This window comes from Anopheles arabiensis, chromosome 3 (assembly GCF_016920715.1).
Source record: "Anopheles arabiensis isolate DONGOLA chromosome 3, AaraD3, whole genome shotgun sequence".
Lineage (NCBI taxonomy): Eukaryota > Metazoa > Arthropoda > Insecta > Diptera > Culicidae > Anopheles > Anopheles arabiensis.
The window spans coordinates 2,805,087-3,086,993 of NC_053518.1; the positions used below are offsets into that span (position 1 = coordinate 2,805,087).

Consider the following 281,907-nt stretch of genomic DNA (forward strand, 5'->3'; position numbering starts at 1 on the left):
CAAACGCCCAATCTGCTTTGCTGCTGCGACCGAGGCCGAGGGTTCTGTTGCGACTCTGTCTGCCGAATGCAGAGCACGATGGCGCGGAGATACTTTTTTTGCCTCATCAATCTTCGCCGCTCCGTCTTTCTAACGCTGCGCTGCTCCACCTGTGGTTGTGTGTATCCGTTTCTCTCCAATTCTGCCGTTACCATTGTTGCTTTCATTCATTTTCGCGGGTCTGTGGCTGCTGAGCTTGCGCCCCGAAGCTGGTGCCGCGAAAGGGAAGCTTTCATTCCGGTTGCAGGTTGCAAAGAATACAGACATTTCGCCAGCTGCTCCCCGGGGTTGCCAGTTCAGAGCATTGGCGTGCCTTTTTGTTATGTTGTGTGTATTAATTTGAGTGAAGCAACAACGTTCCATAGTTTGTGGTTAAGTGCGAAAGAGACCCTCTGTTGGACTAATTTCCTAGCAATGCTTGTGACAAAAAGTGAAATACTGTAACAACACAGCTTCACAGCTGCATTACATCGAACAGTGCAGTGAACTAAAGTGATTACTGTGAACAAAATGAATCTATGTCAGATTGAGATTGTGCTGGTTCTCATTGCTGTTTGGGTGAACCAAGCATCTGCGGCGCAGCATCCAGCTCAGCTGGAAGGATGTCCGGAAGCGACACGGCCCCACCCTGGACGTTGCGATCAGTATTATCGCTGTGCGTTGCTTCCTTCGAAAACGGCCGTCTGGATAACGACACAGTGCCGGAAAGGATTGATTTATCGCCATCAGCGGAGTGGCTGTGTAGTGCCGGGTGAGTACGGTGAATGTTAGAAACGAATTAGAATTACTTTAAGTACCATAACAAAAGTGTAAGTGGCTCTAACGTTGCCAAAACCCTTAAACGTGATTGCATTGTTTTCATATCTGAATCCGTACCACGCTTAAAACACTTCGGCCAATCGGCAAGACAAACAAATTTACACTTGGAAGCTAACGGTAAATTAATGATGCTAGAAAAACCGAAACCCCGAAACCCCGAAGAGGATCCAGCTGCTTCGTTGACCTCGCCAAGTTGGCTGGATGGGATGGAGTTATAAAATGATACATTTTTTATGATCCTCTCCTCTTGGGCAGGGGAGTTTTTTACGTCGAATAACAAACACGTTAATAGCCATCGATCGTATTTGCACTTTTTTATAGCACCCCGGGTATTCTGCCAAAATCATCGTACCATTCATCCTAGAATCATTCATTCATTAACCAGCACTGCTTCTCATTCTTTCTCCTGGTTACGGCACAGATAACGATTGGGAGTGTGATCTTTCCTCCGACCTAGTGCGCGATCATAGTGAGGAAAGCATTTATGGCATCGATAACCCTCATCAGCAGGCCTTTCCTCCGAGTCGCACGCCTCCGGCTACCGACAACCAAATGAGGCCGACTGATACCAGACGAACACAATACCAGCTGCCCTCTATTGCTGGAGATGATCGCCGGGGAATCCTCATCCTGATGGACCAGGAGTTAAACAATCGGACGCGCATCAGGAGCACCGATTCGCTGGTGGAAGAGCAGAACGGCACTGGTGAGGAAAGCTTGGAACGGGTCGATGAAGATGTCGATACAACGGACGTGTTGACGGACAATGGTACGGTCGTAAAGTCATATTCGCCGCCGCATTCCTTCCATCAAGGCGCGGACCGAGATTCTTTCGCTAACAATGAGCAACCCCCGCCAAAGCCCCTAGGTCAAGGCTTCCTAGACTCGTCTCATCTGAACTCCATCCTTGGGGACTACATCATTCAAGGTGGTGGTGGTGGTGGTGGTGGTCAAAGCCATAAAACGAGGTTGCCGCTCCCACCGAATGGGAAAATCCATCCCGAGCATCTCACCCAAATTATTAACCAGCAAAAACAGTTAAACCGAATTGCCACTCAAATGAAACAACGCGTCGATCCGACCGGGGGTGTGGGAGATTTTTCGGCATTCGCCAACAACAGGATCTTTTCCCGCAAGCCTGCTCTGCCCTACGATTATCTTATGGATGCGAGTTATACGATGAGCTCCCCTCAGCAGCATTTGATCGATGGTGGTAATGGTGACAAAACGTTCAAACCCAAAGGACCGTACATGTCGGAGGACATCATAAAAAGTATCCTTCAAATTTCTCAACAAATGATTGCAAATCATCAAAAAACAGCATCGACGGCGGAGATGACAAGACCGGATCCGGAACCAGTGCCGAAACCGATATTTCTTCCTCTATCGGTTGGAACCACTTCTGCTGTTGCTGCACCACCCAGCCCTATACCGGAATACGCGACACCCACCAAACCCAAGATCACGACCACCTTCAATTCAAAGCCGATCGGTATTAGCTTCACAAATCCGTACACACTGGGTCACACGGCGGTGTATGATAACCTTCGGAATCAGCCCTTAAATGAGTCAATGTACTACAGCTCCTACCAACCGACGCTTTATGACATTTATGGCAATCGGTTCGTTCCAAAGGATTCATACGTTCAAATGATGCCACAAAACTTTCCCCAGTACAATCCTTACTTGGCAACGGCGTCTACAGCTTCACTCCTGAACAGACAGCCCATGCCGACGTATCCGAGCGTGGTATCACCATACGTTTCACCACCCCAACCCCAAGGTCCCATGACTGGTGATGCGGCCTTCCTGTACTCTCATCTCACCAATTCCCCTTCGATGCTGCAGTTGCAGAATAACATGCCAGATAGCTACAGTGTCCCCAGCAATGCTATCGATCGCTTTGAACCACTCGATTCGAAAGCATCTGACGAGAGTAGTGATAACGACAGTTCAGACAGTGATCCACCATACGTCTCAGGGGAGAGTTCAGACGAATCCAGCCAGATAGCCGAGGTAGATGAACCACAAAGTGACCCTCCCAGTCCAACATACAATGAAAATCCGTTCGAGCAAAGCGAGTCAGCGTTAGCCTATACCCAGTACAAGGACAGCATAATGCCGCTGCTAGATGCTAATCCAGGTGATGTGCGCATTTCTGTCGCAACGTGCACGCTCGGTAGCAGGGAACCGAACAAAACCGACTGCTTTAAGTACTTTGTCTGCAATCCCCAGAATGGGGCGTTCCAATCGTTTACCTGTCCCTCGTTTACAGCCTTCAACAAGGAGACGCGATTGTGTGATACGGCATCATACCAGGCATGCAAATCGCAACAGACACCCACCACTACAACGCCACCCTCCATAATTCGTTACAAAGGCTCAGCAGCACACCCAAACTCGCATCTCATGAAAAACGATATACTCACTGCCCAGAAGTATGTGGAGCTAATTCGTCAAGAGGCGAACAAACTTTTGACTCGAAATAACATGCCACTGCCGGCTGAGCAGATAGTCGTTCTGCCAGCACTGGACACAGTACATGCGGCCGAGTTTCACACCGTCAAACCATCGGTAAAAGTGCGAAGAAAGTCGTCTTCCAAACATTCCCCGAAGCCAACGACGACATCCACAACCATGACTACGACGACTACGACCACAACTACTGCTGCACCCACGGTAAAGCGATCGAAGACCGCACGCAAAGGACCGCGATGTCGTGCGGAGGGTCGCATTCCCAATCCGCTCGATCAGCATAGCTACTACGTTTGCCACCGAAAGAGTCAGAAAAAGTTTGTCAAAATGAAAATGACTTGCCCTTCGGGGCTTAAATACTGCGCAGCATCACAGTACTGTTCGTCGCACTGTTGAATGATACTGGTTAATTTATGATTATTTATTTGATTTTAACATTATTTATAGACCCTAATTTTAGCGATGCGTTAGAAAATGTAGACAGTAGACGTTGTTATATTTGCTGAAAATGTCATGTTTTGTGTTTTCCTCGTTGTCTGAATCGTAAATTTAATATGAATATAATGAGAAAAACGTAGCTGGTTGCATGTGTGAAGTAGATATGAAGATTTAATGAGCTAGTTTGTCATTAAGATAAATAATAAATATCCCGAAATAAAGCCATGTGTTGAATAAAATCAATAAATAAATAATATTATTTCGTCAACCCTTCCGACAACGGTCATTGTATAACAGTTGTGGTTTAAATTTTGAAGACAAAACTGTGCTACAAAATGCCGGACCACATTTCGCAAGATGTGTAGTGGTCGACCTAGAGATGTAAACGTGTGAGTGCTTACTAGTGATGGGTCATACGACTCCACAAACGGATCGACCCGGGGTCGGGTGCGTCTTGGCTGGAATCGTTTCCGACCCGTGGGTGCAACGAGTTCAATAGGTTCAATAGATTCAGCAAAGCATATGCGACAGCGTCCCATGTGTGCAACGAGTTCGGTAGGTTCATACGAGTTCAATAGGTTCAATGTGGATGGCTCCGACGCGATAGGTTCGGTTCAACCCGCCCATCACTACTGTTTACCATATGACTGTCATACGTGGTTGTTTTGTTTTCGTTTTTTTCTCCACGTTTTGTCGCTTTTTTTCTACACATAGCGCAACTATGTTGTAAATTATTTCTAGTTTTAGTCATACACACACAGCTGTCGGCTTCGCTAATCAAACACATACTTGTGCAGCCAGATCGACTTTTTTTTCCAAAACAATTACTTGCACTGTGCCGGCCACCGTTGGCTTCCAAAGTTTTGATAAGCGACGATGAATAATAAGCCGGAAAAAGATGTGTCATCATAATCGTGGGTATTATGCAGTAGCGTTTTACATCGTAAACAGCGTGTTTGGAGTGTGGGACCAAGTCACAATTTCAAGTGCAGCTTTATGTTTCTGTTTTCAGCTGACAGTTTTCCAGTGAAGTGAGAAATGCGCAAAGCGGAAACCTTTAGCCACAGCAAACGAAACTGAATCCTGTTTGGTTTTCTTCTCGACTGTGTGGTGAAGAGAGCCATGGTCGTCTGGGACCAGTTCTGGACCGATATATGCCCAACCGGGTTGCGGCCTTGGGTGCAGACCAACAGTGACCTTGCCCCATGCTTCCAGGAGCTGATACTGCAATTGCCTGTTCTTGCGCTCTTCGCCACCTTCTCTGCGTACTACTATGGAACCCATTGGCGTACAGTGTCACGCAATCAAACACAGCTGCGAGCGTTGCGAGTGCGAATCTTTGCCTCGCTAGGATTAACCTTCGTGCCGGCCTTAAAAGTGCTCTACATTTTCCGCCTGCATAAGGAGCTGTACCCGGTGGATATACTGCTCGCGTGTGTACAGCTGATAGCCTGGCCTATCCATTGCTGCTTTCTGCTATCTTCCGTACGCAAAGGATCCCTCAGCCATCGCGGCCCTCTGGCCCTGATTGTGCTGTGGACGTCACTGTTTGCCTTAAGTGCCATTTGGCTGCACACAAACCTGTACACCGATTATTGGCTGTGGTATGCGGCCCAACTAGCGCTATACCTGTTCTACGGAGCAACACTTGTTGCGCCAGGGAATGCCCACTACGTGCGCCTCCGCCGGACGGATGATCAGGAGCGTCAAGCCTTACTGTCTCAATCATATACCCGTTTTTTCGAAGACATTGAAGAAACGGCACTGGGCCCTATCGAGGACGATGCGAATCTGCTCTCCAAGTTTGTATTTTACTGGGTACGGCCCCTAATCGCTAAGGCGGTCAGTGGAAAACTAAAGCGCAACGATGACCTGTTCGATCTGCCCGAAGCTCTTACGCTGCACCGTGTTACGGAGAAGCTCCAAACTGCGCTCAGTGAAACGAGCTCTTTGCTGAAAGCCCTGCACAAGTGTTTCGGATGGGAGTTCTATTTGATCGGTCTGCTGCGGCTACTGGGAGATCTGTCGGGTTTTGCAGGGCCCCTCCTGCTCGGCGCGTTGCTCCGTATGGAGATTAATGGCAACAGTACCGTACCAATAGATCCTGCCGACTCCAGCGGTTCGTCCGATTTTGTAGCATATTACCATGCGCTTGGCTTATTTGGTTCGGCCATGATAAGTGCTTTCGCGGCAGTACACTTCAACTGGCGTATGACGTTCGTTAGCAGCAAAATGCGAATGTCAATCGTGACGGCCATCTATCAAAAGTCCCTCACGGCGAAGCAACTGCAAGCGGCTCGGCCAGAAATACTTAATTTGATGTCAACCGACACGGACAGAATTGTGAACTCGTGCATCAGCTTCCACTCGTTTTGGAGCATCCCTTTCCAGCTGTTTACCACGCTCTACCTACTCTACACGCAGCTCGGTGTTGCTTTTGTTGCTGGTGTGCTGTTTGCAGTATTGCTGATACCGATCAATCGCAAGATTGCGCAGAAAATTGGACAACTCTCGCAGGGCCTAATGGCAGCGAAGGATGCGCGTGTCACGATCACGACGGAAACCATCAGTGGAGCCAAAGACATCAAGCTAAACGCCTGGGAGGATGTTTTCATCAGCAAGATCCATCGCGAACGAGGTGAAGAAATAAGCTTTCTAGCCAAGCGCAAGTATCTCGATGCACTGTGCGTATACTTCTGGGCCACAACTCCCGTGCTGATGTGCCTGTTTACGTTTGGCACATCCATCCTGCTCGGCAAACCACTCACTGCCGCAACGACCTACACCAGCGTAGCACTGCTCAATATGCTTATCGGTCCGCTGAACGCATTTCCCTGGGTACTGAATGGATTGACCGAGGCGTGGGTATCGTTAAAGCGAGTCCAGGAACTGCTCGATCTACCCGATGTAAATCTGCAGGACTATTATCGACCACTGACGGCTTCCGATGCTGCCTTTGCCAATTCTTCCAAGCGTCCCGTCGTGCTGGCCATCAAGGATGGCAGCTTTGAGTTCGAAACAAAGCGCAGCCGGAAGGAGTTGGATTTGGTGCAGGAAGATATAATTGATTTCGCCTTCCGTGATCTCACGCTACAAGTACGGCAGGGAGAGCTCGTCTGTCTAGAAGGCCCCGTCGGTGGTGGCAAATCATCGCTGCTGCAGGTAATCATGGGCTACTTTCAGTGCACTGCCGGTGCGGTAGCGATTTCGATGGATGTAAAGGAAGGGTTTGGATATGTCTCACAGACACCCTGGCTGCAGCAGGGGACCATTCGAGACAATATTCTTTGGGGCGAAATATACGATGAAACGCGATATAAAGCAGTGATTCATGCCTGTGCACTGCAGTATGATTTGGATGCGTTGCGTGGCGACAGCACCGGCGTTGGCGAACAGGGACGCACCCTTTCCGGTGGACAGAAAGCGCGCGTAGCACTTGCTCGTGCAGTTTATCAGAATAAAAGCATCTACCTACTGGACGACATTCTGTCGGCGTTGGATGCGCACGTCGCATCGCACATAATTCGCCACTGTCTGTTTGGACTGCTCAAAGACAAGACACGCATCATTGTCACGCAGCACTCGATGGTGCTTAATCGGGCGACGCAAATCCTTCACGTGGAAGCTGGCCAAGTTACGCAAAGCGATGCACCGAACGTGGGATCGCTGTTGAGTGATTACGATGACTATGATGAGGATACAAGCACTACACTTTCCATGGCAAATGGCAGTACGTCGTACGGATCCGTGCGGGAGGATGACGACCAGCGAAGCAACGACAGCGTACTGATGGAAGAATCGCGTGAATTTGGTCATCTTGATCAAAAGGTGCTTGGAGCGTACTGGAAAGCAACAGGGCGTAGTCTTGGCTTTTGGGTCATCATGTCAGTACTCATGATGCAAGTGTCTCGCAATCTCACCGATGCATGGCTGGCGTACTGGGTCGGTACGACCAACGATATCGCTCCGAACAGCACCGGACTGGCGGAAAACCCCACCGTACTCGAGCTAAAAGAAGGCGAAGGAGTGCTTGCTTTGGTCGATCATGCACTTTTACCAATACTAACCGATGGAAGCAATGGAACGGCAACACCGTTCTACTATTTAGGAGTTTATGCAACGCTAGCGATCAGCAACAGTCTCCTAACGTTGCTGAGAGCTTTCCTTTTTGCGTATGCTGGCTTAAAAGCTGCCAAATGCATCCACGATCGTCTGCTCAACAGCGTGCTTTACGTTAGTATAAACACTTACCGATGTATTGGTCACACTCATTGCTCTACGTCTAAAACATTTCCCATTTCTTTTCACAGACCAAATTGCAATTCTTCGATGTTGTCCCACTGGGAAGAATACTCAATCGCTTCTCATCCGACGTGTACACCGTCGACGATACGCTTCCTTTCATAATGAACATCCTGCTGGCCCAATTCTTCGGACTGCTCGGTGCACTTTTGATCAGTCTGTACGCCATGCCCTGGCTGGGACTGCTGATTGTGCCTCTAGTGCCGATATACCTATCACTGCAAAACAAATATCGCTTTGCATCGCGCGACATAAAGCGGCTTTCGAGCAATGCTCTTTCACCGCTGTACGCTCACTTCACTGAAACCTTGCAGGGGCTAACCACCATCCGAGCGTTGCGCGGTGAAAAACGTTTCCAGCGAGACTTTCTCTACAAGCTGGGGGAAAGCATAAAATCTCAGCTATCTGCAGCTGCGACGCAACAATGGCTTGGTCTGCGGCTACAGCTGTTGGGCGCCTTTCTCGTCGGAGGATCCGGTCTGCTGGCGGCTATCACATCGGCCCACATGACCTCGCCCGAGCTGGTGGGATTGGCCATTTCCTACGCACTGTCCATCACCGGTCTGCTGTCGGGATTACTGTACGCTGTGGCCGAAACGGAACAGGAGTTCGTCGCTGTCGAGCGTATCAATCAATACTGCCAGCTGGAGCCGGAAATCAATGCCGACGGATCCGCCGACCCGCCGTTCGGGTGGCCGTCCCAGGGCGTGGTGGTGTTCGACAACGTGCATATGCGCTACCGAGAGCACTTGACCTGCTCAATTAGGTCCATCAACTTGAACGTGAAACCGTGCGAGCGCATCAGCATTGTCGGGCGAACGGGATCGGGCAAAACGTCCGTGCTGGCATCACTGTTGCGAGTAGCACCCCTGGACAAGGGCACCATTGCGGTGGACTTTGTAAATATAGCCACCCTGCCTTTGGATGTGCTGCGGAGCCGCATTGCGCTCATTTCGCAAGACCCGTTCCTGTTCAACGGTACAATTCGAGACAATCTCGATCCGCGTGCCGTACACATCGATTCCGAAATATGGGAAGCCATCAACTGCTGCTTGGCAAGCCCGCTGGTGCAAGCCCTCGGTGGTTTGTATGGTCGTTTGGATGTTAGCGGAGCAAACCTTTCGGCGGGCCAGAAGCAACTGCTGTGCCTCACCCGTGCGCTGCTGAAGAAATCCAAAATTGTGCTGATCGATGAAGGCACCTCCAACCTAGACTTTGAATCAGAATCGGCCATTCAGCTGGTCTTGAAGAACGCATTTCGGGGCCGGACAGTCATTGTAGTGGCCCATCGATTGAAGGGCATTCTAGACACGGATCAGGTGTTCGTCATGCAGGATGGCACCGTCAACGAGCAAGGTGTGCCGCGTGATCTTGCCGAGCAACCAAATTCCTTATTTTATTCTTTACTGCAAGAGCAGCAAAACTCTTAGCTAAACGTACGTAAAAGGTACCCGTAGAATAGCCGATCTTCCGGTACACTATTATCAATTAAGAGCAGAAATACATAAACAACCAATGTAAATGTGTAATTTTTATAATTCTTCTAATTCAATTACGATTGAGTACCACACAAACTGAAATTGATCTGCAACCTTTCGGAAATAAAAAATATGTTTTAAAAGTTACATTATGTTGGACCAACCAATCTTTTCCCCTTCCTCTGATCTCATTCGCCCAGTTTACAACACATACAAGCATGGCCTTCATATACTGTCAGCATGCCGCGAGATGACAATCTCAATGCACTACACACACTCTCATTTTTGCTCGTTCGTTCAGCCACCTGTCATGTAAAGCTTAATTAGTGCGTGTGTACTCGCTGTTCTTCGCTGGACGAATTATCTTATCAAACCAGCTGTTTGTTCGCGATCCGTCCATTCTGTTACATCCGAATAATTTTGTTAAGTGATAAGCGCATTCGTTTTCATATTTCATTTACTTCGCAACCTTGGTTCGCGTTAGTTTAACCCAAGTGCGCATCCGCCGTGTTATTAAATAGGGCGTTGTCTCGAGCAAATAGTACTAGTTCGCAATGGAAAGCTTAGCTCAGTTCAATTGCAATGTGCCACTGGTGCTGTTTGTGAACGGGAAAAAAGTGATCGACTCCTCTCCAGATCCGGAGTGCACCCTGCTGGTGTATCTGCGGGAAAAGTTGCGCCTCTGCGGCACGAAACTCGGATGTGCCGAGGGAGGATGCGGAGCATGTACGGTGATGGTGTCCAAGGTTGATCGTAAAACGGGCTCGCTGCATCATCTGGCAGTCAACGCTTGTCTGACGCCCGTTTGTGCCGTGCACGGGATGGCTGTGACGACGGTCGAGGGTATCGGAAGTACTCGGACGCGCCTCCACCCCGTCCAGGAGCGCATCGCCAATGCGCACGGCTCTCAGTGTGGCTTCTGTACTCCTGGTATCGTCATGTCGATGTACTCGTTGCTGCGCAGCTCTCCCGTTCCCTCGATGAAAGAGCTGGAGGTTGCCTTCCAAGGGAATCTGTGTCGCTGCACCGGCTATCGACCGATCCTGGAGGGGTACAAAACCTTCACCAAGGAGTTCGGCTGCGCCATGGGAGACAAATGCTGTCGCAACGGCAATGGTAATGGATGTCGACAGAACGGCAACGGAGAGCTAGACACCGAGCTGTTCCAGCCGAACGAGTTCGTTCCTTACGATCCATCTCAAGAGCCCATTTTTCCACCGGAATTGAAGCTTTCCGACAAGCTCGACTCTGAATCGCTGGTCTTTCGAACCTCCCGTACCGCTTGGTATCGACCAACAACGCTCAACGATCTGTTGGCCCTCAAGAAAGCCCATCCAGAGACGAAGATTGTCGTCGGTAACACGGAAGTGGGCGTGGAAGTGAAATTCAAACACTTTGAGTACCCCGTCCTCGCCAATCCCATCCAAATAAAGGAGTTGACGACGATCGAGCGACAAGCGAGTGGACTCAAAATAGGATCCGCCGTCACGTTAATGGAAATGGAGATCGCGCTGCGGAAAGAAATCGAAACCGGTCCTGAAACGGAGACTCGTCTGTACCAAGCGATCGTCGACATGCTGCACTGGTTCGCTGGAAAGCAGATCCGTAATGTTGCCTCTGTTGGAGGAAACATCATGACGGGAAGCCCCATTTCGGATCTAAATCCCATCTTCACGGCTGCCGCGATCGAGCTGGAAGTGGCCAGCCTCGACGGAGGCTTCCGGAAGGTGCGCATGGGCGATGGATTCTTCACTGGCTACCGGAAGAACGTCATTCAACCGCAAGAAGCGCTCGTTTCGCTGTTTATCCCACGCACCACCAAGGATCAATACTTCATCGCGCACAAGCAGGCCAAACGCCGCGATGATGATATTGCCATCGTGAATGGAGCCTTCAATGTGCGTTTCCGACCCGGTACGGATATCGTCGATGAAATCCATCTTGCCTTTGGTGGAATGGCGCCAACGACAGTTCTGGCCAAGAAGACGGCCACCGCTCTAGTCGGAACGCGATGGGACGCACAGCTCGTGGAGCGTTGCAATGATTTGTTGGTGGAAGAGCTTCCTCTGAGTCCTTCGGCTCCGGGCGGCATGATCGTGTATCGTCGTTCATTGACTTTGAGTCTCTTTTTCAAGGCTTATCTTGCCATTGCACAATCACTCGATAAGCAATCCATTCCCCACAGGACACCCGTTGGCGAACGGGAGAAAAGTGGAGCCAATACGTTCCATACGTTGGTACCCAAGAGCACTCAGCTGTTCGAAAAGGTTTCTGGCGATCAACCGGCCACCGATCCCATCCGTCGACCGCAAGTGCACGCTTCCGCTTACAAACAAGTCACCGGGGAAGCTATCTATTGTGACGACATTCCAAAGTTTGCCAACGAGCTGTATCTAGCATTTGTGTACAGTACAAAGGCACACGCCAAGATACTGTCCATCGATGCATCGGAAGCACTGAAACAGGAGGGTGTGCATCGGTTCTTTAGCGCAGATGACTTGACCGACGAGCAGAACCGTCTTGGTGCGATCGTGGAAGATGAACGTATATTCGCTAAAGACATCGTTACCAGCCAGGGTCAAATAATTGGAGCAGTAGTAGCCGACAATGAATCAATAGCGAAGACCGCTGCTAGAAAGGTACGGGTTGTCTACGAGGATCTGACACCGATAATAGTATCCCTGGAGGATGCAATTGCTCGCGAAGCCTTTTTCCCCGAGGGATCGTTACGTTTGGAGTACGGAAATGTCGATGCCGCTTTCGATTCGGCCTACGTCATCGTGGAGGGTGAATGTCGCACGGGGGCTCAGGAACATTTTTACCTCGAGCCGATCGCATGCATCGCTTACCCGCGTGATTCAGACGAGCTGGAAATTATAAGCTGCAGCCAGCATCCGGCTGAAGCACAACGTAAAGTAGCCAACGCACTGAGCATTCCGTGCCATAAAGTGTTTTCGCGTGTGAAACGTCTGGGTGGAGGCTTTGGAGGTAAAGAAACAAAGGTTGATCATTTCGTCACACCCGTGGCGCTGGCAGCCTATCGCCTTCGACGGCCTGTTCGGACCGTCCTGGATCGATGCGATGACATGGCCGTTACTGGAACTAGACACCCGTTTTTGGTACGATACCGTGTGGCGGTATCGAAGGATGGCCTGCTTTTGGCCGGCGAATACAAAGCGTACTCCAATGCAGGATATTCCAGAGATCTTTCGTATTCGGTGAGTACAATACTTCATTGATCCTCGATCTTCGAACACTATAAAGATCAATCCTTTTGTTTAGGTTATGCAACGGGCGCTTTTGCATATTCAAAACGCGTACAAGATATCCAACATTCGTATCGAAGGATGGGTTTGTAAAACCAATTTACCATCCTGTACCGCGTTTAGAGGATTTGGATCGCCGCAGGCAATGTTTGTAGCAGAAACTGTTATAAGACACGTTGCACAAGAGTTGAAACTCGATCATGTCTCGTTGATCGAGAAAAATTTGTACAAAAACGAAGGCGATCATACCCATTACAACAAGATAATAGAAAATTGTACAGTCCGACGATGCTGGGACGATCTGCTTGAATCTTCCGCGTTTCGCCAGCGACAAACGCAAGTGGACGCATTTAACCGTGCTAATCGATGGCGCAAACGTGGCATCGACGCCGTGCCAACGATGTACGGCATCGCGTTTAACGTACCCGGCCTTGACCAATCCGGAGCACTGGTGCACGTCTACCAGGATGGCACCGTCCTGATCGCACATGGTGGCGTTGAGATGGGACAGGGATTGCACACAAAGATGATACAAGTGGCGGCTACCGCTTTGCAGATTCCGTTCGACAAAATTCACTGCTCCGAAACGGGCACCGACAAGATCCCGAACACATCGGCCACGGCCGCTAGCGTGGCGTCAGATTTGAATGGGGCAGCGGTTTTGGAAGCGTGCCGTAAGCTGCAATCACGCCTAGAGCCCTACCGGAAGAAGGACAGCGCCAGCGGTTGGAACGCTTGGATCCGGCAAGCGTATCTAGATCGAGTTTCGCTGTCGGCCACCGGGTTCTACGCCACACCGGACATTAACTACAATTTCCGGACCAACGCTGGCAATCCCTTCCACTACTACACATTCGGTGCTGCATGTTCTGAGGTGGAAATCGATTGTCTCACCGGCGATCATCAGGTGCTGCGTACCGATATCGTCATGGACGTAGGGTCGAGCCTCAATCCGGCAATTGACATTGGGCAAATCGAGGGAGGATTCATGCAGGGCTATGGAATGTTCATGCTCGAGGAGATGATCTATTCGCCCGCAGGGGAGGTATATTCGCGTGGTCCCGGCACCTACAAATTGCCCGGGTTTGCGAACATCCCGGGAGAGCTGAACGTTTCGCTGCTAACTGGAGCACCGAATCCTCGGGCCGTATATTCATCCAAAGCTATTGGGGAGCCGCCCCTCTTCCTAGCTTCGTCCGTATACTTTGCAATCAAGGCAGCCATTGCGGCCGCACGTTTGGAGGAAGGTGTCACCGGCAATTTCAACCTTATTGCTCCCGCGAGTTCAGCACGCATTAGGATGCTTTGCAGCGACACCATTACACGAAAGGTAAGTACGGCACACTTTTTGACAATTGTATATTGGGATTTGGAACTCAACAAACGAAAATATGTCTTTACAGTTCACTGACGAGACTGGTGATGGATCGTGGAATGTTATGGCATAATAGAAGGGCTCTTTGTATCGTCGTGAGGTATACACAATCTACCGTATTCTTAGTAAATCCTTCGATCCCCTACTCTGGCATGTTTTGGTCGATAAATGCTCCAGAAACATTGAATTCATTAGAGAAGCCATATAACCCGTTAGAAATACACCTGTCTCTACATTCTTTATCCGTTACTTTCTATTTCTTTGCCACTGAGTGCTTTGGAAATGTCTTAAATCAGAGACAATGTATCCGAAAAGACAGTTTTATAAGAGCAAAGCTCGCATTCATCGCTGTGTAGACAACGAAAACTTAGATGATGACAGTCGTTCTTGGAATTGAGGTTGGACTAGCGCACCTGAAGCTTAACTAAATAACCACAACTATGACCACAATAAAATAAATCAGCTCAAACGGAAGCAGAATCAACGCCACGACCCGATGTAATAGGTACACCGCTTTCTTATCTTTGCACTATCACCATTATAATCGCGTGTGCAAGATTGTAAACATTCGGTTTTCTTCCCTCGTCTTCTTAGCAGGATTCACCACCATCCCCGAGGTATGCCGATTTGAAGCGGAATTCACGAGGAAGACACGAGCAACACTTTACTCTCTCTAGGGAATGGCTTTACATAGAGAGATAGGTCGGAATCTCTCCCAACGATGTAAATATGCTGCTTCCAAGAACGGAAGCCCAATGGCGTTGGTTCCCGAGCCGCTGTTTTTTACTCTCCTACGCTCTGTTTGGAGCTCACAGCTGATGGGACGTCCACAGGGTTAAACACGGTGAAAGACACACTTAAGTCACGTTCCAATCCGCTCTCCGAGCTCAGTCTTTCGCGAACCGTCGGCCACAGTGACAGTGTAAAAATAAAGACCGTCCCTACTATCTTCGCCTCGCTTCTGCTTGTGTGCGACACGTTGTCTACGACGGAGTGCAGCAGTTTGTGAGGAGTGAAAAAAGGAACCTAAATTTAAACATAAACTTCACACGCGTGTGTAAACACCGCTTTTGCACCAACTCTAGTGGAACACTTTCGAATGTGTTTTATGCGGTAAAGTGTAGTAAAAATTGCATAAAAATCCGCAACGCAACTCTCGCCGTTAACAACAGCAAAAGTGGCACGGCAGCAGTGATAAGCAGCAAGCCAAGCAAGTGTAAGCAACGGTTCGCTAACTTTCCAACGTGTTTTCTCGTAACATTGCCAAAAACTCCACGCCAACGATGGCCCCGTCGAGTGTCCGCAGTGAAACAGATGGTCTGTTGCCGCAGTTCGATACAAATCAACCACTGGTCTTTTTCGTCAATGGCAAGAAGGTGAGTGAATGTTCCAGAGACGACCCATTCCCGTGCAATCGCGTATTCGAAGGCGGGTAGCGAAGATGATGACGATGGTGAAGATGATGATAATTTCCATGTCCTCCCGTCGGAGGATGTAAAACCCCTCCTGTCAGCAACAAACCCGGCAACAAACGCGATGGCATACGCTGATAACGGTTATTTGTGATGATCATGTACAATGTTCACATGATGGCAGCGGACTCCAGCGGGCGGTGTGAGCGCGCGGGTTGTGACGACACGCCTCAACACCGTTGAACCGTAAACATCTCATTCCGCGTGCCCCACGGTCATCAAAATCTCCGTTTCTCTTCTTCGCTATCAGTCTTGTTTACTTCAAATCACTCTCACTAAAACCCCGCTCAGATTCTGCGCCGGTCTTCGCGGCCGTTGTAGACGTTTGATTGAACGTTTCCAAGCCCCCCGTGCTTCGTCGTTTATTGCGCTGATTAGTCCGTCCATTAGTTATGAAGTTTGCGCGCATCAGAGTGTCACTATCTATCTATTCACGTACACGTTTTCTCGCAGGTTACCGATGATGGTCCGGATCCGGAGTGCACCCTGCTGGTGTATCTGCGTGAAAAGTTACGCCTCTGCGGCACGAAACTCGGATGTGCCGAGGGAGGATGCGGAGCATGTACGGTGATGGTGTCCAAGGTTGATCGTAAAACGGGCTCGCTGCATCATCTGGCAGTCAACGCTTGTCTGACGCCCGTTTGTGCCGTGCACGGGATGGCTGTGACGACGGTCGAGGGTATCGGAAGTACTCGGACGCGCCTCCACCCCGTCCAGGAGCGCATCGCCAAAGCGCACGGCTCGCAGTGTGGCTTCTGTACTCCTGGTATCGTCATGTCGATGTACTCGTTGCTGCGCAGCTCTCCCGTTCCCTCCATGAAAGAGCTGGAGGTTGCCTTCCAAGGGAATCTGTGTCGCTGCACCGGCTATCGACCGATCCTAGAGGGGTACAAAACCTTCACCAAGGAGTTCGGCTGCGCCATGGGAGACAAATGCTGTCGCAACGGCAATGGTAACGGATGTGGACAGAATGGCAACGGAGAGCTAGACACCGAGCTGTTCCAGCCGAACGAGTTCGTTCCTTACGATCCATCTCAAGAGCCCATTTTTCCACCGGAATTGAAGCTTTCCGACAAGCTCGACTCTGAATCGCTGGTCTTTCGTACCTCCCGTACCGCTTGGTATCGACCAACAACGCTCAACGATCTGTTGGCCCTCAAGAAAGCCCATCCAGAGACGAAGATCGTCGTCGGTAACACGGAAGTGGGCGTGGAAGTGAAATTCAAACACTTTGAGTACCCCGTCCTCGCCAATCCCATCCAAATAAAGGAGTTAACGACGATCGAGCGACAAGCGAGTGGACTCAAAATAGGATCCGCCGTCACGTTAATGGAAATGGAGATCGCGCTGCGGAAAGAAATCGAAACCGGTCCTGAAACGGAGACTCGCCTATACCAAGCGATCGTAGACATGCTGCACTGGTTCGCTGGAAAGCAGATCCGTAATGTTGCCTCGGTTGGAGGAAACATCATGACGGGAAGCCCCATTTCGGATCTAAATCCCATCTTCACGGCTGCCGCGATCGAGCTGGAAGTTGCCAGCCTCGACGGGGGCTTCCGCAAGGTGCGCATGGGCGATGGATTCTTCACTGGCTACCGGAAGAACGTCATTCAACCACAAGAAGCGCTCGTGTCGCTATTTATCCCACGCACCACCAAGGATCAATACTTCATCGCGCACAAGCAGGCCAAACGGCGTGATGATGATATTGCCATCGTGAATGGAGCGTTCAATGTGCGTTTCCGACCCGGTACGGATATCGTCGATGAGATCCATCTGGCTTTTGGTGGAATGGCGCCAACGACAGTTCTGGCCAAGAAGACGGCCACCGCTCTAGTCGGGCTGAGATGGGACGCACAGCTCGTGGAGCGTTGCAATGATTTGTTGGTGGAAGAGCTTCCTCTGAGTCCTTCGGCTCCGGGCGGCATGATCGTGTATCGTCGTTCATTGACTTTGAGTCTCTTTTTCAAGGCTTATCTTGCCATTGCACAATCACTCGATAAGCAATCCATTCCCCACAGGACACCCGTTGGCGAACGGGAGAAAAGTGGAGCCAATACGTTCCATACGTTGGTACCCAAGAGCACTCAGCTGTTCGAAAAGGTTTCTGGCGATCAACCGGCCACCGATCCCATCCATCGACCGCAAGTGCACGCTTCCGCTTACAAACAAGTCACCGGGGAAGCTATCTATTGTGACGACATTCCAAAGTTTGCCAACGAGCTGTATCTAGCATTTGTATACAGTACAAAGGCACACGCTAAGATTCTGTCGATCGATGCATCGGAAGCACTGAAACAGGAGGGTGTCCATCGGTTCTTTAGCGCAGATGACTTGACCGAAGAGCAAAACAAGGCTGGCCCAGTGTTCCACGATGAATTTGTCTTTGTGAAAGATGTCGTTACTACGCAGGGACAAATAATTGGAGCTATTGTGGCCGACAATCAAACAATTGCACAAAGAGCCGCTCGCCAGGTGAAAGTCACTTACGAAGAACTACAGCCGGTAATCGTTACGCTGGAGGATGCTATCAGACTGGAGTCGTTCTATCCCGGATTCCCCAGAATCATTGCCAAGGGAGACGTTGAGAAAGCTCTGTCCGAGGCGGATGTTATCATCGAAGGTGATTGTCGCATGGGTGGACAGGAGCACTTCTACCTAGAAACGCAAGCATGCCTGGCTGTGCCGAAGGATTCAGACGAAATCGAGGTGATTAGCAGCACCCAGCATCCTACCGAGATTCAACACCACGTGGCGCAAACTCTGGGCATACCCGCCTCGAAGGTTGTTTCTCGTGTGAAGCGTCTTGGAGGTGGTTTTGGTGGCAAGGAATCGCGTGCCGCCATTGTGGCCATTCCGGTTGCTTTGGCCGCGCACCGCATGGGCAGACCCGTCCGCTGCATGCTCGACAGAGACGAAGATATGGCAGTGTCCGGTACGCGACATCCTTTCTACTTCCATTACAAAGTGGGAGTCAGCAAGGACGGCAAGCTGTTGGCCGGCGATTTCCGCGCTTACAACAATGCCGGCCATTCGATGGACCTGTCCTTTGCCGTGCTGGAGCGTTCAATGTTCCACATCCAAAACGCGTATCGTATCCCGCATCTGCGTGTCCGTGGATGGGTTTGTCGCACAAACCTACCTTCAAACACCGCTTTCCGCGGTTTCGGCGGTCCGCAGGGCATGATGGCGGCAGAAACAATGATGCGCCATGTGGCCCGCACACTGAACCGGGACTACGTCGAGCTGATCGAGCTGAACATGTACCGGGAAGGCGATACAACGCACTACAACCAGCAGATCGAGGGCTGCAATGTTGGTAAGTGCTGGAGTGAGGTTTTACAATCGGCTGATTTTGCCAAACGCCGGGAAGCGGTCGAAAAGTTCAACGAAGAACACCGTTGGCGCAAACGCGGCATTCACGTCGTACCGACAATGTTCGGCATCGCTTTCACCGTGCTGCACCTGAACCAAAGCGGTGCCCTGATTCACGTGTACCAGGATGGCACGGTGCTGCTAACCCATGGCGGTACCGAGATGGGCCAAGGACTGCACACGAAAATGATTCAGGTTGCTGCCACGGCGCTAGGAATTCCTTTCGATCGCATCCACATTTCCGAGACGTCTACCGATAAGGTTCCGAACACTTCGGCTACGGCGGCCAGCGCTGGGTCGGATCTAAACGGCACTGCGGTGCTGAATGCTTGCCTCACCATCCGCGAGCGATTGGAACCCATCCGCAAAGAGTTCCCCGACAAGGACTGGAACTTCTGGGTCAGTAAGGCGTACTTCAGCCGGGTGTCGCTGTCGGCCACTGGATTCTATGCTACGCCCGATCTGGGCTACGATTTTGGCACCAATTCGGGCAAAGCGTTCAACTACTACACTTACGGTGCGGCTTGCTCTGAGGTAGAGATCGACTGCCTGACTGGAGACCATCAGGTCATCCGAACCGACGTCGTAATGGACTTGGGCTCCAGCATTAATCCTGCCATCGATATCGGCCAAATCGAAGGTGGATTCATGCAAGGCTACGGGCTATTCACGCTGGAAGAAATGGTCTACTCGCCCCAGGGTCAGGTGTTTTCCCGCGGACCTGGCGTGTACAAATTGCCCGGTTTTGCCGACATCCCTGGGGAGTTCAACGTTTCACTGCTCACTGGGGCGCCCAATCCGCGCGCAGTTTACTCATCGAAGGCCGTTGGTGAGCCGCCACTTTTCCTTGCCTCGTCCATATTCTTCGCAATCCGCGATGCTATTGCCGCGGCTCGAAAGGAGGAAAAGCTGTCCGATGATTTTACATTAGTTTCACCGGCCACTTCGTCGCGCATCCGGACAGCTTGTCAGGATAAATTTGTAGAACGCTTTACTAAGCAGCAAAGCAATGGAGCAGAAGCAGCTCGCGTCGTTCCGTGGAATGTAATGCCTTAGTGAAACTTAATCTTAGACTAAAAGTGCGCGCACGCCATTTTTCATCGTTTTTGTGGAATATATTTACGAAAGATTCTAATTTTGAAGTAAATAAAGTTGACATATGCAACCGAAAAACTATCACCGTCTACTGTTTACCAGATCTGAACCAACCACCGAATTTGGACGCTTTGGTTTTCTTTTTTGTCATCGTTTCTTTTTCCGGAGTCTGAATCATGGGATTCTCTATGGATGCATATCAAAATACCACACAACCAACCCAGGAGGAGATTAGTAAGGCAGGTTAGTATGTAAAATGCATGCAATGCGCAATACTTTCACTTACCAGAATCGTTTGCATCCGAAGGGATGCCGTCCATTCCGACGGATTCTATCTTGGAAACATAGTACATGGAAGTCACTATATTCACTGGCGTCTCTGGAGGAGCACTGTTCACACGGCGGATATTATGGTCTCCATCGCCACCAGATGGCACGCCTACTGGATGCATAACTGCCAGACTGTTGCTGCCTGCTGTATCACTCAACATGCACTGCTGATCACCGTCGTTAAAGCTCTGAACAGTATCACCGCTTGCTTCGGCGCCGTTCGCATCCAAACAACTGGGACGCGCGGTATTAGCTTTCCTTCTACGGAAAGTGTTGCTGAGAATTTTCTTCGACACCTCGTACGACCGTGCGTATAAGGAAAATTCTCCTTCATGCTTCATCTTTCCAAACAGATCATCCGCGTTCTGTAGTCGCTCTACAGCGCCCTTCAGCTTCTCACAGGTTAATCTGTCGAAATAGAGCAAACATGTAACCGTTAGGCGCATTGCACCGGCGCGAGGTTTAGTAGGGAGAATACTTTAAATCACTGATATCTTCTTTAAGGCGGTCGATGATTTCCCGATTGCGTTGCTCCTCCTTTTGCCGGCTCAGTTCTAGGCTAGCAAGTTGCTCCCTCATTTCATCCACCTGTTGCTCCATGTCCAGCTTTTTCTCCTGCAATCGTTCTGCTCGATACATCCTAACGGGGTCTTGATTCTTTGCCAGCGCTTTTGGAGGAAGCGGTGGTTTTTTGCGGACAATTTTTTCTCTATCCGCGTAAGGTTGTCCCACCACCTTGGGGCGCCCGGCAGGATGGGCCATTAATGGGATCATGCTGCATCGCCGGTCGGCCGCATTACGTTCTTTAGTTTCGAAGCTATCATCGTCATTCGAGTCGGACCCATTGTTGAACTGTTCCAATTTCACTGCCACTATCGGTGCTATTTTATCTTCCTCTTGCTCCCTTGCTGTTTGCCGATCGCTGGTTAAATTTTCCACACTGTTCCAACGCTGCAGGGACACTTTGCCGCCACCAACACTCTCTTCCTTGGCAGCTTCGAGACTGATGAAAGTGTTATTGCGCGGCAATTTCCTCACCTCCCGTATGAAGTGTCCCATTTCTTGAGCTGGTTTGGCACTGTACGGCGATGGAATAGCTCGAAACACGTCCCCAACTGACGGGTTTTTGGTGGGTTGCAAATTAGAAGCCAACATCGCTTTCGATGGCGCCACGATTGAACGAATAGCAAGTATGAGTGCAAACCCGAAGGTTGCTGCGATGTAAAAAAACCAACGCTAGCGATCAAGATCTTTTGAAGACCTTCCACCAAAGGGAACGACTACATTGAAGAAACACACTTAAAATTACGTCTTGTGAACAAACTACACTAACTAATGAAAAATATATACGGTCATCTTTAAGCATAATATAAAACTGTCCAATACAGCACATACTGTAAACTGTACAAATAAATGTTTCCATATTTTTATTCGTTCAACGTCTCCCCGTTCATTTGCTATGTACTGTAGAACCTTCTGCAATTCACGTTAAGGACAAGTCGATAGTGTTTCCAAACATTGCATTTGAATTTTTATGAAGAGTACACTATTCATGATACATTTTCACACTGAGGACATAGGTTTTAGAATAGCATTAAATCCAAATCTGTTTTCCGCCCTTGGGTTGCACACAAGCTGCTGCTTCTTCCTTGCGTGTACTGCTTTGACTTTGAGTTCCGCGTTTCCTACGCCACCGGTTTTCCCGTGGATCTATACTTTCCTGAACTCTTTCTTGTGCCAAGTGAATCCTGTGAACCGGAACTGAAACCTCCTGTTTTTGTGCCGTGTAATAGTGTACGTTTTTGGTTTTGTTTTGTTTTAACATAAGAGAATTAACGGTCGCCGGAAGCAGAACGCAAAGATGGTATTATTAGATCGGCCGCGTTTTCGTAGAAAGGCGACGGCGAGAGTGTCAGGTTTGCCAGACATTCCATTTATATGCAAAGAGAACAAAAATATACGTTACAGTAATCATTAATTGTGCTCGGCAGTTCACAAAATGATAAGCAGAGCGTGATTTTGATAGCATCGGCCAGCTATCAAACTCGAAGCAATGGAAATTTAAGCAATGAGCGATGAAAGATGAAAGCTTTAAACAAGTACAAATGTTCAAACAATGAATGGTTGTTGCGTTTCTCAAGCACTGAAAAACATGTACAATGATTAAAAAGTAGTATGATTTGTTCGTGTATATTATCCTACTTTTAGTTTGGTTTGTTATTCCCACCAGAATGCTGCCGGAGTAAAGCATAAATGGGATGAATGTACGTGACCCCCGATGATTTTGCGATAAAAACACACACACTATCGGTTATCGTTGTATTCGACAAAACAAAACAAGCAAATGAACACAAAACAATGCCGATAATCAGCCTTCTTTTAGCACGTACAGGTAATGAGGGAAGTAGTGTTGTTAACTTGTTGCACTATTAGTATGACGATAAAATGTATCGAATGTTGTTCAACTATATCTATCTACATTCCGCTGCGATTAGTGCTGGATGATATGATTGGCAAGAGCTGTTAGTTTGGTTTTTCTTCTTTGTTAATACACATGATTCCGATTCGACACCGTTTAAAGAGCATGGTTTTGCACAGAGCTGTTTTAGTACATTCCCATTTTTCTCTAATGCACGACCGAGACAACCATTTAAATATACATCGAATCGGCTATTACAGAGCGCATACAGGCGCGATGAAGCGTATGGAGTGAAATGTATTTTAGGGCTGCTTCTTGTGAACAACTCATTTCCACTACCAGCCATCGAGTTCCTCATCCGAGTAATGATTATTATTAGTACCTGCGTATTTCTTGTTCCTGGGATCCTGTATCGGTGGTGTCGCGCGCATGCCGGTCGGGGTGTAGCCGCGCGAGTAGCCTCCACTGCCGCTGCCGCGCCCGTCTCGGTTTGGTCGCTCACGATCGCTGACACGATCGCGGTCCCGATCCCAATCCCTGTCACGGTCCCGGTCCCGGTCCCTTTCTCGCTCCCGATCGCGATCTCGATCGTTCGAGTGACGCCAATGGTGCGGTGGTGGTGAGGGTGGCGGACTAAAATCGTTCTCCGTTTCGTACGTCGACATGACGGAATAGTCGTACCGGCTGTCCGGTGAGTAACGGCCACGGTCGGGACTGTACCGATCCCGCGCATCGATAATGTTGTTGGGCGAGTATCGATTGTTCGGCGGAGGCGGCGACATCAACCGTCCCAGCGGTGGAGGCCGCATTTCACCGGCGCCATGGGGTGGTGGTATGAACGGTGGCATAAATGGAGGAGGCGGGCCGGGCATAAACGGTGGCATAAATGGTGGCGGAGGAAGCACTCCCATCAGCGGAGGCGCATTCGGTGACTCCACACGTATAGGCGAGGGTGCAGTTAGGCCGAGATCGGTTTGTGTGATGGAAGCGTTTGGTAAATTTGCCATACCATCTAAAATGTAAAGCAGTTATTTAACGGATCTATCCTTTGCAACAGAAACATCCAATCGGAACGCATTTTTCTTAAGTGAAACTTACCACTGGAAGCAGAAATATCACCAAGAGCTGTAAGTTTGCGCCGAAGTGCGCTAGACTCGCTGCGGGCTTCCTCCAGACGACGCTCTGCCTGCCGGGCCGTAAGCCAAGCATCGTGTGAACGCGTTTCAAGGGTCGTGTATTGAGCTTTGTGCGCTGTTGCTTGAGCTTCAATTTCCGCCCGCAGCTTATCGTTTTGCGATCTACAAATAAAGCTCTTTTAGCAAACAATCACAACCTTCGACAAAAGCTCAGAACTTACTTAAGTTGTTGTATTTCATCTTGCATGTGGCGTATCTTTTCTACCGTAGTGGTCGTTTCGCCCTGTTGCTGCATCCACATTGCTTCCTTTACACTAAGTTCTCTGAAAAAAACGGAGCACATTAATAATTATCTGATATAGAGCATGGCCACCATTTTGTAACATACTTTTGCAACTGTGTTTCCTTTTCCTTGAAGTAGGATGACAGCACCTCCAACCTCGTCTCTGCTTCCAGTTTATCCTTTTCCGCTTTGCCAAACTCTCGTTTCAGCGTAGAAATCTCTTCGTTTACCATTTTCATGTGATCTTCCACCAGCTGACGAGCGATCTGAAAGATAGTAGATAACATTAAGAAGTTCCATGTACCATGTAATACTGCGCTACTTCGTCTACAATGGACACGAATTACTCACAACTTCTCCCTGCAATTTGTCCTGCACATTTGCCTTTTCCTTCGTCAAGAGTGCTATTTGGGCTTTCAGCTCGATCGAATCGATCATTCCTTTGCTGCCGTTTCCACTCCCGTCTGTCTTGACTTCCTTTAAGCATTCTTCCAGCGCTTCACATTTCGCTTCCATTGCCGTTAGAGCTTTGCGGCTCTCGTCTGCTTTGCTCTGGGCGATCTTCAACTCTTTCGACAGTCGATCGATTTCAGCACCTGTCTCCTTACGCAACACTTCCACCTTTGCCTTCTGCTCCGACTGCAAGCTTGCCACCTCCTCTTCGAGCTTTTGCCGATGCTCGGTAAGCTCGCTGCGCGCCTGCTCTAGCTCCTCCAGCCGCTGGTTGAATTTGCCCGTCTGGTTGGCGATCGCAATCTGTAGCTCACTGTTTTCGCGACTCTTTTCCGCCAGCGACACATTCATCGACAGTATCGTTTGCTGCTGTTCGTTCAACTGGCGCTGCAGCTCTTCCACGCTGAGTGCGATCGAATCGCTTCCGTTTTGGTTCAGCAGCTCCGCTACCATCTTGTTCAGCTCCAGGCCCGCTTCTGCCGCATTCTCCAGCTCCTTTTCCAGTCCCGCTATTTGGTCCTGCAGATCTAGCTTCGTCTGCTCGGCCGCTTCAAGCTCGGCCTTCAGCGCGATCACCATGTCATTTGAACCAAACGAATTGTTTTCGATGCTCGTTAGCTTGTGTTTCGTTTCCTGCAGCTCGTGCTTCAACAGCGCGCACTCTTTGTGTGATGTCATTAGATCGCGCTCAATCATGTTCAGCTTGTATATCAGAGGTTTCTCGCGCCGATTCTTGTTGATCAGATAGTGTCCCAGGGAGAACATTAGCAACGTGAAGGATGTAATTGTGAGCATCAGGATGAGGTCGCTTAGCTTGATCGCTTCCTGTACGAATGCTCCGAGGTAATCTTCCATGTTTAGCGGCTGATTCTGGACATCCGGCAGAGCTTCCATATTTTGGGGTACGCCCTGAGGTTCTCCAGATTCACTTGCCTTGTCATCGTCCATCTGTTGCTGTTGATTTGATGCAGGAGGATAGAAGTTGTCTCCACCGTTGGTGTGCTGAATTGATGGCGGCACAAGTGGCAATCCTGGCGGGGGACAATCAGCAGCCGCACTATCGCAATACCCGTTTTCTGCCGAAAGTAGAGAGAAAAAAGTTTATGATTCAGTTGTTTTGGTGACAGTATTTAACACGAATCAATGGGTAATGGCTTCCTAATTCCCTCAGGACAGTAGAGACGCAAAACGAAAAGATGGAAGTGACATCGAGCCAACGAATCTAAAAATAATCACAAACAGCTAATGAACACGTCCGTTGCTCTTATGGCGAATTAAATAACGACAAAAGATGAAATTATCGTTTACCTTCTGACGCACTACACACACACACACACACACACAGACATAACCGATGTAAACACAAGGACAGTGTATAACATATGATCGAGTCCGCCGAAAAGCGAAAACGGTATCGTAGCTTACCTTCATTACTGTTACTGCCTGCCATTTCTTGCACAGGTGGAACCACCACTTGAGCACTGTGGAAATGGTTACTTTCCAAAGACTCAACATTATGTCCACGGTGCACCGCTTCTCCGTCTTGAGGAAGGTTATTTTCTAGCGTGTCAGTTTGGGCAGGGAAATGTAAATGTGTATCGCCAACGGTTTGAACATTTACTACAGCAGCTTCCGGCGCTGCCGCCTGCTCGTTTTGCACCATTTTCCGATCATCATGACCGTGATCGTGACCATGATGGTGATGATGATCATGATGATGGTGCGGATGGTGTGGATGATGATGATGGTGGTGGTGATGATGATGACTATGAGCTAATAAATTACCCAAGCCTCCTGCTAGGATTCGAGCGGGTGGTGTTGGTTGATTATCGGGTTTCGTCGGTTCCGTTAGCGCAGCAACGCTTGGTGGATCGTTTTCCGGCTCCGTAACTGGTGCCGGTTCTACTACAGCAGGTAGCACCGATTCCGTAACCACTTCCACCGGCACAGATGACACATGTACGTCTGGCTCAATCTTTTCCACAACGGGCAGTGGAGTTGTAACTTCATCCATCATCCAGACTGATTCCGTTGTGGGTGAATCTTGAAACGATTCCGTAACTGGCGGCTCTTCACTCGTAGAACCATTTTCACTGATGGTCTCGGCATCATTCGTTTCCTCTGAACTGGACACGTTTGAAACAATCGAACTACTATCCACTATTGCCTCTTGATTTCCGCTTTCGCTTAGCACATTTGTGTCAGCAGCTGCTGGGTCGGTATAACCCGGTTCTGTTGCATGCGTGCTATTGTCGGTAACGGTTTCCATTGGTTCATTAGCACCGAGTTCTGTAGTTTCAACATTTTCACCCTCCTTTGTTGCCGGCACCGCGAAATCGTTTACATTGGGCACCTTTGCTTGATCAAACGGCTCATTATCATTAGTGTTGCTGTTATCTTGCTCTTTTGGTGGTTGTGATTCACTGTTATCATCACTCGATAGCACCTTTTCAGTAGATGTTTCAAGTTTAGCTGTTTCTTGCCCACCATTCACTTGATTTGGTTTGCTGTCCTCTTGTGCCGTTGTTTCTACCGTGGGCATTTCATCTTCACTTTCTTCACTAACACCCTCTTCTTCCTCCTCGTCCTCAGCCTCTTCATCTTCCTCGATGTCATCGGGATCGGTCAGCTCCTCGCCAGATTCATTGTCCGCTTTCTCGCTTTCCGAATCTTCTGCACTCTCACTAAGCGGTTTGCTCTCAGCTGCCTGTGTGCTTGGTATTACCTCGAGCGAAGGAGTCGGCTCAACGCTAGACGGTGCATCGGTGGCCTCGGCTTGAACCGTTGAAGCATACGAAAGAGCATCGTTCGCTATCACCGTCCCATCAAGGACAGTCGTTTGCGCAACGTTATCTTCCAATGCTGCTAACGGTTGCGTTGGCTTGATATCGGGCGCACCCGCGCTTCCAACCTCATCAGAGATGGTAATTCGATCCGCCGTTTTTATCAGAATTTTAAGCTCCCGTATGAATTTTTTCGATGCAAGGCCCTCCTTGCCGGACGACTTTCGCACCACGTAATCCAGTTCTTTGCCAACATTTTTCGCCAATATATCGACGAACTCGTTCTGATCCAAATTCACCTTCGGTTCGCCACCGCCACGGTAGCGTAGCATCACCTTTCCCGTTGCTATTACACCTGCAAGTGAAAGTTTGAGAGACGTAGTTCATGAGTAAACATAAATGGAATTGTTTACAAAACTGTAATCTAACATCATTGCAGTAATCGTGCCGATGAATCGATTTATATAAAGCGACGATTGGCTCTTTTGCAATGAAACTTTCACTTTCATTTTCAGCAGAGCGCTGTGCCAGGACAGGAAAACGAAAGAGCAATATCGGTCCACAGCGACTGACCCAAAAGAGCCAATCCGTGGGACAGGTAGCGAGCAGAACGGGGACCTTCGGTGGTGGTCGCCTTTCTACGGCCGATTTTCCTCAACTTACTTTTGCACTGTGGGTCCCCGCATTCTCTCCCGGAGGTATCGAGCACTAGCAATACTAAAACTATACACAAAGTATGTACAAAACAATTAACAACGGATCTTTTCATGATTTTTCTCTAAACCTAAGCCACATCACTTCATTAACGATAGGACTATTTTTTTCTTGTAATTTCCAGCTGTCACGTTCGGCACTTTGACAGTATGCGGATTTCGATTACGTGGATCCGCGTCAGAGTGACCAGATATACCGATTTATCTGTATTCCTACCGATTTTTCATATGCCTACCGATTCACAGATGACCGCCCTAAAACTACCGATTTTCCATTTAACCTACCGAAAATCACAGATTTTCTCATAATACTAACCGAAAAGTCATAAAACCATTTCCCAAATAATTTAAATAATTAAACTCCCTATGGAAATCACTAGCAACCTCAACCAGAAGTTCGACAGAGACAACTAAGGCCCGTGGCAACGCTCATCGGATGCGATTTTATCGGACGAGATTTGTATGGGATTTGACAGATAACGTCGGACGTGGGATTTCGTCGTCCGACGTTATCTGTCAAATCCCATACAAAAATTTGACAGGCCGTCCGATAAAATCGCATGCGAAAAAGCGTTGCCACCGCCCTAAGGCCCGTGTCTGTATTTCATGAGGTGCGATGAAATCGGACGCGCTGGTAATATTTTATATGGGATTTGACGATAATCTAACCCGGCGCTCTAGCAGCAATCACGACACCGAACATGAAAAATGCATGAGATTTGACATGTTCGATTTGTTGGTTATCAAATCGGACATGTCAAATCCCATATATGTTTCATGTTCGATGCCGTGTTCGATTGCTGCTAGAGCGCTACCTATGACGTACGATTTTGTCATACGATGGAATCAATTAAGGGGTCTTTTATACAGGATTTTTAGAAGCAATCTCTAATTTATGTTGTGTTACCATTAAACTTACTAATTCATCCAAATAATCGAAATAGCTGCTGACAGCATATTCGATTTGCACTGTCCTAAGCGGCCACGTGGAGCCCCGAAAAGGGAGTCGTCAACGCTCTGAAGCAAATGTGCATCTCAATCATTCGTTGTGTTAGATTCCCAAGTACAATTTTCAGATCGATACTTCAGAAAGGCCTCATGTGACTGCTATGAATCAAATCTAAACTATCTCCTTCAAATAGATAAAGGATGTATTTTCTCGTGCTGCTGAACCTTCGTTGGGCAGATTAGCTTCCATCTACACCCCCTCCCCCCCTCACGCTCAACACTTCAAAGCCTACCGAAAACTACCGATAAAATTTGGATGCGCTTACCGAAAACCACTAAAATAATCTGGCCCCTCTGATCCGCGTGTTCACACGCTCGAGTCCACTGCTCAGCTTGCCTTTGCGCGAATCAAAACATACAGCTTCGATTATACGGCGAGAAGTGTTCCGTGCAAACCAAAAATTGGCAACGATAAGTCCATGGAATACCAAAACTAATTTCGAAGATGAGTTTCTATAGATCATTCTAATTAATTTCTAATTAATTAGAATGATCTATAAAAATTCTAATAATAATTCTAATTCTAAAAATTCTAAATTCTAATAATTAATTAAGTACAAAAAGGTTTCACATGAAGGAAGATAATTTAAATTGAAAAGCTACGTTTTAAATTTTTCATCAATAAGAAAAAAAAAATTATATGGCGTTAGCAAAAAAAAAAAAATCCCTCTAATTTCTCCAAAAACCGGTGGTATGAATTTATTTGGTTCTTTGCTGATCTCTCCGTAAACTCAACCCACACTGCGAAAGTTCACAGCATCAAACGGTTGCTGCAGGCAAGGTCTCAAACACGTTTTTGGTGCCAAAAAACAAGATTCACGGGGGAGTATCGCTTACAATCTAAGCCAAAAAAATCTCTGCCTCAGACGATAGTGAAAGTATGCACAGAGAGAGAAAGAGAAGAAGAGAAGCAAAAAAATGCTCGAGAGACCGAAAGCCGACTTCGAACACCTTCAAAGCATTCAGGATGAGATCGTATTGGCATCAGCCCATCTCTCTTTGTTGAGCGACTTTTGCTGAACCAACCCTGCTGAACCAACCATCGACGAGCAGCGGGTGCAGTCGCGAGAGCGCGAAGGATCCGCGAAACAGTTCGTCGCAAAGTGTTGATCGAGGTGGACGCGCGAAGCGATAGCGTGGTCGCGGTTACAAACGTTGAACTCGCCAGTTGGCATAGCAACCTGTGCCTCGATAGGCCGCGCCGTGTATTTTCCTCCGTTCTGCCGTGTGCTAAATGTAAGCCCGATTGTGTGTCGTAGTGAATAGTAGTTGGTGCATTTTTATCTTATCGATGAATAGCAGAAAAAAAAAACTGTTCCGTTGTTCGAAACTGGGACCCTTTTTTACCCTTTTTTCCGCATCGGCATTGGAGCATGGTGTGATTTCCATTCCTGCTATTCTTTTTGCTGTCTCGGTTCGGACTGCTCGGCATATTCGTTGCTCCATTCGTCGGTAGAAATTATGTAAACGGATTAGCTTGTGCCATGCTGTTACAGCGCTTTTTTTTGTTGGTGTGTGCATTTTTACACATTTTATTTTTGTGTTGTTACCTTTCCGACCAGTATTTATTTTCGGCAGCGTGCCGCGCTGCTAATTGGCCGTGCGCACGGGCAAAGTGGCGTGGAAAGTGGAGCAACGGTGTCGGCGGCCCCGTCTCTCAGCGCTTCGGGTTGTCGCGGAAATTATGCTCGGAAAAGCCGTACCCAGAAGCGTCCGAGCGTTTTCAATGTCAATGACAATTACTGTAGCGATCTTTCTAACGGCATTTTCCAAGGGTTAACAAACGCAGATTTTACGCTTACGTTTCTTACGCGCAAGCAGCAGATGAGCGGCTGGAAATTAAACGATTGATACAATTTTTTATCAAATCGTGGCGTCAAGGTTATTTGTTTTGACGCAATGGGCCTGAAGGAAATGTGCTGTTTTCACTTGTTACAGCTGCAGGTTGGTATGGCTACAGCTACGCAACAGAAAAGCGCAAGTGTTTTGCGCAAGCCGCAAGAAGCATGCTGCCGACTCCTTGCACATTTGCGCAAAAAAGCCTTCCGCTTGAAGAACAGTGCGCGCGCGCGCGCGTGTTGCAACATAAAACAAAGCAAAAGAAAACGAGCTAAGCAATGACTTTGGTCATTATGAGAGGGTGAGAGGGGTGGGGGTTTGGTATTGGGTTTGTAATCGATCGGCAGTGTTCATGCCATACTAGGACGCCGGGACACGGGCCAATGTGTTTAAGGGCGCGAAAAGGCCCGAATGCATCGTCGGAATTGAGGCGTCCTTCAAGTGGGGTATAACAAAAAAACGTGGGAATGTTGTGCATTCACGATCGCATCGATCACACCACGGTCGGGTACAGCAGCAACAGCAGCAGCATGTCGTGCGCCGCCGTCGCACAAACGCTTATTCCATCGCCGCCGGTGTGTTTAAAGCGAGCGCTTGGGATACGAGCCTAGCGAACGATCTAATGACTCGGAAGCAACAATTACACTCGACAGAACCGTTGCATCGAAGCTTGGAGCTGATTGTTCGTGCGCCTGTGCCCGGCTTGTATGTATGTGTGTGCAGTATAGATTGTTTCCGCGCCGAGACTGTCTCAGCTAGGTGGCCGCCTGGACATAGCAGTGTTGTTAACTAACAACGATAACGAGAGGGACAGTTGAACCCAATGCCAAAGATAAGGATTTGCTGCCAAGTAATGGATAAAGTGTCTATTGTGTACTCATTTCGAAACGTGTAACGATCTGCTTCCGGCAGATGGTGTGGAAGTGGCCCACGTTGTACTGAAACAATTCCGTTACAGACAAATATTGTGTCTCTCCCCACCAAACATTCCTAATTCTAATGCTTGTTCCAAATGAAAGAAGAAAAAGCATTCGCATTGCGTGATCGCGTTCTACCATGATCTTGCTCAATGTGTTTTAGGTTTGACCTTCGCTGTCGTCCCAACCAAACTCCAGACACTGATGATGGATTTGATTCTGTTTTTTGGCTAGCACCAACCCACCTGAAATAACCGATCGCCGATTAATCTTACCTGTTTCACCTGAGCAGGAACGTTCTTAAGCTTTTGGAGCCATGATCTTACTCAACACGTTCTAACTTTAAGCAGTCGTTGTCAGTGCACTGACTTGACTAGAATTCTATTCTAGATGATTCCAACACCGGGGTTGGTGATCTCAATCATTAGTCATTTTTTGCAAACCAGTTTGGATTGAAAGTCTCGTTCCAGAGGCGACTCCACGGAACCCAAATACTTTTGTGTTCGCTCTTAAGCTAACCGAGCCTAAAATTCAAATGTTGCCTGATATGATGGCTTATCACAGAATTAATGATGATGGGGTTTCGGGCTGGCAAAGATTATTTAACGGATGGCAAAGAGTATTAATCAAGCGAAGTCTTTACCAAAGCGGACGAACGGCAGCAAAACCCACCAATGTCCCATACATTTAATCTTACGCTTTTTTCACCCTCTTTCTCTCTTTCTCTTTCTACTGTTGCTTTCAGGTTTCGAACCGTTTGAATCGCTTATCATCAGACAGCAAACAGACAGCAGACGGCCGGCTTGCACTATGCTGCTGCGAACCGTGATACTGGTGGCCCTTGCCTTGTCGCAAGGTACCGAGGCGTACAAAGTGCTCGGACTGTTCCCGCATCCCGGCCAGAGTCACTTCCACTTCTTTCAGCCCGTCCTGAAAGGGCTGGCAGAGGCCGGCCATGAGGTGACGGTCGTCAGCCACTTCCCGGAGAAGAACCCACCGGCGAACTATCACGATCTGCCGCTCGCCGGCATGACATCGCTGTCGGATTCGGTCAGCTTTGAGGTAGGTCAGCTGGAATATATCCAGTGAAGTGATCGATGATCATCCGCCAAAAACTAACAACAATCACTGTGTGTGTGTGATCGCTTGTTGTGCTCGCCCCGCACAAGTGTTTGCGGTTAATTTTCCCCGGGCGCGCGCGCACTTGTCAGTTGGTCCATTTGAAATGTTATGATGCCGCTTGCTAGGGCACACACAGCTACCGTGCTCGCGATGTAGAACTTCAAAGGAAAATTGTGCCGGGCTGACATATTGTTTTGCCAGCATGCTGAAGGTGATCGTGACGTCGTTCTAGCGTTTAATTAAATAATAAACCGATTATAGCCTATCCGTCCATTGGCGCAGTGATCGTTCCGTTCGCACAGCAAAGGAGTTCCAAACGACCGCGAAAATCCCCACCCAGTGCAATAAATCACCCAACACAGCCCCCCATTGGCGATCGTCACGAGTGCACTAGGTGTTGCGCCTTTTTTTTTTGCTCTTTCCTTTAGTTTAGTAGTGCACACGCAACCACATGTCCGAGTCGAAGCAACGAAACACGACTGGCGTCTCGCTGATTTGAGGAAATGAGCAGAGTGTTTCAGCATCTTTCTTAATAGCAATCAACACGGAGCCATAAAATGGAGCTGTAAAATGTTTGCAATTCTTGTTAATGAAAGTTTGTTCGACGGCGTGTGTGTACCGACAACGATCGCTTGGTAACGATCACGTTACAATGATTTTCTATAACTCGATGATACTACGTTACAATTGGAAAAGAAGATGATAGTTTAACCCATTGCATGTTAGACACGATTTCGCACAGTCACGTCCGCTTTAGTAACTCTTCTTTATCATGATCCGGCATGAGCCTCATCACGTACTCGACTGAGCCTTCTTCGCTGTTACAACGTGATCGTCACACTCTTTTTTTTTTGTTCCTCCCCTATACACACAGCTGTTTGAGTATCGGCCCGGCTTTGGACATTTCATGGAGTTCTTCATGCTGTACACCTGGGGCAAGGAGGCGTGCGCCAACGCGCTCAACTCGACCGCCATCCAGACCGTGCTCGACTCCAAGGTGCAGTACGATCTGATCCTGGTCGAGCAGTTCAACAGCGACTGCATGCTCGGCATAGCACACCAGCTAAAAGCCCCCTACATCGGGCTCAGCAGCTGCCCGCTGATGCCGTGGCACTACGAGCGCGTCGGCAACCCAACGCTGCCCGCGTACGTCCCAGCCCTCTTCATGGGCTACACCGAGCGGATGGACTTCTCGCAGCGACTGGCCAACTGGATTACGGTGCAATCGTTCAAGGCCCTGTACAGCTGGTTCAACGATGCCGCCGCCAACAAGCTGCTGAGCGAACGGTTCGGCCAGGGCGCAATACCGGACGTGCGCGAATTGCAGCAGCGCACCGCGATGATGTTCGTCAATCAGCACTACTCGCTGAGTGGCGCGAAACCCCTCAGTCCGGCCGTGCTCGAGATCGGTGGCATTCACATCCGCGACTTTCGCCCACTGGAGGCCGATCTGCAGCAGCTGCTCGATACGGCCGACCATGGCGTGATCTACATTAGCTGGGGATCGATGATACGGGCGGAAACGCTGCCGGCGGAAAAGCGCGATGCCATCCTGAAGGCGCTGGGCCGGTTCAAACAGCGCGTCATCTGGAAGTGGGAAAACGAAACGCTACCGAACCAGCCGTCCAACGTCCACATCCGGAAGTGGTTGCCGCAGCGAGAGATTCTCTGTAAGTAGTAGTAGTGGCTGTTTTTTTTTGAATGTATAATAAGAATAGTTTGTAGGAGGGAGCTTAACAAAGAATTGGCGCGCTCAGTATTGCGGAACCGCACACGCGTACATGAGTGGCATTTATTTTTGGACAAAAAATGGACCAACAACGCTAAGATTTAAAACATAAACAAGCTCCTTCTCGCTCTGCCTGGTTTGATGTTGCGACACATTTCGGTCTGTTCTGTCCGAGTTGAACTAAATCTTACTCGTACCGCGCGGGAGTTCGTCTTTGCTCCAACGATCGACGATCACCACACTATTATTATTAGGGGGCGCATGTTTGACCTTCGGGCAGGCTGCGTTTCCCTTACCCTTAACAGGTTCTGGACATTAGATAAACAACGATTTTAAAATTTAAGCATAGTGTGCATGAGATCGCGAAACAACAGCGACGAACACGCGACCGGCGCATGGCAGACAGCGTGTGTCATGATCGGACGAAGATCGTTTTTTTGCGTCTACCTTCTTTTGTTGCTTTTTGATTTCAAACTTCCCACCCATACGAGCCAGCCACGTGCCAGCGTTGCTAATCGTAGACATCGTGCCATTTTTTTTGCGTAGTTGTTAGTTAGTGCATTCACAAGGTTTGCCACACTTTGGCGCGTGTGTGTATTGCGGTCGGCAGTTCCCGTTCGCCATCGGCACCTTCATCAATCATTTCGGCAACTAGAGGGGTCCCGTCCTATTAATTACCCGGCTACTTGGCAAGTGGCAGTGCGTGGCGATCGTGAACTTTGTGGGTAACGCTTTCCTTCTTCTTCCCAACCCGCGCAGCAAGATGGTCTGATTTCGATAGCGTAAAGTACGCGGGGAACCCGATGACCTTCGGTTCGATCGAAGAGGAGGGCCTCTCCCTCAACCTCAACCCTATCAATCACGAGTACCAAACGAAAGCATGATTGGCTTTGATTGCTAACGGACAGAAAAGACACTCGACCATACACGTTAGAGAATGCACAGTAACCAAAACATCAAGCAACACTCCCACTTGTTTGGGTTGGATTAGTCTTTGCGGGGCATACATGATTATGGTTTGTTTTGCTTCCTGGTCCAATAGAACCTGTTCCACCTGGCTTTGCAACCTGATATCTTTGCAGGAGAAGAACATAAGGGCCAGCCATATCAAACATTCCCTGTGGCATTTTAGACGTCCACGCTGGTATCCAGTATTCAGTTTGTTGGGTTCTGGTGATAAACGATACATGGCCGACTCTGTAGACAGGTAACAAAGACAATTAGACGATCAAACGCGATCAAACGCGAAGCAATGGGAACCAAACACCCCAAAACAAGCCAAACACGTAGCGTAGAAATGTGATATTCCGTTCTACCCACTTCCTAATTCGTATCGGGGAGTGATTGCGAGTTATTATACGAGTTACACCGTGCCCATTGCGAATGGATCAATTAAACCCGATCAAAAAAGATCGTGCTTATTTGAGGATCGTTACATGAAACGCACGTTATACCAACGCACGTCATCGTCTAATTAAGGCACTCAGACGCTACCCCTCAGACAAATGAGGGTCGTCGATCAGTTTGCAGCTTATACTGTGCTGGACTGTGCCCAACATTTTTATGCAAATTCCACGATCCACGATCCCGAGTTCCCGAAGAGACAAGCAAACGAAGACGAGCAAAAGGTTTTGTAATTTATTCATTCTTATCGGAGCCACGGAGTACGATCATCCATTTCGAAAAGGTTAACTCTATCGGCAAACGTGCAAAGGCGGAAATGGAAGTAAATTATGCTGTTTTTAACCAAATTCTCTCTCCCTCTGTTTTCGCCTTTCTCCTTCTGCCATCCCAGGTCATCCCAAGGTTCGCGTGTTTATGAGCCACGGTGGACTGCTAGGATCATCCGAAGCCGCCTACTGTGGTGTACCAGTCGTTGCTACGCCAATGTACGGTGATCAGGTTAGTATCTCTCTCTCTCTCACACACAAAGAAGCTTTCTTTGTGGCCTTCAAATTGTGATCTCCTCATCTCATTGCGCTTTGCAGTACAACAATGCAGCTGCACTGGCTAATCGGGGCATGGGTGTGGTGCTGGCCTACGAAGACATCACGGCCGACTCGGTCTACGATGCGCTGCGCAAGGTGCTCGAACCGGAAGCGATGGAACACGCGAAGCAGGTCTCGTTCTCGTACCGCAACCGTCCACAGAATCCGCTCGAGTCGGCCGTCTGGTGGTGTGAGCATGTGGCCGCTACCGGTGGCCTACCGCTGGCACAGTCGTACTCCAGCGAGCTGCCCTGGTACTCGTACCATCAGTTCGATGTGTACATCGTAACGATCACCTTCCTCGTGCTCTACCATTCGTGCTGGATATGGCTGTTTAAGCGTGTCTGCTGTCGCGGTGTGTCCGGGTTTAGTGACGAAAAGCTGAAAACTAACTGAAACCGCCTAGTAGGCTAAGAGTCAACTAGTGCAGCAGCTCTCACACCATCATCATCATCATTATCATCATCAGAACCTTCTCCTTACCGGCTCATCGTTAGATATGTAAGGTTTTGTTTCCTTCCCTTCATCGTAGCTGTGTTTTTCTCACTTTTCTTTAAGATGTAGCACAACTATTGAGAACGAGCGTGAATGTTGTTTAACAACCACCACGATTTTTGTTTTTATTATCGAAAAAAAAAATAGAAGAATACAAGAACATACTTCTAAGGAAAACCTGTTTCGTTTGCCAGATAAAATAAAGAAATAAACAGACAAACAAATAGTCTTATGTTGGTTTTGATTATCACCCCATTGCCCATTGCTTCACGTACTTTTGTGCCCTGTTTTACCCACCCTTAACTTCCCAGCATCTCAATCACCTGTGTTTCGGGGCCTCTCCCCCCTTACAGCTTCGCCCGCAGCTCCTCGATGCGCGAGTTGGCGCGCTTCTGCAGATCCATCAGCTTCATCGCCAGCCCCATGTTGCCCTGCACCTTCACCTTGCCCTGGAAGAAGGCCTTCTGCGGGTTCAGCTTGCCCGAGATCAGGTCCACCACATCGACATCGTTCATGATGAACGTAACGTCCGGCTTGTCCGTGCCGCGGTAGCTGACCGATCCTTTGCCAACCTTCGCGTTGATCACCCAGTAGCCCTCGGCACCGTCCGGACCGTTGGTGACCTTGAATCCGTAGATTCCTCGCACACCCTCGATCAAATTGTCCTTGTCGTCGCGCATCGCTTCCTCCAGCACGCGCATGTACGGCGTGACGAGGAACCCGTCCGGCGTGTCCTTCAGCTTGCCGGCCGCCGTAAGGCTCGGATTGACCGGGCGTTTGGCGTACGGGAAGCCCAACCGGTACAGCCCGACCACGACCGCTCCACCGAGCCCGATGTTGTGCTGTAGCGCCAGCTTGGCATTCTTCACCTGTCGCTTGTCGGCCTGGCCGCGCAGCTGCCAGCACAGCTCCGAGCACTGGGCCAGCCCGGTCGCACCGAGCGGATGGCCCTTGGAGATCAGCCCACCGCTCGGGTTCACCACGACGCGCCCACCGTACGTATTGTCGCCACGGTCGATAAACTCGCCGGCCTTGCCCGGTTCGCACAGCCCGAGCGCCTCGTACGTGATCAGCTCGTTAGCGGAGAAGCAATCGTGCAGCTCGACCACATCCACGTCCTGGGGCTTGTAGTTGGTCTTGGCGAACACCTTCTGCACCGCGTTACGCGTCATGTCATAGCCAACGATCTTCATGGCACTTCCCTCCTGTAAAACAACAACCCATTAGTCTATCTGCCAACTCGTGCCAATGTCAATTGATGTGAGCTAAACACTTACGCTAAACGAGCTCGGCACATCGGTGGACATCTCCATGGCGATAATTTCCACCGCCTGCCCCTCCAGACCGTGACGTTTCACGAAGCTTTCCGAGGCTACGATACAGCAGGCGGCCCCATCGCTCGTGGGACAGCACTGCAGTTTGGTGAGAATTTCGTGCACTACCGGCGATTTCTGGATCTGCTCCAGGCTGTACTCGTCCTGGAACTGGGAATAGCTGAAAAGGGAAAAGCAAACGATGTTTATTGGAATGTTGTGTGCCTTGCACAACAGAAACACACACACTTACGGGTTGTTGGTGGAATGTTTGTGGTTTTTGTACGCAATCTTGGCAAAGTGTTCCGGCTTGGTGCCGTACTTCTTCATGTGCTCCACGCCCGCATTGCCGAACAGCTGGGCCGAGATGGGTGCGCCGGTAATTTCGTGATTCTCCGCCATGGCCGTCACCAGCAGCTCGACCGGATTCGTGCGATCGAGATACTTGGACGTGAGCGAACCACGCTCCATCTTTTCGAAGCCGAGCGCCAGCACGCAATCATTGTTGCCCGACTCGACCAGCTGCTTCGCCAGGAAGAGGGCGGTCGAACCGGTCGAGCAGTTGTTGTTGACGTTGTAGATCGGGATGCCGGTAAAGCCAATCTCGTACAGTGCCCGCTGGCCGCAGGTGGAATCACCATACACGTAGCCAACGGTGGCCTGCTGCACCTCGGTGTACTGGATGCCCGCGTCGGCCAGCGCCTTCGTGACGGCTTCCTTGGCCATTTGCGGGTAGTCAAAGTTCTCCCGGCGGCCCGGTTTCTCGAACTAGCCGTGTGCATAACGGAGAGCATGTGCGGGGGGAATAGGGAAAAGGAAGGCATTGTATACATGATTTATTCAAGAAGGCGGGCATCAGCAGCGAATGGGGAAAGGGAAATTTGAGTTCTTTGTACTGCAATTGTGCTGTGTCATAAGAATGTAATCGCTACTACGCACTACGCGATAAGAGAGGCCCCTTGTTGGTAGTTTAGCCCCAATGATGTACTGTAAACATGCCACCCAAAGGAGGATCGTACGGACGAACGATAAGATAAGCCTATGTGAAGCTGTTTTGTTGAACAAACGTCGGAGAGGAGTATCAAAATCGCGATGAGTTGTAATTTTGATATCTGAGGTAATTAACACCCCAAAGTACCAAGTGCGCGATAAACATAAAACAACCCTTCGACCCTTCGGTAACTGTTGGGGAGGTCAACCCGCCATAAACCGAAGTAAACCAAAAAGCAGGCCGAGAGAAATTGCACATCAATTCCACACCCCAGCGCATACTTTGTGAGAGGGAAACGAGCGAGCAAAACGAACAAAAAGCATAACTGTGATCTATACGGTGTGGAGCTCAAGTCCACCCCACTCGACCGACAATGACGCCGCCATTACATAATGCTTGAAGAAGCCGGCATAAAAGCACTCCCTTCTCCCTTCCACATTTTACCCTGCTCGACTGTTGGTTGGACTGGTGTGGAACCTCGCATGAACGGTTGCTGCTTTCTTGCGACATCCCATCCATCGCGCATATGCTTTGTCGCTCTCTAACGGTCAAACGCAAACTAAGAAGCGGGGGGGGGGGGGGGGAAGTGGGGTCAAAAGAAAAGAAAAAAACAAACTACATGTGAAGATGGAACCTGTTCATTCGCATTCGATCCTAGGGTAAGACGAAGACGATACACGGGGTCGAAGAATGACAATGGTGGCGCGGCTGGGCGGTGTGTGGTGTTGCCTTACTTCCAATTCGGGTGATTTAGATCCGGCGAGCAACCAGTTTGCTTTGCGGAAGAGCATTGTGAGGGTGACATAGTTCGGACCGTGCAGCTCGTAGGAGCTCCAGAAGGCGCCCATATTCCTCTGGATCGATCGTGTGGTGTTTGCCTCTTTACCATCTTTTCGTCAGTGCGCAATTTGAAACGTAAAAGGTATGTGAGATTGTGGGGTAGCCTTGTCCGCAAAACGCTTATCGCAGTAGTCCATGATCATCTTCCCTTCAAGAACAAGGCGGCTGTTGAGCTGAGTAAGTTTAACTACCGCCTGGGAGGGGGAGCCTAAAAGGTTCACACAAACTCCCAAACTCTCAATTTCGCTTGGCTGACGGGGTTTGAATAGAGTGAAATGTGTAATTACTGGTCCCTTCCATCGCGAGAGTGCGCGTATATTATCCCTACTCCCTTTTCTGTTGCTGCTGCTGGTGTATGTTGCAATTACCGCGATTTGAATTGGACTCTGTACCTACTTACCTTTGTCATACCCACACCAACCACGTACACTTTTGGAATGCCCATTTTGGATGTGTTTTTGCTATTTGTAAGTCTGCTTCGATGCACTGCGCGATCGATTGCTACGTGGAATGCACTTTACTGCAACTGCACTTATTGTCACTTTCTTTGGGCAAGGCAAAAAATGTACTGCAAGTTGCTAGCTGCGCCGCACACAGTCACTTCTTCTGCGTAATCGCAACAAAAGACGATAGCGAAATACGCTCGATTCGCTGAACTGCGAACGAAAACACACACACTCGCAGCTGTCAAACGGTACGGCAAGCTGAGCACAGTGGGCGACGCAGACGGACGTTTGGTTTTGGCATCACTGCGTGATTTGAATTTCTGCATCCAAAAAACCGTTGAAAATCGTACACTATTATTTAATTTACTGGTTTTAGTTCTCTCATTTATTTTGCAAATAGTACCTTAATAGTTCTATATGTAACATTATCATGTAGTGAATTTACTACCTTCGTTATCTCGCTTTTTTTTACATCCATCCTGTGTATCCTTACAAAACGCGAGCGCATTCTACTCGCGTTACGACAAATGCAATTGCATTGCTCCTTTTATTGCCACATTACCGCGCCATGGGTGCGATCTATCTTTATCTGCTGTGTAAAACCGGCATTGCTTTCCTTCGAAACGATAAAAACCTTATACCACATCCATCAACATCTACAGCTCTTCCCCTCCGTTTAGCTTTGTTGCGATCTCCTCATCTCCTCTGCCTAACTTTGATATCGTTTGCTTTGGATAGATTTGTTTTTTGTTGAATTTGTTTTGCATTTTGATTACACCTCACTATAATCTCCTCTTTTGTAATGGAATTGTACACATTGATTTGAAAAGATACCGGGGCTACAAATGCATATATCACGCGTTATCAATCGATCTGATCAATCCGTTCCACACGATTTGGCGCGCTTTTTTGTTTGCTTTGCTCGCTCTCTTGATGCTTAATAACTCGATAAGCCCCATGCATGAGTTGACCAAATTACAATTGAATATTCCAGTAGTAATATATTGTTGCTAGCATTTACTTTTACTGTTTTTCTGCTGGCACGCAATAGGCAAACTATTTTCTCTAATCTAAGTTCTACACACACACACACATCTGCCTCTCTAACACCTGCTGTGTTGCTAATCAATTGTATTTTACTGTTTTTAAACTACATACTACCAGGTACGATTCATCAAAAATAATCTTCTTTTGCTTTGTTTGCACATACTTGCAGCTGCTTGCATGGCTGCTTTTTGTCTAAAAGCGTGTGAACGAAATATTATTGAAAACCATCTTATTTGTTTCGTTACAACAATTTGCAACAAATCCTCTATCTTCGCACTCATTATTATACACACTTGTGCGTTCATTTTTCGCATGTTCGTTAGTGCAGAAAGTTTGAACGGATCGAAACAACAAACGTTTGAATCCAAATACTAAGATTCATGAGTGTATAGAGCTACAAAAAAGCCAATTCAGTGCCAATGACTAGAATGGAGTCGATGAGAAGCAAAAAAAAGACAAAAATGAGAGCAATACAATACAATCGGGTAAAAGTTTGTGTATATTCAATATTTGTGTTGGATGCGTCCGTGTACGATTTGTAACAATACCATTCTGTGAGCCTTTTGTTGTTGTCAAACACGCAACACGTGTCGTGAACGACACGGGGGCGGGGAAGGAACTGCCGTTACAGACGGTTTCTATTAACCATGCCAAACAGGGTTCAACAAGTACAATTTTGCGACCAAAAGGGTTTTATAAAAGCCGCTGCACGCAATTATGCTGCCACCTCCTTTCGGAAGGCTCTTCTTACAATTATTACAAAAACTTAAGAGTACTGCCGGGAAGAAGAAAGCTAAATTAGCGCATTACATATAAATAGAGATACGTTGAATAGTACTTCCATTACGATCTAATGTGGGCTGAACTTAACGGGCGTTTAAGTTAAAAGTATAAATTATATAAGTTATTTGCAAACCACGCCGATCAGGCGCAAAGCCAAGACAACAAAAGGCATCTACTACAATCTTTTAACTCTTCTTATGAATCGCCAAAACAAAAAATTAGGTTACGCAAACCCAACGAAAGTGTCCAACACCTCCTCCTCTCGTATTGTACCTTTTAGCTTGTTTTATAGTTTTAAAACACATTCGCTTACTTCTAATAACCGCTGCTCTCCCTGTGTACTACAGTAATAGCAGCAGCAGCAGCAGTATAGATCGTGTTTACTTCTACATATCGATAAGCTTCGGTTGTGCTTGTCCCCGAATAACATTAACATAAAACTGCTATACAGATCGTTTAATATGGATATTAAAATAACGTAGCTATACACAATTTACGGCTGCGAGCAAATATAGTTGGCTAGTGCCCACACAAAATGGGGTGAGGTGAGCCGGCGTGGAAAACAGAAATCCATACCGCGCCTAACACGGTGTCCATAACGGCCGTCTTTTTACAAACATTCACACACACACATACACATACTGATCACATAAACCACAAGTAGCACGATAAAAGAGATCAAAATAGAACCAACGAGTTGATGGTGGCAAATGGTGCGTGGTAGGGTAGGGTGTGGTAGGAGAAGTAGTATCCCTTTAAACGATTAACTGACAACAAACGCAATCAACGACACGGCGGCGGCGGCGGAGGCGGCTTATGTGACAATTGCTGGCTCAGTTTGGCAAAGATAAGTACACAAACGGGGAGTTGTGTTTGTTTGCTGCATAAGAAGCATAACGTACAGCAAAACAATTACTTTGTCAACGGGACACGTGGGGGAAGAAAGGTGCTCTCGCGAATGGAGGGTAATTTAGAGGAATGGTCTAAAGATACTCACACACACACACTCAGACACTTTTCGATACGATCATCACAATTCGAGCCTCACAGATAGGGGGGCGAGGAGTAAGGCGACAACAACACTCCTCGTCTGTACAATGCGCGCCGACTGTACAATTCAATGGCTGGGCAAGTGATTAAACGCTCGAACCGCCACCACCCCGGCTCGTGCCTCCTTCTTCCATGCCTGCCATTATCGTGCTCAGTAAGTCATTGGATTGTTTTTTGCTGGGCGCGGCGACACCGGCGGCAGCATCCCCACTCCGCTCAGTAGCGATACAGCTGCTGTCACTTTTAGTAGTAACGGTATTGCTGCTATCCCTACTACCACCACTACTACTGCTACTACTGCTACTGCTACTACTACTGCTACTATTACTGGTGCTAGAGCTATGGCTACTGCTACTGCTGCTGTTGCTGCTGTTGCTGTGATGGCTAGCGTCTGTCTGTTGAATACTTTTTCGCACACTACCTGAAGCGGGGAGGCTTTGCTGTGACGACTGTTCCTTTGCCGTCGGGGTATGGGGCATTTCACGGTGGTCTTGCGGTGGCGGCGGTGGGGGAACCAATGGAGGTGAAGAGATAGGTAACGGTGGCCGAGTCTCGGGATGCATCGGAGGCAGCGGAAGCACCGGGGCGGTAGCACTCTCCGATGCTATCCGTTTCGCTGCCGGGGATACGGGGACATTCTTCTGCTCGTCTCCGATGTTACTGCCGTTGGTGGTATGCGTTTCCAATTCTGCCTTTCGCTTCTCTGCTTTCACAGTCATCGCGTTTGGGGGCATCGGTTTCAACGCTTCGGACGATGGTAACATTGCACCGCAACGTTCTCGAGAGTCGTCCTCTTTTCGTGCCGTTTGTCGCTCGTCAACACCAAGTGCTTGTTTCATTTGATCACCTGTAACACACGTGCTGGACTCCTCAACAGCACCGTTCGTTTCCACCGCTTGTTTGGGAAGCGTATCGGCGACTAAAGTGTCACTCTTTGTACCGACGACGGGCGTGGCGGTGGTAGAGTCAATTTCTACTTCTGTTGCGATCGGTGGCACCATCGGCAAAGGACCGGCCTGTTGCTCCTTCTCACGCGTCACACTCGATGTAGACTCACGCCGACTGCTGCTTGCGCTGCTGCTGTGCGAGGATGGTGCCGAATGGGACGAAGATTTGCGATCGCCCGAGCCCGTCTTTTCATGACGCGGCGGCTTGTGTGACGAGCTGGACGACTTGCGGCTAGACGATGACGACGAGCTTGAGTGGTGCTTGTGATTCCTCCGATCGGTCTCACGATCTCGCTCACGGTCACGGTCCCGATCGCGATCCCTCTCACGATCCCGGTCACGATCCTTGTCCCTGCTGCGTTGCTCCTTTTTCTCACGATCGCGCCGATCCCGGTCCCGGTCCCGATCGCGGTCCCGCTCTCTATTATCCCGCCCACGGTCACGGTCGCTGTTTGCAGAAGAATGTTTGCTGCCCTCTTTACCACCCGGCGTCTCATCTGTCTTGCTTTTGTGGGACGCCGAAGGCGAGCTCTTACGGCTGCCACTTTTGCTGCCACCCGTTTTCTTTTCCGACCCTTTGCTCGATACGACCGAGCTTCGGCCCGACTTGCTGGGAGTGCGAGCAGAATCACTGTCCGTCGTCACTTTGTCGTCCCGTATCAGCTTCCGCATGTCAATCTTTGCCTCCTTCAACGCACACTTTTCGGCAGCTTCATCCACCTTCGGGGGCACCTTCTCCGCACCGGCCGGTAATGGATTGGGAACGGCCGTCGGAGGCTCCTTTTTCGCTTCCGCTTTCTTTGGTTTCCCATCGTGCGTACGCTTCATTGGCGTATGCTTTTTCTCCTCCGCCGACACGGGATGCGGCAGAATGGTTTGCTTTTCCTTGTAGTGCGGTGGATCCACCTCGTACCCGTTCGCAATCTCCTGTACCACGTCCTGGTCGGGGTAGTATTGCTTCAGCCGCAGATGCCAGGCGATGCTCGTCACCGCCGTTACCGTGCGAAACTGGTGGATGATGTTGCGGGGCAGGAAGTAGATATCGTTATCGTACAGCGAGATGCGCGAGTATCGGATACCTTCCCGGCGCAGCTGGTTCAGCTTCGCATCCTCCACCCACTGCACGCACTGCGATATTGGTGGTTCGTGCAGATCGAGCTGCAGCTTTTCGACCAGATGCGGGAAACAGTGTGCATCAAAGGCAACCACATCCTTCGTTATGCGGTTTAAATCGTCTGGTATACCACACCGGACCGCTTTGAGCACACCTATGGGTGTAGAAATAGAGGTGAGTTAGCAAGCAAGCAAGAGAGTGCCAACAGCTGCTGAAAACTAACAAACGGAAACTTACCAACGGCGGCAGTCGTCATGCGATCATGCCCATGCCCGACGTGATCGGCATGGGCTTTGGTGCGATCTTCAATCATCGTTTCGCGGGCTTCCGAAAGTCGCGGGAGGTATTGTAAATTTCGCAGCTCATTTATTCGTGTCCTACAGAGGAAAAGGGTTCAGTTTTTTGTGTTATTCACGTGTTCGGCAAGGCGTCAAATATAGCTCAAACATCATACCTCTGCCGCTTCATCGGTGTTTTATTGATTTCAGCAGTAGGAACTAGCTGCTCGCCTGGACGTATCCACAAGATTGGTCCATCGTTCGATAAGCGTGGATCCATTTGCACGATCGATAACTCGCCCCACGGCATTGCCTGCAAATAACAGTGAATAAATGCTACTGAATATTGAACAAAACGGTTTCATCGCTCATACAACGTACCTTGTTTAGGAACGGGTTATCTTCGAGACGTTTCAGCAAATCCGGAAAATATCCACCAACTTCCTCGTGTACCTTTCCCACCAAACTGATCTGATGCAATGGTCCATAGCGTACCGTTCCGTGGGAGTAATTTTTAACCACCTGTAACAGACATCGAATAACCATAAACGGTGATGAGTGGTATCAAAACACACGCTTACATCAGCTTCCACTTACCTGCTCATTGTACTGACTCATTGTGCATGTTTCAATGTCCGAGTTGCGACCGAGCACTCCTGCCTTGACCGTAAGATTAGCGTAGTTTTCTGCCATATGCTCCAGCAGATCGGGCAAATAGGAAGCGGCATCGTGCACAATGCCCATCACATGGTCCGCGTAGCCGTCCTCGTCCTCCGCAAATACGACTTGAAAGAACTCTTGCACCAGCTCCTCCATCTCCACCTCCGAAAGGACACTGATTTCGTCCTGGTACATGTGCACCACTGAAGCGCCACCGTTCGGATGCACCTCGACCCGCATGAACCGCCCGTACTTCATACCTTCGAGCTGCTTCGACCGCACCGGACAGTTGGCGTTTCGGTTAATTGACCCTATTCGTGCCGTTGATTCGCTCACCAGCGCACCACCTGCGTCCTGCGATTGGGATGATGATGTGGACGACGTACCGGAAGCTGGCCCCCGGCGGCACTGGATGCCTATGTTGGCACGCTTGATTTTCGACCGTTTGTAACACCGGGAGCACTCCCGTCCTCCGCCGGCATTCTTGTGGGCCGACGAAGCATTGCCGCCCGGAAGCTTTTGCCCGCTTCCAGGAGTTTCCGATTTGATGCTGTTCAGTGCGGATAGAACCGTTTTGGAAGGCGTTTCTGTATGCGGGATCGGACGCTCCGCTGCTTCCTCCTTTTTAATTGCAACAACGGGAGTTTCCTTGCTAGTATCGTCCACAGTGCCATTCAAAACGTTGTCCTTGTGGTGGTGGTCCTCTAATGTTCCGTTGACGGGTGTGCTGGGTACCGCGACGGGAGCAATAGTTTCCACCGCCACCGCATGATGATGATGGGGGGTTTGATGATTGACCGGTTCCTTCTTAATGTCTACCCTTTCGTCCACATTTTTCGGCGACTCAAGCTTGATTAATATGTTTGAATTGGGCTTATTGCTAGGTGCTATTAAGTTGCTGGTTGCAGTTGTACTGTTGTTGCTGAGGTTGGTTGCAATGCTATTTGCAACGCATATGAGGCTACTCGTGTTATTGCCAACGACCTGGCCAGGGGAACCACCCATGCCAGCGGTGGTACCATTTAGCGCCGGTATGATCGCTCCTGCTTCCGTAGCCACCGTTGTCGCTGTCGTCGATGCTGGCCGATCCACTCCGTCCGAAGCCGTTGTCCCATTATCGGTGCCGAAGTTTAGCGCTCTCGTTACATCGTCGCGTGTTTTCTCCGGCTTGGCCAGCTTGTTCTTGGCCGGTAGGTACACTTTCTTGATGAAAACGTCCTGCTTCTTCACGCTAGCCAGCTCGTTCTTGCTGCGCTCGAGATTCAGCAGCAGATTTACGGGCGATATCGGAGTGCCCGAGATGGAAGCGGCCGCTGCTGCGGCTGCTGCTGCCACGGGCGAGACGATGGTTGCCGCACCGTGCTCCAGCAGCAGGGCGGTCGCTGCCGCCGTGCTTGAGGCAACTACCGAGGAAGCCGTTTCGATGGACAGCTCCCGTTTGATAGTTTGATGTGCCGTCGCAAACCCAGCTAGCTGTTGTTGATGGTGGTTTTCTTTATTCTGTATCAATGCTGTTCCCGCTAGGGCAGCCGACGACGATCCCGGAGGCTCTGGTGCCGTGTTGCCGATCGCTGTAGCCGATTGAGTGCGTGATGGGGTGCTGGCGGTGCTGTTGCTGGTGCTGCTGCCTTCCTTGGTTCCGCGTTTATAGTTTCCCGTTCCGGATGTACCATCTTCCGAGCGACGTCGTTTACGGTCCTGATGCGAAAGTGTAAAAGAAAAAGGAGGGTGTAATCAACGTTTGGTATGGGATTTTTTCCACTCTGGTTTGGATGCTTACTTTGTCACGATCACGATCACGATCACGATCCCGATCCCGATCTCTGTCGCGAGGTTTTTCACGATCTCGGTCTTTGTCTGCTCTGTCACGCTCTCGTTCTCGTTCTCGTTCCCGATCTTTATCCTTATTCTTTTTCTTCTTATGGCTTTTTGTTAATCCTGTTGGAAAAAAAGTAGAAATGAATTAACATGCGAACAAACAATTTAGTGTTTGTTAAACCCAATGCAAGCAAATAAATAGTAAAATAACGTCTGATTTATATCCATCTGCATTTGGATATAGAAATATCGATTTAACAACTCTTCGCCCAATACCAACATCTTTAAGCGTTTGTTCTGAGTGTCCATCAAGCTATTAAAATGATTATTTGACGCAAAAAAGATACAACTGCTTAAAAAAAGTATGTTTGCTCCCTGATGGGCATTAACTAATATGACACAATTATTTCGAAGTATGTATGGACACCGATTGAACAGAGTTGGAAAAACAATTCAATTACTGTAGCTAATGACTTCGAAAAAAAACTAACCCCCAACTGTGCAACGGGAGTAAAACTTGATGCTTGATACCTTCACTTCCACTTCTATCATGAAACACTGTGAGCCGGAAGTGGGAGAGCAACAAACAAAAAAAAAAATAGCTCTCACACGCAAGCCTGCAAAGCATCGAATTCTGGATCATTTTACACGCCCAACCCTCTCATTCGATACATGATAATATACATAATTTATTTTACATCAACCGCTTTTACACACTATATTGCATCTCTTCTGCAAGCATCGCCCCCCCCCCCCCCCAAGCCAAGAAGCTGCTGCTGCACTCACAAACCATACACGTAAACAAAAACACACAGCCATTCTAATGCGCATCATTAAATAGTCGCGGAAGTGGGCGGACGCGACGACGAGCAAGCAAGCGGAAGGGTGTGCAGGCGGGCAGACGGGCGGGCGGGCGTGTAAGTGTGTGTTTGGTGGGAGAGTGTTTGCTGGTAAAAATATGGGTGGGGAGCAGCTTCTTTCTTCAAACGTGCCCCGGGGCACCCACGAACGCGCGCGCCACTTTGTGTAAAAGGGCGATGGATGGATGTACGTGCATAGTTCATATGTCGTCATGGTGGATGTTTTCGCTGGTCGCCTTGTTTTCCCACCGTTTTCAGCCGCTGCTGCAAAAGCGAAGCTAATCAACACTTTGCAAACGCACGACGTCCTCTGTTTGGGATGTTGATTTCGCGAAGAACTTAATTCTAGATTCTGGCGCGATTCACGAATTCGTCACTGCGTATACATTGTGAGTTGCTTCTCGAAGAAATAGAAGCCCTGCGGCGCTTGGAATATACAAGGGGAAAAGTGTGCATTGCACACACCACCACCATCATCACCACGACCGCCGTGCACCAACATTCTTACAAACTATTATTTACCATTATCGGAACTTCGAACGCTGCTCTGCTGCTGGGTGTCCTTAGCCGGCGTCGAACTTTTATCATTATTTTTAGCAATCATTTTCACCGTCATTTGGTCTACGTGATTTTTGGGAGCTTGCACAGTTTCCACAGCCATCATCATCTTCCCCGTTCCCACCGCGGCAGCTGCGACAGCGACACCAGCGCCTGCTGCCACTACCACTGCTGCGCTTGTTGATGATGACGGTGCTGCTGCTGATGATGATGATGATGATGCTGTTGTGGTAAGATTTGCCGTAGCGCTGGTGGCGGCGGTAGAATCCGCGCCCGATTTTGCACTACCCACTACAGGGGACGAACAAGTCGTCGGCTGTGTTTTCGTAGGATGCGACAGGCAGTCACTATTGCCGCTCCTGTTGCTGCTATTGTTGTTCGTGTTATTATTATTGCTTAGACCCCCGTCACCACTGCTGGTGGTGGCCGCTGCACTTGTTCGCTGCTGCTGCTGCTGATGCGTACAAAATTTGTCATCCGATTTTTGCACATTCACTGCACTATCCGCCATCACCGCACTTTTCTCGCCGCACGGCTTCATGCTGGTGTACACACCGGAACGCCACTTTAGCGCGAGAGTACCACTTTATTAGCACATTTTCACTCACAAAGCGCATTCGCTGGGATGTTTGACTTTTCGCATTCTTACAATGTACAAAAATGGCGACCACAGGCACCAAAGGCGTACAGCTGGTCATGCGAGGACCAAATCGTTTGACATTTTTTTACACATTTTATCGAACGTTGACGGAGATTATTAAGATTATTTAAACTTGTTTTCTTGTATGCTAACATTATAAAACAATAAAAATACAAAGTGGATGCGTTTAAAATAAAACTTGAATGTAAACAAGCGATTAGAATATGATTAATTCTGCTAATTTTAGGGAATATTGTGTGGTATTGAGTTAAGGAAAACATTCCCAACATTTAAGCTGCTTGTTCTTATTATTGTAAAGTAATTTTATGCATAATTTTCAACAAAACGGGACAAATTATGGACAATTCAACGGACAAATGCTCAAGGTTTAGAGATACTACTCAAAGTCACCCAAGATGTATATGGCGGGTGCTCGTCAAGATGTGATGGCGCAATTCAATTTGACAGTTCAGATGATTCAGTTGTGCGCTTCAAGTTAAAATAATGGAATAAAAATTATTTTAATAAATCCGCCGGAGGCACTTAAATTAGTTAAGTAAATACCAAAGAATACCTCTTCATACGAATCTCAGAATATTTGAGTTGCCTAACCTTGTCCGATGGGCAATCGCTCGAAACTCGCATTATGACTCAAAAATCATGAAATGTTGTTTCGTGCCGCTAGTTTTAATTACATAGCCTCCAATCCATTCAACAGCCAAATTGTCAAAACTGCATGCATTAGACAATGCAAATTCTGTGCCCCCATGGTTCGTTCGCGTGACGAAATCACAACAGCTGCTGATAAGATTATGCTAGATGTTTGATTGGAGCACAGTTCACTGAAGGCCATACCGTTTTTCGTTTCTTCCACAGAATGTTCGGAGCGTGGAAAATAAAGATTTTGCTTATTGTGCTGGCGATCGGTTCTTCAAGCCATGGGTACCGGATTTTGGGACTGTTTCCCCATCCAGGATTAAGTCATTTCAAAGTGTTTCACCCCATAATGAGGGGCCTGGCGAACGATGGTCATCATGTAACGGTGCTTAGCTATTTTCCAGATGCGGAACCCGTACCAAATTATCACGACCTTCGCTTCGAAGGGCAGGAGGTTTTGACGAATGCGTTCAGCTTACAGGTTGGTTATGCGGTGCAAAATGGTAATTATAATCTGTTCATAACGTTAATAATCTCTCTCTTTGCGTAGGATTTTACTGGCAGAACTTTCATCGATAATTTTCACGAATTCCACGAACTAGTTGTGTGGGGCATGGACAGTTGCAAGGCGGCGCTGGATTCGCCTGCCATCGATCAAATACTCGAAGCGCATCGAGTAGCCCCATTCGATTTGGTCGTGATGGAAGTGTTCGCTACCGATTGTATGGCAGGCATAGCCTGGCTGTTGCAAGTTCCTTTAGTGGGTTTGAGCAGCTGTGCGATAATGCCTTGGCACTACGATCGTGTCGGATTGCCCGATACTCCCTCGTACATTCCATCGGAGTTTAGTACATTTTCGGAGGAGATGAGCTTCTGGCAAAGGTTTGAAAATTGGTTAGTAACCAGGGTGGTAAAGCATTTGTATCGCATTGTACAGATTAGTGACAACAGACTGTTGAAGGAAAAGTTCCCGAATGCAGCCATTCCCGACGTTGCTGAGATCGTGCAGAATACCTCGCTGATACTGATCAATCAACACTACACCCTCAGCGGTGCTCGGCCGTTAGTTCCTGCGGTGGTAGAGATCGGTGGAGTACACATTCAAAGCGAGAAACCTTTGCCGACAAAATTGCAACAGATTATGGACCAATCATCCAATGGGGTGATAGTTGTGTCCTTTGGATCCGTGTTAAAGGCTGCTACACTTCCAACGGCAAAACGAAACGCTATGTTGGAAGCATTTGCACGTTTCGATCAGCAAGTGGTGTGGAAGTGGGAGGATGAGCTCGACAATCCGCCCAAAAATCTCTACACACAGAAATGGCTTCCTCAGCGGGATGTGTTGTGCCATAAGAATGTACGGCTTTTTGTGTCGCACGGAGGATTGCTGGGTGTTTCCGAAGCTGTCCACTGTGGTGTGCCGGTCGTTGTTATGCCCATTTACGGCGATCAGTTTCTCAATGCGGCAGCTTTGGTCAATCGTGGAGCTGGAGTTCGTATGGATTACGAGCAGGTGGACAACGTAACTTACATTGCTAGCTGCATCGGCGAAGGTTTAAGCGACAGGTAAGTAAGGGTTGTTGTTAATTAAATCATACTTCCAATAATTATGCGGTTTTGTGCGTTGCAGAAAACGACGGATGGCTCAATCCTTGTCACGTGCATACAAATCACGGCCACAAACACCGCTCGATTTGGCTCGGTGGTCAATTATCAATGTAATCGAGAATGGTGCTATGGAGTACGAACGTTCCTATGCACCGAAATTGCCTTGGTATATCTATTATTCGTTGGATGTAATCTTGGTACTTTTGTTTGCTGCAATTACAATAGTTTTTGGAGTGTCTTATGGCTGCCGGAAGCTATGCTGTGGCAAACAACATTTGAAATCAACTAAATCTAACGCGGCTAAGAAGAAAACTAAAAAACAATAAATGTTATGGCTAGATCAGTTATAATAGATAGCACTTTAACGCTCTGGGATGTACATTTTTTTACATTTTATTCCTAACTTTAAACAGCACATTTTACAACAAGGATTAAGAACCAAGCAGCTAGAACTCATCACCTGATTTTTGTTTGTTTCTCTGAATCAAATGATAATTAGCAATAAAAAATAATCGAAAATCCTTACTTGCCGGTCGCATCATTCTTTCGGAACTTTTTGGGCAATCCCGTTCGTCGGAACTCACTCCGTTCGGCCAAATAAATTTCGGTACACTCTTGCTTGAACTGCTCGTTCCGGTACCACTCCATGCTGCAGGCTTTAAGTGCATCGTTCTGCTCCTGGCATTTCGCAACCATAAACAGCCCCGAACCTTTGCAGCAATCTTCGAACGCCTTTACCTCCGGGATGCACTTTTCGGTTTTGGCACGCTCCCGCATTATCTTCGGTATCAGCACCTCCAGTTCCACCTTCCGGAGTCGGCGGTCCTCGGGATCTCCTGCGGTGGAAACAAATGCTTATGTAAGTAGTGTGCGTGGTGGCCAAACACAACCATCAACAAGAGTCGAAGAAGCGCTTACCGAGTCCATGGGGTCCTCCTTTGTTTGCGCCGAGAGGAATCGTTGGTTCCGACGGGTCGTTTGCAAAAGAATGAGCCATTTATCACAGATTTCTGTTACAACAGGCAAATAAACTGCGAGCACCGGGCCCAGGGAAGTGTTTGTTGTTTTGATTCTGCTGCAGAATGACAGCAGCCGATTGCGACAGAAAATGAAAGAGCTGCCGTGATGGACAGTGGGTACACGGACGTCCAAATGCACGGAGCAAAATTGAGGGCATACATTTTATGGAAATAAATTAGAAATTAAATGCTTGGCAAAACCTTCAGTTTAAAGTGTTATTTCAGAAATAAGTTAAAATCTAACAACAAAATGTCGAAGAAAATCGAAATTTACCTCACAATATTGCAAATAGAATGTGCGTCGTGTAAACTCTACTTCACGTGTTCAGTTGCTCGCGAAGTTCCCGAGCGAACGTTCCAAATTGGTGTGAATTTCCAAATTCGTTGAGTGTTTTTAAAAGTCAGCCAAAAAGCTCGTGCTAAATTAAATGGTCAACAAAATAAATACACTCCGCCACTTCCTCACCTCCTCCTCATTAATCCAACTATGGAGTGTTAATAAGCAACAGTCAAAGCTCGTTCTGCTGCTTGCACACATTTACTAAAATCGTGCAAATCACGCGAGTAAAGTTTTATTTCGGTTTTAAGTGGAAATTCGTGGCCAGGATATGTTGATATAAACAGTTGAAGTCTGGAGTTTACTACCATACTCACCCCGCTAGCCATTACCGGCATTGAACTTCCAAAAGGCATTGTACAACAAGTCTCCTCTGAGTTCTCGGCAAAGTTCTGCTCCTGATCAATCGTAAGTACAGTAATGTTGACTACACAAGACACCACTTAAATTACGTACATTTTTATTAGTAAGAATACAGAAGAGAATTTCACTACGGCTTTGGTAACGAAACGAAATATGCAACCAACTGCTCCATCACAACATTACCAGCGCAGCAGCGGTTGCTGGGGATTGAGGAGAAGATTTAAGACATTTGCCGAATGCTGTTCAGCGATTTCTCTATATTCCTATAGGTCCGCGGAGGTATCACTTCTAATAATACTTTGCTGTAGTTCGAGTGGTCTGCTAGTTGCTTAAACATGCTCTTGGTGTAGTTGCGAGTTTCCAGCGATCCCTCCAGTAGCAGATGCGCCCCTGTCAGTATGAGCTTGTCGCGTGTTTCCTTCGGCAATGCGAACACCTTCTCGCTGCCCAGCTGCTGCACGATCTTGTTCAGCAGCTTGGCGGCCGTCGTCCGCACGACCGCATTCTGGTGCGTCGCTCCCTTGTAGGAAATGATGTGCACCACCTTCGGAATCGATACGTTGTCGCACATGGCCTCCAGCGCCTGGGTAGCGTCGGCCCGTAGGAACTTGTTGGTGTCTGCCGTACGGTGCAGCAGATGCGTTGCGATGTCTTCCGCCTCACCCTCCAGACACCGGCGATGGGTGGCGAAAAACTCGGCCGAAGCTTGGCAGGCGGCTCGGGCCACCTGAGAGCGCAAGTTGCGCACCTGCTTCGCCAGTGCCACCGACAGCAGATGTATCTGGGTGTCGATCACCTCCGGATGGTGGCGTATGAGTCGCACGAAGAATTGAAGCCCACTGATGTTTTGCTCCCAGTTCGGGCTTTCCAGGTGCGTCAGGCAGTTGTTGAGAGCGTCCTTCGGTTTCTCGAACCGGCGCAACGTTTTCTGAAAAATCACCTCGTTGAGCTTGTTCTTTGCCTTCACGCTCGATACGACCTCCTTCACGGGGGCCACTTTGCTGCTGCGACGCACTAGAAACGGTTTCTTGAGAATTTTTTTCGGTGAAACCGGCACCGGAGATTGTTCTGCTACCTCTATCCGATCCAGATGCTGCAAATTGCCCATGCTAGCCGACTGCACGCGGCTTCTGGGGCGGGAAATAGCCAGCTCTTCCTCTATTTCTTCGTCTTCCTCCTCCTCCTCTTCCTCCCCCTCCTGTCTGTAGGCATTATGACTGGACAGTTCCTCTGTGGAGTACGAGCCTTGCAATGGACGTGGACTTGGCGTAGGATAGCGCTTCGGAGTGGTCGGTGATTTGGGTTTTAAGTGTCTATCGTGCTTTCGCTCCTGCTCATCGTCCTCCTCATCATAGTCCGACTCATACTGCACCTGGTTCGAGCTGATTCCATCCATCTCGCTATGAATCGGTGTCGTAGCCCGTTCCCCATACCATTCACCATCTGCACGATCATCCCCAGAGGCTTTCCCCGCAAACGAGCGGTGCGATTTGAGCGAAACATTGTCCCCCATCGATGCATTCTTCATGGACGCATTGCTGTACGAAGCGTTACTGGTGCGCGATGTACGTCCTTCCGGCGTTGCTTGATGCTTGAGCACTCCCGAACCGATCGACTTGTGCGAGCTAACGGACTGTGGTCGCGAAACGGACGGTATCGATGGAGGACGACTGCCACCGGATAGGGCACTAGGGTAAGGGCCATCCCCACCAACCGTTACCCGGTCTCGGTCGCGCTCTCGAAAGTTCAAAATACTGTTGGAGATGATGCGGGTAGAGGTGGAATCGTTACTTGATCGTTCGTCCTGCTCGCTGTCATAGTTTTCGTCCCGATGGATGATGTAGCTTTCCTGATTAATGCTTGCCCCCGCCGGTGGCTGATGTTCGCCCAGGAAACGTGTCCGATGCGGAGTGTTCGGTGCAGTACCGCTGCCGGTGCCCATGTTGGAATCGGCGTAATAGCTCTGATGTTCACCATGGCTCGCACTGTTGCTCCGATTATTTGCGCCACCGTTGCTGGCCGCATGGTGGTCGTGGTGGTGGTGGTGGTGATGATGGTTGTTAAAGCCTTTGCTCGGTGATAAATTAGGACGCTGGTCTACATCCTGCTTCTGCACATGCGTAGTCATTTGTTGTTTGTTGTGGCTGGAAGAACGGTCCCAAAGCAAAGGCATGGAAAAGAAAGAAAGAAAGAAAACGAAAGGCTCTGATTATAAATTCATAATGACACTCTTCAAAGGCAAAAATTGTGAACTGTGAACTTTGAAAGACATTTTCTGCTCAAATCATTAGCCTGATGAGCCTGAGGACAAAGTATGAGGTAGAGGTCGTAGGGAGAGCGAACACGTCTCGAGTCAGAGAGTTCCTCCCTTATCGTCCACGTCCACTGCCTTCGATCGATCGATTGGCGTGATAGGAATAGAATGATTGAACCTCCGAAGTGAAGGCGTAACGCCCAAAGCCAAGGATAACAGCACAGGTGCTTATGTACGTATATTCAAATGAGCCAAAAACATTGAAGAAAGCAAATGTCCTTGGCACGGAGCTTCGTTTCCATCTTCACTCGCGGACCCCATTTTTCTGAGGATATTATATGTTAAAGAAAAGCTAATTGTGAATTACGTTTCGTCGTTGAACTCGACCATTATTAGCACGTCGCTCGATGCCGTGGTCGGCGGTCCGTAACCGTTAGCCACCATGACAGGTGGCGGGAACATTACGACCAGCTCACCACCATCCACTTCCTCGCCGTCTCTTGCTTCGCACGCTCGCGGTATGAACAGTTTCTGTGGCGTTTCAAAAACTGTCCCATTTGCGAAGGGGACTACGCTGGTAATTTCCGCCAGCTTGATGCAAGCCACTTCGGAGGGTATTCTGCTAACTTCGGGCTGACCATTTGGCCCCAGATTGGTCTCATCACAGACGGGTGGGGTAGTTTCTTTTCGTCGCTTGAAGAAACACCACTGACACAATCGCACCAATTCTGGGTGCGTTCGCAAAATTCTGCTATAGATGCCACTACTACTACTAGTACTACTGTCGAGGGCCACTGGCGGCATGCCCTCGGACGGGGCACCAACGAACTCGTCGCTGGTGATCGTTTTGCACACACTCATCGCGCTTTTGGCGCCATTGGCAGCACTGTTGTTGTTATCACTGCACTGTTGGAGGGTAGAAATCGGTGGAACCGTTGGTTCCTCTTCCTCTTCCCTCTCCTCGGACGACGTGCACGACGACGGGTTGAGCTGGTGAAAGCAACCCAAACAGCTTCCACAGATCCGGTGGTATGTAGGAGCGAGTTTCACAAACATACTACCGCCAACACTAGCGCCGTACTACTACTGCTTCAGTAGTCTAACCACGATGACGAACGCGTAGCAAGTGGCACACCAGACCAGTCCGCGTAATTTGAAGTTCGTCGACGGCCATTTGACCACCAACGTGTAAGCTTTTCCACCGCACCGTCCACACACACAGCACACAAGTCCAACACTTCCCTTCAAGGAAAGTTCAAGAAGCTTCGCTGAGCTGGCTAACAACACCACTGCCCATCATCAACACGACACTGGACGCAGGCAGCCTTGTCACCATTAGCGCTGTGGCCTACTTTTCACTACTATCGAGGATAGTTTTGCGATTTGGTCGTGTGAAGTCCGCAAGCAGCACCAGTAAGAGCCGCCAGTCAGTTACGTGCGGAATAAAAAACTACAAACACACACACATAGCATCGATTAGCACTACGACGACCATTCCCCCTTATGTATTGGACTGAATCGACCGAAGTTCGCCCAAGAGTCCTTCGGTCCTTCACGACTTCACCGGTGGTCACCGATGATTGCGCCGCGATGTCCAGCGCTGCGATGTGTGATATAAGTGTAACAGCACGCTATTGCCACCGAACGGCGAATGAATGTTGCGACGCCACTGGCTGAAGGTAACCGGGTAACACACGGCTATGTATAATGGCAGGCGGGCGCACAAGCCGAAACCTACCAACACCGGGCAACCCTCCACAGTAGTAGGTTTCACTGTGTACGTTTCCTGGACTTTTGTGTATTGCTGGCGGTGGTAGTCCTGGCTGTATCCCGTCCTTTCAGTACTCTCTCCCCCCTTTTCCCTCCCTTTCTAGCAAGGTTTGTTTATATCAACGCCATGCACTGAGGAGAGCGCGCGCCATACGTTCATTTATTGGTATAGTTTCCTATTTTCATTCATTCGGCACGGCTGGGTGGTATTGAATCACGCGCCATACCAGCACAACGGGGATATAAGCGAGAACGCAAATGAACGGGTGTGTTTGGGCGGTGTTTTGTTGCTGTCGAAGCTAGTAACCATATCAGCAAACAAGTATCAGCCACAAACACAGACACACACCGGGGGTTGAGATTGACGAACAAAAAAGCGAAGAGGTCCCTACCGATGATTTATGATGTGTGTGTGTGCTGTAGGTATCGTTATTCAGCAATTCTACCAAACAAAAGGCCTAGAGCATTGGTGAATCTTCAACCCGTCTTGTGAAACCGTTGTCCAGTATCTCATGGGTGTGAAAGTGGGTTGGGCAAGGGTGGTCCTTCAATTCCCAAGACCCCAAGATTTGAAATTGGTTCTCTTAACCCAAGGTCGTTCGATACGTTGACCTCTTTTTGGGTAAGGACTCGTAGAAACTTATGGTGTGACGTACATGGGAAAACCATTAAAAAGTAAAGCACCCGCTTCGCTCTCCCAGGTGGAGTTAGGCAGGAGAAGCATGATGTGGTCTTTGCGTGACATCAAACTTTAAGACGCAAGATAGAGCACTTGTGGTCCTGTACGGTCCATTCACGCCCAGTGTTATGATGGATTGAGGCAACTGGCCAGCAGTAGGTTGGAATGCATACTGTGAGATATACAATTAGCTCAAGGAAAATATGCTATCTTGGTTGGTTGTTCTTGATCGATCGCAGGTTGACCTATGTCCAAGAACCAACATAAAAGATAGCTTAAGTAACCGTTTTATTGCACTTTTAATTGATTTTGGAGGTCGTTTGACACATAAAGTACGAGCATATAGCAATGAAGAACATAAGGGTTGTGTTTTGGATGATTAAGTGTAAACGAGAGGCTTTTGTTTTTGATGCAGTAAGTTCGTTTTACACTTGTGTCGCACAACAGCCTTATTTGCTCAAAGTGTGCATTAGCCAGTAATGGGCTTGGATATCAGTGGCTTCAAAACGCAATCAGAAGTCGTTACGAGTTTTAGTACCGACCGTAATGATGCATTGGTGCAAGAAAGCATAAGCGGTGTTGGTGCAGCGGGTTCAGGTTGGGTCGGGTCAATATAGGTTCAAGACCCGACCCTTACTGGCTGTTTATGCTTTCTTGCACATCTACTGATCTTTTGGATCTACTCCAATTCCGTTGAACCCACGGGTTAGGCTTGAGCCCAACACTGACCTACCTCACCTGCTGCACCTACAGGTGGCAATCGATTCCGATAGATCTACATTCGACTCCGATTCGAGTCGTGAATTGAATCGTATGACCCATCACTAATAATGTGTATTACTTATTAGGGATTTGATTCAAACGGGGCGGCTCGAACCTTTGACGAGCGTGTTGTTGTTAGGTCCTACGACCTGGCGACTTTACTATGGACTGTAGCGGCCCAATCTATGCCTTTAATGTCATTGCTCACACCATCGTTTCATTGTATGATTTAATTGCATATTAATTTATGACGGGAAAGTGGTCTAATGAATCGCTTGTTGTGGTCACATAAGGCTGACGATGGCCAGATACTCAAGTTATTGATAGCTAAGCAGAGAAATCCATTTAGTCTGAGACTTTTGCAACGTATTAAGGCCCCGGGGAACATTGTCCGTACTCTCCTAGTGTAATTTCGATTTTCACTAGCGCGTCTGGCGGCGGCTAAGCGAAGCATTTTGACAAGCGGCTTACCGCTTCAGAAAATATGTTATTTTTCCACGGTGTTTTACTTAAACAGGACTGGAGCTTGTTTATTGATAGATAAATATGTTGTGCAAGTGTTTCAGCCATCTTCGCATAAAAAACCCGATGAAAAAAACTACTTAATTTTGAGATCCGGCACGACCATTCCCTCGATGATCAAAACAAGCTTCTCCCAGCCGCCGCCAGATGCTCTAGTGAAAATTGAAACTACACTAGCTAGTACGGACAATGTCCCCCGGCGTTTAAGATATACCAAGAATCGCTCAACAAGTTCGATGATGTATAGCTATTGCACTTACCTTCCCATTAGATTCGGATTGTAGAACCGCATACCAAATCTCGATTGTCTGAAACCTTCACTTTCCACCACCGGATCCGTAGCGGGTCGGATGTCGTTGTGTACTTGCTTATTGGCACTAGCTGCAGAAAAGATTCAGGAAAACAAAAGAGGAAACAGTGACCACCACAGTGCCGGGCATCAGATAACGCTCTATGCAAACGCAGAATGCGACAGCAAAACGCTAACACCGCGACGATCGTGCCCTTAAGACTTACCGATTGTGTCGCTCATAAACCCATCACTGTTGCGGGAATACAGCTTGCCCCGCATTCGCGGTGTCCTCATTTCGTACGGGTTATTGTTCTTCGCCAGCATGGCCTTACCGTTCGTCTTCGGATCCATTTCGGGAAATCTAATCAGATAGGAGATTCAAATGCATTCAGCTCATAACGGGGGAATATGGCGCGAAAATTGGAATTTGCTAAGTGGTGTAACGCATTGATATGATTGAAGGAGGAGGACGTACCTTGACGAAGAGGAGGAGGATGTTGCGTTGCGTGAAAGTTTGCCATTCGCTATTTGCGGTATGCCGGACAAATTTCCCTCCAGCTTTCGGTTGTTGATTGTGCCGGGCTTTGTTCCTGCGGCTGCGGTCAGCTTGCTGTCGAGCAGCTCCGGGTACGACCTGGAAGATTGTCCATTGCCGTACATTGGTCGAGTAGCTGTGTGTTTGTGTGTGAGAATGAAGGAGAACATCAATTTGCATATGTTAGGGATTTTCCGGCATTAGGTGCGGTATTGCTGCTGTTACTGCTCCGAGGTGTTGCAGTAAAGCCTCCTCAGGGAAAGTGTGTCAAGATCATAGAAACAAAACCATTTCGCTCAACAGTAACTTACCATTGGTCGGTCCTACTGGCTGAGCCATATTATCCTGCAGGCGAACGCAAAAGCGGAGCATAGTAATACGGGGTTAAGGTACGCGGTTGTTTGGATGCAATTTCTTGCAAATGACATTTCTTACCGCATGTGAGACCGGGATTTTAGATGTCCAGCCCGAATGGGTGGCAATTTTCGATGTTTCAATTGGTTGTTTAATTTCGTCAAAAACGGTGAAGCTTGGCTTCCTGAAAGAAGAGCAAAAAATACAATCAGCCAGGGCCATTCATGAGGAGTTCTCCGAACAGGAAAAAGCCTTACTGTCTGATGTCTTCAAACGAACTGTTTTCCACTTGAAAGCTAGGATATTTGTTTCGCCCGGGCCGGTTGAAGGTGGGCGAAGCGGACCCACTACCAGCCTCGATCCAATCGACGTCCGCACCGAACATGATGACCGAGCTGGCCCGGTTAGAAGGAACTTTAATCGCGTACTCTACGCTTCCATCGGGGCCAATGAAGGGAAGCTGCTTGCGAGCCAGGCGTGCCTTGACGGCCGTGATCAGATGGTTTCCTTCCGAGCGTGTTCCGACAGCGGCGCAGACAACGTCTAGAACCAATTTAGGAGAGCTAATTTGTCCCAGCACAGCAAGCACGTCCAGCGCAGCCTGTAATAGCGAACAGAACAAGTTGTAACAGAGTTGGATTAGCAACAAAAACACTCACCGGAACGGTTTACAGCTGCCACTACTACACTACTTACATGGCGGACGCGTTTCTTGCGATCCAGTGCCGCTTCGGTCGCTCGGGAAATAAGCGTTTTGATGTCAAAGTAGGTGCTCGGAAATGTCATTAAAGCAAACAGCACCGTTTGCAATGCATTCTCGCGAAACTGCAACGAGACATTGAGAACAATGAGAGGAGGATGGGAGGGGGGCAATGAAAACAACGCAAAAACACCACACCAGAACGTTATTGCTAACCTTGGAACTTTTGGCATGCAGGAAGTCATCCGATAGTAACCGCTGAACAATGGCCGCCGTTGGTAATCGTTGCATCAGCGCCTTGGCCACCGTGTTGCTTCCGGGGCCGCCCTGCCGGCACAGGCCGGTCATGATTTGTCCCACCCGGTCCTCCAGGTTTTCGAGCGGCAGCCGGGACACCAGGTTGACCAACATGCGCACCTTATCGTCAATGACATCGAGATTCCGCTCCGAGGACAGCAGCGTGCGCAGCAGCGACTCGAGATAGGGTTGTACCTTTGCCAGATTATCGGATGATTTAAGTGCTTCCTCGATGCTACAGAAACCTTGGGACCGTAACCGCCAGTCCTGGACAGAGAGAGAGAGAGAGGGGGAGAGAGAAGGGAGCAAAAAATTTAGATGTAATTCACCAACCAACAAGCCCCAATACACCGGTTTGGGGAGTAAACTTGCTTCACTATTATTGCACTGTAAACGATAACTTGATAACAAATGGAATTTACATTTCTCATTGCCGGGTGAGGATTTGTTTCCGTTCCGAAGAGAAGTATTTCTTGAAATGAACTATTATCACCACCACCGAAACCTGTTAATGGACACTGTTTCACAATGCGGTTTTGATTGGCTGGCTGCCGAACTAATCACCAGACAATCGGCAACCTTATCCGGCCGGTTCAAGGAGAGCTACTGAACCTTCGGATTGGCAAGGGTTTCAGCTAAGCCCGGCTGGCTGGCTGTGTGGCTGCCCGGTGTGCCGTCTTCGTCTTCTCTAACCTAGAAAATTCCTTCGGCGTACGAAGTGGTACCGATTTCCTTTTTGTAGAACACCGCACCGCAGTCCCCAATGGTCATAAAAAGGGGGGCTGCGTCAGAGAGCCAGAGGATTGGGAACGTACGTCAGATTGGTGGAATTGTGTGTGGTTCTTCGAGTGTGTTTTTTCGAGAAGCCACCAGCGCCACAAAGCGCCAAGTGCGAGAACAGTGCCAACAATCATAATCGGAAACACACACAGTCACCGACCGGGCGGACGGTCCCCGGGTCAAGAAGATGGGGGGAAAACCCGTCGGCACCCACGGCAGCCACACAGGGCAGCTACACAATTAGTGGCACGAAAGTTTGTGATTAGGTTTGGGGCTGAGAAAACGAAACCGAAAGTCCCCTGTCCACTGTGTGTGTGTGGCAGTGTGGCGTGGAATTGATTTAGTGCGTTGACACCGTTCTCTATTTCCCTTTTCCCCAAAAAGCGTTGGCCAAAGAGCCCGCCAGCAGCAGGATGTTGGTGTTGGCGGGTTTTGTTTTGGGACAAATCTAGGGTGTCCGAAACCGAAAGGAATAGAATGAAAGAAAGAAAGGACCCAACGAAAGTAGATCGTAGCCGGGTGTAATAAGTAAACCGGACGTTGATAAGACATTATAAGAAATCGTCGTTGCTGTCGATGTCGCTTTAAGAAGGAGTCGTTGTGTTACTTTTTTGTTGCGCGCATGGGTGAGAAATGTAGGAAAATTACATGGATGTAGGTGACTCCCTAGTCGAGCCACTGTGGTGCTGTGAAGAAAGTCTGTGGCACAGAAAAATGAAAACGCTCTCTTGGCTGGGTGGCGAACACAACAGCACGCAATGTGTGTTCCTTGCGCGGTACCATTTCGGGCACCAAAGGTGAGGCGGGCAGCTTTTAACCTGCTTTTGACCCTATTTTGCACCTTTGCACTACAGGTTGACAGATTCGTGTGTGTATTTGCTGCTGTTCTTGCCCCGGTGTCCTTCTTTCGGTCTCAGGCGAGTTTCTTTTTTAAAGTAAAATAGTTGGAACATGTTTGTAATTACTTTTCCGGTGATTCATTAGCCCAGGTAGCGAGCGTTCCACTTTTTAGAGAAAGCGAGTTACGGAAACGAAATGATGACGATGCGGTGTGGAATACATTTTTCTTCATCGTTCAGCTAGATCAGCGTGATCGTCTAATAATGATAATGAAATGCATCGAGGTTCGGCAGAACAAACGAGTGCAGTGAAAATCATTTCCAGCAGCAATGCTTCGATCCGATTACGTCACTTTTAAAGTAAAATGTCAACGTGACGAAAGGAAATTACGGTTATATATAAAAAAATGCGATGAACGCGGCGAGATGTGAAGCCATGAACCGATGGTACGTTATTTCTTCGGACAGCGCTGTGTGGGGGAATATCCTTACGTTTAACCGAGCTTGACCATATACAGAGCGCGGGCTGGCCCGTTGTCGCATCGATTGCGTGTTGCACTTGATTTTCGAAAGCATTTCTGTACCTCCTGTATGTAATCGGATGGACGTACGTCATTTGCTTGGTGGTTGAGCGAACCCTTTGGTTTGGGTAAAATGAATACCAACTACGAGCCTAGGTAGCCACCCACAGGTGGCTCGGGTATGTAGGTGACCGGGAGGATTGTTGATGAAAATCGCCGTAAGGCGAGGACTATAACAGGTGCCGGTGGTTAGTCCGAGTGTATTGGTTTTTTAACTCCGTCTCACCCAAACCTGGGGCTTTTCAGAGTTTTCTAAGCCAAAGTAACAAAGCTTCTGCTGGCGGGACGGTCTTTGTGTAATTTGTGCAAAAAAGGAGGTCAAACCAAAGGAGCCGAGGAGAAAATTGGTCATTCTAATGAGCGACCAGCAGCAGTAGTAGTAGCAGCAGTAGGTAGGTAGGTAGGTTGAGTTTTATTTACTGGCCTGATCTAGATTTTCCCTATTTCAGTTAATGTCAGACGCCGTCGCAACGGCTTTTACTGTTCATTTCACTTGTGTGTGTTCCACTAACGAAAATGAGAGTAGGCATACTAATAATGGTCGTGAAGACCGAACCGAGGTAACCTTTAAATGGGTGTCCTCAAAAACTTACCGGACTTTTCAGCTGCAAAAGCGTGAGGCGGCTCACGATACCGAGATCTTCCCAGGAGCTGATTATTTGCTGCATTGGCGGTTGCGTTTGCTTGGGCGACTCCGGTAGCGACACGTTCGGCGAATGGGCGCGATCTTTGGAGAAGGAAACAAATTTTTCATGCCCATCTGCTGCTGATGGACTGAGTGTGCTGATGATTTCATTTCCATTTGCATCGCTTGGTGCGCCGAATGCTAGCCGCGAAGGCGTTCGAGTAAACGGTACAAAGGGCGCCGGGCGGTCTACCAGCTCGTCGACGGACGTTTGTGTCGCAATGGTTTTCCCAAACACATCGAAGATGTCATCCTCGTTCACGCTGATGCACTTGTCCGTACGCCCGTCGACGACCGATTCGCTAACACTGGATATGAGCTGGGTGTTGTTGTTGTTCTTATCGCTTGCCGCAATCATATCGAGCGCTTTTGCATCGCTCACATTTGAACTTTTCCGACGACTTCGGTGCGGCGATGTGGACGGACTTCGCAGCAGGTTGTGAATCATCTCGATGCCACTGTGCGGCTTGGGACTGAGAGATGAGGGGCTGATGTAGACGCTGCGTTTCATCGTGGCAGAGGTGGCCGATCGGCTTCGCGACAACGTGCGACCGCGGACCGCATTGGCAGGCTGCGGTGTGAGCTGACCTTTGCCATCGGAGCTACCGGTGGTGGTCGGTGACTTGGGCGCATTGTTGAGGGTTTCGTGCGCTTTCCGCATCGTCTTTGGTGAGGGCATCGTGTTGAGGCGAGGAATACCTGATGATCGTACGATCTTGGGTATTGGTTTGGTTTGTGATGTGACGGGAGTTACCCCTTCACCCTTGTCGGCGGCCTGGGCTGGCTTGGGCGATGGTGGTGGTGGAGCGTTTTGTAGCTTTTCTTCTTTCGGTATTTCGATGTTGAGCTCTTTGGTGTAATCCTTCTTGTTGTGCTCTGCCTGGGACGGGTCCTGTTCAAGGTTGGCCGCATTTTCGTTGTGATTGGTTTTCATAAGCACTTCGAGTGAGAGGTTTGGCTCTAGCTTCGGCGTTGAGCTATGGCCTGCATTGTGATTCTGTACCGTATCGATCGAGTCTGCCTTCTGCATTACTACGTTGTTTATCTTGCTTTCGATACCTTGGATCGCTTGCTTTACTTCCTCTATTTTGTCGGCCAAGATGGAGCTAGCATCGAGAGCGGCCGCCGTTAGTGGGTCGGGTTCTGGGCGGCTTTGTGCATCGGGCGTCTCTGGATGTTGTGGAGCAGTATTATTAATTTTAACCGGTTCTGGTTGTTGTATCTCCTTCGGCTCTGGTGGAGGAGTTTTTGCAGACTTTGGACGCGTGAGAGATGATTTAGGTCGTGATGATGCTCGCGATGCGCTATTTTCTACCTCCTCTGCAACACTGCTTGCTACCATTGATGGAGCTAAGTTATCCTCCGGATCTGATCCCGAGTTAAGTTCGCTCAGCCCGGACGTTTCCATGATCGATTTTGCCGACGAGGGCCTTAGTTTGGAGGTGAAGCTACTGTTAAAGTCGGAAGACGACAGCGCCATAGTGCTTGGAGGTGACGAACGTTCCGTATCTGCCGACTGCGAGTATTGCCTTCGCATCATCGTGTTCGAGTAGGTTGTGCTGCTACGATCAGAAGACGAGGATGCCGATTTCAACGAGGATCGCTGAGGTGGCGCCATCGTTGAAGACGTGCGATCCGATGTTGCTGAAGAGGACGATAGCAGCTGTGTGGATTGGTTTGACGTCTGTGAGAGTGTAAGTGCATCTTGATCGCTCTGATCGAATGTGTCGCTGTCTGGGGTGCGCATTTTAACAATTTCTCCACCAAAGCGTACGCGTCGCGGCGTTCTCCTGACGTATTCCGTGTCGGAAGAGTGCAGCAGCTCTTGTTGCATGGTTGCCTGACTTCCCGCAATCGATTTCACCGTGACGCTATCCTCCAGCTCGCTGTCGGTAAGGACACGCACCACTCCGAACCGTTTGTTTGCATTGTCTTCGTCGCTTTCCTCGCTGATTGAGTTGGAGTTGGAGTTTTCCGCCTCTAAGATACGCATCGTCACCGACTCCTTGTTGATTTTAATCTCCGTTTCCATGATGACCTTCGAATCGTCAATCTTCTCTAAACTAACGCGCCGCAGAAGTGGTCCTCCGCCGGGTCCTTTGCTCAGAATGTAGTCGTGCTGCGCTGGGAGTCGCTCGTCCGATCCAACTCGGTGTCGCAATCGCACCGGATCGTTCGTCACCGTCGATCGAGAAATATCTCCATGGCTACCAGACTTCCAGCGCTGTGCTTTGGGTGAGAGTGGCTGCATTGGTGGCATCGGTGCACCGGGAGTCACTGTTGGTTTCCACGACTTTCGTATATCAACGTTTCCCAGCGGTATCTCGCCGGGAGGAACGACTGGATCCCGTCGCGGGCTTTTCGGTGGATTCGGCAAGCCATACACATTGCACAGAAGGTCAAAATCACGCCGATACGCCACCGAAATGCACTCGTAAAACTCGCGCGAACCGATCGTATTTTTGATCTTGAGCAGGATTTTAAGCGCAATCTCTTGATACGTTATTTGCACCATCTTGCCCCCGAGCGCATTGATAACTGCGCGCAGAATGAACGTTCGTTTGGCGGTCAAAATCGCGGGTTGAATGAGCGAAGGCAGTGCCAACATAACCCCCACGATGTACCGGCTGCTGAGCGGATCTTTCGGATTTCGGTCCATACCGTAGTTCATGATCTCCAGCATAACGGTTTCGGGGAGCTTGGTTTGCGCGATGTACACCTTCAACACATCCAGCGCACCCTTTCGCACGGCCGGAGAAGGGTGGCCCAGATTGTCGATGATGGGCGGAAGTAGCGGGGCAAAGTAGATGTCCGTCTCATCTCGCAGCACTATAATCACGTCAATCAAGACGCGCAGTGCGTGTTGGCGCACCTGAAACTCGGGATCGTGCAATCGCTCCAAAAACTCCCGAAACAGCTCGTTCATGTTGAGCCCGACCGGGAGCTCATTATTGCGAATGATGTACTCCCAAAGTGGTGTCAGCTGCAGCACTGATAGCACTCGATGATTATCCTCCACATTCAGTGCACGCCGGTACCGGGCCGGAGATTCGAGCGGCACACCGTTGGCAGACATACCGAGACTACTACCGTGCATGGCATGCATGCTGCCTCCTCCTGTATTGCCATTCGAGGAAGTCGCACTGTCACCACTGCTGGAGGAACCGGCCGCGTTCTTAGCAAACACGCGACGGAAAAACATGTTTCATAAAGAGAGAGAAACTAAAGCACTCTATATATATTGCACTTCACTTAATGTGTAGCCCGAGCCCGCCTATCCTGTTAGCGGGAGTGTAACTATGTACAAATAGCACACCAAGAGTTGTAACACTTCCTTGCCCAAGGGTGGGTCTTCTAGCACTTAAACCATCCTTTCAGCTTTAGAAGGGACGAACCGGACGGTTTTAATTGTAACTCGTAACTGAACGCACGGACCGCAAGTTCGGCTTGGCTGACGGACCCAGTGTTCGGAGGAATTAGAACCGATACAAACGGGAAACTCATACCGATGGACCGATGGACCATTTCGCCCTGTTAATGAGCATGCGTTTGAAAGGTCGAAAGCACTATGGTACAATACAATTGGTCGGTAGCAACATTGTCATCCCGTGATCGGAGACGGAAGCGTTCTCTTATTGTGTTTTGAACAAACTTTGTGATTGAATTTTTATTAAACTTACTAAACAAAATATACCTTACCTGATCAACCATACAGTGTAAAGCTTTCGGTATCATGTCCCATAGTGCATGGTTTGAAATGGCTTTGTTTTGGCACATCGTCGTTGGTATAGAAACCGGCAGCGACCTACATTGGGTCATCGCATGTATTTCAAACGTACAGGATCGAGCGTAGCTCCCTTCAGTGCAATTGCAGCTATCGCACGATGATGATTCGCCCGAACCCAACTCCAATTCGTTTCCATATTCTCTCATCGTCTGATTGTTTATGTGTTACCACCATCGAATTTTTGGCAAAGTTCAGTTAGGGCAGCAATGCAAATTGTGACAAAAACGAGGATGGTGTGTCGGATTTCGGATAGGAGTAGAGCAATTGAAAGGCAAAACGTTCGTTTACATTTTACAGTGGTGTGAAATTTATTCTCTTCAATTATACATTTTACCAAATTGTGGTCCTTGGTGAACCATATTTTTTATAGAATCGCTTGTTTCTCTCTCTTTAAAATACTCGAATGCTAGATTTTGACGCCCTGGTTTAGCTTGTGAGTGATGGAATTGAACATTGTGCCGTACGTACGTTTCCTATCGTACAATTCCTATTATGCACCGCAATGTCAAGGTTCCTTTTAAAACCGGATGCGACCCAAAAATAAAACTGCGCAAAAGTTTAAAAAAAGCTAAAAGACGATAGAGCTCGCCATGATTATAATACAGCACGACTACCTAGAGTACAGTTTGAATGTTAAAAATAAAACAGTCTCATAACGCATTAAAATCATAGGCTCATGCAGCACACTGGTGCTGGCTGTACACCAGCCCACGGATCGGTAGTGGTATTCTTATATATTTAAAAGCATATGGCAAGAAGTATAGTTTACATGCTACGCGCATTCAGTGAACGATCCTGCTCGACCAGCGCTTTCGCTATTTATGTACACAAACACACGCTGCATAATCTGAGTAGAGGTGTGCTTTTCTACACACTCGAGTAAGCCTAAAAAAGACCATAGCACTGCGTTTCTTCAATCGTTTGCCTCTCTTTTCCTTTCGACCAAACCCCAACCGTACCGGCAGTGACACGTATTATTGTTGCGTGGGTTGCGGCCCTAAAATTGTCCTATTGTGTGTCAAAACTTGTCAAAAGAGGGGGGGGGGGTCTCTATAAATGCATAGAGAGACCTTGCGTCGATGCATTTGCCCTGCACCCGGTGCAATTACATACGCGCTACGTACTTCTTTAGGACCTTGATACAAGGTACCACCGCTTACAAAGTATGTTTTTTTTCTGTTGAGCTTCTTATCTTTTCTGCGACAAAATAAAAATTGGATGGGCAGAGATTCATCATTCGCAGTTGGTGCCATTCTTAGATGCAACGCTTAAACGCTAAATGTCTAATCTCAGCAGATGGGTCTGCATTCGAGGCATGGTAGTTTTATATGTACACGAGGAGTTGCTTGATTGGTTTCCTACTAACTGCTGTCTAGCTATTATCTGTACGTGAGTTGGACTTTTGTAGGATTGTGTTCATTTGTACAAAAATGTTACAGTTGCACTGGTAAACCACGTTTCGGAGTACTGCGTTCGTGCGTTCAAACGTACTCTTCGGAGGGTTTCGACTGAACGCCGGTAGGAATACGCAGCGAGTTTGGAACTCGGCCATTGACCGTTACATCGCTTGGCAGTTCGGCTATGTCTTTAAACACGCCCATGAGACTCTCAAAGTTTGGGCCCCAGTTCAGCAGATAATCCCAACCGGTAGCTGACGGGGAGGCTGCACCGCCTCCGTTCGGCTGCCGGTAGATTCCAACCATGTGACTGGACAGATCATCGTCCGAAGCGACGAGCGTGCTGAGCGATCCTCGGAACGATGAATCGAACCCATCGTACGAGGAAGCAGGTGGAAGATGGGGAGCTCCCTTGCCACCTCCACCACCACCACCGGTACCGTTAACGCCACCGCCTCCTCCACCGCCGGGTCCTCCGGTGCCGCCTCCGCCCACATCGTTACGGCGACCGGGATCGTCCCGTCCCTTGCCGTACTTGCTACCGACGACACCGTTGTTGGTGGCACCCGTGTCTCCATTGAGGCTGTTGTTGTCGTACTCAATCTCGGAGCAGGTGAAGCTATCGTTGCCACTTTCGTCCGTTGAGGTAGAGCTGTGCGCATCGATGTCGGCCGGCGAATGGTGCATGTGCGAGAGATGCGGCGCTGGCACGCGTGCAGGCGCCTCGCTGCTACTCGACACGGCATCCAGCGTGGAGACGAGACTAGAGGTACGCGGACGCGCGTTCAATCGCTCAATCTCCTCAGCCGTTAGGCCCATGCCACCGTGACCCACAGGCACCACGACGGAGCTGACGGAGACTACGTTCGGGGGTTGCGACGGCACACCGCCCGGATTCTTGCTGCGACTGCGCGCGCTCGAACTCTGGCCAGAAAGCTGGCTCATGACGGGACTGTTGAGGCTTCGCTCACTGTTGCTGTGCAGTGCATCCTTACCGACGCCACCCGAGCTCGAGGTCGTCGCCAGCAGGGCACTCTGCAGCGGCTTGCCGGAGATGTCGTGCAGCGTGAGAATGCGCGGCTGCTGCGAGCTGAGCTCCGAGCTTGGCGACAACCTTGCCAGCGGCGTCGATTGGTGCTGGCGTGCGTGTGCCGCTCCATTCGAAGGTGGCGGCTGACTAGCTTGTGGTGGCGGCAGTACCCGCGGTGCGTACGGTCCCCCGGCGGCTGCGTGATGCGGCGAATGGCGATGCTGTTGCTGGGCGGCCGCTGCCGACGTTTGATGCTTGTGGTGCGTGTATGCGGTGGCGACCGGTGGCGGTGTGGCCTTATATTTACGCACTCCACCTGCCTCCCGGTAGCCCTTGTAGTGGTACACAATGTCTATGTCCGATGGTGCGATCGAGCTTGCATTCTCCAGATCGTAGTGTTCGGGATACTCCGAGCCGAGATCCATCGAGGACGGATTGTTGGTGTGATCGTGCGGGGCCGATGGATGATGCGACTGACTCGGCGGTGGCAGCGGTGGACTTTTGCTTACCACCTCGCGCTCGATTATGTCCGGTCGCTGCGGTCGCTGTGGTTCCGTGGCGGCTAGATCGCGCTCTTTGTACTTCTTCGAGATAAGCTCGGGGCCGACGAGATGATGGCCACTGACGCCACGCAACATGTCACTGTTTTCCGAATGGTATCCCACAACGGACAGATCGTTCGCATGCATCCCACGGCCGCCACCGTCACCATGCAGCCCGCCGGAAGACACCATTCCCGAGCCGGCCAGCAGCGTTGATCCTCCCGTGCCGTTCTGTTTGGAGTGCAGCGCTGCCGACGAGTGGCCAAGAGCTCCGCTTTTTTCCTTATGCTGACGACGGCATCGTACCACCAGGAAGGATATGAAAATGCCAATCAGAAGCATCACAAAGAACACGATCACTAGCGTAATGCCTATGTTCAGCGGGTTGGTAACCTGCGCCGTGCCAAGAACGCTCCAGGCACAGCCCTGCGCCACGTTACCCCGATGCACGACACTGCGGAATATACTGCCCGATCCGTTGAACGGTTGCACCTCTCCGTTGATCGTGAAGTTGGCCAGACATCCCTGGAAGTTGGCGGGCATTGGCTCCGTTTCACTGGCACTGAAGTACTCTCTGCGGACATTCCCGATGGCCAGCACGGTAAGGTACGGATCTAGGAAGTCATGCACGCCTGTTGCATCCAGCTCTGGCACCACCATCCTTCCATCTACCAACACTTGCAGCACACGGTTGTGTGAGTGTAGCGTTACGTTATGCCAATTACCATCGGCTAGCGAACTGCCATCTTGTCCCCCGCCGGCCGATGCGGAAACGTTCACGAAGGACGTTTGATGTGAGGTGTATGAAAGTCGGCCATTTCTTAGCTCGATAGCAGTGTAGTGCTTGCTGCTGGTGGCGGCATATATAAGAACTCCGCTCGGTTTGTTCGTTTTGAACAGAATGCTCATATACTTGGGCGGATCCTCGGCGATCGTCAGTGTTGGTGCGACGTGACCTTCGTGGCGTTTACTTCGCGTCACATCGTAGCTCCAGATCCAGCTCTTGCCACTGTAGATGCTCTCCAGCAGCTGCATGCGCTTGTGTTTCTCCGTGATCTCGAACTCGATGAATGCTCCGTCCTGCAGTGAGTATGCGTCCAGCGAGCTGTAACAGTCGGGGGACAGGATGGCTCCACCGCAACGGCACATGGCTGTATGCCATCGGTCCATGCACTGACCGTAAGGACCGCAAAGGGGCTGTGCCGGATCCTCCGGAAGTCCGAGGCCGCATGGTCCACTGCTACCGGTGCTGCGCTGACAAGTCGACTCGATGCCGAAAGACTTGATCGGGTTGCTCAAATTTAGCGCTCGTCCGTTGATGGACACGCTGTGCACGCAACCGACCAAATCATCTGAATGTACCTGTCCAGGACGCTCTAGCACCGGATCCGCTGCCATAAGGCCGCCCACAAGCAGATAGTGCTTGTTGAAATTCAGCGTTCTGTAGAGAGGAAAGATAGGAACATTCAACAATTAAATAGAACCCGAATCAAGACAGATTGTAATTGTACAAATAAGACGAGATTATCGCTCAACTTACCCTGTAGGACCCGTATCGTCCGCATAACAGCTAGAATCACCTGGTCGACAATCGTCGCAGTAATCGCCATTGTCCGTGCACTTGGAGACACTCAGAGACATCACGCGCCCATTGCGTGTAGCCGTGATCTTGTGCCATTCTCCATTGGAAATAGAACCGTTCCGTCCGCTGGCCGTTGAAGTGCTTTGCCCCACGACGAGTGAAGTAATGGCTGTTCGAGCACCGCCATATGAAAACACTGCCCGGCCGTTCACAATTTCCATCGCCACAAAATCGGATCTACCGCCGCTCTGGATGCCATAGTTGTAGATTAACAAAGCATCCGGCTTGGTGGTGGCAAACACGACCGAAATATCGTTTGTAGCTGAGTCCAGCGCAGGGAATGCCATGTAGGACAGCTCGCGGAACCCGAAGGTTGTCTTCTCACAGTGACGGCCGTATCGGCCCTCGACACAGCTACATTTGTAGCCGGGCTTTAGGCTAACGCACAACCCACCATGTAGACACGGATTAGGGCGACAAGAGTCGGCCACTGCCTCGCACTGATTGCCTCGATAGCCTGGTCGGCACAGGCAGAAGAAGGACGAACCGTCGGAACTTTCCCGACAAGAGCCACCGTTCTTACACGGACCACTCGAACAAATGTCTCCACGCTCCAGCTGACAGTACTTGCCCTCACGGTTGGATGGGCAAGTACACTGGAAGTCGTATCCCTGTCGACGACATTGGCCACCAGCATGGCAGGGGTTCGGTGAACAGGGATCCTGTCGCTTGTCACAGCGTGCGCCAGTGTATCCATCAGGACAGGCACAGGCGAAATCGTGCCGGACCGGTGGTGAAGTGAATATGAGGGATTGGCTATCGGTGATCCGATTGTCTTCCTCAGGGTATACCTTGATCCGTGCACTACACACACCACCGTTGGCGCATGTGTCTGCAGAACGGCAAGGATCGTACCCAATCGTGGTCTGGACGTTGGGAAGCAGCTGTCCAATTGCTTCAAGCTTGCGTGAGAACCGCTCGATTACGTACTGCTTGGACCGGTATCCTTTGAGTGGGGTATTTCGCACTGCCAAGGTGACGTGCAGTGCTTTTCCAGCATCCAGCAGGCTGTACAGGATCAGATCATCTGCCGGCTCTAGCGACGCCTTCACAATGTCTACGAAATTCCGGTAGTAATTGGCAAGGAAGTTGGCGCTGCTGATGTTTTCCAGCCGAACGGTGATTGATTGATCAACCGTGGCATTGTCAAAGTGCAAGAACTCGACAGAAACTGTCGACGTTACATCTGGGTGCTTGCCGTCATTGCCAGAAACCAGGAACGTATGTCCACTGGTGGGAATACGGTTAGCGTTGGTAAGACGAAGCTGACAACCGCTGGAAATTGTGAATGTTGTCACGGGCTGCTTGTTGGTGTCGGTCAGCAACTTGCAGCGGTAGTCGCCTGTCACATCGGGATCGTTTGGATGCACACTGGCGATGTCACCGTGCAGCGGACCTTCTCTGAATGCGTACACGAGTACATGCACGTTTCGGGGCGTCGAAGGACTGTCGTTCTGGTCCAGCACGTTCACCGTGATCGTGTGTTGGGTTCGCTTGCGCGGCTTTCCATTGTCTTCCACCACGACCAGCAGTTCCAGTTGAGGCGTCTGCTCTCGGTCAAGGCTACGCACTGTCTTCAGCACACCGGAATGACGCTCGAGCGTGAACAGCGATTTGTGTCGCCCGCCAACAAGCTGGTATGTGAACGGTGCGCCGTTAGGTGGAAGATCAGGATCCGTGGCGGCCAGCGTCATGACGACCGTGTTGGGCGGTTCGTTTTCCAGCACTGCACCGATCGTGTCCTTCGGATCGAATGTCGGTCCGTTATCATTGATATCGGTAACGGTGATTCGTACGACCGTCGTACCAGTTTGCGGTGGTGTGCCTGTGTCGATCGCACCAAGCAGCAGCTTGTGCGTTGGGACTGTTTCTCGGTCTAGTTTGCGTGCAGTTTCAATCTGACCCGACTGAGGATCAATCTTGAACGAATGGTCATTGTTACCGCCGATGATGGAGAAGCTGAACTGGTTGTTCTGCGGACGCACATCTTTGTCGACAGCTTTCACCACAATCACTTTCGTCCCTATCGGATCTCCTTCGGAAACACTGGCCTCGTAGAGGTCTCGCTGAAACTCTGGCGGATCATTCCCATCCTGAATGGAAATGATGATTTGCGCCTCATCCGTATCGTTTCCTCGGATGCCACCGTAGTTCTTGGCTAGCACGGTCAGCACTACGCGAGACTGCGTCTCGCGGTCAAGATTGCGCGACACTACCAGCACACCCGTGCTGGGATGAATACTGAAGCCTTTGTCGTTGCTCGAACCCACCAGCAGATAGTACACCTTACCATCCTCACCTGCATCCTTGTCGGTTGCCTCTATAATACCCACACTGGATCCGACCTCAGCTGACTCGGACACATCAAAGTGGAACACCGGTTGGATGAACTTTGGGAAGTATTCGTTAACGCCCGTTACGTGCACGATCACCTTGGTTTCATTGCGCATCGACGAGTCGGGATTGTACGCGGCAAGCGTGAGCGTATACTGATCCTGCTCCTCGTAGTCGAACGTCGCTTTCGAGGTGATAATGCCTGTCGCTGTCTCAATGGCAAACAATTCACGTCCCGAACCACCCACAATGGCGTAGTTGATGATGGCGTTCTTGGGCGAGTCTCGGTCGTGTGCATGTGCACGGTACACGAACGTATTGGCTGGCGAGTTTTCGGCAACGTACGCGTCGTACACCGATTGGTTGAAGTAGGGTGCATTGTCGTTAATGTCCGTGAGCGTAATTGTGACCATGGCGATGGATCGTTTCGGTTTGTAGCCGAGATCCTCGGCCGTAATGTTCAGCTGGTACACCTGTATCAGATCATAGTCGAGCGGGTTGCGGATGCTGACCGCTCCCGTCACGCTATTTACCATGAAGTCATTGCGCTCATTGCCAGCCAATATAGCGTAGCGTACCATTCCGTTCGGTCCGTCATCATTGTCTGGTGCACTGACTGTAAGGATCGTGGAACCGATCGGTTCATTTTCGGGAACGATCACCTGATAGGAAGGACTTTGGAAGACGGGAGCGAATCTATTAGCACCAGTTACGATCAGTGTCACGCTAACTTCGTCCTGCTGCGGTGGTACTCCTCGATCGACGGCTCGCACCTGTAGCACAAAGACTGTGCCAGGTGATGCCGCCACCTCGCTCAGCTTACGCCCAACTACAATCCAACCGTCCAGCTTGTTGATGGCGAACCGGTCAGATCCATTGCCACCGATTAGTTGGTACTCAATCTCAGCGTTTACTCCAAAGTCCAGCTCGTCTCGGGCAGTCAGCTGCAGTATTCGCACGCCCACATCGGCACCCTCGGGTACAGGAGCCATGTACGCGCGCTGACTGAAGACGGGCGGGTTATTGTTCGCATCGACCACGTTGATGTTCACCAAACACTCGGTGTACATTGGCGGCTTGCCGTTGTCTGTAGCCAACACTGTCAGTGTGAAGCTATTTTCCGGCGAAGCTTCCAACTGTGTGTGCTTGTAGTGAATTCGACGCTTGCTGAAGATCTCTCCAGTCGCTGGGTCGATGGTGAACAGATCGGACGGCTGCTGGAGCGAGTATGAGATGACCGAGTTCGGCCCCTGCTTGTCACGATCGGTGGCAATCACCTGACCAACGAATGTTACCGATTTTTGCAACTCGCGGAAGTTGAAGCTGTAGTAACTGTGCTCGAACTCTGGCGCATTATCGTTCTGGTCTTGGATCGTGATCGTGAGCGGTGTCTCCGTCCGCCAAGCTCCGTCGACGGCAGCCACCTTCAGAATGTACTCATCCTGCTGCTCACGGTCTAAATGACCCGCTACCGTCACGTTGCCAGTAGTGGAATCGATCGAAAACTTGCCACCCAAGTTCTCGGTGAAGATGTAGGTTGCGTTCGCGTTAACACCGACATCCGAATCCGAGGAGGTGATCTTGATCACAAACTGTCCTATCTCAGCGTTCTCTGTCACGTTCACGGAGAAGAGTCGCGTAAACTTTGGCGGATTATCGTTCTTATCGAGCACATTGACAAGCACTGTAGCACTGCCGGTCAACTGGGGCACACCTTGGTCTACTGCCTCCACAATCAGCGTATACTGTGCGATGTCTTCGCGGTCCAGCCGTGTGGTGGTATAGATTTCACCCGTGTCCGTGTTGATTTCGAAGCTTTCAAAATCATCGCGCAACCGGTATGTAATCTGACCATTCTCCTCAGAATCCGCATCGCTGGCAGATACTTTCGTAACCAGCTGCGATGGCGATTCCTCCTCCAGCACCTCCGCCACGTACATCGGACGGTCCATGACGGGTGCATTGTCGTTGGCGTCGGTAACATTCACGATGAGCTGTAGCACGCTGCGTAAGCTCGGCCTATCAGAGTCGGCCGCCTCGATCCACACCTCATACTGCTGGTGCCGCTCGTAGTCCAGTCCACCCCGGTTTACGGCCACCTCGCCAGTGCTCGGGTCGATGCGTAGCGCTTCACCAATGTTGCCTCCGGCGATTGCGTACCGGATCGTCCCCACGGAGCCTTTCTTTGGCGAGGTGGCTGCCAGCTTCGTCACCATCTTCCCATCGGCGATGTCTTCCGGCAGCACAAACTGCGTTTCCGACGTGTAGGAAAACACAGGAAACAGATGAGCCGATCGCAGTGAAATCGCCAGCTCACAGGTAGCCGACCGTGGTTCGTAGCCCTCATCCTTCGCTACAATCGTCAGCCGAAAGACACGCTCCGAGTTAGCGCCGGACATCGGCGTTGACAGCTCTGTTGCCGCCTCGATCACTCCGGTGTGCTCGTTGATGCGGAACTTGGCTGCATCCGTGCCGACGATCGAGTAGAGCAGGCGCGCATTAACGCCCTCGTCTCGATCGATCGCCTTTGCGCCGAACACGAACTGGCCCGGTTTGATCCGGTCGGGCACGTTGACGTGGAATGTGGGCGCACCGAACGCCGGGCTATTATCGTTCACATCCTGCACGTCAATGGTTAGATTGACGAGCGTCGCCCGCGGCTCCGTCGTCGAGCTGTCCTGAGCCATCAGCGTGAAGTGATAGATGGGCATATCCTCGCGATCGAGAACGGCGGCGGTAGTGATTTCTCCGCTGGAGGCGTCGAGTCGGAAGCGGCTCGAGTGCTCGCCGAGCAGCGTGTAGCGAATCTTTGCGTTCAGGCCCGCATCACGATCGGTAGCCCTCGGCCACAGCACTCGCGTACCTATCGGTTGATTCTCCGCTATCGTCGCCTGGTATGATTGGCGCTCGAACTCCGGGTTGTGGTCATTGATGTCCTGCACCATGACACGCACCGTTCCCGTTCCCGTTAGGGGAGGCGATCCTGGAAGAAAATTTAAATAAAAAGCACATTAACGCATGGTTGGGGGACGCTGCTGGTGTTTGTGCTGCATTACAACAAATGGGATCACATTTAACTACAGCAACACGATATGTACAACTTGTGCGGTTATTTAAGGTAAATCATAGTGTTGTGTGTACCAAAAACCACTCGAACAAAGCAACTAAACTTGCTCTTCTCAAGTGCAATATTTTGAAGATATTGATTCGAGTCTCTGCTGTATTCGTAGCTCCAAGAGCTCTATAGTTTGCACAGTGTACAGTGGCATCCACTCAAGGTACATGACCGTGCGAACGTTGGCAAAATAGAAGTGATAAAAGGAAGGCAAGCGCGTCGCCGAGTCCGCCCTGCCACGGTATAACAGTCCATTTGCGTTCCCTGCAGTGGTACTGTTGCAGCGATTCTATTGCGGTTCGTTGCAAGAAAACGATGGACATTCCAGATCGGCAACGTTTGCTAGAACAAATCGCACGTTTCTAGGCAAGGGAAATGGAGAAAAAGGAGAGAATAAGAAGAACAAAAACGGTGCGTTTGTGTGGTGGAATTTTATTACCCCTTACTCCGGCACAGAACGTCTCCCAGATGAGGATGAGGTCAGATCAGATTTATTTATTGATCTGAACAACGTCCTCCGTCCAACATGTGTGTGTGTGTGTATCTTCTGCAATGTTTCGCATTTATGGCACCATAATTGCGCCATTGCGACTGCCACCGGGCGCTCGTTAGCCGACGACATAAGGGCTAAGAATTGTTCCGGGGGTTGCATCTTTTGCATCTATCCTGCTCTAGCCGGGACGGGAACGGATAGTGCCATCCCGAGCCGCCCGAGAACGAGAACCAAGGAGGGCGCACCTTTTGTGGGGATGTAATTGTTTCGCCTGCGTGACCCTCGCGCTTTAGGGTGCTGCCCGCGCACGCTCTGCCGCTCTGCCGAACTGCTGGAAATAACAAACGACCCCGAATCGAACGAGACACGCCGGATGATAACCTAGATCGAATAAAGCGATCTCGCGACGCTTTTTCCGTCCTTTTTGTGTCCGCTGCATCGTTTGTTTGGATGGGTTGGGTGGGGGATGTAGTAATTGGAATGCAGGAGCCTATTTCATCCGTGCCGATCGTGTGTTTACTCTTCAGACTGGTGGCCAAACCAAACAAATCGAGACTCTTGTCTTTTATAGAAGAATTTGTACTGTATTTGTGTGTATGCATATATGTACCGCAGCATTATAATTCATTTTTTGAAGAATTATTTTCTGCCCAAGTGTAGGCAAGAATTAAGCAAAATTGTTTAGATACACACGACTAAAAGCGACGTTCAAGAACAACAAAGTGTCTTCTAGGAGTGGAGCAATGATATCTTACGGTGGTTTAGATTATCTTAAGCTTCCTTTTCATTCTCACTCCGTTTCTACATGTGGTCCAGAAAAAAAGAGTTCAGCTGGTCAAAGCGTGTGTGTGACTGTGTGTCGTTCGTTTCATCAAGAGCCCCGGAGCTGGTTGAAAAGGAGCATCGGCCAGAGGAGCCTGCGTTCTTTCTCATTAAAGAGAAAGATGGCGTCTAGCCGGCAGAGAAAAAGAGCGATCGAAAACGAAGAGCAAAGGGAGAGAGAGAGAGAGATGACAAAGAAGTGTAAAATAGGGGTGGAAAGGAAAGGCGACGGAGAATAAGCAAAGGGAGAAAAGCCCCAAAAGCCACCCCAAACGATCGGCCATCCTCAGCATCGCCGTCGTGTAGCGGTGTGAGAAACAGGCAACCCGAGAAGAATGAATAGCTGATATCATTTTTTACAAATTTTAAGCTTTATGCAGATGAAGTATTTATAGCCCGGGGTAATAAAATGTTTCCAGTTATATACATATAGCCGCGCGGACCCGGGCAGCTTGTGACATAGCTAAGGGTGGCTCGGTCGTCGCTCCCTCCCCTTTCCCCCTCTGTTCTCACCCGTGTATGCGTGTGTGTGCGTGCCACCGTATCCAAACCGAAACGGTGGACTGGTAGAGAGAGCGGGAGAGAGAGAGAAAGAGAGCAAAACAAGTGCTTCAACAGACACAAACACTCCCCGTTTGCTCGCCCAACCGATCGCTCCACGTTCTACCACCCTCGACACCCCTTTCCATCATCCCCCAAAACGCACACACACACACACGCAGAGTCCAAATTGGCCAATAGGGATGCGTTCGTGTTGAACTTCTGCGCGGTCACTTCGTTTGCGTATTGCATTGGGGCAATGCGCTGTGGTCACCCTTTTACACACATACCAGACCGCGTGCTTTGGCGTGCAGCGGTGCAGCCGGGAGACAGTTTGAGCGCACCACTTGGAACTGTCAAAATGCCGTCGCAACCGCGTCAGTCCCGGGTCTGCCTGGCCTGCCTGCCTGCTCCGATACGGTTTATGGGGGCAGCAGTTCGTAGTAGTGTAGGGAAAATTAAATCGTATGCTCGGAATTATGCTGCCAATCGGCGCACGATTGTTTCAATTGCAGCAGATCGGAAAGTGGAGGGGGGGGGAGAGGACAGATCATCGGTATTACTGCACATCCCGACGGGAGTACCATGGGAAATGCACTCGAAACTCGACACAGTTGGTGTGCCAACCTGCTCCGTGTCCGTGTCGCCCGTCGCCCCCCAACGAACCGCAAACGGGGAAACGAATTATAGGAAATTGAGTGAATATTTATTGAGGTAGTTTATCAGCCGCAGGGTGTCTCTTGACGTCACGATCTCACGAAGAATCAATACAGTTCGCCCTCTGTGTGTGCTGCTGCTGCTGCCCCTTCTTAGCTCATTGTGTACCACCGCAGCACCGACGAAACCCCTTCCTTCTTTTTCGTCTGTTGTGCCTGCCGCAATGTGCCTGTGTTTTGCGCAAAGAAAGGAAGAGGGAAGAAGCCGCATGCAAAGCCAGCCGTGAGTTGGCTGCGCGCGCACCGACCCTCCTATCTTTTGCTACTTATCTTATGGAATTTGTAATATTTTGCGTTCTCATTCCGGGCGGCGGTCGGTTGCAAGCTTTCCGGCGCACAGAGCGCTTTGAGCGGTCGCAAAATCACTCCCATCGCTTATTCACCCGTTTCTACCTCTCTCTCACACACACGGTGGGGGCAATTGTTTCTTTTGTCCTTGTGCTGAACCTGTAACAACGATGTGGGGATGCTGCCCCGCTGCCAGGACCGCAGGGACACAGCAGCAGCAGCAGCAGCAGCAAAGGCAACAGGGGCAGCAAAATTGCATACGAACGAAAATCATCATCATCGAAACGATCTTTCATGCGCTGGCCAAATTGAAGCTAATCAATGGCTGTAAAGAGGGGGCAACAGGAAGGGGGAGTCCTGTAAGAATATTCGTGGAGGCCTCATTGACCCTCATAACGGGTCCCGGCAGGTACAGCACGCTGTAATAATAAAATGTCTTTAATCGTTGTCGGTAAACGTACCGGCAAATTAGCAGCGAGGTCGGGAGTTGCGCTCGTATTATCTACTGCACTGGCAGAAGAAAACAAACCATTGGCCACCGCTCTTCCGCTACTTCTTGGCTACGGGAGGGGAATAGAACATACATTTCCCACATCGATAAATGGTGGTTTGAAATGGAATAACAATAGACCCATAACCAATTTCAGCACCAGTACCATCACCGCCACCGAACCTCTGAACACGATCATGGCCTGAACATTATGGCTCTGTCTTGGCCGATTACAGGTCGGCAAATCGGAAATTATATTGCTTATGCTCCTCCGCTGCACGGGAGTTTTGGCAAAAGGAATCAGATTGAAAGAGTGAAAAGGCTCTTTAGCACTACTCTCTGATAGTGCGCTAATGTGCTTCAAGCTATGGCAAACTTTCGAAACTGTCAAACAATTTTCCACTGCACCGGGAGCAGCGTACAGCAGGGCATCCGGTAGAAATGGTTGGTGGCGGCAAGCTCACGAGTTTGGACTGCGCTTGCGAGGCGGCCGTGCGGTGCTGTGGCACTACAGTCGAATAATGGTTACGCTTATTGAAAATCTATTATTTGCGATCATTCCGGTGATAGTCCGGCGTCTGCTGGATGAGCTTTGGCGGGGGAGCGCACAGGTCGTCGCATAAGAGCGACACAACAGCCACGGCAATTCCGTCACCGGCACTGCGGGACTCGTGAGGTAAATCGCAGGTTTCCCTGCTGTTTGTGAAAGCTTTGTTTTGGATTTCAGCAGTCAACTATGACCCTTGCCGCCGCGTGGTCCGCTACAAGGCGACGGTTCGGCAATGCCGCCTTCCGTTGCCTTGCTCCGGTGGACGGTTGCGCCGTGTTTAAATCAAATATTCGAATCTCTCGTGTTTGGTTCGTGCGGCGTTTCTGGCTGCAACGATGGTGGCACGCTACGCCGAAAGGGTGCATTTTTCGCCGATCTACAATCTATCATAGTTCACTCATCGTCGGTGGCGGCGTTGTGCTGCTGGTGCCTGGTAGAGAGCGCACAACATAGTTGCGACCGGTTGGTTCACGTTTTTCCGCTCACAAAACACGAAATATGATGTCAATGTTATGGTGTTGTTTGTACTTTGTTTCTCTCTTTATCTCTCTCTCTTTCTCTCTCTTTCTATTGTCCCCCGAAACGGTAAACGTTAGGGCAGAGAACCGTACAAGGGTCAGCAAAATGGTAAAGCAAAAGCTTCTTCTAGATTGTTATCCCATCCCCATCTCCCCTGCTGACTGCTGAGAGAGGTTGAGCGAATACAGTAGAGGTCATAATTGTGAAATTTCTTCAACGGTTGAAGTTAAAAGCATTCAAAAACTGTTGAACTGTGCGTCACACTTACCCGTATCCATTGCCACGAGCGTTAGAATGTACTCCTCCTGCATTTCCCGATCGAGGGCGCGCAGCAAGGATATTTCGCCCGTGGACGCATTGATCTTGAAGAAATCGGTGTCGCCCTCCTTGAGGAAGTACCGCACCTGCGAGTTGAACGGCGGCGTGTCCGCATCGTACGCCCGCACCGTGATAACGTAACCATTGTTCGGCGGGATGACGTTCTCCATGACGTAGGCGAGATAGGGCGAGTCGAGGAAGGTCGGCGGATTGTCGTTGATGTCGGTGATGGTGATCGATAGCCGGGCGGTGTCGAAACGCACCTCGCCGTTCTCGGTGTCGCCGGCACAGTCCTCCGCACGCACCGTGATCGCGTACAGTGATTTGCGCTCGAAGTTGAGATTCTTTGCTACGCGCACCACGCCGCTATCCTCGCTAATGGTAAAGTCGCGGTTGTCATCGCCGGCCGCTATCGAGAAGCGTACGCGTCCATTAGCGCCTTCGTCGATATCGGTCGCGGATACCTGTGCGGAGAGAGAGAGAAAGAAAGGAAGAAAGGGAAATCGAGTAAGTATAAAACGCGTTATTGGTGGTGCGACACGGACGGAGCACACGATGCTCTAGCGTGTAAACATATTAGGGAAGTTCATTAGTTGACTTATTCGTGCAGCCGCGGCGGGACATGGTCCGGGCTGGGCTGGCAATGTCGGAGGCGTTGAGTATTAAAACTCATGAATAATTTATGCACCGTAGATAAGCGCATGGAATGGTGTATGCATTGCGTAGACGGCGGTCGGGCGTTTTGTGCGTAAGTGGACACACGATGCATGATTAGAGGATCGTCGGCATATTCGCAACGACAGAGTTGTTGACTAAATGTGCAACTTTTTGTTGTTTAAATGTCCAGAGTGTCTCCCCTTGAACTGCAATATTGTTGGTGACGTCACTATGCGCACCCTCTCTCAGCACTGTCCTTGTCAAAATATTAACGCTGCTTTGCTACGAAAGCCTCGGGAAAATTATTAATTCGTTGCAATTTGTGATAATTTACTTTCGCATAGATTTGCCTTCCAGCGGCTCTTCCTTGCGCAGGCTGCAACTGGATGCAACGCGAATCCTCCGCACCACTGCGCCATGATCGTTTGTGTGCATGACCATGTGAATCCTACGTGGGGTGAACTCGGAGAACTCGGAACTGAAAACTGGGGGTGTTGAAATGTGCAGTGTGATGTGTATAAGAAGCCGAAGCAGAGAGGATGAAGGTAGTGCAAACCGGGAGGGACGACCATTTCGCATCGGCTTAAGCGATCCGCTTTGCGCGATCGCCCCGCAGGGGGATGCAATCGACCGAAACCACGGTCGCGCGATATTCACTAAATGGAGAAAATCCCCCATTCCTACCACACCCCACCAACGACGTCGCGCGCTTCGGGATAAGCGAGTGGCCGTACGCGGCGTACGAAAGAAAAATGATGTTATGAATAAAGCATTTCGTGACGCTTTCAAATAAACAGCAAAAACGTTTTAAGCTCAAGCATCAGCCACAGCAGCCGCGCAAGGGGCGCGCACAACGCAAAAGGATGCAGCAAAGGTGGTGAGCGTTGGTGAGATGATAGCCGAGGACGCTGCATGCGAAGCTGCGAACCGGCGGGGCTACGTGTATCATCGTGCTGCTCCCCATACATGCACTGTACGCGCCTGTGAGCGACGATCGAGCAAATATTTAAATGTCGCAAGCGATGATTTGGGATCAAAATTTTTAAAGTGGTTCGCAAATGCCGCTTTTGGACGATGTAAATGAGAATAACTGCGGCTACTACTGAGCTCCACAAAAAGGCACTTGCAGAAAGTATAACAACCATTGAACCAGTTGGAATATCTCACCTGTAACACGCTAGCGCCGATGCTGGCATTCTCCGCGATTGCGGCACTGTACTGCTTCGGGTCGAAGATGGGACTGTTGTCGTTTTCGTCCAGCACGTTGATGCGGATGCGCGACTGCGTCATCCTGGGCGGGTCGCCCCGATCCTTGGCAATCACGTTCAGCTCGTAGCTCGGCTTGGCCTCGCGGTCCAGCTGGCCCGACACGCGCAACAGCCCGTCGGCCTGTCCGACGGTGAACGGGCTCGGCAGCGAACCTTGATCATCTTCCAGCTGGTACTCGACGTAGCCGTTGCGTCCCTCGTCCCGATCGACCGCCTTGATAGCCATGATAACCGTGTTGGGCGGGATGTTTTCCGCCACGCTCGTCTCGTTCGGGGTGACAAACTCCGGCGCCAGATCGTTGATATCCTTTAGCACGATCGTAACCTGTGTGTGTGTGGTATGCGACAAGTAAGTAGACATGGTGATGATAACTCGAGCAACGTAATGTGAAGGTGTGTAGTGTTTTGCAGCAATCAGCAGCAGCCTACCTGTACGGTGGACGAGAGCCGCTTCTCCGGCTCCTTGGCGCAGTCCCGGGCCGTCACCACCAGGCTGTAGGAGCTCTTCGTTTCGCGATCCAGCGCACGGCGGGTACGGATGGTGCCGTTACTCATGATTTGGAAGTCCTCATTATCGTCGCCGGCCGTTATCGAGTATTCGATACGCCCGTTTGATCCTGCAAGCAGCGAAGGGAGCAGTGAGTACATGTGAGTAAATAGTAAACGGTGTTTATTAGTATCAACTTTGCGCAAAAGACGACGCTATCGATTTAGCAGATCCGTTCTGGGCGTCGTAAACAAACAAAACGACTATAACCATTACCAGACCAACCGGGTCCGGACACGGGGTGAAGAGGGTGTTTTTTATGGCGCTCCGGCACCGTGTGAATAATGGTCTGGTCTTGTCCTGCACACGGCACAGTGAGCCATTATATGCCATATCAAAGCTCAATAAAGAAGTGAAACAAATGTACGCGCTCTGCTCACCGCATCGATCCGATAGGAAATCACGCGAAGGATTTGACCGGTCGGACGGAAACATTTCATTACGATCTCCCCCCCGGGCTGCGCAAAACCTATACTTACAGCTCCGCTGCTCATTACGGATCAGAAATGTCTCTCTTTTTCACCCTGTTTGTCCCCGCCAGCGCCCCCCCCCACACTAACCCCATGCCATTATTGCGCGCTGCCAAATTAAATATGATCCCGGAATGAGGCGGAAGGATCACTTCACTCAATATCACTCGCGCATGAAGCAGCACGTTGCAGCATTCGTCGAGCTACACTTGTAGGCCCTGATCCGACCCGGGTACTTACACGCATGTGTGTGGAAGGAGCAGAAGCAATGATCTTTCCCCCCTCCCCCCATCCTGTGTGGTGTATCCAACCGATCGACAATCAAAGAACACAAGCGCGCCACGGCCAACCCCGGCATCGGAACAGTCGCAAGTTGGTAAGTTGCACATTGCAGGACTGCCTCACAAAAGAGAAACCGAGAAGGGCGAATTGAATGCGGCAGCAAAAGCAGAGAAAAAAGCAAGGAAAAAAGAATCCGGTGTTTATTAATTTGCATAAAGCAGCGGGCGCAGGCAGCAGTAGCAGTTGCGACGTGACGTGTCTTCATTGATTGTGTGTGATCCCGGGCGGATCGCGCGCGGCCGCTCTCGCTGGCGGAAGAATTCGGCACCCGGGGCATATGATGTCATTGAACCTGTGAGTGGCGCTGCGAATCCCCCCCCCTCTGGTCCCAAAGTAAGCAAAGGAGAAAACTAAATAAAATCCCCAAAAAACCTCCCCAGCCGACCGACCACTCCCCGCGGGATGGATTATATATTGAGCGCAAGCAACAAGCAATCCCCACGCGCGAAAAAATCCACCATTCGCCAGCGCCGTTAGAGGCTGCTGGGATCGTTAAATTAGCATTACTATAAAGTAGCATCCCAAGGAGGAGGGGAGGGTGAGGCAAAGTGTCTCGCTACTTAATCCTGAACCACGTCCAAGAATGCACACAGCCGCAGCCCCTCCCAAAGCCCAAGCGATTGGCAGCAGATTGCGGCGATTTTTCGAATGCACTCAGGTTTTGAGTATGCGCTCCGGCTCCCCCCGGGTGTGTGTATAGGACCGCCGTGCGCCGTTCGACAAATGAAGATGGTGGAGCTGATTTGATCATTCCCAGTCAGTCATTCAGGGGGGGGGGGGAGGGGGGGGGCGTAGGAAGGTGATGGTGAAAATGGCAAGAAGAAAACACCGTCACCATCTCTGGCTGGCTGCCGTCGGATCGGGTGACAAGATACAATTGTTTCGATCGATGTTCGACAAAATTATTTGCTGCTTCAACGCCTGCGAGTGTGTGTGTGTGTGCGGGGGGCAGGAGACAAACGAGAAGACAACGATCGTTTGATCACCCACCGAACGCGGCGACGGCAGCTAACACGACAACAACAACAAGCGGGCAAGAAAGACTCGATGATCTCGCCACGGTTGATGGTAGCCATCGCAACCGACGTCCTACGCACCGAAAACCGACCGAAACTCCCAAGCCTTTTCTCTTCGCTTGGTGATCTCGGTGCGCGCGCGTCGCTGTGTGTGCGCTTGCCTGTAAATGTGTGTCAAAAATCTTCAAAAAATGTTGCCAGATGTTATCGCCCACCACCACCACCGCATGATCGCGCGCAGTGTCGCTCCCCTTCGCGGGACCCGGGAGAACCTTCGGGCAAGAAGAAAGATGACCTTTTGCGCTAAACCCATCGGGCTCAGCAGCCGTTTTGATTAATAACGTTCGCAATCGTGCAGCGCTAAACGAGCGTGTGCGGGTTCTATTCTTCTCCGGGTGTGGCGTCGCGAGATCGTCCCAAGTGGGACTCATCGCGTGGACTTGGGGAGCCGAAAACGCGAACCTGAAACCAGTGACAATAGTGTCGAAGCAGAACCACCCCGAAATGCGCAAAATAAAGTCATTTTACGCAACATTAGACAGCACGAACGTCGCCGTGGTGCTTGGTAAAATGAGCGACCGCACTCCACGAGCAAACGATCGGAGTAGTAGCGCACGAATAGGCACCTTGGTGGTGGTGGTGGTTGTGGGGAGGAGTTGTTCGGTTGTCGTCAATGCGTCGCGGCGGACAGAATAAAAATGTATGTTCTATCGATATCTATAAATTTTGAAGTCAATAAAATATAAACCTGAACCCGCGCCCGGACCTGCCTACACATAATCGTTAGGAATTTCTACACGGTGTGCGTCTGTTTTGGTGGTTTTCGTTGGTATTGTGCTCGGGACGTTCGACTTTCCTTCTTTCTCGCGTTCGTTGGGTTTCGATGCTTCATTAGAACGGGACAGATTTTCTCTTCTGCTTATACACACATACATGCGGAGCGGAGTTTGAATTAAAATAAAATAAGAATATCCAGCAAAATCCGGACCAACGGACCCAGGCGGAGAGCAGCTCAAACTGATGGAAGAAATTTGTTTGCCACGGGATTAAAATACTCTTTAATGGAATCGCTCGCCCGTCCGATTTCTGTGTCCGTCCTTACGTTTCATCGCCGCGTTCCCCCGGGTGCACGATGAGAGCGCGGGGACATTTTTAAGCGAGATTATAAACAATTTTATAACTTATCGCTCTCATCCACACGCTCGCGCCCCTTGCTGCGTGTCTTGGCCGCGGCCATCATCGTCGTGCGCATTGCTGTGTTGCCCACCAGCAAGAGATACATGATGCTCGTTTTTGTTGTTGTTGCTTTGTTTTGATGGTGTCTGTGTGTATGTCACGTACGAGACGGAGCGGAAGAAAAGGTGTATGGTATTCTGGGTTGAAATTGCGTCCCTTCCGAAAGCTCGCGAACACAAGCATCGCGGCAGTAGGCAGAGCAGAGCTGGAGGAAATGGGCCAACAGCAAGATGGTAGAGCAAAAACCGAAGCGAAAGAACCCCCGGGACTGGAGGAGGCACAAGCGCCGACGCGATGTGTATGTAGAAGCAGAGAAAGTAGAGAAGACATGTGTAAGAAATGTGAATGTGGAAATGTGTGGCCGAGAAACGTTAGACGATCGAATTTGGGCGTTAAAATGAACGAATCGATGCTGAGCGAATCGGCCAGCAAGGAAGAAAAGAGACAGAGAACGACGCAACAACGTTACACGCACACACTTGGTGTGGCTGTGGTGGCGTTTGCAGGCAACAGGCATCCCCAGGTATGGGTTATTTAATATTAAAATCGATTATTTAAATCGCGGTTTACAGTTAAAGGTTTGGTTTTGTTGCACTGACGAAATGGTAGGACAGAGGGAGAGGGATAGCAGCTGGATAAGCTCTGTAGTTAGATCCTACCGGTATCGTGTTAGCCAGGCAAGGGTTAGATGATACTTTTCGCTTGTTTTGGAGGACTCGAGTTGTGAAACTCGAACCGTTGGAGCCCGAACCTTTTTCTCTGCTCAAAACTTACCGGAATCAATGTCGGTGGCGCTAACGGTCACTACGTCCGAGTTGATCGGTGCATTCTCGAAGATTTCGTTGGAATAGCTCATCGGATCGAAGATGGGCGCATTGTCATTCAGATCGACCACGTTGCAGTAGACGGTCAATGTGCTGGACAGGCTCGGATATCCATTATCCTGAGCCTGAACGACCAGAATGTAGTGCTGAACCTGTGTCGATAGAAGGGAAGGGAGTGTATTATTACCACATTTCAGCTTTTTTTTCGCTTTCAAATTCTACACAAAACGTCTTAAGCGCAGCATCGCGCCGATTCTTACCTCCTCGTAGTCGAGCCGTGCCGTTAGCGTGAAGATTCCCGTTTGAGGGTTCAGCGAAAACACGTCGTTCGCCCAGTCGGATATTACGGTGTACGTGACGGCCGCATTGGTGCCGACGTCGGGATCGGTAGCCGCGATGACTCCGACGTGGAAGCCGCGCTGCGCATTCTCCGGAATGTCGAACGAATAGGCCGGCTCCGCAAACACGGGCGGATTGTCGTTTGTGTCGGTAATCTGCGGTGCGAGAGGAGGAAACGAGACAAGAAGGAAACAATTGAAATGATGACTTGACGGGGGTAGGGTACACGAGCCGGACATTCATATCGCACTGTGCGCATACTGCGATCGCAAAAAAGATTACACAATGATGTGAAAGTGAAAAAAGTGTGGTATTGCAGCGTGTGGTTGCACTGATTTGGGGTCAGCGTCTTGGCATCCACACACTCCACGGTAAGCGTGCTTTGTCGTCCATCCCACTCCGCCATCCACTGCATCGAATGCAATTACTACGGTGAGGAGATGAAATGAAATTGATCCATGATCCACGACTCTCGGTCGGTGTGCACGGCCATTTTCTGCAAATCTAGCCTATTACTGCTGTGTAGGCGATCAATTTCTTGCCGCTCGGTGAAAGGAACGCAACCGAATGTCAAATCAAACGACGCGAAGTGCTTTTAATGGCGGCATGGGAGTATTTATTGAATGCTTGGTGCACACACTGTATGTAGTGCATTTATGGTTGATTGCTGCGTACAGAAAATGTCACTCGTCTCAACTCACACCCAAATCATTCTACCTCCAACTCCTATGCGATGTCACTTATAGTTGATGTGTAAGCGTGTTTAGAAACAGCTTTAGATGTTATAATGCAACATTATGTTTAAAGAAGGAAATCTAAAGCAGCTTACAAAAACAAATATTGTATGTGATTTAATCGAAAAGTGCTTTAGATAATTTTCTTATTGTGAGACGACACGGCCGGTAATAAATTCTTGCGATCGTACAGCTTAAGATTTAACAAAACCCCAAAGCACATTTCCCTGCCATCTCTGACCTAGGCTGGCAATGACAATATGAAGGGTTTCGCTACGCTACGTGTTTTTTGTACGATTTGCTTCATCCAACGGTTCGTCGTCTGCGGTATCGTGTGAGTCTAACGTTTCGGTGGTTTGGCTTTCACTACGTTCGTTACCCCCATTGGGCATTGCCATTCTGGAGTTGCTTAAAAAACAAACCACACTCTCAACGCACACACACACACACATGCACGCACACATGGGAACGACGACGCTCACAAGCAGCGGACTTAAGAGGAGCGCTTTCGAGTGGATGGCCCTATCTAGCCTGTCAAATCAATGCTTTCTTTTGGGATTGGGATGCTGAGGGTATGTCATTCCTAAAAGAGAAGTGGATCTCGACCCTCGAGCTGCGATGGCGACGACGATGACAGCCGCGTTCTCTCGGGATTCATCGCGCTGACTCCAAACCGAACCCCGGCCTCGGCAATTCCGGCTCAATGCGGGTCTATACGTTACTCCACCGCGCTCGGAAAGCGCTCGCAAAGAGGAACGACATTTTTCTATGAGACACACACACACGCGCGCAGACAAACAAAAACAAAATAAAAAAAGACGCGAAAGAATGCTTTGGCTCGATCCTCTAACCAGCGCGGGCTCACGCCAGGGGATGACACCATTGAGTACCAAACCCGCCAGCCAAACCAAACCGGACCGATGGGGACTAGGATGGGTTTTCGTTTGTCCCGCCGTGAACAGACCGCCGCCGAAAGGGATGGGGGAATAGCACAAATGTATAGGGGAGCGGGCGCGGATAGCAAAAGCAAAGAAAAACACTTTTGATCTCCATCTGCTTATTTATGATTATGATTATTTTTATTAAATCATTCCCAGTCGTGATTAAATATAAGTATGTCATTGTTGCTGCGGGTAGAGGGACCGAACACCACAAAAAAAGAAAGAAACGAGCAATAGAGAATGAGAAATACGGCGAGGAGAGATACACCGCAACCGACCGACCGACGGGCAAGCGCAGAAAAAGGAAACCGTGAAGGATAAATGATTCATTTAAGTTTTCTTTGTTTAAATTAGATAGAATCGTAGATGAGCACCAAAGCGGGGAATATAGAAATATGCAGAAGGGAGGAGAGCATGAAGGGAAAGAAGGGAAAAGCGTGTGTGTGTGTGTCAATATACCTTGTTGGGTAGGTTTGGTCGTTTTGTGCTTAGCGTTTTGTCGAGTCTTAGGTGTGGTGTAATCAACCTACTCGAAGCCGAACTTAAATTCGATTGATAGACTTGAATCGGCTTGACGTTTTCGGTTTGGTGCCTTCTATCACGAACTCTGACAATTTCTCTTTTATCGGTTCCGCAGACGCTCGCCCGATCGCCCGACGGAATTAAGGGTCGAGCAATCTTTATTTGAATATTCATTTCATCTTTCAGAGACCGAGGCAAAAGGCACACGACCGACCTGTTGGGTCGTGCGTTTTCTCTCTCTCTCTCTCTCTCTCTCTTTCTCTCTCTTCCTTCTTGCTTTTATATGCAGCAATGTGTGGAAGGAAGCACAGCAAAAAGGATGATTTAGAGGTTGGCAGGCTGTCGCTCGCTGGCAAGTGGAATGATGAAGCAGGCCGGATCGAGCAGGCTGATAGGCGAATCACAAACACATAACGCCGTAGATCATCGTAGTCGATCTCGAAGCGAAGCGATAGGAGTAAACCAGGCAAAACATACCCCAAATAGACAAACATGCGCGTTGGTACGAAAGTACAACACACGTATTCATTGTTACCACCACCACCAACTCGTTCGAAAGAATCATACGGATAAGGCAGGAAAACGAGCTGGAATAACACCCTTTCACCCACTCCCCCCTGCGTGTCCCGACGGCGCGTTACAGTGCCAAAAAGCAGCAGCACAACAACTTCAAACTTATGGTCATGCTGGTGCGCGTTTCTTCCCCACCAACGGTACCACGGCACGGCCCCGGCCCCGCAACATATAGAGCTACGACTTATATTGATATGTTTTACCAGATTTCCATTTTGTCTATTCTCCGGTAAGCACGTTTGTCAAACCATGGGAGGCCCGTTTTGTGAGCCTGTTCATTAATTTGCCGTTCGCCATGGTTTCTCTCGCTCCCTTGCCTTTATTTCTCTTTCTCTTCCTCGCTCGCTTGCTGTCGTTCTATAATAAGTATGGCTAACATTTCTCCGTAGATTTGTCCGGATTTTATCCTATGCTTTGATGTAACTCGATCAGAGGTTTGTACGGGGACCAGAAATGATCTAGAAAATTTCGGGTTCGCGCTTGCAAATCTCTAATTCCCAATCTAATGCGGCTGCAATGTTTTCGGGGTACACGAAACCGTAACAACGTAATCAACGCTGTTTACATCTGCTCCGTCATCAAAACTGAACGCTCGCTCACGAAAGGGTGGGGAGGTAGCGTGGTCATATATTTTTCTTTTCAAAACCTCCTCCTCAACCACTGCCAACTCCTCCGGTTGCGTTAATTCGCTTGTTCCCTCTGAGCAAAGCAGCACCACCGCGCACCACCAAACAATCATCGAAACTATTCGGTACATTTGCTTGATCTTGATCTCGCATTGGACAAAACGAACCTGGGCGCGATAAAATCTGCCGGTATCGTGCAGCATCGCGTCTGGCCGGGATAGTTTTCCCCCCCCCTCCCCTCCCAGGTAATCGGGCAGGTCGTGGGGAAAGGGAAGTGAGTGACTCACGGTCCTATGTGTGTGGAGACATCGCAATCCGTGGGGGTGCCCCGTGAAAAGGTGAACCTTAAATTTGTAGAACGTTGATCATTACCTAAGCCACCTCGCGCTCGCGGGAAGCGGCGATAAACAGAGGAGGGAGGGGAGGCAGCAGGAAGTGGTGAACGAACGAAAAAAAAACACGGATGATTGAGCGGAGACTGAACTGTGGTCAGTTGATGGATAATCAGAGTTGTCTGGGGGGAAGTTGGTGTGTGAGTGTGTGGCGGATCTACAAATGAACATTTCATACACACACACAGAACCAGCTACAGGAGGGAACGAACGGCCTGCTTCGTGATGTCAATCAAACTTTAATAATAAAAGATAACATATGTGTAAGCATAAAAAGGGGGAATGGGCGAGGGCAACGTGGCGGAGAACCAGAACCCCCGGGAAAGGGAACGTAAGCGAACGATAATAACTTATGGACAAAAAGGATCGGCAATCACGGGATGATCGGATGCGGTGTGGAATTCGAGTGTCTGTGGAGGTTGATCGGAAAGATAAAGAGCCTGCACGATCGGCTTGGGGAGTCACGATGGTGGTGATGGAGAGAAGTTTCAGTTTATATGCACAATTTTCGGGTAATTTGTAAAACGACACACACACACACTCATATATTAACAAACTATGACATGGGTTGGCTGGGTTTACTCTTTGATTCCTTGTACATGCTAATATGTTGCGTCATTTTACGATCGTTTAAAGCTTGTTTTCCCGTTCTTGAATCAAAATAGTTGGTTAGAACATTGCGGAACTAGGTTCAAAACAGGCTCTATAGCGTGCAGATTCGGCGACGGGCAGAATCGCAAGAAGTGAAGCACTATTTTGTGTATACAATATTTGTGAAAGTTACTTTCGGAGTGAGAAATACATTAGAAAGAAACTAAGAAGCACAGAGAGATTGAGAAAGAGAGAAAGAGAGAGGGAGCTAGGGAGTGAAATTAAACAGCCAAAGCTCGTTCGTTCATTGGAATGCTGTTGGCAGTGGTAACCTTTGACCGCGCCCAAGAACTATCTGTGCCTGCTGGTTTGTGGGAACAGAGTGCTGAAAGGGACAGGTTGGTTAGCTGCTGCTGCTCGAGCCATTAATTCACAATCTCTTGATCTGGAGGCGAGTGTGTATGTGTGCATGCATGTATGTGTTGGTGCGTGTCTAAACGATCTCGGTACTCTCTCTGCGCCTGGGGGGTGGTGTGCAAAGGATCGTATGAATATGCGCACTGCATTCGACATGCGTTTTTAACGTTGGCCGGCGAGCGAGATGACTTTTGCGATTAAGTTGCATCCTCCTCGCATCAAGTGCATATCGCCGCTGGCTGGCTGGCTCGCTGGCTCGCTGGCTACAACGCGTTCGATGCATTCAGGAATACGCGAAGAGCCGAAGGAATCTTTTTAATGCGTTTCGAATAAATGCGAACATGCAAACGGGGAGCAGGATAGCGCGAGAGGCCGACGGCGGGGCCGGAAAAGCTTTTATGATTTTTCAGTAATCAATCAAACGCAAGCGCGCGTGAGTCAGAAGACGGGCCGAGAGTGGACGATGGCCATTGCCAAAATTAGCTGCCGCGGGATGATGTTTGGCAGGCGGAATAAAACGTTCGAATTCGCTTCCATTTGGTGCCTTTTTGATGCCTTTGGTGGCCAGCCGGAAGTGGAGTGGGGTAGACTGTGGTGTGTGTGGAGGATTCCAATGCCTGAAGGTTTCCCTGCCCAAAAAAAAAAAGAACCTACCTGAATAGTGATCGTAGTTTCGGTGCTCTGAATACCGTCCGTCACACTGACTTTCAGCCGGTACGAGTCCTCCGTCTCGCGGTCGAGCGTATCGCGCAGCTTGAGCAAACCGGTTTCCCGCTCCAGCGCAAACTTCTTCGGCGCGTCTCCGTCCAGCAGCGCGTACTCCAGTTTTCCCAGCGTGTCCGGGTCCGTCGCGGTGATGCGCGCCACCGTCTGTCCGACGGCCAGATCCTCCGACACGCTGAATACCAACGGGAGGTTCTGGAACTTTGGCGGGCTGTCGTTCTTGTCCAGCACGTTCACTCGTATCTGTTCGGCGGGCGGGATGAGGGCGAGAAAGAAAAGGGTTGACGATTGGTAAATTAAATTACTATGAAAATGCATACAGCGAAATGGGTGGATGTTAAGTGAACAGTGTAACAGTTGGTGTTCAGGTCAATTTGCAACTAAAACCTAAGTACGAGTCTTTCCAACGGTGTGCCCCTCTCAATGGGTGTCAAAAATCGAAGAAATTTAATTCAATTTGTTCAACGTTTTATCTGGAGAGGGGAGGGTTAACATGTTTGACGATCCTTTCACTGGCATCAGTAAATTATTTACGACCTTGACTCTCGATCTAGCACGATATAATGCAGCGATCAACGATTGGAGGGGCTCGGCAGCATCGTACATCGACTGCTCTGCTGTCGGGCATTTTGATTGGTGCAAAGTAGCGACACGGCGTTACCTTGCATTACCCACTGCAACGGGGTTTTAAGTTTTCAGCACAAATAAAATGCGCAATATAAATCCCTTTTGGAACGGAGCTGTAGGCAAATCAGACTGCAAAGAAAGGTGTGCAACACCCAACGACCCAAGCAGTGATTTAAGCACCAGCACACCACCGTGGCGGTAATCGGACGCGTTCGATTCGTATACGCCAAGACGATCAAGTGGGGGGAAAAGATATAATTTTAGCAGTCTCGTGGTTGTACACAAAAAACAAAAAAAAAACGGATTTCCTTGCAAATCTCCAAGAAAATGGTGTCTAACAGCCTTTAAAGTGCTGCATCAACACATAAACAGAGAAACGGACGGGGAGGGTGTGTGTGTCAATGGTCCCGAGAGCGCTTGCAACAAAGTTGGCGAAGGCCAAGGCTGCATAATAGGTTGCAAAACAGGCGGCGACGGCGACATCGCAGGACTGTGTCTTTTCACACTGCCTCCTCGGCCCACAGCCAGCCAGCCCGAGCCCGAGCGTCCAGCGGTCAGAGCCGTGCTATGGCCATATTTAATTCACATCGCTCCGCACGCATCTTTCGGCTCGGCGGTTGTTACGGCTGACGTTTATTTTACGACTTCGCAAGGGAGAGACGAGGCTTTCGCAATAATGTCTGGTAAAATTATTCGCTCACTTTGCTGGCCCGCGCTGTGCGTGTAAGTGTTTTTCGTCCTCCCGACATTGTAAACCCGAGCAGGGCAGTAATAAAAGCATTCTTTTCATTCTCACCATTCAGTTCCGAAGTGGTTGGCGTTATTTCTTCGTCCAGATTGGCGACACCGCACTCAAAATGCTGCAATGCAAAATGCAATCGATCGACGATCGATACAGTGACCGGTTGTTTATCTTTCCGGATGTTTCCCCTTTTTATGTCAAACACATTTGCATGGTGGCGGCTGTAGTACCTGTTGCACCAAATGTAGCGCGCTTAAGTATCGTATCGCAAATTAAACGAGAGAGAGAGAGAGGAAAAAACACAAAGCACAACTATGCAAGGATAATAACAACACCTACTTGGAATGTTTCCCGTTGCTACGCTATTGGGCGCCCGCAGCATCGGTGTGGACTGTGTGCTGCTGTGGACTCGTCTTGTTTTACTATCTATAACCGCAAGCGCAATGCGTACAGGCATGCAAATGGTGAAACATTAAAAAAATCTTTATGATAGCACATGAAACCAGCAGCAGCAGCAGCAACTGATACGTTTGTCTCGTCAAGAAGCATCAAGTGTATGCCGGGTGGAATGATAAATCTGCAAATGATCGAGCCGCGGAGCCCCAGTGAATGTGATGGATGGAACTGATGGAGAACGTGCGAAACAGAGCCCGGTGTGTGTGTAGAACAGACAGGCAAAGGGGCATGTTAAAGTGCCACAGGAACAGGCCAAACTGTGTGCAACAATGACTACAAGCAAGACATTTCCAGCAGGAAGAAATTTTGCCATTGCAATGGGGCGGAATGGGCGCTGGCGATGCGCGAGCGGGTATGGGAGCGGAGTTCCCTGCGGGTCATGAAACGGACGAAGGATAAATGCAGCAGTGACGAATGAGACTGAAATTTAATGTTTGCGTACCGTCATCTCATGCGATTTTATGTTTACCGACCGAGCCCAACCGTTGGACGAGCGAGCCACACCGACCCGACCGACCGACCGGCCGGCCGGCCTGACTCAACCGTAGCTCCAGTTGCACCACACACACATACACACACACTTCATCTGCATAGTGTGCAGCACTGAGCAGCGCGAAGGGTAGTGCTGGGGTCGGGCCAGGGCCAGGGCTCCGGCTCTGCACACACAGTGTCCAAGCGAGCAGAAGGGCACACTGTTGATCGAGCGCACCGCAGCAGAAAGGATGTAATGAGCCGGAGAGCCAAGAAGCGGCGGCAGCCGCAGAAGCACAGCACAGCCCTATGCAGCAGTCGGGAAGAAATGAGCCCCGGGAAATTTTGCTTTAATGTTGTGCTCTCTAAAACTGGTAAAATATCGAAACAATTACACATTTTTAAAGACAATTAACCTTGTCTCTTTCTGTCCTCTATCTTCGACTGCTTCTCCGTCTCTCTTTTTCCTGTTTTTTGTTCCTCTTATCTGGTCATGTCATGACGAGACTGGTGTTGGAAGACTGGAATGTTGCTTATCTAGAATTAGCTAAAGAAGCAACTCGGCACTTGTTTCTGTCGGCGCAGAGTGCCATGGCACTGTGTTGGCTTCTGTTATCGGACAGAAAGAAAGAATATTTCAAATTGATTTAAAATCAGTCCTACAAGACTTGTGCCATGAAATGAAATAGTGTACTGGGCATCATACATGTAGCATAACATTTGTGCAACCATTTTCCATAAAGCTCCAGCACCAGTTGCTTTTGTTTAATGTGTCCCCTGCCCAACAATCTAACACGTTGGCCGTTTTTGGAAATAATTTCATTATTAAGCTCTGATTATCGTCGACTGGCCGACCACAAAATGAGAGTTTGTACGTTCACCGCGCACAACCAGTGTGCGTGTGTGTGTGCGTGTGTGTGCGTGTCTCCGTTCCATGGCCGTCATGGTAAAAACGGGGGAAAAAAGGGAAAATTAAAAATAAATTATCAGAACTTCTGGAATTACGGAAGCACAAAAAGGGCGGCAAGCAATAAACCCCTGCGCGCCTCTGTCTGTGTGTGAGTGCGTAAGTGTCTCGCATGCGCGGACCATGCAGAAGAAATCTGCAAGAGTTATAGGCAAAATTGAAACCCATTACCATCAGGGACCATCGTCCCTTTTGCCCCCCTTGCATTGCTTGCACCGCGCAGCACTGAAGGTGGTAGCTGAAGGGCTCTTGGCCGAGCGGCCGGCAGCGGAAAGTATTGTCGAGAAACAAGCAAGAAAGGCAACAGACAAAAAAAACAAGCGGAAACTCTCTTTGCAGTGCAGCGGGTTCGTGTTCGGTTGCTCGGCGATGGCCCTTTGCCGGTTGCACTGCGAGCGATCGAGCGAGCCCGGAGGCGCGGCGATGGACAGGCGAGATTTACACGATCTCTGTGTGCGAACGTCTGACGAACGGATGGCAAACGATTAAAAAAGCATGGTGAAGCAAACGATCGAAGGGCCCCGTGAACGCAACGCGACGCATGCTGCAGCCGAAAGCTTGAACCAAACGATCTCTAACAAAAAGCCACCACCCCAAATACACGTATGGGCATTGTTTTGAGGTCGTCCTTGTTTTCCGCGTCAAAAGTGCCATAGAAATTAATACGGAGGCGCGTTCGGGACAAAACCATCATTTCGGCAGCCGTTGCGTTTATGACGGCGGATGAGTACGCAACCGTCCTTTCTGTGGCGTGAAAATAGCTGCTGGTTTGGCATTGATCATGGGAACATTCAAAGTGTGTGTGTCGAGTGTTCTTTTATGCTGCAACTACATTTTCCGGTGTCTTAAAGAAAGAAGCGGAGGATTCTAAACTTCAATGCCTCTCAAAAGCGATCGCAAACTGAACCGAATGGATGCAGTGGACGATGATGGTGGTGGAGTTGGTGGAGTTGGAACAATGATAAATGGAACATCGTTTCGCTCGCGGAATCCATTGCCGGCTGTCACTGCCGGCGCAAAATGTCACCGTGTCGTGGTGAAATCAAGCTCACATTCACTTCAAACGCTCGAGTTTCCCGTCTCCTAGCCCCCATGCCGACTCTTGGACGAGCGATTCTGGTAACGCACGGCCGCCGCCGCCCATGGTCATTACAAAGATCTGGGGTGCAAATTTAAGTGCACGTAAATTCAAACAACATCGCCGACCGACCGTTGGCTGGGGGGAGAACGCACGTGTAATGTTTCGGCCGTGGTCGTCCCGGGGTTCGGTCGTACCCATGTCCCCCATGTGTGCTTAATTATTCCGAGAATTAAAGCGATGAGCGATGATGGTAGCGAATGCGTTTGGCCCACCATCAACGCGCGCAGTGGCGGTGGCGCAGAAAGAAGGAAATGGAATGCGACGTGCCGCAAGATGGGGGGAGAACGGGACGACACGATGGTGCGGCGCATGAGGCCGCCATGTCCAATGGGGCGACACGCCATCACTCATCGTCGTTAATACTGTCGCGGTTAGGAGAATGCGCCGAGTTGTTGAGGGAATTTCGAAAGATACCGGACCAAGATAGGGAGGAGAAAACGTAAAAGCATAAAATGGACCACAGCTTGCGAATTGGCATTCTTTGGTGGCCGACAGGAAGGGTAATGGGGGGTGCGGGGTGGCTTGCCGTTGTGGAGAAGGTAAACGAAGGAGGCAGGAGTTGCGAGCGGGGTCCAAAAAAGGACGGGTTTGTTGCGCCGATTCTCGTCATGCATTAGTGTCCGGTGCCTATGCACGGCCGCCGTGGGATGGATGGGGGTTTTCTTTTATTTCACCTACCTTCTTACGTAAGGGAAAGAAAAGCGAAGGAACGAGTGCGAGAATAACAGCATGAGGGAAAAGGAGAGGAATGGTGCCGACTAAAAGGAGTGAAGGCGCTAGTGCTAACATTTAGAAAAGGGAGAAGCACACACACACATACACATAGAGAGTTAGGTAGTAAAACCAAGCGAGCTCTAAAAGTGTCTCAGCTGAAGCCGTCAAGATTTTGCACGGTTTTGGTGTTTTTACCTTGTGCCGTCGTTGTCTTGCTGCTCGGGACCTGGCGCGACCAATCTAAGACCGCAAAAGGGCCGCAATGGCAGCAGTAACGGGCACTACTATTGCACCATAAGAAATTGCCACGCTGTACCCAGGGACACGCAACTAAAGCACCAAACTCTGAATGAGACGCGTGAAATTGGAGCCAAATTTAAATAAATTAAATAATCACGCACCGACGCAACACAGCGGCGCGCAGTACATTTGTCCGCCAGCACTGAGATATCGCACTGATTGTGTGTGCGCGCACGCAGTGTCCCTGCGGAATTTGAACCTACCCTCCTCAGCTAGCTGATACCGCAACCGGCCAACTATTTCAAAGTTGGTATGGAATAGTGAAACGAAAGCGGCTGGATACTAGATCGCTTCCAACTTCAGAGGTTCGGACCCAAAATTGCCCCGCCGATGGGGCTTGTCTCGGTACCCACCGGGAAATATGACATTACACCCGGATGCAACGCGCGAGCTCGCTTTGGAAAGGGCGTACGAGGGGAGGGCGGAAAAACACAACACCAAACCCACTACTACTACTCCTCGGAAAGGATTGAGCCGGGCGTGCGCACCTTCCAGAGACGGTTGAGAAATCGTATCACTAAAAGCCGCGTCGCGTCAATCGTTAGAGCCCTAAAACCAGCCCACCGAACGGCGGCTGGCAACTTTCACTCACCGGCAGCGCAGCGCTCGAAAATACATACATTTCAATTAAAGGTACATACTTTCAATTTTAGCGTTACGTGCTGCGCACTTGGTGTCGTGGATCGTGGAAATCGTGGCTACCGGCAAACGGCCCAGGTTGACTGCCAGCCAGCCAGCCAGCGTGTTTTTTTGCTGCTTTCGTTCTCTTCCTCTGCTCCTCCGCAGCTCGTGGTTGTTGAGATTGAGTGCGACGGGGTTGTCATGGCCGATGCCGCCATCTCACAACACACTCCCCACATTTTTTTCTTCCCTTTGCTTCCGTAGTGGCGGCAGGAGCTTTTTTCTGTGCATCTGCTCTGAACTGCTCTTTCGATGTGTGTGGGGTTTTAGCTCCAATGGCTCAAACCACTGTGTGTGTGTGTTTGATTTTTTGCGTCGTTTCCCTTTTATGCTAATTTGAGTTATTGATACTCGCGTCCCACGATTTGTCGGCTGGATGTCGCAAACAAGTCGCTTTGCCGTCGCTTTGAGAACCGTAGAAAATAGATTTTCTGCTCCCGTGGGTACGTTTAATTAAATCACGAATCAAACAACCCTTTTCCCTGCTGCACGGCGTGGGTCTCACGGTGGGTGCGTTTGGATGATCAGGTCGGCAGCTTGGAGGGAGACGTTCGTTAGCGGGTCCGTCGGGATGCCCAAAAAGTCGGGACAGAGAGACTCACGCCAGTCTGCCAATATTCCCGAAGCGCGCGCGTTGAGATAGTTAAAAATTTATTCGTTCAAAATTAGTGCCCTCTGCTTGCTTGGGCAGTCCGTCGCCGTCGTCGTGTGTTAGCCATCTTGTAGAAATCCATCCCTTTATGCGTTTCCCTTTTGCCGTGCAGCTTTTCTGCCCAACCGGACACCAAGGCAAGTTTGACAAGCTGTATGAGCGCCAAACGAAATGCGGCTACTATGCGGCGAGCCTCAACACGAACACGTTTGGAAAAAGGACCTCGCGTACGGTTCGCTCATTCGCCCGGGAGCCACTCGGGAGTACGCGGATGGTCGTGGAAAAGACATGAAAAAATGTACTTCTCGCTTGCGCCGGCCATCAGCTTATTCAGCCCCGCCGCTCCCGAAACGTTAAGTGCCACGTTTGCGATCGCAGGCACGGTTTTGGTCAATTTTGGGGATCGGGACACACGATCAGCCGCCAGCAACAGCAGCACCGAAGCAACCCGTGTGCTGGGAAAAGGGAAGCAAACAGGATCTTTCCTACTTAGCATTCACGTCTCATAAAGCATTTAGTCGAACTGTTTTATCATAAGAATACTTTTTTATAAATATGTTGATGTGAAACGATTTTATGACGATGTTGATTGATCTAAGGAATTTTCCATCAAAGGAATCTCCGTACCAATTCTGCTAGTGGTTGTGCCAATTTCAGCACTTTGCGCATTGCTGCGCCCCAACGTGTATGCGCAGCGTATATATGCGTGGTGTGTAGCCGCCCCATGACCTCAATTTTGAACTCCCCTCATCCCTCTCGATTCGACCGGTGTTAGATTCGCACATATTCATGTGTGTAAAGTTTTCCAATCGAGCCCAATTCCGAAAAAAACCCCGATTGATTAGTGATGACATTTGCATTGGAAACAGCATCGTCCATCATTTTCCGGGCATAAATCTTGACTTTCTATCGGTGATTTAAAATTTGAACAGAACGAACATTAAAGTGAGAGGAGCAAGAGTGCGAGGTACCGGGAAGGCACCAGGCATAAACCACAGACCAACGACGACCATCGCTCTCTCTCTCTCTCTGTCTCTCTCGGCCTGCCATTCACCGCAATCAATGGCCAAATGATGCTCCGGGCCGAATGATAGGCGGCCCAAGAAGAAGAAAGCGTGGAGATAGAAGAAACGTAAGAAAACCGTTTCCATTGGTACGCTGGCTGGCTGCTGCTGCTGCCGCCCCGCGGTCGGTCGGTGGTGGAGCAATTTGAGGTTGGGATTTATCGGCGGTTAGACACTCGTTAGGAACCTCATCTTATTTGATTCATCGTTTGTGCGCGGGTTGTTTGCGTATCATATTTAGAGAGCGGTCGAGAGCCGGCCGAAAGCACGAAGACGGCCGGTGAATGTCCGACGCCTTCTGGTGATGCAATGCGGAAACGTGAAAGTATCCGCAATTACTCCTTTTATTAGCTTGTGCAACAGGATCACGTCTAAAAACGCTCCTCCCCCCCGATCCGCTATGCTAGATAAATTCAGTAGTGACGTCTTTGCTGTAGCTTCCAACAACATCCCTGAGTGGCCATTGATGTTCTTAAGGCTTGGATAGCAAATACCTTAATATAATTGGAAAAAAGAAACCCCGAACAGTGTCACCGAACAGTTGGGATGAAGTGCTCATGAAACAAAACATCTAACTGATGAAGGAAATTGTGTGCTTAGAAAATCTCCATCTGTTCAAAGGTTTGGCATGTGAAACGAAGCATCGAACGACTGCTCTTGCTGCAATTTCATTCCAGCTTCCTACATACACGAACGCTTGTGTCTGTGTGTGTGTGTGGATTGGGCAGAGAAGGCAGCTGAGAGGAGAAAATTTTGTTAAATTATTCAAATTGAACATCGTTTACCAAAAACAAACGATAATTACTATCGATCGAGAGACCTAGCGAGTTTCTGGCCAGCGTTGGCTGCTGCTGCTGCGCCTCACTGCTCTCGTGCAGATTGCGATCATAAACGAATAGAATGCTTATTAGTGGTGGTGGTGGTGGTGGCCGGTCGGTCGGTCGGTCAGGTAGGCACAAGCCCTCCCAATGTTCGCACACGGAACCACCTTCTCTTGCATTTGACTATTCCTGTCGATCTTCAAATTCCAAACACCGAACCGAACGGGGTTGTGAAATTGAGCACACATCGTGGCAGTTGGCGTTGGCCGTTTTTTTTGTGGTTGTTGTTAGGTACCACATCACTACCATGCTTTGGAGGAGTGATCGAAATTAGTTCAGGAATAATGATCGAGTGCTTCTCCGTTCGTTCGATCATCGTGGGTTGCTGGCTGGCTGGCTGAATGGAAGTAACGGCGTTTGGAGCCACGGCTCGTGTGGGCATGAGGTTTTTTGTGTTATATTTGGCCACAATGCTGAGCGTTGTGCGGAAAGAAGGTTGAACAATTATATTTTCGTCGGGCATTAAAGATGTGATTGTGATGTGAATTTCCTTTATTCGACCTGGTACGAATGTTGCTTCTAACGATTTGCAGCGTTGTTTTTGGCTATGGCTGTCTGTCCGCAAACGTGAATCGAATGAACCTGAATGGCAAACAATTGACCATTCTTAACTCTTTCCACTTACTCTCTTACTTGGTGTTTGTGCGTACTGAGAGGAAATAATCCATACGACCGAGGGAGAGGCGTGTGCAAGCTTGTGTGCATGAAACGCACGATGAAAAATGCATCTCCACCTTGGAAAGCAACCGATGCAACCACAATTGTCCGATGCTCGGTGCTAGAACAAAACACTACGCACACCGGGTGAAAGGGAACCGGGCGCCCGATAAAAGTGCGGCCCAGCGCATTGTGCAGGCAGAGGAAAAGAGATTGTAACCGTATCTCTCTGCGGGGCAGAAACCATGCAACCGCCGGGAAGTGTGCATTCTTTAATATTTTTCCCTCACACAGAAAACACCTATAATCTGGCGTCATAATACCTGCCTAGAAGCGATGCGAATATGTTATGCAGCTAGTCATTTCAGGTTCTCATTATTTATCACGAGGATCGGATACCCACCCGCAGGGCTGTCCGAGGTATGCCAAAAAGTGGAAAACACAATGTTGTTATGTTCTTCCCAAAAACAGCCCAAAAGTGTGTGGTGCACTTGCGTGAGACTGTGTGAGTTGTTCAAGGGGGTCAGGTTTCGATTGCAATTTGCCTACCCAGGTTCGTCGCTTGTGCATGTATCGAATTCTTTTCCGACACTGTTTGGCACCGTAATTTTGAACGATTTGGCGCCCATGTCCCATGCCCATCGACAAATGGAGTCCAAAAAAGAGAGGATTTTCTCATATTTAATATAATCATTCATCTCATTAGATTGTTACAAGTAAATATAGAGATACAGAGAGTGAGTAATAATGCTTAGTATTTAATAAAGCTCAGCAAAAGGAGCTATACATGAAAGAATCTCGTGATTCTTGTCGCACCTTCAACAGCGATGAAATGGTGATGATTTACGTTTGAAACCTAAACCTGGTGATGATGATGATGACGAAACTCCAACTGAAATAGCAACGAGAACTACACTAGGGCGTACGCAGCAGAGATCTACCCACAGACAGAATCTCGTTAATGAGTGTGTTCGGAAGGTGTCTCGCTTATCGGGCGTACACCATCAAGAAATATTTGGCGAGGAAGTTGCAACCCGCCGGCAACCCAAGAGCAGGCAGCAGGTGGGTGTAAAACAATGGGGCTGGGAAAAGCTTAGTCAGCTTAAAAAAGCGAGCCATAATCGTAAATAGCGATTCAGCCTTCGCCCCGCGTAGGGCAATCAAATGTGTACGAATAAATGTAAAGGATCGTAAAGTCTGGCCGAAAGATGCGCGCAAGATAAGCGCGACATTAGCATTAGAGCTTCTCCCCTTGCTTTACGAGCATAGGAGGGGGGTTTTTGCCGTGCGCCTTGTCAAAGCGTGATTTGGCAGGTTGATTTAATTAGGGCGTAATTTCTCTATCACACTCCTCCCGAGAGCCGGGGGCGCCGACCATTTAGATACATATTCACACTTTGCGTGGGTAGGTAGAGAGAGAGTTGGTAGATTATCTTATCCCCGTCGTTATTCCCATACTCTGTTACTACCCCTCTGACGCTACAAAAAAAGGAAAACAATAGCTACTTACCCGGGTGCTGGTTGTCCTGGGCACGGTACCGACGGCGACGGCGTACACCTCGACGTCGTAATGCTCGATGCCAGCTTCACGGTCCAGCTCGGCCGCGGTCGACAGAATGCCCAGCTTGGTGTCGATGTCGAACAGCCGGTTGACCTGCCGCCCATTCGACCCGGACGTGACGTTGGTGACGTAGTACTCGATGTCCGACACCGAGTTCAGGTAGGCGGAAACCGTCAGAATGCTGGTGCCGATCGGTTCGTTCTCCGACACGCTGCCCGACAGGTCCTTCTTGGCGAACACGGGCCCGGAGGAACTGCTGCCGGGAGCGCCCGTCGTCAGGATGGTGATGTACGCATCGCTGCTTTTGCGCTCCGCCTGCACGGCCTCGTCTGTCGCTCGGACGGACAGTTGGTAGCGGGTGTCCGGTTTGGGGATCGGCTTGCGCAGCGTGATCACGCCCGTGGTGCGATGCAGCTGGAAGATGTCCGTATTCCCACCGATCATCTCGTACGTGACGAGCCCGTTCGAGCTCGAGTCGGCGTCCTGCGCGTGTATGCGCATAATTTCGCCCATGGCACTGTCGCGCACCGGCAGAATGGCAGCATTCATCGACACGAACACTGGCGCGTTGTCGTTCACGTCCTCCACGATGACGGTGACGAGCTTTTCCGCGGAAAGTCGCTGGGCCGGTGGGGCGGCCTGGTCGGTGGCCAGCACGGTGAGCCGGTACGTGTCGATGGCCTCCCGGTCGATCAGGTGCAGCGTGTGAATGACGCCGGTGGTCGGATTGATGCCAAAGTGGCGCTCGCCGTCCCCGTCCTGCGGGTCCTGGTGGGCGATCTCGTACCGCACCTTGCCGTTCAGGCCCGAGTCGGGATCCTCCGCCGTGACCGTCACAATCGGCGTGTTCAGTGGAATGCCTTCGCGAATTTGCCGCACGATCGCGGTGTTCGGGAAGGCGGGCGGGTTGTCGTTAGCGTCGATCACGTTGACGGCGAACAGGATGGTGGTGGCCAGCCGCGGATTGCCTCCGTCCGCGGCCGAGATGTTGAGCGAGTAGCTCTGCGTGTCCTCGTAGTCGAGGGCACGGTGCAGGTACAGTGCGCCCGACAGCGCATCGATGTGGAACGTGTCCCGCCGGTTGCCGGCCGCGATCGAGAAGGCAATCTGCGCGTTCGCTCCCAGGTCCAGATCGGTCGCGCGGAATCGCATCAGCTCGGTGCCGATCGGGGTCGTCTCCACGATCGCGATTTGGCTCAGCGTCTGCGTGAACTCGGGCGCATCGTCGTTTTCGTCCAGCACCTCTATCGTGACGGTGGTGGACGCGCTCAACCGATGCTGCTTGGAGGCATCGTGCGCCACTACCGTCAGCCGGTAGGAGGCCGTCGTTTCGCGATCCAGTGCACGGGCGAGCGTTATTTGGCCGGTAGAATCGTCGATAGCGAATCGCTCCGCCCGGTTCCCTTCGGAGATGTAGTAAAACACGTCCCCGTTCAGCCCTTCGTCGGCGTCGTGGGTGTAAACGCGCACCAGCTGCGTGCCGATCGAGGCGCCCTCGGAGATCTGCACCCGGTAGGGTGCGCGCACAAACACGGGCGCATTGTCGTTGACGTCCGTAATAAACACCTTGATCTTGACGCGATCCCTCAGCCGAACGGCACCATTGTCGGAAACGGTGGCTTCCAACGCGAGGAAACTCTGACCGCCGAGCGCTTCGCGATCGAACGAGCGGCGCGTGCGGATGAAACCGTTGCGCGAATCGATGCTGAAATCCTCCTCGCGGTCCTTCCCGCTGGCCGATGATCCTCCCGCCGACGACGTGGAAGACGTCGAGGAGAGTGTGTAGATCAGCTCGGCATTGCGTCCGATGTCGCGATCGATCGCCGTCAGCTTGCCCACGAACGTGTCGGGCGGCTCGTTCTCGGCCACGCTAAACACGAACGTCCCGTTGGTGAACTGTGGCGCGTTGTCATTCTCGTCGATGACGTGCACAATCACCGGCACGGACGAGCTGCGCGACACCGGCCGGCCCTCGTCGGCGCACGCGATCGTCAGCGCGTAGTAGTCGCGCTCCTCGCGGTCCAGCGCGCTGCGCACGAACAGGTAGCCGTCGGGAAAGATGCCAAACTTGCCGTCCACGTTGCCCTCCACGATGGCGTACGAGATGCGCCCGTTCGGGCCGACGTCGGCGTCGGACGCGGCCAGCGCAAAGAAGCGCGAGTTCACCGGCATCGACTCGAGCAGCGACGTCTCGTACGAGGTGTGATCGAACACGGGCGTGTGGTCGTTCACGTCCTCCACCGTCACCTGCACCGTGGTGCGTGTCGTCAGAGGCGGGTTGCCTCCGTCGGTGGCACTCACCTCGAGCGACAGAACGGTGCCCGGTTCGACACCGATCGAGCGGTTGAGGTAAATCACTCCGCTCGTCTCGGCGATGCGAAACAGACCCTCCGGATTGCTGCTCAGCCCAAACCGCACCTGGCTGTTCGCGCCCGTGTCCGCGTCCTTCGCCTTCGCCACGTACACCTCCTGCCCGACGGCCGCATTTTCCGGCAGCCGAATTTCGTCGTGCTCGTACAGAAAGGCCGGCGCATTGTCGTTCACATCCACGACGGTGACGTTGACGGTCGTTTCCCCGTAGGCGAGCCCGTTCCGTGCCGCCACCGTGAGCCGGTACAGTGCGCGCTGCTCGCGATCGATGTGCCGCGCCGTGCTGATCACACCGGTGCGCTCGTGTATCCGGAAGCTGGCGGCCGAGTCGCCCCGCACGATCGCAAACACCACGTTGGACGAGCCGGCGGAGGCCGAGCCGGAAGCAGCAGCCCAGCGCGTGCGCAGCTGGCCCACCTCTCGCTCTTGCGGTGACTTTTGTCGCCGCTCCAGCCCGTTGTCTTCCAGCAGGCGAAAGTCGTACCCTGAGGGGAACGGTGCATCAAACCCAATCTCCTCGACGAGCGACTCCTTGACCACCTCGACGACGGCGTCCTGTTCGGCCCGTCGCCCACCTCGATCTTTGCAGCCGACAATCACCCGATGGACCGGCTTTGGCGACTTCTGCAGGCTGGACCGTAGCGTCAGCACTCCCGTAGTCGCATCGATAGCGAACAGAGCGGCATCAGTGGTCGGACCGCCGACCAGCTCGTACTGCACGATCGCATTCTCACCCTCGTCCCGATCGGTGGCGGTCAGCTGCGCAATCAGCGTACCCTCCGGAACATCCTCCGCCACCGGCACAAAGAACGCGCGGGGATACAGCTCCGGGCTGTTGTCGTTGGCATCCTCGACCGCGATGCTGACGGTAGCGCTGGACGATTGCGGCGGCGAACCATGGTCGCGGGCGATCACCACGAGCGTGTAGGCCGCGACCAGCTCGCGATCGAGCGCCCGGCGCGTTGCGATCTGTCCCGACAGTGCGTCCAGCTCGAACGTGCCCGGATAGTTGCGCTCCACGCTGGGGTGAAACGAGTACGTGATGCTCCCGTTCGTCCCCTGGTCGTGGTCCACGGCTGCCAGCGAGACGACGACCGTGCGCGGTGGTGCCGTCTCGCTGAGCGTCACGTTCAGCAGCGGCTGCGCAAAGGCCGGCGCCTCATCGTTCTCGTCCAGTATGGTGACCTTGAGCTGGGTGTGGGCCCACTTCGGATTGGGCCCCCCGTCCCGGGCCGAAATGCTCAGCTCCACGTGCCCGAGCACTTCGCGGTCGAGCGGCGCACGGGTCGTGATCAGCCCGGAGGCAGGATCGATCCGGAACCACTGGTCCCGGTTGCCGGCCACAAAGTCGTAGAAGATCTGCGCATTCACGCCGGTATCCTCGTCCGTGGCGGTGATGCTGGCCACGTACGTCCCCGGCGGGGCCAGCTCGCTCAGCACGGCCGAGTACTCGGACTTTTCAAACACCGGCTCGTGATCGTTCACATCGTTCACGTGGATGATGAGATGGGCGGTGGCGGTGCGGGGCGGCGCACCCCGGTCGATCGCAACCACCGTGAGATTGTACTTCCCGATCTCCTCCCGATCGAGCACCCCGTTCACGCGCACGATGTAAAAGCTGGGCGACTTCTCCAGCCGAAAGTGTTGCAGATCGTTGCCCGCCACGATGCGCAGGCTGGTGTCCCCGTTCAGGCCCTCGTCGGCGTCCACCACGGACACGGCCGCCACGACCGACCCGTTCGCCGCGTTCTCGTCCACCGTCGCGAAGCTGCCGGTCGGCGGGAAGTACTGGAACCGTATCACCGGATCGTGATCGTTCGTGTCCACCAGGTTGACCGTGACGTAGGTGCGGCCGTCCTGCCGCGGCGTGCCGTGGTCCCGCGCAAACACCGTAAACACGCAGCTCTTCGGACAGCTCCGGCCGCCCTCGTGGCAGTTCTGGTGCGGGCAGGTCAGCTGCTCGGTCGTCGCAATCACGCCCGTCTCCGGATCGACCGTGAACTGCGTCTCCGCGTCGGCCAGATAGTACGTGATCTTGCTGTTATCCCCCAGATCGCTGTCCGACGCCATCACCTGCAGGACGGGCGTCCCAGGCAGCACACTCTCATTGAGCGACACGATGTAGTCGCTGTGGTCGAAGATCGGCGGGTTGTCGTTCACGTCCAGTATCGTCACGTTCACGCGCAGATAGCCGTACCGGGCCGGCTCGCCGCCGTCCCGGGCCGAGATGTTGAGCGTGTAGAAGCCGCGGCTCTCCCGGTCCAGCTTGCCCGTCGTCTCGAGATGCAGATAGTACACGTCCCCGTTCGGGCTGGTGGTAACGGCGAGCCGGAACTTTTCCTCATGGTTGCCCTCCACGATGCGGTAGTCGTCCGTGACGCCGTTCTCGCCCGCGTCCCGATCGGTCGCCGCATCCAGCAGCAGCCGCGTCCCGGTGATGGCACTCTCCGAGAACGAGACCGCGATCGTGGGCTCCGGAAACTCCGGCGCATTGTCGTTCACGTCCAGCACGGTGATGCGCACCTCGATCGGGTACGTCGGCTGGCTGGACAGTATCACCAGGTCGTACCGGTCGGCCCGCAGCGCTTCTCGGTCCAGCACGGCGTTCGTCTTGATCTCGCCCGTGCTCGCGTCCAGCACAAACTCCCGCGGCGGCTCATTGAACCGGTAGGTGAAGCCCGGCTTGGTAGGGATGTAGCCCACCACCGTGCCCTTCGCCTCGTTCTCAAACACGTTGAACTGTACGCGCGTCTCCACCGCTCGCGACTGCATCGCCCCATCGCTCGAGGAGCGACGCCGCGGCACGATCACCACGCCCGGACCGGGCCCCGGCCCTGGCCCGGGACTGTGCGCGCCCACCTGCTCGATGGCGGCTGCGGCCAGCAGGCCCAGCGTGGCCACCAGCAGCCAACACATAATTTTCACCACACTGGCACAATACATTTTCTTCCCCTTCCTTCTTCACTTGCTGCTCTTTCCTAAAGCTTTTCTACAACATGGAAGGGACGAAACCCGTCTCCCTCCTCCTCCTACTCCTCCCCACACTCTCTTCCCTGGATGCTAGGATTTTGAATTCTTCACTCGGCGGCGGCACCTCCAGGCACCTTTACGCGTGTGTTAGTCAGGTGCGTCATAATATTGCCAAAATGTTGCTAAACCGATGCAATGCTGCGGCACATTCGCTCGGTTTGCTGCTTCTCGTCATGCTACTACTGCGGCCTGCCATAAGGACTCGCATACTACCACGCGCACACGGACGATAACGCTAGCGACACTGTCATCACGCACACAACAATTGCACTATTTGAAGCTTAAAACACACACCCGCGCACACACGCACACACTTGGTAGGGAAATTACGGCACGCACAGACTCTAGCCTAAGTTGATTGAGCACTTGAAGTTATTGGCAACGTAGTTGATACGTATCTGCAATTCCACAAGGTATGGGGATTATCTGCAAATAAAAGGACAAAAAATCTATTAGAATAGTGTGTTGGTGTGGGTAATTATTTCCTTTTAATTGTTTGCTTGTTTGGTTTGATTTCGACTGTCTTCAACCATATTATAAGCGACAAATTCAATTAGTCACCACCAGGCACCTATTTGCTGGCTTAAAACGAAAGGCAAGAGAAAGACGGGGAGAGAGAGAGAGGCAGCTTTTCTTCCTGCAACTCACGCTAACGAACAACAACAGTGCAGCGAGCAGCATAAATTCATAATTATAATAAACAAGACAGCAGACTCCTCGCTCTCTCTCTCTCTGTGTCTCTCTCATCGCCGTGCCGTGGCCCCACACAACACCACACGCACTCACACACATAGGCACATAATATTTCGATGTATCTAATTTTTTCCGGTCCCTTCTCCTCGGCATTCGTGGCTCGTGGCCGGCCGCTGTGTGGTATGGTGGTATGTCAAGAGTCGCCTAGCCAGAGCAGCATCCTCTCACTCTCCACCCAGGTCGCCCGTTGCTGCCATTACTACTAACTCTTCTCCCATGAATGTGTGTATGTATGTGTATTTGTCGAATGAAGTTTGCCCTTTTTGCTCCATCGGCGTCGTTCCCGATACAAACGGGTCGACTCGAAGCAATCGACGACATAAGGCGAAATGTTTCGAGTATGATGCTAAAAATGTAACCCCCATTTTAAAGCACAAACTACTGGAAATCCAACATTAGTTGGGTATAAGTCGAAAACTAAACATATTTGAAATGACTGAAGCTGAACAAATCTCTCCAATGCAACCCTCTTTTTTACATCGTTTCAGAACAATTCATACAAGAATTATGAAAAGATCATCATGATGCCCGAACACCCCCCTCCTGCAGCATGGAAACGGAACCACATTTTCTGAGCAGCCAAGACACACTTCGTCTTCGATCACCAGGCGTGGAGCCGATACATGCAACTATGAAACGGGCGCATAATAATTTCGAAATAGCTGGAAACTTGTTTCGCTCGCGGCTAGACAACCCTCCCGCTGCCGCAGCGAAGGCGCTGGCGATGCTGCGCGCCCAGGCCGAGGCTCAATCTGTTCGATGGAGATTTTTCTTCCCTCGCTCGCATTCCTGCGCCACTGCGCGGGGAGGGGGAGAGGAGGCTGGTGCTGCTGTTGCTGCGGTGAAGTTCACCACATTTGCAAAAGAAGGCACACCGAACACCGAATGGAATGGAGGAGCCGACGAGGAAGATTGTCGCTCGGGCAGTTGGTGGGGAGCACTGGCTCTCTCTCGCTCTCTCTCTCTCACTCTTTCGCACAAGCAGCAGGAGAGCTTCTTAAGATCTCGGGTTCTGACTATTGGTTGAACTTTGCTGCCCTTAGGGTTGGTGGTGAAAGACAATCGACACCAACACCACGGCGCAACCACAGCAACAGCAGCACGGTGGACACACAAACACAACGGAAAAGAGCCAGGCAGCATACAACAGAGAGCGCACACAGCGCAAGACGCAAGAGCCCGCGCAATCTTTTCTCTGCCCGCAAACCCGATCTTGCCTTTTACGTCGTCCTGGTGCGATTCTTCTCTCGCTCTCTCTCTCTCTCTGTTTCCCCCCGGGCCGCGTTGAACAACGACGATGACGGCGGAGGCAGCGGTGGTGGCGATCGCGGTTGACCAGCATTTCTATATTAAGCGATACAGGTATTTACTTCATCATCATATTTTTAATATATAAATACTTTTTAACGCCGCTTTCCGCCGCCCAACCGAAGCCCGAAGGAATGTATGCGTGTATGTGTGCGTGTGTGTGGTTGTATGTGTGTGTGTGTGTGTGCGTCGGGAGAGGCAGGGGCCAGTGTTCGAGCTCCGGTGTAAAAAAAGCTTCGAAGAAGGAACAACACAAGCTGTTCGGACGAAACTCGATTTTATGATGCACATTATCTTCGCTTCCTCTTTCATTGGCTCTGCGCAGCGGCGTACATCTCGCTTGCGGCATTCTTTTCTGACTGGTGGTATGGCCAAAACGCGTCTCAGTGGCAGTGGCGCAAAAGAGCGAGCAGGCCCCTTTGGGTGTGTGCATGTGTGTGTGTGCAAGAAAAGGGCAGCACAAGCCGAAGATGGCGGACGCACACCGAAAGCTTCGGAAGAATGGCCACATATAACCTACACATTCTTGAAGGCGTGCGCGCGCGCTCACGCAGGTCAGTCGCAGGCAGAAAGATTTTCTCCTCTCGATACGAAGGAATTGTTTTCCCATTCTTTTTTATCTCGCTCACTCGTTCTCCTGGGCTTCCTACGATCGGCTTTTTTTTTGGTTTGTTTTACTCTTTCCTTCTGGCAAGCTTTCTTGCGATCGTTCCAATGCCCTGGCCAGTGGCAGTGGCTGCCTGCGCGTGTTCGGAATACACAGCGGGCACACCGATTCCTGGTTCCCCTTTTGGTGTTGGTGATAGGAACGCACGCACTCAACACACATACAACCTTACGGCCTCGGCTCGGTGGGTCGGATTGGGGGGGGGGAGCAGTGCTGGAGTGGAGTTTTTCACCTTATGCTTAATTATTCATGCCCCTCGCCAAGAAATCACCTGGTTTCGGTCTCCTCATAACCTGCGCCTGTGTACATGCCAGCACACACACACATTCATAGGCATACGATCCGATCCTCGACAAAGCCCTTCACGCCCGGGCGCAGCCGTCTCTTTCTGGCGCGCGCACAGCAAATACCTTCGGTCAAACGGATTCTCTGTTGCGCCACCATAAAACGTGATTCAGCATGGTGTCGATGATGCTGTGCTGTGTGCGCCTTTCGGGCTCTCCCCGGGATAGGCATGCCATGAGAAACCGCGCGCGCTCCGGCTTCTCACACATTCCATCCCGCGCTGCCACTCGAGCCTCTTGAGTTGCGCATTCTCTCTCTCTCTCATTCTGTTACACCTTTTTGCTGGGTGTTTCTCGTGCTCCTTGTCGCTTCAGACGCAGACAGCGCAGACGAATTTCGTTCTCCGCTCTTCGGGAGGCTTTACTATAAACGAGCACGTAATACAAACATTAGAAAAACACAGTTTTTCTTTCGCTCGCATTCACGAGCAGTGTTTGTGGTTCGGGGCGTGGTGTGTGGTGTGGTCGAGCGAAGCCAGCCAGCGATGTTGGCTACACCCGTTGTGGCGTTTTGTGCAGGCAGGCAGGTAGATCGGCCCGATGGCCTGAACGTTGCGTTTCCTTCACAGCTTCACACCGTGGCACAACCACACACACACAAACACACCAAACGACGCATACCAGCGCGAACCATTTCCCTCCGATCGCATCCAGCGGCACTGTCCGGTTGGCGCACCCCCCCATGGAGAGGAGGGTTGCTCGTTCCCGTTTGTCTAGAGTTTGGCCTCCAGCCGACATCGAGTGGTTTGGAGTATTTCTTACCCCCTTGTTTGCTGCTTGCTCTCTTTCAACTTCCAACCGCTCTGGGATAGTTCTGGGGTTGCTCCCCCCTACCCATGTTTTTCACCTCGCGAAGCTTGACACTAATCTCCGGGCCCCATACAATGGTATGTAATATGGCCGAACACACAATGCTTTCCCTACGCCGCTCGCCAGCATTACGTTGCCTTTTATTGCACACCCGCAGTATGCCGTTTGGTGGAGCATTTTGCATAGGTAATCGTAATCGTTGTCCTGTCCCTTTCACCCATTCTCTAGCTTTGGAACAGAACAACACATCTCCGACCAAAAGCCGAGCAGTGACTCATTTATGACTCAAAAAGGGGTTACCATTTTCTAATCAATGCAACCACATTCAGTTCTACAATCGCGCAAAACTGCACAGTGCGACGAACGCACGAACTTCACTCAACTATCAAGCGCGCGGGGGGTTCGTCGCCTATAAATCGCCACCATCGTTGAAGTCTTTCGTAGCTCCGCTTGTGCCCGGAGCGTCCCATCTGGATTATTATTTATTCTGCTTCTTTTCTGCTTGCGCACCTTGTGCAAAGGGGCGGGAAGAGGAAAACACTATCATCAGCGTGCACACACCCGCCGCAGGGGGGGTTGGAAAAACTGATCCGTGGCCCACGGTAATGTCGCGCGACGGCCAAGACGACGACGGCGATGTCATCCATAAAAGCACCTCCCCGGCACACATCCGATGATTATGCATCTATTGTAACGAAGCGGAATTTCTAGCATTACCATATTTGTCTATTCAATTACGTAAAGGTTCTCCCATTTCCTCTTATTATTTCTACCAATCCTTCGCTTTCCACCTCCTCCTTCTCAATGCACACACACAAGAACGGATTCTACGGAAAGGAGCACTCTTTCACATGCACAACGCTCCCATCTTTGCGCCAGCGCATGTACGTACGTATGTATGTATGCGCTTAATCTATTGTTTACCGCTTAGCTTCGGTGCTTTGCGCCTCGTCGGTGTGTGCGTATTTGCTTAAGCCCCTTGTTTGTTCTCGGTTTGCTTCAATTATTTTGAGCTGCCCGCGGAGGCCCCGGGTGTCTAGTTATGCGGCTGGGTGTAGCGCTCAGTTTTCCACGATTCGTTTACTTCCAATCCAGTTTCCAGTCCAGTGTTTGAAAAGCGGGATGCTCCCTGGTGTCCTTTTTTTCTTTCCTGCTTCGTTCAGCCCCTGTCCGGCTTAGTCCGAGTCCGAGATGCGCGCAGGAGACGTTGCTGGTTACATGTAGCGGCTTCAGATAAAAGATGGCTTTTGAACACCGGGGTCCAGCGTCTTGCAACCCCGGGAAGTCGCCATCAGGTTTAGGGTTGTCTGCTCTATGATCTCCTTTTCGTTGCATACTGTGTTTTTATTATGAGAGTTGCAACCATTTCCCGCTCCTCTTACTCATACTCGTTTCCTAGCAACCAGAGAGCAAATCTGCCTTTCTCGCACGTTCTATTGGCGATCAACAAGCTTCAAAAGCTTCACACAACAATAAGTAACTCAACCTTATGCAATATACTTGTTGTACGAATGATCACGTTGTCTGTTCTGTCTAAAAGAGCGCAACGCTCCAGCCTCAACTAATTCACAAGCGCTCGCACACATGCGCGAACCAATCCAATATATGACCGGGGGTCGTACAGATCAGTTTGTCGTTGCTCCGTCCGTCCGTCGTTATTGAGCATTCTTGCCCTGCACAGGAATCACAAATTAACCGTACAGCAAGCAACCGGGGCTGGTGGTGGACCACACTGTAACAGCCGTTCATTAGTGCGCCAGCGTGGCATGACTCAGGCCATTTTGCCATACCAACAACCTACCAAAGGCAGCTACAGCAACAACAAAAACACAAGAGACCATAATGGAGGTTTATCGTGAAATTACAATTTTAGAATAATTCAATGAATTGAACCAATCGATTGAAATTAGTTTCTGTTTTCCTCCACGACTTGGCGTTTTTGGCGTAAAACGCGCGTATCGTCTCATCCTCCTCTGTGGTTCCCATGTCGTTTGGTGGCATCTGACCAATTTCTCTAAACAATTTCTCAACATTCGTCCTAGCAGCAGTGGCAGTGTGCTCGCTGGGAAGTTTAGGCAACTCGCGAAAGTGGCGCGGTTTGGCCACGCCATGGTTCGTAGCTGTGCTCCGTAACGAATGCGAGTGTCATGGGCCAGCTGCAAGAATTGAGTGATTTTCGATCGATTGAACGATGGCCGACCGGATGGTAGGAAAACGCTACCTCCCCAGTGGTAGTGCGGAAGTGCCACCGTGTCTGATTCACTGCTCCATTCCATTTCATCAGGCTGCGATCACGCCGCAACAGGCCGCAGCAGCAGCAGCAGCAGCACCGATCACCACTCTCCTTTCTTCCTTTCTTTAACAAACGCGCTACTGGTTACTGGACGGCGAGGTAAAACATCAAATTCCTCGAATCCGGCATGATTGAACAGCAAAAAAACTCAACTTCTTCTCTCCTTTCGTTCTCTAATGCCGAAATTTGTGTGTGCTTTTTTGGCATTCAAACATAATTCTGTTTTGATCATCACTCCCGATGACGACGACGACGTGAGAGAGAGAGAAAGAGACGAGATCAATCGCCTAAACCAGACACTCACGCACACAGACATAGCTGGGACACAAAGCAAAATTCCTCATATTAGCTATTATGAAGCCCGGACACGTTTTTTTCCCTTTCCCGGGCCTGTTGTCCACCTAGCACGTAGGGAGTAAAGAGGCAAGAAATCGAAAACTAGCCTCGTAACGACTCGCTCAATGCGCAAGGGAGCGTTTTTGTGCAGACTGGCCGAGAGATGAGGCAAGATGAGGCACCAGAAAATGCGGTGGCTACCGAAAATTGCTGAATCAAAGCACATGTACTACAGCTATTGCTGGCCCCTTCACCCATCCGTACTGAATTCTTTCCTCAAGTCAAGTAGTTCTGAAGTTCTGAAGTGGAGACACAGAACGGCATCCACCGACCGGACAGAAAACCAGAAAAAGAAACCCAAATCGACTGCTGTGTGTGTGTGTGTGTGTGCTGTTTCGGTGATGAGTTCAACATTTGCGCCCAGAATTCGATTATACAATTATATATAATTTCACATAAATAAGTACTTCTGGGGGCTTTGGTCTGCTGGGTTTGGGCTGTTCAAAGATGTTAATTGGGATTAGGTTTCAAATCTTCATCATCATCATCATACGCACAACGAGCTGAACGAGCACTGAAAAGCTCGAGCCCACTGGCGGCAACAGAGAATTGGTCTGTGTATTGTGGAAATCGAAAATGACCATACAACCGAAAGGCGGCCGCACTGGGCGTCTGGGAAGGTGGCAGAGCTGGCTGGCTGGCTGCTTGCTCATTTAATGCTTCGTGATGATCGTTGGTGGCAGAACGCTACCGGACTGGCCAATTGATTGATTTATTAGAATAAGTCATCGGTAGTAATTTCTGTTTGCTTCCCAGCGCAGCCCCTTTTCCCCGCCGACTTCCTTTTCCTGCGCTAATCGGTATTGAGCTTTTTTTCTTCCTTCCTTTTTTTAGTTTGCTTTGAAATGGGTCCAATTTTTGGATGCTCTTCCGGCTGCGATAAAAGAAAACGCGTGTTCAACTTGCGTTAATTCAGCTGTGCTTGAATGAGGAGTGCATGGCTGTGCTGTGCTGCAGTGAACGATTTCGAGGGACGTTACAAGTCATGCCGCGCCGTTTCTCATGGTTCGCTCGACACGGCCGGTTTGAGAGAATCACTTTGAGATAAGATAAATTTGACAACAAACACTAAAGCTCTTTAGCTAACTCGGGGCAGGAGACAGGTAGAGGTCCCTCGGCTAGAGGGACAGGTTTCGCGTAGGACAAGAAGAAGACAAAAAAAAACGTCCTGGCCAGTTATAAAGGGCTTCATTGAAGAGGGTTCGGCACCGGTCAGCAAGGTGTGTGCGTGTGTCTACCTGCGCAAAGGAAAAAGGATGTGATTCTTTCCATGTGCATCGATGTTGTTTTGCTGCACACCGGAGTAGGAGGAGGAGGACGGTGAGAGAAAACCAGATAATTTAGCAAAAGTAAAAAGTCACCGAAAAAAACACCCTCAGACACACACACATGCTCACGCAATGCGATTCTGTCGGGCGGACTCCAAACCAAAGCCTCTCGCCTCTCTCTCTCTCTCTCTCTCTCTTCTTTCGTGTCTTACGAATTTTAATTGAAAGCAACAATTAAGCGAAAAACAAAATCCTCAAGCATAAAAGCAACAAACAAGCCCACAAGCAGCACAGCAGCGTTTGCCACCGTGTTGCCCGTTTTGCTTGCTACCGGTTATCGGTATTTAGTCGGGCTGTTCCGTGTCCACCTTCCTTGCGCCCTTTTGTGGGGGGCTCCTGTAATTGTTGCAGAAAGGGACACAGCAGCAGCAGCAGCAGCCCTTACACCACCACCATCACCGTGTACAGTCGGGGGGGTTTCGGGCGCGGCGAGAAAATGCCTACACTGGAAGGGAAACTGGTTCGAGATGGCTCGAAAAACGGGTCGTCGTCGTCGTCGTCGGGTTTGTCATAGCCTCCTCTCCTTTTCGATGTTGCCGAACGAAAGCGGACCAAAACCGTGCGATCGATATAGAAAAAAGCACACACACACACACGCGTGCCACCACACCACTACAATCCACGTCGTTTCTTTAGACAATTTTTAAAAATGATTCTTCTTATACACATGCACACACACACACACACACACACACACACACACACACACACACACCAGGATGTTACGCCAGGCCACGCCAGGAATATCGGCCACGTCCGCTCAGGAACCGAAAAAAAAAACAACAGGGAAACATTGCTCGGGCACTTAAGCTCGGGCGGAAGAGGAGACAGCGACGGTTCTGCGCAAGCGCGCATGGAGCGAAGCGCGTGAAATGGACGGGATAACAGTGGGGACGACGACGACAACGACGACGGCGAGCATGATCATCACGTTTTACATCTTTCTTCTCTCGGGCTTCTTCCGTCCGTCGCATGCATGCATGCTTGCCGCGCAGGAGGAGACACGATCGTAGGATGTCCGTGTTGCGTGTTCAAACATACGCCAGTACACACAAAAAGGATGCGCGATCGCCACATTCTTTGGGCCACTGCTGCCGCTGCCCCTCTCCCCGCGTTACCTTCTATGGCGCAGTGTGTTCTCTCTTTTACCCCCCTCGTTTGCTGCAGCAGAGCGCGCTCGACTTGAATATTTATCGAGTCTGCGCACTGCATTCGCGCGCACCGCCGCCGCCGCCGCGGCTTGCATTTGTTATTTTCATTTTTACTTCATTCATTTAATTCGTTCCACAGACACACACACACACTTCAGCAACTTATTAAACTTATCACTTTACTAACAAAGTCTTGCAAACCCTAAAATCATTTTCTTCCGAAAGCATCCATATAACTCTTTGTTACACACAGAATCAAATGTGGCTAAAATATGATCACAACCAGCGAACCAAACAAACAATTTCATTCTAGCTTTTGAGGCGGTGGGAAATAATTTACCTGTAAGGATTTTTTTGGCTTAGAAGAAGATTCTTTCCCGCACACACGCACTTGTTTCATGCACGTGCTGTACACTTGTGATTCGGTGCGCGGTTGCGCCTTTGTCTGCGTATCCCCGCTCTGGTGAGGAGACCGGTGGGGTAGGTAGCCCGCGCCGGCCGCTTCGACGATCCTTGTTTTGCCCCGTGAACGACGAAAATCGTGAAAATATTTTACCAAATTCCAGGGGATTGTAATTCTCTCTCTTCGTCACTTGCTTTATTGCCCCTTTTTTTGGGCTTCCCCTTTCTTTCTCTCGCTGCCCACACTCTGCTCGCGCACACACTTGCACACACACTCCAATTTGCTCATACACATACAGCAGCGCAACGGCCAGGGAACACTACGGGTGTGGTGTTGTACCAGAGCCACCTTCGATGCACTGGGTGCTGTGTGCTTGTTTTGGCCCGGAATTTACGTACAATCTTCTTGCCGCACCCTAGCGCACAAACTGCAACAACCGGAAGCGCCAGCAGCACTTGTAACCCCCCCACAGAACCGAGTTTCAATCACTCACTCACTCTATTGGGCAGTGTTAGAAGAATCACACCGACACACTTCACGCAACATCATGTTTGAACGCCTTCCCAGGGGCTCACAGCCTGCTCTTCTATCGCGAGCACTTTTATTCTGCGTCAAATACACTCTCTTCTCTCATCGAACGCAATTACACTGCTAAAAAGCGCACGTTTTTTGTATGGGGCTCTTGGTTTAATCAAATTGAGCTTTTGTCAACGCCAAGACACGCTGCTTTTTTTTGCTTTGCTGCTTGCCTCTCAGTCACTAAAGGTTGCTCAACATTGCCCGCAAAAAAATCGTGCGCCCTCCTGCTCAAACGACCGTTGTGTTGCGCGAACGAGTTGGTACTGGTGGTGAGATGCGCTGCCCGATCGTACGAACCCGGAGGGATCTCGCGAGTTGCTACGCGACCACACTCACACATGCCTAATGAAAACAAAGTTTACCATGGTGCCCCCCTGTCGTTTGCCGTGGCCGTTTGGAAGCGGGGGGAGATTTAGCATTTCGAAAATGATGTGAGGTATAAGCTAGAGAATGTCTAAACTAATGAGCATAAATGTAAAAAAGTGCTTTTTGTTTGTAATTAAGTAATGATATTCTTCGGATGTGTAACGCACTTACAACGACAGCGAACCCTGCCTTTTTACTTCTCTGAGCACACACACACCACTCCATTGATTGGACCTGCTTTCATAGTGGAATTGGAAAACATAAAAAATGGCAAAAAAATCAGTTAAAGATCGATAAGTTAAATAATAACGTTTATTTGAACATTTTAGATTCAAATAACAGTGGTGTCAATATTAGTATAACTAAGTCTGGAACGGAACGCGATTTGTAGTTTGATTATTTTAATGCAAAGGTGTTAATACTTTTTGTTTGCGGGTGCAATCGGTGCTTTTTTCTTATATGGACGATTTAAATAAGTCAGCCAGCATCTCCGGCTCGGTCAGATCTTTCTTATATCTTTGCATCATTTCCTGGATCTTGATGCGGCGTCGAACGTGTGGCGGTTGATAGCTGAAGAAAAGAAAAGAAAAGAAGGATATTATTGAAGCACGAGTGAGGTTTATGTGATCGAAGAACTTACGAGTCGTTATCCAAACGCTTTCGTTTCGCCATGTTACACGCGGTTTGGCGAATCAGTGATCCGATCACGCGCTTGCTCACTACCATTCCGTCTATTAGAGGGATGGCAAAGTTCATCCGGCCCACCGGTCCTTGCAGCTTCACACGCAACAGGCTCGAGGAAAGTGCGTGCAGATAGATGATGAAACATTCACTCGATGGAATCGACGCCACAGTCCCGTGCTGGGTGGAATAACCGGCTCGGGTGTAGGGCAGCAGTCCATCGATCGGGAACGTTAGATGATCCTCGTAGCTTTCCAGCCAAACGAGCAAAATCTTGGCCGAAGGTGCCGTGTACAGCGTGCTCGGTTTGGTTGCCCCCGTTCTGCGGCGCACCGGTGGAATCGGATCGGCCGATTTGCTCATCGAACCGTAGCGGGCCGATTCACTGTCCAGCGAGTACTGGCGTGGCTGGTTGGTCGAAACAGAGGACGAGCGGGGCTGTATTTCGCTTACGCTACGCTCGTACGTCGTCGAGGAACAACCGCTTCCGTCGCCTGCGCCTGTATCTTCGCCGGTCGTTAGGTCCACCTTGTTGTTACGATTCGGCACCACGATTGCCATCTCGGAGGAAACATCGGCCCAGTAGAGCACCGTCTTTTCCCCATTCAGATTCCACTCTTCCGGCGAGCCGGTCTTTTGCTCGCCTTGCTGCGCACAGGGTTTATTGTCTCGCGGAATCTTCCAACTGGTGCCGATGAAACCGGTCCAGCCCGCGTGCTCTTGCACCGCCACTGGCCAGCCGATCGTGTACAGCATCCTCCAAAAATGCGGCTCAATCGAGGAGAGATTCTCCGGATCCATGTTGCCGATGATTTCCGCCTCCGTGCTTTGACCGGCCTTCACGTAGAACACGTGTATCGTGTCACAGGACCGGGGAGACATTTTATCCAACATTCTCAAATCCTGACAAAACTCTGGCTTGGATGTGTCCAGCGTCGTTAGCAGCGGTGCACTGCCGTCCAATTTTTGACCACTAGCGTTGTTCTGGCCGATGGTAAGGAATCCAAAATGGGACAGAAACAGTCTCGCCGCTTGAAACTCGTGGCAGACGCTCGGTGGTGATGCTTCCTGTGCATGCCCCAGCCCATCGACGGAACACTCCGTTTCGGCCCAGGATAACTTTTCGTAGCCCACCTGTTGCTCCACTAGCCGGGCCAGTTGTTTGGTGGACTGGTTGCCAATCTTTTGCTCCGCTGAATCCAATGTCGGAATGGAATAATCTACCACACACGGTGGTATACGGTCAACAGAGTCGGGAAAGTATTTGTACTCCATTTCCTGGCGCATCATAATGTCGTTCATGGGCACCGGTCTGCCCGGGTTGGGCGCATGGTACTTTGTGCCCGATTTGCTTCTGGACAGATGACGCAATTGCATCGTCCAGGCGTGACGTCCGAATGGACCGCGAATGAGAACTGCAAGAAAAGCCGCAAAGATTCCAATCGTTAGCTCAAAGTAGCTCAAAAGTAGCTCAAAGTGGCAGTGTACCACACCACAGCACTTACTTGTAACCGTTGGCTGAGGATCCTGATCGTTACCGAGCGGTTCCTCGAACAACGCGAGCACGGTCGAATTTTCCGTCACAAAATATTTAAACTTTTTGATCGCCTGCTCTTGGGGCAACTCTCCCACATACTCTCCCGATGTGTTGGAATGTTTGGCCAGCACTACCTCGTCCAACAACGACGACAGCGACTGCTTGCCACACTCGTTCGGGAAGTAATCAATTTGCTCCAGTATCATCGTCAGCATGTTTTCGGCCGCATCGCGCACACGCATACTGGCCGGCTTGAGCTCCTTTTCGTCCTTGTACTTGACCGGTTCGCCCGGTTTTCCGACACTTTTCGAGCCCGATATGCCAAGCTCCACGACTTCCAGCACGATCGTAAGACACTCCTTGTCCTGCAGCAGGTACGGATGGTTCATCAGCCAGGCGGAGGTGCACTGGAACGCTGCCACGATCGTGCTGTGAAGGTCCTTAATGTGCGCCGGCGGAGGTCTCGAGCATTGGTAGCAGATGTAATCGCAGATCCACTTTACAGCTCGTTTGCATTCCAGAACATCTGAGGAATTAGTTGGAATTAGTTAGCTAGTTAGTGTAAAGCGCTAGTAGATTTGGGTATGGTGTTGCAATAAACGTACCAGAGTCTTTTACACGCATGCCTGCCAAGCCCGTAAGCAGCTCCAGCGCTGCCAGCGATACGTTTAGATCCGTTTTCCATGACGAAATCAGTCGATGACACACTAAGTAGGTCGCTCGCACAAACAACGCATGGGCGCTATCTGCGAGGGAAAGTGGAAAGGTATTATGATGCAAGTATTTGTGGCCAGTTTGGTAATCTACTTCGAGAGGTTAATGCGGGACACTCTATATAGGATTCTCACTAGCTACGGTTGTGTGCTGAGTCGCAACAAGTGCACTTTGAATAGGTGATCGATAGCAGCAAAGGTGTTACGAATACGAAAAGTTGAAAACAAAAGATAACAGATTGTTTGGATATTGTAGTATACCATAGCAAGAGGGGTGTATTGAGGGAACGGGAAAGGGAGAACAAGCAAAAGAAAAAACTAACTAATTACCATAAATTGCAGATGAACTCAATTCTAACTCATGAATAATGTCGGATGAGAAATCATCAAAAGCCGGCAAACTAGAAGGTTCATTGCTAAGTGTTGCGGTACTGTGTCCACCGATGCTGGAATTGGCGCTGTTCATGGAGTAGGCACTCTTCTCGGAGCAGGCTAGCGGTGAGGGGCGTGGTGGTAAAGGTGCGGTGAATGATGCGATAAAATGGTGCGATGACAAATGTTTCGTTCGTTCGTTCGTTCGTTCGTTAGGTTGATCGTTCGCAAAAGGATATGTTTTTTGCGAAAAGCAATGATTTATCAGATCAGAAGTTGAGAGTTCAGTCAAACGAAACATTGAAATCAGTATAAAAAAAAGAAAATACAAGAATTATATATAATCAAAGCGGCAAATGCTGCGGTGAAATTCGTCGAGCGGTGATATGAAAGAAGAGAAACAACACAGTCAATAGGGTTCGGAAATCGTCCCACGGAACGCTTACCCGAGCTGAGCAGATTGGAGGTTTCGGCAGTCGGATGCAGTGAATGTAGCGCTTCCGCGGAACCATTCTCCGTCTCCTCAAACGTTACCGAGTCCTGGACGCACAGATGCAATCCACCGAGCAGCATGTGCGTGTTTTGAGGGTCCGTTTCCACTTGCAACGCATTCATGAGTATGTTGATAAGGCGTGGTTTGAGATGAAGGAAGGTAATGCTTCTACAAAAGGAGTTATACATCAAATATAATTGTTTCGCTCCACCAGATCGATCACCGAACTGAACTCACCGATCGTTCGGTCCACCCATAATGTCGCGTATTGGGAGCGTCTGGAAGTGTAGCGGAAGGGCCAGCATGGAGAGCAGTATGTTGATCGCCGCCCGTCGCAGCTCGGTTTTGTTAATGAGCACGTTTTGCGACCGCATGCGCAGGTCCTTCTCGGGCAAAATCAGCTCCAGCGCGCTAATGAACGAAGGCAACAGCACCTGTATGCCTTCCAGATCGATGCGAAACAGGTCGGAAGAGTTGTACAATATGCTGGCGAGCGTTTCCATACACTCCCGGCTATCGTTCGTCTTGAGCCCCTGGTGCAGTGCCATATAGAAGCGGGCCAGGTATACGGGCAGAATTTCTTCGCCCGTTTTCTTCGCACAGAATATGCGGCACAGTGCGCCCAGGGCTTCCGCCTTGCCCGACTCATACTTGTCGATCGTAAGCCCGGGCGAAACGTCATTCACCTCGGACAGGGAAGGTGGCTGCGATAAACTGCCCTTGCGATTGTCCATGATCATGGACGAAGGGCGCCGTTTCGCTTCGGCCGCTCGCTCTAAAAATGGTTCAAAATGGCATGAGCCTGGGAATGTTTGGCGATTTTAAGGTAACAGCGAACAACTCTTACTTTTGGTGTTTTGCATCCACGTGTCACCGCCGATGTGCGCTGCATCGAACAGCCATTCGCCGAAGAGATGCAAGATGCTGTTACATCTGGGACGGTTTGCCGCTAAAGGATATCGGTTTTCCTGGCATAACGACAGCATCGCTGATGGAGAGAACGAAAAAAGCGGACGCGATTGTTGAGTCTGATCCAGGGCCAGTCCGGCCCAGGGCAGCGTAACTTACACGAAAATCCCGTCGAAGGTAGAGATGCCGATTGTGGTACATTGTTCGGATGGCTAGATGACGTACTGCGGCTGCTAGTAAGTCCGCTAAACGATCCTTTCGTAAATCCTGTCAAACACATGGATCGAAAGGGGTAACATTAGTCGTTTGCGAATGATTTGCCATAGCATTGGAATGAAAAATGTGTGTTTCGAGACATTGAACAGTGCGATGAAACCGGTTACGCGAAAAATCGCTACTCTACAATGAGCATATGTTCGAACATGGAGCATAACGGCTATATGGCTGGTTAAACATGGTGCGCTACAGCAAATTATGATTGTACAACGAACGCTATCGAAATTGGGAATCGGAAAAATCGGTGAAAAATGAATAAATATTAGGAACTTTTGAACTCATAGCGTACAGAGCAGCCTAGAGATTAAACGACTACACAAACACAAGACACACACACATTCCGGGACGAAAACAAGCAAAACGAAATTCCACGCACCCTTCGCCTGCGCCATCGATATGACCGCATGTGCTGATGGTAGCGATGGGGCCACACTGAAGCTCTTCGCCAGCCGGCGCTGCAGCGGGGGAGTTGGAGAATTGGGCCCGCCGTTTGTGTCGGCGATCAGTAATGCCGCCTTGCTATTGCAAAATCCCAAACTTTCGGCTATTATTTTGCGCGATTGTGTGTGCATGTGTGTGTTTGGCAAGAATGCGTCGGATGATGAGCGTAGTTTGGCAGTTGGTAAGAATGAGTTAAATTTAGTTAGTACACACAGCCAACAGTTAACGAACGTGGTGAGGGCTTGTTTTGTTTTTGCTGACCTGCGGTTGATGTATCGTACGAAAAACCAAATCCCACATTGCCACCATTCGCAGCTCCGGCGCTTCCAGCACTCGAACTACTACTACTACAACCTATAATACTAACATTGTTTATGCAACCGCTACCTCCACCGCTAGAGACTACACCCGGTGCCGATCCCGTCGGACCCGTGCCAGCGGCGGCGTTGCTACCTACTACGCCCAGTGCGGCTCCGAGACCAAGTCCCCCGAGCCCTCCACTGGCACGCAGTACGCTCGATTTGATCTCGCCTCCGGAGTGTCTAAAGCTAATGACGGATCCACTACTCGAATGCATTCCACCACCAACACCACCACCACCGTTTGCATTGTTTGTGAATGTAAGCTGACTGATGCTCTCGAGGAGATTGCTCTCGTCCATTCTATACTGCGCTATGCCTTATGAAAATGGACAGAATTGTCACGTGAAACAATCAAAAGTAGGATCGGAACACTTGAACAGAACCTACCAAGGAAAGCGTCAACCAGTCCGGCAATTCCCTTCATGGTTTTGAGGAAAATTTGCGGCAAACTCAGCAAACAGGGATGATGCTGCGGTTCGATACCGTCCGCGTTCAGTAGCACCGCCTGGATAAATTGTGGTGTGCGGCTGATCACCTGCGGACAGCACAGATCCGTTGGCGCACCGAGGATCTTCAGGAAGCGTATCCAAGCTTGGGCAATACCATCGTTGGTCATACCGTCCGGTACAAGGTGAGCGTCTTCATCGGCTACAACGAAAACAAGGAGGGTTAGCAGGTCAGGTGGTGGTAGAACAGCCCTTTAAGGCATGACTTACCGATTTTCATTTCCGGAAAAGCTGGCCCGTACGTAAACTCGAGCAGTTTCGCCGTTAGCACCAGATTCACTCGATTCCACTGCTCCACCAGCGCGATGCGGTGACGCCAGGCGGCGCATGATTCCTGAAACGTTTTCCACAACGATGGCGATGGGAAGCATCTGCTGCACGCCAGCAGCCACACCTCGAACAGCACGCTCAGCACACGCTCGCAAAGCTGATCGCCTACGTCGTCCTTCACGATCGGTGGTGCGAGCAGAATCTCGTTGATGGCCAGCAGGAACAGCAGCAATGCTTCCCACGTTTCTACCGTCAGAATTTGCGAGTTTTGTGCCGTGTCTTGTAGCGTGCGTAGTACACGATGGCAAAGCACCGCCTGTCGATTGATCGTATCCGTACCTGCAAAAGGGTAGCGCAAAGGGGGTCGGTTAGTAAAGCAAATTCCGCCCGGGGAAGCAGGCAGCAAAAGAATAACAAAGTAGAAAAGCGGTCACCTAGTTCCTCTTCGTAAATGAAAGGCCAGACTTGAAACGAAGAAAGATTGGAAAATCAGTGCATGGAGTTAGTTAGTGCCAATTTGAGTGCGGATAGATAGGGCTACAGGAATCACACGTGTGCACACACATTAGACAAACTATGTATAAAAAATGGTTAAATCGGTGCAAACTATACACCGTTGCATACACACGCACACGTACACACACACAATGAAACACGTGTGAGAATGCATGCATTGTTGTTGTTGTTGTTGTTGGTGCATTCCAACACTGGCCCCCAAGTGGGGCCACACACTCTTTCAATCCGTACCTTCTCCCGGGCGGGGCACAAAGAGATTGTACAAATGTTTGATTATTTTCCGAACGTAAGTGTTCGGATCGTCGATTATTGGCCGGGGCACACTGAGCTTGGTCTGGGGCAGCACGGCACTGATCCATTCGCAGTAGATGTTCACACCGTCCTTAATGATGTCGTGCTCCGACAGCGGCAGCGACAACCCATGACAAATTACATCCATGCACCATTGCACCTGTGTGAAATAGAATGTGGGGTGAGTGGTGAGTGAAGAAACCCCCTTCTACTCTTTAATGCTCTAGCGAGATACGCACCTCCTGGTCGGTGTGAAGATTGCTCGGTTCTGCATTGTTGGTGATGCCCAAGGTGCTGGCTAGCTGCTTGATCACAACAGCTGCTACATCACGGCCCCCGACCGTGCTGAACTTGCCGAGCACGCTCTGCGTCTGGGCGTTGTTGATGTTTTCCGCAATTACCGGATAGAGTGAGGCCCACTCGGAATACATTATAACTCAATTAAATTGCCATTTACCACGGGATCCGTAATCGGGCAAAGGTGCGAAACACAACAACACAAACTGAGATTTGCTTTCGTCAGCGAAAGATGTTGCTTTGTTTTGACAGGCAGTTGGCATATATATGCAGGGATCGTCAACGCGCGGTGAAAGCGGACGTGCGATATTATTGCGATGTTTTTTAGGAGCTTTTTTAAATGGGTTCGATGTTTTACCTCTGTGGAATTGCACGTGGGGGTTGTTGTGAATAAAACGTGATTTATATTTTGGGGGGATGGACCGGTTGTTACATTGAATTATCTTAACCTATTTTTGTCATAAATAGTTTAAAAGGTTAAAAAACATATAAATATAATGTGAAACATTAAAATGAACGCAGATCATACAAAAGATTAAGCCCTGGATGGGTAACGAAACACGTGTTTCGAAATCTAAACAAGCACTATGAAAGATAATAGGATTACGCTTATCAACATGATGTACACAGGCCTGTTGAGGTGATAGATAGCAAGAGTGTGTCATCATGAATCCATTCAGCTCAAAACACGGCGACAGCCATTCCAGTTATCCCTTTGTTCGGTGTTGAAACTCACACTTTCATCAGTTATCATACTACACTAACATGTACTTGCATCATGTAAAACATACCACAGCTCATTTCGTTTTTTTCTTCCGTCCGGCACCACTATTACTGCTAAACGTAGTCTTTTTGAGAAACGAATGAACCTAGTAAAGCTTTCATATTATTGGTTACAGCTGGATCGGGTGTGATCATCAGTGGGGTGGTCGTTATACTGCTGCTACTACACTGCTTGCTAACAACTAGGACAAAATTAAATATACTTTACGTAGAAAAACAAACTCACTAGCATAATAAACGCAATACAAGATACAATTACGGGGCCACCGGTTGCCTGCGCGCGCGCACACACACACACACCCAAGTGGGGCTTTTCGGGCTTTTCGCTCCAAGCAAAGGGCGCAAAGCAGCTTTCTAGTTATGTGAGTAACTAATGGTGTGTTTGCATATTGCGTTACTAGTCGTCCTTCTTATCCGTGTCCGTCTTATTGGCTCCCTTGCGCTTGGGGGAAGACTTTTTGTTCTTCCTTTTCTTTGCATTGGGCGAGGCAGGTTGACTACCAGCAGCTTCTTCCGGCTGTTCGTCGCCACTGCTGGCGATCGGCTCCGGCAAAGCGGTCGCTGGTGTCGTTCCTTCATCCTTCGACTGCAACATTTCTGCCGAGAATCCAAACTCATTCACACGCTTCGAATCAACCTTATAGATCCAGCGTTGGTAAAGGAAGATGAAAAACACGATATCTACCAAGAGAGATAAGGGATTACGTTTTAACGATAAATTGGAATGATGGAAGGTTTGTTTCGCATTTGCCACGTCTACTTACCGTCACGGAAGCAGCCGATTCGGTACATCATCGGCATTTTGATGACGAACGCAAAGATGTCATCGATGAAGGTGTTGAGGAATTTGTAGGTCAACATTCGCCACGGCAGATGTGCGACCGACTTTAGCTTGTAGTTGATGAACAGCTGCGGGGTCATCATGATGAAGCCAAACGTGAGCAGGTATCCGTACAGCATGTTTAGCACAAACGAATACCATCCCTTATGCTCCTGATACAGGACGCTGTACACGCTGTACGCCACCAGCAGCGGGAAACACACCCATCCGAGATACTTAAATGCCAGATTATCGTAATGCCTCGTGCTCGACTCAACGTACGATCCCTTGTCGGTGAAGGTGATGCGCGGGAGAAATCCGAGCACCCGGTTCTCCTTGGTCACGTTTATATTGACCACCTTCTGGATTTTCCACACCTCAATGCCGAGTCCCATGAAGCAGCTGATCTTAATCATAAAGTTGGTCTCATTGTCCAGCACGTACAGCAGCACGATCAGCGATTGGAAGACGCCGAAGAACACCGAGCGAACGGAAAGGCCCTCCAGCGACTTGCGGTTGTTCCAGAACTGGATGTCGTTCTTAAATGCCAGCAGCTCGAACACACTGTGCAGAAGCGTCACCACGATCGTGACGCCCAGCAGGTACGGGTTCGTGTCGAGCAGCGCTTCCTTCAGCGAGTCCTGGTCCTCGTCCGTCTCGGAACCGCCCGACAGCGCTTCCGTGAACATGTTGTTGGCCCATTTGTTGCGCATCGCTTGAGCGGCGTACAGCTGCCACTTGAAGAGCGATAGCGGCTGATAGGACAGGTTCAGGTCCAGCACCGGTGTGGTGCGATTAATCGGCTGATAGTCCCGCATCATGTTCCAGTAGTCGTTGTAGAACACGATCGGCAGGTAGGTCTGTCCGCCGGGAAGAAATTTGATGTACTCATCCAGGGGCGGCGGCACCGTACCCTTCACCCAGTTCGTTTGATCCGTCACCAGGTTGATGGTCAGGTTCGGATGCCAGTGGGCCAGGATCTTATCGTCCACCAGTGCATCTTCTAGCTCTTTTTCGAACTTTTCCTTCTCGCCCGCCAGCAAGTTGTGCGTTTTGGTGCGCTTTATCCGCTTGTATTTGCTCAGCATTGCTCTCGCGTGGCCCATGTTTTTGCCGGCAAAATCTTCCCCGGCTGCCGGATTTGGGCTGAGGCCCGTCTTCGTCACGTAGGTATGCAGGTATATCGATCCATTGTTCATCAGCTGCTCGGAAGCTTTGATTTGAGTATTGAGCGTAAATATGCCGTCACCATCGCGGCCTCCGTACCAATCGCCGTAAATTAGCCCTTCCTGTAGCCAAACTAAGCTACTTGGATTGTTAAAGTCCACGTCGTACTGATCTTCGGAGATGTACACGTGCAAATCGAAAACGGTGCCATTCTCGAACAGATTCCAGGCGTTTATCTTCGACTTGCCCGCGGCGGCCTGCTGGTTCACCCCGGCATCTGGGGCGGGACGGCGGAAGAATGATGATATGAAATAAATAATCAATGCACGAATGATCAGCGACTTGGTGATGGCGAAGAACGATTCAGCGCGCGACGGTTGCTGCTGCTGCAGCTGTGCTCCGGGCTGTCCTTGAACGGCGACACCCTGATGTAGGGAGAAAGGGGGGAGGAGCGAAATTTTCATCCAATATTCTTGAGCTTAATAATTACACCAACTTACATCAGCATCGGCCTGGTCGGTAGGTGCGAGAGGCTCGCTTTCTGCCGTAGAGTTGCCATTATCGTCGTTCGGCATTCTATGTGGTTGTTTCACTTATCACTTTACTAGTCTTTAATTAGTTGCAAGAAAACGATTCACTGTGACAACAGTTCGCTCATTACGCGGCCAATGGTTCTGGCCACTTGTTGTCGAGCACGAGTCTCGGAAGAAAATCACGGGCAAACTATCGGAGCCAGCTTCCGATATAAAAATATAAAAAAGCCCTTAATTGAAGTTCGCTCGTGACCCGCTAGGGAAAAAAATAGCACAACTGTCATGTTGACATTGTAGTGACGTGGTGATATGCTGGAGAAGGAGAAGGTTGCCTCATGTTCGTTATCCGACGCACACCATATTTCATAGAAATGTATGAAAATTATCCAGGAGAATTGCTTCCAACTAACCAGCACATTTTTAAGGAGAGAGAGCAAGCATATCGGTTATTTTATTTGAGTCGCATCAGAAGTTCACAGAGTTTTTATTTGAGGACTCCTTTTGTGCAGAAATTTACTATTGTAATTTTCTGCTGAATTATATTTTTTGTTATCAATTCACCATTAGTGGAATCGTTTTTTTAATAATCCATAAAAAATATTAAATCAATGATTAAAACTTAATTTATATTTCGGAAGCATAGTTAATTGTCAAACTCGTTTTTGCGTTGGCACGTACAGTGTCAATAGTTGTTCATGATCTGACCTGGTGTTTTGGTGTTTGTCGTTGTCAAAACTTCCTGTCGTTTTTCTTTTCCTGTCAAAGTGTACCAGCGAACAGACACGTTGGGTGAGTTTGCGTCGATTTTAGCGTAATTCAATGGAATAAATGATTTTAAAGTTGCTTGCACTTGTCTCGAATTGTGCTAAACGTGAAATTACATCGTGATAGTGGTTTTTGTGATTTACATACGCCCCATATCCGTTGTATTTCGTGCGACAGCGAGGCACAAGCACTGGTGTGAACATAACCTCGAATGTCAAACTAAAGTTGTTCGTTCTCCTCCTCTTGTGGTTTACAGAAACATGCAGATTTTCGTGAAAACACTCACCGGCAAGACCATCACACTTGAGGTCGAGCCTTCGGACACGATCGAGAATGTGAAGGCAAAGATCCAGGACAAGGAAGGCATTCCCCCAGATCAGCAGCGTCTGATCTTCGCCGGCAAGCAGCTGGAGGATGGTCGCACTCTCTCCGACTACAACATTCAGAAGGAATCGACCCTTCATCTGGTGCTGCGACTCCGTGGTGGTAAGTATTTGCACACGAGATTGCTGCTGGGCACGGAAATGGCACGCTCTAAACTGCTAAACTGCTGTTTCTCTTCTCGTTCAGGTATCATTGAGCCGTCTCTGCGTATCTTGGCTCAAAAGTACAACTGCGACAAGATGATTTGCCGCAAGTGCTACGCACGCCTGCACCCGAGAGCGACCAACTGTCGCAAGAAGAAGTGTGGCCACACCAACAACCTGCGCCCGAAGAAGAAGCTGAAGTAGACGGTTACATTCATTCAACGCGATTGTGCTGGTTTCCTTCATTACTCTAGCGGAGTGAAGCGTTGTGGAACTATGTACATGTTTGGACCATCAGTGGAAAGGAATAAAAACACCGAGAGGTTCAAAACGTAACGTCGTGTAATGATGATGATGTTGTGTTCTGTGCGGTAGATTTACCGGACCGCTGGATGGCAGAAATGTGCTCCAAGATCATCTGTAACATATGCCCAACGATATATGATGACAATGTGTAGAACCATTTATCACTCTTTACGGTCGAATTGGAAGCAGGAGAGCTATTGTTCTGACAGGTGGCTCTTTTTGCAGTAAAGAATGCACCACTCGTCCCAGGCATACAACCACCCGATTGGGTCCGCACCAGCTGCGGTAGGGATTAGGCTATATTGACGAAAAACAACAAAAGGCATCGAGCGTTACGGGTCCTATATCTTGCACGGCACCAAAACCGGTTCAGCGCCCCGTTTGAGTGGCCGCATAACATCAAGTGAGTGCTTCAAGAAACGAGTTATCATTCTGTTCTGGGTAAATCGGATGCTGCGCGAGTAAGAAGCATAGCTAGAAATAGGCTGGTAGTTTAGAAGCAGCTCACATTAACGGGAATGTCCACTTTACCATGCGCGGTGCACCTTCCTGTTACAACAGAGTTGTGTTTCGTTTAAATCGCTCATTCCTTAGCAGGCAATGTAATTTGTAGCAAGATGCTGGATTCAAATGTTGCTGGAAATGGGAACCAATAGCCTTCTCTTTCTACAGCGCTGCGAGAGCGAGAGAAAGAGATGATTTGTGTTGTTCATTCCTTCATTCCAGTCCGTGGTTCTGGTTTGACTTCAACGTTCCCTGTGCAGTTTGTGCAGGGTTCGTGATCGAGATCAGTCAGCGATTGGCGTTGAGACAGCAATCGTCCAAATTCTTCCCTTCCTGCGAGAAGTGGTTGTGAGTTAAGAAACCTGTACCAAAAACCATCTAAGCTTCATAATACACTTGAGCACATTTTTGTAGCAGTTGGGGCCGTTTATGTTACTTCAAAATATCATGCGCCGCGGGGTACACTCGTGTTTTCCGCACAGCAGTGTGTTTTTAGCCAAAGCAGAACGAAACGTTTGTTTGTGTGGGTTTGCAAAGGTGCGCATCATGTTGCTTGGTTGAACGAGCAACATAACAACGAGCAGCAGCAGCATAGCATTCTCAAGCAGAGCATGGTGGTGGTGGCGATGTTTGGCTTCATTCTCGCTCTCGCCGTTTCTCACCGTTGCTCACCAGCAGCTCCCGCGTGGGGTTCTTCTTTTTTCGGCTGTTCGCAACAGCTCAACATACCGAGAGAGAGGAGAATGGGCCAAGAAGCTGTCGTTTGTGAGAAAGAGCGTTTGTGTAGGGCCACACAAAAAATCGATACTAGCGTATGCCCATTGCTCTTCTGCTGACTCCACGCATCACACATTTTTCAGAAGATCTTCGAAGTAGGCTGAGCACGGTATGCTTAGAGCTCCGCGGTGCTAGGGATCTGGTAGTTTTCATCAACCGTGGTGTGCTGCCTGACCTGTAAGTGCTTTGTTCAAGTGTCTGCTTGTGTGCGTGTGTGTGTTGGTGTATTCTGGGAAAAGAATTCACATTTTCACGGCAATCGTTCGTTTCGTAGAGTGACCGTTTCTTTTGTTATTTCGGGGAAGCAGAAATGTTACAAGTTTTGCTGCATGTAAAATACAGCACCACTCCCGGAGCAATGGATTGTGAAAACGAGATGGCAAGAGCAATGGATAGAGAGAGAGAGAGCAGGAGTGAATGAGAGAGCACGATAAGGAGCGAGAAGGAAGATGCGTGTGTATGTATGCGCTGGGAACTGGCCTGGCTTCTGCGGGTCAAACGGCGGTGTGGGTTGTGTGTTATATTCTGACTGTGGAAACGCTGGAAAAGCTCGCCATCGGTGTGTGTGTGCCTGTGTGTGTGTGCGTTGAGATTTTAGCACTGGTTTGCGGTCACCCGAAACCTGATTGAGTGCGGAGAAAAATAAGGTGTGACGCGATCGCCTGCCCTTACTCACGGAGGGAGGGGAAAGGATGTGATAGGCGGCAGCGGTGGCGGCACACACACGGTGGCCAAAAAGTGGAAATTCCTATTCTTGTTGCGTCGTTTTTTTCATTCTTTTTGGTGTGCAATTTCGTTGCAGGTGTAATTGATCCGACAAAGGATTACTATTGTGCTCACAGCATAGTGTGCGGCGTGAATTCGTGAAAAGGCACGGCAATTTTTATCCGCGGTAATCTGTTATCTGCATTCCATTTTTACTACGTGTTTGTGTGTGTGATTCGAGAAAAAAGGAGAAAAACAGAGGAAATCATCAGTGAGCGTGTGTGTGAGCGTGTGTGTATGTGTGAGTGGTATTATGCAAATGTTGGCGTGTGGAAAAGGTGTGTAGCACTTTCCGTTAAATGTCAAAGGTGGCGCTTGTAAAACTAGGTGAAAATCGCATAAAGAAAGGATCAAATTTTATCGAGCGCACCTGAGTGGAAGAGGAAGAGTGGTTGTTTGCCTTGAAGCATTGCATTGTTCGGGTGTGACGTACTGAAAAAAACGTATCGTGACACACAAACACACGCACGCACGCACGTGTACCTGTGCCGTTAGAAGCTGGGGAATTTTCATCTCCATCCAACCCGCGTACCAAGTGTGTGACAGCAAGTAATCGCAGCATACCGCAGAATGGATTATTGATTGAAGCTCACTACAGCAAGCACACGTTCATATCGCGGTAAGTAAACCCGAATTTAACCATCATTATGCTGCTGGTGCACCGTGTTTCGGTATGCGCAAACGGAGATCCTTCTCCCCCGGGCACCATGGTGGAAAAGGGGTGGAGGGAGTCACCAAAAATAATGGTCCCCGTATTTTGGGGCTGTGGTTACTTTGGCGCGGTTACGGTTACGCTGCAGCAAAAATACGCAGTCAGCAGTCATCCTAGGCCTACTATGGTACGGGCCCCGGCTGCTGCTGCTGCTGTTTGAGGTCACATGTTGTTCGAGATGGCAGGATGTTGTTAGTGCATGTTTTATGGCTTCCTGCGAATAGTGGCAGTGTATGTGGCTCTCAGTTTACAACAGCAGTGGCGCTTTCCACGCGCAGCCCCATCGTGCAGTTGTCCAGGAGAAGCTTAGAAGAAAACAAAAAAAAAAGTAGGCTAACCCAAACTCCCTTTTTTTTGGGGGATGTCTTTCTTTTCGCCCTATTCAAAAAGCGCTGCCCTTCTGGTCGGCCGCCACCCCTTTGCTGCGGTTGGTGATGGCAAATTTCCTGTTTTCGGTGTTTTGCGTATTTTTCCCCTTCAATGGATTGCACCTCGTAACACCACCCCGTAGCAAGTGCAGTTGGCGTTAACTTGCCACTATGTGCTGCTCTTCTTCTTGCCCATTACACGTATCGAAACCTGGAACCGTTGTGTCAAAGCAATGCGCGCCGTAGACAGGGGCTGGAATGTTTCACCCTGCTGCGCACCAGAGGGTTGGAGGGGTGGGGGGAAAGTCGCACTTTGAGAACGCACGGGCTCATAGGGCCGAAATAAAGAAGGAAGCGAATGAACAAAAAAAGTAAAGACAGGTCACAACTCCTCTGGGTGTAGTACGGGAAGACGTCGTAGCGGCAAAGAACGAAGCACAAAGGGAAGAACGGCGGGAAAGGGAGAAGAATGCAGGCGGGAAAGAAGAAAGCAAAGGCTAACAAAAGGGAAGAGCGAGGAGAAAAAGAGAGAGAGAGAGACCCAAGATGGGCCGGATGGGAAATGTTGGCGTTTTCGTTTTGCTCCTTTTTTCGTCCGATGCGCCCGTTTTTACCATCTTGGTTGGTTCTTCCGAGGGTTGCGTCGCTCGAAAGGGGGCGCACTTTGTGTTGCGTCTTGTGTGGCACGGCAGGTTGCGGCGGGGGGCATCGTGGTGATGAGTGTTTTAAGGCAGGCGGGGATTGTGTGATTGGCTTTCCTTCGGATGTCGATGGCGATGTGATGATGGCGATGTGAGGACGGGGATGGTGTGTATGTTTTGAATGAATTTGGTTGGTTTCTTTCGCGCCTCTTCTTTCATCCTCTTCTTCTCCATCCAAAGGCGGTGGGAAATTACGGTGGAAAAAGATGGGAAAAAGAAAAGAATGATGAAAGTATCGATGAATTATTTAAGAAAAAAAAGTCAGAAATAAGAGCCCAAAAGCAGCTTGTAGGGGACAGCGGGAGGGAGGGACTGATTTGATTCGAGCTGACTTCCGCCTGATCACACGCAATCCGATCCGGGACGACAGGAAGCTGTGTGGTATAAAACTGCAGCAAATTGTATGGCAGAGAGTGTGAGAGAGAGAGCGAGAGGATGTGGTTTGGAACGCAGTAGGCTGAAACCTGCTCATCACTTTCCACTTCTCTGCTGTATATTGTTTGCATATTCGATATTTAGCATAATTAACAGTACACCAATTATCGGTGAAAAATGCTCATAAAGCATGTAGTGAGGAGTTTTGCAAGAAGGCGCCTTTTTCTTGAAAGGGAAACGTGCGATAATTTGAAGAATCGAATCGTGCACGAATAATCAGGGAATCATCAGGTTCGATCATCAAATGCAAAGGAAGTATAACATTTGAAGCTTCCTACCGCGATCACATTGACCTCATCACCCGTCAGCATATAGGGTGGGGCGGCCAACGCCGATGTCGATCGACGGAATGGTACAGCAAGTAGCAAAAGAGCACTCAAAATGTATGATTGTAATTTGCTCCTGGCTGCCTCGCCGGAAGATGTAATTATTGCTATTATTTGCTGAATTCTTGTGTTGTGTTCTGCTTGCGGAGGAAAAAGCATTTGTGGACGATTTACATCCATTGCAGCAGAGGCTGGGCTGCCCACGATGGGAAGGAAGGGGCGCCTACACGGATACGACCACCCCGAGGTCACATAGCGCCATACCAACACCGCGTCGGGTGTCTAAGCGCGACAACGAGCACAGCCCTCTCATAGCTCGTTTGTTTTGGAATCAAAGCAATCAAAACAGCGTAGGTGGCGTGACATTGAGTTCAAGCCGACTTCTTCTTGAACAAATTTTTGGTCCGAAACCTTACCCCACCTCTCCCCCGCTCCCTCCCGTTGTTTTATGCAACGACGGCGACTTTATTTATGAACACCAAAGTGTGAACCATCATCATCGGGTTTTAATGGTGGAGAAGCATAAAAAATAGATCACTCCTGACTGACTGGACGGACGAACGACAGGCGTGCGAAGTTTACACGCCGTTTTGTTGGTGTGTGAGACGATAGACAAGCAAATTGTGTGTGTGTGTGTGTGTATGTAGGAGGAATCTGTGTGACAAACTTGTCGTGAGGAGATAATATGGGACCAACTCCCGGAGGCTTCTGTCAAGACGACGACGTGCACTGGCAAACCCTTGATATTTTTCATACGATTTTGGTGAGGGAGGAGTAGAAGCTAGAGCCTCGCAGTTCTCAGAGATTCTCGGGGCCAGAGGTGAGCGTCAAGTCGGTCGTAGCGCGCATGAGCGGTGCTTAAATTTTTGCTGGTGGTCTTGTGCTGGAAATTCTCGCACACAGGGACAGAGGCACAAATTGACCAAGGCAAATACAGAGAGAGAAAGAGAGAGAGAGAGGCAAAAAATAGATAGTTTTATGAATATTTCATAGATGCAAGCATATGCATTTCTTTCATCGAGAAGTTTTGAAATAATATTCTATGAAGGAGCGATACGTTATTTTCACGCTTTCTTCGTGCTGTCTAAACATTTCCTTTAGCTCAGTAACTGCTCAATGTATCTCTGTATCTCCCAGCACGGAATCAGGAATGCTCTGGAGTAGTAGGCTGAGCATATCCGGGGAGCAAATCCGGAAGAATATATGGATCATGAGCCAAAGAGATGGAAAGAGAAGGAGCGAGAGCACGGTCCCAATTGTGTGGAGAGACTATAAGGGAGAGAGGATGTGAAAATGAGAGACCATGGCAAAAGTTTGAGCTAGAGTTTTTCTCGAGTTCCACCCAGGCAGGCAAACATCATCGTATATCGTGTATCGCACGCAGCTCCAGGACGAATTTTCCTCGAAAAGTGGGATTTAGGCTGGAAAATCTGCTTTCTCGTCAAATATATACGTCCTTCCCAGCTGATGCAGTTGTGGAGTTTTGGCTGTACACTAGCGTCGTCAGGTAAATCACGTGCACTACCTGGGGAGCCGTGGGAAAAGCTTCAATTGCTCCAGAACAGTGAGCTCCAGCAATTCCAGGACTCCTTCTTTGCCTGGATGGCATGATGTCCTGTCCCTCCTATGCGTAATGGCTGAGGTGTGTGATATTGTCACCATCGAGTGTGAGTGAGTGTGTCTACGTGGGTTTGCGTGTGTGTGTGTCCGTGGTTGACGTGGAAAAGTAGGCTTTATAATTTCCCTGGATTAACTCCTCGCACATTATGTGTTACACAGTGCAAAAATTAACACACCCCTGCTGGGTGGGGAGAGGGGGGAGGTGGGGAGTAGGCACTGGTAAGCGCACTGACATGACCCTCTGCCATGGCCCACTTCTCGTCTAGGCCGAAATTCCAACGCTCTGAAACACACGTTGCGTACTATTGTAGAGCTTGTGGCAGCTTGTGGAGTTTGTGTGTGTATGAGTGTGTGTGTGTATGTGGGCACGGCAACGGGAGGTGTTAGAGTGTTTCCCCTCATACGCTGCCTTCATCAGGACAGGACAGAAACATCTGCATTAAGGGATAATAGTTAAGCAAATCTTCGAAGTAGGCGGCGCACGGGCTGTGAGGCGCACGGGAGAAGAAGGATATGTGTGTAACTTTAACTGAAAGTAAAGTATAAGAATGTTTTCAACCAGGCCCCACACACACAATATGGTGTGGAAGGACGAGCCAAGGTAAATTGCCGTTTCAAGGGTAATCCGCAGTGTGTGTGTGTGTGTGTGTGTGTGTGTGTGTGCTATAAAGCGTGTACGTGGAATGCTGTATGATTTGAATTTGATTACGTTGGCCACACCCGCCCCGCGTACTTGGTGATAAAGTGGTATCGTTGTGCAAAATCTGTATTGATCCATGGTGGTGGTGTTGGTGCTCGGGCAAACATTGCTACAAATGCTGGTTCACGTTGGGAAATGCTGAATGAATGCTCTAGGATTTTATATGGCAATCGCTCGCAGAAGGAAATGTTTTATATTTTTTTGGTTTTTAGGAAAATGTACTAGAGATTCAAACATATTTGAACTTTTTAAATGATTTTAAATTTCTGAGGAGTCGCTGGTAATATAAGCTATATTCTAATGAGCATTTTATCCTCGCCTTTTGCAGGTAATACCAGCGCCATGAAAACGGTACGTTAGCAGTGACTATGGGAGCAGAGGCATGGGCATGTGCGTGGACCCTGGGGTTTTCCGGTGGTGTCAGGCATTAAGCCGGTCGCGATCGTATGCCACTAAAACCACACCCAAAACGAGCCCCCAGCAAGCCTTAGCGAGTCCTGGCCGATGCTGCTCTGCACGGGCAAACGACCGCAATACCGATGCAAGCCGTAGCGCAATAACAAGCGGAACACATTCTAAAGTGAAAACAGTTAGCAATTATACTAGCAGCAGCAGCAGCACTAGCGACGCTGGTCACGTTCACGAGGACAACCCACTGCTGACTGGCCAGTACAGTGCCCGAGTACGGCGGAGAACGGCGACAGACTGTAATGCTGGACGCACTACTACTAGTGATAAGTCGTTGAATCGGTTGATTTCATTTCTATTGCTCGCCCTGTGCTTCACGTTGGGCTGCTGTACAATTAATCCCCGTAAGTACTGGCTTTCCTAATGCTGATGATGATCCTGTGTGTGATCATTGCCTCCCTCTGGCCATCATTACATAATAATGCTTTACTCGCTTCTTCTTCGCTCTCACACAGCCCAAGATGCAGTGCACATCACGGCGATCCTCGGCGAAAGTGTCGTCTTCAACTGTCACGTCGATTTCCCTGGCGAGCATCCCGTTCCCTATGTGTTGCAATGGGAAAAGAAGGTGAGCGAAAAAGTACGTCATCAAGCGATCCCGGAACTGCTAATCAAGTTTTTTAATCACACAAAGAGCGAAAGCGGCAAAGTATTGAACATATATCCTTCGAAACCCCGCGATAGTCTAAGTATTACATACACTTTGTTCTCAATGTTCAAGTTGTCAATCTTACCATTTTATAATTACCATCTTTCTCTGCCCCGCGTCAGTGCGCTCTGCGGCATAAGTTTGCATTTGCTATTAACATTGAAACACTTAGGTTAAGATCCCCGGTTAAGCGTTTTTCGTTATTTTATTAAACACATTAAACACAACAAAATGATCACCAAGTGCTTAGTGCTACTGGCTTACGAGTTTGCGAAAAAGAGTATTTTGAGTTAAAATGTGCATGAGTAAACCCCAAATTCGCGAATCGTTTCATTTTCCACATCATTGTTTTCTTTTATACACATGTGTGCATGCATGCATTTGGGTTTGACGGGAAACTTAATATTTAGATAAAGCTTAGGTGATATACGATCGAGATAGGAGCGCCAAAAGGAGTAACAGATTGACATCATTTTTCGTTTATTAGGTGGCAAACGGTTCGTTTAGTTGTTATTAAAGCATGCTAATCTTTGTTTCTGGATGCCTTTCGTATCATTGACTGTAAACGGCTAACTGACAGTCGAACACTCTTTGAACTGGTAGCGGCTCGAGGATCATCCCGCATTTCTGTTGAACTTGCATGAACACACTTTCATAATTAACTGGATAACAGTATATTATCAAACACCTATCTCTCTCTCTCTCTCTCTTATCGATAAGAGCAATAATGTATGCTGTAGCAAAAATGTTGCCTTGCCCGCTGCCGGAAACTAATTCGTTCCTCTCTTTCGTCTGCTCCCTTTGCTCGGCACGCGCGCGTCCCCAAGGGCCAGGAAATTCCCATTTTTATATGGTACGAAAGCTATCCTACCCACAGCGGAGAGGGATACGAGGGGCGCGTTTCTAGAGTGCCACCAAACTCGACGTTCGGCGCGGCATCGCTGAACCTCACCGACATACGCGAATCCGATCAGGGCTGGTACGAGTGCAAAGTAGTCTTTCTAAACCGACCTCCGAAGCAGCATAAGAACGGTACGTGGTTTCATCTGGACGTCCATGCACCGCCGAGGTTTAGTGTAACGCCTGAAGATATAATCTACGTTAACTTAGGTATGCAACGCCACCCCTAACCACCTTTCGTTTTCGCTTCCCTTTATTAGCTACTGATTTCGTATCGACTGTTCCGACTGATTCCAGGTGACTCTATCATACTGAACTGCCAGGCAGATGGCACACCAACACCAGAGATTTTGTGGTACAAGGATGCCAACCCGGTGGATCCGTCCTCTACTGTTGGTATCTTTAATGATGGCACCGAGCTGCGGATCAGCACTATCCGCCACGAAGACATCGGCGATTACACGTGTATCGCGCGCAATGGTGAGGGACAAGTCTCCCATACTGCCCGTGTTATAATAGCGGGCGGCGCTGTAATCATGGTAAAAATTTTGACTAAGAACGAACCTACAAACCTCTACCATACTCTCTGACTCCTCGTAACTTGTGACGCTCGTGTGTTTTGTTGCTCGCGCAGTGCATATGAATGTTGTTATGAGTAGCTCTCTCTGTAACGTTTGTGATAATACGTCTCTCTCTCTATATATATATACATCTCTCTATACATCTAACACTATTCCTTCGTTAAGCTGCTGTCCTCCTCGTTATCTGTCACATGTACCTTTACCTTCCTGATGTTGCCCAACTATATATCTATGTACCTAGAGCACGAGTGCACCTTTCTCTTCTTCTAGCATATTGTCGGCCCGATGGCAGCTGTAGTGTATACACACACACAAACACTTGTTTGCGGTAGAGACGATTTGTCTATGTCTTTGTTCTTCTCTTCTTTGGTCTCTGCATATGTCCTTGCACAGCAAACACTACCACTGATAATAAAAACCGATCTTTTAACCTTTCCGTTTCACGAATTTTGATACATTGCGCTGCTGCGCGCCTTATTTAAATCACTAACATAATCCGGTAGTGGCTAATCCGCAGCATGATCACAATAGCGCACACACACACACATATACCTTCGGCTCAGTAAGTCGAATCCTACAGTAAGCCCTTCTCTATGTATCTTGGCCACCTCTGTCTAATATCCTTTTTAGTGTGTGTGTGTGTGTGGTTGTGTGTGTGTATTATTCTATGATAGCGTAGCATAATTCGTAATCGCTGGGGGATTTTCCCCCAGAAATCGCAGTGTGGTTGTGCAAGAACTCAGGAGCTCCGTTCGAGCAGAACCGTGGTTGTACTAATGCCGTGTTACCAACTCATTGCTGTGCAGGTGCCGCCCACTAATCAAACCAAGTTGGAGGGAGAGAAGGTGCAGTTCACTTGTGAGGCAAAGGCAATGCCGGGAAATGTTACAGTAAGATGGTTCCGGGAAGGGTCACCGGTACGGGAGGTAGCTGCCCTCGAGACGCGAGTCACGATACGCAAGGATGGTTCGCTCATCATCAATCCGGTCAGCGCGGACGACTCTGGGCAGTACACGTGTGAGGTATCGAATGGCATTGGAGAACCACAAAGTGCTTCGGCTTATTTAAATATAGAATGTAAGTAAATGTTTCGATCATTTGGTGGCAAGCTCTGAAACACAAACTGGTAATTCATTCATTTCCTTCCCCCCAATAGATCCTGCCAAAGTGACCTTCACCCCAACAATACAATACTTACCGTTTCGTTTAGCTGGTGTTGTACAATGCTATATAAAAGCGAATCCTCCTCTACAATATGTAACATGGACCAAAGATAAACGATTACTGGAACCTTATCAAACGAAAGACATAGTTATAATGAACAATGGGTCGCTTTTGTTCACGCGCGTCAACCAAAACCACCAGGGCCGGTACACCTGCACCCCCTACAACGCTCAAGGTACGCAGGGTTCGTCCGGCCACATGGAGGTGCTGGTGCGGAAGCCGCCCGCCTTCACCGTCGAGCCGGACCCGCTGTACCAGCGCAAGGTGGGCGAATCGGTCGAGATGCACTGTGATGCGCAGGAAGCGGAAGGTACCTCCAAGCCGAACATCCAGTGGCAGCGGCGTGACGGGCAACCGTTGCAGAAGAATCGCGTCCGCATCAACAGCGGCAACATTACGATCGAAAACTTGCGCCGGTCCGACTTTGGCTACTACCAGTGCGTTGCTTCCAACGAGGTGGCCACGATCGTGTCCGCTACCCAGCTGGTCATCGAAGGGACGCAACCGCACGCACCGTACAACCTGAGCGGCTCGGCCACCGAGTTTTCCGTCACGCTGTCCTGGATGCCGGGCTACAGCGGGGGCCCGGACTACAAGCAGGACTACACGATCTGGTATCGCGAGGCGGGAGTGTCCGAGTGGTCCACGATTCCTGTGACGCCGTCGGGCAGCACGCAGGTTACGATCAATCGGCTCTCGCCCGGCACGACGTACGAGTTTCAGGTGATCGGCAAGAATGCTCTGGGCGATGGTATGATGAGCAAGGTGATAACGATCCGTACTCTCGGTAAGTACTCTCTTTGTGGTTTGTCCAAATCCTAGCTCGGGATGCGGGACAGTAAAGTGTGTGAATTGTAACCCCTCACTTGTATTTACGAAACTTCCACCGCAAATGATGCTCTTGCGCAGACGCTCAAAAGGCGAAGAAACCTTCGACGACAACGGCAGCGCCTAACGATAAAGAATTCAAACACGCACCAGAAGACTTGGGTAAGAGGTCCGCACGCACGGACATCTCTCCAGAACCGCCTTGCCTGCATCCTCCTTGCTTGCCACACGTTTACCACACCATTGTTCTTGGCTTCGTTTTTCGCGCCCATTCTGGATTTGCATCCGTATCGCTCATGCATTCATTTCCATTCTTTTCAATTGGTTGATTCGTCCACTGACACTGCACCACTGACACGGCATCAAATTAATCAAACACCTGCACACACGAGTTGCAGTTGCCACACATCACATTGCCATTAACACTTCCTGGGAGGGACGGGATGTTCATCGTACAGAGCTCACAGTTTTTCGCACCACGTTCATTTGGTTTTATTTTACGTTCCGTTTCTGCTTTCCGTTTTACAGACATCGATAGCTATAAGAACATTTTATTCCCTACCGATTCAACTGGTTCGACCTTTTTCCCACCCGTGTTCCGACCGACAGGTACATTGATTTACATACACATTATCATCTCACGTAACAAAACACATTACACACTTCCATTACATGCTCCTTTTTCCCCCAATTTCCTCAATGCTCCGTAGTGTTTTTGATTGCCGCTTGATAGCGTTTTAGTTGCATTCTATCCGCTCCGTTGGGAAATGATCTTTACTAATCTCAAACACATTGGTGGCGCGCCTTTGCAGGACCGAAACCGGGTCAGCCACGGAACGTGACGGTGGTAGAGATACCGAACGGTTTCCTGATCTCGTGGCAGGTTCCGCTGGAGCGGGCCCACCTCGTACAGTTCTACACGATAAAGTACCGCACGGATGCACAGTGGAAGACGCTGAACCGGGGCCAGATCCGGCCGGAAGAGACGTCCTATCTGGTGAAGAATCTGGTCGGCGGCCGAACGTACTACTTCCGCGTGCTGGCCAACTCGCTCAAGAGCTACGAAACGAGCGAGGAGATCAAGTTTCCCGTACCGGCGCGCGTGAAACATAAAGCCATTACGGCGGGCGTGGTCGGAGGCATCCTGTTCTTCATCGTGGCCATCATACTGTCGATCTGCGCCGTGAAGATTTGCAATAAGCGTAAACGTAGAAAACAGGAGAAAGGTTAGCATAACCGGGCGGGATTTACTACGAAAGCCGTAGTCAGGGTGTATACTTTCCTATCTTTCCAATCGACCTTAACCGAATTAACATGTTTCATTTAGTTAAACAATAACATAGCTATAATTACTAACAATAGTTTGGATTGTGTGAATAGTTTAAGGTTTAAAGCAGTTGAATTTTTGCAACTAGCTGATGAAAATGAGTCTCTCATAATTGTTTTGCCTTAATGATGCTGCTGCTGGCGTTCCAACATCATTGGAACGTGGAAAAGATGTCATCGCAAGACGTTGAAAAAACCATTAAGCAAAACAAACGGGTATACGCCTTGATGAGTGCTGCCATCATTTTCCGCTACTAAAACGAGCCCATCCACTTCTTGCAGTTTCCTTCCGCGCGTTTGTGTGAGAGAAGCGTTCGAAGGAAACTATGAGAATGGCTCGATATTACCACCCGTTTTAATTGTTAGAAATTATCCGATTACAGAACTCAACATGGTAACGGCGAGGCTAACAGATAGGAACGCACTTAGTCAACCAATACCCTTGAAAAGGTGAGTGTTTAGTAAGGCTTGGATTCACTTGTGATCCCAAATGCGAGTGAGAAGTTGTTTGCTTGTAATGCCCCAGACTTTATACTCGTATCTCCTTATTTCTCATTTTCTCTTGCACTCATGCTTACCCTGTGAAGATAGATACAAAGGTAAAGAGAAGCTCTACATGATAGAAGAACGTTGGAGATCTATCTTAGCTAGATCGTTTCGTACAGTTTCGCTCTAAACTTATATTTGTTTGTTTGATTTCGCCCGTTTTCACACAGATATATGCAAGGAGAAAGAAAAGGAAGCCGAATGCCCGGCCTAAACATACTGATAGCTATATTACACTGGATTTGGCCACCAGGACGTTGTCAAAACTGTGATTCTATATATTCGAGTAAATTTATTGGCGACCAATCGATGAACGTGGGACAAATTCATCGCTCCGCCGACGGTCGGTTCGTGCTGTCGCAAGATTTGGTGGACGGCATCGTGTCGCTGCGCAACAGCATCGTATCGCAGTACAGCAGCAGCGACGACGGTGGCTTCCTGCCGAAACGACTTCCCTCGCTGACGAAGGCTTCCTGGCGCAGACCGCTCGTATCCTACCCGAGCCAGCTGAGCCTGCAAATGGAAACGACCTTCGGCAATCACCATCATCATCATCATCTACATCATCACGGAACGGGCCCGGTACCGCAGATGGCGCAGCCACAGCAGTCCCTCTACACCAACACGCTGCCGGAGGGGGGTAACGTGATGGTACCGTCGATCAGTTCCACGCTGCCGCCCATGCTGGCCGCCCAAACGATCTACACCACGCCGTCGAGAGTGTCGAAGGTGGTGGCCAGCTCGCCGGCCACCTCCAGCCCGCAGGTGGTCAACTCACCGTGGTCACCACTGTACTTCAGCGATCTCAGCTCGGTTCACCATCTCAGCTCGGCCGAGCGTTCCTTTCCGACGCCGCAGAGTGTCCACTCCGTGCATCGGTACTACAACCACGAGCTGCCGGTGCTGCAAAGCCTGCAGCACATGTCGTCCAACCATCACCACCACCACCATCACCATCATCATGCTACGCACGGCTTCATACCGGTGTCGGATGTGCCGGTCAGCTTGCCGTACTACTATGGTCAGCCCGGTGCACAGCAGCTTCCCACCACCACCTTGCAGCAGGAGCCGCCGTCAACAGGCCAGCAGAATGTGTACCAAAACATCCCGTGGAGCTATTACGGCGCGGGTGCGGGTGCCCCAGCCGCCGGCACCTATCCGTACAGCAACCGATCGAAGCTGTTTTCGCGTTACTATCCGCGCAGCATGCCTCGAAGCGTAAGCCGCACCATTCCCGAGCTACGCTCGCCAATGCTAAACCTCAACCTCAACACAACGTCCCTCAGCGGGGTCGGTGGGCTGGAGAACTCCCCGCAAAGCTACTCCAGCTCGAGCGGGTTCGGCAGCAAAAACACCTCCAGCAATAACACCCAACCGAGTGGTGCCTCTTCGGCAGCGATTGCAACGACGACGGGCTCGACTCACAACCTCTTGCGCGAGTGGCGCTATCTGCCCCCGTACAGGCCGCCGCCGCCACCGCCAAGCCTGCACCATGCAGCCCCACTATCGATCGGGGGCGGCCGGTTCGAAAACCCACCCTACTCCATGTCCCACTGGCTGGAGCTGATCACGCGGCTCAACATAGCGTCCGAGAAGGCCAACATCAACAACACGGCCGACGTGGGCAGCGTCGATGGGCACTACGAGTTCGATCCGTCGACGCCAACGCCGACCGCCTCCACGCCCACCGGCCTGATCCGGGACGATTTCCACCACCTGATGACGCTTCCCTCCACCTCGAGCGATCTGCTGTGGAGCGCGACCGGGCTGGCGGGCGTCGTGTCCTCGCTGAGCGGCGGCCGGAAACGGGGCCAGTCGCGGTACGACAATATCGATGCGCGCGTGCAGGCCATGAAGGAGGAGTTTTACGAGTACCGCAAGCGGCAGCAGCTACAGGCCGTGAGTGGAACGAGCGCGGCAGAACTCGAGAGTGCCTGCTAGTGTGTAGCTAGTGATGCTCGGCGGATTAGTAGAGTAAGTTTGTTGTAAGTTGTAATGTTTTCGAAGCCGGAAAAGGTTCCACGTTCTTGCCGCGCGAGACACTGTATTTTGTTTTCAGTGTTTCCTTTATTCGTTCTTTGCTCTGCTGGGTCAGATGTTGGGGTCAGACCAAACCTGGGTGGTTTGAGCGGGGACCGCTTTTGGGGTTCTGTGCAAAGCAATAGAAATTTGCTATAATTTATACTACGATTTTAAAGCGCATTTGAGAGGGAAAGTGAGCGTCAACTGTTGTTATGTTGTGATTTGATGTTTTATACATGAGGAGGAGGAAGTAAGGCGGTACTGATCGGCACAACCGGCACAACAGCGAGGATGTGATGAATGCAAATGAATGCAAGTGTAAAACATGATGATAAACCCTATACTAAAGGAATCAAATCGAGCGGTGAAGAAAAAAACACTAATGATGACCGACCGGGCAAAAGGTCAACGACAATTGCGATAAAATTAAGTGAATACAACAAAAAGAAGTTATTACAAAACACGTATAGAACGCACGCTCACCTTTACTGATACTAAAATCACCCATTTCACAAGACAAAACTTAAATGGAACAAAGCCCATTTGTAAGCGATAAAAAACAAACAAAACAAAACAATTTTCTGCACATAGAGAAGCGATTCAAATTGATGAGGTAACATGAAAAATAGGTAACCACGTAATTAATATTTAATGTTCTTCTACCCCCCCACAAAACCAATATTCACCCACTCAGATTGAAAGGAACCGTCGGCGCACGAAACATACATGGATGGATGGTAGGGGTTTGCTTGTGGGGAATGGAAAAACGCAAAAAAACTCACATCGCAATCGCATATGATCGAAAATAGCGAACACGACACAACTCTCCCACACACACACAGAGACACAGAAAAAACGGCAAAGCAACAAATAGTAGAACGTAAGCGATTATAAGTAAGATATAATCCAGTAGTAGTAATAGTAGTGTCACAGAATGCAACGACATCGCCGAATTGCCGAATGTGTGTCGAACACGTGGTGCAGCAAAATGCATTAAACAGCAGCACAGCAGCAGCAGCAGCAGCGCGCATAACAGCATTAACGAACAAGGCAGAGGCATCCAACCAGCCGACCCAACCAGCCAGCAAAAACGAAGAGAATGCAATTAATGGACGCTCGCTCTGGTGGTCGGCAGGCAATGGCACCGACGTGGGAACTGTCCCCCGTCCCGTGGGGATGGTTCTGTATTACAAGGGTAACCCGGTTATTCTAAACTAGCAAACGAGAAAATGTTAAGGTGGGGAAAAACAAATCCAAAATTAGGTAATTTGAAGCATGGGGATGTGTTGTGTTGGTTGAGCTGTTGTTGAGCACAGTGTTAGCACACAAGGTGGATGCTAGAATATGGGAAGTGATTTCTGCAGCTCCTGCAATGCATTATCTCGGGTGATTTTGGGGAGCCACCCGACTAAACACGGTGAAACAATGAATGGTGATGATGAGATGTGCGAATGATCTGATTGAAAATAGTCGACACGGAAAAAAGGGGTTTATTTTTTAAAAACATTTGAATGCATTATTTTGAAACCAATACCTATAGAGGAGGAATGTTGTGTACACAAGGCAGCACTAGAAAAAGCAGATAATTAGGGAAGTGGTCGCTGGAAGGAGCAAGCTGTAAACGAACGTATGTTTTTATGATAACACACAGTCCATTAGATATGTGAGTTCCACACAACAATCTGCACAAATTAGATCGCGTTGAACGAAATTCTGTCTTGAAGTGTAGAAAGTGCAGGGATGAAACGCAGAGCACTTTGGTTCATTGTTTTGTAATGTTTGTTATATTATGAACATTTTACCTTTTAATGCTCGTCAGATAGAGTGAGTAGTTGAAGTAACTAATAGATTTCTATGTTCCCGTTTATGTTGTCAGGTGGAGCATAAACGTCTTTTTTTCAAGCATTTAGTTTTTGGAGTCCTACACCATGTTTCTTCGTACTTATTTGTGCCATGGCGCAATAGCTTACAAGACAGAGAGAGCGAGAGAGAGCGAGTGTTTCCGTTTCGTTGTTTTTTAAGTGATTTTGTGTTGCAAATTACGAAACCACAACAACAACAACAAGAACAACAATAATAAGCAAAATAATTATAACCGAATGATGAAGTATTGAACTGGTTTCAGTGCTCAGTGCAGTAAAAAGGGCGTTTTAATTAAAGAAGAAGAAGAAGAAGAAAAAGAATGGAGGAAGCAACACGAGAAATACCCGCGCGGAGGTTGGTTGAAACGGAAGAAGAAAAAAAAAATCAACACTATAACAAGCTATAGGACATAGCTCTAACTAGGACAGTTTATTATTATTAGGTAACAAGATCGATGATCTCTCTTTCTCTCATTCGCGATACGAAGGGCAATTGAGGGCAAACAACACAAAAACACATACACAAGTAAACACATATTCACAGGGACACAGGGACACAGGTTGGCAGGCAAGGTTGTGGGAGAGGCTTCTTTGGAACACACAAGCAGACAGGCAGGCAGGCAGTCAAAGCATGCGGCGAAACAAACAAAAATGCAAACGTAGAGTAATACACACATCTTAGTCGCTGGCGAAACATTAAGAAAACCCACACACAACTACACAACTACACAAACACACAAACATACAGACACAGATCGTTTAATCGCGTAACTTGTACATATTCCTTGTTCTCATATGATTTCTATAACAACAAGTATAGAGAAAGCAGTACCGACATACACATACATTCCATTAGCTTCTAGTTTATATCGAGTAAGGTTTAGAAGAAACACTTAAATAATAACAATTATCGGACTAGAACAAAACAAAACAAAAAAAATGGAAGCTATTGAATATATAACGAATTACAAGAAAAAAAAAAATACAAAAACCAAAAAAAGCAGATAATGTTTTAAATTTTTAGAAGCTTTAATTTGTGCGTGTGTGTGCGCGTGCGTGCGCTGCCTGTGATGTGGGATTGGTGCGCATAATAATGATTCATTGTTGTTGATTGCGTTCATGTTTTTGCTTCTTGCCACCACAGGGCACTTTTCATTTTTTTTTTCAAGGAAATTAGCTTGAAGTTGATATTATTTTATTTTTATATTGCTTAAATACAAAACGAGATTCAGTTGTTCGATGCAAACGAACAAACTTACAAACAAACAAACAGTGCAAATCAGTTGTAAACCGGTGCGCGTTAAATGCACACATGCTTTTAAGTTGAGGGAAGGAAGGAAGGAAGGAAAGGTGGAAGAAGAGCAAATTAATTTATTTTTTGCGGCGCATTTATTTATTGATAAAACCTGAGTGTGTGTCTTAGGTTTACTTATTTTTTTATTTTTCGTACTGTGTAACTCACTATAGATTGTATGATTTCTAAAGAAAAATAAATAAATCTAAAAGTAAATCACAACGATGTGCCCTCTCTGACTTGTCTTTTCATGAGATGATGATGTATGCGCGCTGTTTTGCAACGCCATCTATCAAAGGATCGCTCCTTAACCCTGTGCAACCAAATCAGCCTACTGTGCCTCTGTTGACCGTTGTCAATACGCACAGAACCACGTGGCTGGGACAAATTTTGAAAATTCAAAAGTGACAAGTCAATCTGACACACCACACAACTGACAACTGGTACAGTAACCTACAAAACAAAAAAAAAACAGCCTGAAAATAAGTTTACTGATACAAGCATATCCGATTCGATGCTTTTCCAAGCAAAGAGAATGGTAAAAATATAATTTTTCGATATGCAACCCATATTATCATATGATTTTGTTTAAATCCACTTCATGCTGCATACATTTTGTTCGTCACTGTTCCCTTGACGATGTAAACAACAACAAACCAGCGCGCTTGATTCAGTTGTCAGCTGTTCACGCGAAAGTGCGGGTCCTCGTTGCATAGAAAAGCGCTCAAAACGATGGGAGAAAGTAACGAGCAAGTGAAGCACGGCAACTACCACAATTATTACAAATTTCGTGCAGAAGACAGCATCCGTGCCGACATCTTGCAGCAACATTTAGCAGCCCTGTGGCGCAGTTGTGAGCCGCCCGCCGGACCAATCCACCTGCTGGATGTGGGCTGTAATTCCGGCCAGTTCACGGCAAAGGTGCGTCAAATCGTGCAGCAGGTGAGCAAAGGAACACCGGCTGTGTGTGCCGTTGGGTTGGATATCGATCAGGAGCTGTGCGATCGGGGCAGTGCCGAGTACCCCGATATTGAGTTCATCAGTGGAAATTTGCTGGAAATAAGCAACCGGGAAGAGATGAAGCCTATGGACGATCCGATTGAGCGGTGCATGAAGACCCGGGACATTGAACAGTTCGACGTTATCTGCTGCTTCTCCGTGCTGATGTACGTGCACCTGAATGGTGGAGACGCTGGACTGCGCCGTGTGCTGGATTATCTGTGCAGCAAGGGGAAATTTCTCATTATTGAGCTGCAATCCTGGCAAAAGTACCGCGACCAGGTACGTCGACTGAAGCGAGACGCCGGCGAGACTTACCCACTGTACACGGGCCTCGAGTGGAGAGGTAATGGGGGAGCGCTGGAGGGCTGCATCAAATCGTACGTCCAATCGAACGGTATGGAACTGGTGGCAGAAAGTGCGGAAAAAACTGAGTTCGATAGGCAGTTGATATTTTTTAAGAATAAAAGAACCATTTAAAAAACATTACGATCATCGTGAGTGGTGGAAAGTTCACTTGAAGAGTAGAGAGTTTAGTACCTCGCTTTTTAGAACATTACACGGCAAAGCTTACACAAAGCTTTTCGCCACCGCAAAGCTTTGCATCGATGGTTGTTGTATTGGATAAGGACATTTTAGTACAACACTGCTGGAAGATTTTAACGAAGGTTTTCACCACCCCCCCCCGGTTTTGGTGTATTAAAAAAAGGGGCAAAAAACATGTACTACTGCACATTACTAAAATTTGAATTTGTAATTTACAAAACGAGTTTCACAAGTGAGATGAATGGCCCTTTCCTCCCAACCGCTAGAGTGCTCGGCCACTTCCAACTCCTTTGCCGGGCACAATTAATATAAACACATATCTGCCACTTCAGCGCTATACATTCAACCATTTGTGGAATCAATTTTCCGATTGATTTGGCTCAATTTTATGCGTCGACATGCGCCAGGACGACGAGTACGGGCTAGAATAGCAATCGTGGCACTTCGAATGTATTTCTGCGCGGAAAGAAACAAAAAAAATAGCGATTTTATTGTATTGTGAGCTACCCAACCCAACCCAACCCATGGTCCAACCGCTCTGTTGGAATGGTTTTAGTAGGAAAGCATCCATTAAAAAATTCCACCGCCTGCCGCGATACAAACACAGGCAAGTGGGCAGCAAGGATTCTTTCTAGTACGGTTCGTTCACACACAGGCCCACAGACGCACCACACCACACTTGTTGCTTGGATTCAATCGGGAAAAAGGTCTCCTCTGCTGCTGCTTCGCGGTCGCAAGGAGTAGGATTTATCTCCGCACATGGTGCTGTTCTCAGCGTGCGACCAGCAATACATATCAGGCATACGGGGGTGACCGAGATGGGGGTTGGGGGGAGGGCGAAGTTTCGATCAAAATTCATGATCACGAATCACGGACACACGCACACACACACAAAGACCCAGCACCGTCCCTGGTGGGTCGCGGTCGTTCGCTAATGGATATGCTTTATTTCGATCGGCTCTCTCGCGCCGTCGTCTATTGACACTTACACAATCGGAATTAGGTGCATAAATAATGGCCCTAATTTGGCATGCAAAGAGCATGCGGAACAAACCCCCTGCTTCCCTCCCTCACCCTCAGTGCTCAGGAATTGATAGATTGTTTGTCTAGGTGAACGGTGGTGTACTAAAACACCGGTTCAGCATGCATTTATCCAACCGATTTGTAGCAGCTCTGCGTTGCTGTATTGTTTGTCTAATTGTTTGCTCTAGTCTACACTACAGTGAAGTTCTCCCATGCGTGTGTGTGTAGTTTGTTTGGGAATGCTCCGTTTCCCCTTCCAGGAAAGATGGCTTAAAAAGCTGAAACCAAGACCATTGATTGAATGTGGCTCTTCGTGGTCGTCACATAAGCCTAAACACCTTGCTGTCGCGTTCTTTCTCTCAAAAAGCTAAGCTAAAATGGTAGAAAGTAAGGCTAAAAAGAGAGAGGAAAAGAAAGCTTAAACACGAATAGAAAAGCCAAAGGCGGAGGAGTTTAGTGAAAGCAGATTCAAATATAAACGACTGCCACGACTGTCTTACCGCTGTATCGATAACCATCGCTGGAGTCGCTTTTTCTCTGTTTCTGTGTTTAGGTGCTGTGGAGGACTGTTAGGCCAGCCATACGCCACCCTTAGGCAAGCAAACAGTGCAACAGCGCAAGTGGCGTGCTGTATTTTCTTCGTCCTTTTGTCTTACCTTTTGCCCCACCGTTTCCACCACGTGTGGGGAGCGAAAGTTCGAATTGTAATGTTTCCCCAGATAAGATAACAATAAAATTCTGCAAAAAGGGCGAGGGCTGTGTGCGAGCTTTTCCTTGTCTCTGCGTGAAAGAAACTTTGCCCTTACTCGTATGTTCGAGTGTGTGAGTGTGTAGTTTCACGGGGGGGATTTAGACGTAGCAAGTGCAGTGGAGATGGAAGCGACACTTGGGCAGCCCTCCGATTTCGGTGTGGATAATGATGATGGAGTCGTTTGAGAGGGGGAGCGGGGGGAGAAGAGATTGCAGGACTAAACGGCATGCGACCAACTAGACTAGACGGTCCCACTGTCAATGAGATAATGATGATGGCGTTGATGGGTGTTTTATGTTTCTCCACTAGGAGAAGAAGATAAACGCACACACACACACTTGCACTTGTTAGTCGCTTTATGACCATCTGTTTCCTCAAGATTGCATCTACACGCACGTTCTACACCGGATCGAAACCTAGGGGATGGGGTGAAAAGTAGGCCGTGCGAGTGCATCTGCTCCCTCCCTTTTGCTCTCTTGCTCTTTCACCCCCCATAAAGCGAAAGTTCTGCCAGGGTTGCTAGGACAATGTGGACAACACACACACACACACGCTGGAATTTAGAAAATTAGTACGATGTGCACTCCGCCGCTCCCGTGGGAAGCGAAGTAGGCGTCGGCTGTGGCTGTGAAGGATGGCGGGTTGCAAAATAATTAATTGAAACGAAAACCACAAAATGGTAGGTAGAGCCGCGGGAGCACCACCAGCGGGACACACACCGGGAGAACTAACCGGAAGACTGAAGTGTGTGTGTGTGTGTGTGTGTGAAATTGTTGAAAATCGACTAGAGTACTGCAACATTCTGCAACGTGGCAATGTGGGCAGCGGAACACAGGCAGGTTGGTGTGATTTTGTGAGTGTTAAAAATGGGGTTTTTCGGGGCTGATGGCGGCGGACTGACCAACATCACCGTGGGGGCAGGGGGGCACAGTGCAACCAGAGTAGTGCCACTGTGCGATGACTCTAAAGCTCATGTAATTCTGTGCGGTTTTCCTCCAGGAATAGCAGCAGGAGGTCAACCGTAAGTTGGCAAGCAATTTAATTTACTGATGGAGTTTAACCAGGAGGGGGGGGGGGTGGTGACACTAGGGAAGGGATACAGCTCCAGCTTCGACGACGAACTCCGCCAGCTGTGCAGGGGTTGGAGGTAATGTTTTAACAGTTCTAAAAGGGGACAAGAAGGGATTGGAATCCATTAAAAAAGGAGCAGGCGGGTGAAATCCGGTTTGCTGTTGCCCGGGCTTATAAGGGTGACAGAGTTGTGCTGGCCAAAGCTGATGATGATGATGATGATGGAATGTTTTTCCGGAGCGAAGTGCGTACCCCCCTTCCCCTCCCCCCCCCCGCCCCCCTGCATCGTCGGGAAGTATATTAGCTTTTATCGAGATTTAAGCAATTTGCATTTTACATCCGCTAAGAGGCCGTTAATTTTTAATAGGAATTTGCAATCAATTTTCGATCGCTCATTGCTGTTGAATTTACGAGCTTTTAATTGATCTTCGGCAGCTGGCACCCCCTCCTGTTCGGGCAAGGGTTACGTGACCCGGTGGGGGGGAGGGGGGAATGCACGCTTACCAACGCCCACGCGCCCCGTTTGGGTGTTTGGCGGTGCGGTTTTTCACATTCACGTTCCTCTTCGATTTCCATCCAATTTGGGGCTCATTTCAACACGTTGACCTCTCTCTCTCTGTGCTGCTCCGGGAGGGTGAGATGCGTATTATGCGTGTGTGTGTGGGCCTGTTTTCAGTCGGCTTCCTTTTAATTTGCTTTTTCCCCCCCGCGAAACCGCACACGTTCGGCGTTTCACGGTTGAAAGAACTTGGCGCGAGCCTGACGCATGAACGCTTGCTGCCTGCAAACCGCAAACCGGAGTGGTGGAGAAAGTTTTTTCTTCTTGTCGATAGGGGAACCGGGACACACACACACACCGAGAGAGGGTGGACGGTGGTGGACACGCAAATCCAGCTAATGGAAGCGCAGCAAAGATTATGTAATTAAAATTTCTGCCCCTTACTTCAAACAACACCCAATTAGGATTACCATCCAAGTCGCCTCTGCCATTCGCTCGTGACCGTTCTCTCTCTCTCGCGCTCTCTCTTTTTCACTTTCCATCCTCTTCCATCTCTTTCCTGGTATGTCAATTTACGTCCTTTCTACTGGCATAAACTTTCGGTGGAAAAAGAGCCTCCAAAGTGCTCCGAACCCCGTCCCGTCTTGCAGAGTAGCGCACCTTTCCTTCTTCCTCTCACTGTGTGCACTACAGTGCGAAAATACCACCAGTCCAGTGATTAATTCAGTTTGTATCTCTCCTGATTAATTCTCTCGATTTGACTATCGAACTGTGTGTCGGTGTGGAGCCCAACATCTCCTACAGTTGCCTGCCTACATACACCCTTACCGCCAAAAAGGGCCATCTCCATTCTTGTCCACCTTCATTTTGAAACGCAACCGAACGCAACGCAATGCCATAACATCACGCACATCACACCAGAGCACGGGTACGCACCCTCTCTCGCTCACTCACTCACTCCTGCTCATTCACTCACTCATTCGTCCCGAAGTTTCCGATTTGGAAAACACACACACAGAGAAGTGTAGGAGAAAATCAATTAAACAGCGTTCCGGTGCTTTTGCCATGGCAACACAAAACATCACCACCGCCACCGCCACCGCCCACCCGGGAGACGGTATCAATTTATTCATGGGTTTGTGGGTACAGCAATTTTCCACTCCTCCTCCTTTCCACCGCACCCCCCTCTCCCCCTGCGCTGTTCCCGAAAACGTCAAAACTCTCTTGCGGAATCGACGAGGAGCACTTTTTGTTTTCCGTACGTTTTCTGCCCTTTGATGGGAGGGGGGGGAGTGGGGGGTGGTGGGGGTATGTGGGTGGAAAATCTGCTTCGAGTAAGAGTTTGGGCATCCTCCGATTAATGCTTGCCAAAACTGTTTGCTTCTCCGCCGTGTCCTCCCTCTCACTGGTCCGGTCAGATGGCACAGAAGTTTGTGGAAAGAATTTCGACAACATTGGCACAACGGGTCGTAGGACTGAACGGCGGTGGTAGGCCACACGCCGAGCGGCACGGCAAGGACAAATCGTTCGTTGGGATGGGTGAGTGGAGAGGGTTGGTGGTAATGGCACGGTGGCTGGGTGACGGTGATTGAGTTCGAGTGAGCGGCGAGGGGACGCAGAGGTTGTCCTCCCGGTTACCGGAGGACCCGGATAAAGTTTTCAGTTTGTGTTGGTTCAATTGATTATAGATTTTGTTTTTCGGTCAAAGTAGACAGAGAGAGAGAGAGAGAGAGAGAGAGAAAGAGAGAGAAAGGGAACAAGATCTAAGAGCATGGAAATCTGACAGATCTTATTGAACGGTGGTGGACGGACCTTCGAGTCTGAGTCATCATTTAGTTTAGCGGGAACGATAGAGTACGGCGATAGAAGAGGGGACAAGTGTAAGTGAGCCGGAGAGAATGACACGCGCGGAACCGACGGGCAGGAAGGATGGTTCAAGCTTAAGTGATGATTCTTCTTTTTCCGGCTTTGCCCGTTTGCTGCTGGTGGTGGTTGTCCCAATGTCGTCCCCCACAGCATGCTTTGCGGCGCTCAAACAAGCGACAACACAGAGCAGTAAGTGGAAAAACGAACCGAAACTGTTAACGATTTTGCGTTGAATAAGACGAACCCCGGGACGGACGGGAGATGATCAAAGTTGCTGCTGCTGCTGTGTGTGTATGTGTGTGTGTGTTAGTCAATTGATTTCCACACACACACACAAAGGCTCAAAGACACGGAGGGGATCCTTTCGACAGGTGCTCGCAAGCCGCCTGCTTGGTCGGGCCTTAGTCGACCGGAACGGAACAGCTCACCGGAGGTAGTTATCGAGGTTGAACCCCAACACGGTGGCTGCTGGATCATCAAACGCCCTTCGGTTTGTCGCAAAAGCGTTGATAGCGAAGAAAAATACAGAGTAGGCCAAGCAACACAACGCCAACACACGCACACACACACACAAAAAACGGGGAAAAAAGATTGTGATTGTATGTATTGAAACGACATGGAAAGTTTTTCGGAAGGGATTTCCTTCCAATTTCGCTGCGACACAACTCACTTGTTAGGGGATTACCGATGTGACCGGGCCTTCTCCCCCCTCCCCCCCGTTAACCTGTGGCGCGTAAAGTAGGTGGTTATTTAGTATTGCGATCGTGTTTCGCCCCAGCATCGTACTTGGGAGGTCGTCGCCGGCGTCGCCGTGTGGCCCAGGCCCTATAACTTTCAATTTTGCGGTATATTATCTTCTTACATTTTATTTCCGTAATCCCAGGGTGGCTTTCAGGTGCTCATCGTAATGTCGGGGTCGGGAATTTTTATCGATTTTATTTGCATATAAAGAACCGATGTTTAGCTTTTTTTGTGTGCGGCGTTCTGTTTTTTGGTGGTCTCTCTGGTGTGCTGTGTCTGCTGTGGCCTTTACGCTATTCCATTGCGCCCGGGCGACATAACCCACCCTCTACACACACACACACGCGCACACGGGCACACGGAGCTTTTCCGTGAACATTGTTTTTCGCGCTTTATCTAGCCGTCCCGGGGTCGTGGGGTTTTTGGCGGTGGGCAACAAAACAAAGAAAGAACAAAAATCGGCTATTGCCGGTCCCAAATAGGATTGTGTGTGTCGGGCAATGGGGCAATGTAGCTGCGGAACAGTGACTGTGTAACAGCTTAATACTTTGCGTTCGAAATTTTGCGTCCCCCGTTTTTTAGGAAGAAGGTGCTTGCCCGCTTTGCCTGGCATGTTCTCTACATTATGTTTTCAATTATCCTTGCAATCGTGCGGCACGGCACAGTGGAAAAATCAACCCCTCTTTTCCCCCGACTAGATCTGTACCGAGCCGTAGTAGTACCAGCAACAACATCACCGATCACTCTCCGTCGATAAATATTTAATAACATCGCTTGCTTTAAAACTGGATTGGACGGGTTGGGAGCCATTTCAAGTGGGAGCCACTTGATCGGTGGAATAAAAGATGACAAGCATCTGCAAAAGGTCGTAAAAAATGCTCTCGCTTTCCCGCCCGCAGTGCCGAGTGCAACTGCATTAGCGAAAGCGGGAGGTTAATTTTCAATTCTCGTCCAATGGTGCGCTGCACTTTCCCAACCTTCCCACCCGGTTCACCCGGTAACCGTTTATAGCGCAGATATGTTACGCGCGATGCGAATAAAGTAGTAGAAAAGGAAGAGAGGAGAGAGGAGAGAGTGAGAAGGAGAACAGCAGCAAACCGCGGCAGCAGTAAGAAGACGCAGGAAGTGGAAATAAAGGCCGAAGAAATATCGACCCATCGGATGCATCAACTTTCGCTTGATGAAACTTTTTAATTGCTACAAAATCCGGATTTATGGTTCGTAAATAATACACGAAGTGAAATAAAAACGGACTGACTCTCGTCCGGCAGCAGGGCGCAGGGTTCGCCAACATACATAGAGGGGGATGGGGGGGAGGTGATGGTGTCGGTGGGAAGGGGAAGCGCAGCAGCAGCAGCAGGATGCACTTGCACTGAACCTGTGTGCGGCACTGCTCGAAGGAAGTCGAATCTTTTTGCCCCAGCTCCCGGTGTCGGGCGGAGGCGAACAACACCATGCAGAATGGGTGCAGGTGAGGCGGCGGTTGGTGAAAAATGCGCGGACGCCTGTGCTGCAACTGCACAGTAGTGAGCAATGCGAGTCGTAGCCGTAGTTTCGCTTTGGCTTTGGGTGCTATTAAGATTCAGCACTCATCTTGAAATTTTCTGGAACAAAGTTCACACAGCGTTCTACAGTCCCATCCCGGTGGTGCGGTTGTTACGGAACCGGATCCCCCTCTGGAAAGAGTAGGGCAAAAGTTTTCGCTTGAGAGGTGATACGAGGATGCTGCTACTACTGCTACTACTGTGTGCCGTTGATACGATGCCGCACACTTGGGCGCCAAACCGTCCGTCCGTCCGTCAGGTTTCAAATCCGGCAAAGGGCATCCGACCCGGTGGCACCTAGAGACGCGAAAGTGCGCTTCCGCTGCAAGAAGAAGCGGGAAGTCTTGCTTCTTGCCGGGGTTTTTGCAGATGCAGTGTTGGTGGTGCAACCGATGCAGGGGTTTTGATGCCATCGCTCATAAATTGTTAATACTTCCACTCTACTTGCAGCGGCCACGGTTTGGTTCTCCCGGCTGCTAGCAACTTCTCTTCCATAGTAGGCTAGCATGTGGGTCCTTCCATCTACTACTACACACAGGCCGTTGCTAGGGTGGTCTCGCGAGTGAAGTGGGCATAATATTCAAATTGTACCGCATTGCATTTCTCACCCCGGGGGCAAGTCTCAAAACATTCGTCAATGGTCCACGCACGGTTGAAGGATGATGTGGGCAAAACCACGGCAGAAGTGGTCCGTTTGATAGACTCCCCAGGACAGAGGAAGCAAACGGGAATACTATCCCTAAAATGGTCTCTAATATAAAAATTTGATTTGCATAATATGTGTTTCCAATGTGTTGGTGCCTGAGATTACCACCTCGAACCTCTCGACGCAGTAGGCGCTGCCCCGCATGGGCATGGAGCAGTAGAACGCTGACAGTCGAGCGACGAGGTGAGGCTGTCTGAACCTTATTTAAAGAGGGTGTGCAACCTTTGGCTTCCGACGTTTTAGTGTGTGTGTGTGTGTGTGTGGCTCATCCTTCAAACGTGTTATTTACGTTCATCAGGCTAGTCGGCTTGCCACACCCGGCCACAGTAGCGGCAGCAACCGCACACTATCGTATTTTGTCATAGTTGTTCGCCCGACAGCATCGAGGATACCGCCTCCGTGTGTGTATGTGTGTGTGTGAGCTTGTGTCGGAGTAGTGAAAGAGAAAAATCATCATAATTTATGCTGTTTCATCAGGAGCCCGGTTATTACTCACATCCCTCGAAAAGGCCGTCGCATCCTCGACACGGTCCGGAGTATCGAGTTCATACGATTAAGTCATCAGGAACCTTCCGCCGCACCGCACCGCACTGACGCTGGGGGTCTCTCGGGTAAGTAAGGTGCAGAATACATCCTTTTTCGCTAGCGTTGCCTACTTTTTCTTTCGCTCGTAGAAGGTGCCTGCGCCCGCGTGTGTGTGTCTGTGTGTATGTGGGGAGGTTTGGTTGGATTTAGGCGGATGGATATTTATCAGGCGAATTCCAGCGCGTTGAAGATGGGGAGCGAGGCCCGTTTCTGGGCGAATGTGCGCGGAACCGCAGCAGCCGGTTAGTGCCACGCTACCGTGGAACGTGGCGCGTGAAGGAATGCCGAAAGAATGCGGTCGAGGAGGGTTGGCAAACGAGCAAGGAGGGGTGGGAGGGAATTGAACGAGAATGAAATCACGAGATGGCATCAGAAATTTAATTCAAACTTTTACTTGCACGCCGACCGGCGCGCGGCTTGTTTCCAACGCGACGGGGCTTCCGGGTTGGTTTGCAGTAGCCAGGCACCAGTGCGCCTGCTTTGGTTTGGTTTGTAATTTTAAGGTTTTGGGTACCACTCCACTATTGCAGTGATTCGTTGTCTATAAAACAACGAGCTGCCACGCGGCTCCATTAGATATTGTAAGCGTTCTTTTGCCGTATCCAGTGTCGGTTTTGTAACAGAATGACTATAGTTTGTAACAATATTTACAGTCGAATGAAAATGTGCTGGGAATGCAACTACCCTGCTCTAATAACATCCATAAATAGTACAGTTCCATGTGAAGAGCTTGCGGGACTTTTGGGGCCACAGACGGGTGTTCTTTTTCGAAGACAACATGGTGACGCAAAAATCTTGAAATTTGCCATTTAACCACTTTGCCATATTAATAGTGAGCGGTCGTGTAGCTGGAACAGCTTTTAAGCGAGAAACGATATGCCCCAAGTCCAAGGATTTCCCGAAAGGGAAGCAAAACAATACGATACGCGTCGCTCGATTGTGATTGTGTTCGGGCAGGGGCAAAGTATTTGCAGGAGATAATTATATCCCTCCCTTCTTATAGAGAACGCTCCAAGGGTTTGGAGCCACTGCCGCAGCGGTTGGTAGGCGGGCGAAAAGACTCCATGGCCTGGAACTTTAAAATTATGCTACGCTTAAGAGAATATTTGGCCTCTACCCTGATAATCCCGAACTTTGGTCTGCATTGGTCTGTGCTTTCCCCGTGAATCCCTTCCTCCCCTCCCTCCTCCTATCCTCCCATTCGCTCGGTCTCTCGAGTTGAGTGGTCGTGCCCCAGAAAATCCATCCCCTTGCTCGCCCGGTGCCGAAGTTCATACCATCCGGCGTCTTTACCATCCATTAATATCACCTTGGAGAGAGAGCGAGAGTAAACCCAACGGCTAATCTCAACTTTCACAAGTTCTGCTTTCGAAGAAATAGTACAAATTGAACCTAAAAGATAATCTCTTTTCCTAATCCCCACGACTAATTGATGGAGGGGTTAGGATGCTAGGCGGGGAGGAGGGGGGGGTGCGTTCGGGTGGTCCGGGTAGAAGCGAGTGAGTTAAAGAGCGAGCTTTTCGGTTCGCAAAAAGGGTCACCCGAACAATATGCGCGCCCCGAACGATGCAGGTGGATGGGTAGGCACCGGGGGTACCCAGGGGGCAAGTTAGGCGTTTGGTAGATGGGAGGGAAGGGAGAAAGGGAACAATAACCCTCGTTGAAGTTTGGCTGGTTCTAGAGACCAGCAGCAGCAGCAGCAGCAGCATTAGTATCAGTACAAACCTTGGCTGCGTTTTGCAAACGGGAAAGGCGAGTGGGAGAGAGAAAAAAAGAGGCAAAGAGAAGGCAAGGTGAACGTCACGAGATCCTTTGAGGAAATGAGATTTTCAAGTACAAAGGTAAATATCTTGAGCAAATTTAAATATCGTGGTGGGTTTAATTTCCAAAGTCGTTCCTTTAGGGGGTTTCGCAAGGGACCGGCTGCCTTAAAGGTAGTGGGTGCGGTGATGGTGGTCCCCTGTCGTGGTTTCTAATTGTAGGTGTTAGGGCGCCCGTACACCCGGCGTGTTTGTCTCCGAGGAATCGGTGCAGCATCATCATCCCGGACACCCGCAGCAGCGTCGGGTCGCCGTCGTGGCAGAAGTCCGGGCCGTTTCTCCGGGTTTTGTTGCGTAATGAAAACTTTCCAGTCCGTTAAAATTAATCAGTGTTTCGAAAGTGTTGTCTACAGCGCAAACATCGGTGCGACATTGTATCAGTCGGTTAAGAAGGCCCCATACCATCACCACCATCATCGACCTCGATCGACCGTTCGCTGGGCGTTCGTTCCGTGGTGTGGCTTGGTTAACTTGTTTCACTCGAAAGCTTAACTAAGCCGGGGTCATGCGGCCGCAGCGTTCCTCGTTTGCTGGCACTGTTGTTGGTGGGCAAATTTATGGGCCCATAGCCTGGGAGGAGGAGGGAGAAACTCCGGGGCCAGGAATTTTGATTATTATTTAATTTGCATTTAATTTGGCACCCTGCAGGCACGCCCGTAGGAGATGGCGAAACTCTGGCTTTCGGGGCCAGGTTTTTATTCCTTTCTGTGTGCTGCGCATTACAAACCGCCAATTCGAAATGGTACTCGAAAACAAGACGCGTGATTCTTCCGGGTCGTAGTAGCCGTAGTTTCAATTTTGTCATGGTCAGCTGTACAACAAAAAAACGAACCGTCAGCCTTAGCGATCTCTCTCACTCTTGCTGCTTCTCCTCCTCTCTTTCTCTCTCTCTCTCTCTTGCTTGCTCTATTTTGAGCACAAAGCTTTCAAAAAGCACTGACGAGGATAACGTATTAAATTGCATTTGACAGACATTACGCAGCAGAAAGACATTCTCTGAAGTGGAGCACACCCGATCGACTGCCATCCGTACACCATCAGCTAATGGCACACATACCGTCACTCACACACACGCACATACAGGTTCATCATATTCCATTGGCTCTCCATTCCCATGTTGTACATGTGTGTGTGTGTGTGAACGGGGACAGCCGTGTCATAGACGATATTCGAGCAAAGGCACGTTTGTCTCCAATTAAATTTCTATCACAAATGAATGGATCATGTTAGCCTTTGATTCTATTGATTACCTGAGGCCCGGTTTCCTCGGTGGACGTCGGACGGTGCCCGGCAGCGACTCGGGGGTTTTATTTTGCTGGCCAAGGATTTACGAATCCCGGTGGACCTGCGAGCCGTTGCTGCTGCTGAGGGTAGTAGGGCTGCCCGTTGTAAGCTGTAGGATTCCGAGAATCCAGCCCGAACCGAGAGCGTCCAGCTGCAGCTACGTTGGTCGGTCGGTAAAACAAGCGTCCGGTCAAAGTCGAAGGCCTGCCAGCCGACGGTCGTGGGGTCGAGTGCTAAGGGGGTCTTGTTGTATGAGTTTTGCCCTCGTGTCGTCCACGTGTGTGCCTGTTTGGAGGGGGCCGTCAAATTTCAAAGGGAAAACACCAAGCTAGTCTAGGGCACACACACACACATGGACAGGGGAAAAAAACGGCCGAATGACAGCGAAAGCGGCAGCAGCGCGGCCAGCAAAAGCTTAGAAGCGAGAAGCACAAGGGCAGGAGCAACAAAACGAAGGACACAAAATGAAATCACGTTGACACGGACAAGCTTTGATGAAAATCATTCTTCTGGAAAGAAAAGCATCACTTCCGGATGATTTTTCATTTCGTTTCACGTTTCTCGCTCCCTTTCGCTCCCGTGTCCCGTGTGCATACGAGCGCGCGCGAGCTCCCACCACTGTGTGTGTGTGTGTGGCCACGCGCCCTCCACCTACACACCCCACATCGATGAGCGTCCGACATGTGGCATGGGCCGTTGTGGCGTGGGCGTCCACCGTCACTGGCTTCGTGCTGGTTTGCTGGCAAAAGCAAGAATAAGCTCCACGAGGCGCGAGCATACAAAAACCGCCAACAAAAAAAGCCTCTCACATGAGCAAATCCTTTCACTGGCTTGTTGGGGGGAAAATGGGACAAGAAAAAATAACACCAATCCACCACACACATACAAAAAAAAGAAAAGCAACCCAAAACCCATCGAAAGCATCGATCGATTGGTTCAAAGTCGCGCGTTTCGGGAAGTTTGGCCGCCGCCGATGGACTCCTGTGTGCGCGTTAATGTCATAAAAACGAAACGTGACATCGCCAGTTGATTGGTTGGAATAGCAAAAGCAGCACCCCGACCCCCCCTCCCCTCCCACATACAAGGCTGGAAAGCAAAAAAAACACACGAAAATCAAAGAACGAGAACACAGGAGTCTTTTTTTTTTGGGGTTTTTCCTCTGTGTGTAGATGTATATGTGTTTTGTTTGATCATGAATTTTCTTTCATTTGTAGTCCCGCCACCCTGTTCCTCCACGATCGGATCGAGTCCTTTCGCGACAGTTGCACGGTGGTGGGGAGGGAGAGAAGGTTACTTCAATTCCAAATCAAGTTGAGCCAAAACGAGAACCGGCTTCTAATTACCCAAATTCATCCGAGTTAAGGCAGTGAGGCGCTGTGAAGGGTGGTGGGGGTTTGATAGGACGTAGGAGGCCATGCCTGGTTATGACTGGTTTGCGCAGCGTGGAATAACTTCCGGCTTTCCGTTGATAAAGCAGCTGGATAGCATAATTTGTTCCCATTTTCGCAGACGATTCCGGGGAGTTGCGGGTGTTGCGTTACACGCGTGGTTGGCATGTTTTTGCTTTTAGCATTTTTTCCCCTCACACACACAAACACACATTCCCTTCTCTAACAAACAGAGCTTGTTGGAAAGGATTTTGCATTGGTAATTCCAAGGTTTCGGAGGAATCTGGCACGACCGGTGGAGTGTCCGATTTTCAGCCGCGCGTAGCCACGGACCACGGATGGTTCGATTCGCTGGAATGGCACAGACGCTGGAAGCCATCGAACACACCACGAACCACGAGCCACGCGGAGATATGGGCAGCATGAACATGGCAAGAGCGAATTTGCGAAATATTCATAAATAATGGAATCTTGTTTTTTGCTTTCTTTTTGCTTTTTTTCTGTCGTGGTCGTGGTTTTGTTTCTTTCGTCCAATAAAGCGGGGAGAAAGCCCGGTCAATATTTCCACGTATGGTAGCCAGCTTTTGGCGATGTTCTGCACCGTTGTACTTCGAATGTTTTGCGAACGAATGGATGATCGTTTGTTTTTTTTTGTGTTCCACAGCTCCGGAATGGATGGCACAAATGAGAGCATTCTCTGTCGCGCGCGGTCGCCGCACAGAGGCCGCCGAATGAATTGTGTTTTATGGAGCAGAGGTGTGGACGGGGGAGAAAGGCGCACTTCAATCATTTCCATATTTTTGTATCACATTGCTCGCGGGCAGTGGCTATCGTGTGCGTTTTGGGCCACTTCTTTTTCAACTTCGGTGAATGATGATGGGTCGAAAACGGCTGTGAGGCACGACTTACATACACTTGGTGGTATTTTTTCTGGATTTGCTCTGAGTTTGGTTGCTGAACGTTAATTTCGCCCCATCTCTGTGTGTGTGTGTGTACGGTCATAACTTTTAATTTTGTGGTATAACATTTCCATTTCCCGCCGACCCTTGGGCACGACCTTCCTTGCGTCGTTGCGTCCGGCAGAATGGAGCAAAAAGGGCATGATCGTTAATATTCATAAACACATGTCGTTGACGGTGGTGATTGACGGGGAGATGGAGGGGGGGAGAATGTCCCGCTCTTCGCCTTGACCTTGACATCAAATCTGTACCGGCTGTACATGGTGCGAAACGACTGGCCAGATTGTGCCCGGTCGAGATTTCGGACACAGCAGGCACGACTCCCTGCGAATAATTTCACCGACCGGTGCCAAATAGTGCCTGTTATTTCCCGGGTACGAAGTTATTTCCTTTTCCCACGAAAACGAGACCGAGACCACTTTGTGGACAGGTGCCCGACCCGGATAGTGATGGTGGTGGCGGATCTAAGGATATGCATCGTCGCCCTTACACAACCCCCGGCTAGAAGGGAGTATTGTCGTCCCGGTGCCGCTACTAAGACGTCTTAATTCCCCTTCGCTAAGCTTTGTTGCCCAGTCATGGTGTGGAAGTGGGCAACATCATAACTTGCACCCTAAGAAACTCAACTAGCAGGATGACAGGGACAGGAGTCCCTGCCGAGGGGATTGGGAAGGGAACTTCCTTAAAAACTACTTCCTTCCAACCGCAAAGGAGAGTTTATAACAGATTTACAATAGCGAACAGTGATGAGGAGTTTCTTGCAGAATTCCCGGGAAGATGGTGATGATGATGATGATGCTGCTACTACTGCTCAGAAGGAAACTGCTGACTGTAATATGCTGAACGAATTAATTTAACGCATGGCCAATCATCCGTGAGGCTGTTTTGATTGGCATCATGTGTGTGTGTCCATGTGTCCATGTGGGTGTGTGTGTGTGGTATTTTACACACACAGAGACACACAGAGACACACGCAGAGAATATTAGTTAGTTTGCGTTTCACAATCTCTCTATATGGGTTTGATTGGGGTGTCTCCTTAGGGCGTGCGCGTTTCCTCCGGGGAGCAGCGCTGGGGTGGTAGCGATGAAACGAGGCAATTTAAATATCTACCCCATCCCAACCCCATTTTGCAGGTGAACGTAGTGCTCTTTCGCAGTTATCTTTTAGTATGTCATCACAATTTTGAGAATGTCCGAAAGAGCACCAATACAAGCGGCACTAGTACCAACCGGAAACTTCAGCTAAAGTGCACCCCCTCTCAGAGGGTGAGTGGATATCGAGTATCTTGATCGAAGCACACATGCACACACACACACACACGTATACATTCAAAGATCACCGACGGCCATTTCGAGAGGGCCAGTAATTTGGGGGTAGATGCGCTGTCTTTCCTACGTTCCTACATTCGTATTTGGCTACGAGTGGGTGAGCTTCGCACGATCGGCACGGCAATCGTCGGGTGAAAGTAGATTAGCCGTTGAATTCTCATAAATATCTAATTGCATCCAATTATTTGATGTGCGCAGCCCGGTCGGTCGGTGTGCTGTTTGATTCGCCGGCTGGATTTAAACTGTATCTTCTGCATGAATCAACAACCTTCCGGCGACTCCCGGCGACTGCCCAATATACAAGCCAAACCAAAGGCCGGCTCGGTATTAGGCCACTGCCGGACGTGCAATGCCGGTGCACGGCTACGCTGGCTGTGTGTACTAGAGTCGGTGTGTCTGCCTGGAGGGGAGGGACATCGTTTACCCGTCGACAAGGGCTTGCTGTCGATGCCGAAGTGCGGACGAGCCCGAATGCGAACCTGGCCGCCTTTCCCGGGGCAAGTCCTTTGAAGATCATAGCCACAGGACAGAATAAATTGCCATATACATATCCCAGAGCTTTTAAAGGAAGAGCCCGGGTCCGTCGTCCGTTTTATAACGTTATATCGAACACAGAAGCCTTCGGAGATTCCACCGGCTTTTGTGCGACCGGGTGGGCAGGCAGAGGCCCATTGTTTCTTAGCAGGATACACTGGGGACCGTTTGGATACCGTGCCCGTCCTTCCGTCCGATAGTGTGTAGTGTGTGTGTCTGTGTGTGCGGTGTAGGGTTTGCAGGTAAACAAAATCCTTTTGTCCCTGAAGTGATTCAAAGTCAATTTACACATCTATTATTCAGTGGACGCTGTGGAATACCTGCGAACACAGCGGCTCCGGGATGAATCATTTATGCATTTTGCTCACCCTAAAACGCAACCGTGTACACGCGCTACACCGGGTTCGGTTCGGGTGAGCTGTCCTCTTTCGCCGCCCGCCGAGTAATTGGCCTGCGGACGGAAGATCCACATCTTCCGGTCAAAACAAAATGGATAAATTTGAGTGTACAATGTGTGGTGTACGGTGGTGCGATGTGGGCGCTGGGCCCATCCATTGTGGACGACATTCGGCAATATTGTTTAGCACCATAAATGTCGTGTTGTTGTTTTGTTGTCCTGGAATTATGTCGCTTGCCACTTCCCTGCCCCAGTCGGTGGTGCGGTGGTGAGTGTCCTTTTTTTCGTCGCTTGAATATTTATGCAAGATGGTCGAATTTTGCAGCATAGCATAGGCTACCGGGTGCCATTGCTACCTGGTAGCCGAACGCAAGATAGAGCAGTGGACGTGTAATCGATTCAATTGACTTGAAATGTGTAATACATATCGTTTATGAATGTTTGATTGCTTTTAGCAGACACAAACTAACGGCAGGCTTGTACCGTAATTGCCAAAGCTCTGCACAAAAGCTCTGCATTGTTGGTGTGTGTGTGTGTGCTTGCCTTTCATCCTGCTGTCATGCCGCTTCGAGGTTGTGACGTTGGCAAACCTTGCTGATGGAGTGTATAATTGTAGATGTTAATTTTGCTAATGGCTTTCGATGGCTGGGAATACTTACGAGCGGCAGTGGTGTGGTATGTCTTAAACCATAAACCACAGAGAAGAGAGGGACACACACACATTCCTGCATCGTCCACATCGGTCGTCGTGGTCGTCGTCGACGGTCTCGGTGCAGTAATGGTGTGCAAATAAAGTGTGTGTGGGTTTGCATTTTCGGCCAGATGTTCGGGCATGGTACTGCCACCTTCCCCTCGAGCCCTCTCTCGTTCTCTCTCTCTCTTTGGCTAATCGATATCGTTGTTCTGGTCGTCATTTTCCGTTCTTTGCAACAGTGAGCTCACTCCCAACCCACACGGACGGACAGGCAAGCTAGGGATTTTTCTCACAAATGGAAATGAGAGTGCTGAAAGTAGTACACACAAGTACAAGGTAAAGTGTACCGGCATCGTCTGCCGTGCGACTGGCTGCTCAAAGCCAATTTATAATTTTAAAGTTTTCCAGACCTCTCCACAGACTCCACAGAGCCCGAGTTTGTGCGGAAACAGGCCAAAAGTGAACGCTGGCGGCGGCCGGATTCTCTTACCGAGTGGGACTAAGGGTGATACACAGCCGGAGCGATTCTCAAGCGCCCAGCGCTATCCTTGGCCGAAAACACTGCATTCCCCAAAGTGGAAAGATATAATTTTTCAACCTTCACCAAGTTTGACCTGACTTTTTACGCGTCAGTTTCGGCACACGGTGGAGGCGCCCGGTGAACGGTTCACTAAAAAAAAGGGAAAAAATAGGGAAAAAAAGATGGTGAGCAATGCTAGGATGCAGTTTGCGCTTTCATTCAATGAGATTCCGGTGTGCGGGTGGTGTGGGTGTGTTGGATGGATTTTTTTGTTGTTGCCATTTCCGGTTTGAGCTGGGAAGCACAGCTCGATGCCCCCGGTGTGGCCATTGCCGGTTTATCGCCTTCGATTTTTTGCTCTCCACCCTCTTTCTCCTTCACTTGCGAATCCGACGCCACTCGAGTAAAAACCCAGCTCGGAGGAAACATGGTACAAAGTGTGATAGAGAATTTCCTTCACGTCCCGGGCACAGGAACTGTGTCTGGGGAAAATGGTGCTTCTTATGGTGTGCGCCTTTCTTGGACACACTCACACACTGAGCTTCAGCAGCACCCGACAAATGCACAGCGCAGCGCAGGAAATGGAACAGATGGCTCTCGATTAAAATGAAACGATATTTTGTGTTGCTTTTAAAACCGGGGCTGGCAAACCAGACGAAAGCTGTTGTCAAAATATATATTTATAAGTATTTCTGCGCGACCACCAGGCCGACCGTTTCCTTTATTCCTCCGTACCACCGAACTATTCTGTTCTGGTGTGCCTGTGTGTTTGTGTGTGCGGGCACTGCAACGCGCGTCGCTTGAAGAAGCGATTTTGCGGAAAAATGATTCGCCTCACCGTTTTAAGCGACCCCAAATGGTGCTGAAGAAAAAGTTTGGCTCATAAAAAAACCGCCATAGAAAGAGAGAGACAGTCTAGCGTCGCACATAGAACACATTGACACCCTTTTACGAGGGGGGAGAGGGGGGGAAGGGTGTTCAGCAGTGCGGCCAGTGACGCCAAGGTGCAAAGCGTTTTTTCTGGGGCAGGAGTTGGGATGGGGGGGCGAATGAAAAATGTTCAAAAAGCCCGGCAAAAGGGCAAGCATAATTTAATTTTCATACTTTCTGCAGCAGTCACGAATGACAGTGACTTTCGGTAGCGACGGTAGCGATGCTTCGAACGGGTTTTGCAGCCACACACACTCACACACACAGTGACATGGTTTTACGTTCCACGCTGCACTGCTGCAGCCGAATGGCGCGACGAAACGAGCATAAATTTAACTTTAGTTTACTGCAACTAGTTTTCCTCCTGCGTTGCTGCTAATGACACAGAAAAGCTCCCGATCTATATGGGGTGGGGTGGGTGGTTTATTACGAAGCTTTGCAAAGCGATAACAAGAGAGACAGAGAGAGGGAGAGAGAGAGGCTGATGGTAAGAGCAGGAGAAATGGCAAGAGCACACCGAACCGAACGGACAAAGGAATACTGCGTGATCTCTTTGGTGCCGCTTTTCCCACGCTGCAAGTGTTTGCTTTGTGGAAACACGGTGCGTTCCGCTTCCGTGTGGTTTGCCTGCAGCCCACGGTGGTGCTCTTCACCACCAAATAAGCTCTCTTCATCCCCTCCCTGATTGGCAAACGGCAAGAGCTGGCAAAAGTCGGTAAAGTTGTATTTTAATTCGCAAAAAGCAGCACATTTGCGGTGAAATTTTACCTCGTAATTGCTTAATCTAAAGTTAAGTGAATAGCACTCAGCATTCTGCTGCTGCTGCTACTGCTGGTTTACGTCGGATGCTCAAAGTACGGCGTCTCGCACGCGGGTGGAAAGGAAAACGGAAAAAGCATACATAAATCGTGGAAATGGTTGGGTGGAAATGCAAAACTTTCCACTCGACGCCAGCAGAAGAATGTTGCCTTTTTGCGCGCGCGGTGACGATGATAAAAATGGTCGAAAACAATGCGCTTCAGCGGCTGAGTGATGACGATAGTTTCGTTTGCGCTGCAGCGAAGCGAACTTTGCCCGTGACCGTGGGGCCGCGCTTCGTGCTTTTCTTTTCTGTTTTTTATTAGCTTGGGGGTGCCCGTCCATTTTCCTGTGCCCATAAGACGCAAACAGAGGGAACGAGGGCACTCGAAGCAAAGCGGTTCGTGTTGGCCCTTGGTTGGTGGTTTTCATTTGCTTAATAACGTCGATACACGGAGTCCAATTTCTTCTCGTTGGGCTGGGTTGATCAGGAGTTGTGAGGATGGTTTGCAGTGTGATTAGGAAATAGTGGCCCCGGCCAAAGTGGCAAAACAAGATTAGTAAAGTGAGTGTGTGTTCGGCATAGTTATGGAAATAAAACAGTTAGTTGTAAGTCGATTAGCACGAAACGAGGCACAAGAGACTTTCGGTTCCGAAACGGGAAAGCAACGAATGGGGAGTGCCATTTGCTCTGGTCTTTCCAGCACCCGTTTGGTCTTTGCCTTTGACTTCATCAAGATGGAGGTAAAGTACAGCGGCCCAAAGCCGTCCTTTCCCACGTCCCGCCACAACTAATTAATGCTGCGGGAGGGCTTTGGCTGCCCTTACACGCATGGATTGCAATGGTGCGGGGGACCAGTGGCCGCAACAACAAAAAACCCGAACCCATTAGAAAGGATTAAGCAGTAATGCAGATGAATTTGAAGCACATTCGGGTCAAAGTTTTGACCCCGGCGAGACTTTGATTGATTCACGGGAAGGTCAGACCGGAGCAAAACCGGAGGGTGAGTTAATGCAGGGCGCGGCCGTTGCAAAGGCAATCCTCGCTCCCCGGGGGGGTTAGAGGGTGCAGATATTGTGATGAAAAAAGTTTCCCATCACCTTCACCGCAGCTGTGCTTCGGAGCTACGACGTACCTGGACCAGAGCTTCTCGTGTGACGTGGGATTAGTAAAAACAATGTTTTACACTTACCTCTTCTGGCAGAGCCTAGACTTTAGGCGGAGTAGGTCGAAGTGGCCGGCGGCCAGTAAGTACACTACGGTGAAGGCGAACAAAAACAGAAACAAAAATCAAACAAATAATGAAGAGAGAGAAAGAGAGGTGAGAGGTACCAACAAGGAGGCTATGCAAAGACAAAACAAAGCGTAGAAAAAAGACGACGACGACCGCCCCAAAGTGGAAAGAATAAGCTTGCCGAGTTGACAGGCTCTCGGGGTAAAGTCAACCCGCGCTGCGCGAGCCCGGTCACTGGCTTTTCTCCTGTTTAAATATTTGCTTTTCCACTTTCTCAGGGCTGTTCGCAGGGTGGCTGGGCAGCTCGCAGGCCGCCTGCAGCCTGCCAGCCCCAGCCTCGCACTGTTTGTGGGGTTTCTTATTATGTTTTCGGTTCCGCCGACGGGCGCCTCGTTTTTCTTACTTACTGGCGGCTTTTCGGCCAAATGGGTGCGAGAGTCGACAAAATGGTTAATTTATTAACAAGCCAAAGATAGAATTACCCACCTTGTTTTGCTTGCTCGGTCGCCGCCGCCGCCGCGTCCAGGTTTCGGCTTGGGTTGGCACAAGCAGCCCGCAACTTGAATTGGCAGATGAAGTAAAATTAAAAATTAATAGGTAGACTTTTATTGCTGGAACGTACCGACAAGCCCCAGCATCGCAACGAAACAAAAAAAAAAACAATAATGGGAAGGACACCCAACCCCGTCGGTCGGTGCGTTGCGATTCTGTTCTGCGGCCACAGGCAGTATGGTCTTGTACTGGTGGTTGTTGTTTTTTTGCATGGTATATTAATTTTCTGACCGTGTTTGAATACGCTCCCGATGGAAGGAAACAAAGCAAAACAAGAAAGCTTGCCCCCTTCCCCCCCGCTTTCCCCCCTCGCTCATTTGCCCACTTCGAAAGTCATACAGGCAAATTAGAACCCATTTTTTGGGGATATTGCAATGGTGGTGGCGGTAAAGTGATGGAGGTTCTGTTGATGAAGACACGCCAGTGCTGTAAGTTGAGCGTAAATTTCAACGCTCCGTGGCCGATGTCCCTGCCATTTGGGAAGGGGAGTCGACCGAAAGAGAGAGATCGAGAGAGGGTATGAAGGCAGGATAAAGCCATGTTTGTACCGTGTACCATCCGGGTCGCGTAGGATTTTCGAAACACGACGACAAAAAGGTGCATGTGGCCCAAAGGTGTATCCCTCGGATGGCTATAACGACGACGACGACGGGAATGTGACAACAGTGTGTCGAAAGGAGAGATTGTCATTTTTCAATTTTGATGATCGTTGGGTACAAAAGCCCTTTCTCGCTACCTTCGTGGTGCGCAAATGATGGTAAAGGTCACCAGAAATGTTTTGCCAACGACACGACAACGTGGCTAAAACCTTAGGGGTTGACTCGTTCCTTTTGACAACAACGTCGCGGGGTTTGATCCACGACGCCGATCTTGAATATGATTTAATGACGTTCGCGACCAGTGTCCCATTGAAAGTACATTTTTCATTGAACCGTTTAAGGATTACGGGTGCAGAAGGGTGGAGAAAATCCTTTCGGGAGGAATTGAAGTGTGCGACTGATTCCTTCACAGAAGCGGCTCCGTCGAGAGAGGCGACGCCATCAAGTTGCTTTTGCTTCGGTTGCTGTTGCCGGTGCTTCTGCTGGTTGGTTGGTTTTTGTGCTTCGATTTTTCTCAATCAGCTCGCTGATTATGTACATATAGCTGTCGTCGCTGATGTTTGGCTATCGTTTAGGTGGTTAAATAAAACTCCGCTGTTCGTCCTTCACGATAAGGGGCTCCTTTTCTGTGTTGCTTTTTTCTCGATTATACTTCGGATGAGATTGGAATGTACGGTGTGGAGAGTGGTGTGGTGTGTGTGTGTGTGTGTGTTTGAGCAACTCGTTCCTTTTGCCTCGATTCTGTGAATCGAATAGTCGTAATCGATGGGCTACGCGGGCACGAATAGATACGAAAGAGTAACAGCAGCATCTCTCCGAAGAGATGATGCTTCCCCCGTAGCTGCTTGCTCTTTCGATAAGGATGGGAGGAGGAGAGTCGTAGCAGATGAAGGGTGAATGGAACGGAACGATCCGTCTGTCTCGTTGATGGTTGTAATGGCATCCGTCTTTAGCGATGCCCGACCAACAGTTGCTTGCGGGAACGGGACCACAAAATGGCAGGGGTTGAACGCGGAACGATCAAAGAGGATACAGCTGAAGCATAAATAGAGCAAATATTATTTCCATTTTAAACGAGAACGGCGCGGACGCGTATTGAGGATACGGGAACACACCACACTACAGAAAGCATATTTTCTTTGCCGGCAACACTTGCACACAGCCCCGGGACGGGTGTACCATTTCGCCTGCGGAAAGGAAAGTAATACGGGTGGGGATATTCGGCACAGTTTATTCTGTGACGTGATTGATGGGTTTATTCGAATGTAAAAATCTAAAATAAGACGCTTTTGTGGAAAAGTGTGAGCAGCAGCGGAGAAGTGCTTTTTCACTCTCCAACCGACCCATCACGCAAATCGGCACCATGTCTACACAATGCTTTACACCGGTTGGAGGGAAGGCTATATGCATCGCTTGCATCCGAGGCGCTGAAGAGATCTCCCATCTTTAGCAGATCTGGAAAACGTGCAAAGTTATGCGCTGCGTGTCCGGGAATAATATTCCCAACAGCGCGAAAGCGTGAAGGCTCTGTGATGAACTCGTGCGGAATTCGTAATAACCCGGGCCACGCTGCCTCGTTGAGTTATCTCTCACCCGGTCTGCAGAGTTCGCTGCTGCCTGGCCTACTTTGCCATTTCATCATCCCTTTTGATGGCTGCTCCAGCATCGGGTGCGTGTAATTGAAATATTTCACCGATCAGTTTATTAATACTGACCCGTTGTCAAGGCTACGGCAAACGGATCATCTGGGATTTGCGCAACTTAAGCGTTTGGCTACAATTTCAATAATGTGCATTGCTTTTGCGAGACATTGAAAGGGTTCCAGCGTTTGGTTCCTGACTGCGTATCTATCGTAAGCGATAGCGTAACCTATTCAAACTAAGCACCAGTTCCTGCAAACGTCCAACAGGATTAATTTTCCAACTGGAATGTCTTGCCGTAGCCGTAAGACTGACTAATCGTTTGCTAGCAAGGAAGAAGTTAAAAACGATTTCAGGAAGGATGAGATACTTATAATGATTAAGCAAACGGTCGATGAAGCGTATTACTATGTGATACTTTGAAATTCAAACGCAATAAAAGCTTTGTGAAGGGATGTTACACAGCAAGTAAAATATGATATAAAAGTAACCACGGCATACTAACCTGGCCTGGCGGAAAAGATACGAATAATTCCGTTTTAGTCCCGAAAAAAAGCTCTCGGCGGTACGTTATCGACGGTATAAAATGAAATGCGATTACGTACTACATTTTCACCTCTTTTATAACCCCCAAAAACGAAAGTACTTTAGCTTAGAATAACGTTTAATTTAACCAAGCGCTTCGTACGTGGGATGTGTGTGTGTGTCTGTTTGTGTGTGCTAGCATTTTACGCCCTTTGCGCACTCTTGCGCCGTGAAATCGGTCCTTTCCTCCCCTTTCAGCGCGTTCTCCAAACACTTTTGATTATTGGGTGCGTACGCGGTCAAATCGGAAATCAATAGTTTACGTACTTCCGCCCATGTTGCGCGCTTTCCATTTTGGGGCAGCTTCGGTAGCATAGGGGGGGGGGAGTGTACGTGGGGAACGGTTTCGACGATGAGGGGTTGATTTTCATTTTTATGGCAGTTTTATGCATACGAGGAACGGCGAACACTTTTTGGCATAGGCTACAGGTTCGTAACCAATCTACCGTTTTTTGGGCGGCATAGGAGAGAGAGAGAGAGAGAGAAAGGAAGAAGCAAAGGAGAGTGGTGTGAACGGAATGAAACAGTCGGCACACAGTCGGTTTAATAATGTGTAAGGTATAAATATTTCGATTTTGTGGTTATTGCAAAGTATGGAATGCGGACGGATTTTTATTTAGGGTTAGGTCGAAATTTGGAAACCGCAGCGCTGCAGAGGAGAATGAAACGATTGATTTTCAATTTACAACACCGTGTGGCGTTCTATATCCCCAATCATTGGAGCCTCTGGTGTGCCTGGTTGTGTTGTTTTTCGCATTCTCGTTCGCTTTCAACCATCCTTCCTAAGCTCTACCTCCCCACCGGAAAGGCTGCGTATTTTACAGCTTTTCACCCCTTTTGGACTACGGGGCGCGCTCGTCCCGCAAAGTTGGAAAGTGAGAAGCTTAAAGTTTAATACGAGAACGCCACGAGAATTGTTTCGTTTGCGAGGCGCGAAAAGATACCCGCATAGCGTCAAAAGCGGCGGGAGGGCAGCAGGGCAGATTGAGCTGCTGCTATTTACGTCGTTGGTAAATTTCATCATCATCATCATCGTGATCATCATCAGTGCGCCATCAGCGGTGGTCATGATTCGTGCTTCAAAATTGGTGGTTCCGTCACGGAATCATACACGGTGTTTGTTTCGCCCTTCAAGCGTAAAATGAGGAGCTTAGGGCACAAAGTATTGTCTACGTGATTATGTGTATCTCACTCTGTGTATGTGTAGGTGTGTGTGTATGCGTGTTTTACAGGGAAAGAACACAGCGGCGAAAGAAAGCGTGAAAACACAGAGGATAGAAAGAAGTGGGAAGTTTCGGTGAAAGACCGCTGGTTGAAAATGATAAATTATGCTCGGCGCTTTTGGATGGGTCTTATCATCGTCATGATCATCATCATCATCATCATCACTGGGAGCAGTAGAGGCAGCAGCAGCACAGTGAGCAGGTTCGGGAAAGGGTTTCAGTGTCGTAAGGATGAATTGAGCGGTTTTATTGGAAAGACTTGAACGAGTTGTGTGCGGGTTGATCATAATCACTGCAGTTGGAAAATCGCGTGGTTGCCACCATCATCGCGGGTACCAACCACACCACACCACACCACCACACGGCCCCAATTCATGATATTTTTTATCGCGATCGGGATAGGGCCGGTGTGCACCACGTCCAAAGGCTGGCTGGCTGGTTATTGTTTTGGCACCATACAGCAGCGAGGTAGGTAGCTGTGGCGGTAGGAGCAGATAGGGCGCGATTGCGTGGCCCCAGTGTTGACGTGCGTGGTATGAAAGATGAGTGAAGCGGTTGGGACTGTAAATTGAGATGTAACATGAGCGCAGTATTTTGCCAGCACTGTTGAAGGAAGCACTGAGATGAGTGTTTGGGACTGATGAGCTTTTATGTGGAAAAGTTTGTGTGCACTCAAGCGGAAACCCAATACCGACAAAGAAGAAGGCATCGCTGGGATGGGAAATAGGCGTCAAGCGCTGCACGAAGCCGTACACCGTATCGTACTGGCAAAGGGAATGGTCTGTGTTTGAGATTTGGAGCAATAATGCTTGAAGTTTCATAATAAGTTAAATAACACATTCAATTGCTCGTAAAGCTCTTCTTCCCGCTGCTCAACGAAAACACATGATCGATTTACATTCAATTAATGCTTGCTGCCCCTCGTACCTCGTACCGGGGACCGCACTCCCAAGGGGAGTACGAGAATTAATTACACTCCGAATGGATTAAAATAGATTGAAAGGTCTCTGGCCCGGGTGTGACATTCGTTTGACTGCGTTGGTGTAGTGGAGCTTGATCTGGAAGATTTAACGCCTTTTCGCTGGCAGGTGTGTTGTGTGGCATTGTGTAAAACAAAACCCCTCCTGTGTTGCACTGCTTGTCAGCCTTTTTTCGCCCCCTAAACGCGACATCAAACTAATTGTATAGGAAGGGGAGAGAAAAAAAAGGACGAGTAAACTAACCCATGTGCATCTTTTACATGTCGGTCGAATGTTCTGTTCTGCAGCGTTGTTCCGGGTGAAAAGCGGATAAACATTCTAAACAACAATCCCATCGCAGCAAACGACACCGTTCCCCGTTGGACACCATCACCCAATCACTGGTCCACCGGTTCGCACGCCGAGTACCGGTGTGTCTGTGTGCCCAAGGACCGAGAGTGTATGTGGCGGGACGTAGTGGGAGACGCAGACACATTTACGGTTAACGCTCCGTTTGCGTGGCATTACGCGTTCGATTGTTCGCTGCTGGCGCAAAAACGAGTGGCGCATTGTCGGCTGTCGTTGCTGTTGCGGGACCTCGGTCCTCAGACAGCGAGCGCACGCCACCCGGTTCGCGAGGTTAAAATGAACGGTTCCAATGATCCGGCACTAAGCCGGGAAACATAGCGTCCGGGCAGTTCTGAGGCTTCCGCTTTTGGACCGGCTTCCGACCGTAGCGAGCTCGAACGTGGCGGTAGCCGGCCTGGCCCTGCACTAGTGTATGGCCTCGCCCCTGGATTGGCAAAGGCAAGGTGCATTTATGCACCTCGTGCTATCACTTTGCTCTGGTTGTTTGGTTTTGCGTTAAACCTGTCTTGATATATGTGTAGGCACGTTTGCAGCCGAACCGAAAACCGAACGACGATGTGTGCGCTGCACGGGGAAAATGGGGAGGAGGGAGGATTATATGTTTTAAATGGTGACACTGACGACAACAACGGACGGCTTCCACACTGTCCTGCCTGCTCTGCTGTTTTGGGGTGAAACAGGACATCGCAAAAATAACAACATGCGCCCAAACAACAAGCGAAGCGGCGTCATTATCAACCCGGGACAGCAAGCTGTGACGGGTCGTCGATCTCGAACCGGAACCGCATTTGCACCGCGGTCGGAGCGTGGGTGGGAGGGTGGAGGAGGTCCGACGGGAGGACCGCCGGGTAGGGTGGATTAGCAATAAATCAACCGAAGCCAATGACGACGATATGGTCAGCGAAAGGTTCTACACTTCCGACATTTGGCATCATTCTTGGGATTATGACCTCCCCTCCGGCGCATCGGCGCTCCCTCATTCATTGCTGTCAGTATGCCGCAAGGAGGGGGGGGGGGGAGTAGCGGGGTACTGCACCAATTTTTCGGACCGCTGGTGTGTTCACATCTGCGGCGGTTGTGTAGTAAATAATTCCCCCCTCCAAACAGCCACCTCCGAAAGGAGACAAGGTGGACAACAAAAAAACGGCCGGACACAACCTCCACACCAGCTAGCCAGCCTGTGCAAGCCCCAGGGCAAAAGGAAGAAGAGCGAAATGAAGATAAAAATAACATAAAACATAAAATATCAGTGCATATCATACGTGTACGGGCGTTTTTTTGTGCCGCCGGTATCGTTGCAGGTTTGCCGTAGGGTAATGTCCTACTCCCACGACCTGCCCTCTTTCTCTCTCTATCTCGCCAATGCTCCCCCGAGGGGATCGTGTTTTCCTTTCCATCCAGGCGTAGGATGGCAACGAGGGACCGTAGCGCAAGGGCACGAGCATCGAAAATGGATGCGGAATGTTCATTTATCTCATTTCAATATGGTCGAACGTGGAGGAGCGCGCGCGCTCGAACTCCAGCACTTGAATTGGCCGGATCGGGGACATCGACCACTTACGCGCTTGTAGGTGTGCACTGTGTGCAATGTGTGTGTGTGTACATCTTTTGAAGCAAATTAATTTATGATGAATAACACATTGCACCGCATATTACGCGTGGCGCCGAGGTACGATCGAGCAGGAAATTGCGCCGCGCGACACGTGTAAAATGTGTGTCAAAGCATTGTTTTCGCTCGTTTTGCACAGTCCGTGCTCTCTTGCTTTCCTTTTCCATTGGTGCCGTCTGTCTCCAGTTCGCTCTTTATGCTTTGACCTTTCGTGGGATTTTTGTCCGCTGCTGGGTGGGAGGCTGAGCGCGCTCGTGTTGGATCGAAATTTTTAATAATTCTCCTTCCCCCCGTTCGCGTTCCCGGGCGAAGGCACTTGTGGAGCTCTTGTGTGTGTGTGACGATGCTCGTCGATAATATTGAATATTTAAAATTCATTAATCGATCGTTTATTGGCGATTCGTGTTGAAGCTTCACTGCCGCCCGCCCCCGAACGCCCGAAATCGCGTCGGGCAGAGCAGCGTGTCAAACTGGCATTCGGACATCGGTTGTACATTTCCTTATGCTGGTCGCATAAATCTTCCACCGAGAGTGTTCCCGGTGGCTGCGGGAGTTGCATGGGAATGGGTGGTCAGCAAAGGGGTCCGTGTCTTTTGCGTTATGCTACTATCCCCGCTCATTGCGGCCGTATGCCTTGAAGCAGGGGCAGAACTTAGCAACATGCAGCCCCATCCCCGGGCAAGATTCGTGGAAATATTCCGCCTTCTGGATGTCCCCACCTACCACCGATGCCCGCTTTGATCCTGTCTGAATGTGTGTTTGTTTTGTGTGTGGCTGTGTGCGTGTGACAGTAGAACGCGAGTTGAACAGTTGAATAAATATTTGAATCAAAACAGAATCCGCTCCACCGGGTGTACCTTGGCGTACCGTCGGCGGGAGGGGGGTGGCGCAACCGTACGTATTGGTTGGCAGTGGTGGGTATTGTTTATGCAGGTCGTGGTGAATTTATAATACACACCCGCGCGCATCCTTGCGGCCGGCCGGGGTTTGCTGCCAGCCTAGAGCCAAAACCACCGAGGGCGAAGAATCGACCCGCAAGGGCACAAAAAGAACGCTCTCCCTGCCTCCCTGTCTCTAGAAAAGACGTCTTCTCCGACTGACTGCACCCGAGACTGCAGTTCGGAACGGTCGGTCGGTTGGCTGGCTGAGTGTTCTTGCAGGTCTCTTAATCCTTCGGCCAATTCGAGCTCGAGCTCGACCGAAAGCGAACGCACGCCAGGACAACTGGCCCGGGCTGGGAAAATGGTAATGGGAGAGAGCGGCAGGGAGTGAGTTTGGAGCAGTTTTAAATTGCAATGTCAGAAATCACGGGCCCACAGTGCCACCGAGGGCGCCCCTTCGGTTGCTTGCGGGACGGCGCGCGGCGCTTTTGATTCCCGGGGCAAACTTATTTATGAATTTAATATATTGTCAGTGCCACTTCTGGGTGCATAAATCAGGAAACTTGTTCCGTGCACGAAATTCAAATGCAGTTGCCCACCCCCCCCCCTTCTGCCCCTTCCATCATGCCTTTTTTGTGCTATAATTTATACACGCTTATTGCGCAATCTGTAAAGGTATTTCCTCTGAATTATGAAAACGACCATGCACGGTGTAAAAACGCGACCGAAGGACGAAGGACCGCAGGAATGTCTCTGGAATGGCAACCCGTGATGGGGGAAGATGGTAGTGTGCGGGTACTTGCGAAAGTTAGTCCCGAAAATCTGGATCCCCATCCCTGCAATCCCGTCGTGTTTCTTCGTGACCGACCCGCCAGGATTGGTGGAACTCCCCGCTGCACGTGATGCATATGCAGCCACAAGGGTGGTGCTGGTGGTGGTGGTTGGACCACCGTTTTTCCACCAGCACACTGACAATCACCGGAGCCCACCAGCCAACTAGGGTTCCATTTCGAGTGGGGAGTTGGTGCAAGAAACCATTACATCGCTTACGCTATGGTTACGTACGGGCGAGCACATAATCTCGATTTCGTGTGCGCTTCTGGGATTCTAAATGCAACGCCGGAAATCAAAAGCATTCCCGTTTTTTCGGTCTGGGCTGGGCACACACATCGCCACCGACCGAACAAGATCGAGTGAGAGAGAGAGAGCTAGAGCGAGCGAGAAGGGCGGGTTAATTTTTCCGTTATGACTTGGAGGAAGCGAGTAAAAATTGTGCTTCTATTGAATTTAATATTACAAGCGTACGATACACACACACACACCATCTCACACATACTGTACTACCCCCCTCGGGCCCCCGTGGCCAGTCGGTGGCGCAGCACAAAGTAAAGTGAGTTATTGCATTACAAATTTAATATTGTGCTGCTACTGGTGGTGGTGGTGCGGTACATCGGATCGGTCGGTTGGCCGCTGAGTGGGAAATGGGCCCACGGGGCCCGGCGGTACAAAGGCGCTTTGCGCAAATGTTCTGCTAACGATCATTTGAATGGTCTGCGAGGAATCCGAACCGATGCCATTCGGCGGGCGGAACGCAGCAGTGGCCGTGGCAAAGGAGTGGCTCAGAAGCTGTTTACGGTAGGATGCCACCCCGTGTGAGTGTGGGTGTTTTTTTTCTTTTTGCTCTCGACCGCTTTTTTCCCAGGTAGGTGTGGCGGGGTTCTTTTCCCAGCGGTTGCGGTTTTGCAGGCATACTCTGACATTTCCGGTGAAGTGTACATGCAGCCGCATTTCCAAGGCATCCTTCCGTGCAGATGATGAAAAACAGCAGCAGCAGCAGCACTGGGAAAGCCCCGTAGCGTAGCTGGGTGGATGGGGAGAAAAAATCATCCACAGTGCCCGGGTTCCGCAATGAGTGTACGGCTCTCAACCCTACGAAGCAATCAGCAGAAAATCGATCGAAAGCTCGTGCAGGTTATGATCGAGCGACGGGTGACATGCATGGGTTAGTAGGATGGCCTCGTGCCCTGATGGACCCTGATGCAGCAGTTGCATAGTCTTGAGATTCACCTTCCAATCATGCCCAATCAATCGTTCACGCTCGCTCTCCCTCTGTTGCTATCTAGTTGTCGATCTATGACTCTCTTTGCATCTCTCTCTCGCTCTGTTTCGCTTACCACTTCCGCTCGGGGTGCTTTGGAATGCATACGAAACCAATCAGAGTTTCAACAGGGAGAAAAATCTGGGGAGCGATTTCGAAAAACCAATGATTTCTGAAACGAAACAAACGAAGGTTACCGCCCGGACGTGATGCGAATGCTCGATGTTGGCTCGCGTCTGTGGCGGCCCCTTCTTTTTTTCGGTGTGTGTGTGTGGGTAGCAGGCAGAAAGAATCGAAAACCATGTTGCTAGTTAGCTAATCACCTTATGGGACGATCCTGTACCCTAAATGCGGCTGAGGAGCGGGCGGGCTGGATACGGGCAAACGGTTCAAGTAAGACGACTAGATACAGCAACGGCAGCGAGGAGGCACAACCGGCTGGAAATGGCACAACCAGTAGCAGACACGGATAAGATGCTACTTTCTTGCCATGCCGACAATGCCGACACACACACACACGGAACGATGGAGACGCCGAGTAGCCGACGACCGTGGTCTCGCGGCAGGGCACTGGCAGAGCAGTACTTATTGGTGGTACTTTACGTCTGTCGAAGCGTTAGCGATTTGTTGATGGATGGTGCCGTTTCGGTTCCATTCAATGACCATTATTTATACCACGCCGTACAATTAGGTGTGAAGCGAGACCACCCCGGGCCCGTAGGACCTATCTTTGTCGGGAGGATTATGCTTGTGCAGAGTGTGCTTAATGCCAGCATACGCTGGAGCTGCGCCACCGGGCTCTGGAGCTTTTGTCACATTCGGTGCGCGGTGTGACATAATAACGTTGCTTAATTACATCCGAGGGCGGCCGAGCAAGAGCAAAATAGAAGCAAAGTGCTGAAGAAAACATACCGTTGTAAGCTCGGGGGAGAAGAAGTTGCGTTGCCGGGGACGCCGGATGTGGAATTTTAAGAAAACATCTTTGCCGCATAGGTCCCGGGGACGTCAGAGCCAGCATAATCAACACCATCCTCTTCATACACACTCACACACAGATGGTGATGCACGATTTCGTTTGGCATTTTTGGAGCAAAATGTTGCGTCGAAACGGTTGCCCTTCGGCCCCGGGACACACGGGAAGACACAGAGCCCCGGGAAGATTGAGTATTCAGGGTACGTTTGCCTCACACCGGCACATATTGCATTTTCGAAGCTTGACTTTTTTACCCTATTCCCCCAGCTCACCTTCCGCCTTGGGTGGACAAAACCCCATTCTCCCTCGCCCACGGGAGTGCGAGTCCTCCTTGAGCGGGGAGTGCGAGGAACCGGCGCACGGGCACAGTAGTACCGAGTGGCATAAGGCTAATATTTGAAGAGATCACGTTCCTCTGCTGGCAAATTCACATCCGTTCGCATCGGATTCGGGGGCCACACCACACATTGGGCCTCCCGGGAGGGTTGGCTGGCTGCTGAGCCGAGCGGCGGCGTCGACCTTTCCTTCCAATGTACTTTCCTTACGGAGAGCGGGCGGACCCCTACAGGGGTTTTGTGTTTGAATGCCGACGCCAACGATACGACTCTATACCAACACTATCGCACAATTTACACACACACACACACACACACACACACACACACACACACATGTATGTACAGTCGTTACTTGTTGGTCATGCATGGCCCACACGTTTCCTCCATAAATATTCAAGCTCATATTCCCTGGGTACGGCTCAATGAAGGAAACATAAAATGTCATCTATCTTCAAGCAAATAATCTTCCTTTTTTCATTTGCCACTTGGGAATAGCGTTTGAAAGCGGCGATAAGGGAGGGAGGGCGCGAAAGCAAGCATGCCATGGCACGTTGTGTAGGTCGGAACCAATTCAAATGGGGGGGGGGTCAGATATAGCGCAAAAGGGAGGAAATGCGAAGGATGAATGATGAAAGAGGCTGGCTGGAAGCGGGACCTGGACGGCAAATGAGAGGCGAGAAAGAGAGCAAAAAACCCGAAGAGGAAAAAAGGGCACAGGAGTCGAATAACGAAAACTTCTACATGAAAGTGTTGGAGGCACGTTTTTCGCTCGGATAAAGCAAATATGTACACATGCTTCCATTTATTTGTCCACTGTGTAGATATGATTCCTGGTGCTGGTGCGAGGCTGCAGCTTAAGACTGCCACTTCAATGACGTTTGCACTGCACACCGGTAAATAGCCGTAGTACGTGTGCGGTTTGTAGTATCCTGTTTGCTGTTTTGGGTTCGTTCGACCGGAAGCCTTCACCCGGAGGGTCGGAAATGTCGGAACAAGCGGGCGAGTGGAGACGGAGGAGAGGATAGCGGCGTAATGATTGCTCGTGGGGAACGTTGTCGTACATATATTCCCCCGGACCAGGAGCTATCTGGGCCATGGCTGGCCGCGCTCACCTCACCTGTGTACACGTTCGACCCAAAGACGGCGTCCTTTCCCTAGCGACAGCGGCTCGTTTGGGTTGGTTAGCTGCTGCCCTGCCGGTTTCTCCCTCGAGGAATCGAATATCATGCTGATCAAACAATCTGTCAGGGACGCTTTCGTTGTCTCTTTTGTGCACACACACACACACACACACACACACACACACACATACAGGCACACTATCATGCACACTGGTGAGCCGAGCCGGACAACTCTGGAATGAACTCCTTGCAAGGGCTAGGTAGGTTGTGTGTCACCGTTTGCTGGGAGCCTGAGTTGGGTCTTGAAGATCTTGATATACATGAAGCACCCTACACACACACACATACGAGTGTGCTCAAGCTTCACTTACCAGTTTTCGGACAGGTTCGGTACGTTCGTTCGTCCGTCCGTCCGACCGGTTCGGCTTGACTTGGAGCTTGGCTTTGGAAATGAAGTGATTATCTATTGCATTATTTAGCAAGGCTCCGTCCATTGAATGATTCGATTAAAGATACTGAGTGCCACACACACACACACACGTATCGGACCAACCTTACACTGCTGGACACTGCCTGATGATACGGGTGTCGCCCGAAAACGCCAGCAGATGAAAAAGTATGTTTTATTTGCACTCTGCATCTCCTGGAGCTGGAAGGGGGATGGGTTGACCATGCCATCTCAAGAATGCTTTAGCATCAGCTTGCAATGGTGGTGGTAGTGTTTGTGCTGAGATTTGTGTTTCGTACCAAACCATGGTAACGCATCGGGGAACGTCACGCCGAAAGCTGTCAGATAACCTGCGAGACTTCCGAGAGGTGGACTTAAAATCGTGCTTCACTGCTAAAGTAAATGCAGCCTGACAGGTTCGAAACGAGCCACGAGTGCGGTGCGGTTGTGTGCGGCTCTGTGCGACTCGGTGCGGCTGTCAAGGGCCCGAAACGCTTTTCTGGCACACCTCCGTGCTCAGCTGCCAAGGGGTAGGGGGGGGGGGGTGGATTGGATGAGAGCCGAGTGAGGTGCTATACATTTTCATCCACTCATCGCATTAGCATGTACGGCAACATTGTTTGTCTGGACGGGGTTGAGCCGAGTCGCCTCCACGCCAGGCGCACTGGAATGGATTGAAAAGCGTCCGGGACTGGACCAAGGTCTGGTGTTTCCGGTACTGCCCGGCTGCAGCAGAGCCTGCTGCAGAGGAAGTCATCACTGAGGGCATCTCCCGCACGGTGTGAAGTGAAATATGCGGCATGCGATAGTGTAAAAACGGCGACAAGAGCTTAGCAGAAGATTTAATAAACGCTTCCAAACGGGGCCCACTGCGACTAGGGGGGGAGGAGGGGACAACGACCGGGGGACACCGTATTTCTGTCCGTAAAAGAATGTCACTTTACGTCGTCATCTCGCTCTCGGCTCCAGGCCTGAACCGGGGGCCGGAATTTCGGGAATGAAAATCACAACCTTCGCCCGCGCGTCAAGTGCTGCTGCACTGCACTGCAGTGGCGCCGACGTCAGCGTTGGCTTTATAGTGTATGCATGACATGTATTAAATTGTACTACGATGCATAATAGTCGTGTAAGTGGAGATGCTCAGTCATGTTGGACGGATTATGCATTCAGCAGAAATTTCACTCCCCAGTAATCATTTGTCACTTGTCCGCACTGGTCGAGAGGCGCATCAAAACAGACGCTCGCAGCGAATGTTGTTGCTGTGTTGCGCACGGCAAAACGGCCTCCGTCCTCTCGGTCGGGTCGGACGGTTGTCGCCTCGGACGCGGACGATTGTCAAAAACAACGAACTGCACCTCCTTTTTGTCCAAGCGGCACAAGATAGTGAGTATATAACTTTCAACGCCGGCGGCCATTCGGAACGATTCGATGTCACTCTTAATGCGAGTGCCGTCCTTCTTACTTTATTGAATGAATGCAAATTCTTCTAGCGTGTGACGCCCGGGACCGTTTGCGAGTTCTAATGTCGTACCGCACGTGGGAGCTTCGGGCACACAAAAAACGGGGGGAAACGAAACAAACGGCCGGGGAGTTTCTTTTGGTGCGTTTTATCGTTTTCGTCCCTGCTCGGGTCCGTTTCCAGCATCCGGGTCATTGCAAGTTGCAATTTATTTGTGCAATGCTGCAACGGCTGCGGCTAACCAGACCGACCCGACCTCTTCCTAATCCGTCTCGTTAGTGCAACCGGAAAAGAAGATAAACGGTGGCCATTGTCTCGAGAACGAGCCCACATTATTCTTCACCAGCAGTTTATGTGAAGGTGATCGAGCTGTGATTGGCAGTGTGCGAATCAAAGCTGGCCTGTCATTGCAAACTGCCATAGAAACCAGTGTGTGGAGCCAGCTGGTGGTTGCAGCGACGTTTGTTGCTAACTGCCTGGGCCCGAAATCGCCCGATCGGGTCATAGGGCGCATTAGCGCAAAATGCCGCAATAAATTGACCACAAAATATCGCTGCACTCGTCGCTGGCGATGCAAAACCGATAGGACAGGTTGATCGAACGGTGCCGGGCATGCAGCCGTAGATTTGTTTACGATTGTGTTCTGTATTTTCCCCTCTTTTAAAGTACTATTGGCCGTTTTGTACGAATGGTGACGTAAATTCGCTTCGCACCGTTGTTTTAAATGCTGGTAACGCAACAGTGCTCTGTACGCCTTCGCCCAACAGAAACAATTAATTCGTTTCGCTCTCCGCTGTCAAATCATAATAATTGGTTGCCTATTTTTATCCTCATTTAGTGTGCCGCCCGGCGCCCAACGGAACGGACAAAAGGGCACACAACACAAAGGTACAATTCTTTCACCGTGCTTTGCTACTGCTGGGTGACAATGCGAACACGCTTTACTTCTCGCAGCATTATGAAGCTCTCGTCAATGTGCGCCGCCTCCCTGACGCGCCTGGGCTGGAGTGTAAAACTTGTGCTTCGGAAGCCTGCACGCTGTTTCGCTTTTTCGATGCTATTTATTTTTCACATCAGCACTACTGTTTGCACATAATCAAAACCCTTGTCCTTGTACACACAGCCACAGACACACACAGACTCAGTGGAGATCGTTAAACCTCGGAAGCGGGAAGAAGCTGACGAAGACGAACAACAGTTGGCGCATTAGGGTGGGTTCTCGGCGAATCAACCATGCCACACAAATCCGTCGCCTACGGGGCGGCGGTGGCCCCCTGGAAAGGTCGCCCTACCAAGGGCTAAGCTGCTAAGAAGACACGACGGGGCTCATTCGGCTCTTCTTGTTCTCACCTTCCTTCCCTACCGGGTCACTCTCTCATTTGCCATTCGGTGCGGGTTTAAAACGGCTTCTGTTTTGCGGCCAAGTGCTACTCCCCCTCCCCCCCTCTCCCGTCCATCAACACCTAGCACCACTAATCCACCACCGCCACACCTCTATCATTTCCATTTCCGTTCGCAAACAAAAGTTTCGCAGTATGAGCAAGAATGACTGCTGTAGTTGTGCCTGCTCGCGGTGGGAAATGGATTGGATTGTACACACGGCGGATGGTGAGGCAGGCTGGGCATGGGCTTTGGAGGGGTTTTGTTTTCCCTTCGGTTGGTTGGCTGGCTGGCTGGCATACGTGGCGTTGTCTAGCCTCCACCCGAAACACCATTTGCCCATTGCCGCATGTGTTGTTTCTACTGCACGCCCTTCCAACCAACAGCCTGCCCGTGCCCGTGCCCTTTACGGTGAAAAGTAGTGTGTGATTGAAGCGACAGGTGCCGGAAATATGACAAGTAGTACGGCATGCTCTGCACCGTGCCGTACCGTTCTCTGAGTAATTATTCGGGCTTCTGCATTGTGGGTCGACCCGGTGCGCATGAATGATTTCGTTCCGTTGGAGACGTGGAAAACACTCTGCATGGACTCGTGTGCGGTGTGTGTTGGCTGACTTTTTTCCCTGTCGTGTCGTCCTGGCCCTTCTTTGCCTCTGGACGCGCGGTGTGCTTTTTGCGGGTGAGCATGTGCTGCAGCAATTGTATTCGGCGGATATTTGACAATTTTACATAATAATCACTACAAACAATGCAATACCCGGTGAGTGTGGTGAGTGTGTTGTAAGATGTCAACGAAAGACACACCTTTGTACGCGATCGAACACACCAACCCGTATCGATCGTAAGTAAGGGGGTAAATACAGCTTTTGCTCACACATACACGCGCCCGGTCGTCACCAAAAACAAGGAATTAAGTTACCGAGTTACGGAAACAAAAGTTACTACACCTTTTTACACCTCTTCCGCACGACCGGTGTAAACAAGTCCCGGAACGCCACGGGAGCGAACATTCTTTCCCAGGGATTTTTTTTTTGCTCCTACGGGAAGGTACAAACGAATCGCAGTCGCAAACTTTTCTTTCGGGCGTTTCGTAGTTTATCGCAACAGCTGGAGAAGAAAAGCTCCGAATCGGATTAATTTCTCCAGTTTGCACTACAGCGGGGGGGGGTCTCGTTAGCCACCACTATTTGCTCGTGGCTTTGTCGCGAGCGCCATTTTGTTACGGAACAGAATTGGATTGTTGTCCCTCTGTTTCACGCTCACCCGCCATCCCCATCGCCCGGAAAGAGCAACCCTTTATAATAAAGAACGAGAGGTGGAGGAAAAAAAGTTTGCCCAGAAATGTGCAGTGACAAGTGAAAAGTTTTGTTCGCAAAGCTTTTTTTTTGTAGTAGCGACACTTTCTTGTCCTGTTCCTAGCTCTGGCACCCGGCGGTCGGGGATGGTGCGAACGTGAGTTAGTTGTTTCGGGGGTTTTTGTTATTGATTTGCTGCACAGTAAAACAATTGAATTCAACTTTAAGACGGATTCATGTCGGATTGACAATCCTGCTCGATGTGCTTGTTTCAGAACCGGAAAGTTAAGCCATTACATTATTGATAGTGACAGTGGCCATAATGGGTAATGTAGTGCGACTGTTCTGTGCGAGAAGGGAAAAGCTTCACTCGTTGAGGTATCCAGATGCGATGGAGAAATTCCACAATGCCTGGCATGGCTGAGTGGATCAGGAGAGCAAATAAAAAACAAAACGTCCTCACTGGGCATGGCTGGGTAGGAGGCCTGTACTTTGGTTTGTAAATTTATTACTCAAAACCAACCAGGCTCGAGCGCAATGTTATCATTCGCTGGATCGCATATTTATTACGCTTAAAATACCCGCGTCCGTAGCGATCCGACGAAGCTCATGTGGTTGGGATTTATGGAAAACGATGCGCAAGGGTTCAGGGTAATCAAATTATAGGGCTTTGATTTTTCCCCTTTTTGTTGGGAGGGGCGGGGAGGGGGGGGATGGGAGCAGCCCATCCCTCCCTGGGTGTGCTGCCATATTTTGATCTTTTTTCCTCGAATCACATAAACAACCGGCCCATCCAGCACAAGAAAAACATTCTTGCTTCACGCACGTGGAGCGAGGCCGCTCTATATCATGAATTTTTCGGCCCGTGTGCCTTACAGCACACACACACACACGCAGTCCGTCCATTGCTCTATGGTGAAGATGATATATGCCCTTCCAAAATCCTTGCAATATACGCGTACGGTACGGAAAGGCAACCCCGCTGGATATCTAGGCGAACAGCAGCCGAGAAGAGAGTTCACACAGAGAGCTTTAGCTCTTGCAATCTTCATCGATTCGTGGGCTCTGTGTGTGGCAGGCCGTATTCCAACCAGCCGAAACGGGAGGACTCCTGATCGTAGCAGAGCATAGGAAAGAACAAAAAAAAAAAAAAGAAGGGATACTGACAAGCAGACACCTCAAAGGTGAGAGATTTTTATTGGAAATTTTACGGTTCGGATAATTCAGTTTTTGAAACGAAGCTCTCGTACGGTCGGTCGGGATGATGATTTATGGGAGAAAGATTTTTCCCATTATGATACGTAAGTAGCTTTAAGTAGGAATAGGCATATCGTACCGCACACACGCACACACACTCTCGGGTGTATAGGGTGCTTTTGTGGATTATTTATGAGACCTTTAGTTGTGATTGGTTTTGGAGTTTTGAATATTTCCAAAATCACAAAAGCCTCCCCCATTCCAAGCATTCTGACACTTTAAATATGCACGACACCCTTTGGATTGGGTGGGGAAAAAAATGGATTGACCAACAAAGTTCTGTCCCTTCTCCGGTGCACATATGTTTCAAATTCCCCGTTTGGATGGGCAAAAGCAAGCGAACTGTCTCGAAAAGGTTCGAATAACGCAACATTAGCAAATGTGCGCTGTACGGTATGATCTCTGCAATCAACCGATGTAATGTACACTGCGCTACGGCGACCTCAATGCTCGTGTTCTTTATTATCACTTCACTTCACTGACAGCAGCAGAAGAATGGTGGAATTCTTTTGGGGGATAAATGTGCGGGAACAATTTTTCAATTTTCACCCAAAACGGCCCACAACAGCAGCGCGCGCGCCTCAACAACCAGCAAAACCTGTCGTTGGATAGGTCGAGACGAGCATCGAATGTTAACGTGCGACACGATTCTCTTATAATGTACCATCTACAGCCAAAGTGACTCCCTGTGTGTGTGTATGTGTGTGTGTGTGTGTGTTTGTGTGATATATTAGAATCCCATTTGTTTTATTCCGTCGGGAGATCACTTCTAAGCGCGCTTTGCCGATGCTTTTCGAGTGACGGCTCCTCGTCTTCTCTAGTGCGAATACATTGGAGGATAATGAAAAGCATACATACATTCGGGGTTCGGGGGGGACCTATTTAGGTATTAACATTTCATGAATTCATGCTCAAACGAACACATCATCGGCAGCAACGGTAGCCAGCATTGAGAACCAGCTTGCACGACCTGCCTGCCCCGTGAGGCCGATGTCGTGGGCGTGTACACACACACAGACAGCCGCGCCGTTCCATCTGCGATCACGTTTCACCGATCCCAGGTTCCCGAAGTCCGTTGTTACCACGACAGCCCGGTTGGCATGCTGGCCTGGGGGGGAGGGGGAGAGGGCGGTGTTGGCCGCGCAAATGTGCCGTAATAAAAGGCGAAAAATAAGAGCGGAAACGGAATCGCGGAGAAGCATGTGCGCCATAAAATTTTTTTTTATGCAAATGCTACGACCCCAGAGCACATTTACACACGATTTTGGGAGCCTGGGCAAGAACGGGGCGAGCATTTTACAGCATCAGTTCCCATGGCCAGACCCAGGCTGATGGCTGTAAGAAGCAGAGCAAGAGCCTCGAAGCTTCGGCGTTGCACCGGAGCGGAATATGGACGAGAGCACGATGGTAACAAAACACAGCAGAAAAAAGCCCTCGGTGCTCGCCTTCCCATGTTTCAAATTTGTTTCCCAGGGAATTACCATTTCTGTCACGAGCAAGCAAGTGGTAAGGATTTTCCTTCCACTTATTCACACCCGTTGTCTTTCCCGTTCTCCCTCTCTCTGTCTGATTCGAACGCGCTTTTGTTGTTGAAACGCCCGCTCGTTCGTGGCGGCGGCCCGGCTTCCTCCCGAAAGTCCTTGTGGAGTGAGTGTTAAGTGAGCGCGGAAAGTGCAAGTACATTTCCATGATTGCTGTCGCGGCCGTTCGCGAAACGATCGCTCGCAAATGCATTCCCTTTTTTCTGCCTTCTGCCTGATCGGCTGCTGCAGGAGGAGAGGTTTTCGTTTTACGATTGTTGAAGTTTTCAGCAGCTACCGACGACTGACTGTGCTACTGGAACGATTGTTGGCGAGTGCGTGCCAACACTGTGTGTGTGTGTTTTTGCAATACCCGAGCCGGGCAATTCTCATCCAATCAATATTAATCAATTGCGAATGATTTTACTTATTTTTTACGCTTCTGTCTCAGACTCAATCACTCTCTGGGAAGCATAAATGATAGCATCGTTTCATCGTCGGTTGAAGTTTATGTGCATGAGCGAGAAAGCAAAAAAAAAAAAAAATACAAGGTCGTCAGCTTCTTATTGTACGCGCCACTTTGAAGATTTGAAACTGAAGGTCTTCACGCACGGCACAATACATTATTTTACTTATAAGCTCCATAACAATCACGAAGCTTTCACGCGACTGCATAAGTTTTGCTCTGCGCTGGACACTCTCGCCCTGTGCGAAGCTTCCCCAGTGGCAATGACACGGCGGTTATTGTCACTTCCGTCCCTATTACATATACTTTGCCACATTCCGTTGCGCTCCAGGCCTTGCTCTCCTTTGCCATTTGGTGCCACCGGAAAACGCAATCCATGCTTGCTTGTAGTAATAGACAGATATTGACCTGTGATTTCTTTCCGACGGCCCGAAATCCTCGAATGGACGGTACCGGGGGAAGGGGGAAGCCCTTGAAGTCCCTGCCGCACACGGCCGCTTTGGCGACGTCGTGATGTAATAAAACCCAAATGGCTCAAGTAATAGCGATGAAATATGCTCTGCCGCTGCCCCGTCCTCCATAACCCGGAGTGTCCAAAGCCCGGCGGTAATGATGTCTTGTGTAGTACTCGCCGGTCGTGCAGGCCGGCGGAATGGGCGATATGGTTACGGTTATGGGGCGAATCTCGCTCGCCGCACTACCGCACCCGTGATGTGATTTGTTTGCCCCGACAAAGTTGTTACCCGAGCGAGGTCGGGTCTGTGTGACTGTCCGGCAGCACCGGATGCAGGTCGTTATTTTATTTCTTTCCATTCCATCTCGCAGCTTATTTTACGCGATTTCACACGAGCGCCACGGACATCCGCACGGACCGGGTGCCACAGCGCCACATGACACCGTCCGGGACCGGGCGGGTGGTAATAGTTTATGCCTTATCAAATTACTCCATTACAAATGGGGAGCCTTCCATCATCGGATCAGTCGCATTTTAATTCAATTTGCGTCACCCTGGCTGGGCTGTAGAACCCGGCCAGGTGGTATAGTCGGCGGGTGAAAAGGAAGCTCCTAGAATTGTGAATGTGTGTGTGTGTGTTAGCGGTCGTGGCGTTCATGGAGCTTCCTTTATCACCACATAATTACATCACGCGTGATGTATGGAGGAAAATACTGGGATTTCGACTTTTTTCCTATACTACAAAGAATGCAAAATACACACACACACACACACACACACACACACACATAACACTGTGTTGTGTGATTCAAGATAGAGCTGACCTCTTACTATCGACTTGTGCTTTGCTTTCGGTTGTTGTGTTTGGTTGTTTTTGGTGGATTCGTATCGAGATGTTGATACATCTGCCAAAGCGCCCTAGGGCCGTCGTGTGTGTGAGCGTTGTGTAACACTGGCCCATCTCGGAAACGACCCTGACCATTTGCTCCTCCTATCGATGCTTATCATCGGTGTGGTAAGGTCAGCCAACGACGAAGGATTTGTGCCGAAATATGATAAGTTCATGTCCGACATGACTCGCTGCTCAAACCTCTCTTGTTGCGGAGATGGTATGTTATGCCGTACATGGGGATGCCTTTGTTACTGCACACTACTACTGTCGGCTCACAATGGCAAGATATGTGGCGAGATCTATTTCTGTAGAGCGTACCTCGAGCCATTTTGGGGTTAGGAGGAAACGACGGTAAATCTCTTGCATTACACGCACTACGCGCTCGGTACCAGTGTAAGGGGAAATTCTAAAGCGAATGGAAAACAAGAGCTAAAATTCCAAAACATACATACAAACACCGCAACCTACCACAAGTTGTTGTACGTATTAATGATGCAAACGGTAGAAAAAGCATATTAAAATCACGACATGAAACCAGGTCTAAGGTTGTTGGGCGCTGTTTAAATGTACAGTGTGGGCTCCGTTTTCGCAGCTGCGGTTGGAGATTCGGAAACCATAGCAACCGATGCACTCGGAAAAACATTGGTGTGTTGCGCTTTTCATGTTTGTGGAAGCCTTGTGCAGCTCGGAACTCGGAACACGGAGTTTTTTGTGTGTCTTCTCTGGTTCTCTGTTGCGTTCGTTAGCGAATGAAATTACCAATCTGCATGGTACCCGGACATGGTAGGGCCGGCGGGCGAACACATCGCCCTACCCAGTGAGAACAATTGCACCGCGCACAACGGGCAGTGCGGGAGAGATTACTGATTATAACGAACTAGTACATCTCTGGTTGCGCGCGAAAGTCGAGCAAAACCCCGCCGGTCACGAAGGGAGGAGCGGTGTCTTTCCCGCCATTTGTCCCCCCCCCCCGCGATCGTTCCACCGTCTTAATCCATCCATGGCCCTCCCTTACATTGTGCACCATTTCGCGTTCTGTACTGCAAACTCATTAAAAACATAATGAAATCTAAAGAAAGGAAAATCAACATAAAATTAAGTCGTCAAAACGGACATTACATGAGAAAATGGAGCGGGCAATTTTGTGCCCGTTTTGCGTGGTGCGGATTTTGCTTGATGTTTTGTGTCCTCCTTTTTCCGCCTTTGATTTTCACTTGCGCTCTCCGCTTTCGCACACCCAAGTGCTGCTGCTGCTGCTGCCAGCCATTACAATACCATGATTTTTTAATGTCCGCATAACACACCCATCCGCCGGTCCGGCATGGGTGTCTCACGGGTCCAATCTACTCGTTCCGTTTCCTTTTTAGCCGGATCAAGATTGTGCGGAATGTCCGCGCTGGGTCGGTTGGGTTAGAGTACGGCCAGTAAGATGGGTATAAAAGCGCAACGAAGAAAAAAAGCCAGGAAATAACGAACAAGGAAATAACGAAACAATATGCATCTCCTTAAACCGCTCCAACATCCAGCTGCTGGTGGGTTCCGCCTTTCGAATGGACGGCATTAAAAGATCCGTTTGTTTTGTGTGTGTGTGTGGCTGTGCACGTGTTCTGTCGTTTTGCTGTTTGGATTTCTTTCTCTCACTGGGCGGTGTGGGGTTTGTTTATTGCAAAGTTTTCGATAATTTTATTTGATGCTATATCATGTGTAAAGCATCGGTTTGAACAACCCCGGCAAGATAAACGATGTCTTTTGGGCAATGCAGCGTTCGACTACGCTGTTGTTGGTTGGTGGCGTACGTTTTGTGAAGCAATTGGAAACTCATTCCATTCGAAACCGGAACCCGAGTGGCACATGTCGCACCGCAGTGGAAAGGAGAAAGTCAGGCAGGCAGGCAGGCAGGTGTTTTCTCGAGTTTCATTTCGCTTATTGCAGCAGCAGTCCGCCCGACCGAGGAGGCCGCGGAAGGACAGGCACCGTCAGGACTGTTTGCTTACACGGAGTTCTGCTACTACTAGCCGGCGTGCCAGCAGTGCAGTGCCAGGAGTCAGTAGTGAAGACGTGTGTATGGCAACAAAACGGTAAACTTGATATAATCTTCTGCCCGCACCGGGGCACTGGCACTCTGTTGTGCGGATGGTTATGTCCGCTTATGTTTCTTTTTTTCCGAGGCGCTGTACGGGCAGGAGAGAACACAGAAAAGGAACATCGAGCATCCTTACGCGATCCCCCCCTTTGGTAGAGGAGCTCCCCGGGAAAAGCGCGCTTATTTGTACTCGAGTAGAATTTCGGAGAAGTTGTTTTCCACCGGTAAAGTGCTGGCACAATGGTGCTTACACGGGGTTTTTGCCGTATTTCATTTTCCACTCGACCATGCTAAAGGACACAGCGCGAGCGCCGTGTTGACGTTGGCGTCCCGTGTTGTTGCGTCTGTTGTTCTTTGTCTTTGGATACAGACACATTTTTGGGGCGGGGTTGGGGCGGGGGGTGGGGGGTGGACAAAATCTTCTTTTGAGCAAAAGTCGTTATTTTGATTGATATTATTTTTCCCTAGCCACGCATCGCGGTACATTGTTTTTTCGCTTCCCACATGCTCCCGCGGTGTTCGGGTTGGTTGGATGGTTTGGCTGTTGTTTTTTCTAAATTTAATGACCAATGACATTACCCCGGGGTGTACTTTTCGATCGCAAATATATATCTGGGCCCGTGTTTTCATCGCGACCGTGGTGTGTACGTTGGTTTTCCTCGAACATTTTTGTGGACTTGTGGATTTTTCTTTGGTTCGATGAAGATGAGCCACGTTTTAAAATTGGGCGCTTCGGTTCGATTCGCTTCTTGGAAGATATACATTTCTAAGAGAAATTGAGAGAGAGAGAGAGCGAGTAAGAAAACACACACACATACCTTATCACACCGACAACTAAGATTGGTTCGGGAGAGCTTCAAGTTGTTCCACGGCACGGTGTGGTACACCAGATCCGAGCAGATGTGATGAAGATCCATTCATTTGAAGCACTTTATTAAAAAAGCGAAGCGAAGAAAGTAAAGCTTACTCCAAGAGGCAGCACAATTAAGCGCCCCCGCCTCCAAATTTCATCAAACAATAGCGCATGTTGGGCAAAACATCCCTTGGAAGAACTTTCAATACCCCCATGGCTTGCGATGTTTAAGACCTCCGCGAAAAAAATTTCAAGTGAGTAGGTGGTGATGGTGGTGGTAGTATGCGTGGGTACAGTGGAGCAACAAAAAAAAAAAAACGAAAAGTTGGTTCTGTCTGTCAGTTTAAACTTTACTAAGGCTTACCGGTGGGCGTCGTCGTATCTTGCTTCCCACAGTCGCTCGACCGCACAGCCTTATGGGTGGGTGGGGAACGGCAAAGCAGTGTAACGAAGCAGGCAGCAGGTTGGCTGCTGGTTTCGGTTGGTCCAAATTTGTTGATGTTGTTGTTGTTGTTGTTGAAGGGCCTAGAAAAATAAACAATTTCGCCCCGAGCGAAGGCTGTGCGAATATGGATATGTTCATGGTACGGTGGCTTGCCGTGCCGCGCAGATAAACAAAGTCGAACAAATATTACTGCAACACACACACACACACACACATATTCTCTCTCTCTCTCTCATACACACACACACACACACACACACACACACACACACACACACACACATATGAAGACTTTCCAGCTCACTACGCGGAGGGAAAATCGAACAGAGCGACGCCTACTAGCACGAGGGTTATTGTTATTTTCCATAACGCCGATACCATCGAGGGGGAGGGCTGGGATGCGTCGATCGGTAGCGCCGATATCCGGATTGATGCAATGAACTATGACATGCCTCAGTGAGCCGGAAAAAGAGTATAATGTGTACGGTCAACCATTCATACGGCATATGTCAATCAAGCAATATATGATGCCGATTTCGTGCTTGGTTATTTTATTTGAAACGTGTTGCTCCGTCCGGCCCGGTCAATAAAATCTGAACCGATCGCAATCGGCCGCAATTCGCGACATGGGGACGAACATGGTGAGGGGCTAGTATCGGCCTTTCCTTTACTTTGTTTAACAATTACGAGTACTATGGGTCGATCGATCCCCCTGGAAAGGATGCCCGCTTATCTCTAGCGAGGTTCTAGCGTGAAAACGTGTTTTTCTGTAGAGTGATTCTGCACAATGCGTAGCAACCGGCGTACCACCGCATGGCTTCCGCTTGTGCTTATCATTCCGCTTAATCCTAGACAGGAAGGAAAATGACCCATCAGAATCGGCAATCGATTCTTAATGCTGGGTGGGGCCGAACCTCGCTCCAGTCACACAATGGCGGCCGGATTCGTAAGATAAGCATCTCCGCATGCAGCACACTATCGATCATAACACGTAATGATGACGAACGATTTCGGCCAGCCATCAGGAGGGGGTGCCCCAACCGTGTCCAAATGGCCGCGTCCGGCACAGGGGCGTTTCAATGGGGCGCGAGCAGGCGCGCGTCGCCCGATAGTGATTAAATTGTCTGTCCACTACTAAAAGCAACTGGCAGCCGATGAACAATTACGATAACGATTTCATCGAAGCTGAAAAGCATTTCCACCCTTCGGGCACAGGGGGGAGGGATGGGTCGGACGGTGGTGCTTATGCTTCAAAGGGCTTTCTTTCCATTGGGCAGTGGTGTGCGGGGGAAGAAATTGGGAGCGATGGCAAAGGAGGAACGACAAAAATTGCCGCCGCCGCCCAATGTTAATTGTTATCACGATCGGAAATAATGGAACATCTGGTGTGGATCTCATGGAGACATATTGTCGAGAAATGGGGAGAAAAAAGGTTCCCCTCCCACCACTCCCTCGGTTTGCAATGGGCCTATTTCCGTTTCCCGTCCCGTCACGGTGGTAAAGAGAAACACACTGCTGGAGCAGGCATCGGATTCCATCAGGCAATTGCTGGGGCATGAGAAAGCGAGAAGCGTGAACCCCGGGAACCAGAGACACCGACAAAGTGTTTCTTCTTCTTTTGCACGAGCGGGCGAGCGCGCGCGCGTGTGTGTGTGCTGTGTACAGAGGGCTCAAGAGATTGGCCCATTTGTGAGTTGTTGTTTCAGAGGATTTTCATTGTTATCTTATCGTTTTCGATGGAATATTATAATTCGAACCATTCGCATCACATTTCGCCCACCCTGTTCCCCACCCTGTCGTGTGGATTTAGAAACATCAATTTTTCAAACACACACACACACACCAACAAACAATAGCGCGCGCGCAAAATCTTATCGTATTTCGGCTCGGCTGCCATAGCCATTCGTTCGCTCGCTTGCCCCTCCCCCCGGTTGATGTTGCCTTTTGTTCGGTGGTTTCGATAAAAACGCTGGGGAAATGGGGCCGCGAAACCGAATATTCGAACCGTATCGATGGTGTAGGGTGGGTGGTGGTGTTTTCCCACTTCTCCCCCCCCCCACCGCCTTCTCAACCAACCGCTACCTTTCACATGCAAAACGTGTTGCTTGTGCACACGCTTTCACGATGGCAACCGAATATGATAGGCGGCATCTGCTATCGTTTTTCCATTTAGTAGCGGAATACATTAAAAAGCTCCGGGAAAATTATCATCACTTTTATGCTCGGGGCAACCGCACACCTCGTTCGCTCGGCTTTGCTTCCCCCCCCCCCCAACTCCCCCGTTGCAAAACGATGCCGGGCGTCCCACACACACACACACACCCTGCTCCTAATGCGAAATGTTTTCTCCCTCTCGCCGTTCGTTTCAAATGACCCAGACCGCAGCCATCCGAGCCCGCGAGTGCCTGGGCCTGCATTCATATTGTGGCTTTTCTCAAAGATCCGCACCACCCTCTGTCACCCACACACACACACACTCTTAGCCGGCGATGTAAAAAAGGTTCAACGTGCGGGGGCATAGCGACCGATTGTTCTTACGAAACGACTGTCGCTCTAAACCCGGGCGTCGATGGCTGTCTGCTGTTTGATACGATTATTACCGCAAAAGGGGCGGTAAGTGTGGATGAACAACAGATGAGCGATCCTCTCTTTTTTTTGTTTTTTAGTCGAAAATGGGTCTCATCCGCACAGGCTTCGAAAGCCCCGGTTTTGCTTCCCCGTTTGTTGCGACCGGGCTGGGGTCGGGCAGCGCTCTAATACCAATTCAAATGGGCCGTCTTAGGAGGCGTGCATACCTTTCGGATGTGCGTGCGTGTCACTGCGTTTTGGGGACATTTGCAAACTCTTCCCGGCAAATCGTTGTGACGCTGTGCCATTTTAAAGCCGGTCTCTTTCGAATGTGAATTATGTTAATTTGGAGCGGGCTCGTGTGCCGCGTTATGGGAAGTTTATACACAGTCTGGAAATTGATAAACCAAAAATGGATCAAATGGCCAACGACACGCTCACGATGATGTGAGCAGCTAAACCTGGCACAAACCACGGCCCCTAACCGGCTCTGTGTAACGAAGCCGGCCCGGGCTAAAACGGGTTGCGAGTTTGCGACGGTCCAACGGTGGGGGTGCGGGGGTTTGGGTCGTTTACTTTTCCAAGCCAAACTGCTCTCCACAAGACACTGTGCTCTGCTGGATGGGCTGCGGAAAGGGACACTGAGAATTATGTAAAGCAGCCCTTTTTATCCTTATCGTTTCCCTACTGTTTCGCTTCTCGATTTCGCCACACATTGGCTGCAGCGCTGCCGTGGCTGTTCGCTACAGCGTTCTGTCCTTTATCAAATGAACACTCCGTCAGTGCCTGTGTCGCCGATGGGGGTTTGGCGCTTTTTTCTTCCCCAACATTTTCCTCCCCCTTCCTCCCCCGGTCCTACCTGTATCAAGTCTCTTTCTCGTGGTCGCTTCACTGTGACGGTTTGCTGGATTCGTCGTCGTCTCCGTCGTCGTCGTCGTCAACTTCTGAGGGATTTCCTGCAGTCGAGAGTGTTGCAGAGGGCCGCCCGTTCCGGTCTGAAGGTAATGTTTGCGATTTGAAATTCCGCCAATGGCTTGGCTTTTTCCTCGGGAGAAATTGTCGCCATGCTATCAATGGAAATGATGAAAGGAAACTGTCGTGGCAGCAGTTGGGAGGGGGAAGCTTTTGCGTACGCAGGAAAGAAAAAAAACACGGAGCCAAAGCAGATCGTAAAAGCATCTTTAACAAAACAAAAAAACCCGCTTCGCACTCCCTGATCTGCGGCCAAGCAACAAAGTCCAGAACTTCCAGGGAGAGACAAGGAAAAGACGCAGTGCGTGTTGTTGGTGTGCGTCGAGGACGTTGTGGACGAGCACTGCTGAACTGCTTATAATTTTCCCTCTCAGTTTAACCTGCTGGCGGTGTTCGGAACCGCCGGCATCGGCAGCTGAAACTGAAGCGATGAGATTTGAATTTTAAAGAGCACAAGTGGGAAGTCTCTCATCGCAGTGGATCCATTTTGCGCAAATTGCACTCGGGCGCAAAGTTTGCCGGCTTTCGGTCGCGCGCTGTGCAAAGGGGATCAAAGTTTCGGTTTTAAAAATATCCCCTGTCAATAAGAGTGTGAGGGGGACGACGACGGACGGTACGTGCCTGCAAACCTCGGTTTTTGTGCTTTCGCACTTTGCCTGTGCCATCGCTGGCCACTGCTCTGCTCGTATTTAAGGCGTATTGTACAAGTTTTGCGTTTCCTTAATAACTTGATTTTTTCCCCGGTTTGACTACTTTGCAAGCAATGGCTGAACGGTGGACTGTAATGTGCCCCCCAAGAAGCGTTAAACGGCAAGTTCGTTTTGCTTCCAAAAAACCCATACACACACACACACACTAGCAAACAACAAGATGATGCTCGGGAAGAATTGCTTGCCTTGACTCCCTTGACGGTCTGGTTGGTGTTCGCCATCGTCTGACGCTGGGACTGTGTGCTTTCCCTTCGCGAAGCCGGACTCCGTGCGACTGTCAAATGCTTAGCACGGTTTCGTGGTGCCACTGCAGCCAACTCCAAAACGCAAAAAAACATTCCCAGAAATGCAAACACAGAAAAAAACAGGGAAGTGAAACGAAAACATGGTAGTTGTTGCGAGTGCGGGTGAAGAGCGAAAGCTCTGGCTACATTCTACCGGGTGCCGCTGTATCCTTGCTGTGATCAAACACACCGAACACGCCGGACCCCAATTGGGAGGAAGTTAAGAAAACTGGCAGCTTCGGGGTGGGAGCGCAGCAGGAAACGCAACTGGAAGGGAACTGTCAATAGAGATATGTTAACGGCGGATATTGAACCTAAGCCCGGAAATTGGATTATTTTTCTTTCGGTTTGCTGTGTCTTTTCGGGTGCCGCAGTTCCTGGTCGCACCGTTACACCGTCGTCCCTTCGCGTCGCTGCCCTCGAGCTGGTGTGCGCTTGTGGCGCTGGTTGTGGCGGCTGCCGGAATATTGCTGGATTGATTCCGCAACGTCTCGTTTCATGAGTTTATTTCGATACGAAACGAGCTTCGGGCTGAGCTGCCGGGATGCTTCATTGCCGTTCGCCTTGGCGTGCCTTGATCTACCACGAGGCAAACACGGGCGAGACGAGGCACGGTGTGGGACATATCAATTTGTATCGATTTGCTTGCGTATGCAAATCTCTCGATTGCTGCGTCGCGTTTGTCGTGGAATTGTGCAAACATTGGTGTGTTGAACACGCAGATGGAATGTTTGAGGTTTGAAAAACTAAACGCAAGCAAATCCCCGCGTCCTGTTGATCGTCCTAATTACTGCTCTAATTAGTTTCTCTATCTTCATTACAGTGCCGCAGCGAGTACAGTCCCGAGGCGCGAAGATGGTAACATGAGGCAGCAGCAGTCCAACCCAAATTGACCACTCACGGATTTGGCGCTGTGCATGCGGACAGGAAGTATCGCTCTTTGATGAGACATCATTTCAATTGCCGGCCTAGTGACCATCGTTGAAGTGCACAAAACCATCAAATTGGTTCACTAAACATTCGCTTCCCCGCGCGCCTATACGTCCTTTGGCCGCCCCTCAACGCCGGTGGAATGTAAGAGCGTTTTGAGGCGCACTGTTCCGGGAATGCTATGTTTACGCAATTAATATTTTAATTGCATTTTATCACTATCGAACACACACACACACACACAGACAAGCAATGCTAGCGTGATCGGGAGGACATTCAATGGCCAATCAAAGGATTCTGGAGGAGCATGAAATTGGGAGCTGGAATTGCTCGGTGCTCAGTGCCGGTATGCATATAACAGGACCGTCCCGGGTATCTCTTGCTCGTTGGCGCGTTGTTTGACTGTTGGCATTGGCCGGGGGGAGGTTGGGGCAAACACGAGTCGAGCGCCACTTGTTTCTGTGAATGTAGTACAATGCACTATGTTCGGTTTGCTCTTTGGGATGCAATAAATTATGAGCATTCCTATCCACAAACTGCTCGCACAGATGTGACCTGCATTTGGGGGCTTCCTTTTATATTGCTGATAGTATCGACAAGAAAGGAAGGGGGAGGGGTGGGGGATGGGGATTGATCGCAAAAGCTCCTTCCATGTTCACTGTCGGTCGGAGTCGGGACCTTCCGAAAAACGCTTTACCCGAATGGCTCCCAGACGGTTAATGGTAAAAGTGTGTATAATTGAGCAAATTGAGTGCGCTTGTCAATGCAAATGCTATTTTTATCAGCGATCCGGTACGATCCGATCGAGCTTCCATTTGTCGGGATCTGTCCGTTGCGTTCAATTTATTGCACCGCCGAGGAGGCGCGCCTGCCTTTCCAGTAGTAGCGTAGCAGTGTAAAATAATCAGACCACACCACCAGCCACCAGCCACGCTGCCCGGGCGTGTTCATTTTCGGTGTCAAAATGTAACACCGTCAGCATGACCTTATCACGCATCTTCGCGAAGGGAAACATTATTACGCTATTATTTGAGTTTCTCCTGGTCCTGGTCCCAGTTGGTGGTTCGCCTTTTTGTGTTTTTTGTTGTCTGCGTTTGCGGATAGGACGGATACACTCTGACAGCGCCGTGCGAACGGACTCGCGTGCGCTTGGAACGAGCTCGGGCTGATGATAAACTGCGATCGAATGGTCGGATGCGGCTAGGTCTGCATTCAGTTTGCTTTGCCCGTACGTAGCTGCAAACGGAATATGTGCCCGCCATCAACGCTCGACGCTAAACGGGGCGCACTGTCGGGCGAAAAGAGCAACTTTTCACCCGCAGATAATTGTTGATGGGATGAACTTTGAACGGGATTTATTGAAATTTATAAGTTCTCTTGAGAGATTTATCCATCGCGAAAGTTAGCCTTAATCTGCGCGTCTTAAGGGAAAATAGAAATTTATGGTCGATTGCATTATAACAAGTGAGCGCGCTTATTGGCACTGTGTGTGTGTGGGTGTGTGTGTCGCGGCGTCACAGGACGGTCCACAGGCTGTCTTTGCAGCTGTGTGTGCTCTACGCTTCGTGCCATGTCGTCGAGAGTCGCTTAATCAACTGGGAATGCTCTGGCGGGATGTGAGTTAATGTAGAAACAATGATGTAAAATATGTACTTTTATCTCTACGCTTACGCCAAACTCCCGGAAAGCGGGAACATGGGAAAGAGTAGTTAGACTGTTTGCATCGGATTCGGGATTTGCAACGTTTTAGCGTCAACTGTTTGCAGGATACCATAAAGCGTGGTGGTAGTCCTGCCAGAACCCAGGATCAAACAAACTATTGTGAATTCCATTTTGCATTCCAATTTTCCCCTGTTGCCCACATTGCGCAAGGTGACAGGGATCAGGGGATTGCAGCATGGCAATGATTAGTTTTTCATGGAGCACTTTTAATCATTTGTTTCGAGCTGGGCTGAGAAGTACGTCCGTACGTGTGTGTGTGTGTTTGTGTACTTAAATGCGAATAGCGTGTGTTTGATGAGCGTGTGTTTCCTTTGCATTGGCCAACATAAAACGACTTTTCATTCTCTAGCTCTTTCCGACCGACCGAGATGAAAGTTTTCCCCCTCCCAGCAACTGGGCGTCTCCATTTTCCGGAACCGGAGGGTTTGGACTGTTTTTTCATTAACCGGATGTGCAAATAAGCTATGTGAAGCTAGTGTGAATGTGTATTGCGTATGTGTGTGTGTGTGTGCGGGGTACAGCTGCAAGCTGCAAGCAAAGTTCACACATTTGGAATTGTTCTGCAGCTAACTAACGAAGACGTGGCATCCCATCATGGAGTTGACCTCGGCTTTGTGGTTGCGATGGTTCGTTGCGGTACGTTGTTATGCTTTTCTCTCTTTCTCTCTTTCTCTCTCACTCTTTTTCACCCACCATCTCTGTCTTCTGGCACATGTGTGTGGAATCGCATGTGTGAACTTTTTGCTTTGCGGCCTTTCTTCATAGCAGCGGCAAGAGAGCGTACCACGGCAACCTCACTTCACGGCACGACGGACAGTGTGTAGTGGATTCGTGCCACACCAACATAAATCACCGATGTAATTTGGCACATGTCTAATGACATTGATGCAACGATTTGACTCGGCGGACAGTAATGGGCATCGGAGTGGGGGGGGGCCTGTGTGGCTAGCGAGAAAAGCTGCCCCGGGTCAAGAAGCGAAGTAGCGATGAACCGTAAAGAAAAATGACGAAACCATCAATCAGCCCACCGGGAAGCGCCCATCAATCAGTGGCTGTGGATAAATGAAGACAAGAAACGACTTTTATAATCTGAATGGTTTTATTTGTGGCTCAACACTTGCTCTCTGCACTTGACCGCTTGGGCCGTGTCGGAAGGGAAGGGTCGAGGCACGAGACACGAGGTATGGATGGGCTACGAAGGGTTGAATTGATTACATTCAAGTACGGATGACACAGTGTCAGTGTCCTGTTTTTTTTGTGCTTTCGTGCAATTTTAGCTTGTCTGCTTGCATTGCACGTTTTTTTGGTTGTACTCGCCACTGGATTATGGGAAGCATATTAAGCTATCCATATTTCATCGAAACAGATCGTTCAAGTGTTGATTAGATCAGACAAATTTTACAACCAATAGATCGCATTTTAACACGTGTCACAGCTAGGACAGTTTTCGAGTGAGTGGTATGGAAGTAAACCATTACTATACATGAGTGATGTTGCGTGTATCAAGCAAAAATGTAGACGATTATTGAGAACGCAATGGAAAAAAATGCTTACCACCAGTACACCGAGACAGGATAACTCGTGCGTCTGGCAGAGAAGAAACTCCTTTAGTTGCTTGTGCTGGAATCTAGCTAATCCCAGGAAGGTGGAAGGTATCGCCAGTGATCCGATCCTTTCAAGTCATGACATAATTTTCCTCTTTGCCTTTGCGTCAGGTGTTAGACCGGGGCGGATCCTTGTCGGTCGTAACACCACACCAGGAAGCGCATACCTGAGGGGACCAGTTGGGAAGGGAAAGGAAGAAGAATAAAAATAAAGGTAAGCACATAAAATCTCACGGATTTGAGTTCTTCCCTTTACGGTTGACTGCGGCACCATTGCCGCTGACACCGCACCGTCCCATCGTACGGTGGAGTAATACCGCTCACCCGGTTGTAACACTCCCACATTAAGCGGGAAGTTGTGGCGTTGTGCACTTTGCGACGGGATGAAATTGCTACCTACCATGCGAAGATTAAGCCATGTCGACAGTTCCCATCGACAGACAGACGGACACAGGCAGGGACCGCTTCGAGCGAACGCAGCGACCTTTGCTGCGTCAGGCGAGTTTGGCACGAACAGTTAGTTACACACATCCCAAGAAAGACATTTCATTTACGACACGAGATTCCGGCACATCATCGAAACACGGGTGTCGTCAGTGGTTACCGAATGGACTTATGACTGACTACTTCCGCAAATTCCGGTGATCAATTAAGCATTGCGATATTTGCCCCGCCAAAGGGATTATGTGTATCCATGGCGAAGAACGTGTGAGTGAACGAGAGGAACAAACTAGATGTAGGAAGAGTATGGAGGTAGTATGGGTATGTGTGTGTGTGTGTGTGGCACAGGTAAGGGCGATATAAAGTGCGTAAAAGGCGCTTAAGATAGCGGGGAAGCAGTGAATAGAGTATTCAATTAAACGAATTGCAAGAGCCCGTATGTGAGCATCGTTAAATTACCGTTTTACGACACTTGTATTCTTTAGTTAATTAAGCCTGCTGATATGACAACGCAGGGAGGGAAAGGGCCCCGTGGTCTCCAAGGATTACGCTCCATAGGCATGGAGGCTTGATCCGTTCTCGGGGTCGTCGCCGGTGCTAGCCACACACACCGACACACACACCGTATCCTCCTACACGGAAGCTATCGTTTCGGCGTGGAGAGGCATTACGACTTCTTTTATGGTTGTACTTTGCTTTGTGGACGGATGAACTGATTGCGGCATCATTAGCTGCCGGCATTAGCAGCTCGGGATTATCCTTGAAATTAAATTATCTAATACTACAGGTTTATTTTATTCGTTCAGCTCAATAAACAGAGCGTGAGCGTCGTGTGCGAATGTGTGGAAGTGGCGTATGTTGCGCTGCTCGCTGGACAGATCCAGCACGGCGAATATTGACGCTACACGTAATGGACTAATTAGCTGCAGCAGTCAATAGGAAAGTTGGGTTGGGATTGGTGGTCCAGATTGCCTCTTAAGAAGTGTCGACGCTTTACGCGTACGAGTGGCGAACTAGTTGGGCAACTAACTAGTAAATGCTCCTGTTATGAACATAACTTGATGAGTCATGGCTTTTGGGGTTTGAGCGTGCAGAGTGGTGGCAATGGGGTAAAGCGGGGAAAAAAGGACAGCCACAAATTCAATGGCATGTGAGCATGTTAATAAATGTTCGTATCACACTTTAGGTACGCGATCGGGGAATAGCGCACCGTGGCCAGCAACGCTCTCGGGGGAAGCGAGCGCAGTGGCTGGCATCAAAGGTTCGCGTTATTCCACCGGGGAGGGGAATTCGGTGTGGCAAACAACAACAACAGCAGTCAAACAGGATGGCTTTGTGAAAGTCAACTATGCGTGTTGCAATCCGTTATTACTGGTTTTGCACCGCATCGTGCACAACACAACACAGCACGGAACGGAATGGACACGGGAAACACCAAATATAATTTCAAATTCCATTTGCGCACCCAAACCCATTTGCTATTATCCTGCATTATATCGGTCCATACTTTCCACCAACACACTCCCCCCCCCCCGCATCGGTTGAAAGTTTCCGTCAAACACGTCCAGTTCCGACCCCATCCCCAATCGCCTCCCCCCCGAATGGCGACCGCATAACGATGCAGGTGGGGTAAGTATTCAAATAGGAATACAAAAAGCCATTCATCAATGCTCGTTTTCAGCAATTTCAATAATTAATCATGAAAAAAGATCATACGATTTTATTCCGACCACAAATTTCAACCACTTGCTGTGAACATGGACGCCCTGCTGGGAGGGGAGGCTACCGCCTCCTTCTCCCCTCGTTTCTCGGGTCGGTGCGCTCCATGGCACATCGATTTTAACAGTCTCCCGGGAAAGCACTAACAGTTCGAATAAATGAACACACTGCACACGCTGCCTACGTACACAAACACACACACATACACACACGTGCACGCATTGGCTTCATTGCAGTTCGTTGGGTTTCCTTTCCTCAGGGACGCCCTGGTCGTCCCGTGGCGGGACGCTTTGCGAGTTAGTCGAAGAGCACGGAGCACCAAGCGACAGAGGTGGAGGGTCGGTGGAGAGAGTTAGCTTTTGGTTTTGCAGGGTTTGAAGCCCGTTCGTTTACGCAAAATGGTACCCTATGGTGTATACCGAAACCAATTATTTATTATCCAATTTATTTCGTACACACTATACACAGCGCAATGGATCCTAGTTGCATGGACCTCATAGCTAGCGGAGGGCAGAAATGGGAGCCCGAGGGCGTCATGGGCAAGTTGAGCTTTCGGCACAAGTTATTCGGAACCTGCATTTGAACATATGTTTTCCCTGGATTGGACCGCATCGGCATGCATTGGATGCTAGATGCAATTGAATAGAGCAAGCGTAATGAAGGAAGGAGCGAGTGTTAGTTGGAATGTGCAGTTGCAGCAATGTGTAGTTAAACCAAGCCTTTTTGGATGTGCGCACAGGGTACAAAGAGACATGAAGTGAAAGACCTGGGGGTAGCGATGTTTTCAGGCTATTATCAACCTGTTAGTAAGTTTTTATGTTCGTAGAAAATGGGGGGCAAATGTTCGACTGCTGCTTGATGTTGTTAAACCCGGCAGGAGAAATAATGCTTTCTCCCCGCCAGTGGATGGTTTAGCAGATATTCCCACGTTTTCTAAAAATCATTATAATCATTACCATAGGCCCGTTTTCCCGCTTTTGCGTCATTTTTGCACACAAAAAGGGCGTTGATTATGTACGTCGTGCGGCTGAATAGGCCAAGCGGCGGCTTTTTCGCTGCCAAATTTTCACCACCCAAACTCCCAGAATAGCGCCCGTTTTTTTTGCTCCCCCGGAAAGCACGAGCGAACGGCCCTTTGCTCTGGTGTCTGCAACTGCGGCGGGCTGTAAGCAGCAGTAAAATAAAATTTCAACATTCAAATCATACTTGATTGTGCACGGAGTGGTGTGATAAGGAGCGCCGGAAATGAAATCAATAGTCCAATTGTCGTTTTAGAAATCAACCCTCTTGCGTCGAGAGTCTCGTGTCTCGTGAAGGGGAATAATTTTGTCTCTTCTCTTCGCCTCTCTTCGGCGCCGCTGTTCCATTGTTCCATACAGGAAACCCACCACCCACACCGCCGAAAACGCGTGGTTGGACGGTGTGCAAAGGGGGTGAAATTTGCGGGCAAACAGGAAATTCTTTCACTCGTCGAACAATACGGAAAGAAATTGAAAATGAATTCAACACAAACGGAACGGGTGCGAAGACCCAATTCGGGTGTGCAGGGAAAATAAACCTGGCCGTGCTATAAACACCGCCGTCGACTTCCAGAACATTGGCGTTGTTGTTGCCAAAGCTCGGTTACAGGCTGAGTGAGGGGGGGAAGGGATGGTGCCACTTGGGTATCGGTTCGCCGGAATGAACCTAATTTTCCCTTTTTGGAACGATCCCCATTCATTGTAACAATTGATATTTGACGACACCCCGATGGCAGTTCCGATGCAGGTTCGCAACTCGAAGAAATGCTGGTCTCTGGTCGGGTCTGCAGAAAGAGGCACACATAAACATTGGTTTTAGGTACGCAAAGTCCTGCGATACGGTTCTGCGTCGTCCCTTTGCAAGTCCTGACGCTCTATCTTCACACAGTGTACCACGAGTGTTCTGCCCAGCAGTTTACAGACCAAATGTTTGTGTGCACAGGACCTCTTATATGTGTCGACTACAGTGGACAGTATACATAATTCATTTGAATAGCCATACACAGCGCTGTACTGTAGAAGCAACATGCCTTCTGATAAAGCTGAATTATAAATGTGAAAATTGCGTTCAAAACACTTCGAATGGCATGTCCCGGCGATAGCTTTTTGACTGTAGCATAAACCTGTGCAAAGAATTTGATGCAAAATAACAACAAACACGCTGATGACGGGGGAAACGCACCACAACATAGTATGTAAGCCAATACATAAGATTACAAGCAAGCTTTGCGGACTGGGCACAGGGACTGGGTTGCAATCAGTGTAGGTTGTGCGTCTTTCAGTATTCAAGTCAGCAAGGCAGTGAAAAGCGTCTGCGTTGACGCTTTGTTCCAAAACAGCTATGCATGAGTTGGCTCTATTTATTAACTTTTCATCTGACGTGCGAGTGAACGTGAGCCACGGGTACATTCATATTCGTTTTCCAAGCGTCTTCGTTACTGGTTGCTTGGCTCGATTCGTAAAAGGAAACCCACGTGAACGGGCAAGCATGTCCGGCCTGGTGAAAGGATATAGCGTAAGAAGGTGCATCAGGTGCATCAGCAATGGTCGATCGTATGCAGTCTCCGTATGGCCGTGTTAATTGAATTGAGTGTGGCACCGAGAGGTGACCAGAACACAACATTAATCTTGTTACACTGGTGGTTGGTTGGGCTCGCACCAGCCTACCCACGCCAAAACACCCCCGCTGTGATACTGCTTTCCGAGCTATCGAAGCCCTGCTGTCATTTGTGGCTAATAAGGTAAATGAAGATGAGCATGCTCGGGCAGCAAACGTTACGTACGCGACCATCAGATCTCATCTGTCATGTAAAGTGTGTTGATCGAGCGTGTACATTGGACGAGATTGAGACAACAGAGTGAAACAAATCGAAACGATTTATTCAATGCCACTGCCATATTGTACACGCCATTGTACAGTGTAAGCTTAATTAGCGATTCAGAGAGAGAGAGAGATTTCATGATCCCAGCGTACAATGCTTGCCCCCTGCCAATCCCGACAGTGCCGTCGATGCCGCCGGTCCAGAGAACACGAGAACACGGTGCTGGTACCTCCCATTAGCTCGACGGGCATGATGCACTTACATAAAGCATGACTCCGCTAAGCATTCTACGAATATGTTTGGCTAAAAAGCATAACCAATCACACCTCCTCGCACGGTCCTCGCGCGGTCCTCGCACGTACGAGCCTGGAGCATGGTTCAAACCGCATTGCACCGTCGTCATCGGTGACGTGGTCATTGGTCATGTTAATATAGATCATGTTTTGATAAAATTACGTAAACGATCCGGCTGGCTGGCTGGCTGGCTGGCAGCGAATTAATTATACTTTTATAATTATGCAACCAGATCGGTTAAATCTATTGTGCCGCTTGCTGCTGACCACGTGCGATGCAGACCGCCGCCGTGACACATTGGCTATGGATGCTATAGATGCTTCACGTTCGAACCCGCCGGGCGACGCTTTCTCGCTGTGTCGTGTGTGTGTTGGCAAGCTGTTCACACTCATCCCGGTTGCCGGTTACTGTGCATCCCCGTCTCTGCTAGTGCTCGGTGCAGAGGGCGTCGGTCGCTTCGCCGAGGAATATTTGTTGAATGCATTGCTGAACCGAACCGGAGCGCGCGTTTCGGTCACCTGTTTGCGTTGCGCTTAAACCAATATCCCCCGCTCGGCCCATGGAATGGATCGCGCCGCACTTGGGCGAGTGATGGCTGGGTCGCACGGAACCGGAAGCTAAATTATGACTTTTGTGTCCTATCGTTGCGACGGAACGTGCGCGGATCGACACATGCTCGAGACTCGAGCATGGATGGGGGACCATCGTCCTGCTGCTTCTCGTCAAGGGTAGCAGCATGCTGTCAAATGTGCTTGCGGATCACAAACAATCTGTACGTACGGTGATTGTATTATGTATTCATGTCACCATTATCATGGATTGAATTTTTGTGATGACGCTCCACCACACACTTTACTTACCACAGTTGTTTGAGTGCGTTTTGCGACGGTTCGGGCTCGGGTTCAGTTCAACAGTAAAATCTTCTTACCCTGATGTTGGTTAAATAACCATTACAAGCTTAGCAAAATAATGCAACAATATCGCATCGAACTTTGAATAGATATTATAATTAAGCTTACTTTTGTGTTTCATTTTCCCCACGCCAGTTGACGAAAAGCTCAATTTCGATGGCACGTTTATTAGAAACCCCGTCTGCCTGCGGTTGTACGGCCGATGTCTGCCGGATCCGACCGAGCACGGGCAGAATCGAGGCAAAATGTGCGTTCTCGCTGGGCAGAACGAGGTTCATCACCTACCCTATTCTTGCACCGAATCGTAGGTGGCGGTCACCAACAGAAAACTTGGCCGAGCTTCCGTTCCGGCATTGGCAAGTACGGTAGAATGAGGCGAGACACTCATATCGTTAAAATTTAGTGTTTAATTTTTACGATTATGATAGTATTTCTCGTTCGTACGCTTCCATTTATAGACCTGACGGACGAAAATTTATGAACATCGGCCAGCCCTGGTGCTCCCGGAAAGGTGTAGATGATCGGGAACAGAAGGAAGCGCTCCGGAAACGATACCGTCGATTGAGACGGTGAGGCAAAGGCGCACCAGAAAGCACCTCCCACTGCACCTCTCCTGATGACGTGCTAGATGATGTGGTCGATGGTAACTATGGCTACATTTTCCTACTTCACATCATCATCATTATCATCATCATCAACATCATGAAGCTCGTGGTTGTAAAATGTCATTATCGCTGGACCGTTGGGAAGGCAACCGGTCTCGGTATTTGGTGCCCCGGTGCCGATGTGCCAATGTTGCCCTTTTATTCTCTCGATGAGGTGAGCTTCCACCCATCAATAACGCCTACGGCCACGCTCGGTGGCCCACCCACAATGCTTCACTTCCTTCCACGGCTCCAAGCCAAGTACAGCGGGCCGCCGCCAAGGTTAGCAGGCTTACACAGGCAGTAACATTTAATTTGTGCCAAATTTGATAAAATTTTCGTTTGAGTCATCGTAAACACTTTATCTAATTACACACAAAACTGCACTCTCATTAAACTTCGCAGAACAAGAATCGCAACTTTTAATTGAAAATATTGCCCCCGTAAAAGCCAAACAACCTGAGAACGCTCTTTTCTTTAGCGACTGTCGGTCGGTCGGGCCCGTGCGCAAAGGTGGGCACCTCTCCTCGACATCTTGCGCCCGTGCCCGTGCTTCACAAGAAGGAAAAAAGGAAAGTTCTTAATGAAATGTCAATAATTACCGGCCGTAGTGCCGGTTCCAACACGCAAGCAGCGTTGTTTGTGGGTGTGTGTGTGTGTGTGTGTGTGCGGTTACATTGTGTACGTGCGTGTGTGTGTGGGCTTCTGTGGGCTTTATTTGGAAAATCCATTACCATTAACATTGATGGGATGGATGTTGGTAAAAGTATGAAAACAACTTTTTCATTTCGACTACTACTGTCAGCGTTATTAGCGGCTTTCAACAGTGAAATTCCCAAAGACCCATGTACCGTTACTACCACACATGCCCACACGCGCTCGAATGTGAAAGTACAGCGCAAAAAGGCAACGAGCTGTGATTTTTGCCGGTCGAAGTGCTCGCACATGGAGCATGTCCCTTTTTCGGCAAATGGTATGCCAAACTGTCCTCGGCGCTCTTGTCTTGTGATCTTGTAGTTTTGTGTCATCGTTTCGAGGAAGATCTTTCAATTAATTAGGATATTCTTCGTAAATGTTGCCACTGTTGGAGAAACCCATTTTAAGGTAGGTAGCCTCTGGTACGTGTCTGTGAGTTTTTGCTACGCCGGTTCGTGTTTCTTCTAGTTAAAGTGTGCCTGTCTGGTCCTCCACGTTGGGCTGAATGCATGAAATTTCAATATGCTCAGGCACTGGTATTCTGGTAACGCTGTCAAGCTTGAAAGCCCGTCATATTAGGCGTTGGGCAGAATGCGCTGCGTTTACCGTCCCGTGACTTATTCATCGTTTGAATTCCAATATTTATTGTACTTCTTGCCATCGCGCCGGCAAGCAATCGCGCCAGCAAGCCGTAGCGATGATAGGAAAATCCTTCTCGCACGCATTTGTCACCTTCAAACGGAAGGTATGCCCTACAGCGAGGTGGTGACATTGGAACCCCGTGCGAAAGAATCTCTGCTACTGCTGCTGCTGTCGCAATTCTTCTCGTCGACGACACAACAAAAGCTGTCAGCCAAGGATATTACAAAAATGTCAAAATATATTGAACGTTGTGATGAATTCACTATCCTTCACTCCTGCTCCTTCCGCTTCGACAGTGCCTGCTTTCGATTCACGAGTTGGGTGGCCGGCGTTCAAGGTCGTCGAGGAAGTAATAAAACGACTGGAGGATAATTTGATGACAGTAAAAGTGTTAGCTGAAAATAGGATGCGTCTACCGTCGACCAAGTGTACCGTTGGGGTTGTTCTTTTGTTACCGGGTATTGGTTGTAATTTTTTTGGGGTTCGCCCACCCGGTTCCGAAAACGAGGGTGAGAGATGTCACCTTCATTTGGTTTTATTGCGCCGTCATTTATTTAATTACATCTCTCCCCCAGGGAACGTAACTCTTGGAGGAATGGCGGTGTGGCATAAATCAACCGACCGTAGCTGTTCGATCGTGTTGGTGGAAAGTTTTGCCGGCCTTCTCAAAGTTGGCCGCTGTTGGTGGCCAATTAAATCCGATTATCACCAGCAATAAATTCAATTTTCATACTTTACATCTTCACGCGCAATGGACTTACCCCGTTTTCCTTAACGGCGCAACAAAGCAAGATCATAGAAATAAAGAAAGAAAGAAAGAGAGCAAGAGTATCCTTCCGAAATGAAAAGTTGAAGAATCTACAGTTCAATGTTCATTTAACAACAAACGTTGCAAACCAATGAAGTGTAAAATCATTTCATTCGACGTGTTTTTGTTATGTTTCTTACTCGGCGAGAGAATGAGTGAAAGCTATGGCGAACGAAGCGAGTAAATATTTATCACTGCGGAAACAAGGCACTATTGATTTCAACACATTTTTCTGTAAGTGTAGTGGGCCGCTGATATCGGATATGCATCCTTTATAATGGTACAACGACACAGGGCAGAAAAGATTTGAAAAGCTCGGTACTCGGTGATAGCTCGTGATGATTACCCTTCACTGGTTGGTGCGTTATTGAAGGGAAAATGCTTAACCACTCATGTGACCTCATTAAACCGAAGTTTATTGACACATTTTCTTGTCAATGTTTCTCTCCCCGGTATGGTATGATTCTGGCTGATTTACATTTCAAACAGCGGTTCGAGGGAGGGAGGCAAGCCGGCAGGCGTCACTGAACACAATTGACCAGTGCATCAACGCACGTGCGTTGGTACGCCGTGCAACAGTGATCGTTCAGCCCGAAATGCATCTGTTTGATTGCTTTTTAAAATTCATTAATTAATCATTGCCGTGTGATCGTGCCATCGTGTGGTGCGGCTAGAGACGGGCGGACTACGGTAGGGCGCTGCGGGTAGGATTCATTTCGGAATGGAGCAAATGAATTATTGGCACCGTTTTTCGGTCTGGCCACTAGCCTCTGAATAATGAATGGCGTCGGTCGAACGGTCTGACCGCTGCTCTTTCACACCCGTTTATTGGATTTTCCGATTAATCTTAATGCCTGAGTTATGCCTGCGTGAAAACACGCGCACACACACACACACAAACTGGGACTGTCTGGGACATCGGTTCAGTGTAAACGAAAGGGATCGCTTTTCTACATCCAGCCGTGTGAGCCAAATCCTGTCAATCGGTTTGGTTTGCCTGGGATTAAGAAAAGAATCAACATTTCGATCGCAATTGCTGTAATAAGCAGTGATTGTGTTGGTTCATTTTTTTGTTATTATTACTGTGCTGTACTTGCGGTTGGCCGGAGGGGAAGAATGCAGCCATGTTGACCATGGTTCCACTCATAACACAGTGGTGACTGTTATGCACGTGGCAGTGGAGTGAATAAAAGTTTCCCTTTACTACTACTACTGGTTGCTTTCGCTTACTTTCGCACACTTTCCGGTCCTTGTTTGTGTGGTGTAAATTTTTGTGCATCCGCCATGTACAGCGGTTTCGGATATCGATTGCTTCGTTCCCCCTCTCTTTTTGTACCATGTACCACGCGGGTGCAAGCGGAAGAACTCTTGTCTCAGTCCTTTATGGTGCCTTAGAGTTGAAAACTGTCAAGAAGGGGCGATAATAAAGCCGAGCGTAGCAGCAGAAGTACGAGGAGACACACCGAGATTCCCTACCGCACAATGTTAGTGCTGCTCTGTGCCGCACCGAGCCCGGTCCCGTGTGCCGTGGGCTTGGGCAACACACATTTCTTGCTATATCTTTCGTTACATGCCCGCCGCCCCGCGACGTGCAGACCCGGGGCAGCTGCAGCTTGATCCCCGCTCGCTCACTCTCTCTCTCTCTCTCCCTGGTGGGCCGTACGGGTGGGTGGAAAAAGGTTCATTTTATTGCCTTTTGCCAGTTTCCCTATTGCCTTATCATCGGCGGGACGGCAAACTCTTCTACTCCAGCCCACTGTGCGGTAGGGTTTTTGTTACGAGTTCATTTTCGCCTCCCCCAAAAAGGGGACGAACAACTTGGCTTAACTTCTCGTTTTTATTTCCAAAACCCGATCTCTGCATTTCGTGCGAGAGCGCGTTTTACCGCTTTGCCAGGGTAAAGACTTTTCCCATTTTACTTTCCTGCGTTTGCTGAACTGATGGCTTTGCAGACTTCAAGTTTTGCGTAGCGCGCACACACACACACATACACATTGCTTTGGGGGCCTGCGGGAAAGTAATGAATGCAAAGGAAGTCTTCACAGTTTGGGTGCCGATGGGATTAGATGCGGGCTGCGGGTGCGGTGCAAAACGTACGATGTGTCGTGACAATGGCAATGGCAACTTTTTCACATAAATGCAGCATTTCAAATGCATGACATTGCTTCTGTTCCGTTTGCTGCTGGGCTAGAGGGAGCGGCGGGAAGGTAGCGGTGTACGGTGGTTAACGTCTTAACCGTGGGCTTATATAAAATTTGAATGCACTTTCATACGGTCGAATTCTTTACCTTAAGTTCTTTGGTCACCACCCCCACCACCCACCAGCACCATCAGGCGTAACCTGCACTAGATCTTCTGGCAGGATAACGGTTGGCTCTGTAAGGATAAAGCACGACTCGGAGAGTTTGTTTTTCTTCGCTTTTGCAAGGGTTATAAATCGGACAAAGACGAACAACTTACCGAGTTTCAGCCCTTTTTCGGGCGTTCGTCGTTCGTCGTGCTATCATGGGCATACTTTTACCGTGTTGCGAGGTGTGTTTTGACAAGAAAATCATTGAAAGATGTACTGAGCTTGGGCTTTTGATTTATCTCGAAAAGTGTACCACGCTTTCGATGCGATGCGTGTGGGAGTGGGAAAATTGCTTTCTCTACCAACAAGCAGCACAGCACAGGTTTCCTTCGCTCGCAGAATGGTTTACGCTAGCAGCAGCACTAGCGATAATTTCACAATTTTTACAAAAACCTAGGATTGCTAGGATTCAAAAACCTAGGATTCTCTATTGATTCTATTGACTTGCTAGCTTTTTGCTGCAATGAACAACGAAGAAAAAAGCAACGTCAACAAACAAGAGCATAACAACATTTATCACATAAAAATGCGTGGCCTTTACGTTCAAACCGTTTGCCCATCGCAAGCTCAACGAAGTATGGCTGCTTTTCTGTCACTTTCATTCTAAAGAAATCGATTGAAGCTGGCTTTATTTATTCATCTGTTTTGATGGTGGTCACCCGGCCCCTGCCTATGCGCGGTTTGCGCGTCTTTTTGCTGCCAAGCAGTTGTGGTTATAAATATTATTTCTTCATAAATTTTGATTCCCGTTTTGCCGCAATGTTCCTCGCGAAAAAACACAAGACCGCCTTGCTTCAAATACAGACAAGAGGACCGGCGGCGCGGGGGCTGGTTTAGTCGAAAATTCAATGGGTTGGGGTGCTGTTTGTGTGGCGTCTGCTGTCGACATCCATTCGGGTAGTACAAAATTGCAAATACGCGATGGGTATTAGAAGCGCGAATCAATAACCATAAAGATGGGTCGTCGCGTGTTGTTCCGCTTTCCATCGACCTCCTCCTGTGCGTATTCACATTTGACTTATGGTCTATGAGCCCCCGGCCAAAGGGTTATGAATTATGGAGTTATAATTTTCCACGTACGTTAAACTGTAAAACGACAGTAGCAGTGGCGTTGAGGTATATTTGTCTTGTGCGTGAAAAGGAACTTACCAAACGTAGCTCTACGGTGATGAGGGTGATGAATTACACTGAGCCGGCGATCGTTTTCCGCGGATCGGTAGATAAAGCAACGAATATTTAAAACTTCGTGCAATAAATACAGCACATCAAAATATGCATGAGCCACCGCGATATACTGCACGCTCTGTATTGTTGTGGTGGCCTACGCCAAGCCAAATACTTCCACACTGCCGGAAGGGCGCGTGAGGATCGTTGGGTAATTTCTATTCCACATTTGTCCCAAGTACATCATGAATGTTAAGTTAAGCTACCCCAAAATCATTGTATTTGGTGGAAGTATTCTCAGCCCGGCCGGCAGTAGTAGTGGGACGGGGAGGAAGCAGCGCACCAGAAACCACGCGCTAATCGAGGTCCATCGGAAACTGTTGCAATCGAGCGTCGCACACTAATACCAGCGAACTTCCAGCCGCACAAAAGGCTAATGAGTTTCTCGCCTATCACCTACCGGCCATCTCGGCCAACGACTGTTAGTGGGTGGGTAGGAACATTTAGCTTTCATAGCCACTTCCTGAACGGAGCTGCTCATGACAGTACAGGAAGTCATTCATCCCGACCGACGATGTATAATCAAAAGCACTGAAGAAACGAAAGCGCAGGACCATTCGCAGTGCCACTCGATTGTTTATTCCCTTTTCAGACAGTGACCGGGACTGATTCATCATCTATCAATGCTGCTGCTTCCGGTTCCGCTTGTTTCATTAGCACACAATTGACGGGGCAGTGGGGGGGGGGTTCTGGTAAGAGTTTGCTGCACATAACCGAGATCCGTTCCGTAACGGGATGCTTTCCGCTCCGTTTCAAGTCGGTCCGGTCCATTCCGCAACGATTAATGCAACAGTGCTATACACTTGGATGTGGAGTTTGTATTTAACCTTGTGCCACCATTGGTCAATGTGGATATTATCTATTAGAGTAGAAACTCATTCGTGTAGGACACTTATACGGTGCAATCATTTCGAATCCACCAATTCCACTAATGTGGTGCAAAGTTCTCTTTGTTATTATTTAGTACCGAGCATTTAGTACCGAGTTAGCTTGGCTGCAAATAAAACATAAGCACACAAATGTACATTAACTTGTCGGCAGTAAAGCTGCTTCAAAAATGTTTCTTCCGTGTCTTTGCTGTTTTGGCGCATTATTCATCCACGAGGTGTGCAAGCCACGCACGGTCCCAGGTGAGCTTGTAAATGAGGCAAAAAACGCAATAAAAATATGCGGTGCCACATAATCAAATCATTTCCAGTTAAACACCTAGCTCATCTAGGCTTCACCGTCCGTGCGGTGCGGGGCGCAAATGTGCGTTGGCGAGGTTGGCCTGAAAACAGTGCGAGTTAATGCGGTACGTTTGTCATTCATTTGCTCGCTGAGCGTCACAAATGCCGACAGGTTTAGCGAAAAGCCGACAAGGATACGGTTAATGCCGGGCAAAGCTTTAAAACAAATTTAATTCATTTAAAGCTGTGCTGCCAGAGTTTCGCATTCGCTGGGTTGTGCGAAGGAGCCTCCTGTTAGGTGTGCCTGTTTGCTGCGAGTTCCTTGTTGCCCCTCGCAGCACAAGCTTACGCACACAAACACCGCTACTGTTATGTGAAGCGCGGAGACGTCATTTGGGCGAAGGAAAGTACGCGACTAGAGTATACGTGCTTTCGACATATTCCAGAACCTGGGCCTGGCAAAGAATGTTTCCTCCCGGTTGTGCCTTTTTGCTTCCCCCCGTCTGGAGTAACGAGCTTCAAAGGGAAAACGCGTGCGAATCTGATCCTTACACTGGCCCGCTCTCTACCTCAAGATACTCTTTTATCCTTCCGCGGAACAAGCGTACTTCTGCCGCGCGGATTGAGTGGTGTTCTCAGAATAGCAGCAGCAGCAGCTAAAGCAGCTACAGCAGCACGAAAAAGCGTAACCGGCAGCCCGGGAAGGGTGGAATTGTCGGCTCTGTTGACGCAACAAATTCTACAGGTACACGCCACGGTACGGTTGCTGTTCGGTTAGCGCTTTTTCAAGCTCAAGGGCTCACCAATCCTCGTCGGCCGTAAAAGAGCAGCGTGTACTGGTAGCGGTGGCACCAAGGAAGGCCCCCGCCAAGTTGAGTCTACTGTTTATAGTAGAATCCTACGGTAAGAAAATGTGACAAATTCATTAGAGTAATTGGCGTGATAGAAGAAACTTGATTTAAATAGGGGAACATATCGCCGCGGCTTGGCGCGCACGGTACACCCGCGCATTGCCGCCCCCGATGATATTCCAGACGAGTTATTAAAAGCGGAAACCGACAGCAGCAAGCAGCAAATCAGCACACTCGCAGCAAATGACTTTTATGTGACACACAGCGCGACAGAGCGGAGATAGAATGGTGGGAATAGCTTTTCTCCAACGGCGCTACCAGACGAATCCGATTGCCACGGTGTTACTGGGCGTTATAACTTCCACTAACTTTTGGCACGGCCCAGCACCAACTGTACTCCCGTCGTCGCTATCACTGGTCGGAGTGCAAAAGGGGAGGACGCCTCCGGGGAAGGGTTTAGTTTGAGAACTCGATAGAGCCGATGCGTCCCGCTTTCCAGCGGAGCATTTTGTCCCGCTTTGCTAGCCTCCGTTTCGGTTACGCGGCCACAGTCACACAAGGGGTAAGTAACAGCATTTATTACGCTGATTTCATTATGTAAATCTTTAATGCAAACAGCTTTGTGGTTGTTCGTGTTGGCCTGAAATTCTCCCACAGTGCTCTTAAAATAATTTTCATCAGTGGTTTCGGTTGGTTGGCATTTTCTACGCCAGTGTAGCGCCCGAGCGAGTCAGCGGGGCAGGCGCCTTTGCCAAGCGTAAGCATTCGAGTGAAACTAACGCAAATTAAATTAGTCGACTCAATGGTAAATCGTATATACCCTGGCTTTTAATTAATGTTTCATTTTCAGACAACTGTGCGGAATGTAAGATTCATTATGTGATTTATTGCTGATGATGTATGTTTCTTTTGTGACAGATATTAAATTGGACTTTATTTGCATTCCAGAAGTATTATTCAGCAAAGCCAGCTTTCAAACAAAATAACTGTTATATTAGAGTTTGTAAACAAGTTCGCTAGATCCTGACGAATATAGTTTTTTTTTTGTATTTCCCGTAAGACTCCATAAACTATTTCAATTTAATCTATGGATTCTACCGTCGATGCTTAACTGTCCATCACTTTATCAAGGATGTTTAAAATGTTCGAAGCGATAATAGCTGTGTTAAGAAGAAACATTTATCATTTACTAATAGCTAACATATCCTTTAAATTCTTTATGAACGACTGTCTCTGCTGCAAAACATAACATACTCACCACCATCCCAACCACATATGCGTACCAAAGTAATAGCAGATCTTTGGTTGTAACCGCTTGATTTACGAACGTTCTGTGCTCGTATTGCCAAGCGGGTTGAGTTTTGTTGTTGTAATAATACTCATAGATACCTGACTCAAACACAGCTTGAACGTAAAACAAAAAGAGCTCTCGAAGATGCATTTTTACGAGCCAACACAAAGGATACTCAATAAATTTAGTTTTCGCAAAACGGAAATTTTCGATTCGGTGGCGAATGTGATGATCAGCGGCATATGCATGTTTGTCAACTATTGATTTTGAACGCATCATTATGGTCTGTTGCTCGTTATCACGTGCCGATTGCATACGACAAGCGAAATTTGTGTCAGGATTTGATCCATTTGGAAATGTTTTGAAGTTGAAGAACTTAGCATCGTTATTGTCCGGAAACAGACACTGTTCATTGATTTCATCAAGTGTGTTTATCTCAGAATCATAACGCACATATGACATGAACGATATTATCAATGATTGATAGGACGAAACAAGAACTATACCCATCAGACAGAACAAGGTGATTATTCGGTTTTCAAACGTTCCACCGTAAGCTCTCGATGGTCCTGCAAGACACATCATGATCAGCTCAAGAACGATCTCCATGAAACGCCGTCTTCCAAGAAGCTTTCCGAACAACGATATGGTAATGGCCATTGTTAGAACTAGCACCAAGTAGGTGATCCATACATACAGATCGAAAGGATCGAAAAGTATCGAAACGATTGGCTTTGGCTTAGCCCGAGGGACAACCACTGCTATGAAGGTAGTTCCGAACGAGGGTACTATCCATGTAAATATCATATTTTTTACGTTCATTAACGGCATAACATCCATAAGCTCATAAGAATATTTATCTGTTAGAATGACAGTCGCATTTCTCTTGTTAGCGATCAGCTCTAAAAAATATTCATCAAACGTCATTACAGTGCTTATATAATCCTCACAGTACATTACTATGTGGTAGCCGTATAGATCACGCATCTCATCTGGAACTGTGATGTTGTGGGGATCGATCGTAGTTCTTTGATGAGAATATCTATTCCAACGATAGATTTGTAGTGTGTGGTCCAAGTCATAAACTACGTGGTAACCCTTTCGTATAGCTTGTGTTATGGTAAAATTAGGCTCGTTTTGAACCATATCGAACATCCATTTGGGGTAGAAGTATATAAACTTTACACTTTCCTCAAACCACAGCGCAGTCTGAAATAAAATATGATAGAACATTAGAAGCATTTAGGTTTCTCTCGTTTCTACAAAACTTTGTCCTACGTTCTTACATTCAAATCATCTATTCTATCGATAATGTATAGGTTGCAACTATGAAAATAAGCTTCACCAAACACAAAAATTGGATACGTGGACACTGTTTTTGTGTATGTCGGCTCACTGATGATTTGCGGTAGAACTGCATGAGCAAGGTCTTGATTACTAAGCGGTAGTATCATCAGGTGAGGGTATTTTTCTGCGGGACATAGTTGTCGATGCACTTCGAGCACTGCGTTAACATGCCAAGTGACATTCATATCCGTTGCAGCATCCATCAAAATGTACAATTCCACTTTCACAAAAACTAGAAAAATCATATTCACAGCGAAAATCAACGGAAACATATGTAATCCCAACATGTCTTTATACTTCTGGCGATTTTGTGATTATATGGGAGTTTTTTGTATTTTCCGTATGGTGTAGACACCCCTTTGGTATACATCGTTAATGTATCCGTTGGTTTAAGTATTTATCGCTCCTTCCTTAGCCAATTATCTAGAATGCGTTTAAAGGACTACTGGCACTGGAATTTTATTATTGGCACTCTTCTTGCTGATGGGAGATTGAACAATCTACTTGAATTATTGACAGGGGGGTGAGTGCTCATGGATTGGTGGCCATGGGGCCCCACCCAAGCCCTAGTGAAAGAGCTGGCCGTTTAGTTGGGGGAGGGGGAGAGGAGAGATGGTTCAAATGATTCGCTAGCCGCGGGGCCCCTTGCAGCTTGTAGTCGGTCCACTTCCATACATACTGCATACTAAACTGCATAGACTAGCGATCTACGGGGCCCCTAAATTGGCAAGGTCTACCTACCGTTAGCTTCGCCGCTGGATTCATGAATCACAAAGGAATATGGATCTCTTAAGAATTATTGAATCTCAAAGGATGAGACTTGTGTTCAACGATTTACTTGGCAGATTAATTGTGATTCATGAAACTGAATGAGTGTTACCTATCTCTACATGAAACAAAGCAGTAGCTTTAATAGAGGAAGATGCAACGAAATGAAGTAAGCAAAATGATATGTTTCACATATATAAACATAAGATATGGTACAACAGGGGATTTATTTTCTTTATGCACTATTGATTCCATGACAAAGCATAGTATGCTTAGCAACATTCCACCTATATATGCAATCCACAACAACAGCAGATCTTCTATATTAACAAGTTGATCTATGAATTTCATCTGTTCAAATTGTATGCTTGGTCTCGTTTGGTTCTTGTAATAGTATTCGTAGATACCAGACTCAACCATTGCTTGAATGTAAAACACGAAAAGCTCGCGGAGATGTTCATCTACTGATAAGCAAAAAGGATACTCGAAAAATCTCTTCTTTGCTACTCGGAAGTTTTCTATTACAAAATGTAAGTAATCTTCCTTGGCATATGCATGACGGTCGTCGATAAAGTTTGCTCCCATCAGAAAAGTTTGCCATTCGTTGTCACGTCCCGTGACAATATTGCATACCAAGTTTAAACGAGGATTATTTCCGTATGGATGCGTACTGAAGTTGAATAATTTAGCAACACTATTATCCTGAAACAAACACCGCTCATATATCTCTTCCAGCGTATTTATCTCAGGACCATAACGCACAAATGACATAAACGATATCACCAATGACTGATAGGACGAAACGAGAACTATGCCCATCAGACAGAACAAGGTGATTATTCGGTTTTCAAACGTCCCACCGTAAGCTCTCGATGGTCCTGCAAGACACATCATGATCAACTCAAGAACGATCTCCATGAAATGACGTCTGCCAAGAAACTTGCCAAAAATCGATATAGTAACGGCCATTGTTAGAACTAGCATCAAGTAGGTGATCCACACATAAAAATCGAAAGGATCGAAAAGTATCGAAACAATTGGCTTAGGCTTGGCTCTAGGAACAATAATAGCAGTGAAAGTGGTTCCGAAAGCAGGTATTATCCAAGTGAATACCATATCATGTATGGTTACTACTGGCATTACATCTATGCTTTTCGACAAATCATCTGTTTTAATGGCGGTCGCATTTCTCCTGCTTGCAACCTGGTCTATAAAATATTTCTCGAACGTCATCACCAAACTTATATGATCCACGTAATACATTGTTATTTGATAGCCGTGCAGATCTCGCATCTCATCTGGAACAACAATGTTGTGAGGATCGAGTGCTATTGTTTGATTTGAATATCTATTCCAACGATAGATCTCCACAGTGTTGTCCGGCCCATACACGACCTGGTAGCCTTTGTTGAGTTGTTGCACATAGGATACGTACTTCTCACTTTGAATCCATTTCGGGTAGATTAAAATAACTTTGAAACTGGAATTAAAAGGAGAGATAATCTGAAACGAAATGTGACCATATTGACCATATTCCAAGAGACAGGCTATTACTTTCAAATCCTCCAAACTATCGATGACGATAATGTTGCAACTGTAATAAAAGTTGTAATAAGAACCATATAAATCAAAATCAGCTCTACCAGCAGTGAAAGTCTTTGTGCACACATAACCACTCATGATAGTTGGTAAAACTGCTTCACTAGGGACATCATTGCTCAAATGATATACAAATAAATTGCGATATTTGTCGACGGGACAAAGCTGTCGATGCAGCTCGAACAATGCTTGTACGTAGACTCTACTATCAATTGTAGGTATGGGATTCAAAGAACACAAAATAACAGGGACAGAAATTAGTACCATCCAACGTATAACAAGCACATAAGACATGCTTATGATATGTGGCAAAAGTAAAGAGGATAAGGAGACTGAAGTGTTACAATACGCAATTGTGTCGAGACCTGTCCATAATCAAAGCCAGCGCATGCGCATGATAATGCAACGAAGATAAATATAGGTTTATTATAGATACGTTATCGGAATTTAAATTGAATTTTACAGAAGTTGCATTTGATTAAAGTTTATCTACTTCTTCATCCTTGCAATTTACGGGAAGATGCTAGGTCAAGTTAATAACATTTTATAAGGTTATTAATGCCAGTTTAAGCCGGTCTCGTGGTACAGTCGTCAACTCGTACGACTTAACAACATCCCCGTTATGGGTTCAAGCTTCGAATGGACCGTGCCACCATACGTAGGACTGACTATCCTGCTATGTGGGAAATCAATAAGTCATTGAAAGCCAAGCCCAAAAGAGGTACAGGCAGGCCTTGACCGACAACCGTTGTTAAGCCAAAGAAGAAGAAGATAAATGCATACTGAATCGCGATAAATATAAAAGATTTGTTTTTACCAGGATGAGTAGGTTTCATTCAAATGCACAAAAACAAACACTATAAAAAAGTTGACAGCAGAATACCATAAACACATTCAAATTACCAAACCAAACAAATACTTGAATAATTTATTGACATACAAAGAAACCTTTCAACATTTTATGTACAACCATTTCGACAACAAAGCATAACATGCTCACCAAAGTTCCTACAAAAAATGCATACCACAGTAATAGCAGGTCTTCTACCTTCACCACTTGTTCTACAAATGTCTTATGTTTATATTGCCAATTGGGCTTCGTTTGGTTTTTGTAATAGTATTCATAGATGCCTGACTCAAACACTGCTTGAATGTAGAACAAGAAAAGCTCCCTGAGATGAGGTTGAATAGAAAAACCCATCAAATATTCGAGAAATTTTGTTTCAGCAAAGCGGTAGTTTTCTAAGTTGTGCCTAATGAAACTTTCTTTGGAATAGGAATTGTTTTCCTCTTCTAGGTTTGACAATATCATTAGCGTTTGTATTTCGTTGTTCTGTGCAAATATCAGAGTACACTCAGAATCCGCTCTGGGCAGGGATCCATTTGGAAAGGTTTTGAAATTGTAAAACTTGGCATGCCGATCATCTGGAAATAGACATTGATCATGTATCTGTTTCAATGTATTTATCTCAGGACCATATCGCGCACATGACATAAACGATATTATCAATGATTGGTACGACGAGATCAAAACTATACCGATCAGACAAAACAAGGTGATTATTCGGTTTTCGAACGTTCCACCATAGGCTCTCGATGGACCAGCAAGACACATCATGATCAGCTCAAGAACGATCTCCATGAAATGACGTCTTCCAAGAAGCTTTCCGAACAACGATATGGTAACGGCCATTGTTAGAACGAGCACCAAGTAGGTGATCCATACATACAGATCGAAAGGATCGATCAGAATTGAAACGATTGGCTTAGGCTTAGCCCTAGGCACCTTAACAGCCTTGTAAGTGGTGCCAAAAGCAGGTATTATCCAACTGTATACCATATTCTGCATATTAATTATTGGCAACACTTCTATGCCTCGTGAAATATCACTTGTTTGAATGGCAGTGGCATTTCTCTTGATAGCGATCTGCTCTAAAAAATATTTTTCAAACTTTGGCACTTTGAGTAAAAAGTCCTCACAGTACATTTTTATCTTATAGCCATGCAGATCTTGCTGCTCATCCGGAATAGCAATGTTTTGTGGATCGAGTGCAATTTTCTGGTCCGAAAACAAATTCGTACGATAGATCTCCACAGTGTTGTCCAGACCATACACTACCTCGTAGCCTTTGTTCAGTGCTCGCACAATGGATATGTTTTTTTCGTTTTGAATCCATTTTGGGTAGAAAAGAATAAGTTTTACGCTGAGTTGTAACAAAGATACAATCTGAAACGAAATGTTATAGAATAAATGAAATGCACTGACACATATAAACCTGAAAATATAAACCAATCCCTACATTCAAATCCTCCAAACTATCAATGAAGATAATGTTGCAGCTGTGGAAGTAGTTATCGTATGTAATATGTAGCTTGGAATAATGAGTTTTGACAATCTTTGTGTACACGAAATCGCTCATGATAAATGTCAGAATAGTTTCACTACGAGCGTCATTGCTCGTTTGATACACAACCAGATCGTGATATTTATCGACGGGACAAAGTTGTCTATGCAGCTCGAATAATGTGTGTACGTAGACTCTACTATCAACTGAAAGTATGGGATTCAAAGAACACAAAATGACAGGGAAAGCAACTAGTAACATCAAACGTATAACAAGTACGAAAGACATGTTTATGGCATGTGGCAACAGTACAAAGGATAAGGACACTGAAATGGTACAATATGCGTCGCATCGTGGAGATGTAGCCTGGTGACAGCTTGCAATGAAATCAATATGATATGGAAGTCATTGCAATATGGATATCTCAGTGTATAATCTACATCTACATGAAAATGAAATTCAATGCAAGTGAATTTTAGACGCATTATGTTTTACTTCTTGCAGGAACGGAACTACGAAATGCAGGAACGGAGTTTTAAAGTGTATGGAATTTGTGCTGTAATTTTATGCTTTCACTTCTTTTTCTTCTTTGCTGTGCCAGGTCATTACATTCCGCGTATGAAATGTGATCTTCCAACCTGAATTTGTTTAGGACCGGCAACTTAGACCATATATCCTTATTTTTAGTTTATCCTGCTTTGTCTCTTTGTAGTTGTGAACCTGTATGTGCTCGCTTTTTTATTTTTATCTTTAGAGAGATTTTCTACTTTTGCTTTCACAATCATTGTTATTGACGTACAGCTTCTAAATTATTTTAAAATTATCGTTTTTGTCGCTTAAAGTAAATTTAGTTGTATTTTTTTAGACTATTTTATTATATGTTCATGTTCTATACTAAATTCAATTCCAAGCACCATGTTAATCATATAACATTTATCAGGATCATATAACGCCTCCGCTACCGTCAGGATGCTCAGTTCGCCGTACAGTTGAACAAACTCGGGTTACATACGCCTCCGTTTAGCAGGTACTTCGTCTTTGTTGCTTTGGTTCTCAATCCAATTCTTGCAGCTTTACGTTTGAATTGGTTGTACGCCTCACCGTCGTCCTGTCAATGATATCGATATCATCTGCGAAGGCAAGAAATTGTAGAGATCGGTAGAATATCGTGCCGTGGATGTCGTTGTCGCGCTTCGAATGATACCTTCTAGGTCGATGTTGAAGTGCAGACAGGAGATTCCGTCTGCTTGTTTCTGACTCTTGTGAGATTCAAGTGATTTCGACATCAAGTTAGATACTCTCATTTTTTATTGTACTCCGTTGAAGGTGGCCTCTAACGGATCAACTTCCCAGGAAAATGGTTCCGCTGGATGATGTTCCATAGCTCGTTTCGGTTTATGATGTCGTATGGGCGGCATTGAGGACTGTGATGGCACAAAAATCGTGCATGAATGACAACCAGCTTGCACTCCTGCGGTAGTTCCTCCTGCTCCCAGATTTCCACGATCAGCTGATGCCTTTCGACGGTAAGCGTCTTTGGCCCCATCTTGAAGAGCTCGGCCGCTAGCCCATCGCTTGCAGCGGCCTTATTGCTCTTAAGCTGCTTGATGACGCTGGAAATCTCATTCAAAGATGGAACGGGTACAGCTGCTGTGGTGGTTGCCTTCTGCCACATGCTTTCTGCATTTCCTGTATTTTATCCATTCAGGAGTCCTTCGAAGTAACGCTTCTACCTTCCGATTACCTCCCGCTCGTCAGTCAGTAGATTTACTTCCGCAACTCGGAAAACCCGACCTTTTGCCTCCTTCGATATCTTGTAAAAGCAGCAGGTGTCCCGCGACGGGGAAAGTTGCTCCAGCAGCTGTTCTTCTGATCCCTCAAACCGCGCATCATGGCTTGGAAGAGCAGGGTTTCGCGTTTCATGACCTAGTATGCGAGTGCGCGCTGTATTCTTCTCGGACAGCGCTGCACTCATTCCTTACGCTCTCCACGTGGTACCCTGGAGATCTTTAGTTTGACAGCAGTGCTCGTTCCACCATACGCCAGACTTCTCCCTTCGTAGACGCAGAAAGTGGCGATGATGTTGTCGATCGGAAGCGCTCCCCAACCGCTGTCGTCTTCCCTGCCACCAAAATTACACATTTCAACCGGCCCAGGTTGAGCATTGGGGTGGACTGGCTCCGTTGTTTGTTAACCAAGAAGAGTTGTTTGTTTCTGACACGACACGACTAAAACTAGCAAAAGGTCCGAGTTGACATTTGCATCACTGTATGTTTCGACCACGATAATATCCGAGAAATTTCTTCCTATTTAAAATATAAATATCCGAGAAGTGCCTTCCGTCAACCAAAACACGGTCTTGTCAACCAAACACGGAATTTGTGAATATGCCCGTTGTGATGGTGAGCTGAAGCGAGGTGCATGCTGAAAGAAGGTGTTGCGAATGTTCATGTGCTTTTATCAACACCATCGATATCAACGACACAAGTAATCATGAGCAAAGTTTAATTCAACTAAAAGCATATTCATTTCCTTATACATGAACGCAAACAGAACATCTAAACTCTCTTTCAAACGCTGCTATAACTGCAGTGGATCCGTGAGCTCGTTCATCTATTGGTTTCTGTTGTATAGAAGAACGATGATCAAACGGTATATACATCTGTTTGGGAGTGGTGTTCTACTGCCTTGTATGGTATACGTTCAAATGTGTTTGTGTTCATTAGAATCGCTTCCTCTGATTGAGCCATCATTTTACACACAATCACTGCTTGAGCTACATCGACAGCTATGTCCCGCAGAGAAATACCCTCACCTGATGATAGTACAGCTTAGTAACCAAGACCTTGCTCAGGCAGTTCTACCGCAAATCATCAGTGAGCCGACTTACACAAAAACAGTATCTATATTACCAGTTTTCCTCACAAAAGAAACTAAAGATTACAGCTGCAACCTTTACATGATAGATGCAACAGAAGATGTTGATGTAAGAACGCATAAAATACTTTCCAAACATAAAAAAATATTATATTTTATTTTGAATGGTTTATTATTTCAGACTGTGTCGTGGTTTGAGGAAAGTGTAAAGTTTATTTACTTCTACCCCAAATGGTTATTCGACATGGCTCAAAATGAGGCCAATCTAACCATAATACAAGCTCTACGAAAGGGTTACCACGTAGTTTATGACTCGGACCACACACTACAAATCTATCGTTGGAATAGATACTCTCATCAAAGAGCTACGATCGATCCCCACAACATCACCGTACCAGATGAGATGCGTGATCTGTACGGTTATAAGATAACAATGTACACTCTCCATGAAATAAGTCAAGTAATGACGTTTGATGCATATTTTTTAGAGCTGATCGCTAACAAGAGAAATGCGACTGCCATTCAAACAGACGAATATGCCGACGACCACACTGATGTTATCCCGCTAATTAGCGTACGAAATATGATATATCCATGGATAGTACCCTCGTTCGGAACTACCTTCATAGCAGTGGTTGTCCCTCGGGCTAAGCCAAAGCCAATCGTTTCAATTCTGATCGATCCTTTCGATCTGCATGTATGGATAATGTACTTGGTGCTAGTTCTAACAATGGCGATTAGCATATCGTTGTTCGGAAAGCTTCTTGGAAGACGGCGTTTCATGGAGATCGTTCTTGAGCTGATCATGATGTGTCTTGCAGGACCATCGAGAGCTTACGGTGGAACGTTTGAAAACCGAATAATCACCCTGTTCTGCCTGATGGGTATAGTTCTCGTTTCGTCCTATCAGTCATTGGTGATATCGTTTATGTCATATGTGCGTTACGGTGCTGAGATAAACACGCTGGAAGAGATACATGAACGTTGTTTATTTCAGGATGATAGCGATGCAAAACTTTTCAACTTCAAAACATTTCCAGATGAGATGTATCCTGGATCAAATGTTGCTTGTCTAATAGAAACGGCACGAGACAATGAGCAACAGACCATTATCATGGGCTCAAATACTATTAAAGACAAACAAGAAAATGCCACAGAACGTTACATTCGCCACAGAATCGAAAATTTCCGTTTTGCGAAAACTAAATTTATTGAGTATCCTTTATGTTGGCTCGTGAAAATGCATCTTCGAGAGCTCTTTTTGTTTTACGTTCAAGCTGTGTTCGAGTCAGGTATCTATGAATATTATTACAACAACAAAACCCAACCCACTTGGCAGTATGAGCACAGAACATTCGTAAATCAAGTTGTTAGGACGGAAGATTTGCTATTACTTTGGTACGCATATGTGGTTGGAATGGTTGTGAGTATGTTATGTTTTGCAGCAGAGACAGTGATTCATATATCAAGCAGTAATTAATTACAACCTTTTTTGCTCATGATTCTACAGAGAACCGAGTGTTAACATGCAGAAGAATTAAACTATCTAAACGATAATTATTTACCCTTTACCTTTTATTGCGATACACAACGTCTAATTGTTTTCCCACAATCAAGATTAAAATTTTTTATAAGCACATCTAGAATTAGATGTTAACATATTTGTTTTTAAAAAAACATTGAGCTAACTCTGTAAAATGTATGCCTTCAATTAGATGTGGGCTGGAGCAAATGTATTTTCAAAGCCAAGTGGTCCGTTACCCCGATAATCATACCTTGCTTAGCGCGACTATCCATACGAGGTTTGAACGCAGAACAGGCATGTTGTTAAGTCTTCCGAGTTGACGGTATTACTGCGGGACCCCCCAATCCTAGGAACGGTATGAATTCTGAATCATTTTCTCTTAAAGCATGTCTTGGAATAAAAAATGACTCGGATTTTTCTTATTTAAAAAAATCCGTTTGCTTGCATAAGGTAAAAAAATACCAACGATATTATCTTGCACAAACCTGTGACCGGGCCGAATTAACTAATGCAATAAAAAATGCATCACTTAATGAATAACATTAATTTGTTCATTTATTCTAAACAGTGACAGTGTGTTACGTTGTTTTAACATGCAGACATTGCTAGTATACGTGGTTTGATGAATATCGGCACACATACTATCAAAAGAATTACTATTAAGTACACAAGTAATCATCAGGAAAGTTTAATTCAACTAAAAGCATATTCATTTCCTTATACATGAACGCAAACAATAAATCTCAACTCTCTTTCAAACGCTGCTGTAACTGCAGACTTGTCATAGTTAATGGATCCGTGAGCTTGTTCATCTATTGGTTTCTGTTGTATAGAAGAACGATGATCAAACGGTGTATATATCTGTTTGGGAGTGGTGTTCTACTGCCTTGTATGGTATACGTTCAAATATGTTTGTGTTCATTAGAATCGCTTCCTCTGATTGAGCCATCATTTTACACACAATCACTGCTTGAGCTGCATCGACAGCTTTGTCCCGCAGAGAAATACCCTCACCTGATGATAGTACAGCTTAGTAACCAAGACCTTGCTCAGGCAGTTCTACCGCAAATCATCAGTGAGCCGACTTACACAAAAACGGTGTCCATGTTTCCAATTTTTGTGTTTGGTGATGCTTATGTTCATAGTTGCAGCCTTTACATTGTCGACAGTATAGCAAATTTCGATGTATGAACGTAGGACAAGGTTTTGTAGAAATGACAGAAATTTAAATGCTTATTATATTCTTTCATATTTTATTTCAGACTGTGTCATGGTTTGAGGAAAGCGTAAAGTTTATATACTTCTATCCGAAATGGTTATTCGACATGGCTCAAAATGAGGCCAATCTAACCATAATACAAGCTCTACGAAAGGGATACCACGTAGTTTATGACTTGAACCACACACTACAAATCTATCGATGGAATAGATATTCTCATCAAAGGGCTACGATCGATCCCCACAACATCACCGTACCAGATGAGATGCGTGATCTGCACGGTTATAAGATAACAATGTACACGCTTGAGGAAATAAGTCAAGTAATGACGTTTGATGCATATTTTTTAGAGCTGATCGCTAACAAGAGAAATGCGGCTGCCATTCAAACAGACGAATATTCTAGTGAGTCCCTGGATGTTATGCCATCAATGAACGTACAAAATATAAAATTTACATGGATAGTACCCTCGTTCGGTACTACCTTCTTAGCAGTGGTTGTTCCTCGGGCTAAGCCTAAGCCAATCGTGTCAATTCTGATCGATCCTTTCGATCTTTATGTATGGATCACCTACTTGGTGCTCGTTCTAACAATGGCCGTTACCATATCGCTCTTCGGAAAGCTTCTTGGAAGACGGCGTTTCATGGAGATCGTTCTTGAGCTGATCATGATGTGTCTTGCTGGTCCATCGAGAGCTTACGGTGGAGCGTTCGAAACACAAATAATCACCTTGTTTTGTTTTATGGGTATAGTTCTCGTTTCGTCCTATCAATCATTGGTGATATCGTTTATGTCATATGTGCGTTATGATTCTGAGATAAACACGCTTGATGAAATTTACGAGCGGTGTCTGTTTCCGGACAACAAATATTCAAAACTTTTCAAATTACCGACTTTTCCTAATGGATCACATCCTGGAACCGATGTTGCTTGTCGTATAGAAACAGCTCGTGACAATGAAATACAGACTGTAACGGTTGATGCAAATTTCCTAGTGGACAAACATGCATATGCCACTGAACAATACCTGCATTACAGAATCAAAAATTTCCGCTTTGCGAAAACTAAATTTTTTGAATATCCTTTGTGTTGGTTCGTAAAGATGCATCTTCGAGAGCTCTTTTTATTTTACGTTCAAGCTGTGTTTGAGTCAGGTATCTATGAATATTATTACAACAACAAATCGCAACCCACTTGGCAGTATGAGCACAGAACATTCGTAAATCAAGTTGTTAGGACGGAAGATTTGCTATTACTTTGGTACGCATATGTGGTTGGAATGGTTGTGAGTATGTTATGTTTTGCAGCAGAGACAGTGTTTCATAAAGAAAGTTTTGATTGATGATATCCTATAATGGTCATTAAAATAAAAACTATCAAAAATAATATAATTCACCTGTAATAATCAAAAGATTGCTTTTAAAAACATGTTCAAAAATATAAAGTTTTTGTTCCCAGTTTCCAATCCATCTGCAACATCACATGATAACAAATTATACTTTCATTAAATTCAGAAGAAAGTGAATGACACCTTTCAGGGCTATGTTAAAGAGCAGACAGGAGAGTCCGTCACCTTGCCTCAGACCCATGTGAGATTCGAACGATTCCGACGTCAAGTTCGATACTCTCAACTTGTACTGCATCCCGTTTAGGGTGGCCTGTAATGGCCGGATCAACTTCCCAGGAAAGTGGTACCGCTGCATGATGCTCCGTAGCTCCTTCCGGTCTATGGTGTCGTATGCCGCTTTGAAGTCGATGGACAGGTGGTGCGTTGGGATCTGCCGGTCTCGGCACTTCTGGAGGATCTGCCTTAGAGTGAAAACTTGATCGGTAGTGGATTTGCCTCCAACAAACCCAGCATGGTAGCTGCCGACAAAAATTTTAGCAAAGGACGCAAGTCTCCAGAATAGGATCTGGGACAGGATCTTGTAGGCGGCATTAAGGACTGTGATGGCTCGAAAATTCGAGCAATCCAGCCTGTCGTCCTTTTTGTAGACTGGGTGAATAACACCCAGCTTGCACTCTTGCGGTAGTTCCTCCTGCTCCCAGATTCTCACGATCAGCTGATACATTTCGACGGTAAGCCTCTTCGGCCTTATCTTGAAGAACTGGGCCGCCAGCCCATCACTCCCAGCAGACTTATTGCTCTTAAGCTGCTTGTTGCGGCTGGAAATATCAACCATAGATGGCGGGGGCACCTCATCGTCTGCGTCGATGCTGTCGCTGTTGTTACTGCTGTGCTGTAGAACAAGCGGGTTTCTCCCGACTGGGCTAGCTGCACCAACAGCTGTTCGTCTGAATCTTAAAACCAGCTGCTTTCCTCAGTTGTCTGTAGATCTCTACGTTCTCTATGTATTAAGCGACCGATCTTGTGTTCGGGTGCAGTGCTGATGACTCATTTCACCTTACGTCAGTGGTCTGCGAGGGGCATCGCGGCGATGTTGTTGTCGGTCGGAAGCGCTTCCCCGAGCGCTGTCGCGTACCCCTCCGCCGCATCAGCACACTTCAACCGGTCCAGGTTGAGCCTTGGGGTGAGCTGACTTCGTTGGTTGTTAACCAAGGAGAGTTTCTAGCGCCGCTTTACCTTGACCAGGAAATAGTCCGAGTCGACATTTACGCCACTGTACGTTTTAACGTCGATAATAAGTGCCTGCCGTCAATCAGGACGAGGCCGATTGGAGAATTTGTACGTTGTGGTGATCTCCAGGTGTTGCTGAAGCAAGGTGCATGCTGGAAGAAGGTGCTGCGCATGTTCATGTGCTACTGTCAAAAGTATTCTTATCAACGGCACTAGCAATCATCAGGAAAGTTTAATTCAACTAAAAGCATATTTATTTTCTCATACATGAACGCAAACAGAAGATCTCAACTCTCTTTTGAATGCTGTTATAGCCAAGGTGTATTTATTTAGAAGATGTTATCGCGTTTGCCGGGCGCCATCATCGAGAATTGTTATCTCAAATCGCATATAATTTTCTATAGCCCACTTCAACCCTTGCCGATTTTAATACCGAAGCAACCGGTATTGTTATGTCAAGTCGTGAATGTCAATTTGCTCTGCATCACTACACCTCCTAATATCCATACACCTTTGTTATAACATCCAATTGGCATAGTTAGTGGGTCCGCGAGCTCGTTCTATTGTACATTAGAACAATGATCAAACACTGTATATTTTGGATGGGGTGTCGTGTTCTACCACATTGTATAATATTTGTGCAAATGTGTTCGTGTTCGTTAAAATCGCTTCCTCTGGTTGAGTCATCCTTTTACACACAATCGCTGTTTGAGCTGCATCGCCAGATATGTCCCGCAGATAAATATCGTAACCTTATGATACTACCGCTTAGTAATCAAGACCTTGCTCATGCAGTTCTACCGAAAATTATCAGTGAGTCGACCTACTCAACAACAGTGTCGGTGTTTCCCATGCATTTTTCAAACGAAATTTATTTTCAAAGCTGCAGCCTTTACATTGTCGACAGTATCGAAGATTTTAATGTAAGAACGCATTATACACTTTCTAAACATCAAAAACTGAGTATTATTTTTTATTTCCCATGGTCCTTTTATTTCAGACTGTGACGTGGTTTGATGATAATGTACAAATTATCTTTTTTATCCAGAAACGATGTTTAAGATGGTTGAAAATGAGGATAATGTAACCATAATACAGGCTATACGAAAGGGATACCACATAGTTTATGGCTTGGACCACACACTACAAATCTATCGTTGGAATAGATACTCTCATCAAAGAACTACGATCGATCCCCACAACATCACCGTACCGGATGAGATGCGTGATCTGTACGGTTATACGATAACTATGTACACGCTTGAGGAAATAAGTCAAGTAATGACGTTTGATGCATATTTTTTAGAGCTGATCGCTAGCAAGAGAAATGCGACTGCCATTCAAACAGATCATTATTCTTATAAGATAATAGATGTTTTGCCATTAGTTAACGTACAAAATATGATAATTCCATGGATAGTACCCTCGTTCGGGACTACCTTCTTAGCAGTGGTTGTTCCTCGGGCTAAGCCAAAGCCAATCGTTTCTATATTGATCGATCCTTTCGATCTATATGTATGGATTACCTACTTGATGCTCGTTCTAACAATGGCCGTTACTATATCGATGTTTGGCAAGTTTCTTGGAAGACGTCATTTTATGGAGATCGTTCTTGAGCTGATCATGATGTGTCTTGCAGGACCATCGAGAGCTTACGGTGGAACGTTCGAAAACCGAATAATCACCTTGTTTTGTTTTATGGGTATAGTTCTCGTTTCGTTCTATCAGTCATTGGTAATATCGTTTATGTCATTTGTGCGTTATGGTCCTGAGATAAACACGCTTGATGAAATTCACGAGCGGTGTTTGTTTCCGGACAATAACGATGCTAAATACTTCAATTTCAAAACATTTCCAAATGGATCACATCCTGAAACAAATGCTTTTTGTCGAGTAGTATCGGCACGTGACAACGAGCAACAGACCATTATCATGACTTCAAATACAGTAGTGGACAAACATGCATATGCCACTGAAAATTACATACGCTATAGATACGAGAATTTTCGTTTTGCGAAAACTAAATTTATTGAGTATCCGTTGTGTTGGCTCGTAAAACTGCATATTCGAGAGCTCTTTTTGTTTTACGTCCAAGCAGTATTTGAGTCAGGTATCTATGAATATTATTACAACAACAAATCGCAACTCACTTGGCAGTATAAGCACAGAACATTCGTAAATCAAGTTGTTAGGATGGAAGATCTGCTATTACTTTGGTATGCATATGTGGTTGGAATGGTTGTGAGCATGTTATGTTTTGGAGCAGAAACAGTTATTTGTAAAGAAAGCATGGACTATTGTTGTATAGCTCCCTAATTCACAACTGTTGCCTGCAAGACTCGATTATCTGTAAACTATTGAGAAGATCATATTTTTTCATGTCATTTCTCAAAGATTGTTCTTTTAAAATATATTCAAAATGATTTAACCGCTTAAACACATGATCTTAAATTACCCTTCGATTAAATTCAGAAGTAAATAATAGGAAATTAACAAAGCAAAGTTAAACGATAATATAATTATAACAACGTTAGGTTTTATGTGTAACAAACCGCATGAGTTCAAAAAGTTAAAAGGCCATTGTAATAATGAAACAATTTGAACAAACAATGAACACTTTAGAATAATACGTGCAGTGGCCGCGCACCAACCGCACCGAGTGCCCCTGCCGAGAGCTCCTGCTCGATCGGCTCGCAAACACACTATAATCATGCGCTCGGCACACACTTAGCCTTACGCTGCTTAGTGCGTGCAACAGTGTGCGTGACACAATGTCGTCCTCCTGTACGTTGACCGGTGGCAGCGCAACTGCCACGGCAAGTCCAGGGGTCGGCACGGCTGCCCACAACAATTATTTTGTTTGTGTATTCTACAAAGTTACTGTAGGTAACGTAGTTTTAACATGAAGACATAGCTAGTATAAGTGATAAATATTAACATTCATAGCATCCCAGGCATTGATATCAACGACACAAGTAATCATCAGGAAAGTTTAATTCAACTAAAAGCATATTCATTTCCTTATACATGAACGCAAACAATAAATCTCAACTCTCTTTCAAACGCTGCTATAACTGCAGACTTGTCATAGCTAGTGGATCCGTGAGCTTGTTCATCTATTGGTTTCTGTTGTATAGAAGAACGATGATCAAACGGTGTATATATCTGTTTGGGAGTGGTGTTCTACTGCCTTGTATGGTATACGTTCAAATATGTTTGTGTTCATTAGAATCGCTTCCTCTGATTGAGCCATCATTTTACACACAATCACTGCTTGAGCTGCATCGACAGCTTTGTCCCGCAGAAAAATATCCTCACCTGATGATACTACCGCTTAGTAATCAAGACCTTGCTCATGCAGTTCTACCGCAAATCATCAGTGAGCCGACATACACAAAAACAGTGTCCATGCATCCAGTTTATGTCATAGGCGATGAATATTTTCATAGTTGCAGCCTTTACATTATCGATGAGATAGATGATTTGAATGTAAGATCGTATGACAACGTTTGATTGAAACGAGAAAAACCTAAATTTTTATTATGTTATTTTGTATTTTATCATATGTTATTTCAGACTGTATCGTGGCTTGAGGAAAGTGTAAAGTTTATATACTTCTATCCGAAATGGTTATTCGACATGGCTCAAAATGAGGCCAATCTAACCATAATACAGGCTCTACGAAAGGGTTACCACGTAGTTCATGGCTTGAACCACACAGTACAAATCTATCGTTGGAATAGATATTCTCATCAAAGAATTACGATCGATCCCCACAACATCACAGTACCGGATGAGTTGCGTGATCTGCACGGCCACAACATAACAATGTATATTCCAGATTTTGTAACCATGGTGATGACGTTTGATACGTATTTTTTAGAGCTGATCGCTAACAAGAGAAATGCGACTGCTGTTGAAACAGATCATTATTGTTATGAGCTTATGGATGTTATACCAATAATTAGCATACAAAATATGAAATTTCCATGGATAGTACCCTCGTTCGGAACTACTTTTATAGCAGTGGTTGTTCCTCGCGCTAAGCCTAAGCCAATCGTTTTAATTCTGATCGATCCTTTTGATTTGTATGTATGGATAGCTTATTTGATACTCGTTCTAACAATGGCCGTTACTATATCGATGTTTGGCAAGTTTCTTGGAAGACGTCATTTTATGGAGATCGTTCTTGAGCTGATCATGATGTGTCTTGCAGGACCATCGAGAGCTTACGGTGGAACGTTCGAAAACCGAATAATCACCTTGTTTTGTTTTATGGGTATAGTTCTCGTTTCGTCCTATCAGTCATTGGTAATATCGTTTATGTCATTTGTGCGTTATGGTCCTGAGATAAACACGCTTGATGAAATTCACGAGCGGTGTCTGTTTCCGGACAATAACGATGCCAAATACTTCAAGTTCACTACATTTCCAAATGGATCACATCCTGGAATAAATGTTGCTTGTCGCATAGTACCTGCCCGTGACAATGAACAAAATAACATTATGATTGCTTCGAATTCACTAGTGGACAAACATGCATATGCCGCTGAACATTACATCCACCATAGAATTGAAAATTTCCGCTTTGCGAAAACTAAATTTTTTGAATATCCTTTGTGTTGGTTCGTAAAAATGCATATTCGAGAGCTCTTCTTATTTTACGCCCAAGCAGTATTTGAGTCAGGTATCTATGAATATTATTACAACAACAAATCGCAACCCATTTGGCAGTATGAACATAGAACATTTGTAAATCAAGTTGTTAAAATGAATGATTTGCTATTACTTTGGTTCGCATATATGGCTGGGATGGTTGTGAGTATGTTATGTTTTGCAGCAGAAACAGTGATTTTTAAAGAAAGCAATGAGTAATGACATCTTTTATAGCCCATGATTCTACTGATAGTTTGGCAAAAATGTACCTGTAATTATTCAAAGATTGTACTTTAAAAATATATTGAAAATAATAATGTTTCCAATCCAGCTTCTCTCACACATGATAATAAATAACACTTTATTTAAATTCAGAAGAAAGTAAAAGGAAACAAACAAAGCAAAGTTAAACGATTAAAACAATTGAATTGTAACTACGTATAGGTTTTAAGAGCAACGTATATGGATATCCATATACGTTCGGCCGGTCTGGTGGTACAGACGTCAACTCGTACAAGGCCCGAATAGGCCGTGCCCCCAATCGTAGGACTGACTATGCTGCCATGGTAACAATAAATCACTGAAAGCCAAGCTCACTTCACTAGTGGGTACAGGCAGGCCTGGACCGGCATCGGTTGTTAAGCCAAAGAAGAAGAAGATATGGATATCATTATTTTGTTCAGTTATTCTACAAAATTGACTGTTTGTAAGATGTAAACAAAGCTAGTATCTCTCTCTCTCTCACTCTCTCTCTCTCTCTCTCTCTCTCTCTCTCTCTCTCTCTCTGTTCCGCTTTCTCTTTTTCTTTCTTTCTCTCAGTTTAGTTCAGTTTCTTTTAAAATCAATGAATCGCGTAATTCTCCACTCATTCTCGCTGTATATAATTTCTCTCCGAATTGTTTACATTGTATTATCCGGGAACGATCCTGATCGATTGTACTATACAACAGTAGTGCTATAGTACCACAGCAGTAGTTGAAGGTATGTATGACCGTTTTTAGTCATCATCACTAGTTTTAATATGGTAGCTATTTTTTCATTCAGTTTTATACAATAGCTATTTATTAAATATTTTTAAATAACACAATTCATCGATTCGCTCTATTGCACAGTGCTTATTGTAACATGTTTTAGTTGCTCTTATTTTCTGTATTTTGAAACAATTCATATTCTCTTCGAACTACTCTCCGGCTATATATGCAAACCACAACAACAGCAAATCGTCTAGTTTTACAACTTCATCTACAAATTTACTTTGTTCATATTTCCAATAAGTTTTCGTTTTGTTGTGATAATAATATTTTGAAACAATTCATATTCTCTATGAAGTACTATTTCTACAATAAAGCTCATAATGCTAATAAACATTCCGGCTGTATATGCAAACCACAACAACAGCAAATCGTCTAGTTTTACAACTTCATCTATAAATTTCCTTTGTTCATACTTCCAATCGGTTTTCGTTTTGTTGTTGTAATAGTATTCATAGATGCCAGATTCAACCACTGCTTGAATGTAAAACTCAAACAGCTCTCGGAGATGTGGCATGACTCCAATGCAAAATGGGTACTGGAAAAATGTTGTTTTCGCTAATCGAAAGTTTTGTATATGATGATGCATGTAATCTTCCCTGGCATATGCATGACGGTCATTTATAAGGTTTGCCATCATCAAAAAAGTTTGCACTTCGTTGTCACGTCCCGTGAGAATTATGCACCCTAAATCTAAGCCCGGATGTGATCCATTTGGAAATGTGCTAAAGTTATAAAATTTAGAATATTTATTATCTGGAAACATGCAATGATCCTGTATCTCTTGCAGCGTGTTTATCTCAGCACCATAACGCACATATGACATGAACGATATTATCAATGATTGATAGGACGAAACGAGAACTATGCCCATCAGACAGAACAAGGTGATTATTCGGTTTTCAAACGCTCCACCATAAGCTCTCGATGGACCAGCAAGACATATCATGATCAGCTCAAATACGATCTCCAAGAAATGACGTCTCCCAAGAATCTTTCCGAACAACGATATAGTAATGGCCATTGTTAGAACAAGCACCAAGTAGGTGATCCATACATATAGATCAAAAGGATCGGTCAGTATCGAAACGATTGGCTTGGGCTTTGCTCGAGGAACATGGACAGCCTCAAACACGGTTCCAAAAGCAGGTATCATAAAAGAGGCGGTCATGCTTTGAGTGTTAACAAATAGCATTATATTCACATTTACGGAAGATTCGTCTGTTTGGATGGCAGAGGCATTTCTTTTGTTAGCTACTTGTTCTAAAAAGTACTTTTCAAAAGTCAACACTTTGCTTGCAAATTCCAGTGTGTACATAATTAGCTTGTGACCGTGAAGATCGCGCAGCTCATCCGGTATAACAATGTTGTGAGGATCTATAACTATAGTTTGATTAGAATACTTGTTCGTATGAAATATTTCCATCGTGTTGTTTAAGTCGTATACTATTTTATATCCTCTTCCTATGGTTTGCACGATGGATGCATTGACGATGGATGTATTCTTCTGCATTGTGTCATGTAGCCATTTTGGATAGAATAAAATAATCTGCACACTGTTTTCCAATGATAACGGTAGCTATAGGATATAGAAATGAAACAATATTGTGTACGTAGTTTCGTTTTACGGGCGATGATGGAATAACTCTTACTTCGAAATGGATCCTACTATCAATGGCGATAAAGTTGCAGCTGTGAAAGTAGTTTTTGTACGTATCAAAGTATGACACATTAGTTCTAACTGTTTTCGTGTACGTTAAATCACCCATAATGTGTGATAGAATTTGGTCTCCTAAAGCTTCATTGCTCAGCTGAAAAACCACGAGATTGTGATACTTATCGACGGGACATACTTGCCGATGAAGCTCGCGGAATAAGTGTACGGCAAATGTTCTATCTACTATAGGGATGGGATGCAATGCAGACAAACAATCTTGTTTGAAAATGGTAAAAATAAGACACAAACCACCAAGAAGCACTTTAGCGTAAAGCTTTCTAAACATATTGATGATTGAAGTGTGTTATTGGACGTCTGCAATGAAACTTATCAAGTAAAGCTAGCTTACAATGATAGCTTCTATTAAAGCAATTCAGCTTAATTCATTGTTTGATTGATGATGTGTTGAGTGTTTTTGTACTTAATTTTCTTATTGTCCGTGATATTGAATTTTGTACTCTGGATTCAATCAGCATAATGTAGAGACAAATATTGACTAACACAACAATTTCATTAAATTGGCTCGAGCAAATGATCGCCTAGATTAATTGTACGTTTTATAAATGTTTCACGTTCAAAATGCCATTTTGGTCGAATTTTGTTATTGTAAAAATAGTCATATATACCCGATTCAAATAACGCCTGCAGGTAAAATTGAAACAAATCTCTCAAATTGGGAGGAAATACAAAATAGCATTGAATGTATTCGTAAAATTTTCTGCCTGCATACCGATAATTCTCCATTCGGAATCGAATCCAATCGTCCGAATGGTTTGCAAGCACGGCGAACATCGACATGGACACATGCTCATTATCCCGGCCATGTTCCAGGTAACATACCCGGTCATATCCGGGAAAATGGCCCGGTTCATATTTTCTCACCTCAAAGTCTCTTACAATCGCATTGTTTTCAAATAAACATTTCTTCTGAATATCCTCGTACGTGTTGATTTCGGGATAGTACCGGATTAACGACATGTAGGATATTACCAACGATTGGTACGACGAGATAAGAACTATGCCCATTAGACTAAACATAGTGATTAATCGATTTTCAAACGCTCCACCATATGCTCTCGAAGGACCTGAGAGCGACATCATGATCAGCTCGAGGACAATCTCCACGAGATGGTGCGTTCCCAGCTGCGCTCCATACCATGAAAGGGTAATTGCCATTGCCAAAATCAGCAAAAAGAACGCATACCATGTATACCTATCGAATGGATCAATCAGTATAGAAAAGATTGGCTTCGGTTTGGCACGAGGAACTTGAACGGCCATGAAGTTTCGTCCAAAAGCCGGCAAATAGTAGGGCGTAATGTATTCTTTGGGCGAAAACACTACCACTATAGTTGTGCGGGGAGTGATTTCATCCTCTATCGTGAGTGTTGCATTTCTCCTGCTGACAATCTGCTGCAGGAAGTATACATCGAAAACCATCGCTGGTCGCGTGAACGGTGGACTAGCCAACACTATTTCATAGCCGTGCAGGTCGCGCAACTCGCCCGGCGGCGGCACTGCTATCGCGCGAGGATCGATCGTTAGTGTTTGATTAGATAAGAAGTTCCAATGCTGGATCTCCATCGTGTTGCCGTAATCGTACAGCACGGCATAGCCTTTGCGCAACGAGATCAGGAATGAAACGTCCGATGGATGTTGAATTTCCTTTAAAATCCACCTGGGATAGAAGAAAATACTGCGCGTTGTGTTTGCCAGTGGAGCGGAGATCTGGAAAGGAGTGAGGTGATAGTGTATCTTCTGTAAAACTGCACTTCCACAACTGCCGACGTTCTCACGTTCAAATGCACTAAACTATCAATCGGAATGAAGTTGCAGCTGTAAAAATCATTAGCATAGGTATGGAACAGCTCAGCCCGGTCGGATACCGTTTTCTTGTACGTCTGGTCGCTGATGATCTGTGGCAGAATTGTTTGCAGAAGCGCTTCATCACTCAGTCGTAGCACCACGAGATTTGAATATTTATCAACCGGACAGACTTGTCGATGCAATTCGAGTAAAGATTGCACATAAAATGCGGTATCGAACTGAGTGAGTGGTTTCAATGCACCGTCGCCAGTTGGAGTTTGCACAGAAATGAACGCGTGTACCAGAAGCATCCGAAATGCAACTAGCAATGTACGGTAACGTTTCATTGTTGTGGGGTTGTAAGATACTAAGCACAATTTCCAAAATGCTCTTGACTTTCAGTGCGGGACTAAATTGCTAACCATTTGAATTTTTAATAATTAATGTATTAGTGTCAGTTGTATCAGCGCTACTGATGTGTAATGGAATATGTTGATTAAGATACAATGTCGAATGGATAAATTTGCACTTTATGATAAAATTTTCATGATTAGTAATAACTATTATTATGAAACGGAAGCTTATCCTTCTTTGGAATGACTGACCGTGTTGTTGTAGGTTTTTTGAGATGAATAGCTGAGAAACAAGTCCAACACGCAGTGTGGAAGGAGTGTTTAGCAAGCCCTATCAAAGTCCTAGGCGACCGCATGGTCATCTCTTTTTGCCGTAGTAGCAATCGTTTAGCACGATGACGTACCACTGTCGATTCGTCCGGCATCGATTATGCTCCATAATTTGGGGGATGGCAATAACAATAACGATAAATTGAATGGGTTATGCGTTGGAAGAATCTTGTGCACATGCTTTGCGCTTGAACGTACGAATGAAAACCATCCTTGATGGAGCCAAAAAAAATCGAACGGAGAGCCGTAAGGAATGTCAGTTTTCCAATTCTTTCGTGCCCATTTTTCGTTTTGTTCGTTCGTTTTCAACCACACAAGGACTGTTCTGGCAGTTGGGGGATCGACTCCAAATGGCCATACTTAGAAGGTTAGCCACCATGGTGGGACGGGTTCCAGAAAAGGGACATCCGCTCATCGCAACCAGCATCTGCAGCATATCCTGAACGAGCGGGATTTGGTCTAGGGATTCTTGATGCTTCCTTTTTGGTTGCTTGCAGCTGACCAGGAACAACAGAGTGACCCTCCTATTGGTTTGCCAGGGAGTCCAGGGGCGTACTAGTTGAAAAATGATTCTTATTTGTCACCAACATATGATATGGTGAATGATTTATGAGAGCGATGAAACACACACACACACACGACCTGATCCACTCGCAACTCAGATCAGCACTGTCCACCGTGGATACGGTTGCTTGCAGACACTTTGCATAGCGTTAGCATAGTCGCCTACTTTACTTTCGAATCATAAATCATCATCAAGATAAACGATCGCACATTTCGCACCTGGAGGTGGAAGGCAAGGAACCGAAACAATTCAATGAAGTTGCTGATGTGTTTTGGGGTTTAAATTTAGGTAGAGTTTCTTAGAGTTGCTTCGAATGATTTAGGAAAAAAGCCCGAATTTCTCCCATACAAATGATTGAATAATGTTTATGCCCAGAGGAACTAGAAATCTGGTAATTGTACACAAATTACGAAAACCATAAAGCGTCATCATCACCGCTGGAAATCGTTAGAATCGTGTGTAAGAAACACAAGATTAGCTCTAGATTATTATTGCTCCACCAAACAAACGTGTAATGCTGAGCCTGTTTGTAAGAGCAAATGGATGTTGTAGGTACACTGGTCTGCATTAATTTGTCGATTATACTAATGACAGGGTGTCATAAATCAGGTTACTCGAAATGGAGCAATGGTTTCCAGATTAGAGCTAATTATTGTTTCCTATTGCAGCCGCCATTCTTCTACGCCCGTTCATGTTTCTTTTTATATGTTTTACTCTTACCAAAGAGGGTAAGTGTTTTCTTTTTCTGTGTTTAACGAGTGAAGTTGCTCATGCGAGTGCTGGATAAGTCTTATCTCACTTGGTACTAACCATTTAACGAACTTTCGAAACCATTCGACTGCGCTACGTGTGCTTCCACTTCATTCTGGTCTTTAGAGGTTTCCTGCAACTAGCTTGCTACGATGGGGACGAAGGAACGAAGGATAGAGTATCGTAGGACACCGGAGGTAGCCCCAACGGCATGTACTGCGCTGTTAATTATTTTCTTATGTGTTCTTACCTTCATAGTCGAACGTTAAGTATCATCCAAACTTTACTACTCTGTACAAAAGGACGCAATTATTGCAAGATTTTTTTTAACGAACAAACAGAAATACACGGAACCAACTTTGAGCACACTGCCAACAATGTAGCTCACATTTGTCAATCAGCTACCTCCTCTGCTGATGCAACCCGATCGGGAACGTTTCAATCAACCGTATGTCAAATGTTATCCGTTCCGAAGATCAGGTGCTTGCAGTGACGTACTGGCGATAATCGTACGAAAGTAGCATACTAATACGAACCATAAATTCCGATGACTTCGATGAGTAGTCTCCCGTAGTCCCGTGGTGGCTTTTTTTGCGCCCGATGCTTTGCGGAAGGCAAGCAAGCAGGGACATTTTTCAGTTGCGCTTTGCTCTTTTGAAAACTGGCTGATGGTCACTGCCTTTAGCGCACATGACCGTGATGGTCCGTCCGTCCTCGCCGCTTCGCCGCTGCATATTTTATGATTATTCTATTGATTTTCATTCCTCACATTTGGACGACACATCAGCAAAGCCAATCCATTGAAGCAGGAATGGGAAAAGCTGACCTGAGGACGTGGACAGAATGGGGCACGTTTTGGGAAATGTTTGTCGACTGCTCTTCAGTGAACACGTTGAAAAGGACGTACGCTTTCCTGTATTTACGAAGAAAAGGGTAAGAGATGCGAAAATAGCCAGTGTCTCGTCCGCTTTCGTGTACTGCCATCGCCAACGCCGGTTCAGTCAATACGGGGAAAAGGATCATAATTACACACAAATATTCTCGTGTAAGTAAATACGGAATACTGTGAAAACAGCACTGGTGGTAGCACATGAGTGCTGCGTGCGAGGGCCTTCATAGACACTATGGACGTGCGTGGTTTTACTCGAGTAGCTTCACCGCTGGGTCAAAATGGTACCTTTCCAAAATGAATGTGTGTGTGTTTCAGAAGAACGTTCTTTGAAGGGTGAAAAAGTATCTTTTCAATATATTTCAAACGAGAATCATTTCCCCACATACACGCTCTGTTTCGTTCTGTGTTTCTGCGAAGAAGCTGCTAAATTGGCGGAAGAAGTTTGAAATGGAGCGCAAAAGTAGTACTAGTGCCAAAGCAAAGCAAATATCGTTCCAGGCTTGCGCAAATATTGATGTAGGATGCTTGCGTTTGTTCGAAGAGCCACCAATTAGGGAAGACTGTGACGTACGCAAAGCACGCATCATCATCCTCGCCCGCGCGCGCGCCCGTGTGTGAGTAAGTGTTTTGGCGGTGTTTGTTTTCTGGCCACGCATGCCGCAAAGATTGCGGAGCAATCCCTGGGTAAAGAGTACACGAGCAAGTGTATGTTGCAGGGTAGATGCTGGGTTTTAGAGGGCGCTCCTCCTCAAACACTGTTGCGTGACTACCGAGCATTAAAGCTGTCAAACATGCTGATTTTTTTTCGACGAAATCGTGATTAACGGCCAAAGTTACAGCCAACTTGGATGAAACGTAAACCGATTAGGCAAAGATGAGAAAATGGTAATTGTTTCTTTTTCTTTTTTTCCTTCTTGTTTTTCATCTTCACATCTTCCAGATCCAAACACTCATTCCACTTTGTGTGTGGAAAGTTTAACGCCCCCCCAGTTGTGGGGACTTGTGGGGAAGATGTGAGTTTTCTTTCCACTTTCCGAGTAATTACTCCAAATTATTATAACTTGGATAGCATTTGATCGTGGCTCGTGTGGGCATAATTAGGAGTCATGGCTAAATAAATTACATTTTACATGCGCCGAGATGCTGTTGATTCTTTCGGATTCTCATTAACGGAGAGGAATAAACGTTCGAAGATTTAAACAGTACCGTTTTTTGTTCTAGAAACGACGGGATTTAATGGAAGAAAACAAAACTGTATTTTAATAATAATATGGTGTATATTCTAAGTATATTCTAAGTGGCCGATCTGGTGGTACAGTCGTCAACTCGTACGAACATGCCCGTCATGGGTTCAAGTCCCGAATAGACCGTGCCCCCATATGTAGGACTTGACTATCCTGCTATGGTAACAATAAGTCACTGAAAGCCAAGCTCACTTCACTAGTGAGTACAGGCAGGCCTTGACCGACAACGGTTGTTGTGCCAATGAAGAAGAAGATACTACACCTTCTAACCAACACACGCTAATAGCAACAAACCCTGTAGTGCTCTGTTTGGCCGGTTTCTTAATTCATTGCTGACTGCTGTCTATTTTTCCGATATTTTCTTCCCCCTTTTGAAGAAATTATCCCACCCCTTCTTCCTATGACTCTTTCCTCCAAAGTGTGGTAGTGTGTGGATGTGGAAGCCCAATTCCAACGCTGTTCGCTTTCGAGCACGGACACTCCTTGCTAACTGCTTGTCCATTTAACTTCGAATGGGTATCCATTTTCATTCTAAGTGTTGTGTAACATTATACTGCCGCATACTGCACACAAAACGGTAAAGAACACGGCTGAACGAAAATGGATGGAAGCGAAACTTGCTCGTATCGAGAGCGCTTCGTCGCTCTCAAATAGTAGCCACTACATAGAACGATAATGAAATGAATGGATATCATACTACTATTATAGCGCGAAATTGGAGAACGTAGGGGACGACGTAGAAAACGTGTATTTATACCTCCACGTGTGTGTGTGTTTTATGTAAGGTGTATGGTATAGCAGCATACTCGAGGCAAAGCATAAAAAAGAAAATCTAAAGAAAAGCAAAAATCCATCGACCCAATGGCTTCAATTATTTCAGCAAACGGTGTTCGATTTCTTCAGGCTTCGATAAATAGCTCTTCAGATCGTCGTGTGTCCTTTGTGCCACATTCTGCCATTCCGCCTCGAGAGCAGCAGCACTAGAAACGGAGGAAATAATCTAAGATTGCCTTTTCATTATATTTTTTTTTTATTGTGTTCGTTCGTTCGTTTTGCTTATTCTTTCAGTTCAAACCACACCCCTCAAGTCCGTTGCCGTGGGCGACAAAGTTTCAGGTTTTTTTCGTTTTCTTCATTTTCTTCTATGTATGTTGCAGCCGACACAGTTTCCCGGGGAGGAGAAATAAAATCCAAAGCCTCGACGAATTTTTTTGGAAGGAGAAAAATTCTTTCTGTAATTTTATTAATAGTTGTACGCCTCGGGGCGAGACGGATTGGGACGGGGCCCGTCTTGAGTGTTTCCCAGGATTGCGTCGAACGACGAATAATACCCGGGGCTAAGGTATTGACGGTTGTGTGTGCGTGTGTACTTCATCTTACCGCGCCCAATCTTGGTAGGCGCTGCTGCAACCTATTTTGAGGAGCTTTTTCTCTGTTGCTAGTCTTCTTGCCGGCCGATTTCGATTCCCCTCCTCCGCCAGCAGGGGGCAAAGCATTGGGCTGGGATTGCCTTGCTGGTGGGTGTCTTTGCAGTGCTTTAATTTCCGTTGCAAATGAATTCTGCGCATTCAAAATTGCCCCAATATTTCGAAAAAAACCAAGCCCATTTTCGTTTCCCCGTTTCGGATAACACCACGACGATGAAGCTACACAATAGCTACAATGGGAATTATTTTTGAAACAATTTGATACTTTATTCATTCTTTCTTCTTCTCATCTCGTACGTCGGGTGTGCAATGGATAAAACGAATGTTTGCAATAGTTTCCCAATCTGTGCTCGTCCTCTGTTTTACCCTCTTTTTGCCGCCGATTGCGGTAGAAAGTAGTACGAGTGTTCCGGCAGCCATCGTCCGTCGTCCGTCATCGTTCGGGAAGTGGTATAAGTTTGAGTTAAAACTATGACAAATATTTACAAATCCGCGCGATGTATCTTTCCCTCAATCTCTCTCTGTGTGTCTCTCTCTGATATCTTTACAAATCGGTATGTTTTGGGTTTTTCGTTTCGTTTTGTTCACCTTTTGTGTTTCTGTGTGTGTGTCTGTATCTGTCTTTAGGAGTGTTGTTGTTGTGTGTGTGTGTTTTCCATCCATCAGTTTGGTTTAGTTTGAACAAATGAGCTTACAAGAAAAGTTTGCAGCCGGTGCTGTTGATATGATGAATATACTTGACATTGATATTACTGATATGTTCTTAAGAGTGTCGCCCACTGATTTCCCTCCGATCGTGTAACCCCTCCTTTAACACCCTTAATGCATGCACAACTCGATACACATTAATTGACCAAACAAGGACGAATTAGAAAGAAATTGCACAGTGTGAAAGATGCTTGCTTCGTTCCATTGCCCCTTTTGCCTAACTTCCCCGCTGCTTCCCTGCTGCTTCCTACCTAACGTTGACCGTTTTAACTAGTGTAACGATAACTTGTCAACAGAATTAAAACATAAATTGCTAGCTGCATTGCCGACAACCGTTCGCAGCTTTCCTTTGCCCAGTTGCTTGACGCAGCTGCACGCACACAGTGCAATTGAAAGAGGGAAGAGAAATGAGGTTTCCGAGCATAAGAAAGTGAAAGATTAAATGTAAATGAGTTTAATCCACAAACAAAAAAAAACGCTTACCTTGCACTCGGTCTGCCCGCGAGTCCGCCGATACGGCCCTTCGTGACTCCAGTGTCGGTGCTTTTTGCAGTTTCTCGCCCTCGACGCTTTCTTCGTTGCTTTTCCAGTACACGGTCGAAATCGTCGCGAGGCACTGTGCAGGAGTAGTAGAGTTAAATATAGTAAAAAAACAGCAAACCACCGGATACAAAGCTGATGTCTAATCCCGTACCTTCAGCTTCATATCGCCGTGCTTGAAATGTTTCGGCTTGACGCGAAACTCGAGCCCCAGAACGGAAGTTTCCAGTTTGTCGGCGCCCGTGATGCGTGGCTCGTACCGCTTGACCAGCCCGGGCTCGGCAGGATCGCCGTTAATGTACCACGTCAGATGAACGGCTGGTTTGGAGCGACCGGAAGTGCAGTTCACTCGCACCGGATCACCGATCTGGTAGCGCGGCTTGCCGCCCGTAATGTAAGGATCTTGATCGGGCAACACTGATGATGACACACACACACACGCACACAATACCTCAAGTTAAATCAATTGGTCAAGGCAATTTTGCATCCACCCCGATACTCACCCACCACCATCATTTCGCCATGGTCCGAGACGGTTTGAAAGGATGGCGCTTCGGCGGACACTTCACACCTGTACTTCCCGCTGGATGATAAATCTAGTGGATCTAAAATCACTTGTTCGCTTGTTGAGTTTTCTAACTGGTTGATCAGTGTTGTCATTGTAGTAGTGTTCAGTGCGGAATGATCATGACACAGGCGATCGACCATGATTTGGGAAAGAAAAACGAGACGAAGAAAAGAAGCTGCAGTTAATAGATGCAGACTCTCAGCATCCAAAATCGAGCAAGTAATAGGAATATTATACTATTTCCGTGCATGATCTCTTTGGTTAAAATGTTTAATAATCAGCCACTTTCCCGGACTCGATCGAAGAGGAATGATAGTTGCAGTTGCCTAGATACAATACGGTTACTTTACTTTGTTGCATGAGAGTCTTATACATCCAAGGACACCATGCTGTGTCATTTGTGACAAACTCTTCGACCATGTCCCGTTCCAATTGATCGAGTTGGGGAAGGTTGTTTCGAAGGTAATGTTTAACAATTATGTTTGGCTAGATGATGCATTTCATTCGCTTGAAATTTTCAGCCAAATAATGAACTTGCTTTACCAAGACAAACTGCAAACACGTTGTGTGTTTGGGCTTTGAGCCCAACGCTTAAGGTTGAATACTTACATCTACGGCTATGCCCGGCTGGGGGAAAACACTTCCCGGCGGATCGTCTCTTGGCACGAAGCGATAAAACTCGCGTCCATCCTTGTACCATTTCACCGAGTACAAGGCTTCACCTTCCATATCATAGTGGCACTCGAGCTTGACGGCGTGACCGCGGATCGTATGCTTGGGCACCCGCACCTCGGTCAGCGTGATACAGTGAACGAAATCTAAACGTAAACAAAACAAAAAAAAATGGTACCCATCATCATTCACCACGCCACGATCTTTCGCATCAACGGCTCCACTCGCTACGTACCATAAAGGACGAATAGATGAAACACTATTAACCAACACCACATTTTATGCATCGTTTTCGAAGTATCCAGTTGGAAGATATGATGGTGCGTAAGATGATGCCGATGCTCATGCCGTCACGAGCACGGCGCCGTTTCCTTCTTGTGCGCGCTTCTGCACGGCCAGCGACGCATGGTCTGTGGTGATGGTGGTGGAGGTGGTGTATGCAGCGACCGTTTCACCACGATTTGTGACTGTGAAGCGATTGGATACTGCAAAGGTAATAGCACTTGCCATTAGATGACACAATTTTTCCCACTCCGACCGTCTGCCTGTCTCGCTATCCCCGCACAACACACCACGGCTCTATCATTTGCTCGTATTTGCCTCACGTATTCACGTAATTATCGGGCCTAGGCCCAGCCGGATTCAGCACACAAATTACCTGTACACACACACACACACATAGGGACACTCGCACACACGCACACACACGTTTCCGTCGACCCTCTAATGATCTATTTTTATGCACACTTACGGGTTGTTCGTGTTGGCCGCTTCCTCTGTCGCGGACTGTTTCGCGACGTTTTGCAGGCTGGCAATTATTCCAGTGGCAGTAGGCACTGGCGCACAAATTTCAAACTGTGTGTATCCGCGAGCGATTGCAACAACAACAACAACAAAAACGTCAATAATCCAGCTATAGGTGGGTGGAAATCCTTGGCAGCCCCCACACACGCTGGAGGTATCGCACACTAGACGCAGTTCCGATCGGATCTATCTGTTAAACACACCGCCAAGCGGGAGCGCACCATTCCTTCACTGTTCGGCAGCATGCGGCCTGTCGCCGAGCAGCGACCCGAGGTGGAGCATATTTGCCCTCTTAGCACGATCTTTGCCAACTGAAGGCAAATGTTAAAAGAGCATAGCTATTCATTCAGCCGCCCGCGGGCCCATCGGCCGAACGCTGGCCCAGCATCGGAACGCTCGGGCGGAGAGCCAGTTTTCGGCCATCGAGAGATTTCGTGCGCCAGATTTCGGAACGGACATGCGCCGACGCCGCCGTCGCCAGTCGCGGCGTTCTCCCGAATCGTTCTCGTGCACATGTGTGACAACAGCGCCCCCGCGTGGCCGGTGCTGCTACTAGCGGCCGTGTTATTGCGTTGGTATTTGCATTAGAAAACCCATAAGACAACATTGCCGCCGTACGTCACCACGGCCTACTGTTTCTACTGCGGTGTCAACCTAGGCAGCCAACACTGAACATGACAACCGAAGCAATGTTACTCGCGGGGTAAGAAGTAATGATGCTTACAATACCTTGTTCCAAACATTGATGACAAAATTAATGATTGGTGTCAGAGCTTTTTCTTCACCTAAATTAAATTTTTATCTCCCTCCTCCCCCAAAAAAAGCCTCCCACGGATGGGCAACATAATGGCAAACTAAAAATAACATTACTCACACTTTAAACCTCCTTATATGCGCAAGAGCAAGATAATAAACCTTGCTTTCGCCCACACCACTCAGCTGCACTACTTTTTGCAGCATGTATGTTTTTTTCCTCTCACCCCAACGCATTAAAAGCCCTCCCCATTTGAATGGCTTTTTTGAACCACAAACAGAAGGATTACATCACTCCGCTGATAGAAACGGGCGCTATCGGTGCCTGAGCGGCGGGCGGCGGGCCATAAAGCCTGCGTACACGCGGCCGCGTGCCATAAATATATCGAAAGCGCATAAAATCCGCACACCCCACCCCCGGCACAACATGGGCAGTGGCGTTCTGGTTGTTTTTTTTTTATTATTCGAAAATTTTCTATGAAAAATGCAAGTCGCACATCGAAACCGCTCTTTCCAGTTCAACGGAGGATTAAATATATTGCTTCGGCGGCTTCGGTTTTGCTGTGCGTTCTTTTCTGCCTCAACTGCATCAACAACAACAGCAACGGCGGTGCAGTGTGCTCTTCATAAATGCGCTCCATTCTGAAGTGCACGTGGTGGTCAGCTTCAGAGTAATTACTCTGAATTAATGTATAAGAGAGCAAAGTGAAGGGATGTTAGATTGCGTTAGATTCAGTTGAAATTGTGCCAACATGAATGCCAATACCATGGAAACCATTGGAAAAAGGCTTACAATACAGCTGCAATTTTCCTCGCATAATTCATCTCGTAATGCAACAACAACTCTTTTCGTCTGTGTTAACGAGTGTGCGTTACGGCAGTTCAAGTTCTTTATGATCCGTCGCTTTATGCCACCCTTTCGCTTAACACGCTGCACCAGACCGAGGGGGGGGGGGAGAGGAACTATCGAATTTCGAGCTGACTAAAGATGTATCACTTTCCACTAAATTTCACACTCTCAGTGTCAGTCGAGTTGAAAAATCGCATCATTTCACCGAATTACCGATATGGATGGTAGTTTGCTTTCCCAACCATTCCACAGCTACGTTTGAATGCTTTGCAGTGGGTCGGTACAGGTCGGATACCTGCGGTGCGTGATTTCTGTCACGATGTATTGTAAAATGGAGTCTTTAGTGTATGTATTGGAATTGAGAAAAAAAACATCAAAGTCACCATTGAAACTCTTTTTAAACTGATCAATGTACTGTACTGTAAAGCGCCACCGATGGAACACACCATCACGACACACTTGGACATAAAAACAACACGTGCTTGTTTCATTTCTTGGCGCACGTTTCAAACGCACGCAGAGCGGTGCGCAAAGCGTCGGGGAAAAGCAAGAGGAGACAAAACATCAACAAAAAAAAAATCCCAAGCAAATTGGGTATTGCGTGACAGCGAGTAATTATGTACGGCTCATAAATTGACATTTCAAGCCCTGTTTGAAGTTTGACGCATACTCGCTCAAAGTTAAACGGGAAACAGCGCAACTTGTGTGTGTGTGTTTCCCGGGGAAAATGTGATAACATTACCATTAAACGCAGTGTGCTTTCGCTAACCGTTTGAGCGTGTTTTTTCGTAGATTTATGTAAATCCCTGCACAAATAGCAGCAGCAGCAGCAGCATTCCGACGTAGTGTTTGGCATAATGAGGGGAGGAAAGCGGCCGTTCTCTTTTATTGACATTTCCGGCCAGTTGCCGTTGCTTTACTCCGCCAACCAGGTGTGGTGGTGCTGCTTTTTAACTTTTGACCACAATGATGTGCTGACGATGTGAATGAATGTGTGTGTGTGGGGTTGTTTTGTGGGATGTGATAGTGCAGATAGTGGCACTTTGCCCTGATTGCTTTCGATTCATCGCAGCATTGCTTCGGATGCTTTCCCAAGCAGCAGCTGATGTAAAGCGATCGACCGGAACCGGGCTCCAACCGGCATAATGTCCCTTCAAACTCTGGTCGATTAGCGGGCTAGTGAGAGGGGGGGGGGGTGAGCAAGGGTCTGGAGACGCTTAACGTTCGTGTATTGATTGATCAATTGAATTGCTTTGAAAAGGCACTGTATCCATGCTTCCATTGATGTCTATTGGCTGCCAGAAGCATAAGATACGTGCACAGACAAGCGCAGCCCAACATGCTGCTTCGGCCTTGCACGGAATGCACGCTGCACCGCACGATTCCACCAGAAAAACGATACCGATGTGATCGATTTGAATTGGATTGGCTCGATGGGTTCGACGGTTCGCCTCGGAAGTTCATTGTGGGAACCGCTCAGATACGGTTGCCCGCGTGCCCTCCGCCCCATCCCAGCAGAAATGTGTCTAATGGAGTCGAATCGGAAATCAATCAATGGAATGAAAGAAATGCACGTAGCAGCAGAAGGAATACAAAATAACATAGCTTTATGATCGGACTTGAGGTTTGCAGGCGCCGCTCAGGCAATAAAGGCAAGCCAGATGCGAAGCCCATGAGCCATGTGCAACCTGAAGCTCGTTCTGCGATGCGATGGTACCGGAGTCACTAGGGGGGAAAGTTTTGCACCGGACAAAAATACCGCTCATATAACTCGCTAGAAATAAGTTGTTCCTTTTGTGAAGCTCTAAAATTCTCCTTCTGCTTGCTCGGGTGTATTCAATTTTTCTTTATTTCATTTTCACATCAGTACAATGGACAGCATCCCTTTCAATGGCTTCGTCCCGTGTGCTGGAGTAATTGCCATTTCCTTGTCAATGATAGCAATAATGAGCGTTTAGCCACGCGCTATCTACGGATTGATACGGGGGCTTTGACAATGCTCTGTCTTTCCAGTCCAGGTCCAGGAAAGGATGCAACCAAGGCGAAACGAAATGGCGCCAGAATCAGAAATATGGGCACAGTTTCGTGCTAATGGGCAAACATTGCGGGAAATGTCTTATTTAAAAAAAGGGGTTACTACTATAAATAGTATCGCCGGAAGGGGGTGGGGCGATTTCTTTTGCTCTCAAACCTCACCCAACGCGCAACGTCCACCGACCTTTGAAGACGTCTCGCCGGCTACAAACCCCCCCATATAACCGTTATCGGAGAATTTATGCGTGCGGTTTGCCATCCAAAAGTCCCGAGGAAGACCTCTATTCGGCAAACGAATTTTAATTATCTTTTAATTTGCATATAAATTGACTTGTAGGAACAATGAAGTAATAAAGCCCGTTTTTGCTGTTAGCCGTAGTCTAGTTTTTCCAGTCCGGTTTGGGGGTTTTTTCTTGTTGTTGTTGCATTCAGTGTACGTACGGAGACGCCTGAATTGCCTAAACTGTCGAAAATGACATTAGTAGGATGCGACGTAGGGAGTGGGTGGGTGGGGTGGAATGATTTTCCTCCTAACTGATCTTGTTTCTTCTTTTTTGTGGCGCCCATTTTGTGATGCGAGCTTTCATCGTGCGTTGTTCGATTAACGTTTAACGCAAAAATTGAGGAACAAATGAAAGGAGCAACAATTAACGCTTGCCGTACTGGCCTTTTGCTGCTGGTGTCACATAAAAGGCTCTTACGGAAGCTTAATCAATCAATAGTGGGAATTTAATTGGCCGTTCCGAAACACACACACACACACACACACACACACACACACACACACACACACACACACACACACACACACACACACACACACACACAGACACACCCATTTTGCCGTCCAATTATTATGACACGGCCACTAGTTGTTTTGTGTCTAATAATGATTATGCTGACCAGCAGGTTGCAGCAGCAGCAGCAGCTTTCTTTGCATACAATTTTAATTAACCAGCCGCTTCATTGAACTTGGAAAAACCCAATCAAAACCTGCCCCCCGGGCCTGCATTGGTGCTCCAGGCTTCAGAATCTCAAAGTTATTGCAAGCGAGTCGATTATCGCACATTCACGCACATTCACCAAAGGGACTGATGTCCGAGTGGAGCAGTGGTGGATCACTGAGTGTGCAAATAGCAAAACGCAATCGAAACGCAGGAATCATCCATAACTCGTACGGGTCTTGGCGAATCAAGGGGTCGTCCAGGGAGAGAGTTCTAGTCGGATACATCAGTTCAATTCCCCACCAGCTTTTGAGCCTTGTTGAGAAACATATTATTAGGCTTGGAAGCCACAGCATGCCGACGACGACAACGATGATGATGATGATGATGATGATGATGATGGTGGTGGTGGTGGCGAGAAGACGACTACGGTATCGACTGACACACACTACACTGGCGCTGTGCAGGCGAGCATCAGCGCGTGTGGTGCACTTGCTTCATTTGCGCTGCTGCACTACTCCCGTAGCCAATGCAAACGGGATAAAACGGGTGAGTCCGTCACAGAGAAGAGCATCTGTCAAACGTGTGTGCCGTAATCCAATAAAGTGATCTTTTTATTGCACTACCACCACCACATACCGATAGCATCGAAGCTAGATGGACAAGAAGAGCAGTGCCAACCTGATGCCCTGTACACCATGTGCGTTCCTATGTGTGTGTGTGGCACCGTGTGTGTGTGTTTGTCCATTGTACATATGATTAATTGATTTTCAAAGCTTCTACGGTTCGATCCCGCAGCAAAAGAGAGCAACAGAGCAGGCGGCGGACAGATTGGCAGATTGGAGTGGGGTGCGCAGTGTGGTGAAGCAGCAAGTACCGTGAAAGCATTTTAAATTGGCTTGTCGACTTGCTGGCTGCCACTGCCGCCTGTCCTTTTTGGCACGCTCCAATAAGATCTTTTGCGAATGCGGAGGCATTCGGTCGAAATGAGTCATATTTAGCTACGTAAGGGGGGGGGGGTTGGGGAACGCGTATACGCCACAGTGAACAAAGGAACATTCGAACACACACACACACACTCTGTGGATCTGTGGACGCGCGGTAAAGGTGGAGTGGAGGAGGTTGGGAAGCAAATCCTTAGCTGCGGGGCCTAACCTCAAAGCGGCTGCGGCCGCCTGTGTTAATGTAAGCCGCCGTGACTTATGTCGCAGTAAAACAAAATCCCAAAGTGCAGCTGGTGCGAAGGAAGCTGCTCTACGGTTCGGAGCAAATTTGGTTACGCTTTTAACGTTTTCCACGGTTGAAGGATCCGCTTTTGAATGTGTCTCTCGGTCCTCGCACTGGGAGGGGCAATAGTGGTGGTGGTGGTGATGGGCCCAGTGCCGTTATATAAGCGAGACAAGATTACGTCAAAACGGTTGGAATCATTCGTTAATCAGGATCAGAAATGCTGTGCTGGTTGCTGGTGGAAATTTGTCTTTGCGAAGCGACCGCCGCAACAAATGTGTAGTACACGTCCTTTTTGGCGGGGAGGAAGCGAATTTCGAATTTGACAAATGCAAAGCACAATTGAGAAAATTCTGCGAAGCGTTGAGACATTTAGCTGATTGCAACATTCGTGCGTTTCGCAATGCCTTCGCTCTTGCTCTCCTCCGCGGCTCCTGGCCATCTGTGAAAAGCATGAATGCATGGCTTAAAGGCACTGTACTATTGAAACAATGAAATTGCTTTCTTTTACTTACGGGAGTCTGGAGAAAACTTTAATTATACAGCAAACACCACGATGGGAGTGGGGTTGGTGCCAAACACCAGCACACGAAACGCTCCTTGGGGATGGGTGGTATAATTAATACTACTTTAGGATGAGTTCTGCTGCTTTTTCCGACCATCCAACCACTAGACAGTGCTGCCGGTATCACGATTTTGCAGACTAGGACGCTTGATTGAAAGCAATAATTTATCGATCTAGGCTGGCCAGCCCGGTTCGGTTGCCTTGGTTGCCGGTCACCCGGCTCCCTCTTCCGTGTGGTATGAAATGAAGTTTTTGCGCCCCTCTCTGTCTGTCTCTCGAAGTGAAACACTTACTTGCGCGTTTAACAGTTCTAGAGTAGGCCGTGATTAATGGACGGAATGTATGTCCGGGTGCGTCATGAATAAATCATTATCATTATGACCGATTTATTGAGGAGTTTCGCGTCGCGTTCCCGTGCTCCAAAGCGTGGGATAGTTAGATTTGTGCGGTTCTTTGTGGAAATGTATCTATTCCATGATTTAGTGTTTAGTCCTGTTGCAAGTTGTTGTCAAATTTGAATTTATTTCTTTCCGAAACCGAGTGCCGAACAAGGAAGGCAAGCGTAGAAGGCAAGCGTAAGCTTCAGTCACCCGTTCAAGACGTTCGTTTACAAAGTGAATGTTTAATCGTTGCAAACTGTTTCTACTGCTGGTTTTTTGCTCGTAACCGAACAAGGATGTATGGTCCAATGGTTTGTGAATTGATCGTCATTAATTGTTGGTGCGGCGTTAGTGCGGGGTTGGTAGAACAAACCGCCACCATTAAATGTTACGATTGATACTGTTTGCTTTATTTTGTGCCCAACAGTTCAGCCATAGCTTAAGTCGTAGCCGGCGCGGATGCGTTTGCAGGTTTGGCGTACAAAGTGGGGGACAAAAACACGGCGTGGGAACGAATACGGTCGCATTTCTGAAGCACCCTCGAAAGCGTCGCATCGTTGAGTAATGTCATCAGTTTGATGTGCGCCACGATACTAATGGATTTGTATTTCATTTAATTCCAGCTTTCTGCTCGCCTTAAAAGAAACGCTGCACCATAAGCACCCCGAGCGATCCAGCCAGTACGGAACACACTTTGTTGCGCATAAAGATAGCCCTGCGATCGATAGTTCTGGATCCTTGGCACGAGAATGCTTGGATCCGGTACGTTTCCCTCGCGGCAAACGAATAGTGCGGGTACTCCCGATACTTGATGGTAATTGTTCCCGGCACACGGATGCATCATCGGATAAAAGTAATTCTTTTTATTATGTGAAACGCAATGCACTCGAAACGTGTGCTTACTTTTCATTTCCGAAGCTGTGCTGCGATCCCGCTGTATACGCTTGCCGTCGTCGTCATCGTCGTAAGTTGATCCGTGTCAGTCCGGGAGTCACCGGGCCCCCAGGGGGCGGCAATGGCAATGGAACGGGAAATCGGTTCGTCGATCCAACGCGGCAGAGGACTCTTTCTCCCTGGCAAAAGTCCCTGGAGTGACATTTTTCATGCAAATTCTGTGTAGTGGAAACGAAACCACCTGACGATTGGACGACGCGTTTCGACGATATGGGGAGAGAGGGAGAGAGAGAGCGTTCTTATGCAACCCGGGAACAGTAGGGAAAACTCTCCCGTGCCATTTCCCCTTCGCCCCCCCCCCCCTCTCCGCCACTACATCATAACATCCTTCTTCCGTGTTACCGGGCACACTTGCATTCCTTCCAGGTTATCGAGTCCACCACAGGCGACAAACAACTGGCGTACTGGCGCACGATGGCGACGAGAGCGACGACAACCGTCAGCGACGGTGGTGGGCCTTGTGACGAGGAAAATGTAATGAAAACAACACAGGTTTCCGTTTCACTTGCTCGGCTCGGCTTCGGTGCCCTGTGGACGGTGAACCCGGTCGGAACATGACTTTCGTTTAATCCACCGGGGAGCACAGTCCTGCTAGCTAGCTAGCTGTATGTTCATGTTTTCACTTCACTTGCTTGTTATTTGCACAGCAGGAGCTCTGTGTGTGTGTGTGTGTTTGTATTGTGGTCTGAAATTGAACCTTGCCTTTGCCGGAGCCATGCAAGCCTGCCGATGTCTCGGTCTCCGTACACATGTTGAATGTTGGCAAGGTTTTTGGGGCCGTTTCCGTCTCTTTATGGGTGGAGGAGGACGTATCCACCATCCACATGAAGCTGCCTGGGCAGGCTCCAGTGAACCGGTACAGCGTCGCTTGGGTATGACGAGCATAGGGAAGCATAAAAATAAAACAATGCATCCATTCGCATCGGGCAAACGGCTACAGCAGTCAGGGAGTAAGCGTGCCCAATGGAGAAGGCTTTTCGCCCATTTGCTTCGGTACTTCTTTTCGACGCTTGGGTTTTTTTTAAGGAAGCCGCTTCGAATCCTTGTAGTGTTTCGACGTCAAGCGTCAAGCGTCCTCGAACAGGGAAATCGGCAAGGAATTTAAAATTCGACTGCAGGTCAGTAGCAGTTTGGGTGAAACAATGTTGCGCTGCGCTACAATACGCAAACCCTGTGCTGCTCGCTACGTCACAAAGGATGCGTCTTATCGAATCGATTTCCAAACAGCAACACCAGGCCAACGAGCTTCATGACCACCGTAGGGCATTGATTCAGGCAATTATGAGTTATTTTATTACATTCCCGCCACATCGCAACAAGTAGCGCAAGGCCCACGGTGTGTGAGGTGTCGGCGGGTGGGTCCCCCTCCCTCTCTTTCTTCAATTAACTGGCCATATCTTTCAATTGACAGCACCGGCGGGGCTCAGCGATTTCGTCAACTTCCGCGGCCAATTAAATCTGATTACTGCCAGCAATAAATTTAATTAACATTTTTGTCCACTCAATCTCCCCCCCTCCTAAGGGGGAAGAGGTGGTTTGACCCTCCCAGCCGTCCGCATTACACCCACCGTCCCCCTCTTTGAGACATTTTCACTTTTCGCTTGATTGTCCCTTCGCTTCCTCCAGTGAATGGACAGAGAAAGTTTGTGTCCGCAAGGAAAACGGTAAAACTTCCCGAAGGAGTTTTCGGGTCAAAGCGCATAAATCAACAGAAAGAAGAAAAAAAAACAGTTGAACAGCAAACGAAGTGAAAAATCGCTATACCACCCAGCCTACTTTGCGGCGTTGGGTTTGGAGCAGCGATTCGATTCCAACGGCACACTCAACGCAAAAGGGTTTCTACTGTCACTGTGACAGTGTGTGTCGGTATTGGAAAAAAGTCTCAAGAAAGACAGTAGGGCCGCGGTCTATGGACACTTTTCTATCGGCAAATAGTATCGCTGCTAGTAGTGGTATATTGATTCGGTTAATACCACCCCCACAAGGAGCAGGGGGCGCCCACAGTTCAAAGTCTTGACTCCTGAGAATCGTCATAATGCGAACCATCCTGAGCCATGAGCGATAGGTGGTGACATCGAAATGTGGCTCTTAATTCCCACAACGCAACCCCCGTTTTATGTTCATATATGGAGCTGGTGCATGGAACAAGACACTCTGGCATTCGATGCCCGAAAGGATCGTTAGCATGCGCATCAAGCGAGGCGAGCGCAGAGGGAAAGGTCGTTGGGGTCGGCGCAGGGAAATGAACGATGCAAGGATGTGTTTGCCCGCAATTACACAAAAACATACATTCTTTCGTGTGCGCGCACATTTGCTTGGTTGTTTGTAACTAATAAGAAGAAGAAGAAGAAGAAGAAGAAGAAGAAGAAGAAGAAGAAGAAGAAGAAGAAGAAGGGGTTCAAAGCAGCTCGCAGGAAAAACGGGCGAACAACCGGTCTGCGGGTGAAGACAAAGCGAGCAAAGAAGCGAGCGAGAAAAAAAACAACACACACCGTGGTACTGTGTTTTCCCTTCATTATGCAAAATACCATGCAAATTTGTTATTTTAATGCTGATGTATACAATGAGTCCTCGATAATGGAGCAAAACCGGGGCGGGCGGGCGGCCACAAGGTGCACATGACCGTGCGATGCTAGGTGCGGTGGTGGTGGCTCCTGGTTTTATACTTAGGAACGGAGTGCAAATAAGACTTCACTCTCCCTCACTCACGATCGTGTTTCCTTCTTTCTCCAACCCCGTGGGCGCAAGGAGTTGAAGGTGGAAACAGAACAACCCCCCCCCCGTTTTTCCTCGACGGCGTGCAGTGCAAGCATGGGAAACTAACAACTGTGATAATGATGTACGAAAAGGAGCTTCCCAGGGCCCTTTTTTTGTTGCGCAGTGAAAGCGCACTCCTTACGTAATGGCCGTGTGCGCACGGCGGGTGTGCCCGTGGCCTTTTGTAACTGACACGGTACTAGGACGGTCTTAGGAACACGCCGGTCTGCATACCATCACATGCTCGCAGCGGAGGGAGAGCGAAAGAGATAGTGTCGGCGATAGCGATTGATAACAAATGAGCGGCGTGTTTTATTGCATAATGCAGGTGGAAATTGGCTGAGATGGCCATTGTTGTTGCTGTTCGTGATGGGTTCGATTCTGTCTGGTTCGCCAGCACGAATGATCCGCAAAAGTGCATATGCAGGGCGTAAAAGAGCGGGAGTGTATGAGTCATCGTTAACACCAACGATGCCCGCAGGTCATCATTATTAGGTGAACTTTACTCATTTGTCATTTTGATTCCACTCCACCATGCTTTTTCTGTAAAATGTCCCGTGCCAAGGGCTTCCTTTTTCAATTCCCGGTTACTGGTTACCACTCCTCCACTCTGAGCACCCGACGAGCCATAATTACCATTCCAACCGGCCACAGCCAAGTCCTCGGGTCCTTCCCATCTTCCCAGCCCAGCTGCGTCTGCATTATGTTGCTTTTTTGCGTTGTTTTGCGTTGTTTTGCCCATCTTCGTCACATAAATCGCCAACCTTTTCCACCAGGCTCCTCCAGTTTCTCCATACTTCTCACCCATTCCGTGGCGTTTTACTGGCAAATAGGTATGTTGAGCGCACATTTTTGCAGACAAACATGAATAAATTATTAACATTAGCGGTGTCGCATTTTGTTTGAATTTATAATATCATTAACGGACGAACTGGCCCGGGCCAGGGCCGTGCCAAGCTACCTCGGACGGACGAAGACGAAATGAAGCATAATAATACGAGCCAGTCAGCCAGTCAGCCAGCCAGGAGAAGTCATCACACAATCGTTCGTGTCCGTGTTACCTTACCTTACCGTTTCAACCAATTGCGGACCCCAGCCCCTGGGATGACCGGTAAACTGTGTGTGTGACTAATTTTTCGCATTTATTTCAATATGACTACACATTTCTCTTGCACATTCGCTGCGAGTCCGAGTGTTTGGTCTGCTGCCACCACCATGGTTCGGGCCTTCGAATGGTGAGATTAATATTTTCTACCTCGATCGCACAGACAGCAGCAGCAACAGCAGCATACCTTTATGTGCCACATTGGTACGAGAAAGGTACGAGTTGGCGACAAAGCGATTCGCGGTGACTTCGAAAATAGTGGCCCTTTTTCGAATGAGGTACACAAAAAAACACACTGAGAGCGAGAGACACACATTTATCATAGTTATGCAAATAGGATGAAATGTTCGAGACACACACACACACACACACACTTCAGCTGTTTGTTGCAAAATATGATCCTAAAGTCTGCAAATTTGTCCCTTGGATGGTGGGCTGGCTGACTGGCTGGCTACAGGACGCCGGTCCATCGATTTGCCAGAGCCGGAGTTTGATGTAGAATGGCTGACTGTCTCGAAAGCTTTCGATTCCGTTCTCTTTCGTTGCTCAAGTACGCCAGTTTGCTGGCAATGGACCCCGGACACACGCATAACTGTAGCAGCAGCATTCTTTATGTGTGCTTGTTCTTCTTCTTTTGTTTTTTTGTTTGGTGTGGTGAGTTATTAATGTTTGATGCCTATCTCTTGCACTTCGATGTTGTTACGTTGACACGACACAACAACGTTGGTTCGCTCGGGTCGGTTCGACAATGAATAATAACGTGTGCGCGCACTGTTGACGACGAGGGGCGTTATTTTCAAGAAACAAACAGTTAACCACTTCTTCTTCTTTTTCTTCTTATTCTTATTGGCTTAACGATCTACACGGTCATAACGGCTTTTCGGGGGCTTATTAGTACCAAGCAGCCTGATGGTCAATCCTTAAACGGTCCATATGAGGTTTGAACCCTCGATGGTCATGTTGTTAGCTTGTTGAATATTGAGTTGAGTCTTCCTATAATAACATTACTCAGTGCTGCAAAATGTCACTGAAAATGTCAAAAAAAAAAATCTGACATAAACAAAATATAAATCAGCGTCACGTACTCAATTGTGATAATCAGAGGTGATACTCAGAACGGTTGGTGTGACCAATACATGCTTCATGCTTCATTTTTGCGACCATCGCTTGATCAGTCACTATGTCATGATTTTTTTTGTTTACTGTGATCAGTTTAATAATCAGAACTGTGTTGTTTACTGTGATCAGTTTAATCAGAATAATAATAATAATAGTCATGTGATGATCAGAGGCGAGCCTCAAACAGTTGGTGCGACCATCACATGCTTGGTGACATTATGTACAACCAAGTCTTGGTCAGTCGGTGATCATCACGATCAGCATGGGAGATATACGGTGCTTGCGAGAGGTTCCAAGAAACTTAATGAGCATGTTTTCGCGCTCTGTTTGACCCGACAGATAATCAAAACAGATAGAGGGAGAAAGCATGCTCATTTGGTTGCTTGAGCCCATACGCCAAGTATATTCCAAGAATGTCGTGATACTCGCCGACATAAATGTCATGACCAAGCGAGTGACCAAGAGTTGAGTGCTAGTCAAAATGTCATCAAGCATATGATTGATCCTCCAACTGTTTGAGTCTCGTCACTGATCATCTCAGCTGTGTACGTGAGCTGATTTGAGCTTCGTTTCAGTCATGACTGTTGGTGACTGAAACAGAGGCATTTGGTAGCACTGTTCACAGTCAGAAAAAAAATCATGATTGTGCCTATGACACACTTTTATTGAGTATCAGGAATGATCATCAAGCTACCATTGTTCACGTTGGTGAAAATCTCGTAATGCTCATGACATTTTTGCAGCACTGACATTACTTCTTATTTCACATCCAATAGCGATTGACCAGCAACCATTCCATGTGGGTTTTAATACACAAATACTGCTGGATAAAGGAACCTCTCCCACTCTACCTCATATGATCCCGCCGCCTACTGCGTTACTTCATTCCAATAGAAGCTTGCAAGAAACAGGAATCATAAATTAAACTCATCTCAAGTGGGCTTCCTTGCGCACATAGAGACAGACACGTAGACAACGCAGGATACTGCTGCATTATGAATTAAATGCTATTTTGCTAAATTGAAAAGATAAGAACGGGCAAACTAATTGAAAATAGCCTTTCAACCGGCCTAATCTAAATTGGAAATGTCTGTCCTACCCGCTGGGCGAGAGAGAGAGATAGAGAGAGAGAGAGAGAAAGAGAGAGAGAGGGAACGAGAGTCTTGCATGACTTTGATTTATCATCCCTCTTGCCATTTGTTCTTGGGGACCCTAGGTTCGTCCATCCATAGCGTGGTGGTCCATCCACGCGTGGAACCTACTCACGTGGCATGTGGATGGTGGTGCTGCTGCTGCTGCTGAATCATGAGCCAACACTCATTTTCCTGCACTTGTTTACACAAGCCAAGGAGGCAGCTTTGGGCACTGTGACACTGTGCACCGTGACGTGCAAGCGCCCATTGTTTTCACTTCATTGGTGTGTCCGTTTGCCGAAGACTTAATTCGTGGCTTTTTGGGGTGACATGATTGAATGCGAACGGTGGCAACATCATTAGGGTTTCGAGGCTGTAAGATTTACTGCACACAGCAAAAGTGCCGTTTGCCACTCAGCCCGGGTGACTTGACTCGTGTTAAAACTCCGTGCAAGCAAACTCCGGACTTCTTATTGCCGCGTGCAAGCAGCAACACAACAGAGAAGAATGAACATCGACTGCCATGGCACTACACTGCACGCTGATGAAGTTTCGTGAGCGTTCTAATCCAAATTCAATTTGCATATCATCATCCTTCTGGTCACAAGGTTGTTCATGCTCATGATGATCATAAAAGTTAGGGCAGCCGGCAGAACTCAACTTTCCACCACTTTCTCCCAGGAGATGCCGTGCCGGTTTCTGTGCATACGCGCGCGTGTGTGCTGCCGATCCACCCATGCACAACGACAGCCGCTCGACAGCTTCTGCTTGCTTTCTCCACCTTCCACCTTGAAGCACTCTCAAACGAGGCGAGGCGTCGTTACATACATATTAAAATTCCTGCGTAAGTCTTGCTGATCCCCATTCGTCCAGCAGCTCGAGCAGCACAGATTACAGTGATTGAAATGAGCTTTTGAATAATGGAGCCCCCAATAACAATGGGACCGAAGCCCATGGACGAATGGGGCCGGGCTGGGTGAGTGTGTGTGTTTTTATTTCACCATTTTAACGCATTGTGGAACTTCGGTACAGGTAGTGCAGTTTTCCGTCCCCGCTTTCCCCTCTGTGCGCCAGAGCACACATTTATTACACCGACAACGAGCTTGAGCAGAAGTTTGAGCTTGTACATCCACACATAATGGGGGAGAGTTCACACTCATGAGCAACCGTTTTTTCGATTCAAATGTAAGATCACACTAACTGCCAACGTGGCCAAGGCGCCGGTGGGTTTCGGTTTGCTCTTCTGGGTTGTTCCTAACAAGATCCTCTTGAAAGTCTTCACCCTCGGAACGAAAGCCCCATGCATGGACGCGTGGAGTTGTATGTACCCGCAGCGGGCTAATCTCCCCGGCGCACCGACGGACGTTCTTGAGCAATACCAGAACAAGGCTACATTGTGTAGCCAAGCTCTTGTCGCCATCATAACGCCGCAGTGGCTGCATGTTGTTGTGCTAGGTGCCCGCTCCGGATTGTAATGATGGCGTGCGGTGAAAGCCTGAAAACATGGTCTTTCTCCGAAGCTGAGCACTCCAAAGACGCGCTCTGCTCGCGCAAAACAGCTCTAACTGCTCCCCGGTCGTTAATTACGGTGCAAAACAAGCGAAATACTTTTGAAAAAATGCCAAAGAGCCCTAGCCCCGGTGGTTGTCGAAAAGGAGTTAATTACACGACAAACAAGATCTGGAATTTCTGCACCACCACCACTACGACGACGGGTACGACGGGGCGGTACTAAAACGAGCACCGTGAGAGAAAGTGAGAGAGTGAGAGAGATCAAGTACTCTGCGCTTTCATCATTTCGGTGGAGAAGCAGAACTTTTTGCACGCAGTAACACAACGGCATCATCCCTCAAAACAAGGAAAGCAGAAAGAAAGGGAGTGAGGAGCAGTAACGGGGCAGCACGGTAAAACGATGCGAATGAGTGCGTTATCATAAAAATAATGTTTCCAGGTATAATGTACCAAAACACATTTCGAACGAAAGGGGGTTTCTCGGTGCGTACCTTCTTCGTTCCGTGCGGCGTTAGTGGATATTAAAATTACCGCATTAGCCGCTGACGGCGTTGATGGCGGTACCAGCACAAAGTCAGGTGTTTTTCTAATGCTTTACTTTGTAGCAAAACAACAACTTCTACTTCCCAAAAAAACACTATCAACAGTCATTCCATCTTGCAGCAGATGTAGCAGTAGTAGTAGTAGTAATATTCGTTTTGTTCGCTACTTCAGGAAGCATTCATCGAAACAATTTTGGAGTGAAAACATCATCTAACCCAAGGTCTTTGAAAGAGAACAGGTCGAAGCGTTTAGAGTCCAAATTGACAGAAAGCCATGGGAAAATTTTGACAGTTAAAGTGAACATAGTTTATGTTGTTCAGCATTTTGCACCCATTTCCTTTTAGAATATTATAATAATTAGAATCCAATTAGAATATTACATGACTGATACAATCCAAAGATCTCATTTATCATTCATCCCCGTGTTATAAGCAAAGGACGGTATGCATATTGTACCAGTGTGTGCCGATTGGATGTTTCATGTTACTCTCAGTGTTTAAATGAAAGTAAATAGGAATTCTTTTACCCATTTGGAACATGTACTGTGTTGTTTTATGCCTGTTAAACTATTCGTTCTTCCAGCAGGACGGTATGCAGACGTTAATGATTCGTGGTCACGGAATGGCAAACAATTGAAAAGGTTATCAATGCTTCTGAATACCGAGTAAACTGCAATTACTTCACCTTTATTCTCCGGAAGTGATTGACCGCAAGAAATTTAACCAATATAATCTTCCTAATAGTAAATCCGTCCAGTTTTCCACGTTAACTATTAGCCGTTTGTTTGCAAACACTTTTTCATGAAACTGTCAAAAGCGAGCTGAAAATGGCAACCTAGCAACGGGCTTTGCCCTGTTCTTGTTCTCCTTAATAGATCTTGATCTAACCTGCGAAGTTTCTAACTGTTGTGCTGCACCACCACTTTAACCCCTATTTTGCTTTCGCTGCTTGTTTAACCATAGTAGGCTCCGTGCAAAGGTCACCGTCATCGTGCGCGCTTCCCTCGTCAAGCGCGAGTGATCGATACATTGGAAATCATTACTTTTTAGAGCACCGTTCGCCCCTTTTGCCCTTGTCCATCATCACCATCATCATCATCGTTCGAAGTTCATAATTTGTGATTTATGAAGAATAGTGTATCGTTTTTAATAATCTTTCCCATTCCCAGCGACCACGACGACGACGACGGGGAAGCATCAGCTGGTCGGGGCTTTTATTCGATTAACTGATTGACGGGTAAAGGGGGAAGGCGTGCGGGAGAGCCAATCGAGACCGGGAGCTGGGAGTTGGTACCGCCCCCCTGTGCTGTGTCCGTCCAGTTCCGGGTGAACTCGACTTTTGGGGAGGGAACGGTTTCACTATAAATCGGGGTAGTTTGCAAAGGAAGGAGAGAACGAGAGCAGCAATGAAATACACACAAAAAACACACACTCTCACCCAGTACAGCAGGAGCACAAGAAGCAGGAAGTGGCAGCAAGAACGCGCTGGCCACAAAATATTCATAAATTATGAAACTTTTCCTATACTCTTACCGATTGACTCTTTCCTTCTCCGCCGCCTCTGGTGCACTTTTCCATCTGCTTCTTCACACCTCACCCTGCCGGGCGGTGGGTGGATTTTCACTGTTCTCGCCCCTCCCCTTCCTCTCTCAACCCGAACGATAAACCTTTTTTCCAGATGGTGTGGTTGAGAGCTCCCGCCTCGGTTACGACTTTCTGCCTCGAGATATTTTAATCATTTGCCATGCTGCTGCTGCTGCTGCTGCTGTTACTTGAGACAAAACCTCAGCGCATTCATGAAACATAACGAACCCCGTGAAGCCCGTGAAGGAGGAAGCGAAGAGCAGTAGCAACAACCAAAAAAAACATCAACCGAACGAAATGTGCGTACACATTTTCCCTAATTTCCCATCCGTGTACGGTCATAACTTTCAATTTCGTGGTATAGCATTTCCATACCCGTGTGGCTTTGTGTGGATGGTTCTGGAGGCGCTCGTTAATATTCATAAACCTCACCAAACATGGATAAGTGTGTGCTGTGTGCTGTGTGCGTGTGAATGTGTGCAATGTTCTACTATAGTTTCATGTTACAGTTTGTTATACTTTCAGCCACTACTGCCTCCCCCGGTCCATCGTTCGCGCGCGCGTCCGTCCGTGTCAGCTTGTTATCGGCGTCGACTACTACGACCTGCGAGCAGCGCGAGCCCGCTTCAATCAACCTACCCCAGTGACTGCTTTCCATAGCAACGACCCTGCGTGCGGTGGCGGCGTCGGCTCGCTTTCGTGTAGAAAGAGTTTTGTTTCGCTTTATCTACAAATCGTGTTTGTTGGGCCATTTAGATAAAGCGGCCCACAGCGTTCACAGGGTCAGAGGGAAGTAACTGTGTCAAAAATCAGACCTCACAACAGCCCTTCCTTACTCCGTGCACAGCACCCGTACACGGGCCCCGGCTACTTAATCAAATGCCAATATTAATGCGTCACAGGTTGTCACTGCTACTGCTAGGCCCCGTGTGGTCAGATTGTCTAAATGCCACCGTTGTCGTTACGTTGGACGTGGCACTCGCACGGGTACATAGCTCAGTTAATTGCACCCTGACCGCGCGGATAGCAGAAGATAATTAATGAATCACAAAGCTAGTCCACACACTTCGGGTGTGAGGGCTGTAAAAGAGCGTGTGTGTGTATGTGCGCCGCCCACCTGCATAAGTGAAGGATCGAGGGGGAGGGAGGGAGTTCAAAGCAAAAATTCCTCCGTTAACCAACTGACTAAACCAATTTTGCTTGCGCCCGGCCCAACTCCAAGAGGCCCAAGACCGAGTAAAAGGATTGCTGGTTGTTGCGGTAAGGACGCCGTTTGAACTTGACGTCGTGTCCTTTGCTGCTGCTGCTGCTACTGTCTATTCCTTTTCTCTCCATTCCGAAGGATGCCGCCGAGGGGTTTTGTTCTTTTAGCTACACCGCCGCCATGAAAGGAATGGACCACTGTGCATCATGCCATGACCGACCGACAAACCGTTCCGACCAACAACTCTGTACTCGGCTGATACTGCTCCATCGCTTTTCAGTGAGTGCTTGGATGATGTGCGCTCGAGTACGAGATGCCATTTTTTCCTTTAGTTTTGTTTTAGCTTTTTTTTGGTGACAAAGTCACCACGGCACGACAGGGTTGGGCTGACAGTGCAGGGCAAGGTTGTTTGTTCCACTTTAAAGACACACTGTTCCACTGTTCCGTCCGTCACTGGGGGACTTCAAGCCGATTGACAGAAGCATCTCACTCACTTTGCCTGTCTGTGCGGTCCGTGCGGAGCAGAGAATGCTGATGGACCGTACCGTAATCGGTTCGTTAAAAGCACGGCGCCATGCTTTCGAATCAATTTGCAAGACCTTTTACTTTGACCAGCCCAAAATGGCCCAATGGCCCGGTTTCGGTTGGAGTGGAGCAGTGGTACTAGTTGTATTCTACCCCACTGCCGTCCCAAAAATGCCCATGTCAATGTGAAGACTCAAGTCTCAGGAGAGTTTGCGCCTTTGATTTATTTCAAACGCACCTTACAAAAGCCACCACACACACACACACATACGCAAGCTACACGCTGCAGCACTGCGGATCCCGAGGCGGATGAGGCGTAACGATCCTAACAGCCGCGTGCTAACAGAATTTGATAACGATACCCAAACAACACAAAACCTATGGATAAAGCAAATGAAGAGTACCAAGATAAATGAGGGCGATAAATCATAAACTTGTTCGACGGTTTATCAAATTTATCATAAAATATGAGAAAAACTTTTGGGAGGGCCAGAAGGTATGGAAAATGTATGGGATGTACGTTTTGTTTCGTACCATCGGTGAAATATATCTACACACATTACCAACTTTTTTCAAGTTCCGTGAATCTCATCTTCGCAGTAAGTACCGCAGTGACCTACCTCTTACTCCCCCTAGTGAATACTGCGCGATGGTCATCTTCCTCAGCGTGTTTGGAGGCCATATCCAACCACTAGACCACGGCACTACTTCGTCAAGCACACTAATCAAACAAAGTGTACAGATGCAGCATTTAGTTACTTAATAGTCTTTTTGAATGAATTAAAACAAAACCCCCTGGACTCAAAACGTAAAAGACTTTTACGCTCCAATCAACAACTACTACTCTTCTAACGCGCCCAAGAGTTCCATACTAATGATGGGTATAGTTGTCAAAAATCCGGAGTAGACTCCGATCCGACTCTGATAAATTCGGAATCCGAACTCCGGAAGGTAGGTCCGGAGTCGTTCGGAATCGTCCGAAATGGCCCGGAGTCGTCCGGAATCACCCGGAGTCGCCCAGAGTCGGTGTCAACCGGAGTCGTCCGGAGTCGCCAGGAATCATTCGGAGTCGTTCGGAGTCGTCCGGAGTCGGAGTCGACCGGTGTCGTTCGGAATCGCCCGGAGTGTTAATCGTCCGGAGTCGTCCGGAGTCGTCCGGAGTCGTTCGAAGTCGTTCGGAATTGTCCGCAGTCGTCTGGAGTCATCCAGAATCGGCTGCAGATGGAGTCATCTGGAGTCATCTGGAGTCGGCAAAGGTCAGCTTATATAGGAAGTGCACGCGCAAAGTGAAAGACAAAAAAACACAACGAAAGGAAATGTCTGATCACAAGCACATTAAACCACACGGCTCCAGTTGACTCGAACCAACTCCGATTCCAAACGACTCTGGACGACTCTGGACGACTCTGGACGACTCTGGACGACTCCGAATGACTCCGGATGACTCCGGACGACTCCGGACGACTCCAGACGACTCCGGACGACTCCAGACGACTCCGGACGACTCCGGACGACTCCGAATGACTCCGGACGACTTCAGACGACTCCGAACGACTCCAAACGACTTTGGACAACTCCAGATGACTCCGAACGACTTCAAACGACTCCGAACGACTCCTAACGACTCCGGACGACTTTGAACGACTCCGGACGACTCTGGACGACTTCGAACGACTCCGAACGACTCCGGACGACTTTGGACAATTCCGGATGACTCCGAACGACTTCAGACGACTCCGAACGACTCCGGACGACTTCGAACGACTCCGAACGACTTCGGACGACTCCGAACGACTTCAAAAGACTCCGAACGACTCCGGATAACTCCGAACGACTTTAGAAGACTCCGAAAGACTCCGGACGACTCCAAACGACTCCGGACGACTTCGAACGACTCCGAACGACTTCAGACGACTCCGAACGACTTCAGACGACTCCGAACGACTCCGGACGACTTCGAACGACTCCGGACGACTCTGGACGACTCCAGACGACTCCGAAACCGGGCAGATCTAGTGGTTCCATTTTGCCGAAGTCGGAATCGGACTAACAATAGTCGGAGTAGGATCGGAGTCGTGGGTGCGCTCCATACACCACATCACTATTCCATACCGCAGAACGCACATTATCTTTATATCCTTTTTGTACTATAAGCCTATCTCATTCTCATTCAGTCGGTCTTACAAAGCAGACAAACCCTAATCAGAAAAGTAGATTTGGTGAAGAAGCAAAAATCCCACATTTCACTCCCCGTTTCACACTGTTTTTTCTTCCAACACTTGCCCTCTATGTAAATACTCCCTCAATCGGCTTCCGCTTTTCGAAAAGTCAAATAAATAAATATGGATCGATTGTATCGCACAGCGCAGTCTTGTGCTGTGCTCGTCGAACTGTTTGCGCGTTGACGTCCTATAAATGGTATCACTTAGCGCGCCGGAATCAACAAGTACAAAACTTTCTTCAAACCATTTCCCTCTTGCGCAGCGGACTCGGGAGGGTTCTCGAGGCATTCGGAGAAGTCAGAAGCAAGAGCAACCGTGGACGCAGACGCCAAGAATGTGTGCCAAGAAGACTTTTACACAGCTTTGTCAGTCAATGGCAATGTCAGGCCCGAGAGTACCCCGGGAGAGTCAGGACTAGTTCGTCAAACAAACTCACAACACTCCGCGGGCACGCTGGCACACGTTACGTGGCGCGCTCCTCTCGGGCTGTGCACACGCCACAGCAACGCAAGCGACGGTTTCATCACGCAGTTTCTGTTTACTTCTGGATACTTTCGGCACACAGCCAAAGGGATGTTTACGAAACGTACACAAAAACACGCAACACCGCTACGCGCAAAACCCGGTCGGTCGGTCGGTCGGGCACCACCCAGTCAGCACGGTGCAGATCTGTTTTCCTATGTTTTTGATAAGCGTTTTTCTGTAACATTACGGTTAAGCTAACTTTGAGCGAAGAGGCAAAGAGCAAACGACCAGTGGCAGTGGCCATTGTTTGACGAGAGGCGCTGCAACGATGGACGATGGTTCGATAAGGACGGAAGGTGAAAGGGAGAAAATGGAGAAAATGATCAATACAGCCACCGTTTGGAAAATCCTCCACAATAGAAAGACCTAAAGACCTGACCCGACGCGTCCAGAACCAGGGGAGCAGGGGAGGGGGCAGTGAGCCAGCGAAGCGGCCAGTGTCAAAGGAAAATCATGTTAATATCGGATATTGAACTATAATCCGGAAATTGAATTATTCCGCCTCGCATTCATTTTCTACTCCATTTGAATGTTGGCGCTGTCGCTGGCTTTTGGGAGGGAGCTATCCACCATTGTTTGTGACTAACCAGCTGCGTCCCCGGGTTCAACCCGGGTGTTTTATCTTTTGTGCCACTCGTGTGTTTTTTCCAATGCTCGCTGTGTGTAATACGCTGTACATGTCCGTCCGTTCCGACTCCGTTTCATGCGGTGCTTTCGATTCATTCGAAAAGAGCTACAAACACACACACCCACCATGTGACAGCATTGGCACCGCGCGAGTGGCATCAATAATGAAATGGATCTTTTTACGATGCTTTCGACAACGACAACGATGCACTCTACCCCC

The 281,907-nt window shown here is 48.4% G+C and overlaps 20 protein-coding genes and 2 long non-coding RNA genes across 46 annotated transcripts; 11 read left to right on the plus strand and 11 right to left on the minus strand.

The window, feature by feature from the left end:
• The first annotated feature begins 306 nt into the window (after nt 1-306).
• LOC120902510 lies at nt 307-3,925 on the plus strand. Its single transcript, XM_040311321.1, has 2 exons — nt 307-790; nt 1,280-3,925. Exons 1-2 carry the CDS (start codon nt 550-552, stop codon nt 3,727-3,729), a joined length of 2,691 nt encoding a protein of 896 aa, XP_040167255.1. The 5' UTR covers nt 307-549; the 3' UTR covers nt 3,730-3,925.
• A 523-nt stretch (nt 3,926-4,448) lies between these two features.
• LOC120902943 (ATP-binding cassette sub-family C member 10) lies at nt 4,449-9,602 on the plus strand. Of its 3 annotated transcripts, none has more exons than XM_040312039.1 (3): nt 4,449-4,714; nt 4,784-8,004; nt 8,082-9,602. In XM_040312039.1, the coding sequence occupies exons 2-3, from the start codon at nt 4,894-4,896 to the stop codon at nt 9,501-9,503; spliced, it is 4,533 nt and encodes a 1,510-aa protein (XP_040167973.1). In that variant the 5' UTR covers nt 4,449-4,714; nt 4,784-4,893; the 3' UTR covers nt 9,504-9,602. The 3 variants fall into 3 exon arrangements, with proteins under 3 accessions (XP_040167973.1, XP_040167975.1, XP_040167976.1); XM_040312041.1 differs by having other exon boundaries at nt 4,449-4,685; nt 4,764-8,004; XM_040312042.1 differs by having other exon boundaries at nt 4,449-4,685.
• A 251-nt stretch (nt 9,603-9,853) lies between these two features.
• On the plus strand, nt 9,854-14,434 carry LOC120902946 (xanthine dehydrogenase-like). The gene is made up of 3 exons (XM_040312046.1): nt 9,854-12,769; nt 12,834-14,147; nt 14,221-14,434. The coding sequence occupies exons 1-3, from the start codon at nt 10,106-10,108 to the stop codon at nt 14,263-14,265; spliced, it is 4,023 nt and encodes a 1,340-aa protein (XP_040167980.1). The 5' UTR covers nt 9,854-10,105; the 3' UTR covers nt 14,266-14,434.
• A 584-nt stretch (nt 14,435-15,018) lies between these two features.
• LOC120902945 (xanthine dehydrogenase) lies at nt 15,019-20,212 on the plus strand. The gene is made up of 2 exons (XM_040312045.1): nt 15,019-15,568; nt 16,118-20,212. Exons 1-2 carry the CDS (start codon nt 15,476-15,478, stop codon nt 20,093-20,095), a joined length of 4,071 nt encoding a protein of 1,356 aa, XP_040167979.1. The 5' UTR covers nt 15,019-15,475; the 3' UTR covers nt 20,096-20,212.
• LOC120902947 lies at nt 20,133-21,664 on the minus strand. The gene is made up of 3 exons (XM_040312047.1): nt 20,943-21,664; nt 20,421-20,872; nt 20,133-20,320 (listed from the first exon to the last, which is right to left on the minus strand). Exons 1-3 carry the CDS (start codon nt 21,617-21,619, stop codon nt 20,223-20,225), a joined length of 1,227 nt encoding a protein of 408 aa, XP_040167981.1. The 5' UTR covers nt 21,620-21,664; the 3' UTR covers nt 20,133-20,222.
• A 192-nt stretch (nt 21,665-21,856) lies between these two features.
• On the minus strand, nt 21,857-28,379 carry LOC120902944 (transport and Golgi organization protein 1). 2 transcript variants are annotated; one of them, XM_040312043.1, is made up of 8 exons: nt 28,202-28,379; nt 26,181-27,893; nt 24,654-25,831; nt 24,408-24,568; nt 24,241-24,342; nt 23,982-24,181; nt 23,266-23,895; nt 21,857-22,235 (listed from the first exon to the last, which is right to left on the minus strand). In XM_040312043.1, exons 1-8 carry the CDS (start codon nt 28,305-28,307, stop codon nt 22,150-22,152), a joined length of 4,176 nt encoding a protein of 1,391 aa, XP_040167977.1. In that variant the 5' UTR covers nt 28,308-28,379; the 3' UTR covers nt 21,857-22,149. The 2 variants fall into 2 exon arrangements, with proteins under 2 accessions (XP_040167977.1, XP_040167978.1); XM_040312044.1 differs by having other exon boundaries at nt 26,541-27,893; nt 28,202-28,378.
• A 1,958-nt stretch (nt 28,380-30,337) lies between these two features.
• On the plus strand, nt 30,338-37,577 carry LOC120901457 (UDP-glycosyltransferase UGT5-like). Its single transcript, XM_040309425.1, has 5 exons — nt 30,338-30,495; nt 32,761-33,077; nt 34,012-34,807; nt 36,662-36,768; nt 36,855-37,577. Exons 2-5 carry the CDS (start codon nt 32,826-32,828, stop codon nt 37,248-37,250), a joined length of 1,551 nt encoding a protein of 516 aa, XP_040165359.1. The 5' UTR covers nt 30,338-30,495; nt 32,761-32,825; the 3' UTR covers nt 37,251-37,577.
• Nucleotides 37,444-41,160, minus strand: LOC120901455 (sterol carrier protein 2). The gene is made up of 4 exons (XM_040309423.1): nt 40,894-41,160; nt 38,916-39,430; nt 38,627-38,843; nt 37,444-38,554 (listed from the first exon to the last, which is right to left on the minus strand). The coding sequence occupies exons 1-4, from the start codon at nt 40,936-40,938 to the stop codon at nt 37,697-37,699; spliced, it is 1,635 nt and encodes a 544-aa protein (XP_040165357.1). The 5' UTR covers nt 40,939-41,160; the 3' UTR covers nt 37,444-37,696.
• Nucleotides 40,410-53,324, plus strand: LOC120901456 (UDP-glucosyltransferase 2-like). The gene is made up of 4 exons (XM_040309424.1): nt 40,410-40,575; nt 51,571-51,832; nt 51,902-52,917; nt 52,982-53,324. The coding sequence occupies exons 2-4, from the start codon at nt 51,572-51,574 to the stop codon at nt 53,283-53,285; spliced, it is 1,581 nt and encodes a 526-aa protein (XP_040165358.1). The 5' UTR covers nt 40,410-40,575; nt 51,571; the 3' UTR covers nt 53,286-53,324.
• On the minus strand, nt 41,302-50,719 carry LOC120901454. 2 transcript variants are annotated; one of them, XM_040309421.1, is made up of 7 exons: nt 50,019-50,719; nt 48,599-48,756; nt 46,756-48,516; nt 46,540-46,680; nt 46,335-46,471; nt 46,118-46,257; nt 41,302-46,034 (listed from the first exon to the last, which is right to left on the minus strand). In XM_040309421.1, exons 1-7 carry the CDS (start codon nt 50,593-50,595, stop codon nt 43,906-43,908), a joined length of 5,043 nt encoding a protein of 1,680 aa, XP_040165355.1. In that variant the 5' UTR covers nt 50,596-50,719; the 3' UTR covers nt 41,302-43,905. The 2 variants fall into 2 exon arrangements, with proteins under 2 accessions (XP_040165355.1, XP_040165356.1); XM_040309422.1 differs by lacking the exon at nt 50,019-50,719 and adding an exon at nt 49,168-49,294.
• Nucleotides 53,325-53,336: 12 nt separating the features above from the next.
• LOC120901458 (COX assembly mitochondrial protein homolog) lies at nt 53,337-54,056 on the minus strand. The gene is made up of 2 exons (XM_040309426.1): nt 53,878-54,056; nt 53,337-53,795 (listed from the first exon to the last, which is right to left on the minus strand). The coding sequence occupies exons 1-2, from the start codon at nt 53,954-53,956 to the stop codon at nt 53,482-53,484; spliced, it is 393 nt and encodes a 130-aa protein (XP_040165360.1). The 5' UTR covers nt 53,957-54,056; the 3' UTR covers nt 53,337-53,481.
• Nucleotides 54,057-54,758: 702 nt separating this feature from the next.
• On the minus strand, nt 54,759-69,129 carry LOC120901459. Its single transcript, XM_040309427.1, has 10 exons — nt 65,637-69,129; nt 62,763-63,110; nt 62,543-62,671; nt 62,104-62,447; nt 61,928-62,030; nt 61,804-61,837; nt 61,433-61,628; nt 61,182-61,318; nt 60,926-61,046; nt 54,759-56,822 (listed from the first exon to the last, which is right to left on the minus strand). The coding sequence occupies exons 1-10, from the start codon at nt 68,928-68,930 to the stop codon at nt 54,899-54,901; spliced, it is 6,630 nt and encodes a 2,209-aa protein (XP_040165361.1). The 5' UTR covers nt 68,931-69,129; the 3' UTR covers nt 54,759-54,898.
• Nucleotides 69,130-69,798: 669 nt separating this feature from the next.
• LOC120901453 (cadherin-related tumor suppressor) lies at nt 69,799-123,118 on the minus strand. The gene is made up of 10 exons (XM_040309419.1): nt 122,234-123,118; nt 107,393-113,269; nt 96,461-96,772; nt 90,932-91,165; nt 90,622-90,823; nt 86,666-86,853; nt 86,136-86,561; nt 84,262-84,775; nt 74,025-79,443; nt 69,799-73,925 (listed from the first exon to the last, which is right to left on the minus strand). Exons 2-10 carry the CDS (start codon nt 112,754-112,756, stop codon nt 70,997-70,999), a joined length of 15,588 nt encoding a protein of 5,195 aa, XP_040165353.1. The 5' UTR covers nt 112,757-113,269; nt 122,234-123,118; the 3' UTR covers nt 69,799-70,996.
• A 406-nt stretch (nt 123,119-123,524) lies between these two features.
• On the minus strand, nt 123,525-131,158 carry LOC120901829 (ral GTPase-activating protein subunit beta). Of its 6 annotated transcripts, XM_040310134.1 has the most exons (16): nt 130,848-131,158; nt 130,549-130,768; nt 130,236-130,265; nt 129,742-130,140; nt 129,413-129,673; nt 128,925-129,341; nt 128,599-128,766; nt 128,106-128,213; nt 127,885-128,025; nt 127,275-127,812; nt 126,991-127,205; nt 126,503-126,664; nt 126,065-126,205; nt 125,428-125,985; nt 123,882-125,337; nt 123,525-123,811 (listed from the first exon to the last, which is right to left on the minus strand). In XM_040310134.1, exons 1-16 carry the CDS (start codon nt 131,037-131,039, stop codon nt 123,697-123,699), a joined length of 5,121 nt encoding a protein of 1,706 aa, XP_040166068.1. In that variant the 5' UTR covers nt 131,040-131,158; the 3' UTR covers nt 123,525-123,696. The 6 variants fall into 6 exon arrangements, with proteins under 6 accessions (XP_040166068.1, XP_040166069.1, XP_040166071.1 ...); XM_040310135.1 differs by lacking the exon at nt 130,236-130,265; XM_040310137.1 differs by lacking the exon at nt 128,599-128,766.
• A 448-nt stretch (nt 131,159-131,606) lies between these two features.
• LOC120902666 (cleft lip and palate transmembrane protein 1 homolog) lies at nt 131,607-134,474 on the minus strand. Its single transcript, XM_040311624.1, has 3 exons — nt 134,176-134,474; nt 132,453-134,100; nt 131,607-132,369 (listed from the first exon to the last, which is right to left on the minus strand). Exons 1-3 carry the CDS (start codon nt 134,248-134,250, stop codon nt 132,086-132,088), a joined length of 2,007 nt encoding a protein of 668 aa, XP_040167558.1. The 5' UTR covers nt 134,251-134,474; the 3' UTR covers nt 131,607-132,085.
• A 389-nt stretch (nt 134,475-134,863) lies between these two features.
• On the plus strand, nt 134,864-135,836 carry LOC120903792 (ubiquitin-60S ribosomal protein L40). The gene is made up of 3 exons (XM_040313405.1): nt 134,864-134,997; nt 135,230-135,459; nt 135,544-135,836. The coding sequence occupies exons 2-3, from the start codon at nt 135,234-135,236 to the stop codon at nt 135,702-135,704; spliced, it is 387 nt and encodes a 128-aa protein (XP_040169339.1). The 5' UTR covers nt 134,864-134,997; nt 135,230-135,233; the 3' UTR covers nt 135,705-135,836.
• A 728-nt stretch (nt 135,837-136,564) lies between these two features.
• Nucleotides 136,565-154,636, plus strand: LOC120900399 (protein turtle). Of its 14 annotated transcripts, none has more exons than XM_040307338.1 (13): nt 137,012-137,264; nt 137,890-138,471; nt 143,043-143,526; nt 143,638-143,762; nt 144,659-144,941; nt 145,029-145,270; nt 146,119-146,389; nt 146,469-147,323; nt 147,446-147,526; nt 148,177-148,590; nt 149,074-149,140; nt 149,282-149,289; nt 149,407-149,566. In XM_040307338.1, exons 3-13 carry the CDS (start codon nt 143,097-143,099, stop codon nt 149,448-149,450), a joined length of 2,820 nt encoding a protein of 939 aa, XP_040163272.1. In that variant the 5' UTR covers nt 137,012-137,264; nt 137,890-138,471; nt 143,043-143,096; the 3' UTR covers nt 149,451-149,566. The 14 variants fall into 14 exon arrangements, 11 of the variants coding, with proteins under 11 accessions (XP_040163262.1, XP_040163263.1, XP_040163269.1 ...); XM_040307339.1 differs by having other exon boundaries at nt 137,013-137,264; nt 149,278-149,289; nt 149,407-149,510; XR_005739196.1 differs by having other exon boundaries at nt 137,015-137,264; nt 149,057-149,140; nt 149,407-149,514.
• LOC120905003 (probable RNA methyltransferase CG11342) lies at nt 151,877-155,912 on the plus strand. The gene is made up of 2 exons (XM_040315615.1): nt 151,877-151,887; nt 155,089-155,912. The coding sequence occupies exons 1-2, from the start codon at nt 151,877-151,879 to the stop codon at nt 155,891-155,893; spliced, it is 816 nt and encodes a 271-aa protein (XP_040171549.1). The 3' UTR covers nt 155,894-155,912.
• An 8,395-nt stretch (nt 155,913-164,307) lies between these two features.
• LOC120902357 lies at nt 164,308-165,391 on the plus strand. The gene is made up of 3 exons (XR_005739406.1): nt 164,308-164,563; nt 164,638-164,771; nt 164,835-165,391. It is a non-coding gene; the product is annotated as an uncharacterized LOC120902357 (long non-coding RNA).
• Nucleotides 165,392-256,075: 90,684 nt separating this feature from the next.
• On the minus strand, nt 256,076-259,449 carry LOC120903507. The gene is made up of 7 exons (XM_040312985.1): nt 259,073-259,449; nt 258,557-258,806; nt 258,259-258,467; nt 257,585-257,720; nt 257,236-257,498; nt 257,025-257,157; nt 256,076-256,911 (listed from the first exon to the last, which is right to left on the minus strand). Exons 2-7 carry the CDS (start codon nt 258,606-258,608, stop codon nt 256,808-256,810), a joined length of 897 nt encoding a protein of 298 aa, XP_040168919.1. The 5' UTR covers nt 258,609-258,806; nt 259,073-259,449; the 3' UTR covers nt 256,076-256,807.
• A 4,845-nt stretch (nt 259,450-264,294) lies between these two features.
• LOC120902036 lies at nt 264,295-265,595 on the minus strand. Its single transcript, XR_005739365.1, has 2 exons — nt 265,449-265,595; nt 264,295-265,375 (listed from the first exon to the last, which is right to left on the minus strand). It is a non-coding gene; the product is annotated as an uncharacterized LOC120902036 (long non-coding RNA).
• A 229-nt stretch (nt 265,596-265,824) lies between these two features.
• LOC120902113 lies at nt 265,825-267,094 on the plus strand. 3 transcript variants are annotated; one of them, XR_005739372.1, is made up of 3 exons: nt 265,825-266,236; nt 266,306-266,434; nt 266,502-267,094. XR_005739372.1 is itself a non-coding variant. In XM_040310620.1 (3 exons), the coding sequence occupies exons 1-3, from the start codon at nt 266,175-266,177 to the stop codon at nt 266,971-266,973; spliced, it is 621 nt and encodes a 206-aa protein (XP_040166554.1). In that variant the 5' UTR covers nt 265,825-266,174; the 3' UTR covers nt 266,974-267,094. The 3 variants fall into 3 exon arrangements, 1 of the variants encoding a protein (XP_040166554.1); XR_005739373.1 differs by having other exon boundaries at nt 265,825-266,218; XM_040310620.1 differs by having other exon boundaries at nt 265,825-266,189; nt 266,306-266,439.
• The last annotated feature ends 14,813 nt before the right edge of the window (nt 267,095-281,907 follow it).

Bases quoted from the DNA above. Each gene is read 5' to 3' on its own strand.
- LOC120902510 (XM_040311321.1), top strand. From the start codon at position 550: ATGAATCTATGTCAGATTGAGATTGTGCTGGTTCTCATTGCTGTTTGG. The intron at 791-1,279 runs GTGAGTACGGTG...GTTACGGCACAG, and splicing joins GAGTGGCTGTGTAGTGCCGG to ATAACGATTGGGAGTGTGAT.
- LOC120902943 (XM_040312039.1), top strand. From the start codon at position 4,894: ATGGTCGTCTGGGACCAGTTCTGGACCGATATATGCCCAACCGGGTTG. The intron at 8,005-8,081 runs GTTAGTATAAAC...TTCTTTTCACAG, and splicing joins TGCTCAACAGCGTGCTTTAC to ACCAAATTGCAATTCTTCGA.
- LOC120902946 (XM_040312046.1), top strand. From the start codon at position 10,106: ATGGAAAGCTTAGCTCAGTTCAATTGCAATGTGCCACTGGTGCTGTTT. The intron at 12,770-12,833 runs GTGAGTACAATA...CCTTTTGTTTAG, and splicing joins CCAGAGATCTTTCGTATTCG to GTTATGCAACGGGCGCTTTT. The intron at 14,148-14,220 runs GTAAGTACGGCA...ATGTCTTTACAG, and splicing joins GCGACACCATTACACGAAAG to TTCACTGACGAGACTGGTGA.
- LOC120902945 (XM_040312045.1), top strand. From the start codon at position 15,476: ATGGCCCCGTCGAGTGTCCGCAGTGAAACAGATGGTCTGTTGCCGCAG. The intron at 15,569-16,117 runs GTGAGTGAATGT...GTTTTCTCGCAG, and splicing joins TTTTCGTCAATGGCAAGAAG to GTTACCGATGATGGTCCGGA.
- LOC120902947 (XM_040312047.1), bottom strand. From the start codon at position 21,619: ATGTTGGCTTCTAATTTGCAACCCACCAAAAACCCGTCAGTTGGGGAC. The intron at 20,873-20,942 runs GTATTCTCCCTA...CTATTTCGACAG, and splicing joins GAAGATATCAGTGATTTAAA to ATTAACCTGTGAGAAGCTGA. The intron at 20,321-20,420 runs GTAAGTGAAAGT...ATGCATCCATAG, and splicing joins TTCGGATGCAAACGATTCTG to AGAATCCCATGATTCAGACT.
- LOC120902944 (XM_040312043.1), bottom strand. From the start codon at position 28,307: ATGAAAAGATCCGTTGTTAATTGTTTTGTACATACTTTGTGTATAGTT. The intron at 24,343-24,407 runs GTATGTTACAAA...CGTTTTTTTCAG, and splicing joins AAGGAAACACAGTTGCAAAA to AGAACTTAGTGTAAAGGAAG. The intron at 23,896-23,981 runs GTAAGTTTCACT...TTTACATTTTAG, and splicing joins TGATATTTCTGCTTCCAGTG to ATGGTATGGCAAATTTACCA.
- LOC120901457 (XM_040309425.1), top strand. From the start codon at position 32,826: ATGCTGCTGCGAACCGTGATACTGGTGGCCCTTGCCTTGTCGCAAGGT. The intron at 33,078-34,011 runs GTAGGTCAGCTG...CTATACACACAG, and splicing joins CGGATTCGGTCAGCTTTGAG to CTGTTTGAGTATCGGCCCGG. The intron at 36,769-36,854 runs GTTAGTATCTCT...TGCGCTTTGCAG, and splicing joins CGCCAATGTACGGTGATCAG to TACAACAATGCAGCTGCACT.
- LOC120901455 (XM_040309423.1), bottom strand. From the start codon at position 40,938: ATGGGCATTCCAAAAGTGTACGTGGTTGGTGTGGGTATGACAAAG. The intron at 38,844-38,915 runs GTAAGTGTGTGT...TTCCCTTTTCAG, and splicing joins AAACATTCCACCAACAACCC to CTATTCCCAGTTCCAGGACG. The intron at 38,555-38,626 runs GTAAGTGTTTAG...GTTGTTTTACAG, and splicing joins ATGTGCCGAGCTCGTTTAGC to GAGGGAAGTGCCATGAAGAT.
- LOC120901454 (XM_040309421.1), bottom strand. From the start codon at position 50,595: ATGAAGCCGTGCGGCGAGAAAAGTGCGGTGATGGCGGATAGTGCAGTG. The intron at 48,757-50,018 runs GTAAATAATAGT...TTTTTCCAACAG, and splicing joins CGTTCGAAGTTCCGATAATG to GATTAACAAAAAGCCATAAG. The intron at 48,517-48,598 runs GTAAGCATCCAA...CTTTCGCATCAG, and splicing joins GTGATCGTGATCGTGACAAA to GACCGTAAACGACGTCGCTC.
- LOC120901456 (XM_040309424.1), top strand. From the start codon at position 51,572: ATGTTCGGAGCGTGGAAAATAAAGATTTTGCTTATTGTGCTGGCGATC. The intron at 51,833-51,901 runs GTTGGTTATGCG...CTCTTTGCGTAG, and splicing joins CGAATGCGTTCAGCTTACAG to GATTTTACTGGCAGAACTTT. The intron at 52,918-52,981 runs GTAAGTAAGGGT...TGTGCGTTGCAG, and splicing joins GGCGAAGGTTTAAGCGACAG to AAAACGACGGATGGCTCAAT.
- LOC120901458 (XM_040309426.1), bottom strand. From the start codon at position 53,956: ATGGCTCATTCTTTTGCAAACGACCCGTCGGAACCAACGATTCCTCTC. The intron at 53,796-53,877 runs GTAAGCGCTTCT...TTTCCACCGCAG, and splicing joins AGGAGGACCCCATGGACTCG to GAGATCCCGAGGACCGCCGA.
- LOC120901459 (XM_040309427.1), bottom strand. From the start codon at position 68,930: ATGTTTTTCCGTCGCGTGTTTGCTAAGAACGCGGCCGGTTCCTCCAGC. The intron at 62,672-62,762 runs GTTAGCAATAAC...GTCTCGTTGCAG, and splicing joins TGCATGCCAAAAGTTCCAAG to TTTCGCGAGAATGCATTGCA. The intron at 61,629-61,803 runs GTAAGTTACTGT...ACAAACACACAG, and splicing joins GCCAGTAGGACCGACCAATG to CTACTCGACCAATGTACGGC.
- LOC120901453 (XM_040309419.1), bottom strand. From the start codon at position 112,756: ATGTATTGTGCCAGTGTGGTGAAAATTATGTGTTGGCTGCTGGTGGCC. The intron at 86,854-90,621 runs GTAAGTTTTGAG...CGCTGCTTGCAG, and splicing joins CGCCACCGACATTGATTCCG to GATCAAACGGGCGTATCGAA. The intron at 73,926-74,024 runs GTAAGTTGAGCG...TCCTCTCTACAG, and splicing joins GACGATACGGGTCCTACAGG to AACGCTGAATTTCAACAAGC.
- LOC120901829 (XM_040310134.1), bottom strand. From the start codon at position 131,039: ATGTATTCCGAGTGGGCCTCACTCTATCCGGTAATTGCGGAAAACATC. The intron at 126,665-126,990 runs GTAAGCGTTCCG...CCTCACCGCTAG, and splicing joins CTCCAATCTGCTCAGCTCGG to CCTGCTCCGAGAAGAGTGCC. The intron at 126,206-126,502 runs GTAATTAGTTAG...TTTCCCTCGCAG, and splicing joins GAGTTCATCTGCAATTTATG to ATAGCGCCCATGCGTTGTTT.
- LOC120902666 (XM_040311624.1), bottom strand. From the start codon at position 134,250: ATGCCGAACGACGATAATGGCAACTCTACGGCAGAAAGCGAGCCTCTC. The intron at 134,101-134,175 runs GTAAGTTGGTGT...TCCCTACATCAG, and splicing joins CCGACCAGGCCGATGCTGAT to GGTGTCGCCGTTCAAGGACA. The intron at 132,370-132,452 runs GTAAGTAGACGT...CTCTCTTGGTAG, and splicing joins AATCGGCTGCTTCCGTGACG to ATATCGTGTTTTTCATCTTC.
- LOC120903792 (XM_040313405.1), top strand. From the start codon at position 135,234: ATGCAGATTTTCGTGAAAACACTCACCGGCAAGACCATCACACTTGAG. The intron at 135,460-135,543 runs GTAAGTATTTGC...CTTCTCGTTCAG, and splicing joins GGTGCTGCGACTCCGTGGTG to GTATCATTGAGCCGTCTCTG.
- LOC120900399 (XM_040307328.1), top strand. From the start codon at position 143,097: ATGGGCATGTGCGTGGACCCTGGGGTTTTCCGGTGGTGTCAGGCATTA. The intron at 146,390-146,468 runs GTAAGTAAATGT...TCCCCCCAATAG, and splicing joins GGCTTATTTAAATATAGAAT to ATCCTGCCAAAGTGACCTTC. The intron at 147,324-147,445 runs GTAAGTACTCTC...GCTCTTGCGCAG, and splicing joins GATAACGATCCGTACTCTCG to ACGCTCAAAAGGCGAAGAAA.
- LOC120903507 (XM_040312985.1), bottom strand. From the start codon at position 258,608: ATGCATAAAATGTGGTGTTGGTTAATAGTGTTTCATCTATTCGTCCTT. The intron at 257,721-258,258 runs GTAAGTATTCAA...CTGATCAACCAG, and splicing joins AGCCGGGCATAGCCGTAGAT to TTAGAAAACTCAACAAGCGA. The intron at 256,912-257,024 runs GTAAGCGTTTTT...GTGTGCGTGCAG, and splicing joins GCGGGCAGACCGAGTGCAAG to CTGCGTCAAGCAACTGGGCA.
- LOC120902113 (XM_040310620.1), top strand. The intron at 266,440-266,501 runs GTAATGTCATCA...ATTTAATTCCAG, and splicing joins CGAAAGCGTCGCATCGTTGA to CTTTCTGCTCGCCTTAAAAG.